We start from the raw sequence: 288,358 nt of genomic DNA, 5'->3' as shown, positions 1-288,358 counted from the left end.
CCGGTCTCTCACTATCTTCCTAACATCACATAACTTCATCTGCAGTGCCTCGAGGATGCCATCTAACCAACGCGTTCGCTGCCTACCCCTTCTCCGGCGACCCTCAACCTTTCCCAACATCAAATCTTTCTCCAGCGACTCCTCTCTTCTCATCAGATGACCAAAGTAGCTGAGCTTTAACTTTAAAATTTGACCCTCCAATGAGCAGTCAGGGTTTATGGTCGACAATATCGACTGATTTGATCTTCTGGCAGTCCAAGGAACTCTCAGGAGTCTTCGCCAGCACCACAATTCAAACGCGTCAATTCTTCGGCGGTCAGCTTTTTTCACAGTCCAACTCTCGCATCCATGCATCACAACTGGAAAGACCATAGCACGAGTTATACGGATCTTGGTTGGCAGACTAATGTCTCTGCTCTTTACTAGGTGGTCAAGGCTAACCATTGCTCTCTTTCCCAGAAGCAGGCGTCTCCTAATTTCATGGCTGCAGTCTCCTTCCGAGGTAATCTTGGAGCCCAAGAACAGAAAATCTGTCACAGCTTCCACTTCTTGTCCATTGATGCTCCAGGACTTGATAGGGCAAGACGCCATGATCTTTGTCTTTTTAATGTTCAGTTTAAGCCCAAACTTCTCACTCTCTTCTTGCACGCGGATCAGAAGTCTCTTGAGTTCCACTTCACTTTCTGCCATTAAAGTGGTATCATCCGCATATCTAAGGTTGTTGATACGTTTTCCAGCAATCTTCACTCCTGCTGAAGACTCGTCCAGACCGGCCTTCCTCATGATGCACTCTGCATATAGGTTAAATAGGCAGGGCGACAGTATGCAGCCTTGCCTCACTCCTTTCTCGATCGGAAACCAATCAGTAAGACCATGCCCAGTTCTGACTGTGGCCTCTTGCCCTTCATACAGGTTCCTGAGGAGACAGATGAGATGACTAGGAAGTATGAAAATACATGTGGTTAAGTATTGATCGCGGCTCAGATCGGTAAAGCCTGCATATGCGCAGCGAAAGCTACCAAACGGATATTCACAAAGTCCGAATCAAATGTTCTCATCGCCGATGCACTGGCTGCAAAGCGCGTGGTGTGATCGGAAATTCTGCATGTCTTCTTGGCGTTTTTCGAATCTTCCAGCTCCATTTTGCCTTCTTCTTCTTCTTCTACTCCGCCTTCTCTATCTTCCTGTCTTGTTCTTCCCTTCTTCTGTCTTCTTTATCGCGTCTTCTGAATATTCTTGCTCCATTTCACCGGCGTCTGATTCTCTTCTTCTTCTCCTTCTTCTTTTGTTTTTCTACTTAGCTCCGAGCCACTACTGCACATGCTAGTCACTACTGCAAATTTTAGCGTAATGACGTATTTCTTCTAATATATAAATTTTAACGCACCACCTGCCGGCATTCGATTGAAAAGCATAAGCTATCCAAAGCGGTACCTCACTGAGCGGTAGGTACATTTGAATTTCACTCCTAGGATTCAAATTCGGGTGTTACCATGTTGTGCTCGTAACGAAGGTTCGTCTTGTACCACCCGCTCCCTCCTGCTGTTACTGGTTCGCCCGCCATACCCAGCGCTCGATAAAGGGAGGGGGCTTTGGGGGCTGCAGATCAGGGCCTCATCTCCGAAGGTAGGAGGAGGCGGCCCATTTATTGTAACCTGCTTCATATATAGCAGAAACAATAACTGAAATTATGAGCAAAAGGTACGAAGAGAAAAAAACCAGAACGAAGAGAAGGGGCTCCCGACTTGTCGGGCTAAATTGTTTAGCAATTCACGAGAACTTATAGGCTGCAAAAACGAATTTTTCAGCATTTTCGAAGGTCCTCTTCATGTGAGGTAATCTGCACCTGCTTATAGGATCGGAAGAGAGTTTTTACTGGTTTCTTGTCAATAGCTCTATCTTGTGGCGGTGGAAAACGTCGAAACAATGTAACTAAAAGAGTACATGAACTAAGCAGGAAAATCTCTTTCCATCACCACCATCATCTCTGCAGTCGCTCAGATATTTCCATCAGTTCTTTTCTGTCGCTTTAGCGAAGGAAAATAGACCGTGTCAGAGTGAGTCCTGGACTAGTCCCTTATTGCTACCTCCGCGTCTGATTGGTGATAGCTCCGCATGTGTTCTTTGCGCTGCAAACATACTGCATCACTGTCGCACTAATCACAGTGATCACATCCTGTCGTTTTTAGGTTCCTATAGTAAGAACGAAATTGTGTATATTGCGGAAGTGCAGTATGGAAGCGAGGAAGGACCGACAAACAGGAGGGCGGAGGTGTTACATGCACTTCATCTCTGAAACCCATTCCTCTTAATCCAGCCTGACTCTACACACCACGGTGGCTCAGTGGTCAAGACGCTCAACTACTAAACCGGAATACCCGGGTTCGATCCCGACCACGGCGGCTGTGTTTCGAAGGAGGCGAAAGGCGAAGGCGTCCGTGTACTGTGCGATGTCAGTGCACGTTAAAGATCTCTAAGTGGTCGACATTATTCCGGAGCCCTCCACTATGGTGCCTATTTATCTCTTTTTGCCTCTCACTTCCCTCCCTTCCCTTAGGGTGCAGTCAAGTGCCAACCGAGACGTGTGACAGATACATAGTCGCCATTTATTTCTTCTAAACCAATTTAACAGTTTATTGCCGCGGACGTCGACGTTACTGCTCGTTACTGTTGCAATGACCAGAGGTCGTCGGTACGACTCCGGCCCACATTTTATATCTCGAGTCGACTTGCTGTTTTGTGTGTACTAACCCAATGAATCATTTAGCGCCGATCCGAACTTCGGACGTATGGGTGGGCGCCCTCATGAATTGCTAAGGTGGCACACCACCATGATGAACACTTGTTCGGAATTGGAGCCCCGGACGAAACTGCAGAAATTGCCAAGCATCCAATGTAAGAGCTTACACTCTTAAAACCTTTCGTCACAACCAAGAGGTATGAACGAACCTGCATGGCCTAAGGACAGCTTCTCGAACTCAGAATGCAAATCTCATGTAGTGTTCTAATACACTCACCTTTCCTTTTTAAACGTGAAGCGCGAGTTGACAGCTGCTTCGAAGTAGGATATCACGTGATCGCGTGACGTCGCACAACCGTACGAGGAATCAGTGCCCGGCGATGTCCTGCCAGCGCCATGTTTGTTGTTTTTAGTTCACAACCACGGCAACACCGACAAAGGAATGTCCGAATAACGAGTCCTAACACTATCGGACTTAAATCGTACCTGGAGAGTCACTAGATGCGACACTTGCAGAACCATCTGAATGCTGAATAGCCATGCTGAAGCCTTGACCAGTTATCTGAGGACTTCAGAAACATCAGAAAGATGTGGACACTTTAAATCAGATTGAGCAGGCTTTGCATGTGTGTCCGTTAGAGCTAGGTTGCCCCGCCGAGGTGGTGCAGTGGTAAGACGCCCGACTACTGTGCTGGAGTACCCGGGTTCGAACCCGACCTCGGCGGCTGCGTTTCGATGGAGGCGAAACGAAGAGGCGTTCGTGTGCTGTGCGATGTCAGCGCACGTTAAATATCCCCAGGTGGTCGAAATTACTCCGTAGCCCTCCACTACGGCTCCTCTCTCTCTCTTTCCACTTTCACTCCCATCTTCCTCCCTTCCCTTACGGCGCGGTTGCGTTGTCCACAGAACACAAGTGAGACAGTTACCGCGCCTTTCCGTTTCCAATAAATCTATAATCTATAAATCTGTACAGCTAGGTCAGACAGTCCTACACATGCGTGCTGGCTTTAAATGATAAAACGCACAGTAGACTAAGTGCATTTTAATTACTGTCCTGGCATTCTTACCTAATAGGCTGAAAAAAAAAGTCGATCTTCGCATTCTTCTTCAAATACTCTTTTCACGCCAAACGGCCACGAGAATCACAAACTTTCAGTCAAGCGCGAACGTCTGATGTCTCGTCTTCTAGTATGCGTATTGCACCATAGCTAAACATCAGTATCAAAGTGCACCGCCATGCAAACTCGCAGCTAACTTTTTTTTCGTGGTGTAGTTTTTGTTTGAGCTGCCAAGTGACGGCTGTGACGTCATAGACATCCTTTCCTCACGTGAGGCACGTAAAAAGTGATGTAATTGCTTCTTATTCATTTGCAATGTTTTGCTTTTGTGCAGGCTTAAAAATGAATCGGGCGAATTAATATGAACAAAGTAGGTAACATGCTGACGTTATCACCTCACGTTGCCCTAATGCGCCATTGACATCACAGTCGTCAGTCGGCAGTTTTAATCGAATCGAAACAGCCGGGGTGAATATTTTTAATCATGCTATTCCAGAGACATAAACACAATGAAAAATTCGTGTCTACTCAAACAATGAGCAGCGAAATATCTGTGTGCGCGTACTGGCTGACTGAGACTTGCGAGCAAATTAACAACGCGCATAAATCCTGCGTTGCTAGTATGTTCGCTCCGACTACATCTCGAAAGACGTGTTTGCAAGCTGAATCAGAAAGTTCAACATCCTTAATGTTCTTAATGGAACGAAATAATGCGCACCGCATATATGAATGGAACAAGAAGAATGCGACCAGTAACGACAATGAAAAATGATCTGTAGCAAGTTTACAGCATATTGTCACTTGTGATTTGAAGCTGTTATGACTCCAGATTTCCTTTACCTCAGTAAGCTGACATTCAAGATAGTTTTTGCAATTTTCAATTTCGGTTGTAGGTTTACAATGAAAGGCAGTCGAGAGAAAATAGGCTATATTCCTTAACCGCAAAGCCCTCTGAGGCCAGCTAGAGAAAACATAAAAAATATATTTTAAATATAACTGATCGATTCAAGAAAAACCAGCATAATGCCTGAGCTCATTATTGTACTTATAAAGATTTTCTTGGCACAGATTGTGGTGACCGAATATAGAAGCAGTGGCGAATCTGGCCGTTGTACCTCCGCAGGTACTCCTTCCTGGTCCCGCTGTCCGGCATCACGGTCGAGATCGTGGTCCTGCTCTCCATCATCATAGTGTCCGAGTTCCGCAGACGGCGGCTCAAGTCCCGCGCAGAGCGCAACAGGGCTCGCGGAGCAGCGCCGTCGGCATCTGCAGCCGGCGATGGGCGCGAATAGCGCATCTCTTTTAAACTTATGCCCTCGAGGACTCCTGAGGAGCGTGCAACTTGCTACCCAATTCAGACCCACATGTAATCCAAGCGCTTGGAATTTCGTACAATATAACGACGGTCTTGCTCCTGCTAACTGCGGCACTGTTAATCAAGGGCTGCCAAAAAGTCGCCTACAAACCTCCGCCGATTATTGGCCCGGTGAGCCGGCATTTCATTTCTTGAGAAACTATTAACTTAACCCCCTTACTATAGAGAATGCGGCGTGGGCGTAAAGAGCGAAAGATTAGGAACATGAGTTTTGCAGGCGACGTTACCATGCACTGATTGTTTGACAGCTTTTGTGACGCCACATGGAATGGCCGAGTTGGTAGGATTCTAACCATAACAAAGCTAAATGTTATATTTTTGACCCCCGCACTCAAGTCCATGCCCCACAACGAGCCGGCGCATGAGTTAGCACGAGATCTCTACTTCCCGAAAACCGTGGAGCCGCCCGACTGCACGAGGGTGGAGGAGAGGTTGGAAACTTATAAACTGTTGAAAACTAGATTGCGCAGGAGGTCGCTGCCACCACCGGAGCGGATACTAGATAATAAAGGGGCAGTCACCAGGTGGCTTCTGCCAGATGGTAGCTACCCAAACCCAGTCTGGCTGTACCAAACACACGTCGAGCACAGAGAAGACGATATATGTTATAGCTCTGGCGAAAGGGTTCCTCGACCCCATACGAAAGTTTAGCGCGAAATCTTCACTACGCCCTTCCATAGCTCGGTTTGCGCCAGGCATCCAAGACGCCCGCTTCTTCGCATGTGTGGGGCACGGAGTCGACGCGCTTCCTTCCTATGATAGATCGCACACCTGCTTCCCCTTCTTCGCACACCTGGCAAACGTCTTGGAATAAGAAAGTAGCGCCAAAGGACGAGTACAGAGGAAGGGACACCAACACGAACGCTACTAAGAACTGGTTTTATTTCCCGCAGCAGTTAACAATATATAGGGCTATACATCACATGCGCACATGATCAGAGGGCAACCACAGCCTTCTTAACAGAAAAGGAAATCTCATGACATATCTAATAATCGCTGAAATAACCGGTAAGAAGATAATCAACTGAGAAAGGGTACGGAAAACATTGCTGGAGGCTTTTCACATCCGCAAAAAGCGAATCACTGTGTTAGCGATGCTTGAATAAATTTGTTCTCCGAGCGCACCTTCCTGGAGAGCTATCTGTTATATGTGTACCGTCTTTTACGCGCGTGCTCTATTTTTTTAGGTTTCTGGTTATTTGTTTTTCCAAATCAGCCTGTCCTAGCTTATGCTGAGGAGATGAAGCGTCTCTTCCGCCGCGCCAATCGCAGCTTGACAGAGGATATCAAGGTGAACTTGCTGATATATAGTGGTGCGAAAGATCAGATATTTGCAGGTCTTCTTCGCCAGCCGACAAAGACGGTGGCGGACTTCTGCCAGGAAGCAGCGAATATTGAAAAGACTTTAGCAGCAAGAACGCGACTCTACAACCGGCCTCTTGAAACACTGTCTGCCAGCCACAACAACACCACACCGACTAGCGGAGATAACCTCCGTGAGATGATCTGTGAAGTCGTTCGTGAAGAACTACACCGACTCCTGTCATCGCAAGCGCAGCTGCAGGTTCCGTCACTCACGGACGTCATCCGTGAGGAAGTCCAGCAAGCATTTGGCGTTCCTCAGGCGACCGCTCCAATAGCTGAAACGCAAGAAACAGCGGACATGGATCGCGCTGCTGCATTACGCCGTCCTGCACCCCGACGTGACCTTCCAAGCCCTCGCCGCTACCGTTCTGTTCCTAAAAACCGCCACTTGACCCCCACCCGCCAAGCCTGCAAACGAACCTCAACTCCAAGGAAATGCGACGCCTGGAGGACTTCTAACAACCGACCACCCTGTTTCCATTTTGTTGAGGGGCTGGACACATCTTTTGTCACTGTCCGTACAGGCGTATCGGCCTGCCTGGTTTCGGCGTCGACGCCCCACGACCCCGTCCTGGCGAGCGACTACAGGAAGTCGACGACTCCTTGAGAAGGGTAGAGCGCGCATCGTCAATTCGTCCGTTACGGTCACCATCGGCGTTCAGGTCACGCTTTGCGTAGCCGGGACGAAGCTACGTGCAAAGAAGGCCTAGCTCGCGCATCGGAAACTAAAGGAGTGACCTTTGGAGTTGAGCTTGCTGCACGGCGAACACTCAAAGATCCTCCGCCGCCGACGACGACAAGTGACGATCACGCAGCCATTAAATCGCCGCTTCTGCGAGACAGCAACGTCGACGAGAACACGACCGAACTGCAAGTTGACGCCGCCGCCCAGCGAAGCGACAACGGTGTGCCTCGGCCATGACACAGCAAACGACGCAGCCATGATCGAACACCGAAGCCAACATTGCAATACGAGAACAAGAACAAGGCACCTCGAAGTTGCTGCTGGCGGTCGCATGAGTGCCGCCTTAGTGCACCCCGGAGCCGACTATTCTCTATTCAGTGGAGCGCTCGCCACCCAGCTCAAGAAAGTGACGACCACTTGGGATGGCCCGCTAACCCGTGCCGCTGGTGGTAACTTTATTACGCTGCCGGTGCGATGCAGCGCGAGGGTTAGAGTAAATGAATGTATTTACTCTACCAGCTTCGTCATCCTACAGCAATGCTCGCGTGACATTTATTTATTTATTTACAATACTGCCGGTCTTCTTCCAAGACCATAGCAGGGGGCTTTTAGTACACTTTGAGTAGAACATATGTACATATCTTTCAAGGGCAGCACAACAGGACATAAAAGTACACGTACGCGAAAAGAGGGAACATTACATGGGCTAAAATCACATACAAAGCAAAAGGATCAGCAATAAAAAAAAATAAAAAAAAAAACAAAAAAAAACTTTACAATGCAGTGCACATCCCGTAAATCACAAAATTGTACACGTTACCGTATACCTATCAACAGGTAGCAGGTACGGCTCTTGCAGCGCTATCATGAATTTGTTAAATGATCTACTTCTGATATGAATGAAGATAGAGATTGCACGCTAGTAATGCGATGATCTAAGCGATTCCATTCACTGATAGCGAGAGGAAAGAAGGAATGCTTGAATGTGTCATTGTGACAGCTGTACTCTGTTAGTGTGTACGAGTGTTTGTGCCGAGAGGGTCGCGATTCTGAAAAGGTTATGTATTTTTCTCAGTCTATTTTGTAGTGGTTATGTAATAGTTGAAACAGAAACTTCAGGCGCGCTCGTTTTGCCCTCGATGATAAAGTAGGAAGGCCGCATGAATCTGCAAGCAAAGACGGAGAATCGGTGCGCTTGTATTTGTTATATATAACTCGTAATGCCTTGCGCTGAACGGCTTCTAGTTTTTTTATGTTTGTTACCGAATGAGGGAACCAGACAGTATTCGCGTATTCTAGAATTGGCCTTACAAAAGTTGTGTATGCTAGGAGTTTAGAGGCTACTGGTGTAAATCTTAGGCGTCTACGTATAAAGAAAAGTTTTCGCAAAGCAGCTGATGTGATGTTAGTGATGTGAGAGTCCCACCTCAGGTCAGATGACAGTGTGATACCTAAATATTTATGGTGCCTAACTTCTGTTAATGGCGCTCCGTTTATTGTGTACGAAAAGCGCGACGGGTGCTTTTTTCTTGTTACGGTCATGTAAACTGATTTTTGAGTGTTAACTGTCATTTGCCATGTTCTACACCATTCGGTTATTTGTGTGAGGGAACTGTTTAGTAACAGGTGATCTTCGTGGGTATTGATTGTTTTGTAAATCATACAGTCATCTGCAAAAAGTTTAATGCTGCAGTTAATGTTGTTAGTTATGTCATTGATAAAAATTAGGAATAACAGTGGCCCAAGAACTGATCCCTGGGGCACTCCCGGCGTAACTGGTACTGTTTTGGATGGGACATGCTCATAAACTACGTACTGGAAGCGATGTGACAGAAAGTCTGTTAGCCATGATAGTAATTCTCCGTCTCCGATAAAGGTTTTTAGTTTTCCTATTAACTTAATGTGAGATACACAATCGAAAGCTTTCGAAAAATCGAGCATCACAATGTCTGTCTGGCTACAATTATTAATGCTAAGTGCTAGGTCATGTACAACCTCAGTTAGTTGCGTAACGGTTGAGAGCCCGCGACGGAATCCATGCTGACGAGGTGTTAACATGTTATTGCTCTCGAGAAAAGTGGTTATATGCTTCGAAATGATATGCTCAAGAAGTTTACATGATGTACTTGTAAGGGATATTGGTCTATAATTTGCGGGCGAAGCTATGTCCCCTGATTTGTGGATAGGTATTATTTTCGCTATTTTCCACTCTTTCGGCAATCTTGACGACGAAACAGATTTGCGAAAAATAACTCCAAGGTATTTGCTACACCACTCCGCGTACCTTTTTAAAAACTCGTTGGGAATATTATCAGGGCTGGTCGCTTTTTTAGGATCTAGTCTGAGAAGAAGGTTAAAAATACCGTCATCTGTAATACTGAGAGGTTCAATACAGTTACAGGGCAATGCGCAAGTTTCTGGGCAGATTCCGTTATCTTTAGTGAATACTGAGAAGAAAAAATCATTGTACATGTTCGCAGTTTTAGTCTTTTCTTCTGGTGACAGTCCGGATGGTGTCTTTTCATGGTCACGAAAATGGTTCCAAAACCTTTGAGGGTTATTTTTCAAAAAGTTCGGGAAGGTCACGTTGAAATAATGGTCCTTCGCTTGTTTTGTAGCTTTCCTGAGCCTTTCAACAGCCTTTCCTAACTTAAGTTTTTTTCAGTTCGCTTACACCTTGAATCTGAATTGATTTGCGCATTCGCTTTACTTGACGCTGCACGTGAATAACGTCCCTTGTGATCCAAGGATGGTTTTTTGAGACACGTTTAACCTTTAGCGGAACGAAGTTTGTCATACAGTTATTTATTATGTTTTTGAAGGCGAGCCAAACTGTATCTATTTCTGTAGATGTGTCTAATGCGCTTTCGGAAAAGCTGTCGAACTCATATGTGCGAGATGAGTTAGAATCCCGGCGTCATCTGCTCTAGCAAAGTTGTTGATGGTAGTGGTTAAGGAGTGGTACTTTACGCTACATTCGAGGGATGGCCGACAGACTGGTATACTGTGGTCTGAGATGCCTTCGATGATGTGAGTTACAACACGATGTATAGGGAAGTGATCACTGATTAGAATCAAGTCAAGAATGTTTTCTGCTGATCCCTGTACACGTGTAGGAGCGAGAACCATTTGATGAAGATTAAAGGTCATCATCAAATTAATTACTGCGTCTGAAATAAGGGAAGAGTGCTGCATGGTAGTCCAATCAATATCTGGTAGGTTAAAATCACCCATGAGTATGATTCGAGAATTGCAACCATACTGCTGGAGGAAATCGTGTACTGCGAACACACATTCTTGACCACTAGAAGGGCTTCTGTAGAAGCTGCCGACAACAATGTTAGTATCGTTGCAAATAACCTTGCAAAAAACTGCTTCCGCGTCGGTTACTTCAGGTAAGGTGACAAATGGAATGCATTTTTTTATAAGAAGAGCCACACCACCCCCACGGGAAGCACGATCTTTACGGATTACTTCGTAGTTTGGTGGAGCTATTTCCCCATTGGTAATGTCCGGTGAAAGCCATGTTTCTGTAATCGCAATTACATCCGGTTCGTTTTCAAGAACAATGTTTTCGAGCGATTCGACTTTATTTATAATGCTTCTCGCATTTATGGTGATAATAGTCAATTCCTTGACCATGCTCCCCGTCGAGTCACTGATGGGCTTAAATCTGTATTGTCTCTTCCCTGAAGCATTTCGTCGTTCTTCCCATCGTTTTTTTGCAGAGGTACTCGGTCGTTCTTATCATAATCCCAGGTGTATGCACGGCCATTGATAAACAACTTATCGAAGACTAAGGACACTTTTTCCTTTCTTTCGCGTTCTTCTTTCGCACTTGCCCAAAGATTCTTTCTGATGTCGCGAATTCTGCGGGAAAAATCTTCACCAATGGAAAATCCAGTGTCTTTTAGCTTGCGGCCGTTTTTCAGTATAGCTGTTTTTTGTCTCAAGTCGCTAAGTTTAAATATGACCGGTCGGTTCTTGTTATTCTCAGGTCTGCCTAATCTGTGGATTCGTTCAATGGAGACTTGTTCTAGCCCAAGGACATCTTCAATGATTGTTTTATTGACAGCCTGCTCAAGGGTTTCATTGGTCTCTCCGTCCACTTCGTCTAAGCCATACACTATCAGATTTGATCTTCGGCTGCGATTTTCTAAATCGTCAATCCGTTTTTCTAAGGTATCAATAACTTTATTCATGCGGAAAATTTCCTCGTGACACGAGATTATCTTTTTTTCCAATACTGAAAGGGTGTCTAGCTTTTTGTCTATATCTGTAAGCCGCTTTTCCTTTATGTCCTTTATGTCATATGCAATATCTTTAAGTTGTTTCGCAATCTGTGCGAGTTCTGGGCCAGGGTTAGTTTCCACGTCCCCACCCAAAAGTAACAATTTTCCAAGAAACACTGTGATATCATACACTAAACTCTGAAGCTGCGGGCACGGCAGCACTAGAAGGAAGCGGTCATCTGAACGGAAACATTTTCCGCATTTTTTCCTTACCTGCACAATGAAGGCGAAAGGATTATTCCACCGCATGCCGGTAGTGCTGCCGTGCCCAGTGTAGGCGTGATGGTCGACGAGGTCATATATACTGTAGATTCGCGGTGGCGCTGGTGGTCTTTCGAGAGTGCGATTGTCTGCGCATGTGCCCGGTGACGGTCCTTTACAGCAGGAATCTTCCAGAAGCGGCGTCATCGCGTCTCGCACGTGGCTCCTGACGTTGCTGGATGTTAGGTTGAAGGCATCTCCCTCGGGCAGGCAGCCGATGACAGCACTGGTGTGAAACAGCGCTGTGCCGACAATCTGCACAATGAAGGCGAAAGGATTATTCCACCGCATGCCGGTAGTGCTGCCGTGCCCAGTGTAGGCGTGATGATCGACGAGGTCATATATACTGTAGATTCGCTGTGGCGCTGGTGGTCTTTCGAGAGTGCGATTGTCTGCGCATGTGCCCGGTGACGGTCCTTTACAGCAGGAATCTTCCAGAAGCGGCGTCATCGCGTCTCGCACGTGGCTCCTGACGTTGCTGGATGTTGCTGGACATGACGTTGCTGGATGTTGCTGGACATGATTTTGGGTATGGATTTTCTGAATGACCATCTGGCGATCATCGACCTTCGCTCAAAACTCATCACGCTCCCGACGGACAAAGCCATGCCTGCTACGAGAACTTCGACGCATCACGGCACTTGCAACGTTTTCGACGACGTATTGAACTTATCGCCGCAATCAAGCTTCATCGTCCCCGTGGGTACAAAAGAATTCGAAATCGCTGAAGGGGTCATCGAAGAAAACCCCCTGTTGTTACTTGGAATTACAAGAGGCATCGCCCATTTCGCCAACTTCACCGAAGATTACCGGCACCTCAACAAGGGAACAAAGGTCGCCTTCCTCGACGAATTAGCAGACTTCAGCGATGTCTTCGCCCTCCCTGTCGAGCTCGCGAATGACCAACATGACCAAGGCCACCATGACATGTTCGATATTAATCGAGCGCTACCCCGAAGCAGGCAAGATCAGAAAAAGGCCATTCTACAAAAATACATTGCTTTTCGTCAGCTTCGAACGTGCGACACACTCATTTGGCCAAGCACCGCATGATCACGTATGAACACGCCAGACCTTTGCGCCAGAGCCCCTACCGTGTATCCTCGCTAGAACGCCAGGGAATCCGCGATCAAATAGGAGGAATGCTTCAGGACGATGTTATCCAGCCATCAAGGAGCTCTTGGCGGCGCCACTCATTTTGGTAAAGAAAGACGGCACCCTTCGCTTCCGCTTCGATTCCAGGCACTTGAATGGCATAACGAAAAAAGACGTCTACCCCTTCCCTCGCATCGACGACACACCAGACCGGTTATGCACGGCTAAATACTTCACATCGATGGACCTGAAGAGCGGCTATTTGCAAATTGAGGTCGACGAAAGAGATCGCGATAAGACCGCATTCATCACACTGGACGGCCTATTTCAGTTCAAGTGGCTGATTTGTCCGGTATACTTGGATAATCTTGTCTTCTCCGCAAGCTTTGAAGACCACCTGAAAAGGCTGCGGATAGTGCTCGAAGCAATCAAGACATCAGGGCTAACGTTTAAAGAAACCAGAGAAATGCCACTTCGCCTACGAGGAACTACGGTTCCTAGATCATATCGTTAGCAAAGATGGTGTTCGCCTTGTCCAGGAGAAAACAGCTGCGATCGCACAATTTCCACAGCCAGCCGACACGAAAGCTGTACACAGGTTCCTTGGGCTGTACGCTCACTGCCAGCGAATTGTCAGGAATGTTTCGCGCATCGCCTAACCGTTGACGCAGCTTACAAAGGTAGACGTACCTTCTAAATGGGAAGCGCCGCAATATGATGCTTTCAAGACATTTAAGTGCCGCTTACAGTCCCCTGCTGTACTCGGGCACTTCGATGAAAATACGGAGACATAAATTCATACAGACGCGAGCAACATTGGCTAGGCGCCATTCTTGTTCACAAAGTTGGCGGACAAGAAAAGTTATCACGTATGTTAGCCGTTCGCTGCCGACAGCTGAAGCCAACTATTCGACGACGGAGAAAGGATGCTTTGCCATTATTTGGGCCACATCAAAATTTTACCCCTATTCGTGCGGACGACCATTCAGGGTTATGAGCGACCACCATGCCCTGTGCTGGCTCCCCAACTTAAAAGACCCCTCCGGCCACCTAGCACGATGGAGCCTGCCTCTTCAAGAATTTGTCATCACAGTCGTCTACAAGTCTGATCGCAAGCATTCCGATGCAGACTGCTTGTCACGAGCCTCGAGAAAACGACGAAGACGCCTTATTGGGACCGGTAAACGCCATCAGTTTTGCACAGCAGCAGTGCTCGGACCCCGATGGACAGTAATGTATAGTGAGCAAAAAGACGAGACAAAAAGGAGAAGTGGACAACGACAGCGCAGAACTGACAACTGATTTTATTCGAAGAACGGAAGAGTATATATAAGTACACACACTTGTTGTAACCACATGCGCATAGTCAAAAATGTATAAAAATCTATATCAACACATGTAAAACTCCCCCCATCACACGCACGTGGTGAAAACTGCCGACGCACTATCGATTGTGCAGCATGGTCATCTCTTTTTCTGTCAATGCGACGGACGTTTTACTCACACAAACATTTTGCTTTCGGTTAATATGGAAAGCCTCGGCGATTTCTCGAGTAGTCTGGTCTTTATGAAGAAACAATATATTAGTATCAACAAAGAAAGGTACACACTCACACGCGTTACAATGTTTTGCGAAGTTTGTTTCATTCTTTTTTAAGGACTGCGCATGCTCCATCAGCCTAATGTTGATGCAACGGCCTGTCTGCCCAATATGCGTACGGCCACAGGACAATGGTATTTGGTATACTACACCCATCCTACAACTAATGAAACTCTTGGCATGATTGATCTGGCATCTGTTCTTACTTCTTGTGCCCCCCCCAGTTTTCTTTGAACCGCTGCACCTACCTTGTCAATCTTATTAGGGGCTGAAAACAACACCTGTACGCCATATTTTGCGCCTACTTTTTTAAACCGATGTGATAATGCATGTATATAAGGCACAACTGCAATTTTATTTCTTTCATTTTTTCTTTCTGTCTGTCCGGAACACTTCAGAGAACGCAGAACCTTATCAGCACTAGCTACAAGCACTGAGTCTGGATAACCAGCCTCCCTACATCTGTTAGCTTGGATTTCAAGGCTATTATACATTTGATGTGCACAAGACTTATTGACAGCCATCCTAAAACAAGCTGTTATTATTCCAGATTTAACAAGTTTGGAGTGACATGACTTGTACTTTAAAAGAGGCTTTACACTCCTAGGAGAGTACTGCCAACACACATGATTCATATTAAAAGTCAACTTTAAATCTAAAAATTGCAATACATTTTTCTGAGGAACCTCAAAGGTGAACTTCAGTCCCGTACCATTCCGAGCAAAATTGTCGAGGATTTGAGGCACATTTACAGCATCCAAGGATGTAACTAAAACAAGGAAATCATCTACGTATCGGAATATACGAATGATCTTTCCTGTTAGGTCGCTCTCTATTTTTCGATCGACATAACTAAGATAAATGTTGCTGAGAACGGGGGCTACTTTAGCGCCTATGCACACGCCAGACTTCTGCATGAATAATTTATCTTCAGAACACCTATGTATTGTGGGACGATAAATTATTCATGCAGAAGTCTGGCGTGTGCATAGGCGCTAAAGTAGCCCCCGTTCTCAGCAACATTTATCTTAGTTATGTCGACCGAAAAATAGAGAGCGACCTAACAGGAAAGATCATTCGTATATTTCGATACGTAGATGATTTCCTTGTTTTAGTTACATCCTTGGATGCTGTAAATGTACCTCAAATCCTTGACAATTTTGCTCGGAATGGTACGGGACTGAAGTTCACCTTTGAGGTTCCTCAGAAAACTGTATTGCAATTTTTAGATTTAAAGTTGACTTTTAATATGAATCATGTGTGTTGGCAGTACTCTCCTAGGAGTGTAAAGCCTCTTTTAAAGTACAAGTCATGTCACTCCAAACTTGTTAAATCTGGAATAGTAACAGCTTGTTTTAGGATGGCTGTCAATAAGTCTTGTGCACATCAAATGTATAATAGCCTTGAAATCCAAGCTAACAGATGTAGTGAGGCTGGTTATCCAGACTCAGTGCTTGTAGCTAGTGCTGATAAGGTTCTGCGTTCTCTGAAGTGTTCCGGACAGATAGAAAGAAAAAATGAAAGAAATAAAATTGCAGTTGTGCCTTATATACATGCATTATCACATCGGTTTAAAAAAGTAGGCGCAAAATATGGCGTACAGGTGTTGTTTTCAGCCCCTAATAAGATTGACAAGGTAGGTGCAGCGGTTCAAAGAAAGCTGGGGGGCACAAGAAGTAAGGACAGATGCCAGGTCAATCATGCCAAGAGTTTCATTAGTTGTAGGTTGGGTGTAGTATACCAAATACCATTGTCCTGTGGCCGTACGCATATTGGGCAGACAGGCCGTTGCATCAACATTAGGCTGATGGAGCATGCGCAGTCCTTAAAAAAGAATGAAACAAACTTAGCAAAACATTGTAACGCGTGTGAGTGTGTACCTTTCTTTGTTGATACTAATATATTGTTTCTTCATAAAGACCAGACTACTCGAGAAATCGCCGAGGCTTTCCATATTAACCGAAAGCAAAATGTTTGTGTGAGTAAAACGTCCGTCGCATTGACAGAAAAAGAGATGACCATGCTGCACAATCGATAGTGCGTCGGCAGTTTTCACCACGTGTGTGTGATGGGGGGAGTTTTACATGTGTTGATATAGATTTTTATACATTTTTGACTATGCGCATGTGGGTACAACAAGTGTGTGTACTTATATATACTCTTCCGTTCTTCGAATAAAATCAGTTGTCAGTTCTGCGCTGTCGTTGTCCACTTCTCCTTTTTGTCTCGTCTTTTTGCGCACTATACATTACTGTCCATCATGGTTCACCAACTCGCCCAATCAGCCGTTCTTCTCGGACCCCGAGTTGAAAGCCCTAGCTGATTACCTCGAAGGAAAGCTCGCTTCTCCTCCTGCTGTGTTAAGGCGTCAATTATCGTCATTCGTATGAAACAACGACGTCATTGTGAAGAAGAATGTCACAGCCAAGAAAACCGCGCAGCTCCTTGTTGTGCCCAAAAATCGCAGACAGGAGAATCTGCAGGCGCGGCACGATGAGCTCACAGTGGTGCATCTCGGTTTGTGCTCCCGGTGCACAGGATACAAGCGAAGTATTAGACTGGCCACGGTTACCTGTCGACGTTTCTCATTATGTGAAAAACGTGCCGTGAGTGTCAGTGACGCAAGCCGCCCCAATCAAACCAGCTGGTCTACTGAACCCAATACCGTCCTCGATTAAACCCCTTCAACAAATTGGGATGGACCTCTTCGGCCCCTTCCCAACTTTATAAGCGGAAAACAAATGGATCATTGTCGCAATCGATTAAACGACCCGTTACGCTAAAGCCAGAGCCCTGCCCAACCTACGGCAGCAGAAGTTGCTAATGTTTTGTCGAGGGAATTTTCCTGCGACATGGCGCTCCTGAAGTGCCCCTCATAGACAGAGGGACTACATTTACGGCGGAGCTCACGCAGGCCATCTTGCACTACGGCTAAACGAGCCACCGAAGCACAACTGCTTACCATCCCTAGACCAACGGACTTACGGAGCGCCTCAACAAAACGATCGCAGATATGATCGCAATGTACGTCGACGCCGAACACAGCCCTGGGATGCCATCATGCCGTACATGATCTTCGTGTATAACACGCCGTCCAGGAGACAACCAGAGCGACCCCGTTCGAGCTTGTGTATGGTAGGGAGCCGACGACGATGCTAGACGCAATGATGCCACAAGTAACCGACGAGGAGAACCTAAACGTCGCCGCCTACCTTCACCGTGCAGAGGAAACCCGACAGCTTCTCTGGCTAAAAACTGCGCTAGCACGAGATGCAGAGAGAGGGAACACGACGCTGGGAGAGAGAGAGGACAGTGCCGTGTGCCCTCTCTCTGCTTCATCTCATGTTAGCGCTGTTTTTAGCCACAAAGAATGCACCAACCAGCCCAAATATCCACCCTGTTAAATTACCCGACAGCTTGCCCAGCTCCACATAAAAGGCCAGCAATACGCTGAAGCCCGATGATACACCTTGCGGCGACATGACGCAGAGTACAGACCGGGAGACCAAGTGTGTGTTTGGATGCCGATATGCCGCCGAGCTCTAGCGGCGGTACTTCGGGCCATAGAGAGTCCTTCGACGCATCAGAAAGCTCGACTACGAGGTCATCTTCGAGGGCCCGACCGCATTCCAAAGGGCGCCTGGCGCATCTAAATGTCGTCCACGTTGTGGGCCTCAAAGCTTATTGCGGGCGCTGAAGTTATTTTAATATCTAGCGTTTTGTTTACCTTTCTGTGTTTATTTTGTAAGCATCGGGTCGATGCTTTTTAAGTAGAGAGTAATGCCGCAAAACATTGAAATTTTTATTTGTTCTTTTTTCAACAGCCGCCGGCATGCGGCCTTTACACTCCGATTCTGGCACGTGTACATGCTCGTTGTCGCCAGACGCAGCTTTATCAGTTTTTTTGTCGCGCAGGATGCACCTAGTGTCCCGAAGGTTCCGACCACTCGCGTATGTCTCTGCAATGTTTTACGTTGTGCTATCCATTCGCTGCTTTATCTGGAAGTTTCCTCACCGCCTATAAATTGAGCGCTTGTCGGTATTATGGAATTCGTAATCGCCGCCGAGTTCAGTTATTTTAATGGAGGAGAAGGAGAAAGACATTTGATAACTCGGAATGAGTATTACATGGAGGTGTGATTGGATCAACCATTATAAGGTTGGTCCTCAGAAGCACTAGGTGGACTCCCTAGTACGGGATCCAGTGGCGTCGGCCGCTGCCCGGGGCAAGCTCCACCAAGGCCGTTTTGGCCTGTAGGTCAGAGCAGCCAAGCAGGGTTCCCTCCCAGTCCTACTGGGTAGGGCTGGGGTTGGGGGAGATATCAGGGTTGGATGAGCAGGCCCACACCATGTGGTAGATGTCTGAAGACTTCTCCGGACAGTTGCCCGAGACAGCAGCGTTAGTGTTTTAGATCTGCCGAGCACAGCAATGTATTGATATAAAGACGGAGTAGAAGCCGCTTCTCCACCTTTGAGAGACCTTTACATGGGCGGGGAAAAACGACTATCTTCAGATTGATAGTGCAGAACGATATATTTGAAAGAGTAGGCAGGAGTGAATTTTAATTACTGATTGTCAGCGTCGGAGGGTAATGCGTCAGCTGCCTCATTTCCTTCAAGTCCCATGTGTGCAGGAGCCCACATGGGACTTGAAGGCGAGCAAGGGCCCCCGTATATATGCAGTTGTGTAGAAGGAGGTAGGCTAGTTACTGTACCCAGCCTTGCTCGACGTTCCCCTCGTGAATCGGAAATTATTGTTTGGAAGTGGGATGAGATGCAGCTAACGCAATGGAGACTTCCTCCGTGTGTATTATGTCCCGGCCCCGATACGTAAGCCCGTTTACTGCCTTAGACTGGTGGACGACAGCGGCTGTATATCATCCCCCACGGTGGTGGCCGGGACCTTCCACGTAAACTACGCCGGATTTTAATCCATAGTGGTGAGCCAGGGCTTCCGCCCGAGCCTGGCGCCAGCTATTATGTTCCTCTCGGTTCATGTTCGTAGGAAGAGGGCGTACATGAAGGGCACGTATCCACAGTGATAGAATGCGTACGCGTTCTTCCATGAGAGTGTTATGTTGGATATGTAGTGGGGAAAGAAGGAGGCGACCCGACGATGTCTTCGAGATACGCGTATATTGATTGGTAAAGCTCCCAACTAAAGGCGAAGTTGCGGCTAACGCCTCGTCGTCAGCTGGCAAGGCTGAAGCTACTTAGCAAGTTCTTGCCTCGAGTGCGGTGAAGGACTGTGCTCGTAAATCCCGGTTCACATTGCGCAAACATTTGGTCGACTCTGTCTGGCGACAGCGTGTTGGCGTAACGTCAGCTGCCCTTTTACACTGCTTCAACACGAACTCTCTAAGTACGTATTTGTCGCCGGGCTACATGGAACGAAAACTTGCAGGAATCCTTGGCGAACTCTTTGTCACACCGAAGAAATAACTTCGGCGACGCTCCTCTGCAGCCGCCGGCGACTGCGTTGCCCAAAAAAGGAGAGGAAGCACGGCGCGGCCCCACCACAGCTGGTACCAATTACGGCACCTCGCCAGACTTAAGGCTCCTCCATTTTAGTCCGACTGCTTGCAAGACGCCGCACCGCGGCAGACAAAGCGATGGAGGGGATAATTTTTTCAAGTGCAGTTTGCGAGCACGAATTCTTATCCATGCCTGTCTTTATGCAGAAAGATACATGCGATCGTATACAGAGACACATGTCCCTGGTGTAGACAGAAATCGACACTTTATCACATTGCATGGGCCTGCCAGAAAATAGATGCAGTGCCTATAATCCACAACGCCACGTCGGAACACTGGGAGGCTGCGATGTCCAGTTCGGAATCGAAAGACCAGCTTTGGCTGATTGAATGGGCCAGCCGGGCAGCAAAGGCCGCGGGAGTCCTGGAATGAGGACCCAACTACGGGAGCTCTACATTATTTTTTTTGCACTATTTAAAGTTTGCTCTTTTACTCTCTCTCTCATTATTCTTTGGCCAGAATGGCAGAAAGGCATTACAAATTGAGTTGAATTCCACTTTGGAAGTGCTATTTCTGGTGCTTACTCAAAATGTAGTGTGTTCATTATGTCTTGAGGAGGAGCCGACATAGTGAGGTTGTTTGAGCAGAATTAGAGACAGAACAAGAAAGTCATACCTAACGTTCGGAACGGCTCTAATTCAGACATTTTGACACTACTTCAGTGCTAGAAAGCGAGGAGAGCCCTACGAAAATGCTGCTCCCGTCCGAAGGGGTGTGCCCGCATGGGTTTAGTCTCCGGCGTGAGCTGTGAAGCACGCACGGACTAAGCTGCGCACAACGAGCAAAGCTAGCGCCGCAAATATTACTGCAGAATGCTTCTCGTCCGGTGCAGCTTTTTCTGCTAAAATTGGCGTATGCGCTAAAACAGTGCTACGATATCTGGTGGTTCTTTGCGTTAAGTGAACACTTCCGGGAGGGAAAGTGTAAGCGTGGACAGCCAAAAATCTGATAGAGATACGAATCGTTAGTGGGGTACTGTTCACGCGTACTCCGGAACAATGATAGCAGGACATCTTGAAATGAAGGTTTTACATTGCAGCGGGTCAAGTCTGGCTGAAAAAAAAATAAGAAGTAATTGGCTTGTGACAAGAAAATTAATATAAGGAACACGTCGTTGCCGTGGGTGGCTCTAACAAACACACGAAGCGTGAAACATCTTTCTGTCAATGGCAGAAGAGAGGTTTGCTTAGAGTTGCACCAATGCCAATCAGACGACAACCCAGTTGGGCGCAAGTTTAGTCTTGGTCCGCCAACGCAAGACCATCGGCTCGACAATGCAGATAACCAAGATAGAAGCCAACATCTCAACACTTTAAGGACCATCGCAGCGCATGCGCTGGCATGAATAAAAACGAAAGTACCATTTCAACCAGTGCTTAAAAGTGAGTTTAATCACAAGCTCGCTCACAGGCGCACCCGTGGAAATGAAGCTTCTGCTTCGTTCCAGGTTGGTTTAACGAGAACTAAACCACAGCAAATTTTTCGTCTATAGTTGTACAGCCTAAACCAGCTTTGGCTCTACTGTAAAAGGTTGAATTAAAAAAAATGCTCCAAGTCCAAGCATGGAAGATCGAGGTATTGATTTTATTTTTGTGGCCAAAGCCCACAATGACATGTGCGAACTTAGACCCAGTGTCACAGTGCGAGGCTCGTCGCAGTCGCTTGTGACCATGTACCAGCGAAACCTTTCGAAGCTAAGTCCAGAATACCCATTTAAAAGAACCCTAATACGTTATTGGGGTGCGACTTGATGCCGGTGAACACCTCCGGCAAGCACTCCCTCACCAGAACAGGAGTTGGCCACCCTGGTGCAGTAATTGGCCGCCACCTCTCATGATAAGCTCCATAAAACCCCGGCCCTCAGTCACCAGCGGCTGCGGAACAACTGACCACGGCGGCGGTCAGACCTGTGGCGCAGCAGGGGGTGCTAAGAATTCCTGGCTCCGCTAGACAGGCCGCCATTGGAAACTGACCCTGGCAACGTTTAACGCTAGAACCCTAGCTAGGGAAGCTAGTTTAGCAGTGCTGTAGAGGAGCTAGAGGGTATGAAATGGGATGTCATAGGGCTTAGTGAGGTTAGGAGGCCGAATGAGGCATATACTGTTGAAGGATGGGCATGTACTTTGTTATCGAGGTTTACCAGAGAGGCGACAACTAGGAGTAGGTTTCCTTGTCAATCAGTATATAGCTGGTAATGTAGATGAATTGTATAGCATCAATGAGAGGGTGGGAGGCATCATAATTAGGTTTAATAAGAGGTATAAACTGAAAGTTGTACAGGCCTATGCACCTACATGTAGTTATGATGACCAGGCAGTTGAAAGCTTCTACGAAGATGTAGAATCGGCAATGCGAAAAGTACAGAAGCAGTATACTATACTAATGGGCGACTTCAATGCCAAGGTAGGGAAAAAGCAGGCAGGAGACCAGGCAATAGGGGACTATGGCATTGGTTCTAGGAATAGCAAGGGGAATTACTTGTTGAGTTTGCCGAGCGCAATAACTTAAGAACCATGAATACCTTCTTCAGCAAGCGGAAGAACCGGAAATGGACATGGAAAAGTTATAACGGGGAGACTAAAATTAAATAGATTTCATAATGTGTTCAACCCCCGCCATTATGCAAGACGTAGAGGTAATCGGGAAAGTGCGATGCAGTGACCACAGGATGGTGAGGTCCCGAATTAGCCTAAATCTGAAGAAGGAACGCAACAGATTAGTAAGAAAGAAACCGATCAACGAATTAGCGGTGAGGGGGAGGGCAGAAGAGTTCAGGATCTCGCTACAGAATAGATATTCAGCTCTAACCTAGAATGGCGACATTACCCTAGAAGCAATGAACAATAATTTCAGAGATATCATTACTGAGTGCGCGGTAGAAGTAGGCGGTAGGATAGTTAGAGAGGATACCGGTAAGCTGTCTAAGGAGACGAAATATTTGATCCAGAAACGCCAGAGTATGAAAGCTTCCAATCCAGCAGCCCAGATCGAATTGGCCGATATATCAAAGCTAATCAATAGCGCAAGGTGGCCGATATAAGGATGTATAACATGGAGAAAATTGAGCATGCTGTAAAGAACGGGGGAAGCCTTAAAGCGGTAAAGAAGAAATTGGGCATAGGCAACAACCAGATTTATGCGATGAGGGATAAGGCGGGCAACGTCATCACGACATTCAGAGACGAGTGCCCGTGGTGCCGGAAGACCCCTACCCTGTACCACATAACATGGGAATGCAGCTCACATCAACTACAAAAAATTGAAAACCCAAATGAAAGACAGTGGGAGGCTTTGCTGGCCAGCTCTGACCCGGAGGCTTAGCTCTACCTGATCACAAGAGCTCGCAAACTGGCGAAAGCCAGTGGTGCCCTGGACTGGGGGCGCCAACCGCTCGTCAGCCTCGGTTGAAGAGGCGAAGAAAAAGATCCCCGAGCAGTTAATAAAGTTCACTCACTCACTCACTCAAAGTAGCCGAGGAGTTCTATACAGATCTCTACAGTAGCCAAGTAGTCAGGACCGTAATGAGATTGGCGGTAGGGAAAAACAGTGAGACGTTCCACCAGTGACGAAGGACGAGGTCAAGAAAGCAATTAGAAACTATGAAAAAGGGGAAATTAGCTGGAGAGGATAAGATAACTACAGATTTGCTGAAGGACAGGGGGGATATCATGCTAGAAAAACTGGCCACCCTGTATACGCAGTACCTGGTGTCATCGACGGTACCGGAACCGTGGAAGAATGCAAACATTATCCTCATTCATTACAAAGGGGACTCTAAGGACCTTAAAAATTACAGACCAATCAGCTTACTGTATGTTACATATAAGGTATTTACTAAGGTAATCGCTAATAAAATCAGGCTAACCTTAGACAGCAATCAAGCAAAGGATCAAGCATGTTTTCGGAAACGGTGCTCTAATATCGAGCATATCCATACCATCAATCAGGTGATAGAAAATTGCTCGGAATAAATCCAGCCCTTATACATAGCATTCATTGATTACGAAAAAGCATTTGACTCAGTTGAAACCTCGGCGGTGATGCAGGCATTGCGAAATCAGGGGGTAGACGTGCCGTATGTGAGAGTGCTGGAAGATATATACAGTGGCTGCACAGCAACCATAGTTCTGTATAAGATAAGTAACAAAATTCCTACAAAGAAAGGTTCAGGTAGAACAAAAGGAAGAAGATGGTTTGCACGGTATGAATAAGAACTGAACAAGGGTAAATGGGGTACGCCTCAGTTCGCAGATGAGCCAACGTTTCGACAAGTGGACTTGTCTTCGTCTGGGCATGCCTCAGTTCGCAGATGAGCCAAAGTTTTAACAAGTGGACTTGTCTTCGTCTGGGCATGGGGTACGCCTCAGTTCGCAGATGAGCCAACGTTTCGACAAGTGGACTTGTCTTCGTCTGGGCATGCCTCAGTTCGCAGATGAGCCAACGTTTTAACAAGTGGACTTGTCTTCGTCTGGGCATGCCCAGACGAAGACAAGTCCAGACGTCTGGGCAAGTCCAGACGTCTGGGCAAGTCCAGACGTCTGGGCATGCCCAGACGAAGACAAGTCCACTTGTTAAAACGTTGGCTCATCTGCGAACTGAGGCATGCCCAGACGAAGACAAGTCCACTTGTCGAAACGTTGGCTCATCTGCGAACTGAGGCGTACCCCATGCCCAGACGAAGACAAGTCCACTTGTTAAAACGTTGGCTCATCTGCGAACTGAGGCATGCCCAGACGAAGACAAGTCCACTTGTCGAAACGTTGGCTCATCTGCGAACTGAGGCGTACCCCATTTACCCTTGTTCAGTTCTTTTTCATACCGTATAAAGAAAGGTGTCAGGCAAGGAGACACGATCTTCCCAATACTATTCACAGCTTGTTTAGAGGACGTATTCAGAGACTTGGAATGGGAGCAGTTAGGGATAAGGGTAGATGGAGAATACCTCAGTAATCTGCGATTTGCTGATGACATTGCCTTGCTAAACAACTCTGGGGATGAACTGCAAATAATGGTTGATGACCTAGACAGGAAAAGTGAAAGGTAGGCTTGAAAATCAATAAGGTAATGTTCAACAGCCTTGGGAAGGAGCAGCAGTTTACATTAGGTAGCGAAGTACTGGAAGTAGTAGGCGAATATGTCTACTTAGGATAGGTAGTAACCGCAGATGCGGACTATGAAAAGGAAATAACAAGAAGACTAAGATTGGGATGGAGCGCATTTGGCAAGCACTCTCAGATTATGATTAGCAGCTTACCGGTATCTCTCAAGTGTAAAGTATACAACATTTGCATCTGACCTGTACTCACCTATGGGGCTGAAACGTGGAGGCTAACCAAAAGAGTTCTACTTAAGTTGAGGCCAACCCAGAGGGCTATATGGAACGAAACATGGTAGGGGTAACATTAAAGGTCCCCAGAAAGGGGTCACCAAGAAGTGTAAACAACGCCATAACACTGATAGTTATTGAAGCACCCATCATTCTCCCGCAAAATTTTTCGATCTAGCTTCTGCAACACCAGAGATATTGGCGATTAAAAATGACCCTTCCAATTTTCCCCCTCAACTCGTACGCCGAAGGCAGCCATAAAAAAACAAAGAATACAAGCAAGTTCAAAGCTCCGCCCAGACATACGTCACTTCGGCGAACTTCCGGTTGCCGCGCGCTCGCTCGCTGGCGTACTCCGCCAAACCCGTCCTCGCTTGCACACGCCTGAGGAGTTCGCCAGTTCGCGCAGCGATGGTTAGTGTAACCACGAACCCGTGGTTATCCTATGTTACACGGCGGACCAAACCATGGTTGCACCACTAACCGCGGTTACCGCAAACCGAGCTTGACGACCTCGGTTTGCGTTGTTAACCGAGGTTATGACGGCGTCTGTTGACGGAAGCTACTCGTCGGCGCCCGAGTGCGCGAAACGTACGAGCGGGTCTGCTTCACAAAGTTATTCATTCGCCCACTGTATCACGTTTAAAGATCGATGTATAGATTATGGTGCCGCCCGACGTATTCGATTACGGCCGACAGCGCAGCGACTGCGTACTGAAGCCTGTCGTGCCTACAGTATCGTTTGAAGGGCTTGTTGCTGAGCAGAACGCCAAAAAATACGCGGCCTTAGCTATGAAAGTACACGAGTTTGCAACGCTTGCAGCACGGGATGCCGCGAGCAGGCTGAGGTACGTTACACAATTACCGCGGGGGTGGAACGTGCGAGCGCGGCGAACGCCGGCGCCGTGCGTGACCGTCCCTAGTCGTCGCTAGGCCTATTGTTTCGCTTCGAAGCCGCGGCGGTCGACGCTTTGGAACATTATCAACGCTGTCGTAAATCGTCTACTTATGAAACTGCCTTATAGTGATTCCTAACCTGCCATAGTAAAATAATTATAGGATTTACTCTGCCGACGCATTAATCGCAGAGCTAGTACGAGCAGATCGGATCAGCCGAAATGCACCAGCGGCAGCTGGCTTGAGCAGAACCTAGCTTGTATCACGGCTATCGCTCTTACCAGCAATTTGCTGCTGGTCAGCGATCCTCACGAGGGCTTCATACTTGATATTCGGCTCAGTATTCCAGACGCCAACAAATTTTAGCACGCTTTATTTCGGGCATCGGTGCTAACGATCCGCCGTGTGGTTCGCGAACGGTATGCGGGAGGAGGGGCCACAGCGGCGATGTTTACGGCGGTCAAGGTGCTGCCATCGTGCGGTGCTTGACCGTGCTGTTGACGCCTCGTCGGACGACACTCCGATACTCCTGAAACCACGTTATATAAATAAGATATTTGTAAATGCAGCTTCGTTCTGCCGATCCCTGCGTCGCTTCGGTTGTTGCACTTAATGGGCAATGGCCACCTAACCGATAAGGGCGGCGAGCTGTAACAGCCCGCACAGAGTTCGAGCAGCGCACGAGCAGACGACTTTCGCAGCTACCGGAAGTGTGTTCGTGACGTCATGGTTGCAGTGACCGCAACGAATGGCAGCTTCTAGCAAGCCTTGCCAGTCAACCGACCCGTGACGTCACGGGATTAGGAAATAGTTCCATGCGACACCGCCAAGCGACATTTCCTCTGCCCGCGAATTTCAAAAAAACGCTGTTTTTAAAAATTAATAATAAATCGCTGGCTTTGTTCCAAGGAGTTATACTTTGCGTTAATGCTCAAAAGGATGTGTTCTACACACTGAACACGCTTATCAGTGGTTTCTTGGGGGCCGTTTCCGTGGACCTTTAACAGATAGGAAACGTGCAGAGTAAGAGAAGTAACTCAAGTTACCGACGTTCTAGTGGAAATTAAGAAGGAGAAATGGACATGGGCAGGACATGTAATGCGAAGAGAAGATAACCGATGATCGCTCAGGGTAACAAACTGGATTCCGAGGAAAGGAAAGTGTAGCAGGGGGCGGCAGAAAGTTAGATGGGTGGATGAGGTTAAGAAGTTTGCAGGGGTCAAGTGGATGCAGCTAGTACAGAACCGGGTTAAGTGGAGAAATATGGGAGAGGCCTTTGCCCTGCAGTGCGTATAGTCAGGCTGATGATGATGATAATTATGATGATGATGAATACCTTATTTCGGTATTACACTAATGCAAGGAATCAAGAGAAGTTGTCTTTCCAAATATTCGAGTGAAATTTCAAAGCTTCAAATTTCAAATTGAGTAGAGCCTAAATTAAGAGATAGCTTCTACTGCTCGCTCGACCGAAAAGCCGTCGATGTCGTTGTAGTAATTGTAATTTCCGGCAGTGTTGTCCAAAAAATCGGGGGCTGCATCAGAAAATCGTTTCAATTTAATTTATGGCTGTAGTGATTGATGATTGATTAGTATGATATGCAATGATGAGCAATGAACTTATTGAAACCAATTAATTGACATAAAGCAATGACAAAATTGGCAAAAGATGTTTCAGAGGTGTCAAAATGTCCAGAATGAAAACCAACGCTGGATGATGCTAATGAAGGGATATTTAGAGTGTACTTGATCACTTATTAACTAACATAATCGAATGATCTGAAAAATTATAATAAAGGAGGATTCAAAGGATCAAAATGCTCACAGTGAAAAGCCAAAGGTTGAAGCTAATTAAGAAAACTTAGAGCTGGTAATTGACAAGTAACTAACTGAAATAATAAAAAAATGAAACGCTACAGAAGGGTTTCAAAGGTTCCACAAAATTTACAGGGGTTCAACGCAGCTGAGCCGAATGTAGAGCGAAAGCGGCCTTCGAAGGCGGCTGCCGGCATATGCGTTTGGATGGAGGTGAAATGGAGAGACGTCCGTGTGCTGTGCAAAGTCAGTGCACGTTTAAGATCCCCAGATGGTCTAACTTACTACGTTTTAGGCGGAATCTACTTTCATGCCCCGCTCATGCGATGCCGTCAGACCCTTTCCTGCTCCACTCGGACAGCTCTCCGCGGCGGCGCGCGCATCTGCTGGGATACTATGAATCTGCTACGCTGGGATGTCGCTAGCCTCCACCTCCTCTCTGTAGCATGCGCAACGACGGAACACTGGTACAGGAAAAGGACGTGGTGACAGTTAATCACGACATAAGAAAATTAAGCCTGGAGAAGTGTTTCGAAGTGGTTGAGGTAAACAGGGAGGTGCATAAAGCAGGTTTTGGTAGGGCTTTTCAGCGAGATGGCATTCATTCTAACAGAAGGGTGGGAGCAGAGATTGGCTGGCGCCTGGCAGGCAGGGCTGTAGCTTTTTTAGGGGGTCCGCGAGGACTCCGTGCACAGAGGTAGTTAGAAGTGAAGCAGGGCTGTAGCTTTTTTAGGGGGTCCGCGAGGACTCCGTGCACAGAGGTAGTTAGAAGTGAAGCAGAATAAAGTGTAATAACGGAGGCTGCGCCCCAAAAAATGGAGAGGCGGTCAAGAAAGAAAAGTACAAAAAAAGAAATTTAACACTAGGATCAGCTGCATAAACATGCAAGGAGGTAGAATAGGAGCGAAATGGCTAGAGATAGAACATTAGTTGAAGGATGACAAAATAGGTGTGTACGCTCTATGCTAGACCTATCTCAGGGATCTAGAAGATCCGCCGTTTATAGAAGGCTACGTCTGGGAAGGGTGCAACAGAACAAGAACGGAAAAAAAGGGTGGAGGGGTAGGTTGTTGATACACCAGGGAACAAATTGGCAAAGAAATAAATCATCTTGTAAAGAACATATCTGGGTTTCAGGAACAATTGTCGGCATAAGGATATGGCTAGGGGTAGTTTATTTAGGAACAGGACATCAATGCAGGCAAGAAAACAAGGATCTTGTTGAATATCTCAGTGACGATATAAGCAGTTTGGAAACGGGGCCAATATTACTCTACTGGGGGACAAGAACGGCCACATCGACGATAAGGAAGGATACACGGATTGTAACGGGAAGCTAATGCTAGATTTCTGTGAGCAACACGATCTAGTTATAGTAAATAGAGAAACAAAATGCGAAGGCCAAATCACGTGGGAATTCCGCAACAGGCAGACGACCATTTACTACTGTCTAATGTCGCAGGAAATTTATAGCAAGGTCACAAAAATGGAAATAGACGAAGAAGGGGAGTGTAGTCTGGGAATTGATCATAAACGTATTAGTCTGCAGATGGGGCCCTTGATGAAAAGAGAAATGGAACTTAGACAAAACGTAAACGAAAATTAAACGATGATCAAATAGCGCAGATAGCAGCAGACATAGAGGAAGCAATAGAGAAAAGCCCCATGGAAAATTGGGATTGTGAACAGGTAGAACTACTCATAAGGAGGACAATTCAGGAGGTTAAAGTAGCAAACCGCTGGAATGGAAAGAGGAAGCCACGGAGCTGGTGGAATAAGGAAATCAGGGAAGCTATTGAACAACGACGGGCTGCTTCAAGGGAACACCGAGTGGCAAAGAAAGTACAGGTATCTCAGGATGAAATCGACCAAAAATGGGAATCATATCGACAAAAGAAACTAGGTACAGGCCCTCGTCCAAAGTAAAATAAAGCAGTCCACCGATCGCTGGATGGCTGACATACACGATGCCTCTAGAGGCGAAGCAAGAAAATTCTGGAACCATATAAGCTGGCTAGGGAAAAAGAATCAAAGAAAGCAGGATCGGATTCATGATAACGTGGGAAATTGTTTAAAAGGAGACAACGCACTGAACTACATTACATCAGTTATAGCCGAGTCCTTTAAGAGCGACGATAGGGTAATCTCCGCAAATCAGGAAGCAACACAAGGTAGCAGAGTACAAAGCAGCTTAGAACTGACCAATCTAAACTCGAAAAAGGCAGAAAAAAATATTCCTAGAAACACAACTACAGAAATAGATGGAATTCGTATCAAGCTGATTAATGAACTTTGTCCAAAAAGTAAGGAAACGTTGTTAAAAGCTTTGGAAACAGTCATAACGAATAAGCAAATTCCGGATAGCTGGCGGCAGAGTAAAATAAATTTGATTTACAAAGGAAAAGGAGAAAGGATGCACATAAAATCCTACAGGCCGATTACCATAACATCTGTTATGTGCAGGTTGGCCATGCAGGCGGTGAAATTAAAGGTGCAAGCATGGGGAGAAAGCAACAAGATACTCGGAGAACTTCAGAACGGCTTTATAAATGGTAGGCGCTTAGATGATAGCCTGTTCGTGCTTTCCCAATGCATCGAAATATCTGGAGTGGAAAATAAACCTTTGCATTTGGCCTTCCTGGACATAAACGGGGCGTACGACAACGTAAAGAGGCAACTCCTGTGGAACATATTAAAAGAAGAAGGTGTCGGTTATGAGTTAATAGAGTTCCTACAGGGAATATACCGGGATAACAAAGTAGAAATTACATGGGAAGGGATAAAAAGTACGGAGGATGTCAAAGTATGCAAAGGATTAAGACAAGGCTGTCCTTTATAACCGCTGCTGTTCATGCTTTATATGACAAAACTTGGAACGGAGGATACAAGAAAGTAACCTAGGTTTTAAGCTGTCATATAGATTAGGTGGAAAGGCGGTAGAGCAGCGCCTCCCCGGTTTGATGTTCGCAGACGATATTGTGCTGCTAGCTGAGAGTCTCGAAGAATTGCAAACTCTAGTTAAGTATTGCGGAGACGAAGGGGATGCTCTAGGCCTCAGTTTTAGCGCAGTTAAGTCGGGTCTGATGATTTTCAACGGCTCAACGGATCATGGTCCTAAAATACAAGGCCATGAAATACCCAGAGTAGCAGAATATAAATATCTAGGGGTATGGGTAAACGAAGGATTGGCATACATTGGAAAGCATGAGCAATCACTTAAGTCCAAAGGGCGAAGGAATGCTGGGATAATGAAGCATAAGGCATTGTGGGGATACAATAGGTATGAGGTTTTGAGGGGTATTTGGAAAGGAATTATAGTGCCCGGACTTACTTTTGGGAATGCGGTTTTGTGCCTAAAATCAGAGGTACAGTCGACATTAGAAATAAATCAGAGAACCATTGGACGATTAGCACTAGGTGCCCACGGCAAAACCACAAATGAGGCGGTACAGGGAGATATGGGCTGGGCATTTTTTGAAGTACGGGAAGCTCAGAGTAAAATATTATATGAGGAATGCCTGAGGAAATTGGACAGTAACTGATGGGCAGCTAAAGTATTTAAATTCCTATATTTAAACAACTTTGACCCCCAATGGAGGAAAAGAACTAGGAAACTAACTAGTAAGTATGTTAGTCACAAGGACGGAGAAATAAAGAGCGTTAAGCAACATGTAAAAACACAGAAGATAAATATTGGATAAATTTGATGGGAAAGAGAGTGTGGAATTATACCGAAAGTGGAAAAGGCAGATAAGGAAGGAAGCTTTCTTTGATAACTCAAGAGGCAGTGCCCTACTTTTTGAGGCTAGATCAGGGTGCCTTAGAACACGCAGCTTCAAAAAGAAATTCAACTATGAACATAACGCATGTGCTGTATGTGGTGACTCCAGTGAAACAATTGACCATATTATAATCGAATGTAATGGTATCCATCCGGAAGTTGATGCAGGCGCAGTCACTGTTCCCGAAGCTCTGGGGTTGAGAGATGCCAGTGGCCGGATGAATAAACCGGCGGTGGAAGCGAGCAAAATGCGACTGGAAGATTGGTGGCTTAAAAGCAGAGAAGTGACATAATGTTAGTAATGTAGAAACAAAAATTTATTTAATAGAATGATGGTATATATAGTTGACCAATCTAAAACAATAATTAAGATATAGGGAGAAAAATGAGCATGATAGCTGAAGCTACCACCCCGTTTCAAAGGGGATTGCTCCTATATTTCATCCATTCATCCATCCACCTGTGAAAGGGCGGGTGAGATGACGTGGTGAAGGGTGGCTGTTTCTGACCCTACGGGGCTGGGACTGTTAGGTTAACGCCGCATACAGCGGGGACTAGCTTGCCACCGAATTTGTATCGGTTGTGGGCCCTCACCCTCATTGCACCCGCCACCGCTTAGGTGGCGGACGAAGGCTATTGCGGCGCGCGTCTTTCTATCCCTCTTCTTTTCCTTCTCTGCTTTCTCTCTTCTGTCCGCACGAGGCAGCGGAGGTGGCACAGCTACAGAGCCAGTACCAGATCCGTGCATTTTCTTTTCCTTCTTACAGCAACAGCAACAACACCTGTGAAATGGTGCAGCTGGTTGTCATGGTTACAGCACATGCGCAGTAGTGGCTTATGCCACGTCACTTGCCGCGCGTCGGAGGACCAGGCTGTCGGGCGACCGTCAAGCTCGGCTGCAGTTGAGCTGGTTGCCATGGTAACGGCGCATGCACAGTAGCGGCTTTTGGAGGCACTGACGAAATACGCAAACCTAGCCCACTGTAGCTCAGCTTCTAGCCACGCTAAACTTTCACTACAATGCTTGCATGGAAACCAATGTATGTCGATGCCAAGTATCGATGATTAAAATAAATATGAGTAAAGCTAAACAAAAATACTGTGAGAAACATCTTCTGTGTGCGAAATGCTATCGCGTCATACCCTTAAAGGGCCACTGTCCAGGGTATGACTTTACATGCAAAGAAGCCCAATGTTTCGATCAGGTGATAGTCCGTGCAAAATGCTACAAGGATGCGCGGGCCGCAAAGCAGCAAAAATACGAATCGAAGATCGCCTCGCCGGGGTGGTGCAGTGGCGTGTCCATCGAGCGAGCCGTGTACATCGAGCGGTTGCTGTTGTGGCTGTAGGAAGAAAGAAACGAAAATGCACAGGCCTGCCACTGGCTCTGTAGCTGAGCCACCTCCGCTGCCTCGTGCAGACAGAAGAGAAAATAGAGAAGAAAGAAAAGGAAGGAGAGAAAGACACGCGCCGCAGCAACAGCCGTCGTCCACCACCGAAGCGGTGGCTGGTGCAGTGACGGCTTACAACAGATAAAAAAATCGGTGGCAGGCTAGCCCCCGCCGCAAGCGACGGCGACCTACCTGTCCCAGCCCCATCAGGGAAGATGCCGTGGCAGTGGTAAGACGCCCGACTACTGTACCGGAGTACCCGGGTTCGAACCCGACCTCGGCGGCTGCGTTTTGATGCAGGCAAAACGAAGAGGCGTCCGTGTGCTGTGCGATGTCAGCCCACGTTTAAGATCCACAGGTGATCCAAATTACTCCGTAGCCCTTTCTCTCTTTCCACTTTCACTCCCACCTTCACCCCTTCCCTTACGTCGCGGTTCAGGTGTCCGCAGAAACAAGTGTGACAGATACTGTGACTTTCCCTTCCCGTGAACCAACTATTCTATTCATCCTCCCCTTCGGGAAACCAGCTTCCTCGTTCTCTACGAGCCGCTAGGCTGACGTCGGAGTAGCGAAGAAATCTAATTGGTCCGTCTCGCTGACTGACGGGTGAAAGATGGGCGTACACGACTAATTGTGTGTGTCGCTCTCTGCGTGCTTTTCCCTCGCCACAGCCGGACGGAAAGCAATGAATGCCGCGGCGAGCGCTCCCTCGCCCGTTTTGTTTTCGCGCACGCAGAGTGCCACGCCCCACCTCCCACACAACGAGGAGGAGGAAGGGGAATTTGGCTTGCGGAGGCTAGACGACCGGGCAGAAGAGTGAAAAACCTTTGCGAGCGAATGGGAGGAGACGAACACGACTGAATCGGGTGATTGCGGTGGCTGTAACTGCGTTATTGGTTACTCTTTTCACAAACGTTTTTTTCGGTCTTGCGTTCTGGGGGCGAAGCCTCACAGCCACGGGGGAAGAAAATATTTTCGACCGGAGGGTGTACAGTGGTCCTTTAACAGCGGAGCTTCAAGGCCAACTAAACTGAAATCTTAACTCACACAGAACGCAGTTCTGTAATACCGCCCAAGGGGCGGTATTACAGAAGTGCGTTCAGTTAGTGTTCAGTTTGGAACGCTCTGTGATTGATTGGAAGCTCTTCCGCTCAAAGCTTTTCAGGACCTGCCGTGACGTAAAAGCGTTCAGTTCAGCGGAAGTGCTTCCAACCAATCACATGGGCGTTCCGGAACTGAACGCAGTTCTGTAATACCGCCCCAGGTGTGTCGTAGAACCGGGCGCGCAGATTTGTCTAGCAGGCGATGTTGAGAGTGGTTGGTGACCGCCACTTAATTGCGGCAGGGACTAGACTGTTACCTGATTTGTATCTGTTGTAGGCCGTCGTCACCCATTTATATTATGAGTTATTGTTGCGTGCTCCACCGGGGTGGTGCAGTGGTAAGACGCCCGACTACTGTGCCGGAGTTCCCGGGTTCGAACCCGACCGCGGCGGCTGTTTCGATGGAGGCGAAATGAAGTGGCGTCCGTGTGCTGTGCGATGTCAGCGCACGTAAAAGATCCCCAGGTGGTCGAAATTACTCCGTAGCCCTCCACTACGGCTCCTCTTTCTCTCTGTCCACTTTCATTCCCACCTTCCTCCCTTCCCTTGAGGCGCGGTTCGGGTGTCCACCGAGCAAGTGTGACAGTTACCGCGCCTTTCCCTTCCTGTGAACCAATTAATATTATTATTATTATTATATTATTGTTGCGCCACTCATGGTGCGCGCACTTCCAGGCACCCTTAGAGTGAGGGGGGGTAGCTGTCCCGGTCTCAAAGGAGATGCCCTCGACTTGCGCGGCAAGCACAGCCAGACGTCAGCTACCTTGTAGTGACAGAAGAGGGTGGCCGTTTGGTGCCCAGCTTTCACCGGTTCAAGCCAGAGTAAGGGTTGGAGCCAGAAGTAACGAAGACAAGCTTTATACACAGCAAGAGACGATACAGTGAAATTCACACTAACACTTAAAACGCACAAACGGGAGGTTCACAGAAAGGCAATACTAAGTATGCAACTAAAGCGGCATTCAATAATACAGAAGCTTTAAAACACGGAAAAATACACTAAACAAATAACAAACATCAAATTGTTCATTGGGCACTTTTGCAGATCGACGCCTGGAGAGTCACGATGTGGCCGCCGTGTAAGACGAGCGCCGCTCAATCGCAGATCTGTGGGCTTGCCAGCAGTGGGTGAACCCCGGGAGCCGAGAGTAGCACTTGTTGTGGCTGTACGAAGAAGGAAAAGAAAATGCACGGGCCTGCTACTGGCTCTGTAGCTGAGCCACCTCCGCTGATTTAAACTGATTTATTTATAGGAAGGGAAAGACGCGGTAACTGTCTCACTTATTTTTGGGAACACCTCAACCGCGCCGTAAGGGAAGGGAGGAAGGTGGGAGTGAAAGTGGAAAGAGGAGGCGTAATGGAGGGCCACGGAGTAATTTCGACCACCTGGGGATCTTTAACGTGCGCTGACATCGCACAGCACACGGACGCCTCATCGTTTCGCCTCCACCGAAACGCAGCCGCCGAGGTCGGGTTCGAACCCGACCTTCCTCGTGCGGACAAAAGAAAGTAGAGAAGAAAGAAAAAGAAGAGGGAGAGAAAGACACGCGCCGCAACAGCCGTCGTCCACCACCTAAGCGGTGGCAGGTGCAATGACGGCCTACAACAGATAAACATTCGGTGGCTGGCTAGCCTCCGCCGCAAGCGGCGTTGACCTACCGTCCCAGCCCCGTAGGGCCAGGAACAGCTACCCTTCACGACTCCAGTAGCACTTGCGAACTCGCTGCAATGAGTCAATCAGCCAGTGTTTGAGTAGCACTTGCGGACTCGCCGTAATAGTAGCTCAAACACTGGCTGACTGAAACAAGCCACGCTGCGTTAATAGGACGCGCGGCGTCTGTCTGTTACAACGCGCCAAAGATGGAGGACTGTAGGAAGAAAGAAAAGAAAATTCACGGGCCTGCTACTGGCACTGTAGCTAAAACCCCCTCCGTTTCCTTATGTGGACGAAAAGGAAAATAGACAAGAAAGAAAAAGAAGAGAGAAAGACGCGCGTGGCAGCTGTCACAAAATCGGCGCACATCTTTATAGGTTCGCGCGGCACGGAGGAAGCCCGCGCAGCGCAGCATAGAAGCAACGTCTCCTTCCCCGCGCGAGGAGAGCGCGTTACCTTGCACGCATCGCCGCAATCGCCGTCACCCTTCTTCTCATCACCCGGCAGCGACGGGGACTCAACTAGACTGAAGGCGGTCGTCTTTTCTCGAATTCTCGGTCGCGCCTAACCAATGGCGACGCGCGGCTCGGTGAGAGGAAAAGATAAAGCTTAAACGAGCGCTTGTTGAACCCGGAAACTCCGGCATGGTAGTCGGGCTTCTTAGTGCCGGAGTTCCCAGGTTCGCTCACGACCGCGGCGGCTGCGTTTCGATGGAGGTGAAATGAAGTGGGTCCGTGTGCTGTGCGATGTTGGCGCACGCTCATTCTCTTTTTGCTGCTGCTATGCGCCACATTTTACACTTTTCTGCCTACTCCCTTTCGATGGAGGCGAAACGGAAAGACGTCCGTGTGCTGTACGATTTCAGTGCATGTTAAAGATCCCCATGTGGTCGAAATTACTCCGTAGCCTTCCACTACGGCTCCTTGTTCTCTATTTGCCCTTTCCTTTCTTCCATTACAACTCGGTTCAGGTGCCCGCAGAGCAAGTGTGACAGATACTGTGCCTTTCCTTTCCTGTGAACCAACTTATTAATATTATTATTCTTGTTATTATTAATTATCGCTCTCTGCAGCTTGCCATCTCTGCTTAGCAAGGCGTTCTTTTTGTTCGGGCGTCTAGGCGGCTCTGCATCTTGGCGTCTCCGCTTGGCAAGACGGTTTTCTCTTGTTCGGGCGTCTTTGCTGCGTCTGCAGTGGAGTCGGCACGCGTCCGCGGCGGCCGCGAGCTGTGATGTCATGAGGAGCGCACCTGTTGTCCCTCTCCGGTGTCCGCGCATGCGCACTAGTAACCTGCAGCGAAATTCTCGCTGACTAGCGCAGCGTAGCTAAAACATCGTGTATGAGAGTGTGCGTGAAACGCTATCGCGTCATACCCCTAACGGCGGAGCTTCCCCCTTTTTTCTTCGGCAAATAATCAAAATTCAAGTGCTTCTGGCGTCCGCTCGCAACCGAATAGCAACAGACTTCCGAGCGCGGAATATTTCCTAGTTGCCCAGCAATCCTGGGCTAGCGCCCATTCATTGAACGCTCCTAAGAGATTAAGTGACGGGATTGGGTGTCGCGGGCCGCTGTTGCAACCTTTTCGTTTCTCCTTGCGCATCGCCGTGCGTTGAGTTCAGGGGGGGGGGGGGGGGGAGAAGGAGCATCATTCTCGATCCTCCATATGACCGCATGGTAATAAAGCTGGCTTAAACATCAATGGGGGGGTGATTGGTGCCATACCTAATGCTTATGTGTAGTTTTCTTGTTTTGGTAAATAGCTTTTTATAGGAACTTAAGTTCAACTGTTCAGGGACATTGGTTAAAACCATTTAGGAAGGATGTTACATTTCCAAATGTGCGATATGCGTTGATATTAAGGAGCGTTTTTATTGAAAACCACACGGGGACAAATATTTCAGTGCCGTGCGTGACGAGATTGACTTGCACTCCGTATTGCTGGATTTAAGAACGCCTGATGTGTAAGTTGGAGGAGGAGGAAGATGAGGAGGAAAGGCAGGGAGGTTAACCCGTAACAGCAACCGGTTTGCTACCCTGCACTGGGGGAAGGGGGTCAGTGGATATAAAAGTTGTGAGAGAGGGATAGTTGAAGTTAGTACAGTCACATCACAGACATGTCACATCACATCATGTCACAGTCATATCACTTAACATAAAAGCAAACTCATAGTCTTTCGATTAGGCCTGTGCTTTTCATAAAGCGGAGCAGTGCCTTGGAGGCCTTCACCGCAGACGATCGCCGTGGCCAGGGACCTAAAATCTTAATTTCAGTCAACGGGCGGCCATCTGCCCTGGAAAAGGGAATCAACACACAGTCGCCGTCTTGGTGGGCTGTATGTGCGACCTCGTCCGCCCGAACATTGGGCGTTATGCCGCTGTGTCCTGGAAGCCATTCGAAATATGAGTAATAAGAGTAATGAGAGAAATTTGAGTAATATGAGAGATAACTTTACCCCATTCTGGCCGTCTGGCATCGCAGGAGCTGGACACAGCTCGCTGGAGCATACTGAAGTCTACCGCTGCGTTGACAACATTCTAATAGAATTTCCTTTATTCAACACATATCTGCTAAAAGCAACATCAGGTAACATTTTGAAGTCATTGTGGAACTGTTCTGAGCAATTCCATTTCGCTCTAGAATTCCTGAAAGCAAAACCCTCAGATTTTTAGACTTACAATAGTTTTTAGTCTCGGCGGTCATGTGTGCTGGAGATCCATGCCGAATTGCAGGTCACCGTTGCATTTCTGTTCGAAACGCCCAAGCTGATAAAGTAAGGTCCGGTGGTAGCTTACCTGAAGTCAACATTGTCTAAGTGTTGTGAGCACATGATAGCTGTTTCATTTGACAGCCACGTCGAGAAGCTGAATAAATCCGGCTACTTGAAGGCTCTAGTAGTGGCTGTAGCAGAATCGCTTTTAGAAAAGACAAACTGCCCTCATGCGACCCGGAACATCAATCCGAGAACAATGTTTAACGTTTACCGCAACAACAACATGACATGCATAATCTAAAGAGAATTGCCTCAAACTATGGCGTATACCTGGTGTTTTCTGCGCCACGCAAGCTGTCACAGCTATACACACTTGGAAAAGGGCCACGTCTTCATAACGACTGCCAACAGAAGACCAACGTGTGAATGTTTCATGCAGTACATAGGTCGTTTATCAGATACCTTTCATCTGTGGCAGAGTGTACATCGGCCAGACCGGGTGATGTATTATCGAAAACATGCCCAGAACAATGCATGTTCCTTGAGAGAAGGCAGTGTATCGAACATGCCACTCCACTGTAAAAAGCGGTCAGGCTACTTCCCTACATCATCATCATCATCATCATCATCATCATCATCATCATCATCATCATCATCATCATCATCAGCCTGACTATACCCACTGCAGGCCGAAGGCCTCTCCCATATTTCTCCACTTAACCCGGTTCTGTGCTAGCTGCATCCACTTGACCCCTGCGAACTTCTTAATCTCATCCGCCCACCTAACTTTCTGCCGCCCCCTGCTACGCTTTCCTTCCCTTGGAATCCAGTTTGTTACTCTCAGCGACCATCGGTTATCCTCTCTTCGCACTACATGTCCTGCCCATGTCCATTTCTTCTTCTTACACCATACAACTAATATTGAAATAGTATTGAAGGACGCGGGAAAAACATCTTCAAAATAGAAATATTGGAACTCTCGCTCATCCACGGCTCGGGAGAAAAGTGTCAGTGATACCTCAGTCACACCACTGTAGAAAGAGCGATACTTATTAGCGAAAACTTTACCGGTTCAGCCGCGCTCCTCAGTGCCATTTTAGTACTATACCCACTTCACATCAATGCTAAAAAGATTCAGCCTCGTTGATAGAGATGCTATGTAGAGTACATTTGTCCAAAAAAGTAGTCATCAAAGAGGAATCAGATAGATTGGTACAAGATATTAGAAAGTCTTAATGCGTGTGGCCAAAGCATCTCTTTCATATCGGAATTTCCTAAACAAAACGATTTGCAGTTTCTTGACTTGGACCTGTGCTTTGGGGATCCCTGTGCTTTCCTAATCTGGGGATCAAGGAATGCTCTTCTTAGCTATGTACTCGAGCTTGGTGAAGGATGGATGGGCAGTCGGATGCATCGCGTCCGATTTACGTCAGTCACGCCACCACCGTAGTGAGGACGCAATCTAGGGCAGGTTTCCAATTTAATGCCAGCTAGGTTTCCAATTGCCCATTTCGTACGCCTGCCAGAGAGGGGTTTGACTCGCTTGAGGAAAAAGAACACACACGCGGCCGGATGATGCTGACGTGGTGGAGCCGCGCCAAAAAAGTGCCTGTTAACCTTGCCCCCACGATGTTTCACATCGACTCAATAAACTTTCGGCGAAGTGCAACGTTGCTGTGGTCTTCATAGCTAAGGACAATAGAGGAGGCCTATGCGCCAGCGTAAAGGGAGGCTAGGTAAAACAACGGGTAATCGTTTTTGGACGAAAGTTAAGTATCTGCAAAAATCATGTGGTTTGTGGCGACACGCTGGTGTAAGGCCGCAGTGAAAAGCAACTCGCACGTGGAGTCGAGTTGGCGGTCGAACCCCCCACGCGCCGAGGCCAAGGAGCGAGCGCTGTTGTTTTTTTCTCCTTTTCTCCCCTTTTCGTGGGCGCGGGCGCGCGGGCACGCGGGAGGCCTGGTTTGTTTCGTCCTTTCGCCCCGAGGCGTCGCCAAGAAGCGAACGACAGACGCATCCAATTATCGGCCGGGAACAACAGTGGCGCGCTTCTGCGAACCACTTTACGGCCAGCTCGTCCAGCGATCTCCCGCCGTGGCGCCAAGCATGGGTGCAGGGAGACGCCGTTAATGAAGCTTTTTGCACTGCCACAGGCGCTCACTAAATGGCCAGCAGAAGGCGACAATAGACGCGACCCTCGGCCCTCCCAAGTAGGCAATCAGCCCAGCGGCCTCCCGCTGTGTCGCGAGACCTTGGGTCCGAGCGACGGCGACTGTACACTGCTCTGGGACAGTGCCCCTCCCCCCCCCCCTTTTCCTCGAACTGGACGGCTGAGTGGCCTAGCCTCCAGATCCCCCGCGGCGTTTTTTCACAAAGGCGCCAGCTGCAAGGTCGCGTCGCAAACACGCTGAGGAGGGGAGGCAAAGACAGGCGCCGTGTGAGAGGGTTTGGGGACCAGCGAGTGGAAAGAGTGTGTGTTTTGAATGTTGTATTTTTATTTGAAGTAATTAAGGACCTGGGTCCGAGATTATTCCCAACCCACTGGGGTTGTGGCATGTTTTTAAATAATTTGATTGGCTGCTTCATTTTCGGGGCAGATCACCTAAGGTGACCGCCCTTGGGTCTTTGTTGATGTCTGGTATCAAAAAGTGGTCCTCGGACCTTGTTCGACAGTCAAGATTGAGGCTCCGTGCTTAGCACGTATTTAGAGTCCCTAGGCTTTAACCGAAATGCTCGGTAGAAAAGTAAGGGCTTGTAGAGTGACTTCTCTGTGTGAGAGTCTATTTTGTTTTAAGTTGCAGTTGTCTGTGTGACTCTTGTTACTGTAACTTACAGTTTGCCAATGTAAACTAGTTTGCTTCTGTAAATATATATCTCCTCCTGACCATCATCAGATCATCGACTACTGTTTCCTCACTGCCTGCCGAAGACAGCTATTCATTACTGGCGCAGTACGACAGGATTCGGCACCCTACCACAAAGAAGCAAGCAACAAGGCCTCGGGCAGCAGCAGCGGCAGCCAAAGGACGACTGCAAGCTACCTGCCGAGGACGACCAGCCAAGACGTGACTCCCGGGCTTGGTGCTACTACCCGCAGCGACGCTGGTGACGGGTGAGTGGGATTTCTCGCGTCTGGTCGAGGTTGGCTTGGCTTGTGCTAGGGAAAGTGAGGTACTAGGCAGTAAGGACGCCAGATATGATTGAAAGCAAAGCTTACGCATATCCCCTGACGGAGGAGGAGCGTCTGGTAATTCGGCAACTTGAATTGGATTTTGAGCGAAAATAACGGGAAATTCTGAGAGAAGAAGAGAGATTGATGAGAGCGCTGATGCGTGAGCATGCCGGCGGCGGAAAGGCTAAAACTGCGTCCGAAGCAACGGAGCAGCGACAGTTAGACCTTGGCCCCGTGTCAGAAAGCACTAGTGCAGTTGAGGGCTGCCTCTCCCAGTATTCGACGAATACAGATAGCCTGGACGAGCGAAGCGTTGCTAGCTCAGGGCAGGGAGCGGCGGAAACTGCTAGTGCAGCCCCACAGGCGCAGCTAGAGCAGCTAGCGTTAGGGGGCGAGACGAACTGCCCGAGCAGTGTCGTGGCGCGATTGGAAATGCGCGAAAAAACGGACGAGCCGTTAGCAGGATTGGAGCCCGACAGCAGCGGCGCGGATCGCGCGCACAGAAATTTCGCTTCCGAAGTGCGAGCTGATCAGCCGACGGAGACGGAGTGCGCCCCCTGTGGGGATCTACGCGCAACAGATGTCGAGGCTGAGCTTACAGTGAGGGCGCCCGCTCCATTTGATAAAGAGGGCGCAGTAACGGATTCTGGCCAATTTGATATCTCTGGTCAAGAGAGCGAACACGCTAAACTACAGCACAGTAGTAGCAAGGAGTACGCAGGTGGGCCTCTCAAAATTCGTGTAGGCACGACAGCAGTACGCGGCCTCAGAAAGTCGAGGCCGCCGAAGGTAAGGCGCGACGACGTTTCTGTTTTGGGAAGCAGTCTCCCATCGACGGTCAGTGCAAGGATCTCTAGTGCTGGCGCCGCGAGAGGCGGCAACGATGTGCCGCAGGCACTAAAGGCCACTGCTACACGACAACGCAGGCGCCGAGGTGCGTACGAGATCTATAGTGTTCCGGCGTATAGCAGCAGGCGCGTGCCAAACTCACTTCGCCAGCGCAGGAAACTGCATGGGCTAGCCTCGTCATTGGAGCCCCCGTACAAATATTGCGCAAAGTACAGGGACGAAGAAAGCCTCACTGTCCAATTTTGTATCTGGTTGTTTGGCATAGCCATGCTGGCCTCACCAGGCGTGAGGGTTCCTGCTTACCCAACGGGTGGCGTGCACGGAACTGTTTGGCGGCACCAAAAAGTGGTGTAAAGACAGTTGCATGACGGAGCGGGAACTGTGCAGTGGCGTGAGTGTTCCCGCCACCCGCCGTGTTTTGTGATGTGAACGGTGACGCGTGCTACAACTGTGTGCCGCGGGTGGGTGCTTTGTGCTGAAACTCGGACTATGGCGAACTCTGCGTAGCCAACACGCGCTCTTGTAGTGCAGTTTTTTTTTCGTGTGTCTTTACATGTGCCTCATGTATAGCAAATATAGGGCGCACTGCTGTGCGCAATGCAGGATGTGGCGGGCTGTCATGAAGAACTTTCGTGTCTTCAGTGCCGTTGTTTCTATTGGTCTTATTTCCCGACTTCGAGTGTACGGTTTCCCTCAGTGGGGACGGATTTAGGTGCGCTGTAGCCTGGCGAAATGGTCGCCTGAGAGGGAATGTTGCGGCCTGTGTGTTTGTTTTGTGTAAATGAGCGGATTCCAAGCTCATTTACCCTTTTAGGAGGGACGTGTAAGGCCGCAGTGAAAAGCGACTCGCACGTGGAGTCGAGCTGGCGGTCGAACCCCCCACGCGCCGAGGCAAAGGAGCGAGCGCTGTTTTTTTTCTCCTTTTCTCCTCTTTTCTTGGGCGCGGGCGCGCGGGCGCGCGGGAGGCCTGGTTTGTTTCGTCCTTTCGCCCCGAGGCGTCGCCAAGAGCGAACGACAGACGCATCCAATTATCAGCCGGGAACAACAGTGGCACGCTTCTGCGAACCACTTTACGGCCAGCTCGTCCAGCGATCTCCCGCCGTGGCGCCAAGCATGGGTGCAGGGAGACGCCGTTAATGAAGCTTTTTGCACTGCCACAAGCGCTCACTAAATTCAGAAGGCGACAATAGGCGCGAACCTCGGCCCTCCCAAGTAGGCAATCAGCCCAGCGGCCTCCCGCTGTGTCACGAGACCTTGGGCCCGAGCGACGGCGACTGTACACTGCTCTGGGACAGTGCCCCCCCCCCCCCCCTTTTCCTCGAACGGGACGGCTGGGTGGCCTGGTCTCCAGATCCCCCGCGGCGTTTTTTTCACAAAGGCGCCAGCTGCAAGGTCGCGTCGCAAACACGCTGATGAGGGGAGGCAAAGACAGGCGCCGTGTGAGAGGGTTTGTTGACCGGCGCGTGGAGAGAGTGTGTGTTTTGAATGTTGCATTTTTATTTGAAGTAATTAAGGACCTGGGTCCGAGATAATTCCCAACCCACTGGGGTTGTGGCATGTTTTTAAATAATTTGATTGGCTGCTTCATTTTCGGGGCGGATCACCTAAGGTGACCGCCCTTGGGTCTTTGTTGATGTCTGGTATCAAAAAGCGGTCCTCGGACCTTGTTCGACAGTCAAGATTGAGGCTCCGTGCTTAGCACGTATTTACACCCCCTAGGCTTTAACCGAAATGCTCGGTAGAAAAGTAAGGGCTTGTAGAGTGACTTCTCTGTGTGAGAGTCTATTTTGTTTTAAGTTGCAGTTGTCTGTGTGACTCTTGTTACTGTAACTTACAATTTGCCAATGTAAACTATTTTGCTTCTGTAAATATATATCTCCTCCTGACCATCATCAGATCGTCTTCTGCTTCTCTACCTGCCGAACACGAACTTAACATCACTGGTGGGTTCCGGGTTCCGGCGGGTTCCGTGAGGACGAGCAGAATTTCACCTTACAGTCGCCTAGCGCTTGCGCAACGCCGTTATAGCCAGGAACGGGAGACTAAAACATGCACTCTGGAACCCAATCGGTGAGAACTATGCTGCGTCTATGGTCTTCGCTATCAAACACTGATGAAGCAGGGACACCCACCTTTGATTTCTTTATGCCTTTGTTCATCAGGGAGGCTCCAAGAAGGGCCGCAACTTGGCATTTTGTTGCGCGGTAACATAATTCCCCGCAGTAGGGTTATAACCCAACCGTCAGCCGATTTGGTCTTTCATCTCACAGTGGCCTAGTGTGTCAGCGGTGCTATATAAGACTATAAGATTATGTGGCCTATGTTCAGCTGCAGACAAGGAAATTCGAAGTGTTTAATTGTCTTCAATTATTGGTAATGCCAATGTTGCCATTATTTCCAAGGCTGTTCAAGATCTTCATTCTAGGCTATCAGAATGTCCAGAGAATTATTTGTTATATAATTTTCAGTGTGATTTTCGAAAAGGATGTTAAGCTGAAACTGCGCTCCTAAACAAACGATGAATAATTCTGAAAGCTTTCCTAGTCAACGTGGTAACTATTGAAGTTATATGCTAATTTATTTCTGGTATTTAATTCTTTATGTCTCAAGACTGAGTTTGAAGATTTTTTACATAAAATCATAGTTAGGTAGCGGTACCTCAAAGAGCTAATATGACCGTTATTGCATGTTTACAATGTAATTTATTTGTCGAGAAAATGACCGGAAGTATTAAATTAAAGCGGCGTACGTACAGACATAGCCTCCTTTATACACTCTGTGCCCCGCAACTCCGCGCTCAGCGGCAGTCGCCGCCGCTCCTTCTCCGTTGACAAGTTACGCCGCTGGCTGCCGAGAGATGGCGACAGCGACGTAAGGTCACCCTCGCCAGGCGAGTGCCGGGTGCGCCGTGTTGCAAAGCGGTCCGGATAGCCACGCAATGCCGCTTTCTCGCTATTTTATGGACTGTTTTGCTGTGTGCAAGGTCATGCTTCTACTTTTCTCTGTCTTCGAGTGCTGCAGGAATACAGCATTGCACCAACTTTTAAGTGCCAGCTTTGCTTTGGCCTCCCGGCGATCGCTGCGTAGTGTTCAGCTGCTTTGAGTCTTGTAAAAAATAGTGACAGCACCAAACACTGTTTATTAAGCGTCAAGACTGCAATAGTAATGTTAGATGTGCACCTGTGCTTTCTGAACTGCAATGCATAATTGGTTCCCTGCTTAGCTCGTCTGCGTAGTGTGTTAGATGTGCCCCTGCAAAGCTTTTTTTTGCAGTATACGCTAATTGCGAAATTTTCTGATGAAATATAAACACCAGATTTACCTATTGTGAAGGTGACTACTTTAAAGTGAGTTAAACCGAATCGTGCAAAGCCTATATTAGTTTTCCTGGTAAACTAAATCGCTGTCCCTCTCTAGCATCGGAAACCGCAAAACTCGTACTCAAGCGCATTAAGGCCTGTGAAAAATAATGACTGCATCAGAAGTGTGTTTATTACGCGTAAGTAAAGTAATAAGTGCACGTGTATTTTCTGGACTGCGATGCTAACTTCCTCCCTGGTTAGCTCGTCTGTGTGGTATGTTACATGTGCTCCAGCGCAGTATTTTTTGTTTCGCTAACTGCGCAATTCTGTGAAAAAATAAAAACACAAGCTTTGCCTATTGTGACAATTATTTTGGAGTGATCGAATCAGAAAGATGCAACGCGTATATTTGTCTTTCCTTGTTTTTCAAGACAAAAAAAAAATACGTTTGTACGACGTGCTGAATCATTTAAAGTAACAGCTGATACCAAAATTGTTCTCCTTACAGATCTCAATGGCATACTGCGATGCAGTTGTTCCAATTATCTGTAAATCAAGCGGGCTTCTGAAGTGCTATCAGTGACAGCAGTCACCGTGAACATTTTTCTCTACTTGTGGCAACTGTTCATCGCATCACGTCTACATGGTACTCTTGTACCACAATTGCTGTTGTGAAATGTGTAAATAAATTCTGGCATGCCTTTCTTAAATTTCGTTTTACCGCAGCATAGACTAGAATTGCAATTTTTCTATTACCATTGGCGCTAGCGGAGCAGTCATGCAGTTTTTCGAGCCATGCGCAATTTCTTGAAACTGCCTGACATAAAACGTCATATAGCGTTGGTGTTATTGCCTAACAAGTATCATGATCACTTGTTATGCTTAGTGCATGCCAGCCTTACAAGTAAATATGCTGAATATGAACGATTCATGCTAGGAACTGTTATCCCTCTAGCGAATAACAGCGCTCCCGCCCCGCGCTGGAGTTCGTACCCGTACTCCTCGACCCCTACGTCAGTAGCGCCCTCAGTGAGGGGAGCGGCAGCGCCGCGCAACTTTAGCCGACGGCACCGCTCTATTGTTCGCGCGGCGCGTTGACAGGCACAGAGAGTATAAAGGAGGCTATAGTACAGAATACGTCACTCTCAAACCACGACCAGCTCGCGCATATTCTCAAACCTAGAATCACTGAAAAATTTCAGAGTACCACAATCAATTTCCGTGCGCAGCCGATCCGCCTATTCGCTGATGCGGGTCACGACCTTTGCGTCGCCGTATATCTTCCAAGCGTGCGCGCGGGATACGTGTTTTTGATCGGGAGTTTCTCTTTTTGCGATAGTTCGTCGAAGTGAATGGAAATGTTTTGGGCACACACAGAAAAAGGCAGCATGCCTGGTTGCAGAATTTAAAGGGGCACAAATGTTTGCAAAAAAGACACCAAAACGGGAAGATTGGATCCAGATGTATTGTTGCCCCTTATATACATGAGGTGGCACATAATATCAAGAGGTCGCCAAAAAACACGGTGTCAGGATGGTCTTCTCGGCCCCCAAAAAGTAGGCTAGCATGTGCGGACGAGTCATGGGCGATGCCGGTCGAAGACAAGGCTGCACTAAAAAGCATGTCAAGCCCTATGTCAAATGCGCCACAGGGGTTATTTACCAAACCCCCTTAACCTGAGGAAAGGTATACATCGGGCAAGCTGGGCGATGTGTCAACGATAGGGCTGCAGAACATAAGCGCTCTCTAAAAAACAATCAGAATTTACATCTGCCTGTTCATTGCAAATCGTGCGATTTCAAGACAAAATGTGAACCGAACTTCAAAGAAATTAAGATTTTAGGCAGGAGCAGAGATAACCATGCCCGTGAGCGGCTAGAAGCCTCGTCAAAATGTATTAGTGAATCATCTCTCTCGTTTTATAGTTGTGAAGGTCGACTGTTAAATGTTGTTAGGTAGAGTAGATCTAAATTTGCTATGCGTATGTTGCAGACTTTTTGGGAGCATTTGGATGTTGAAGAATAAGTTTGTAGCTGGTGTTCCGAGAAAGAAGTTGTAGTCAGCGCCTGTCCTGTGTGCCTATTTGTGCCAATTTGCAAGTGTCTTTTTGTAGCGCTATTAACCTTTCCTTTATGTGACTATGCACCAACTAGCCCAGCAATCAGTTTTAAATGACTCATCATAATCGCTGATGACTACGAAACGAACAATATGCCAAACGATGGCATGTGAGGACTAACTGATTGGAAATGGGTAAAAATGATTAGTTATGAGTAATAATGACTACAATGACAAGGCATCACTAACCATAACTACGAAACGACCAGCACGTCAAACGATGACTTGAAACAACCATGACTGATTGGAAACGAGTAAATGCTTGGCTATGAGTGGTATTGACTACAATGAATAGTGATGACTCATCATGCCTGCGAAACGAGCAATATGTCAAACGATGATTGACGTGACCGCAACAGACTGTAAACGAGTGAAAATGCTTAGCGATGAGTGATAAGGACTACAGTGACTAATTTTTAGTTACGTGTTAAAGACTACAATGACTAAGCATGACTTATCATGACTATGAAATGACCAATATGTCAAACGATGAGTTGCAATAACGATAAGATATAAAATGATAAGACGCAAATCACAGGAGAGGAGTTTGAGTTTGAGTTTATTTTGATTTAGACAAAACTGTCTGGGTGAAGTGGGCTAAAGGTGACACGCGTGGTCACCTGACTGGCCCCTAGACACCCTGCATTCATGCAGACAGAGTTTGGAACACAGCAAGAACACAGCAAGTTTGGAGCATAGCAAGAACACAGCAAACGATTTCATGTTGCAATATATACATAGGAAAAAAAACACCTTTGTTACAAAACAAACAATACCCACAGATAGGTTTGCTTGACAAAAAAAAAAACACCTTTGTTTCAAAAAAAAATAATACAAACAGATACGTTAATTTGACAGAGCGAAAAGAAAGACATTCCTGAAGAACTAGATCTTCCAAACAGTGTATAATATGCGAACATTGCATTGCTTACAGACACCAGCTGGTTTAAACTTATTCATGTAGTAGGTTTTCGCCGTTCTCCTCTTAAAAGATATCTAGGAGACCTAATTTTTGTTAACCTAGCCGCAATTCAAGCGCAGGATCACGCGCACAGGTAGTCTACATTCTAAAGCAGCGTGCCGCACTCGCGTAGGTATGGTGGTGGTGAAAACTTTTATTGCCCGGAAGAAGTGACACCGGAGTATACACAGCGTACATTTTGATTGCGGAATTTCGCAAAAGATACGATCACCTCAAGTATAATATCTAGCCGGCTGGTAAGAGATTTCTATGTTCGATTGTGCGTAAATACTTATACTCTATTCTTGCATGCGTACGTTCACATACTCGTGTGCTGATCGATGTGCAGACGCATCCCTTCTGTTTTCGATTTATGTTGGTAATATGAATGTGCCCGAAATGTACTTGCGCAGATTTATTACTTATTCGTTTGCACCTACCTGCCATTGCGGCTTCCAGCAGACTGGTAGAGATTCGTACATAATGTTAGACTAGAATACCTGGAGTCAACTGGTAGCTCCTGGCCAGTCTTTGTCAACCACTCATGAAAGCAATGTACTTGCGCTGATTTCTGACGCCAGATAATCAGCGAGGTTATAGCAAATGGTCAGCACTAGGGGACGGCGATGGAACTACATACTACCTAGTAAATGAAAAATGCAGTATTTTCTAAACCGCGTAAAGAAAAATGATAGAGAAAGTGTATTTGCTTTTTAGGATAAAGACGGGCGAGACCAGTGCGTTGCGTTACAGTTACTTTCCCTTCACTTTTTGATGGCGCTGCAAAATAATTAAGGCCAGACGAACGAATGCGTTTCAACAAGGCAGCCCACTCAGAGTTCTTGGAGCACCGAATGCAATGCGAATGATACTGATACATTTAAAGACATTACATGTGGGTTAAATACGCTATCTCGGCAAACCTGCTGCTTCACTTTTTGTTGTTAATACAAAGCGAGTCCTCGTGTCAGAGCGTAATCAAGTAATCAAATTCCGTACCTTATCCTTAGTGCCTGCCGCATCAACGTCAACACATGGCATTCTCCATGACAACAATATGTCATGCTCTTCAGACATAGTCCCTTTATAATGTCATAACACCATTGCGCTGTGCGTAGAACACGAGGTGATTCAGACGACTTGCGAGTGCAGGCGATGTACAGTTTCCACCCACGCTTATTTCCTATCGATGGCTGACTACGGTAGGTTGGCGAAATCCTTTTCTGGCGAGTGAGTTTCCGGAGGTGTTCACCAGGTAGGTCGCACCTCAAACATGTTTATGCAATTCCATTGCTCCGCGGATTTTTTTTTTAACGCAGTGGGGAACTGCGCGTAACGGGATTCGAATTACGGTCCTCTTGCACGCGAGGCGGATGTTGTACCAACATGGATGTTCTAGCATCATTTCCCGTCAGTCACTAAAAATAACGTCCAAAATGAATGTCTCTAGTGCACACAGAAATTGCGAACTAGGAATACGCTAGGTGATATGTCTTAGACACTCAGCTTAGCTGCTGGGCCCAAAAATGTTACTTATTCAGTGACTATTTTGCGGGACGTCCAGGAATGCTCGTAGTATTTTTTCTACCAATCGATAGCGACATCTCATTCCGGGTCCATCAAACTGCTGCTTTCGCGGTGAGGACCGAAGGAAGACATGATTTAGCCTATCTTTGCAGTTACTACGCCTCTGATTCGGACATGCGGATGAGTACCATACTGCCTGCGTGGGCATTTATTCTAGTTGGCCTAACCTGTGCAGTGATCACGAATGGCCATATTTGCTTTAAATATTTTGTCTAGACCGCTTTAAAAATCTGTCAGTACGATGTAAACTGCTTCTAAAGGTTTATCTCGCCGGACCAATTAAGACTTGCTCAAGTGATTGATGTCCTCTTGAAACAATATTCAAGAATGTTAGCCCTTAGATACTAAGTTGCATTCGCTCCGCCGTGGTAGGTCGCTAATTAGACCGCTCGACTACAGAAGCAGGTGACACGGGTCAGCGCCTCCTCTATACTTTCTGTGCCTGGGAGAACGCTCTCCTCAGGCCTTCGGGCGCCTGCCCCGCCGCCGCTCGGAGCTGACGCGTGGCGGTGCTGTATGAGTAGAATTCAAAGGGGACGCTCCTATATTCCATCCATGGCCGCCGCGATCGGCTCCGGCGCTCATCGCAGAGGCTACGGTAGAATACCCGAAGGAGATCGGCCGCGCGCAATACGAAGCTTGCTAATTCATGTTTGACTGCATTAGCGCTTTTCTCAAGCTTCTGTAAGTACGTATTCCACACGGAGTCTGTCCGATCGTGCAACCATTGTGAAACTTACATTTATATTCGATTGCATTCGTGGTTTTTTTTTTTTTTTTTTTTTTTGGGGGGGGGGGGGGGGGCTATTGCACACCCGTGTTCCGCGTGCAGTCTGTCCGGCCAGGCTGACAGGGAAAAATTTGCATTCGTGTTTTGCGCGCATGTTTCGCAGAAAAGCTGGCGTTGGTGTTGCCGTTGCAATGTGAAAACCAGCAGGAAGCAAAGGAATAAAAAAGTCTTGGAATCTTACGGAATCGAACTCGCGGTTATACGTACGTAGTTCCCAGTTGATGCAACCGCTCTTTGTGCAGCGTTCAAAATGGTGCCTATTTGAATCATCCATCTGCTACAATATGGGAGACCAGTTCGTGATAGGAATTTGAACCTGTGACATGTATACCTCCGATTGTACGTCGTTGATGTAAGAGTAGGCGTTCACCGACACTTCACCTAGATTCCTTTCCGCAAATCAACCTAAACAAAATTATAAAAATTCCGCGGAATGAAGAGGTGGTGTTAAAGGGGCTATCGCGTCTAATTTTAAGGCGAAGCTTGAGCGTACCCTTATACTTTTCTTTTTCAGGCTTTTTGAATAACTTGCCCTATATGTATATACAGGGTGTTCCAGCTAACATGGACCAAGATTTTAAAAGATACGGTTAGCCCTTGCACAGTGAAACCAATTCAGAGCTGTTCACAGTCGCCTATGCTAACCTCAAGTATTTTTCCTTCACTAAAGTTAATTATTTAGTGAAGACTGGTTAGCTATTTTGGTAACTATTGCTTCAGAGAAAAAGTGCCAATGCACAAGTTGTAGGTCTCAAAAAAGAGGTAACTACGTTGTTTCCATCACGCTGTGACTTACACCGCCCTATTTATAGACCTTCAAACAATGCTTTCACGTGAACAGTTGTTACTTTAAATCATTCGCCAAGTGCGTACAACCAGCTTCATCGCAGAAAGCAAGGCCCCGAAAAGCAGATTTTGTTATCTCGGACGCGAGTCGAGGCTTCGAAGTGACGCCGCAATCACAATAAAGTTTTTTTTTTTTTTTTTTTTTTTTGCGCCAGGTGTCATTTTGGCTGGTAAAAATATCACTTTGCGTAAACGCTAATTTTGATGCAATCAAATTTACCTGTTGCTCCAGAAGGTCTGCAACGGTTGCATTGCCAGTTTTTCTTCCAAGCCAGTAATTACAAAAATAGCTAATTAGTCTTTACGTGAAGGAAAAAAAAATACTGGAGGTTAGTACAGGCGACTCTGAATTGGTTTCACTGTGCTAGGGCTAACTGTATTTTTTTTAATTTTGGTCTAAGCTTCACTGGCATGTAGAAGTTATCGCCTCCACAATAAATGCTTTTTTTTTCGAGTAAACCTGTTTTGACTAACAATTGACTAATACTGAAAAAAAAAAAGATCTTTTTTGCGCAGTGATATCTGCATGCAGATCGTTACATGACTGACAGCAAAGACGCATTTTTCGCGCGTAGCACATCTTCAGAAGAGTCAACACTGCGACTATAGATTCTAATCGCGGCGTCTGTCGGCACACAAAGGCTAATATTGCAGGAAGTGGCAGGGCGTGTTGTTTTTTACTATCACAATTTAACCTGCTTTAGATTCTCAAATGATGAAAAAACACAGCACATATACTCACTTTCTGGCACCAGCTCAGACTTCCTTTCACTGGCGGTAATGAACGCAGGATTGGGCACCTAACGGTGATAAAACAATTTTAGAAGGCTTGCATTTGAGCAGGCGCGCGCTCTCACATCGGTGCAGCAGACGACGCGCATTGCACAGCGGAGTACGACACATGCGTTTAAAATGGGTTCGTAGCAAAGAGCGATAAGTGTTTCAGGCTTCGCTTTCGAAAAATATTAATCCTACTGGATAAAACACCAATGCAGTCGAAAAATCGACGAACGAACAGCGGCAAACGCAGCCGCGGCTGGCGTATCCATGAGCGCCGGCGCAATCTTGGATGGAATATAGGAGCGTCCCCTTTGAAACGGGGTGGTAGCTGTAGTTATCATGCTCATTTTTCTACCTATATCTTAATTATTGATTTAGATTGGTTAACTAAACCATCATTATATTTATTAAATTTTTGTTTCAACATTACTAACATTATGTCACTTCTCTGCTTTTAAGCCACCAATCTTCTAGTCGTTTTTTGCTAGTTTCCACCGCCGGTTTATTCACCCGGCCACTGGTATCTCTAAACCCCAGAGCTTCAGGAACAGTGACTGCGCCTGCGTCGACTTCCGGATGGATACCATTACATTCGAGTATAACATGGCCAATTGTTTCACTGGAGCTACCACATACAGCACATGCGTCATCTCCATTGTTAAATTTCTTTTTGTAGCCGCGTGTTCTAAGGCACCCTGATCTAGTTTCAAAAAGTAGGGCACTGCCTCTTGAGTTATCAAAGAAATCTTCCTTCCTGATCTGCATTTTCCACTTTCGGTATAATTGCACACTCTGTTTCTTTTCCATCGAATTTATCCAATTTTTACTTTCTCTGTTTTTCACCTGTTGCTTAATGCTCTTTATTTCTCCGTCCTTGCGACTAGCATACTTACCTTTGTCCTACTTTGGTGGCGGCGCGTGGCGGCGAAAGGCCGTACTAGCGCCGACAACCGGCGCCCCTTGTTTTCCGTTCCTTTTCCAAGGCACAGAAAGTATAGAGGACGCCCGAGTTTATCCTGTCAGCGGCGCACTCACATTTCGATGCAACGTTTATAAATCCTCTTCATTTCCGTATCTCCTCGGCGCGCCCGCAGGGAGCCGGCGGCCCGATGCTGCTCCCGCCACCGCGGCGCTATTGTCGACCTTTGCGCCAGGGAAGAGCGTAGTCTACTACAGAAGCGCCACGCTCCACTTTGCTTCCAGAACTGCTCTGAAGCGTTGCTCGCGCTTTGTGGCGTCATTATCTGCGCTTTATAGGTTTATGGGCTTGAGTGCCGTGACAATAAGGACGATTGCTGCTTAGAAACAAATGGACGTATGCGATAATCGTATGCGACGTATGCGATCGCTTTGGGGAGAACAGTCACTTTTTTACGGGTGCATTTCGCCACTTGGTTTTAATGCCTGCGTACATATACATATACATATTCATGTACGTATGCGTGCAATTAATGACAGGTACCACCGCGTGCTACAACACTAACGGGTTTTCAGTCTTGCCAGTCGCGTTAGGTGTTAGGCGATAGGTTATGCAAGTACTCCGACCGAAAATTTCGTCGGCATAGTAGTAGTCCGCACCGCACTTCGGAAATAATAGGGGGCCTGTGTAAAAGAAATCGTACCGTGGTAATCTTTAGTTCTAGTGATTGATGACCGATTGGTTTGTGGTAGACGATAGTGACTTAACAAAATCAGTTCAGTTCAGTTCAGTCGTTCAGTCGTGTCCGACTCTTCGGGACCCTATGGACCATGTCACGCCACGCTTTCCGGTCTCTCATTATCTTCCTAACATCACATAACTTCATCTGCAGTGCCTCGAGGATGCCATCTAACCATCGCGTTCGCTGCCTATCCCTTCCCCGGCGACCCTCAACCTTTTCCAACATCAAGTCTTTCTCCAGCGATTCCTCTCTTCTCATCAGATCACCAAAGTAGCTGAGCTTTAACTTTAGAATTTGACCCTCCAATGAGCAGTCAGGGTTTATGGTCAACAATATCGACTGATTTGACCTTCTCGCAGTCCAAGGAAGTTTCAAGAGTCTTCGCCAGCACCACAATTCAAACGCGTCAATTCTTCGGCGGTCAGCCTTTTTCACAGTCCAACTCTCGCCTCCATACATCACAACTGGAAAGACCACAGCACGAGTTATACGGGTCTTGGTTGGCAGACTAATGTCTCTGCTCTTTACTAGGCGGTCAAGGCTAACCATTGCTCTCTTTCCCAGAAGCAGGCGTCTCCTAATTTAATGGCTGCAGTCTCCTTCCGAGGTAATCTTGGAGCCCAAGAAGAGAAAATCTGTCACAGCTTCCACTTCTTGTCCATTGATGCTCCAGGACTTGATAGGGCAAGACGCCATGATCTTTGTCTTTTTAATGTTCAGTTTAAGCCCAAACTTCTCGCTCTCTTCTTGTATGCGCATCAGAAGTCTCTTGAGTTCCACTTCACTTTCTGTCATTAAGGTGGTATCATCCGCATATCTAAGGTTGTTGATACGTTTTCCAGCAATCTTCACTCCAGCTGAAGACTCGTTCAGACCGGCCTTCCTCATGATGCACTCTGCATATAGGTTAAATAGGCAGGGCGACAGTATGCAGCCTTGCCTCACTTCTTTCTCGATCGGAAACCAATCAGTACGACCATGCCCAGTTCTGACTGTGGCCTCTTGCCCTTCATACACGTTCCTGAGGAGACCGATGAGGTGAATTGGAACTCCCATCTCTTGGAGAGCTTGCCACAATCTGCTGTGATCTACGCAGTCAAATGCTTTTATAAAGCAGAAGTAGATGGGTTTCTGGAACTCTCTTGCTTTTTCCATGATCCAGCGAAGGTTGGCAATTTGGTCTCTAGTTCCTCTGAACCTTGCGAAATCCAGCTTGTACGTCCGGAAGCTCCCGATCCACATACTGCTGCAGCCTACCTTGGAGTATTTTCAACATCACCTTGCTAGCATGCGAAATAAGCGCGATCGTGCGGTAGTTGGAACAATCTTTGGCACTGCCTTTCTTTGGAATGGGGATGTAAACTGACCTCTTTCAATCCTGTGGCCACTGCAGGGTTGTCCAAATCATCTGACATAATGTATGCAGAATGTTAACAGCGTCATGGTTGAGGTTTTGAAGCAACTCAGCTGGAATGCGATCAATTCCGCTAGCTTTGTTCTTAGCAAGGCTGGCTAAGGCCCATTCAACTTCACTTTTCAGGATGCCCGGCTCGAGATCAGTAATCACAACCGTCTTATGTTGGGTTTGCACATTCGGGTCCTTCTTGTACAGTTCTTCTGTGTATTCCTGCCACCTCTTCTTTATCTCTGAGGCTTCAGTGAGGTCCTTGCCTCGTTTGTCCTTTATCACGCCCAGCTTAGCACAGAAGCTTCCTTTGATATCTTTGATTGTCTTATACAGAGTTCTTGTGTTCCTTAATTGGCTGTTGTCCTCAACTGCTCGGCACTGTATGTTCAGGAAGGCATTCTTATCTCTCCTTGCTGTTTTCTGGAAATCCGCATTGAGAACCTTGTATCTTTCTCTTTCCCCCATAACTTTTGCCATCCTCCTTTCCTCAGCTATTTGCAAAGCCCCTTCAGATAACCAGTTTGCTTTCTTGCATTTCTTTGCTTTGGGACTACCTTAGTAGCAACTTCTTGTATTATATCACGAACATCAGTCCACATCTCTTCGGGCTCTGTCTTCTAGATCTAATTCTTGAAATCGATTCCTCACTACCACAGCATATTCTAATGGAATTTGATCCAGATCATACCTGAAAGGCCTTCTAGTTTTCTGTGCTTTCCTCAATCGAAGCTTAATTTTGACAACAAGAAGCTGATGATCGGTACCACAATCGGCCCTAGGCCTTGTTTTTACTGCTTGTATAGCGCTTCTCCATCTCTGCCGGCAAATAATATAATCGATCTGATTCCTGTACAGACCGTCCGGTGAAGTACATGTGTACAGGCGCCTCTTGTTGTGTTGAAAATGAGTATTCGCTATGGTCAGGTTGTTTTCTTGACAAAACTCTACTAGCCTCTGCCCAGCTTCATTTGGCTCGCCAACACCGAACTTGCCTATAATTCCGGATATTTCTTCACTCCCGACCTTAGCATTCCAGTCTCCTATGAGAAAAACGACGTCTGATGATGGGGTGCGGTATAAAAGGCATTGTAGGTCATCATAAAATCTCTCAACGTAAGCTTCTTCAGCAGTAGTGGTCGGTGCATAGACTTGGATAACTGTTATGTTAAAAGGGTGACCTTGGATCCGAAGTGAAATCATTCGGTCGTTTTTGGGGTTGTACCCTGGCACTGCTTTGCCCATTCTTCTGGTTACTATGAGAGCGACCCCATTCCTTCTCTTGGATTCGTGCCCTCAATAAAAGACATAATGGTCGCCGGAGTTATATTCTCCCATTCCGGTCCACTTGAGCTCGCTGATACCCAAGATATCAATGTTCAATCTGTCCATTTCTCGCTTGACGACATCCAGTTTACCTTGCGTCATAGATCTTACATTCCATGTTGCTATGTGATATATCTCCTTGCAACATCGGACTTTCCGGTCGCTTCCCGACATATCCACAACTGAGCGTCCTTTTGGCTCAAAATCAGTGAAGCTAATTGAACGGGGAATCAAAGGAATTGAAGAAAATATGAAAAAGGGGGTTCAATGATGTCACGATGCTCAGAATGGAAGCCAATGCTCTATGATGCTAATTAAGTAGATTTAAGAGTGTGCAATTGATCAATTAAATAATTGAAATAGTTGGAAAAATGAAAACTTCGTTAAGAGGTGTACTGCTCAGAATGGAAAGACAATGATAGCAGATGCTAAGTATCGGTGAGTAAAAATTGTAAAAATAAAAAATGAAAAGTGACAAGCATTGCTGTATGTGCAAAATGCTATAGCGTCTTAACAGCGGAGCATCAGTGTCACCCTTATTTTTAAATTTTCCGACGTGATCTAGATAGGTTGCCTGGGAAGCGAGTGCGTGCTCGCTATGCTCACTCTTTTTTCAACGCGTTCCGTACAAATTTACGTTTTCCTCATCATTATTGTTTTGAGCAATAACAAACAAGCCACCCCCAAAAAATTTCTGTGAGGCGTACGTGTGAAGCCTCTGACAGTTGATGCCATATGAAACCGAGGCTTGAGGCGAATAAAGGACTGCCTTATAAAGGATCGACACACCTCCTGTTATTGGTATATATTCTAACTTGACAGGTCTTGTATACTTTCATAAGAGCTTTCGGCCCTTTCTTCGCCCCTTTCCTGGGTTGGTTAATTTGTTTCTGTTTTTTCTGTTGGCTAAAACGGCAGGAATCAGCCAGCCTCTTCAAATTACGGCCACGAAGCGCACATTTTTCATGGTTAATATAGCGCACTTTGTTTTCTGAACCTTCTTCCTCTTCAAAAGCTTTAGACCCCTTTTATCTTTAATAAGAAATTCGTCCTGTTTGTAGCAGACAGTCCCTTCACTGTTAAAGGTCCAACGAGCCTTGCATAGCTTCCAAAACGTGCAGAATCGTCTCTACATCTCTTAGCGAAGTGGTTGCCAGATCTACATGGGCAAAGTCGACGACACCAGTTGTCCGCCGCCAGATATTCCGCAACTCGCCGACTGTGGCGCTAGCTCTTAGTAATATTCCTGCATGAAAAAAAAAAAAAAATCATCCTATGATCAATGACATTTTCATCCAGAGCTGCCGATTTCTAGGTAACCATAAATCGCAAATTGTTTTCCAAATTAGTTTATTAAATTACACTCGTCCGATTTGCTCGGTATCTTCCACACATCGCTGTGCGTTGTGTCACTGAGTGCAACTTTGGTAGTTCTTCTTTTTAGATTTTTGCCGCTCCTGATGTAGGCAAATGATTAGGTCATATGCTAGAAAATGCATGACGCCTGACGGACCATACCAGTTGCTAAGATTTTGACCACTTTTTCGGTCAACGCATGTTTGTAGAATTTAGAAATATAACCTCTTCCCAGCACATGCTTCATATTGTTTGCAACAATGTGGCTCTCCGCGGCACTGTTGTCTCCCAGTTGCAAGGCAAGCGGCCATTTGGCGGCGGAGAGAAGTGTCTCTTCTCCCAATTAAGTCGGTGCCTGCTGAAATATTAATGCTCAAAACGCATTATAATATGTTTCCTCAGTCCTGACATATTCTGAAAAGGATAACTGAAAGTCACCACCTACCCTCTGAATGATTATTTTCAGACTTTTGCGCTCGATAAACGTCCGGCAGCGCGTGGTACTTGTAAATCGATAATAACTTATGGCCAATGCCGGCGCCCACATTGAACTGCAGGATAACATCTGAAGTACAGCTGAGGATTCGCAGACACTAACACAGAAAAACAGGATATTTGTATGAAAACAAAAAAAAGAACACTAAATTGGTGCACGCAGCTGTGCAGCATGGGTTGCGCTGCCGAATCGGCGCGTAGTCGGAGTGGAGCAAACTTCGACCGCAGCGTTATGTCAGTGCCTAGGCACAAAGTGCGGCCGCTTTTGGAGGCGCAGTTTCAGAACTAAAAGGATCTATAAACGTGCTATGAAAGACGTTTTGATGTGCGTAGACGAAACACGAGGCTCGCGTATAGGGAACCCGACGTGAAGTTTGCCTACGCGACTGCAGCGCTCCTCTCCAAGCGGTCAAATTCAGAAGCGCTCGTCGGGCGTTACACCGCCGCAGTGACGTGACTCACCGTGCAACCGAGGCTGCACGCGACGCGCTTTCTCTTTTAGCGTGCTGCTCGCTACCCGTAGCGCTGGTATCCTTTCGACCGCGGCGGGTCCAAGCAGATGCCCGGTGGCAACACTGCGCGCCAATTACATTGGTCGGTGGGCAGTTTTTTGATAACTGAAGTGGCGCCACGGCTGCCTAAAAGAAGAGATGCGCCTTGCTTATCCAGATGGCGCATTCGTCTACTGTCTTTCGTGTATATGCACTCGAACTCTATAGGCAGGTGGCACAAATTGCCTATGAGTGACACGACTCTACCGTTGTAACTGAGAACTAATTGGAATGGTACGTCGCCTGCGACAACTAGCACTCCGGCGGTGCTTCACAATACAGTTTTCACTTATTCGGCCCCTGTAAACCGGCAGTGTGTATAATTTCAAAGACAAAAATATTTGATATTTGGTATGCAAATTTGAGTCGTACACGCGGAGTAGCAAGTAGCGCAGCTCTGCAGTTCGTAACCCTTGCAATTTGTACACTTCTGCGTCACCGCGCAAAAGCAGTGCTGCATTAAGCGTATATAAGAAAACAGTTTTATGGTAGTAGTTTTTGATGGTAACCCCCCAAACAAGGAGTGCCGCGGACAGTAAAAGGCGGTTTGGAGGGCTCCCGGTCAGTAGAAATTTGATACAGCAACCCGTGTGTTAAAAAGGCTAACCACGACCATGAATGAAGCCAGCACCGGCTAAGGCAGCCAGGTGCTGAGTAAGGGCCTGCTTCAGGCGCTGTCATAGGTGGATGGTTGTCGTCGAAGCAGAGGTGGATCGAATTTTAGAGAGAACAGGTTTATTTATAGGATGAGCACTAGAGCGGCGAACTTCCGGGCTTCTTTTTACTTTCATGTGCACCTCTACCTGGGTGGAGAATATACTTTTTATATAATGCTTAATCAATAATCACTTCGGTTTGTCACAGGCGCGCGGCCTTAACAAAACGGTATACATTCTCTCCTCTCCGGCAAGATGCCAACATGGGAATATTGATGACTGGCTCGTAAATAAGTGTGGTTATTGTCCAAGATCGGTCACATATCGCATCACCCACGCAATTTAATCGTTGCACAAGGATGCCTAGGAGGACACGAGGTGCACACCTTAAACGCACGAACACGCTGGTGCTATTGTGTGCGCTATGGGAGACAGCTGCGCCCAGCCGATTTCCCGAAAACAAAATGGGGACTCGGCGGCTGCGTTTCGATGGAGGCGAAACGAAGTGGCGTCCGTGTGCTGTGCGATGTCAGCGCACGTTAAAGATCCCCAGGTGGTCGAAATTACTCCGTAGCCCTCCACTACGGCCCCCCTTTCTCTCTATCCACTTTCACTCCCACCTTCATCCCTTCCCTTACGGCGCGGTTCAGGTGTCCACAGAGCAAGTGTGACAGATACTGCTCCTTTCCCTTCCTATGAACCAACCTTAAAACAAAAATGGGGACTGACGCTCATCGACATGAACGAGAACACCCTGCCGCCGAGTCGTGGGTGGTTCATGCGGCGCGAACTGACAAGCGGTCAAAGCCTTCAGTCAATCTTGCTCGAGCCTTTCCCTGAGAACAAATGGGGAGTTTTTTGTTGACGCCATCGAGATGCGACGCCATGCCCTGAATTGTTCACACAGAGCGAACTCATGCGGTCGGATCGAATTTTGCAGGCCAGCGGACGCACCCAACTCGGCAACGCTGTCTCGATGTGGGCAAACAGTCGATACGATATTTCAGCCACCTGTGTTCAGTCTCGTGCGGCGACATCACACAACGCGTTTTTGCATTTCGTTCACATCAAAAGGCGTAAAGCGTCAATCAGAGACGGTTGGGTCAGCAGCGTGGAGGAATAGCTAATCAAACACCGCGGAAACCAAAAAAGCAAAAGTAACAGACAAATGCAACCAGGACAAGAACTGCGTGAAGCAGCCACGGGAAGCCGATCAGGTAAAGTATGAAGGCGCGAAAAAGAGAAGCGCATTCGTGCCGCAGATTTGTTCAGAGTAGCCTTTTAATTTTCGCTTCGTATACGCGGTTATTCTCTCACACACACAAAAAAAATATTGGCAGTCGAGATAAGCGCAACATACCAATTTTCTAAACGACGTGAGTGCGCATTAAATCTTTCCCAACGGCCTTACAGCACACGAGAAAAAGTGTCCCCTATGCACACTGGTGACCAACAGCTCGCCCCTTTTTTACATCTGTGCTGCGAAAATAGCCACAGCTGTCGGCTATTTTCTTGAAATAATATCGAAGTTTGTTATCGCTGCGCATTCACTTCAAGCACGACTACGTCCAAGCGTGAGTTTGGCACCTACAACCGGTGAAGTGCGAGCGAGAAGCAGTTAAGCGCGCGCGCGCAAGACCGCTTTCTTTGACGACAAAAATCCAAGTGCGAGCGCCAAAAGCGCGCGAAAAGCGAGTTTGCTGTGCGGCCAGGGCGCGCACACGCAAGCAGCTTTCAACAAACGCGAGCGCGCGCAAAGCGAGTGGACTGCTCGTATAGACAACGCAAAGATACAAAGGTCTACAGGCGAGCTTGGTTCCGATAAACCCGATAAAGTATGCGGTGTTGCCGCTAAGGTTCATTGCAGCCCTCAGCGCCACCCTGGGATGCTTGGTTCCCTCATACCCCAAACCATGCATCACTGTTCAATGTTCAATGTAAAAAAAGCAATTCTGATGCTTACACAGGAACATGGAGTTAACGTAAACAGTAAATTTTACTTGAAGATATTATCCTTTATCTGCAAAAAATAATAAATAACACCACCAGTGCAATCTCAATGTTTACAGTCCTTGCCTTTTCATAGTGTATACATTACCGCGACCATTGGTCTAAATCAAATAGGCAGCTTGTAGTACCGAATATACCGGGTGTCCCAGCTAACTTGAACCATGAGTTACAAAATAATATATTTGAGCTAGGTCAGTGAAACCTGTTGCATACAACTGCCAGCCTCCTTGTGCAGCACAGGCAAATTTTTGTTTTGCAATTACTCAATTAGCTTTTTTTCAAAAATGGACGAAGCGCTAACAACACATTCACATGAAAGAAGACACGGACAAGCGCTCACTGACAACTGATCTATTATTGAAGCCCTTCAATAAAAGATCAGTTGTCAGTGAGCGCTTGTCCGTGTCTTCTTTCATGTGAATGTGTTGTTAGCGCTTCGTCCATTTTTGAAAAATGCTGCACCAACTAGCCCAACAAAAAGTCCTTCTTGAACTCAATTAGCTAACTACGTTAATTTTTCTAACTTACTAAATATTCAGCTTAGGCCAAAAATATGAATTGGAAAGTTGTAGACCACCTTCAGAAACCACCATTCCATGTTGCGATAATGTCTCATGTTTTTTTTTTTTTTTTTTTTTTTTTCCAGGCTCAAAATAAAGTCCGCGAAATACAAATAATACCACGTGCCTAGCGCATTTGAGCGCCACGATTGTGGCGCTCTCAGTCCTGGTTTGAGCGAACGAAATCAGCTGCGGCCGTGACCCGATGGTCTCGTTGCAGCGGCAGGCTGAATGTTGGCGATGGCTGGAGCGAGCTCGAGCTCTCGCCACCGAGATCTTGGCAACGCCTGCGCACCCCAGCAGCCTACGTCACGACCGGTGGATGGCGATAAAGTACCAGCAAATGAAGGTGCGAGCGCGAATCTGAGTTGAGTGACATGACGTCATCTCGCCTCTTTACCCAAGCCTGTAAGCGCAGATTCAGTGGCTGATACCTGACCGCTCATCCGCTTGTCGCGACGTTCGCTGATGGCAGAGAAGGTGATGCAAAGGCCTTGATAGAACCTCGGTAGTGTCGGCTCGTCGCGCTCGCTACTTGCACCGTCACGTGGGCCGGCTGTCTGACGCAGGCTAAGAAGCCATCAGAGGCATATCGGCCTGCCGCTTTACGGAGCCGAGGAGACACGGCCGTAGCTGATTTTGTTCAGTCAAAACCACGAATGAGAGCACCACACCCGTGGGGCGCGAATCGGCTAGTCACGTAGTTTTATTTGTATTTCGCGGGCTTTCTTCTGAGCCCGGAAAAAAAAAAAGATATACGTGATGCTTTCGTTATCGCAATTACGGGATTGGAGGTTTCTGAAGGCGCTCTCCAACTTTCCCATTCACATTTGTGGCCTAAAGTCGATATTTAATTAGGCCATTAGGTAATTGCAAGACAAAAAATTGCCTGTAGTGCGCAAGGAGGCTGGCAGTTGTATGCAACTTGTTTTGCTGACCTACCTCAAATATATTATTTTGTAACCCTTGGTTCAAGTTAGCTCGGACACCCGGTATATTTTTGGTGACTTGTTTCCCAGTGTGATTGAAGTTCAGTTTCAAGCTTTATTTCCTTTCTTACAAAGAAGGAGTCAGGACTAAAAGCTGTGGTAACAGCTTGGCTTGAGGTCCCAACTCCCTTAAACTTGCTCAGAAAAAAGGAATAAAAAGGAATGTACAAATTTCGAAGTTAATGTTGTAAATATCTCTGCAATAACATGAAGCTAGTGCGCGCCAGGTTTAATGTCATAGATGTTAATATCAATCGCTCCAGCCAAGTGATGTTTCATGCAGCAGCACACTTAGAGTGCCGCAAAGGTTACTGGGCCGGAGCATGTTGAAGACTAGAATGAGGTTTATAAGCCAGTCATTAGAATCACTGCCACCATTGATTCGGAAGCGATGCGTATGGGCTAGTAATTGAAAAATAAGAGTTGACAGATGTGAAAAAGGAGGATAATGAACTAAGCTTTAATATAAAATAGCTAGCGCTAGCATTGAATACAGTAGATGTTAGAAACATGGCGGTCTCGGGAAAAATAACATTGCAGAGTTATTAAGGGCGCTAAAACAATTCACAGAGGGGATATGCATGCGGCGCCACAGCAGCAGCGCTGGAAACGCAGAGCGAGTGCGCACTGTAGGCGCAACCGGCACTTTCTTTCTAAACGAGGTCTCCTACAGGACCTTGCTTAGCTGGAACTTGGTGCGATTGGTGATGCCAAAAGGTCGAACTTTGCAGGGAACGTCCCTTGAGTAATCGTACGATTGGGTAATGATGGTACTGTTCGCGTCCATCTGGTATTGCTCGATGATGAAGGCGACTGTCTGAATCCCGGCCGTCTTTAGTTGCTGAACCATCAGATAGGCCTGCAGGAGGCGCCACATTAGTGGATTACGATTTAACTGATCATACAGAGACCACACAAATGATGCATACATTCATTGGTACCAAAACAGCGTGGAAGTTAAAATACGGAGCGGGTCAAGTCAGTTTGTTTTCGGTATCAAAGTAGCAGTCAAGTATCACACTGGTCGGTGTGTGGACATAAGAACCTATTTCGAAAGCTGACAACCAAAACAGCATGTACCGTCTCTCTAGGAAAAAATTCTGTCCAGGGGGTTTGCTCCTAAGCGCTGCAAAGGGATTAATCGTCCACCTCTAGAGTTACTACAGCCTTACTAATGCCCTCGAATCAGCTCAGAACAGAGCAACACGATACATTTTTTCAAATTATTCCTATTATCCGAGTATCTAAGCAGTAAACGCAAAATTAAACTTACCCTCTCAAGCCTCGCGGCATAGAATAGCGCGTCTTAACCTTTTTCAGAAATTTTTCCATTCTTTGCCATCTGATATAACCCTTATATAAAAAGAGCCCACCGAATCTCGCGCTCCAGCCACATTAATGCAGCGTATTCCCCACAGGCGCTCACTACTACTTTTCAGCAGTCATTTTTATGCACACAGCACAGGATTGGAATGGCTTGCCCACCAATGCGGCTACAATAATCGACCGCAAGATATTCAAGCGCCTCATCGAAAACATCTCATTATTATTTTTGTTATACTTATTTGCCCTGTAACTCATGTAATGTCTCACAGGAGATCTTTGAGTAATCAATAAATGCTACAGAAATTTGGAGCAAACATCTCGTGCTCTATTTTACCAAAGACAAAAAACAGCCCTTCAAAGGTGTTTTCGTTGCCGATAAGTAAGGCGCACATATTCAGTAAGGAATAACTACACGTGAACTAACACGGGATAAGCAGCTGGTGGTTGAAAGCTTGTGAGAAGCAGCGGAATACATTTTGTTCGCTAAGGTCGACCTTCCAACTCTTCGGCTAAAAATGGTTGAAAAAATACGCTGCGCTAAAAAAGACGACGACTAAATACTGTAACACTTGAAACTTATTAAAGATCGAAGGCATACAGCACGCCATGTACGCTGACGACTTCACGGTCTGGTTTACCTCCGGGTCGCTCGGCCAGAAAGAAGAACGACTGAATATTCAACCAGTGTTCAGGTGTAGCCTAAAACAGCACCTACAAGATTACTTCTTAAATTTCAATTGAAGCATCGATGTTTCAGCCAGCAAGCGTTCCAAAGCAAATTCAATAAATCGAGCAAACGTGAGATAGCCAGCCCGTTATTGGAGATAACGACGGAAGCTCTGCTGACGCAGTATGCCTTGAAACGGGAAGTTCGTTCAAGCTCAATAATACATTCTCCCGGGTGGCACTTTGCCTCCTTCGGTTTAGTTTAGGTTAGTTTAATCATGGATTTACTGTCCTAAAGCGACTCAGGCTATAAAAGACGCTGCAGTGGTGGACTCCGGAAAATTTGACAACCTGGTATTCATTAATGAGCACTGGCCTTGCACAGTACACAGGCGCCTTGCTTTTCGCCTCCATCGGAAAGCGGCCGCCGCTACCAGGATTCAAATCCGCATTTTGGGTAGAGAAGTAGAGCGCCCTAACTACGGTACCACTATGGCGGGGCTTTACTTCTGCTTGTGGCAGCCGCGTGCTCGATAATATTACTTTCAGAGAGTGACGCGCTTCGCGTTCCCATGACAGCGTTACTTGCATGTTGAAAGCGTTGCCTTTGCCTTTACTTTGCTGGAAAGTCCGCGGCACATTTCCTTCACGCCCTCACTAGCTATTTAGATCGCGTACGCACGCAGAACGACTAATGGCTGTGTAAAGAGGAAAAATACCGCGAATACTCCTGCCATTGGCACAGAACAGGACAGAAATCGCTGCGCGCCCTCGACCCTACTGTCTGCCCAGGGACTGTGCTCACCCCCGCTATTCGGGTCCCACTGTTACTGAACAAACCCCCACCATAAAGTTGTTATAGCTTGTGCGCAATAAGCACCGTAGTTTATAATTTTCTTTCATCCAAATTCCACTGTCACGGCCTGTATAGTTTGAGCAAGACGGCGTGCGTTATGCTTCGCTAACACGTTTGTCTGGCGGTGCCCAATCATATATTACACTGTTCGGCGTGGCGTTTGCACTGTGTTCCTTAATGGCCCTTTTGGCAGCGTTAAGCTACAACCTTCCTATCTTCAACTGCGGGCGCCACTGGACCTCCTGGCATGAAACAGGGCCCGTGACGAGTGAGGGAAAATCTTACAGATCGAATCAATCACAGAAGTAATTGCTGACATTGAGTGGCGCGATGTCTTCCTTGAAAATGAACACTGGGCTCAGTGTACAGTGTTTTAGTTACAAAAACAACTAATAAGAGCGCGTTACGGGCTCACGGCAGCATTAATTATCGAATGAATTGCTGTAATTAGCTGTTATGAAGCGTTAGGCGTACTAAGCTTCAGCGCCCTATCTAAGGCAGCACACACGATTGGCCCAGTACTGGTTGGCAATGTATGGCCGCACATAAGGCGAGAACATTGTCAGCAGACTCCAATATTGTGTCAACATCTGTCTAAATTTTTGACTAGCAGAGAGCAATTTGTCTATGCTAACAATTGTTCTTCTCCTCGTAGCCCGGTCATTTCAGGTGTTCTCCAAGGTACAGTCCTGGGACCCTTGCTTTTCCTGATATACATTAACGATCTTCCTTCCAATATTTCCTCTACTTTACGCTTACTTGCTGATGATTGTGTAATTTACCGCCCAATCACTAACAGTACTGACGTCAGCATTCTTCAACAAGATCTTAACCAAATCGAAGCTTGGTGCAAACGTTGGCTAATGTCTCTTAATATTTCCAAAACATGTTTGATTTCGTTCCATCGTCGGCAGATGCATACTCCTCCTAAATACCTTCTTTTTGGTTCTGAAGTGTCGTCCGTTTCTTCCTGTAAGTACTTGGGCATTACTGTAACGCAAAGCTTAACATGGTCATCTCATGTCATGAACATCGCTAACGAGGCTAATCGTACCCTTGGTTTCATACGGTGCAGCTTACGTTTTGCCACCCCATCCATCAAATCATTAGCATACCTAACTTTTGTCCGTCCTAAACTAGAATATGCTTCATAAATATGGGATCCTCACCAGTCTAACCTTTCTTTAACCTTAGAAAAAATACAAAATCGTGCTATCCGTTTCATTTATTCTAATTATTCATGCTACACTAGTGTGCCTGCTTTAAAATCTTAAAATCTAGAGCCAATGTACCTAGCCTTGCAAACCGACGGAAAATTTCTCGATTGTGCCTCTTTTATATGTTTTATCATTCATATTTAGGAGAATCAGTCATATCACCTGCTTATCGCCTCTCAAGCCGTATTAATCACCATAAGACCGTCACGCCCCCTCCGCCAGAACTCCTGCTCATTCTCGATCTTTTTTCGTCACGTCATCCCGGGACTGGAATGATCTACCACAGGACGCCGTGTATCATATCAACGCCATCTCTTTTAAGACCGCTATCAAGACCGTTGTTGTTTCTCTTATGCCCATCCCTCATGTAATGCCCCATACAAGGGGCCTTTGAGGTATCAAATAAATAAATAAACATTTTGAGCTAGCTGTTTGGAACAGCGTAAGTGCGGCATTTCTGCGTTTCAAGGAGGCACGTCAAGAGCCCGGCGTCTCTCGCTAACTGTCCGGTGGATGCGCCATTGAGGGCGCTTACCTTTCTAGAGACTGTTTCTTCAATTTCGTAGAAGTAGATGTCGGTCCTGTCAGCATTTTCAAACCCTGTCCATCGCCTGATCATCACCGAGTAGTAGTGGGTCTGGACATAACCTGGATACAAAACGCAGATCTGCAAAACAGAAGGTGAATGCTCTTCGTGTATTCGGTGCAAAATAGAGCTAGCAAGCAAGTACTCAAACGTTTCAGCTTAACAAACTACGCGAAGATGGCGAAATGATGTATATATAGCCTAGAGGTACATTAAAGGTAATTTTTGACCGTTAACAGTTAAAGGTGCAATGAAGGGTGCGTACCTTTCGCACCTCATATCGTAACCCCCATGTGCCCTTAAACTCCACACTCTTAGAAACGCAATTGTTGTTTTTTTAACTTCAGAAAACGGAGTGATGGTTAGGCTGAGTTTGCACTTGGTGCTTTGATATTGATTTGTTTAGTGATGGCGCGATATGCACACTAAAAGCCGAGAAATCGGATGTTTGTGCTCGATTCTAAAAGTTTGTGATCCTGGCGGCCGCTTTGTTTGAGAAGAGTATTTGTCGAAGAATGCGAAATAAGTTCGACGTCTCTTTCAGCTTATTACGCAAGGATGCCAGGGCCGTAATTAAACTGCACTTAGTCTTCTGTACGTTTTATCGTTTAAAGCCAGCACGCATGTGCAGGACTCTCTGACCTAGCTGTAACGGACACATATGTCATGCCTGCTATCGCGATAACAATCTTATCTAAGGTGTCCGCCTCTTTCTTTCTGATGTTTCTCAAGCCCGGAGCTAGCTAAGGGCTTTTGAGTGTTTATTCAGCCTTCACATGGCTCGGCAAGTGTCGTATCTAGTAACTCTCCAGGGACGACTTAAGCGCGATAGGGTTAAAGACCTCATTGTCCAGGAATTTCTTTGTCGGCATTGTTGCGGTTGGGAACTAAAAGCAACGGACATGGCGCTGGAAAGACATCACCGGGCACTCAGTACTCGTACGGTTGTGCAACGTCACTCGATCACGTGACATCCTATTTCACAGCAGCTGCCAACTCGCGCTTCACGTTTAAAACGGGAGGGAATTCGAACCATACAAGAACTTTGTGTTCGGAGTTCGACCGGCGATGCAGGTGTGTTCATACCTCCTGGATTTGACGGGACGTTTTAAGAAAAACTTTTGTGACTTATGATGTTCTGCGATTTCTGTCGGTTGGTCCGGGGCTCCAAGTGCGAAGCAATGTTTACCATGATGGTTTGTCAACTTAGCAATCAAAATGGCGTCCAGCCTTACGTCCTAAGGTCTGAGGTTCGTACCGATGTTAAATGGTTTTTTGGGTTAAAACACACAAACCTGCACGTCGAGTCGAGCTTCAAAATGTGTGACGTAGTCGTACCGACAGCCTTCGGTCATCGCAACCGGGGTGTAACTTCCGGCGTCCGTGGCAATCATTTGTTAAATTTGTTTAGAGGAAATAAATGACGCATATATATCTGCCACGCTACTCATCGGACATCACAGGCCCGTTTCACATGCTGCCACTGCAGCGAAAATTTTCGGGGCAGTCGGTGACGCCGCAGTGCGATTTCGCAACGCGCTTTCACATGCAGTGAACCTGCGTGCGAATTCGGTGAGAGATTCCCTTCAGGGTTGTTCGATGCTTTGTAGAAAACGCGTACGCAGAGGGTGTTTGATTTATATATTCAGATGCATTTTTAGGTTCTAAGCGATAATTCATACGTATTTATGAACACGGGAAGTCGTTTAGCGTACAAAAAGCGCGTTGGTGCGCCAAATGAAACCACTCGGACGTGAAAATAGTGTTGTCTCATGGGGGCGCGCGCTCTCCTTCAATACTGGGCGTGCCAGCCCGTGGCACGTCACCTTACGTCATATGACGTCGCGACGCTCTTCGGCACCTCATTGGTCAGTCGCAGAACGACCGCGCCGACGCTGCGACTGAATTCCAACCTGTTGGAAACTCCTCCGCGGCTGGAGCGACGCTCGCTCTACGGCTAGACCGCCAAGAATCGCAGCTAGCAGGGCAAAAATCGCTTCATGTGAAACGGGCCTGAACCGGGCCATAAGGGAAGGGAGAGAAGTGGGAGTTAAAGAAGAGAGAAAGAGGCGCCGTAGTGGTGAGCTCCGGAATAATTTCGACCACCTGGGGATCTAACGTGCACTGATATCGCACAGCACACGGACGCCTTTGCGTTTCGCTTCAATCCAAATGCGGCCGCTATGGTTGGGATCGAACCCGGCTACTCCGATCCAGTAGCTGAGCGCCTTAACCAGTGAGCCATCGTGGCTTGTATGGCCAGGGCAGAATTAAGAGAAAAATGGGTGCCCTGGGATAAAGTGCACGTAACGCCTCCCCCTTCCTCTCTGTTGGTCCTTCCTCACTTCCATACTGCACTTCAGAAATATAACCGACTTCATTCTAACTACAGGAAACTAAAATAGCAAAATGTGATCATGGGGTTAGCGCGAGAGTGATGTATTACTTTTGCAGCACACAGAAAGCGAAGTCATTAACAATCAGAAGCGGAGGAAGCAATAAGGGACTAGAACAGGACTCAGCCTGACATGGCCTATTGTACTCCCTTAAAGCGGAAGAAAAGAACTGATAGAACTATTTGAGAGGTGTAGTTCTGTAGGAATGATGATGGTGGTGCAATGCAAAATGATTTTCCTCCTTGGTTCATATACTGTTCAAATTACATTTTTTCGATGTTGTCCACCATCACAGGGTAGAGGGATTGATAGGAAACCATTCAAAACTCTCCTCCAATCATAAGCAAGTGCAGATCAACTCGCAAGAAAAGGACCTCTAAGAATGCTGGAAAATTCCTGTTTTCGTAGCTCTATAAGGGTACCTCAAATGATAAACAATCAAGTCCGACTAGTCGGAGGCCAGTTCTCCATTCCGGTTTTTTCTCTGTGTACCTGTCGCTCACAAGTTCCGTTATTTGCTGTGTCATATAGGAAGCAAATTAGAATAAATGGGCTCCCTTCTCCTGCCGTCGGAGATGAGGCCCTGGTCTGCAGCCTCCTTAGCGTCTCCCCCTTCCCCCCACCTTAATTCAGGGTTGAATATGGCGGGCGAACCTATAACAGCAGGAAGGCGCGGGTGGTACAAAACGAGTCGTCGTTACGTGCTGAACATGGTAACAATCGAATCTGGATCCTAGTAGTAAAATTCAAACCCACCTACTGAACGCCAATCGGTGGTGGGCTCAAATTCAGTAGAAATATATTAGTAGAAATATTCCATTATGCTACAATTGTGACCCTATATGGATGGTACTAGAGAAACATGAGTGGTATCTAACTATTAGTTCGGTTTGTATTCAATGCATTTCAATGCCAGTAGGGGATTTTTTTTCACATGATAGAAATTTGAAGCACACAACCAGACGAGGACAGAAGAGACGAGAGACAAACGAGCCCTAACTTTCAACAGTTTATTGTGAATGGTGAAGCAGCATATAAAGACAAATTGTGGCCGGTCATCGTACATGCGCAGTCCGCAGCCATTCAATGACGACACAAGTATTTTAATTCCTTGCAGGACAAAGCAATGGACGGCTTCGACACGCATTTTGCCCCTAAACAACCTTTATCTTTGCCTCGATAGTTTCACGCGTTAGGTAGCAGGAACTTGTGGTGACAACGGTACATTCTTTGTAGAAAGGCATGCAGCTATATTTTGCACAAGGTTCTGCAATCTGGCCGGAACAGGGTAGTTCACTGGATCATCACTTGATTCACGCTTTCTACAGTGCGCGTCCAAGAACCCTCCGCACTTTTCCCTTACATTTCTACACAGTTCACAGAGGCGATATTTGATACACCTCCCCCTTTGTCCTACATATGTCTTACCGTATAAAATTGGTAGATTATACACGACCGATTCCGCACATTTGGTGAACTAGTCCCTGCGCCGCTCCTTGCACTCAAGCTTGTGAGAGTCGCCTGGGTAAGTCATTTTGCACAGTTTTTGAAGCTTCTCCGGAGCAGAAAAAACCACTGGGATACTCACCGTTTGCCCAATCGTTTTTATAGTCGATGGGACAAGCCGCAGTCCAGACTGCAGTTCGGACTCATTTGAATCACTAGCTAATAACACACTAACCTTCGTACGCGCTGGCTTAGCTCCGCTAGAAATAACTCGCGAGATGCCTTTTGATAATAGCATCATATTCCTTCATATTAGTCTTCTATTTCGTGATGAACAAGTGTACTCGAAGTATGAACCTCGTGCCAACAAGACTGCTCCCGTAGGACTCGACTCATTCAAAACTTGTTAGGAGGGGCATCGCAAAATTATGCCTTTCTAATGACTTGCAAAAATCTCTCCCAGAACTTATGGCCGCCAGCTTTGAGGAACAAATTCTCCAGCTGTCTGCTTCTGGGTATCCTAATCATATACTTGTCAGCGTGTCGGAAGGCATTCCTAAACGGAAGTGTTCAACACAGCCAAACGCTTTCCATTGGTTCTGCTGGGAATGACAAGACTGTTGTGATTCCGTATATGGGCTTCTCCAATCGACTAAAAAGAGTGGGCAAAAGGTGAATATCCGAGTGGTGCTGCCAAGAAGGACACCGAAAAGGGCTCGGAAGCCTTGGTTAACGCGGGAATTACTCTAGGCGATCAAGCATAAACATGCCCTGTATACAAAGATTATAAACGACAAAGACATGCACGCCCTATCTGAATTTAAGGAATACCGAAACAAGCTTACATCAAGACTACGTGCAGCAAGGAACGCATATTTTGGAGATCTACTTCTGATAATAGCATAAAATGTTCCGATGTACTTTGGCGAAAACTAACTCGCTATTGCATTCTGGTGCACAAGGGACCATACCCGACATATTTATACATGAAGAAATGCGGTTAAATGGCAGGCTGTTGGCTGACGCTTTAAACAGCTTTTTTGTACAACAAGGCAATGAGTGTGATGAATTTACTAAGACCGACACATCTGGTGCGGAACGTTTTCTTTCTGGGTCCGAAATAAGCGATTCGGTCTTTGTCTCTCCATTTGACTACGCGGAAGTATCCTTCTGTATCAGGGCTATTAAAATAGTAAATCTGAGGACAAATGTGGCATCCAGGATGGATGGATGGAATGGATGCAATATAGGAGCGTCCCCTTTGAAACGGGGTGGTAGCAGTAGCTATCATGCTCATTTTTCTCCCTATATCTTAATTATTGATTTAGATTGGTTACCTAAACCAGCATTCTATTTATTAAATGTTTGTTTCTACATTACTAACATTATGTCACTTCTCTGCTTTTAAGCCACCAATCTTCCAGTCGTTTTTGTGTTAGTTTCCACCACCTGTTTATTCACCCGGCCACTGGCATCTCTTCTTCAGGAACACTGACTGCGCCTGCATCAACAGTGACTGCGCCTGCTTTACGAAAGTTAGCGCCATCTAGTGAAAGAGACAGAAACTGTGAGCGGCGGCCATGTTTTGTTCAGTCCGCCCGCGCCTCCCATCGAGTACGTTGTCAACGTGCGCCTTCGTATAACCCGTGCATGCACCGAAATGTTCTTTGGAATGCTCACAAGCTATTGTTTCATTTTTTAACATCACAGCAGTCGCTGTTAGCTTCAAGCTCTATTCGGAATGATGCCTTCATGTTGTTGCGTGTCCTTCTGCAGCAAGCACACCGTCGTAGATGCGCACGAAAACAAGGTATACGCGTGTATGCGACCACTCGTTTGCAATCCTAATCGGTTTTACAAGTGTCACTTGCATCATGTAAAGCATTACTGCACGCTCCTCTGACTGCGAGCTAGCCCACAGAGCGTGCTATCACCTAAAACAGCTAGGTTGTTTTGCGTGCTATGGAGCCTTGTTAACTTGAAGGATAAGCTTATGCTTCGATGGAGGACGCGGGAGAAGGAGCAATACATGTATACCGAAAGCTATAGTTCAAATACGTTCTTTGAAACCTTTTGCACGTAGGTTGCATTTACCATTGTGTATTTGATTTAAGACAAGGGCATGATTACCGAAACTACTTTTCACAGTCGTACGAAATTGTAGTGCTTGGTGCAGAGAGCAATACGGCTGTCTAGTGCGCCCGAGGCAAGCTGCAAAAGCGGCTGCCAAACCCGCGGCGTCTAGTAAAGCAGGAGAAGATGACATCCCACTAGTGTGTTGTAATATGCTCACGTCAAGCCCGTTTCGAAAGATGTTATCACGTGATAATACATTCGAAGTCCGGTCCGCGTTCTGTGCCTTCATACCTGCTAGTGCAGCCGATAAAATAATGAAGTTTGCTTTTCACTTTTGTGGGTTCTATAGAGTCGCCCGATGGTTCGCTAATTGACAGCCACATGAAATTCAGTTGATTTTGTAAATATGCCGATTTCTTGTTTATTCCCTCTGTCAGATAGCAGACATTTGAAGCCTTAACCTCATGTGAAAGTGCTGTCATGGGAAGCTTCGAGGATCTCGGAAGGAGAGGAACTCGGCTGAAACGAAAAGAAATTTGAAAGGTCAACTCCCATTACGGCGAAGTGTCAGTGCTTGGTGCAATTGGCTGTGTTCATAAAGTCAGATTTATATTATATAATACTGTTATAAAACATTAGGGGGACACTTAAGCTCCGCCGTTAAAGGTATCACGCGATAGCGTCTCTCTCACTCACACACACACGTTTTCTTTCTTTCCTTTTTGAATTTTAGCTTTTATTTATTTTATATTTCGAATATTTGTTTCTTTATTTCATTTATGTTTTATATTTTTACACTCCAATGCTCAGGGTCAGCAACAATCACCTTTCCATCCTGAGTAATTTGACACCTTTGAAAACATTCAATTATTTCAATTAATCAAATACACATTCTAAATTTTCTTCATTAGCATCACCAAATACTGGTTTTTCCTTCTGAGCATTTTGTAACCTTTTAAAACCTCAATTTCTATTTTTTTCTTTTTTGTTGCTTTATTTTATCAATTGGTTAATTAAAACAAATATTTTATTATCTCATCATCGCCTATTGCACACCAATCAATCTTCACTCACTGGAAGCAGAAATTACCATGACACATTTTGACCGGAACAGCGCGCACTAAGACACAGACAAGAAGAGAGACACGACACACACGAGCGCTGTGTCGTGTCTCTCTTCTTGTCTGTGTCTTAGTGCGCGCTGTTCCGGTCAAAATGAGTTACCAACTTGCCCAAGCATCTGTTTTACCATGACACATTTTTCTTTTTTCCTTTTTACGCAGCCCGCGATTATTTCCGAGACCCATGCCAATAACTGCGTCGACGGCATAGGCAGGAAAGTGCTAAGCGCCATTCCGACTTAGGTCAAATTACGCACGATTCTTTCATTTCAAAACAAATTGCATCCTCGCTCATTTCACCAACAAGTATCCCACTGGTAGCAGTGGGATGAGCGACGGTAATGCACAAACCAAGCAAACTCGCGATCGTTTCTCATAGTCGTTAAAGTAAATAGCAAACGCACAGATTTAACACGACAGAGCCCGAAGACAGGGAGAAGTTTCACCAAATGGGTGGTCCTACTCACAGAAGCGCGAACGTGACAGAATATATATTTAAGTAGGATGGGCAGTTGGGCGAGTTGGTAAATTGCATGGTGGGTGGTTCAGTTCGAAGACAAAAAGCACGAAGAGAATGAAGTACAACAGGCGAGCGCTGACTCGTAACTAACCTTTTATTAAGAAGAAAGCGGATTCTTATACAAAAATATATCCAAATGATGTTACAAAGAATAGAGCCCTTGGCCAGGCCAATTCAAAAGATATCTTTTTCCTTCATCAGCCACGTGGAAAGTCCCATCAAGCAAAGACCAAACACACAAGCGCCCCCCCCCCCCCCCCCTCCCTCAGTGGCCCGTTCTACCAAGTATAAATTGTCACCAAACATTATCCAGAAAGGAAGCCTCTTTATCAACAAGCACTAAGGAAGGCTGGCTGACACACTGCGGCAGCTTTTTGCTGATGTAATAAGCCTCAGTTTTTTCTCTGGTCATTTTTGTCCCTGTGGTGAAACAAAATCTTTCGTTTTGAAACCAAGGGGCGGCAATCTTTTTTTCCGTATTTCCCACAAGCACTGCAATCATCTTTCAGGTGAGAATATCGTGTGTCCGACAGCGAATTGAGGTGTTCACGAAGACGAATGTTTATGCACCGACTCGTTTGTGCAAAGCCTTGGCTCTAGCTTTCCGTCTGTCACGATTATGCTCTGGGTGGGTATTTTTGGGAAGAGGCGGAATGTAAAGATTGTTGCTAACAGCGGTGGGAGGATTGCGCGTGGCCGAGGTATGACCGGGTAGGTTTGTCCCAATTCGGCGCAGAAGAATTTGGCCGGTTTGGAGTCTGTGGTACTGACTAATGAGGTGAGCTTCTACCAGCTCTCCTAAGGTGTTGTCAACCCCTAGTTGAAGTAGTTTTTCAGTAGGCGTTGATTTAGGGAGGAGGAGAGCGCTTTTGTAAGCTGTGCGGATAAGTCTGTTGAGTTGCTCGGTCTCCGTGGGTGTGAGGTAGAGGTAAGGGATGGAGTAGGTGATCCTGCATAGGCAAAATGCTTGAATGAGGCGACGTGTGTCTGCTTCCCTCATGTCGCGATGGCGATTGGCGATACGCTTGATTAGTGAGGCTGTATTCAAAATGGCAGCACGAATTAATTTTATGGTCTCAGCGTTGGAGCCGTTGTCAGAAATACTGAGACCTAAAATTTTGATTCTATTGACCCTGCGGATGGGGGTGTCGTTTAATGTGACTTGAATATTAGGGGGATTCCGTTCTTTTAGGTCCATGACTATGAGCTCAGATTTAGCTACCGAGCAGTTTAGACCAATGCTGCTTGCATACGTAGCAACAGTGTCAGCGGCCAGCTGAAGTTTGGATTCTATTTCGCCATGGTTGCCGGTATTGACCCAGATGGTGATGTCATCCGCATACAAGGAGTGGTAGATGGAAGGAATTTTGTAAAGTTACCTCGCTAACAGGATAAGAGTAATGTTAAAAAGAAATGGGGACAAAACTGCTCCCTGGGGCGTTCCCTTACTGCCTAGCGTGAGAGGGCAAGTTTTTACTGTGCCTAATTGTAGGCAGACGGATCGGTTGCTGAGAAAGGCAGCAACATAGTCATGCGTGCGAGAGCCCACGTTTAGGTCGCTAAGTGATTGTAAAATGGAGGAGTGGGCAACATTATCAAAGGCCTTCGTCAGGTCCAATGCAAGGATAGCTCTGGTGATGTGAGGGAAAACGGGATTGAGCACATCCTCCTTAAGTTTTAACATGACGTCTTGAGTTGACAGGCCCGCGCGGAAGTTAAGCATGGTGGTGGGGAAGAGCTGGTTTTGCTCCGTGTATCGGTTAACGATTTAGGATTACCTGCTCCATGACTTTACCTGTGCAGGAGGTGAGAGAGATTGGTCTCAGATTCTTAAGGTCTAAAGGTTTTTTAGATTTTGGTATGAAAGTTACCTTGGCTGATTTCCATTCCGGGGGCAGCGTGCCCTGGTCCCAGTGTTGATTCATGTACCTAGTGAGAGAGGCTGATGATTTGGCGTTTGTACTGTTTGTACTGTTGTCCCACTTTCCGCCCCCCCCCCCCCCCCTATGTAATGCCCGCCCGGGCCTTTAGGGTATTTGAATAAATAAATAAATAAAATAAATTTCGTAGCGCTTTGTTAGTTACTCCATCAAGACCTGGTGCGGACGTGGTGCGGAGCCTACCCAGGGCAGCCCATACCTCCGCCTCTGTGATGGGAGCGTCCAAGTCTGAATTGGGGGTTCCTTTGTAAGCCGGTAATGGTTCCTGCTTTAGGTCGGGGAAGTATGTGGCTTTAAGAGCTGCTTCAATGTCTTGCCCCTGTTTCTCCGCATCGTGCAGTAGTTTGGTGATTTGTTTATTATTTTCTGACCGTGAGGAACATGGGTTTAGCATATGGCGGAGGAGGGACCACGAGTTCTTCATGTGTAGAGTGCCGTCTAATCGGTTACATAACTGATTCCATTGCTGTGACGAGAGCTCGACCGCGTGTTCGGTGATGAGCTGGAGCGTTTGCGCCATTTTTAGTTTTATTTTGCGATTATGATTTTGCCTGAGCCCAGTTACGTAGACGCGGCCGAATATTCAAACCGACCAGCTTTCGCATTAGCCGTCGTGGATGGATTCCACAACACGATAGTCAGTGCGTCCATTCCAAATTTGCAGGATTCCCTGCAAGCTGAAGAAGCAGCAATTGCCCTAGCAATCACACACTCATCTGCTGAGTATATGTTCTCAGACTCCAAAACAGCAATTAGTAATTATGCCCATCGCAAAATCCACTCCCCGGCCGCAAACATTCTAGCGTCATCCCCTCCACCGAATTACCTCATCACCCTTCTCTGGGTCCCTGCGCACAGCGAACACCCAGGAAACACGGCCGCTCACTCCCAAGCCCGAACACTCGTCAACCGGGCTGAGAGCGACCTGGTGCCTTCGTCTCGCAGTGCCAGAGATCGGCTTCTTAACTACCACAACCTCACCGTATTTTATAGAAATTCCCGCCTGCTGTACCCTCCTCCGCATAAATCTCTTCCCAAAAGCGACCAGGCTTTCTGGCGCAGACTTCAGACGGCCACAGCCATGACCCCTTTCCTTCTCTCTATTATAAACCGTGGCGAAACCTCTCCTCACTGCCACTTGTGTCCTAGCACCAGAGCCGACTTTACTCAAGTCTTCCTGAACTGCCCGAACAAACCCAAGCCCCCGTGGCAAGGGCCAAGACATCAGGAGCGATGGGAGGCTGCTCTGCGCAGCTCGCTGCCGGAGGTACAGCTTCTGACAGTGAACTGGGCCCGAGGGGTCGCCGAAGCTCAAAAGTGCCCGGCCATCTAGAGCGGCCTGAGGGCCCATCGTCGTCCTGCTCCCTCACTTCCCTTTACCCCCCCCCTCCCCCCCTCACCTGGTTCTTTTTTGAATCATTAAAGTTGCTACCTACCTACCGACTCGTTTGACCTATGTATACCTTATTGCATGACAGGGGAATGTCGCAGGCTCAATATACCAAATCTCGCATAAAACAGATGCGCATTGCATCTGTTTTATTTGTTTTTCTGTCGCGCTTCAAGCCATGTATATATGCTTGCCAACTTCTGGAAATAAAATCAGTTGTCAGTCAGCGCAGTATTTGTGTCCTTCTGATCTTCGTCCTCGTTCTTCGCGCTGTTATTCCAAAATTCCTGTTATTCCAACTAGCCGGCACCTCAACGCTTGTTAAAATCTCGACCTCTGCCAAACCTGGCATTTAACCGGGTTACTGTTCTTTAGCTTTTCCTGGTGGTTCCTAACAGCGCAGCAAAGCCCGCCCAACTTATGCGGCACCGAAAAACATTAACTTCAAATCGTCTAGCTACATTTTTTTAGATTATGTGCAACCTTATGTATGTAGGGAATCACTGCTAGTTTTTCTTCAGTGCATTGTTCCTTATTCTAATTTAAAAATCTTTCCTAACCATCCGGAATAGCTTTTCACATGTAACCGAGATAACCAAATCCAGATCCTACGGCTTTAGTCTGCTAACCCGTAGCAATACAATATCATGAATGCAATGCAGACATGAGCTCAGTAAGCTTGAGCGAATGCAACTACTGGCAATTCAATTTTTTACAATTTTCACCTGTCCAGAATAATAGCTTAACACCTGCTTCTGGGACCTCGAGGAGTGCATGAAACAGAAGTGGTCGCGTTTTAAAGAGTTTTATGCTCAAAATCTCGACAGCACTTTGAACCTGAAAGACAAAGCTTTTGTACACTCCCGAAACAGCTTTAAGACGTCCACCATTCTCCTGTTGAAGTTGTCTTTTTCCATTAGCACTAAAACGTTATTTACATAACGGAAGATACGTATCACCAAACCATCGACATGTTCACTAATTTGTCTGTCAACTTTACCAGAAAAATATTGCTCAACACAGGCGCCACCTTCGATTGAATACAAATGGCCTTTTTTTGTACATAAACGTCGCTTCGCCAACCTACGTAAGTTGATCTCAAGTAAAAGGACAACCGTTCCAGGAAAGAGTCAATAGCAACTTCGTGATGACCCGATAAACCTACTTTATCATTCTCCTCCGTGATACATCTTTAACCGCATTCATAATTCCTTTGTGAGGCAGACAGTAATATAAGTCTTCTATAGGGACCGGGCGCCCGTTATAGGACACCACCGCCGACTCGGCGGAACAGCGCCGCCCGCGGTGAAACGCTCACCAGTGGAGTGCCGAGGCAGCTGAGCAGCACAGTCGTTTCCTTTCTGCGAGGCGTTTTTGAGCACGTCCCTCCCCGTCGTTTTGCGTTGTGGCTTTGAAAGCATTGAGCTGCTTTTGCAACCGCAAGGAATATTTTTGGACCGGGAAATCTTGAAAAAGGGAAGGGCCATTCTCGCCAGGGTGTGCGTGTTTTTCTTTTTTTTTTTTTGTAAACCGCCCGGCGCATGATATTTATGTTGTATGCTCGAAAATGCAGTGCGCGCAATTTCACCATGCGATTGGAGCGCCTTCGATGGTGCTTGTAAAGAAGACTTCGGAGACGGGAATTGCGCCTGCACAGCGCGTCCATCTTATATTTGTTCTAGTCGAAACCAGCCTGGAGATCAAAATCCGCCGATTCGGGAAGCCGTGACGCCGTAGTAGTGGTAGTTGTAATGGTCAGCGTTCATGTAAAATGAAAAAGATGCTGCACCTGTCTTTTTTGGTATTAGCTAGGCTCAAACGATTCAAAACAGAATAATAGCAGATGACATTTCAGTTTCAACCTTGCAACGAGAGCTGGAAAAGTAGAAAAATAAACATGCAAGACCAAAGTAGAATTTTATTTATGGTTGGAAAAGCAAGCACGCATACTTCCAGGACTTCCTGCACAATTACGCTACAATAGCTCACTGAACCCTGCCTTGAGACTATCAGACTTAATCATAATATAAGCCACCCCGCCGGGGTGGCGCAGTGGTTAAGGCTCTCGACTACTGTTCCCAAGGACGCGGGATCGAATCCCGGCCTCAGCGGCCGCTTTTCGATGGTGGCGAAAAGCAAGGCGCCCGTGTGCTGTGCGATGTCAGTGCACGTTAAAAGACCCCAGGTGGTCTAAATTTCCGGTGTCCTCTACTACAGAGTCTCTAATAGCCTGAGTTGCTTTGGGACGTTAAACCCCACAAACCAACCACCATAATATAAGCACACCTCAACATCATTTTCCACAATGCTCTTGTGGAACACGTCGGAATGCTACAGATAATTTACTTAGAAAATATTACACTATAAATACGTTTCTCTCGACATGCTACGGAGGTTGTGAAAAGAAAAACATTAATTTTTCTGCTATCAGCGGCCTTATTTTTTCGGACACCTGTTATAATAGAGAGCTCTTGGTTGTATTTCACTCTTCCTTATTTAGGCGTTCTCTCAGCACAGGAAGTTCAATGCGACTGACCGCAGCTGCCTTCAGCATTTCAAGGCAATAGTCCAATACTGTCGAACTGTTAAATACAGTCGAAAAAAAAACACACACACAGTATGATTTGTTGTAAGATAAGCCACCGATAACTAAGAGGGCGTTCTATTGTTATAGGAATTCCTCTGATGGCTCGTTCGCTAAGGTGTCCTACCTTCTCAGCGTACCACGAACTTGCGGGGCCGATACCTGACCGCGATATCTGATGAGTGTGAGGGGATGCGACCATGTAGGTATAGTTTTCTATTTGCACGTAAATGAATCCGTATAACTGAAAGCCATTCCTCTTACAACCTTGTCACTGTAGCTTGCCGGACTTCCGCTAAATCTGTTTACAGCATTGGCCATAGCAGCAATTTCTGAGAGAGCTAAAACGGTCTTTTGTTATTACGCCACAATTAGGAAATCTCGCTTTCACTAAAACGTCAATGAGAAACACTGTATTTAGGCGGGTCGGGAAATGGGCGCTGCTGGGAAAGTACGTAAACACGTGTCATGTGCAAGGCGAATGCGAAATAAAAACAAAATATTTTCTACTCGAGAAGAAATATGTAAGGAAACTATTAACACTCCAAACGGCAATCTGTGGGCCTTCAAAATTAAAAAACAAATGCTGCCTTCATGCTCGTTTCCAAAAACGAAATTGTATTTTTTTATTGGTCGGCTTTTATATGAAGCCGATAGCAGATTTTGTGACCATGCGGTATTGAATGAGCTGTAAAATGAGTGATTTTATTAGGCGAGACGGACATGCCACAAACGAATGTTAACAAATTCGAAGAGTATCAACACAGAGCTCTCAGCACATTTTCATCAGTTGACAAACGAAGTGAGGGAAAAAGACAAGATCACGGTGATAGGAATTGTTCATGTCTCCCCATCTGCTCTTTCTGTTAAGAGAAAAATAGTAAATTATCTATAACTATGTCAGCGAAAGTCGCCGCACAAACATTGTCTCTGCCCATCACTGAAGATCGTAATGCAGCCCGAACGACGATGGTGGCTGCCTTTTCCTTTTGCCGTGCTGAGGTTTTCTTTTACAAAGGTGGGGAAATGCTAGAGTTATAACTTACGCGGTTGGGTTCCTTCGATTTCTAATTGTCAATAAAGTGATTACAGATGAAGGAGTGCGGCTTCGGCTCCGAGACTCTCGTTCCGTCCCTCCTGGGGAACAGAAGGCAGGAAGCATCCGGTTGCAACCGGAATTAAAAAAATTCGGCACTTTCCTTGACCACACAGTAACCAAATACGTAGATTCGTGTCTCTCTCTTACAAAGAACCATGCTTAGGTCACCCGCCACTCATGCACGTAGAAATGAATCGACTCAAAAGCTTCCGACGAGTTTGCGTAGCTGCCAGTGCAGCCAACAACGCACCACGTTTCGCCAGCCTTGTTTGGCCAGACTTCGTTTCACTGGACATATTCACACAACTAGCTCAACTTTCTGCTCTCTTGAGGATATATGCACGCACAACATCATCTAAACCTTAGGATTTTCAATTTCCACACAAACCAATGACAAGCAGCACCACACTCCAATGCGCTGGCAATGCGCCGGCTGGGGCCGGCGCATGCCAGCAATTGAGCGATTCACCGAGAGGCGGCGCCACCCGTTCAGCTGTCCGTTCCCTATATCAACGCTGAAGCCTGAACATAAACCATGATTACTATGCTTCAGGAAATTTTTAAAGTTGTCCGTTTTTTCAAACAAGAAAGTGTCATCCACAACTAATGATGAAAGATGCTTCTGCAGATAGCTAGACACTGAGTACTGCCAAGTTCCAGCTTTCCATATGAAGGATGGCTCTAAAAGGAATGTTAACCTTAATGTCTGCGGAGAAAAATAAATCTATCCGGTCGCCTTCAGAACTGCCACCGCCAACTATTCAAGGATACACTGGTTCGGTAACAATTGCTCCTTTACACTTCCCCTATCCACACTGAGAAGTTTAAAACACTTGTTACTGCCTGTAAAGCTTTTTCAGCAAACAAGTATTCCGGTGTTAGAACAAAATAGCCTTCTTTATCCGACAAAATTATTCGCTATTTATTACACTCAAAGTAGGCCACAAGTCGTTCCATCGTCTTGGTGCCGCCAGGAATGCAACCAGGGCGTTGACGCTTTCTTTTAGGAACCTCGGCCGTACTCCCTCGAAGTCTTTTTGTTTTTTTCGGCGCCGCATAAGTTGTGCGGGCTCTGCTGCGTTATTAATAACCGCCAGGAAATGAACAGTAATGCTGTTAGGTACGAAATTCCCCTGTCATGCAATCAGGTATACATAGGTCAAGCGAGTCGGTGCATAAAAATTCGTCTGTGCGAAAACCTCAGTTCGCGGTCGGACACACGATATTCTCACCTGAAAGATTATTGCAGTGCTTGTGGGAAAGACGGAAAAAAGAAAAACTAAAGTTACCGCCCCTTGGTTTAAAAACTAAGATTTTGTTGCGCAACAGGGACAAAAATGACCAGAGAATTAACTGAGGCTTATTACATCAGCAAAAAGCAGTCGCAGTGTGTCAGCCAGCCTTCCCTAATGCATGTTGATAAAGAGGTTTCTTTTCTGGACAACGTTTGGTGATAATTTATACTTGGTAGAACTGGCTATTGAGGGGGGAGGGGGGAGGGGGGAGGGACTTTTGTGTTTAGTCTTTAGTTGATAGGGCTTTCCGCGCGGCTGATGAAGGAAGAGGATATTTGCCTAGCCAAGGGTTCCATTTTTTGTAACATCATTTGATATATATTTGTATAGAAATCCACTTTCTTCATAATAAAAGGTTAGTTACGAGTCAGCGCTCGTCTGTTGGGCTTCTCTTCGTGCTTTGTGTCTTCGAACTATACCACCCGCTATGACAGAAAATATGCCGACCCATACAGTAAACATGAATGAAGAAATATGGGCTTGTTTTACGTGATATTTGTGTACTTCTTTAAACAAAGAACAGAGACCAATTGAGTAAAACGAGCTTTTGGGCAAGTTGGTTACTTTGCTGCCACATAACTGCAGCGCGAAAAAAACAATCTGCACCAAGGAAGGAAAACACACATGACACGCATTGTCCGTGTAGTGTGTGTTTTTCTTCCTTTGTGCTCGTCTTCTTTTTTGCGCGGCATTTATGTGGATACAGAGAGCAATCTCATTAAACGATGTCAATGAATTCTGTGTTCCACGCATGGGATTGCAACGAAGTGAATTAAACTAATGCTCATCGTCGACCGGAAACCGTTATTGTCGTGCAAAACAGTTTGGTACATGAATGGCAACATATTAAGAAAAGATTTTCGGCGTAAGGAAGAGTTATAAAAATACAGCTCAAAACAGCAAATCGCCTAATAATTCAGCACTGAAATGTTCCAAATGTTAGTGATAGAACCGCTTCTCCAAGCCAAACTAACAGCCAAAATGACTGAGCTCACATAAGCATAAACTGCTGAGATGGTGAAAATATTTACTTTTTACATGCGTCATGATCCCACCAAAATCAAATTATATCACCATAGCCTAAATTGTTCAACTTTAATACATCACAATACTCTGCATGCAAGGTATTTAAATGCAATTCACTCCAGATCCGCAGAGTGTGCTCTAATACAACTCAGTATGCTATAAATCCACCGTAATTCACCTTTATCTCTTGCATTCTGCTATACTAACGTAATTTAACGCTATCCACTCTTAATATTGCCGCATACCATTCAAATCTGTATTTTTTACAGCCGCTGCCATGCGGCCTTATCAGTGTGATTGCAGTGCACAGATCAATTCTGTATGCTTTGTTTGTTCATGCTCGTTGTCGCGAGACGCAGCTTTATCAGCTTCTTTGTCACGAAAGATGCACCGAGATGTCTCGAAGATTCCGGCCACTCGCTTATGTTTCTGCAATGTTCTACGTCACTGCTTGCGGCTTTATCGTTGTTTCTGCGGCGCCTTTAGATTGAGCGTTGATCGATGCGACGGGTATTTGTAATTCGACGACCGCCGAGTTGTTCAGTTATTTTGAGGGCGCAAATCAGCCCAGTAATGAGTTAATTTCAGTGCTTCTACGCTTGTGTGTTCTTTTGCGATCACGGCATTGTCACAGCCACGTGACAATATTCCACCGTACCCCATCGTTTACCGAACGTACTCCACGAGAATCCCTTATTTCAACGCTATCCACTATTATACCATCGCGATGCACCATACTCCAATGCAATACACCCTCAATGCAAGGTAATGTACTCTAATTCCCTCTTCTACCAATGTTATCCACTTATAAACTATCGAGGTTCCTTTTCGCTTTTAAATTCGTGCTTGGTTAGAGGACTAAGTAGATGTGCCCGGTTGCGGGGGAGAAAAGGTCACAGTCCTCTTTGACCAATCTTTGGTTTTGGCACTATCATATACACTCAAAAATGGCGACCGGTTCCACTCGTAACCGAGGAGTGGAGCCTTTCCAGACGCAGTGAAGTGTCAATGGCACTGCACCGTGCAGTCTAACTTCCGCCAACAGTTTTGCGATTACGTCAAATGCCCCGTTATTCAAAAAAGCCCGGCGTCCGGGGTGGCATCGTGGGTAAACGGTTACAGGGCAAACGGTCTCTGGCAGCTAGTATGCAGAAGTTGACATGGCCGTTCAGTAGTCGTTAAAACTTCATGTTAGGCAATTGGTAGTTGATTTTGATGTATGGGGATTTATAGCACAAAGACAAGGGCAACAGAGGCAAGACATACACACAAGCGCTAACACTCATAGCGCTTGCGTGGTAGTCTCGCCTCTCTTGTCCTTGTCTTTGTTTGAGCTGCTATAAAACTCTTATACCAAGTTATGTAGTCGTGTGGTGTGATGTCTGTGATGTCAAGAGACCACGTGACATGGCTTAGTTTGCAGGAGCTGCCAACTCACTCTTCAACTCGCTTCGATAACAACCACTTCTCATTGGCCCATTTATTATACTAAACTGTAAAGCAGTAGCAGTGAGAAGCGTAGAGACTCCGAACCACAACCTCTCATCCGGGGACGAGCAAGTTGGCTCTGGAAGGGAGCATGATATAGTAGGTACCTACTGCAGCAGCGATAAACTTCGGGTAGGGCTATCACCGTCGCAAATCTCTGCGCGAATTGGAGTTCACGAGCAAAAGCTATGCTATGTGAATGAGTCCTGCTTTAGATGAATACCTTAATAATGGGCACCAAAAGCGAAGAAGCATTTTTGTTACTTCTGCACATAAGTGTTGTCGCTGCAGCAGGTGGGTTGAAAGCGCTTCTTAGCTGTGCGCTCAGCTCTGCAGGAGAATGCACTGCAGTTCAAGGAGATGCGTTCAAAGGTTGAGCTTTAGGATCCAGGCTAGAAGAGAAAAAAATGGCTACACAGCATAAAGGAGCACTGAATAAGGGCTGAGGGGGTCCATAGTTAAGGGGACTTGTCTTCGTCTGTTAAACCCTTTCTTGCCTTCGTCAATAGTTGAGGTTTAGGCATAGCAGGAATTGACCCGAGCCGAAACCGACAGATTTCAATGGCAAAGTTCAATGAACATCGCAAAATATCCACCTTTTTAAGAGATACTTATACATCTCCTGGTAGAAACCCAGGAGAGTTTGATTTCGTCCGGGTCACCTTGAAGCTGAGCCAAGGTGAAACTGAGAGTCTATATGCCGCCAATTCTCGCCCAATGTGTTATGCTGTTTTAAACGGTTAATGGGCAAATTACTATGTGACCAATTGATCATAACTAACAGCGTTTGACCTTGAAAGGTGATTGAGTCTGAATAGCGCCAGAGATAACATTAAAAGACGCGCGATGACTTGAACTGAAAACGCGGTATTACAAAAGCAAGCAGAGCAAAGCTGTCGCATGTCAAACTTTCTTTAGCCGCGTTTACCACCGCTAATTTTTAGTGCTCCTTCGTACGCTTAAAATAACAAGCTTAGTTGCAGAGAACTGTTTAAGTATTCATATTGTTACGTCAATTACGCTGCGCCATGCGGTGTTGAGCATGGGAAAGAGGAGGACGAAGTGGATGCGGGCCGACTCGTTCTGGGACAAAATTATTAAATATAATTAGCTCTTATCTGAACGCCATTCAATTCGGTACCATCGCGCCTCAATGAAGGTAGATTGAAAACTCAGAGATTGTTATGCCACAAAAAAAATGCACAATACTTAAGCTTGGGGCGCCGTGACAGCGTTATGGCTTCATTGTGTGGCTTCTGTTGGGGATCCTTGTTCGAGAGCATGAGATTTGCTAATCGTTTAGTTATTAATCCCTCAATTTCTGCTTCTATTATCTCTTAATTCATTAGCACGGAGTCTTAAGCTGTCACATCCCGTGGAAAAACCAGCAGAGAGGTATTCTCTTATGTGTCGCTTTAACCAAGACGACGGTATATGAAGAGAAAAGTGTACCAACGGCACCGCTTGACCTACGCTCTGAATTTTGCACTATGAGTCTCGCAGTTTTGCTACTTGCCGACAGAGGTCGGCGCAGAAAAGTGGGTGCGCGTCGTCGTCATTTGCTTGCAGGGAACGCACCGTTCAACGTGGGTTTTGTACGCAACGGGCTTCCAATTCGGTCTGTATTGTTTGTCTTTGACTGAAAAATGACTACATTTTGATTGGGGTGTATGTTGCTGACGCTGCTGTTTCGATGCTTCGACGACGGGATGAAAGTGCTTTGCTCCGCGATGCTCGACAGCCTATAGTAGTGCAAAGAGATTTCGCTGTCTTTGGCACTAAAAGGGAAATGACGCTAGAAATTTTGAAAAAATGGCATCCCACCTAAGGATCGTTTGCTGCAATCTTAAAACGTTTTATGCGAAGAGCATCAAACCTCATCTCGTGTCCAAAACGTGGCAAGCCATGTACAAATTCGAAGTTCGTACGTACACCGCAGTGACCGTGTCTTAGCGAAAGATGCGGTGCCAACAAGGTTCCGTGACTACCCTGCACACTTGTCGAAAGTCGTAAAGGGCTGAAAAATTCCAGCTGAGAGCACGATATTCCAATGACAAAGAAACACCCCGTTCTGCATGAGCCGCTCGACGGGGACCTCAAGAGGATGCGGCGAATCAAGACCCGTACGCATATGGAGTAGGGCCCGAAGAAATCATCCTCTTTGGATACCACATCATACCGCCTCAGTTACTTATTTCAAGTGTTGCCGAACATGAAATATTCGCGCTCTTGTCAGGGCTGCCATTGACTCGGACGGAGTCAGGAGCGTTTCTAAAGGCGTCTAGAAACGAATGATCGAGGTCTATAATTTCCTGCTGTTTGTTTTGTCAGTCATACATGCATGTGATCTTACGCTCACCAATAGTACCGACTGTTTCTTGCCCTTTGCCAATAAAGCTAGTTATCGGTCCCCAGTCAGCTGAATAAGGTTAATTACGAGTGGAATATATACGCAGTTGTGATCAGCGTATAGCATCAGGACGGATTCACAGCAGAAGCCTTCTTGCTCTTTTTAGACGCGAATGAGTTTTTGCACAATTATGCACACTATGCAAATAATTTTAGGTTTCATTAACTTAATGTCCATAATAAAGAAAATAGAAGCTATCAGATTCTTCTCAGCTCAGCTCGCCATTACGAAACAATTAGAATTGTTCACCGCGGTGCATTCCGCGCTGCTCAGGTAACCTGTATGCCGGGTTGGTCTCAATCCCTCGAATGTTTCTCGGTGCGACAGGTTGATAAATTAGGGATCAGCGATCGTATATAGGCACTCACTTTTTTATTGGCCTGTTGGAGAGCGAATTGTTGGAATTACCAATATTTTTCACACGTTAAAAAAAACTGAACGTCACAAGAAAGACTGGTAAACACTATGAATGATAAAAAAAAATGTGTATATTATTTTTCGTTATTTACTGATTCTGACAAAGCTTTGTACTTAAACTAATTGTTTTCATTCCCTTTCAATGCACGCTTTCCAAATATTACAGCATTTTTCTGCTAATGTCTATTGGTGGCCATATACGTCACCGTTTATAACTCCAAAAACCCGCTCAGTCGTGTGGCGCTGGGCGTACTTTTTCGAGAAAATATGCAATGCGACACGCACGTCGATCATGTCGTAGGTAAATCAGCACGTCTAATAGGGGATATTATTTCGCAACAGGCAGTTATTACGTATAAACGCTAGACTTGTCATCTATCATTCCCTTTTATTTCCAAAATGCAGTAGTGTCTTTTGGCGTGGGGTACAACTAGGGCAAGAAATATGTCAAAGCTAATAAAACTCCAAAATAGGCTGATTAAAATTATCTTAAATGATTGTTCAACACAATTCCCTGACGTTTTGATGAAAAAGTTTAATTTAATAGCGTTATGAGACCAATACAAGTATCGCCTTTTCAAAACATTCAGAACAAAAATATGAATTAAATTTGATGACCCATATAGCATGCTTAAAAGCTAGCAGTCATTATTATTCAACGCGACAACCCGAATTTTGGTTTGTACCTCATTCACGGACCAGTTACGACATTGAAATGTTGCGTGTACCATTCCGAATGGAAAGAGGGAATCAATATAGAGAACCTGTCATTAATGTCATTGAACCGATTGTTTTTATCATGGTTTTCGTCGCATCTGTGAAATTATTGGCATGCTCCAATATGACTCATTTCCTGTTATATTCTTTTTGTGCTTTTTTCTCAATTCACTGTGTGTATTTCCTATTGTGTGTTTTTTATTCATTGTTAATTATTTTGCTGCACTGACTGTAGTTCAATAATTTATTATTTGTTTCATTAATATGTTGTGAGCTTGTAGCTGATGCTCTGCTGTTGTATAGGGGGTGGGAGCCTATTCAAGCTGCATGATTGCATTTTATTTTCCCGTCTCCTCACGTATGTATGCATAATACATGAAAATAAATCTATTCTTAGCGCTTGTTGAGACCTTTTCAATTTTTCCACCATGATACGGACGTGCCTGCGTGGCCTAGGGTAGAGTGCTTGCGTCTGGATCCTAGGGTCCCGGAAGAGTGATTCCTGCCTATACCCCCCCCCCCCCCCCCCCATGGCCGGTCAACGTGGGCATGAGCGCGCCTGAGTGATCTGCTGCCACCTGTCAGAGGCATTCTCATGATTTTCGCTGACAACGAAGAGCACTTCCCTGAAAAAGACGCCAGTGTTTTCGATGAAATGGCCCTTGACTTGTCGCGTTTATGTTGACTGGCCGAAATTGTATCCTACAGTGTAATACCACTTGAACTGAATAGTGGTTAGCCCCTTCTAGGACTCACGTGCGCGTAGTCGAGTGGCAGCTCTGTGCAGTTGGGCGGCTGGTTGCCGTCGAGAGAGAACCTGTTGCACCTGCGCACCATGAGGGACAGGGAGACCGCGACCGCCTTGGAACCCTGAATCTGGGAGAGTGGATCGGCCACGTCTTGCTTGATGTGCTCGCTCTGTGCATCAACATGATCTCGTCTGAAGAAGGCTTCCTCGGTGATGCAATGCCTTACTTTGAGAAAACAACGGTATTACTAATTTCCACCTGATTGCAAACACCGATAATTATTTGACTGTGCGACATTTATGTGCAATGTGACGCCGATATTTCCTCCACGTCTGCATTTAGCCGCCTTGTAATTATTATATCATATCTTTCTTGGTCAGCCAATATTACAGCGATTATTAACGAAACTAACAGTACCCTGTCTTATTTACGACATAGTTTACCATTATATTGTTCTGTTAAGTCTCTCGCCCACATAATATTGACCACCCATCAGAGTATCTGACAGCTTCGAGGTCTTGATCTCGAATTCGCGCCTCTAAAATTTTCTCGTACTGCGAGGCCGCCACCATCTTCTCCAGCACCACCTTCGGCGAAGAAACCATACCGTCCTCAAACGAACGGCTTGACTGAACGCTGGAACAAAACACTCGCTGACAGGCTCTCAATGTACGTCGACGTAGAGCACAAAACGTGGGATGAAGTGCTACCGTACGTTACTTTTGCATACAATACAGCGGTCCAGGGTGCAGCGGTGGCGTAGCGGTAGAACATCCGCCTCGCATGCAAGAGGACCGGGGTTCAAATCCCGGTGCCACGCAATTCTCCACCGGATGAAAAAAAAAACGAAAAATCCGCGTGTCGATGGAATTGTATATACAGGTTTGGGGTGCGACCTGATGCCGGTGAACACCTCCGGCAAAGCACTCCCTCACCAGAACAGGAGTTGGCCACCATGGTGCAGTAATTGGCCGCAACCTCCTATGATAAGCTCCATAAAACTCCGGCCCTCAGTCACCAGCGGCTGCGGAACAACTGACCACGGCGGCGGTCAGACCTGTGACGCAGCAGGGGGTGCTAAGAAAGCCTGGCTCCGCTGGACAGGCCGCCATTGGAAACTGACCCTGGCAACGTTTAATGCAAGAACCCTAGCTAGTGAAGCTAGCTTAGCAGTGCTGTTAGAGGAACTAGAGGGCATGAAATGGGATGTCATAGGGCTTAGTGAGGTTAGGAGGCCGAATGAGGCATATACTGCATTGAAGGATGGGCATGTACTGTGTTATCGAGGTTTACCAGAGAGGCGACAACTAGGAGTAGGTTTCCTTGTCAATAAGTATATAGCGGGCAATATAGATGAATTCTATAGTATTAATGAGAGGGTTGCAGGCATCGTAACTAGGCTTAATAAGCGGTATAAACTGAAGGTTGTACAGGCCTAAGCACCTACATGTAGTTATGATGGCCAGGCAGTTGAGAGCTTCTATGAAGATGTAGAATCAGCAATGCGAAAAGTAAAGACGAAGTATACTGTACTAATGGGCGACTTCAATGCCAAGGTAGGGAAGAAACAGGCAGGAGACAAGGCAGTAGGTGACTATGGCATTGGTTCTAGGAATAGCAGGGGGGAGTTACTAGTTGTGTTTGCAGAGCGCAATAACTTACGAATCAACAATACCTTCTTCAGCAAACAGAAGAATCGGAAATGGACATGGAAAAGTCCTAACGGAGAGATTAAAAATAAAATCGACTTCATAATGTGTTCAACCCCCGCCATTATGCATGATGTAGAGGTAATCGGGAAAGTGCGATGCAGTGACCACAGGATGGTGAGGTCCCGAATTAGCCTAAATCTCAAGAAGGAACGCAACAGATTAGTAAGAAAGAAACCCATCAACGAATTAGCGGTGAGGGGGAGGGCAGAAGAGTTCAGGATCTCGCTACAGAATAGGTATTCAGCTCTAACTGAGAATGGCGACATTATCCTAGAGGCAAGGAACAATATTTTCAGAGATATCATTACTGAGTAGGTGGTAGGATAGTTAGAGAGGATACCGGTAAGCCGTCTAAGGAGACGAAAGATTTCATTAAGAAACGCCAGAGTATGAAAGCTTCCAATCCGACAGACCAGATCGAATTGGCCGAGATATCAAAGCTAATCAATAAGCGCAAGGTGGCCGATATAAGGAAGTATAACATGAAGAAAATTGAGCATGCTGTAAAGAACGGGGGAAGCCTTAAAGCGGTAAAGAAGAAATTGGGCATAGGCAAAAACCAGATGCATGCGATAAGGGACAAGGCCGGCAACGTCATCACTAATATGGAAAAGATGGTCAAAGTAGCCGAGGAGTTCTATACAGATCTCTACAGTAGCCAAAGTAGTCAGGACCGTAATGAGATTGGCGGTAGGGAAAAACAGTCATTCGTTCCACCAGTGACGAAGGACGAGGTCAAGAAAGCACTAGAAACTATGAAAATGGGGAAATCAGCTGGAGAGGACCACATAACTACAGATTTGCTGAAGGACGGGGGGGGATATCGTGCTAGAAAAACTGGCCACCCTGTATACGCTGTGCCTGGTGTCATCAACGGCACCGCAACCATGGAAGAATGCAAACATTATCTTCATTCACAAGAAAGGGGACTCTAAGGACCTTAAAAATTACAGACCAATCAGCTTACTGTCTTTTACGTAAGCTGATTGGTCTGTAAGGGGGTAGACGAGCCGTATGTGAAAGTGCTGGAAGATATATATAGTGGCTGCACAGCAAACCATAGTTCTGCATAAAGTAACAGAATTCCCGTAAAGAAAGGTGTTAGGCAAGGAGACACAATCTCCGCAGCACTATTCACAGCTTCTTTAGAGGAAGTATTCAGAGACTTGGAATGGGAGCAGTTAGAGATAAGGGTAGATGGAGAATACCTCAGTAATCTGCGATTTGCTGATGAAATTGCCTTGCTAAGCAACTCGGGCGATGAACTGCAAATAATGATTGATGACCTAGACAGGAAAAGTAGAAAGGTATAGGCTTGAAAATCAATATGCAGAAGACTAAGGTAATGTTCAACAGTCTCGGGAAGGTACAGCAGTTTACATTAGGTAGCGAAATACTGAAAGTAGAAGGCGAATATGTCTACTTAGGACAGCTAGTAACCGCCGATCCGGACCATGAAAAGGAAGTAACAAGAAGAATAAGATTGGGATGGAGTGCATTTGGTAAGCACTCGCAGATTATAACTAGCAGCTTACCGGTATCGCTCAAGAGGAAAGTATACAACAGGTGCATCTTGCCTGTACTTACCTATGAGGCTGAAACGTGGAAGCTAACCAAGAGAGTTCTACTTAAGTTGAGGACAATCCAGAGGGTTATGGAACGAAAAATGGTAGGGGTAACATTAAGAGATAGAAAGCGTGCAGAGTGGGTCAGAGAAATAACTCAAGTTACCGACATTCTAGTAGAAATTAAGAAGTGGACATGGGCAGGACATGTAGTGCGAAGAGAGGATAATCGATGGTCGCTGAGGGTAACAAACTGGATTCCAAGGAAAGGAAAGCGTAGCAGGGGGCGGCAGAAAGTTAGGTGGGCGGAGGAGATTAAGAAGTTCGCATTGGTCAAGTGGATGCAGCTAGCACAGAACCGGGTTAAGTGGAAAAATATGGGAGAGGCCTTCGCCCTGCAGTGGGTATAATCAGGCTGATGATTATGATGATGACAGCGGTCCAGGTATCAACGAACATGGCACCTTGCCGTCTGGTCCATGGCCGTGAGGTGACCGCGATGCTTGATGCCATGTTACCACATCTAGACAACGGCAACCAACAAGCAGATGTTCACACCTTTCTGCACCTCGCCGAAGAGGCCCGTCAGCTGGCCAGGCTGCGAATTCAGAATCAGCAAATCCGCGACGCCCAGCGATACAACCTCCGACACCGTGACGCCCGGTACACAGCTGGAGACGGTGTCTGGGTTTGGTTTCCTCTACGTCGACGAGGCCTCAGCGAGAAACTCCTGTGTCGTTACTTTGGCCCGTACAAAGTGGTAAGCCAATTTGGGGACCTAACCTATGAGGTCGTTCCTGGTGGATTTAAAAAGTCCCGACGCTCCACGCTGTCGGACGTGGTCCACGTAGTCCGCCTGAAACCGCATTACGACCGATAGTGTTGACTCTTTCTGTGCGCGAGCAACTGCCCCTCGTGCAGTGTTTTTTTTTTATCTCTACCCACACTTCCAGCATCGTGTCAGTGCTTCTTGTGCCCGGGGGGGGGGGCAATGACACGGTGCATTCTTTGTCTTCCCTCTGCGCTGATCGCGAGCGTGTGCCTGCTCGAGGCGAAGAAACCGAAGTTCGTCTCCTCGAGGCGAAGAAATCAAAGTTCGTCTCCTCGAGGCGAAGAAACCGAAGTTCGTCTCCTCGAGGCGAAGAAACCGAAGTTCTTATGTTGAAGCGGACCTGCTAGTTTCCTGCCGCACTGTAACTTCTGTGACTCCTGTGTCCCGCGGTGACTTCTGATCAGACTTCACACCGTGGCAATATTATCTCGTCCTAAACTGCAATATGCATTCACAGTTTCGGCGCCTGAAATTTCTTTTGCGTCTAAAATGACTCTGTTCAAAACTCAGCAGCTAGATTCATTCACTTTGCTTTTATCGTTCTAGCGCCAGAGCCTTGGAATCCAACCTAGTTACCTGAGCTCGAGACACGGCGCAAAATCTTGAGATAGCCTCTTTCACAGGTTTTATCGCTGAACCTTTGCCGATATCAAACCAGCTCTTCAGGTCTACTTTTGCACCGACAAGCCAAAGCTGTTTATCCACCTTGTGCACGTACTACTGCGCCCCTGCAATTTTTCTAGTAGCAGTCCACTTAAAAGGCCTACCATGGAAGCCCCACTCCACACCATACAGCACCTTTCATTTTAAAAACATCGTCGAAAATTTTCTATTACTTTTTAATTTCCCTTGACGCGATAACCCATGAGATGCATTTGAGGTATATAATGAATATATATTGATACAAGCTATAGTCGACGACGAAGCGGAGACAATCAGTGGCTAGTTGGCGTAGACGATGAGGTTGGTTGCCTGGAACCGCGCTCAGACCGCTGCTCGGACCACTCTCGGACTTCGGCAGTCTTCTAGGCTCAGGGCGTTGCCTGGACGTTTGGCGCAATACCCGTTACAGTCTTGTGGAGTGCGCTGGGTACGCTTTCCCACGTTTACACGCTTCACGACGGATCTGACTCCGGTCCACCAGCGACTCAGTCGCCGCCTCCGCGGACAGTCGCCTGAGGTTGGGCCCCTTCCTACCCCTACGAGGATCACGCAGCCGCACCTCTCGAGCCACCTCGACATGGCCACTGATCCGAGGCTCTCAGATCCGATCTTTTGCCACCCGCCGCGAACACCACCATCTTTTCACGGCGACGTCTTCGAAGACGCTGAGGATTGGCTGGCGACCTTCGAGCGAGTGGCTCGGTACAACGGCTGGAGTGACGAGCGAAAGCTCAATAATGTGTACTTCGCCCTAGAAGAGTCTGCGCGTACGTGGTTCGAAAACCACGAGGGCGCCCTTACCACCAGGAAAGCATTTTGCCGTGAACTTCTGACCACCTTCCCTAACGCCGACCGCCGCGAGAAAGTTGAAGCTGCGCTCCAGTCCAGAAACCAGCGGCCAAATGAAAGTGTGCGCATGTTCTGTGAAGACATGACCCGTCTTTTCCAGCGCGCAGACCCCAATATGAAAGACGAGAAGAAGCTTCGTCACCTCATGCGTGAAGTTAAGCAGGAGCTGTTTGCGGGCCTCGTTCTCAGTCCAACGCGTACCGTTGCTGAATTCCTCGCGGAGGCAACGACCATGGAAACGACGCTCCAACAGCGGGCCCGGCAGTACAACCAAGATGTCAGCAGCCTGGCCCCAGATCTTTTGTCGTCGTGCCATGGAGGCGGTGCGGACGCCTTAGGTGACCTCATTCGGTCGATTGTTCGAGAGGAACTCCAACGTTTCCGTCTGCCTCAGAGTGCGCCAGTGACATCACTGACCGAAGTCGTCAGAGATGAAGTATGCCAGGCTGCTCGTGAATTCCCGGTCACCAACGTACTGCAGCGCGTCGATGAAATGCCCACGCACACATCCGTTGTTCGTCAGGCAGCTGCCTACGATACTGTCGCTACCATGCCTCCACGGGTCGACAACAAACGAACGTACGCGTTCGTTGCACGTCAAGCAGCTGCCTGTGGTCCTATTGACCCGACACCGGTGGTTAGCCACATCAGTCCGTATGACGCATCGGCTCAAGCTGTGGTGCCTGTTCCACGCCCTCGCAAGTCGGACGTGTGGCGTATGCGGGACTGCAGGCCAATCTGCTACCACTGCGGGGAGGCCGGTCACCTTTACCGTGCATGCCGGTATCGCCGAGTGGGACTTCGCGGCTTCGGACCCGACGCGCCCTGTCCACGGAACGGTGAACGGCCGCTCGAAATTGAAGCTCATCCATAGGCCCGTCAGAGGCCTGGGAGATACAGGCGCTATGATTCAGGATCGTCATCTCCGCTGCGGTACCGTTCCCCAAGCCCTCGCAGAGATGCCAGCAATACTGAGCGGCTTTCCCCAATCCACACCAGGAAAACCAATTCCAGCGGTCTCCGGAGGCAGGGCCGCTGCTGTCGGAAAAATTGAATATCCTCCGCCGCCGATACACCGATACGCTGATTTCTCACAGGGGCAGGGTAGCGACAGCATCCGACGCGCTACTTCTGATTTATGCGTGACACTTGACAGAACTGACACGATCGCTTTGCTTGACACCGGTGAAGACTATTCAGTGATGAGCCACGCCCTCGCCCAGGAATTGAGCAAAGTTGTGACGCCATGGTTGAGCCCTAGCATTCGCACGGCTGGAGGTCACCTCATTAGCCCGGCCGGAAGGTGCACAGCCCGAATTGGCATCCGCGGTTTCGTCTACGTCGGGGAATTCGTTGTCTTGCGCGAATGTTCGAGAGATTTGATTCTGGGGCTCAACTTTCTGCAGGTGAACGGTGTGTGATCGACCTACACGAGGCACGAGTCACATTCTCGACTAAACGGGCAGTGGCACGCTTCGACACCCGCGATCCCTGTAGCCATGCTCTGCGTAATGTGCAGGATGATGTCACGGTGCCACCACGGTGCAGTGTCGTAATGCGCGTGCAGAATGACCTATTTCATGACTTTGAGGGCATGGCGGAGGGTCATATCCCACTGCTGCTTGAGAGGGGTCTCATTGTTGCCCGAGGTCTCGTCCACCTACGGGATGGCTGCACTACCGTTCTGCTCACCAACTTTTCGAACGAATTTCAGCACCTCGTCAAAGCCACGGTGATCTCCTTCTTCCAAGACGTCGCGGAGTGTCCACATTTGTGCACCGTGGAAGAAGCTCTTCAAGACGACACTGGACCTCGCCACGTTCTGCCACCTGTCGAAATACACACCGAGTTATTGCCGGCTCAGAAGGATCTGCTTTCGGCTGTCTTGGCAGATTTTGCAGACTGCTTCGCAACGTCTTCCAAAGTGGGCCGAACTCCGGTCGCCAAGCACCGTATAATAACAGACGAGACCACGTGCCCCTTATGCCAACGCCCATACCGCGTTTCTTCAACGGAACGAGCAGCGATTCAGAGACAGGTCATCGAAATGCTTTCCGAAGATTTCATTCAGCCGTCTACAAGCCCGTGGGCTTCGCCAGTTGTTCTCGTCAGAAATAAGGACAACACTCTGCGGTTCTGTGTCGATTACAGAAAACTTAATCTCGTCACTAAAAATGACGTTTACCCACTTCCCCGTTTAGACGACGCACTCGATCGACTGCGAGATGCCCGATACTTCTCGTCGCTAGACCTAAAAAGTGGGTACTGGCAAATAGAAGTGGATGAGAGAGACCGGGAGCAAACGGCTTCCGTGACACCCGAGGCTTGTATGAGTTTAAGGTGCTATCGTTCGGCCTATGTTCGGCACTGGCCACGTTCCAACGCATGATGGACACCGTTCTGTCCGGTTTGAAGTGGCAGTCGTGTTTGGTTTACCTGGACGATGTCGTCATATTTTCGATCACCTTCGACCAACACCTAGAAAGGTTACGCCTTGTGTTAAAAGCTCTCCGAGACGCCAACCTGACAATCAAACCGGAGAAATGTCACTTCGACTTTGAGGAACTTCGCTTCCTTGGTCACGTGGTCAGCGCAAAAGGTGTTCGCCCGGATCCTGAAAAGACAGCTGCCGTTTGTGGTTTTCCGCACCCTACTGACAAGAAAGCTGTTCGACGGTTCTTAGGTTTGTGCTCCTATTACAGACGCTTTGTACGAGACTTTTCGCACATCGCGGAACCGCTAACCACACCGATTCGAGATGACACGCCGTTCCTGTGGGGAAGTGAACAAGAGGCCGCTTTCCTTGAGCTTCGCAGCCGCCTACAGAATCCCCAGATACTAGGCCATTTTGACGAAAACGCCGCAACTGACGTTCACACTGTTGCCAACAACGTTGGGGTTGGTGCAGTACTAATTCAGTGGCAAGACGATGCAGAACGGGTCATCGCTTACGCGAGCCGAACACTTACCCGCTCTGAAACCAACTATTCAACAACTGAGAAAGAATGTCTGGCGGTAATATGGGCCCTCACAAAGTTCCGACCATACCTCTACGGCCGAACTTTCCGCTTTACAAGCGACCACCATTCATTATGCTGGCTCGCGAGCCTCAGAAACCCCTCAGGACGATTGGCTAGATGGAGCCTTAGATTACAAGAGTATGACGTAACAGTCGTATACAAATCAGGACGGAAGCACCAGATGCTGACTGCCTGTCGCGCTCGCCCATCGCCATATGTTCAGAAGAAACGGCCGATGATTTTCCCTTTCTGGGGGCTATTACTACAACCCAAATGGCACAGCTGCAGAGAATGGACCTAGAGGTAGCGTCTCTCGTCGACTATCTGCAGGGCGTCGACGCCCGTATTCCCCGTATTCAAACGTTCACTCTTCGTGGTAACGTGCTCTACAAGTGAAATTTTGCTAACAGTGAAGAGACGTTTCTCCTTGTCGTGCCCTCCGAGTTGCGCCGAGATATAATGAGTGCCTGTCATGATGAACCCACCGCCGGCCACCTGGGGGTGAGCCGTACACTTGCACGAATTCGTCAAACGTATTATTGGCGTGACATGGTCCATAGGGTCACGAAGAGTCGGACACGACTGAACGACTGAACTGAACTGATTATTGGCCCAGGTTACGGCCATCGGTGCGGGCCTATGTACGCTCATGTCGTGACTGCCAACGTCAGAAGTCTCCGCCATTGTAACCCGCTGGATTTCTTCAGCCTATTGTTCCGCCGAAGACCCCTTTCCATCAAGTGGGCATGGATCTTCTCGGTCCTTTTCCGAAATCCTCGTCTGGCAACCGTTGGGTAGTCGTCGCGACAGACTACCTAACACGGTACGCAGAGACCGCGTCCATTGTTAAAAGTACTGCAGCCGAAGATGCTCAGTTTTTCGTTCATAACATTGTCCTACGTCATGGCGCCCCCGCCATGGTAATCACTGACCGTGGAAGAGCTTTTACGGCTCGCCTAATTCGGTTGGTCATGACTCTGACTCACACTAGCCATCGACGTGCGACGGCGTATCACCCTCAGGCCAACGGGCTGGTGGAGCGCCTCAATCGCACCCTCACTGACATGATTTTTATGTTTGTGGACGCAGAACATCGCACCTGGGATGCGATTTTGCCCCATATAACTTTCGCGTACAATACCGCCACTCAAGAGACGACGCGACTGACCCCGTTCCAACTTGTCTTCGGTCGCCAAGTGAGCACGCCGTTGGATCCCATGATGCCAATTGGTCCTTCTTGCGGCTCTGACACCAAACTTGACGCCGACATCTTTGTTCAGCGTGCTGAGGAAGCGCGGCAACTAGCACGCCTAAGAATCCACCGACAACAGGCGAATGACGCTGCTCGGTATGACCTCAGCTGAAGAATCCTCACTTATGAGCCGGGCGACTTCGTCTGGGTGTGGACACCTGTTCGTCATCGCGGCCTATCTGAAAAGTTACTACGCCGATACTTCGGCCCTTACGAGATTGTTTGCCGTATCAGTGACGTCACCTACGCCGTTGTTTCCACAGCTTCAGCTCCATCCCGAAGGCCACATCCTGAAGTCGTGCACGTGGTTCGGCTGAAGCCCTATCATGATCGTGCATGACTGAAATTTTCGTCAACGCCGCTGGGTCCTTGTGACACGTTTGTGCACCCTTTCGCTAACTTCTTCCTAGTAGCACCGCGTCGCATCTAGTCGATGCTACAGAGGAGGGGGGCAGTGATACAAGCTATAGTCGACGACGAAGCGGAGACAATCAGTGGCTAGTTGGCGTAGACGATGAAGTGGTTGCCGGTTGGCGTAGACGACGAAACTGGTTGCCTGGAACCGCGCTCAGACCGCTGCTCGGACCACTCTCGGACTTCGGAAGTCTTCTAGGCTCAGGACTTTGCCTGGACGTTTGGTGCAATACCCATTACAATATAGAAATAAACAAACAAATTGCAGTATTCTGCTTACTTGGGCAGCTCAGATCGATTGAGCTGCTCAGGAGAATCTTGCTGCGGAGTGCTAAGCGTATGCAACCATCAAGACGGCAGTCACCTTCTTCGTCTTCCGGCACGCCAACATGCCAGTGCATGTCAGTGGCTTAAGCGGTGACGATTTTGCACACTACAGTTTCGCCCCTTGTAGAAAAGCAGCCATTCTGCGACTTAAGTGGCTGAAATCACACAGGGGCTTCACATAGGGTAATAGGGCTTCAGTCGGTTGACATTGGCTGTTCGTGACCCTGGCGACGAAAGTCTGCTGGCGGCGTAACGGGCTCAACTATATAAATGATGGAAGAAGTTTGCTGAAGGACCCGGTGAGGACAGTGATACCGAGCAAGCAAGTTCTTTGAGAGGCCAGTGGCTGTAGAAAGCAGCTATAGCCACGCCAGAGAGTTGGGGAGATATGATGAAGCCTCGTCGGTGTCACGGTGGTATTTTTGTCGCCATGCGTTTTCCGTTGTGAGCGAGCGAGAAAGCTAACCGCAATCTACGTACGTGGCGACGTTGGAGAGTGGCATTGATTAAGAAATATCAGAGCGGTAGGAAAGAAGTGTTTATACTGCAAGTTCGCTCGCGCCCTTAAATGATAAAGAACGGAGAGAATCCATTGGAGGTTTGCATCGCTGTGTTATATGCGTAAGTGACGAAGGGAAGAACCGGGTCGCAACCGGAATGGTTGACGTTCACGTACATAGCCAGCATGTCGCTGAGACTACAGTTAAAATCTTCTGTCCGGGACTGGTCTGAGGGTGGTAACAGAAAGAAGTGAGGTGGATGATACGGCATTCCTTCAGGAGTGCCTCAAGACTGTCAGACAGGAAAACGTGTCCGCAGTCGCTAGCACTTCGCAGGGGGCACCAAGGCGAAGACCCAGATTCTTGAGAAGCGACGTTGCGTGCGGAAGCAGAGGGTAAGGGTGATATCTCAGTGTATCGGGTCAAATGATCTACTGCAATGATAATCCAGTGGTTGCCAGCGGAAGTGATAGAAAGAGGATCATAGATATCTATGCCAACGCGGTCAAAAGCATGGACGGGAGATGGCAACGCCTGCAACGAATCAGGGGACTTGTGAGAAGTTTTAAGGCGTTGGCAAGACGGGCAAGAGCGCACAAACGGACGTACAAAGTGGCACATTCCATGCCAGTAAAATCGCAGACTATGGCGCGTGTAGGTTTTCAACGCTCCACCATGGGCACATTGCAGGTCAGCATGGAAAGCAGTGCAAATGGTGGCGCGGAGATGATGAAGGATGACTGAAAGCCATTTCTGCTCGTCGAAAAGATAATTGCGGCGATGATGCCGGTCATCACAAATGAAAAAAAAAAAAATAGTGAGCTTGGCGGACGAGTGCTCTGGGCGAACGCCCAGCAGGGTAAGTTGAAAGTCTAGAAATGTAAGCTATCCACCGGTCGTTCCGCTGTTCCGTGACCTTGTCGACGCCGGCAAGCGACGACAAATGGTAGGCGCAGATTTGACCAGATGATCAGATCAGAGCTAGGTAGTGGCGAGCGCGAAAGAGCATCCGCGTCGGTATGCTCCAGGCCTGAGTGATAAATGACACGAATGTCATACTTCAGAAGACGGAGAGCCCAGCGAGCAAAGCGGCTCGATGGGTCTTTCAAAGAGGCTAGCCATGCACAAAGCGTGATGATCAGTGACAACATAAACGGTCGGCCGTACACATAGGAACAAAATTATCTGATGGCCCAAATAATGGCCAAACATTCTCTTTCCGTAACTGCATAGTTAGACTCCACTTTCGTCAGGGTCCGGCTAACGTAAGCCACCACATACTCGCGTAGGCTTGCTTGAGGTGAGGACGGCACCTAGCGCAATACCGCTGCGCTGGCGTCCGTGTGAATGTCAGCTGGCGCCGTCGGGTTGAAGTGGCGTAGAATGGGAGATGAAATCAAAAGGGAGCGTGGTGTCTGAGGCATCATCGCATGCTTACGTCTAGGCGGATAAGTCAGAGCTGCCGGCGAAGAGCTGGCTAAGAGGGGCAAATATAGAGGCAAAATTTAGGATGAAGTTGAAAAAGTAGGAGCACAGGCTGACGAAGCTGCAGAGTTGTTTCAGCAATGTTGAGTGTAGAAATTCGGCAACTGCACTCGGCAGTTTATAGGGGTCGGGAAGAATGCCGTCCTTAGAAACGACGTAACCTAGAAGTCAATCGTCGAACAACAAAGCGACATTTTTTCAAATTCATCTGAAGATTGAAAATCAGTAGAAAGGACTACGATGTCATCATGATAGCAGATACAGGTTCGCCACTTGAAACGAGCAGAGGAACTCGGCACCCTGGCAGGTAGTTCAAGGCCTCAACGATGCGTGGCAGAGGATAAACGTCCCTTCGCATGATCTTATCAAGCCTGCGTAGTGGACACAAAACGGGAAGGAACCATCTTTCTTAGATACCAACACAACTGGAGACGCCCAAGGACTGTGGGTGGCGGTATGACACCCCGGCTAAGCACGTCGTCAACGTGATTAGCAATTGGCGCTCAGAAACCGACACGCGATCGGGGCGCTGGCGCAAAGCTGCGTTTGTACTGGGGTCGATGGTGTATTGTAGGACCGACGTACGGCCCAAGGCAGTTTGAGGTAGGGTAAAGGAAGAAAACGTTTTCAGGAGGGCAACGAGTTGATCACGTTGCGCAAGGTAAAGATTAGTGTCAATAACATGTTGAAAACGTGGTAGGGTGTCGAAGCGCTCTAAACAACGTAAGAGCGTAGAACACAAGAGTCGAAGGAAGTGTTGATGTCAAGAAGAGTATTTATATGAGCGGGATCAAGTTCTTCAAAACGCTCAGTGCATTCGCCGCTGAGCAGGACTGCTGGGCAAGAAGATGGTTTCGAGGCATAAATTGCACTCTGACCGTCTTGGATTTCGAAAACTGCGACCGTAAACAGGAGGCAGGGAAGGCGGGAGGCAGTTTCGGAAGATGTGAAAATAGCAGTCGAAGAGGTTACACTCTCACACGAGAGCGGTACGAGGACAGGAGAAATCGGAGTAATATTGGTGTCATGGGCGACCAGAAGTTTTGCATTCCGAGCAGGTACGTCACACAGGTAGGAGTCACAGAGGGGAGCGAAGGCAAATTCCACGCGGGCGCTGTCAATAACGGCCCGATGAGTCAATAACAAATCGTATTCAAGGATAATATCATGTGAACATTAAATAGAACAATAAACCCAATGGTACACAAAACGTTGTGAATGAACATGGGGCGTACAAGATGCTGAGGGATGAATCTTCTGTGAGAAGGTGGTGCGGAGCGAAAAATCTGAAAGCGGAGATGTCATCTTGCGAAGCCGATGGCAGAGTGATTCACAGATAACAGAGACGGCTGCGCCAATATCGACGGGAGCGAGAACTGTGTAAACTTTCAGAAACACTTTGGTAACGTTATCGGAAAGACACTGTGCACTTGAGGAATTTGAAACAAGCGCAGTTCATGCCATGGGAACTGCGACTGTTAGTTTTCGTCAACGTCACCAGTAGGAAGTCGTAGCATCGGAGAAGGTGATCGCCGACGAGGAGAACGTGATCGGCTAGTGTCGTAGGTTTAGCGATCTTGGGGTACAAAGTGCGAACCCGGCGGAGTCGTCTGCGAGCATGGCTCGATATCGCATGGGTAGGATCGCATATAAGGCTGAGAAGCTGGCGACAAAGGCGTGCAACATGGCCCGGTCGACCACGAACGTAGCAGATCGGGCGGTTGTCGGCAGTAGGCTAAAGGGTTGTAAGGTGTGGACGGACACTTCATGGGATGGCTTGGAACGAAGGCTGCGCATGCGGTGGCTGGAAGGCAGGGAAGTGAATGTAGGGACCATCTGTGAGTGAGAGTGCCACATTGGCCGTTACTTGGGAGTATATCGAGGTGCCATCACTGCCAACAGCACATGGTTGGACGGCAAGACATCAGTGATGTGTTCTTGCAAGACGTGGTGCACGGTAGGGCCAAAGATGGAGCCAGTTCAGGAACGAGGCGGCCAGAATCTTAGAAATGTGGAATGAGTGACAGCTGGCGTGCGATCTTTTCGCGAGCAAAGGCTTTGATGTATTGAATCAAGACAGTGTCTTCAGAAGTTGTAGAACCCCATGTCCAATGCGGATAGGATCTCATCGCAGACAGCAGTGTGCCGCTGAGAAGTGCGCTGCTTGTGAAGTTCTTTCGTAGCTCTGGCAAAGCTTGACTTCGCGGATGATGATAGGATTTTTGGCTGCTAGCAGCATCTAAACTGCGTCGTCCGCAATGCATTTGAGGGAGTGATGACTCTTATCCCCTTCCGTCATGACCGGGTTGACGCGTGTACACTGGTCAACAATGTCCTCAATGTATCTTCTGAAGGTCTGGCCAGTGCGCTCAGCACGATCACGTCAGCGCTGCTTGGCATGAATCTTGTGCACTGCCGGGCGGCTGAACTCTTCCGCGAAATTATTTTAAATTCGGACCAAGGTGAGAGCCTCATAGTTGCAAAACCAAAGGTTCGCCATGTCCGTCAGATAAGATATAACTTTACCGAACTTGTAATAGTTATCCCTTTTGTTGTAGCTGCTTACTCTTTCATGTGAATGCAGCCAGTCGTCGACCTCTTGATTGGCCATGCCACTGAATGGGCAGGGGTTGCGCTGCCGTAAGACTCCAGAACAAATGCCATGGGGGGAGCGGGCGGCAATGTCGAAGTGGCCTTGTCTTGCATGGCGGACGCCGGGGGAAATCTACGGCTTGATGTTCAGTGTCGATGTGAACATATCCATCACCTCCACCAATTGTAGAACTGCGTTTATTCAGGGAGTTCAGATGAATTCAACTGCTCAGGAGAATCTTGCTGCGCAGCACTAAGCGTATGCAAGCACCAAGATAGCAGCCAACTTCTTCCGGCGCGCCAACACGCCTGTGCATGTAGGAGCTGAAGCGATGCCGATTAGCACACTACAACCAATGATAAATGCAGCTCCCGCGGCAGCATGTCGGAGCGCAGGAAGTTTAGTGTAATTTGCATAAAACTACCGCGTCGATTGAGCTCCTGTGCGCTGTGGAGCAATGCCCAGCATCAGTACATTCTCTGTCACGGTTTAAGCAGATATCTCCGAAATGACGCTGTATGATTATTTTTTATTTCTTGGAGCTCTCTCCAGCCATCAAGGAAAGCCACCTGCATAAGGGCGTTCTCGATTCGAAATTATTTCGAAAATGTTTGTTTATCTCAAGTTTTATGGCGGCAGGGGAGTAGTTACACGCTGCACGCCCGACCCCATGTTGATAACTCCTACGCATACATATAGTGGTTTAAAATTGACCTGTCCTTCAACTCATGCTCTATAGTTGCGTATTTGGAATGAACAGTTGTTTTAATAACAAAGACATGGCCTCAAAGGTGCAATGAAAAATAAGAAAATAAATTTTAAATCGGTTTTTAAATGATATCGTAAAGGCCACATGACTGTTGCTACGCCTATTTGTTGACAGCAGCGCAACCGCATCTTTATTGTTCCACAGATGTCTGTACGGTATAGCCCCCGAGCTACAGCGGTCGTCGTGGGTTGAGTGAGATACATTGTACGCACAAGCGCTTCCAGAAAACCTCGTGTCGCACATCCTTTCAACTGAAGCACCCCCAATGTGTGCGACTGTGCGGTAAATGTTATGCAAGGTGTACTGATCTCAGAGTTTACTTTTGGCAGCATGGGGTCCCATATTTGCCTCAAAAGAGAAATACAATCACGGGGCAATGCAAACATCTCCACGAAGAGAAGCAAAAGCGTGCACTGCCGATGCATCAGAAAAAAGGCGCTTACCACGGGGGTATCGTTCTTCTGGCGCATGAAGAAGTTCGAGTAGTACGGGCTCGTGTAGTAGGTCGAGCGGCCCGACACTCTGTACACGAACACCAGCGACGGTCGTCTGCGCCAGAGAGCGAGAAATGTCATTGGGGCACAAGATGCCGGCAATTATGCAGACAGAAAGGGAAAAAGAAAGCACGCATTTGACGGGCTGTATGCGTGGTAGGCCGCCTGCTCTGGACTGCAGCAAAGAATACACAGAATACTGGAGCAGTGTCATCGCATCCTGAAAGGAGGGGGGGGGGGGGAGGCTGTCCAATATTACTCAGTTCTTTCCATGTAGTGTAACAGTGGGGGCCGTAAGCCCCTTCGCCAATCTTTAGCATTAGCGTTCAGAGATAGAAGAGATAGCGGCTGAGCAACGAAGACGTAATAGGCAACCTGCAGTGGCCAGGCGGCGCTAGTGGAGCGCAGCTTTCAGCGCCGCCAACGGCGGCGCCAATTTTTCTGAGGCGGCCGGTGCGGTCGGGTTGCGTTCGCGTTGTACGGCGGGAAGCATCTCGGCTCTCATTTTCTGCGGTTTTGAGGCAATCGAATGTCTTCAGAGTTACTTCCGAAAGCCAATACTGGCGAAAGGACACCGCCTGTTCGAGAATGGTCATGTTTAGAACGTGAACGGTGTCGACGTCACCGCGAAGTGCGCGCCGCTCGCGATGGAACACCCGCACGCCCAACTTTGAATTTCGCGTGAGTAGATGATTTTTTTTGTAACGAAATTTATTGTCTCAGGGCATCAGTCGGATATATGATGATGAATTAAGAAATGATTAAATGCATGAGAAATGTTGTAAACGTAGCTTTTCATTTACCTATTGCGTTCACACCTCATATCCATACACTGAAAGTGCAGAGAGAACCTGAGAAGAGATTGATCGCCGTTTCCTTTTTTTTTGTTCTTGCTGTTTGATTACAGCAGCATAATAATTTCCTCGCTGTTTTGCTTTACTGTATAATACCATGACGAACACTTTTGTGCGCGGTGCACCTTTCGACAGTGCCGCGGAGGTTACAGGAGGCATGGTGCGGTACCCGCTACGGATGTCGAGGCAATTGCAAGCACTGTACAGTTGTAGCGTGCGCCATCAACGAAAACTGTGCATGCGGGGGCGGGGAGTAGGGGGCCTCCTACATCGTTAGAAAAATAAAGCTCTTAACAACAACAACTGGCATGCATTTTATACCTCCGTAGCTCAAGCTTGGAAAAAGTCGGCGGGAAATGCTGGCACTCAACGGCAAAGCTTCCGTAAATGAGGTCGTTATAGTTATGATTTTTTACTGTTGCTACTAATGATGGAACGGTCTATCGTCTGGGACAAGAAACTCTTGAGCAGCTTCAGCCGTCGGTGCAAGAAATTTTGGCGGGGAACGATAGAACGAAGTTCCATGCTCTGCGTACACAGTATGAAGTGTCTAAAGGTACGTCCGACGTACCCATTCGATTCTCGTAAAGATACAGCGGATGTCGATATACAGGCTCATGGCTATATGGACGTCGAATGCGTATGTTCGCATTCCGCTTGCTACGCTATAATATCAGTTAGCCGCGACTCCCGATGAGGTGCTATGAAGAGTTCATCCATTCTAACATATAGATCACTCTCTTCACTCAAAATTGTGTACGGCAAGAATCGCTTGTCATGCACGTAGCTGAAGGCAATGCGACGTACTGCACCAGCTGGCACCGGGACACGCACATTCAGGAGTTTTCGCTTCGAACTAAACTATCACCTTGATCGGCCCGTAATGCAAGCGAGCTATTTCTAGCATTTACGCTGTCTTAGATCCTGCATCGACCTCCGAAGATCGAGCGCCGGCACAACACACACAGCTTCGCCGTGCAGAACATTCGGCCGTACAAAGTGTGTATACGCGTCCTGTATGTCAAATGCCATTATGCTCATTCCTCACATGCAGACAGAAACAGGATGTTTCTAGTTAAATCCTTCATTTAGATTCTACCTCAGAGCAGTGGAAAAAGACATTCCGAATCTACTAGAGGCGTATACGCTGCTATAGCGGCAAGCTGCCCGTCGACTCGTCGAGGCGAACACCCGCTTCACCGCAATACATGATTGCACAACCGGAAAGCTAGAAGCGCGAATGATCCATTTCCCTACAAACAGCAATGTTTTTTGGTATTTAGGGAAGTCTAGACAAGTACTCAGCCTGCATCTCTTTCTCGTCGTTGAAGTTTGCATACATGTAGTTTAAACGCCCGCATGCTTGAGGTTAGCGTTACCCGACTGAACGGCCGCAGCTTTGAAACGAGCGCGGGAGATATGCATGCGTCACCGGACTTCGGTACACGGTAGAAAAATGTGCGCTGCACATTTCGTTGCAGATGCTGATTCTTGGAATTGTGGAGAGAGTGTCATGCAAGCGATCGTTGCTACAACCACGCATCCGTGTTCCCACGGCTGGCCTACCCTGATGCGCATAAATGCTCCGCTGTGGACGTATCAATGATCGAAGAGAGGACGGATTGTCATAATATTGGGCGCGAAATCGATAGCTATTAGTGCTCAGTGGAAAAATTCTGCCTTGACCATGCACAACTCAGTGTTTCAGGTGTGGTCAGTAGCTAAAAGTTCGAACAGTTGGCCTTTCAAGTCCGCGGTCAGCGCTGGTCCGGCGGAGCGATTTTTCACGCTACACCGCTGTCTTGCTAGAAAACCTGCCTTGGCGGCGTTTGACATTCAGCTGCTTTGTGGGCCCCGTAATGTAAAGCAACGCCTTCAGAAACACACTGTTCAAAAATGCCTTCTTGAACACTTTCACTACAGGCTTTCCAACAAACAAAGCAGGTGGACGCTGATAAAACACTTGAGTACTCCAGTCAAAACCAAACACCAGCGCGTCTTTAGAGATCTGTATAATCGCCTTCACAGTCAGTTTTTAAATTTTTGCTAGCATTTGGAAAAGGTCACTTTCCGATCGCTGGTACATTAGATCCGCATGACAGTGCTGTCAGGTGAATAAGACCGAAAGCTTATAAGCGTTGTGTTGATTTTTATGGTGCATAAGCGACTAATGCTGCCATGCACCAAGAATAAGGTTTAATGTATTTATTTTGTGTGTAATGACTAGTGTTGTTTATGATGTGGCTTGTTCAGGAACATTGCTTCATTTTAGGAAACTAAAATCGCAGGGAATTTGGACTCATGCTGGGATAGAAAGGTATGTTGCAAAATTGTACAAAATGTTTTCCTCTTATTTTCTCGAGTCTGGCACACATATGAGTAAGATATGGTTTATTGTTTGTTCATATCCACACTCCTTGCATACTGGTTTGTCATCTTTCATAAGTATGAAGCTGCGTGTCAGGCGTGGGTGTGTTTTTTGTGAACATGACCTAAAATATACTCCATGATGTGTTTTTGATGACTGTATGATTTCCCCTCCTCGATGACAGGTTTGACAAAGTTTAGTTTGTTTATTTCAATGTTTTAAAAATCTTGCCATTTCGCTCTGAATTTTCTTTGTACAAGTTTCTTGGTATCTTCATGCAGCATATTCACCCTCTGTAATTTAGCCTTGTGGTAAGGTAACCTGATTATTTCTTTTCCTTACCTTTCAAGACAGCTGTCCCGCTTTCATAAAGTGTAGGGCTTCTGACAACAGGAACTCCTTGGAAGTAATAGGAATAAACGAGACCCATAATCATGAGCTACCTAAGGTATGCATATATATGTCCATCACTCAGTGGAATGGTGCCAGCACGCTGTTAGAACAGGTCTTGTGGTAACAACAACCATTGTCTGAGGTGGTCCTTTATTGGGCTTTGGAATGCCATGTAACTGCAGGTACCGACAGAACTCTTGCTTATGCCATGTGATGATGCCGCCCTGGCCTGCATATAGGTATACATTTCAGAATCTGCAGTGCACCACTTGACGATTTGCCACCAATGTTTGTGCAAAAATGTATTTTTCATGCATATTAGCCACCATGGTTAACAGACAGACCCTGTGCACAAGACAAAAGTACCACGAACCAATTGTCACGAGGCCACACGACATGGCAGGAGCTGTTAACTCGAACTTACAAAGTTATATTTTGAAATATGTCCCGGGACGTTTCAGCTTCGGGTAAGAAAGGTTACTCCTAGGCCATGGAGGCACGTTTGTACAGTTTATTTAACGCGATGCTTACAGAGGTCAACGCCAGGTTGTCTCACATAACAAGGCAGCCTACGACCATATGCTAATGAGTATGTGTGAGATAACAGAGAGAAGGATTAAGGAATTAGTGATTAAGTTTGTAGCAAAGGGCATGTAAATGAATGGGAATCCACAATGGGCTCTCAGACAAGAGCAATTAACACTGATGCATCATACCCTTACAGGTGGAGATTAGGTGCCTCCTTAATTTTTTCTCTGCTCAAGGCTTGTCATTTTCTTCATTCTTCCAGGTGAGGAGGATGTGCAAATGATAGCATCGAGAATGCCCGACACCACCGTTGAGAAGGATGCTGGTATGAACAGCGTAAAAAATAATTCACAAAAGATGGGTGACTAGTAATGCTGGCAACAGTTGAAGCTAAGTGGAAAAGCATGAAATTTAAATTCAACGAATGCAGATATGTTGCGAGACTACCAGTCTGTGGTGTGCAACATCTGTCTCTGTTAGTTTCATCAAGTGATTGGCCAAAGCAGATGGGAGGCTTGTGGTTTTTTTTTTTTGTTAGAAGTGCAGTGTAGTAGCATAGATGCAACATTGCCCATTAACAATTGGAGTGCAGTGAGTGCATTGTTTTGTTTTTGTAAGATGAGAAATTTCATTCTAGAGAATGTTTACTGACATGTGAATATAATGTGCAATAAAACTACTTGCTATTTACTTTTTCTTGTATATATTAGTTCTGCGAAGGAAACCACAGGCCAGAAGGAAATGTAATGGCGTGCACTATATAACTTGACCCTGTTGTGCTGGCTCGGTAGTTAAAGTGCTTGGCTGCTGAACCCATGGATGCAGATTTGATTCCAGCCACAGCAGAGGCATTTCAATAGAGGCAAAACAATAAGCTGTCATGCACTGTGTGGTGTCAGTGCATGTAAAAGAACCCCACTTGGTCGAAATTATACCGGAGCCCTCAACTGTAGCGTCCCTCATAGTTTGTTTTAGGATGCCAATCCAGACATTATATATCACTCTGATTAAAATGCTATTCATGGTCAGTTAATCACACACAAAATGACCAAAGTTTTCTGCAATGGACAGCAGCTGTTGTACAATGTTATTTTAGTCTTCATGAAGAATATCACACTGGCTCCACATGGCTTTCTGTCGACCCTTGATATGTGTCACAATCACACACCCGATTATGTATTTTTCTAAGGGTACCGATGCATGCATGGAGGGGACCATTACTTTCCATTTGTCAACTGAAATGCATGATCCACATCATTCCTGTAATTCAACTGCCTGCTATTTGAACTGTCTAGCAGTGATGCAAGTTTCAAAGAACTGCAATTAGCCAATTAATCCAAGCGGGAAACCATACCAAGAACTGCTTTGGTTTCATCTTCAACAACTGTTCGAGAACTACAATTAGTCAAATGTTGTGCAACCTAGATGAGAGGTTACAAAATCTAAAAACAACGCATCCTACATGTGGCATGTAGGGTTTCACATCCTAAAGTGACATATGTAGCTATGAAGAATACTGCAGTGGAGAGCTCTAGATAAATTGGCTGCCTGTACTTTGTACTTTGCGTTGACATCTCGCAGGAAACAAATGCGTTTGCATTTAGCCTCCACCAAAGTGCGGCTGCCATCACTGGGATTAAATATCACGACCTTGGGGCAAGTAGCTGAACGGGTCACTGAGATGTCGCAGTGTATACGTACATGCTATACACGTCAACTTTTCCAGGGCCCATATTCCGAGTTTGCGTCGCTATCTCCCCGACCTCGAGTCACCTGATTGGTGGAAACGCCGGAACATGATTTTGCTACCTCTTCCGGTTCCGTAGTGGCACCACCCGGTTCCGGCGTTTCGACCAATCAGATGACTCGAGGTCACGTGAGATAGCAACACTTCGATAACAACGCGTAATACGGGCCCTGCATTCTAGCTGTCACATGCATGGCAGATATTTATGTTCAGCTTAGGACTGAGAAGTTTAAAAGTGAACCATTTGCGTTTGTCTAGCACCAAAAATTAAAAGAAATTAAGATAAAAACTGAAAAAAAAAAAGACATAATACATTGAAAAAGCACGTCATTAATACATGAACCATATTCGTGCCTGTATTAATGATAAAGTGGCCTTCAACAATAGTACAAAGCCTGAACATTTAGGAAGATGCTGTGACAGGCAGCTAACATTTCCCAGAAGCCTGAACCATTTCACCTGTAATAATGTCTCGACAGTGTGGGCTGGGCACTTATTTTTCTGTCTACTCCAACATGCAAAAACTGTATTTATTTGTTTGTTTTATTTCTTTCTTTTACAAGAAAGGGGAAGCCAAGGCAAAAGGCGGCAAGCCTGACTGGGCCTTGGCTCCCAAAACAGATAACAACAGACAACAGCACACACCTCTAGTGTATACAAAATAAAATAAAAAAAAACATTTTGCAACACTTACATACGATATGTAAAAGATATGAATACATGCAGTATTCATTAGATATACAAATCAACAGATCACGCTGTCAATAACATAAATATTTTCACTAAAACCAAAAAATATTTACACAAAAAAGATTACATATGAGAAAATACAGTTACTACCACCATTGCAATTATAGGGGATATTCATTTAAATATTCTTTTACGTTCTTTTTAAATACCATAGCTGCCAATGAAAATTCTACATTTGGTGTGTTGTTGATTAGGGATGGCACCTGAAAAGTTAATTTCTGTTTTCCATAGTTGGTTCGGGTAATAGGTACAAGTTTTTTTCGTGTTCGCAGGTCATACGTTACTGTAGGTCTATCAGGTAGATTAGTATACAGCCTATTATGGTGAATGTACTGCAGAAGACGAAAGTAGTAAATCTGATTAGCGGCTAATATGGCATATTTTTTAAATAAGGGTTCTGTAGGCAAGTCACGCGGTATACCGTAATAACCTTCAATAGCTCGAAGAGCTTTTTTTTGAAGAACCTTGCCGTATAACCATGTTAGTAGAGCAGCAGTTATTAACTCGTACAAACTGTAGCCTGTTCCACAGATAACTTCTTAATAAATCTAATGGCACGCCACGGACTCCATAATCAGCCAATTTACTTAATAAAATATCATGTTGTACACAATCAAATGCTTTTCGAAAATCCAGGAATAAGCCAAGCGTATATTTCCTTTTATCATTTGCATCATATCATATCATATCATATGTCATATCATATCATGCATATGTATCATTTGCATTCCCAACAACTTTGTGCAAGGCCAGGTTAAAGTATTGCTATTTAATTTTTTTTCGAGGCTTCAAAACACACTACTGTAAACAATAGGAGTGTACTTTGTATAAACACCACATCTTCCGAGTTTTGAGTTCTGTAGTGCAGTCTGATAACAAATTTTGCGATGACTTATTGTGGTCGACTGTTGCACAGCGCGTCTGAATCTCTTTCCGCCACGTTTTTGGACTTACCACTGCACCTAATAAACACTGGCATGCACTCGGAACATCGGCGATCATAAATGGACACGCTGATGTCCGTCCGGACATCGGCGCACGTATCACATCATCACGGCACTCGCAGTCTCACACAGCACTTTCGTTACGACGTAGCATGGTCATCATAGCATCTCACGGAAAGCACAAACCGGCGCCTACAGCTCCATTCGCACAACAAACAAGGATGACGCGATGCTTGGGCTACACACACATCGGCGGTACCTAGCTTTTTCAGCGCCGCTTGTATGTATGTAGAACTTGCAGCACCGCAAAGCACATATAAAGCTCAATACGGGGAGAAATTAGCGACGCGTTACGTGACGCATCTCATCGCAGGTTGAAGTGAGTAAACTTTGAAGAATCAAAACTAGATAACTACTGTCGTAGACGATAATCCACATGATAACGAGGACCAAATGAGCGGGCGTGCGCGCCGCGGGCTGGCCGTCAACACCGCGATTACATGCGCTTGCGCTCTGGTCGTGCTTGCCACTCTGCCGCTGTCCAACTCACTTAAATCTATCATCATGCCATCACGTAGTCCATCACCCTTTCTAGGCACTATTCTTGCCACTGGACTGTTCTTCATAATTTCAAATGTCACGTATGCTTGGATCCACCGTGCTTGGACTACTTGGACTTAGTCGACCTAGCATACCTCGTATCAACTTCGATTTGGCTACATTTGTCTATCGCTACCAAGTAACCACTACAACCATTTTTCCTTCTTCCATGACTACAACACTACGATCTACACATCCGGCTTTTCCGGTGTATCCCAAGTCCAAAAGGCCCATCTCCATCCATCTACCTTGCGTATCCTGGAGAAAAATGCATAGGGTCCGTCGGATGTTAAACTTGAACCCCACCGACCGGGTCCGTCCGCCGTACCTCTGAAAAATATTTCCCGGATCCGTCCGACGTATCCCGAATAAAAACGCACCGGGTCCGTCGGACGTACCTTTAAGACCATTCATCGGGTCCGTCCAACGTACCTTTAGCCACAGCCTACGGAGTATCACGGGCCTCCCTCCACAGTTCGCCACTCCGACTTTATCAGCATCTTAAGAACTGATTTACAGATAAATATGCTTATTCAATTCTGTAATTGGAAGTTTTGAACATATTTTCGCTTTGTGGTTCCGAATAGACACCGCATTAGAAATCCGGTTCACAGATCCACGAGCATTTTTTTTATTTCGCCTCCGATGAACCGGGGCTGGAATACCATGCTGCTGCTGCGCGACTTCATTGCTTTTCTGGACGTTACGCCCTTTAAAATGACAATGCCACTCGATCTTGCACAGAATATACCAGTACACGCCAGATTTTACAGCGCGGAGCGCGTACTGAGAGTGCCCCAACCAGCATGCGACTCCCCGAGTCAGAAGTTTATACTGTTTCCTCCGCTCAACAGGCAATCGTCTTATTTTAGCTCCTTGTCGTCTGTACGTCATTGGCCCCATAACAAAACGAATTTCAGTTACATTACTCTCTCACAGCCACTATCCCCTTCTTTCATCATTCTCCCCAGGTTCTCCTAGCAAGCGGTACGCTTAGTTTGCTTCGCGATTGTGACAGTCTTTCTCGCCGCCCCTGCGCTTATTTTTGTTCTTGTTCACGTCCGTAGTAGTCAAAGCATCACACGAGACCCCCGAAGTCACTAAATGAGTAAATCACACTCACTGGGATAACAAAACGCGAACGCAGAAGGAACACAGCGGCCACAACATACATGGCGTCAGCTTCTGCGCCGCCTCAGTATTAGCTCTCGTCGGCCGCCAGGTGGCGCCACATGTCTAGCAAACTCCATTGCAGGTTGCCAATGGAGCAATTGCAGGAAAGAGGAAAAGGTTCGGCGGGTACATACCTCAAAGGGATGGGTTTAAAATGATTTAAAATGGCTGGTTTAGAATGAATCATTACTAACTCACCAAGTCGTCAACCTTGTTAGATTTTCTCAAATTCGAAAACATATGTGTCAAGTCAAATCAAATCAAATCTACTTTATTAGCATTTTGTCCTGAGGAACAGAAAAGAAATGCTAGGGTAGGAGCAAAACGCTACAAACGCAGTAGCTTGACGAGGCTCCCACCCCTGATTGACAAGGCCAACAGACTGTTACAATTCATTCCAATTCACAATTCAACGCACAGAAAACAAAAGAAACATATCTAACAGGAAAACAAAATAACCGCGCAGCAGCTCCAAACGGCAAAATACAATCGGGTGTACACAAGTTCTTGTAATAGAAGCAGGAAAATAGACGATGGCAAAAAGTTACAATACATCCGCAGTACAAAAGCAATTTGTGTCGGAGAGATGAACATAATTAAAACCAGATGTCTTCAAGAATAAGGTATTTCTGCCTCTTGTATTTGCTAAGATTATTTATATCTATATTTTGATTTTGTAGGAAATTCAAATATGTAGGCATGTAAGGTTAAACATTTCGACAGATTTGCCTGTCTGGTTGGGTTGATAACTAAATAAAACTTGATAACTAAACTCTCCTGGCCACTTCACAGAAGAAAAGAAAAAAGTCGCCAGCGAGCACACCTGCACCTGCGGCACCCTCACTCGTCTAAACCCCCCTCCTTCCTTCTCATTCCTTTCACACACATCTCACCCCCTCCCATTCTCCCCCCCCCCCCCACCTTCTTCTCCCCCTCGACCATTCCTTTACTTATAGCTGCACGCAGCCCCGCGTCATGCACCCCTGAAGAAGGAGCCGAGCCGGCTCCGAAACGTCGGGTTTTATAAAATTAAAGTGTTGGTTGGAGAAATTTCAAGTTTTATTTATGTAGGCATGTAGTATTACGCCATTTATCGATCCTGATTAGTGCGGGACGAGGGTATAGACCAGTATTCTCTTTTTATGAATATGTAGGGCACTTCTAAAGGTCGATGTAAATTACATAAGTTGAGGAAAGCATCATTGTTAGTTTGAACACTGTGTTTGTACTTCATAACAAGGTTAAGTTTATGTAACTGGTGTATGGGGAGTACCTTAAACAAAGCAAAAAGTTCTCTTGTATGGGTATCATATGAGGCATTTGCTACATGACGAATTGCTTTCTTTTGTATTAGCATTAATTTGGTAGGGTTGGATTGAGTTGCGTCGGTCCATACAAGACTGCAGTAGTTAATATGGGGAGCAAACACTGAGTTATAAAGAATTAACTTAATTTTAGTCGGAAGCATCATTCTAAACTTACACAGCACGCCACAAGCTCTTGCCAGGTTTCCCGTCACGCGTTCCACGTGGGCATTCCAATTTAGATATTGACTGGATGTCACACCCAATGTTTTTATTTCTTTAACGACTTGTATTTGTTCGGAACCGAGTTTTATGTCAATAACCTGACTAATAACCTTCTGCACAGGAGAAAATAATATGGCTTTTGTTTTAGCAACTTTAATTTGTAGTCTATTTATCTGAGTCCATTGAGAGAATTTTGCAACTAACATTTGCGAAATCAGTGAGTTCTTCAATGCTAGCTGACTGGAAAAAAATGCTTGTGTCATCCGCATAAATGATGTAAGATGCAAGTGTGCTGGTGTTTACTATATCATTTATGTAGATATTAAATAAAACCGGTCTGAGTATGCTGCCTTGCGGCATACCTGAAGTGACATTTAATAGAGAAGAGTGAGCTTCGTCAATCACAACGCATTGCTTACGGTGGTTTAAATATGACTTGAGAAGGTTACCAGAAACTCCACGAAAACCATAATGCTCTAATTTTGTAGACAAATTATGTAGACAAGTGCGATATAAGAGTGCGCCTTTGGATCGACGCCTCTCATAGGGAATGCCCCATTCGTGGCGCTGGTTTTATATTGTGCAAAGCTCTATTCTCAGAGCAATGAAGTGCAAACATTGCATAAAACCAAAATAAACGAGATGAACAGTAAGCCTGCTTTCGCTGAGCTTGAATTTCGTCGGCTTCATGAACGAGCGAGAGGGCAATATCTCGGCGAATGGAGTATGCGTATTGCAACATCAGCACACTGTTCAGTCTGCTGAAATACTTGGCCGTACAGAAACGCTTTTTTCGCTCCATATATACACTCTTTGAACGCATATATTTTGGCTTAGTAAGGTCGTACAGCAAAAAAGGGAACAATATATGCTTCATATTCTGCAACAAGCGATGGCAGTCATCGAGTGTGTCACTTTATTGCACAGTGGTGATAGTCCTTTTCCATATTTTGAACATATTAAATCTGATAGTGTAACTACATAGCGGATTTCAATCAAGGTGCACATCGTGCAAAAAGCTTTCTTTCACTTTTCAAATGCATTTCGCGGTTTAGTATAACTCGTCTTCATCAGTCTACTTTTCAGGTAGACGTGATTATTATCTCTCTTTTAATTGTACTTGATTTGCGGAAATGCGTGGCAGTCTGGCGGGTCTTCAATGCGCAGTTGAGTTGTTACCTTGCGGCGCGTCAGCGCGAGCGGGATCGCGTGCGCCTACAAAAGAGAGCGCGCGCGACGCACGCAACGAAAGCAGGGAATGGAGTAGCCCCAGTTTGTACTTTCCAGTCACAGATGGCGCTCTACATTAGGAGCCGCTCTGCCCGAGATGCCAAGATGAGCGCCGCATCGTGAGGTGTATACGTGATGTGGGTGTGTGTTCAAGTGCCTGTGGATTAATGTGTGTGCGTTTTCGCGCATGTCCATGGCGTGTGCGTTCCTAGCCGGGAGTGAGCGTTTTTTGAGTGGTGGTTCACGTGGTGAGTGTGTGAATTTATGCGTCTCACGTGTGTTCCTGTGTCCATGTGCGTTTCACCCACGTCGTTTCTGACGACAGGTGTTGGGCATTAGACAACGCCGTGTTAGGGATCACCGGGATCTGTGGAGCGTAGGCCGCTCGAAGAACTTCAGAGGCGCTCAGATACATCTGGTCGATCACTGGAACCCGGCGTCGGAGGCGTGCAACAGTTACGCCTATGCAACGCTCGACGTGTGCCGCTATCTGTGAGCATGGCATCCAGGTACAGGCTTCGCCTTGGCGACACTGGGTAGCGCTGTTCGTCAGTTAGCTTCCACATTGCCCTGCTTTCGGACGAGGTTTGATCCTTCACCGACAGTACCATGACGGGGCGCCCGAAAAAGAACGAGAGGTAGCCACGGAGGGTCACCCCGGACATTTAGTGCGGCTTATGCGACAGGTGGGTGTTCATTGATGAGACCCCGTTCGCCAACTCGACTTCGGCAGCAGCCAGTGGTGCCTTCATCTGCAGCTTCTGTACCAAGCTGACAACTCTTCGAAAGCGTCTGCAGACCATCAATGCCCTTTTCATTGGCCTCGACGGCCGAGAGACGACTAACGACTGGCGAGCCGCCTTACAGCCGCATCACACTTGGACACAGAAATGGAGGTAGGCCGTTCGGGTTCCATGAAGAGTGAGCGGTGCGGAGGGCTCTTCTAGAGGAGTTAGAAATGTGGCGGATGGCCTCCGAGCGCAGGTTCAATGGTCTCGACAATAGGAACGTGAGAGTCAGTGCCAGCGTAGTTGAGCCTCCCCATCCAAACGCAGACAACAGTCCTCATCCGCTTCTGGGCACGGAGGGTGAAGCGGCCCTATCGCCTACCTCGAGAGACTTGACAAATGAGGCATCCAGAACTGGAGACCAATAGCATATGGAGCCTACCAGTACGCTACCCCTGCGGAGCAACCTAACGCCCTGCACAACTGCCGGTAGTCAGACCGAGGCCATGGCGCCACCGGCCACCAGTGAAAAGGACGGCGGTCTGCGTAGCCCTGCGATAAGAACCTATCTATCTGGATGTAAACCGGTGGAAGCCCACACAAGCCAAGACGGCAATGGCTCACTGCCCCAAGGCACTGATCGATGGGACAAAGCACAACCAGAAAACCCATGCCACTGAACCCAGAAACTCAGACCCTTAAGCACCGAAAATGTTGACGCGCTGCTCCGCAACTAGATGCGACAGAAGCTTCATAACCAGGACAGACAGTCCGCACCAAACAGCAGCAACGCCGCCTAAACAGCTCCCACGGAAGAGGGGGTGGCAAAGCGAATTCCGAGCCCTTGTCTGTGGGGCAGGAACGCCGAGCACATAGCGAGAGCTCTCCTCCACCGGAAGAGAGCACAGGCCGAGTGCGGCAACGATGCGCTGCTTCAGCCACACTTACGGATGACCACAGCTTAGCTCAGAAATACATATGGAAAGAGCGGCAAGGGGTTGCCCCTTAGTCATGCTTCATGCGGGCCTTAAAGACGTTCTCGAGGATCAAGAGCCGGACAAGGCTACTCGACCAATTAGGAACCTCTTAAACCAATTCACCATGGCCCTGGTCGTCTGCTCGGTAAACGAAGTAAAAGCCCGCGGCAAGGCAGTGCAGGCCAGAGCCGGGCTGCTCTTTGCACAGCTTAGGTACGCTGGATGAGATAATAGTTGTTGGTCGCAATGAAGTTTGATTTCCTCGGGTTTCACAAGCAATCAGTCGCTTGTAACTATTTTCACCTTGTTTTTTGTTGTTAATTTGCAGTAAACAAAAATAAGCAATAAATAAAATTTATGCTCAGGTAACATGACTTCTATATTCATCAGCAGGGAGTCATTGCATTGTATTATCAGCCTATTTATAATAAAAGAGTAATTACTCATTAGCATCTACTCCACCTTGGGGGATTCCCCTAAAATATTTGACCAACAGCCTATTTATAGTAACTGCGATATTTCTATTGGAAACAAATTTAAAGAAAAGTGAACGAAAAAAAAAAATAAATCCGCAAAAATGGTTAATTTTCGCAGATAATATTTCCTGCTACTGATATCCTCTCGAAATCGCTTTGCAGTCTGCATTTTTGTACAACGAGCGTAGCATTGCTCAGTGAAGTTCGGAGATATTTATGCTCTGCATTCTTGCTAAGAAAAATAAAATAGCCGTGGGCTGTTTTGACGGCAGCCAGCACCCTGAAGAGCACATCAGCTCGCGATAGTTTGTTCATTTAATTCAGGTCGCATCGACCCCATTAACCATAAAACGGGGCTCGAACCACTAGGTCAAATTATACCAGGAGAAAAACAAAATACACGATTTTTCACATTCAATCGTGTATGCAGTTGCAAGACCACCGCACACGCCGCAACACTATTCACTGCATGTAGCTGTCGAACGGGCCTCCGCGAAGGGAAGACGGCGGCGCGGGGTAGTACAAAGGGTGTCCTCGCCATGAAAGTGGAAGCAAAGGCATCGAGGCACCCTAGGAGGTGAGGCGAGGCTGGGACGGGAGGCCTATTCAAAAGTGGCACTCAAGAAGTCGGGAAAAAGGTGGAGGTAAGGAGCAAAGACGTTCAAGGAGAAGACGACACAGAAAACCGGGATCAGGAGCCATCAGTTGGGAGGCAACGAGAAAGTTGCCAGGTAGTTATAACGGGGATCTTGTAACACAATCTAACATATCAAGCTATAGTCGAGTTGCTCGTTGCAAATCTCAGGGAGTTGATTACATCAGAGGAACAGCAGAGCAGGTGTATATTGTGGAGTGCATAGTGCCGGAAATGCTAGGACAGAATAGAAAGGTTGAAAAGGCCTGGTGAGGTTCGATCAAGAGATGAGGAAGTTAAGCCTGGTGAAAGGGCTAGAAATCTTAGAAATAAACAGGGAAGTGCGTAGAGCAGGCTTTAGCAAAGTGCTTCGACGAGATGGCATTCATTTAAATGAAAGGGTGGGAGCAAAAATCGCTGGCGTCTGGCGGGCAGGGCAGTAGCTTTTAAGGGTGTCCGCGAGGGTTGCAGCCACAAGAGTAGTTGGCAGTGAAGCAGAAGAAAGCGTAATAATGGAGGCTGGGCCCAATGAAGTGTGAAAAAGAACGGTCCAGAATGAATGAATGAATGAAGCCTTTATTGAAAGGAAGGGATGGCTCTCGGCCGCTGTTAGGGTTCTTGGGGGGTTAGGGATGGGAGTGTAACTTCGTCTTAACGGTTCTTCAAGCTGTTGCTTGTTGCTTGCCAAGCGTCCGATCTTCGCGCTGTAAGTCGACCTCTCTCACACTACTCGAAGCAGGCCGCTCTCACTGCCGTATGTAGCAATGGAGTGTTGTATTTCGGTGCTTGATATAACCTGACCTGCTAATGTGGGCATGTCATCGTGTGGAATATGCGCAATTTTGTTTCTTCCTCGTGAAAACGATGGACATTGCCATATAAGATGTTCTAGGTCTGCTGTACACTGTTCCTGACAGTGCGTGCATATGTTGTGTTTGAGTGTTTCGTGTCTTCGGAGAAACCACTTGTCAAGTATGTGCGGTGTGTAAGCAACGTTTGTTATTACTTTGTTGAGAAATATTTCTTGTGGTCGAGTGAGCCCTTTCGTGTCCTCAAACACCGGCGTTGGTGTCGCTTCATGTAATCTAAGCTTACTGTCGTGTTTTATTTTGGTGCGTACATAGTGCATCATCGATCTGCCAGGGGAGCCTTTAGTGAGCATTGTTTGGTAAGGATTTAAGTCTATCGGTTTAGGCATGGAGTTGGGGTGTGGGGCATTGTACGTTTCAGCAAGCCCACCCGCTTGCGCGGCGGCCGCTTGCGCGGCTGCCTTTCCCCCGTCTGTGCCAGTATGTCCCGGTGTCCATATAATTTGAATTTCTATTCCAACTTCCCGCATTCCCTTCAGCATCTTTCTGATGTCCTTGGCCACTGCGTCGTCTGTAGTTGGTGCCGTCAGCTCTGCAATCGCTGCATATGATTTGGTTAAAATTCGATATCCATTGAAGTTATCTTTTCTGGCTGCAGCGGTCGTAATGGTGTTTATGGCTCCCCATATGGCAAGCAACTCGGAGTGTAAAATTGTTCCTCCAGGTAGGTGGCACGTGTGCTGTCCGTTGTGCTGAGGCGCTGGCACACACACCCATGCCACACTCACCCTTTCATTTCTAATTGCAGCGTCAGTGTAGATGTCTATTGTATTGAGTGGTCTTGTGAGGGCAGTTCTCTGTGCTAACAGTTGCCTAGCTACCACATTCCGTCTACTAATAGGTCGTTGTGGCCTTAGTGCCATTACCGGCGCCTCCCACGGGGGTGAAGTGTCTGTCCCCAGGGGCCTTAGAGCGATGTTGATTCGGTTGTCCCATGCCATGATCTGCTGCCCTTGGGTCGTGTTTTCCAGTCGGGATCGCATTCTTATTTTTGCTTCTCTTATAATGTCTTGTATGGGTGGTATGCTGACCAGCCTAAGCAGCTCTTCATTCTTCGTGTGCTTAGGAAGCCCAGTAATGGTGCGAAGAGTGGCCCTGTGTAGCTTTTCGATGTCTTTAACGTCGCGATTAGAAAACAGAAAGAAAATAAAAAAAAGAAGTTTAACAGCAGGAGTAGTTACATAAACATAAAAGAAGGTAGAAGGACTGTCAAATATAATAGAACAGCACTTAAAGGACAACGAAATAGGTGTGTACGCTCTAGGCTAGACACATCTAATGGGCAACTTTGGCACTTCATCGTCTCCGCGGGGGCGACGTAAGTGGCCGCGCACTCTGTCCGCCACCGAATGATGTCAGCGGACGAAAACAGCTTCATGCAGCGATGACTAGATAATGCAATTCCGACCACATAAGTGAGAGCAGTGCCTCTCTAGTGCATACATATCACATATTGTTTTCCAATAAAAGTTATTACTAAAGAAATACTGGAATCAGGCTGCAATTTCTTAACGAATAGTTAGTTATCGCATACTTCCTAACGTCACTGCCCATCCGGTCATCTCTCCCACTAACCAGTGCACAAATCCATCGATGAATGTCAGAGATCGGTTCGTAATTTTAATTCCACATTGAAAATGACGCGAATCCTCGTGTCTTAAACAGTCCAGGGTTATATTCTAAACTATGAGGCCTTATAATTTCATTCCCACCACAGTTCTCGTTACATGTTTCACGGAGCTGTCTCGTTTATGCCTGGTTCCGGCTGTGGCTAGAACTGCAAAAATGTGTTTAGATGCTGGCATGAAATAGAAATGTCCTCATATCACATCCGTTGCCCTTCATTTACGCGGAACCTCTTGTTTGTTCAGTTCTACACACAATATATTCTAAAATGTTTCAACGACATGCCCACAGAAGCGGAAATGCTCACCCGTTCAGAGACGGTTTGTTCACTTACGTTGCCACGTACTTGACCAGATCATGGAATGCATTGGCGGGTCCACTGTATGCTTCGTGCCGGTAGAGCCCATGGTATTGCCGCATCTCGTCCGAAAGTATCTACGAAAACACAAATGAAAAAGTGGCAATATTCCTATGCAAGGCATTTTCTGGCGCAAGTTGTTCGCAAAGGCGGCTATCTATTTTAATGTTAACAAACATTTTCGCATACGATACCACTAATAGCAAAATCAAAGGGGTTCTCAGTGAATGTACTGAAACGCCAGCGCATGGCCCCAGAACGATACGCTGACTGGGAACTGTAATATATGTATAATGCGTGCTCTAAGGAATGGACGGACAAAATTGGTAGTACATTGCGCGAACTGCCGCGACTGACTGACATCGATCCTGGGCAGAGGCCACGATAAGACAGCGCATTAACTTTAACATCAAGAAAATGGAAGATAAGGGTGTGAGCGACACGTCGGTGAAGCTCTTGAAGGCAGAGATCAAACGTCTTGAGCGTGATTTGTAATATATTTCTGTTATTTCTGGGTTTTTCTGTTACTAACATTTAGCCAGCTTCTGCTCTTGTTTGCCAAACGTTGCAATAGACCTGTCTTTGGCATTCCTTTCTTCTTCGCATTCTTCATCAAACTATCACACCTTCTCGTTGCATTCAACGGCTTTTTCAGTCAATGAAATTAAAGCTAGGAGTGCGGAGCGTCTGCAGATGTGTCGAGCTACTTCTGATAATTTCAGCCGCGGGAGCTAAGTGGTTAGGGCACTCAACCGCTTATCCCCAGACAGGGCGTGACTATATCGCGGCCGCGGCGGCTGCCTTTTGATCGTAACTAACCGCTAGCCATCGGTGTGCTTTGTGATGTCAGTGCATTTTAAAAACCCAACATTGTAGAAATAACCGTAGCCCTCAACCACGCCGGCCCTTTTACTACGGCGTCCACGTAGCTTTCGAATGTTAAACACTATATAATATATCATACCGTACTATACCTTACCGTACCGCGCCATGCCGTGCCGTGGCATACCATACTATACTGTACAGTACCATGTCATACCACTGCACACCATACCATGCCATACTGTTCCATTTCATTTATTATAACATTAAAGGCCCTAATACATAAGGGGTAGGGCAGATAAACATCGAATGTCACACTTTTCACCGATTTTCACATGATTTCAATGTTGGCACGTGGACGAGAGATTTGAAGTGGGTGGCCGGTTGGATGGGATATGCGTGGCGGACGTGCGCAGATGTATGTTTCTTGGCGTAGGGAGCTGTAATAGAATTTGTGGAAAAGACATAGTGTGGCGGTGCGGCGACGGCAAGAAAGACTTCGTAAATTAGACTGCGATTTCAAGTAGGATACACTGACTTCGTACGAATACTGGGAGTGAATGAAACGAGTTGCGCGATTTTGGATGGCTTCAAGTGCATCGATGAGGTACCTTTGATTGGGGCTCCAAATAGGGGACGCATATTCAAGTTGGGGTCTGACCAGTGTGTTGTAGGTGAGTGGTCTTACATCTGTAGATTCATAACGTAAATGGCGCTTGAGAAATCCGAGGGTTTTATTAGCAGAAGAAACTATGTTAGTAACGTGATTGATAAAGGAGTGAGACAAGGTTGCATACTGTCGCCCTGCCTACTTAACCCATATGCAGAGTGCATATGGGTTAAGTGCAGAACTAATGTTTTTAAATATTCTTTTTTTCCTCGCACGATAACAGATTGGAACAACTTACCTTTGCCTCTTCTAGCCAGTGTTGATTCAATTGAAACCTTGAATTGCTCTTGAATATTTTCTTGTCTGCTTTTTGGTTGCCCAAACTGATAGTGTTTTTGCCTTACTGCAAGTTTCACATTTCATTTCATTCATTGGCTTACTTCTGTTGTTTATGTTTCACTTTCCCAAATGAAGAGCTCGGTTTGCATTTCATTTAGTCCTTGTTTTGCTCATGTTCTACTGCCCATAGAACAAGTGTTTTGAAATTATTATTTGTTACCTTCGTTCTATACGCTGATGTCATTTGTATGCCCCTCCTGCTTGGGCCGTAAAGGCCTGCAGTATTGAATAAATAAATAAATAAATAATAAATCATGAGGAAGGCCGGTCTGGACGAGTCTTCAGCTGGAGTGAAGATTGCTGGAAAACGTATCAACAACCTTAGATATGCGGATGATACCACTTTAATGGCAGAAAGTGAAGTGGAACTCAAGAGACTTCTGATGCGCGTACAAGAAGAGAGTGAGAAGTTTGGGCTCAAACTGAACATTAAAAAGACAAATATTATGGCGCCTTGCCCGGTCAAGTCCTGGAGCATCAAGGGACAAGAAGTGGAAGCTGTGACAGATTTTCTCTTCTTGGGCTCCAAGATTAGCCCGGAAGGAGACTGCAGCCATGAAATTGGGAGACGCCTGCTTCTGGGAAAGAGAGCCATGGTTAGCTTTGACCGCCTAGTAAAAAGCAGAGACATTAGTCTGCCAACCAAGATCTGTATAACTCGTGCTATATTCTTTCCAGCTGTGATGTATGGATGCGAGAGTTGGACTGTGAAGAATGCTGACCACCGAAGAATTGACGCGTTTGAATTGTGGTGCTGGCGGAAACTCTTGAGAGTTCCTTGGACTGCCAGAAGATCAAATCAGTCGATATTGTCGACCATAAACCCTGACTGCTTATTGGAGGGTCAAATTCTAAAGTTAAAGCTCACCTACTTTGGTCATCTGATGAGAAGAGAGGAGTCGCTGGAGAAAGATTCGATGTTGGGAAAGGTTGAGGGTCGCCGGAGAAGGGGTAGGCAGCGAACGCGATGGTTAAATGGCATTCTCGAGGCGCTGCAGATGGAGTTATGTGATGTTAGGAAGATAGTGAGAGACCGGAAAGCTTGGCGTGACATGGTCCATAGGGTCACGAAGAGTCGGACACGACTGAATGACTGAACTGAACGGAACGTGTTCGCGCCAAGATAAGTCATGGCTTAAAATGATACCCCGGTATTTATGTGAGTGAATGAGGTCTTTTGAAGTATTAGCAATCCTGTAAGAGAAAGAAAACGGTAGATGTTTACGGTGAAACGAAATAAGCTTGCATTTGTTTGGGTTAAGGATCATTAGCCAATCATCACACCATTTTTCAACGCGGTTAAGATCATCCTGAAGGGCATTTTGGTCAGAGATGTTTTTTATTGAGCGGTAGATCACTCAGTCGTCAACAATTAGACGGATATTACATGAGAGGAGCTCTGGTAAGTCATTTATATATATTAAGAAGAGGAGAGGGCCTAGGACAGAGCCCTGGGGTACGCCTGAGGTTACGGGGACAGAATTAGAAGACTGGTTATTAATAGAAACTATCTGAGAGCGATACGCAAGTAATTCTTGGATCCATTTTAAGATGTTAGGGTGCAGGTTCAATTGTGAAAGTTTGAGCAGGAATCGTCGTTGGGAAACTATCGAATGCTTTAGCAAAATCTAGAAATATGACGTCAGTCTGAATATTCAAGTCAAGGTTTGCGTGTAGGTCATGAAGGAATATTGCGAGTTGTGTAATGCAGGAATAGGGTTTACGAAATCCATGTTGCGCAGAGTGAAGGAAATTGTTAGTATCCAGAAACTGCATGATTTCAGAGTAGATAATATGCTCCATGATTTTGCATTGTACACTAGTGAGCGAGATAGGAGATAATTTAATGGTGAATCTTTGTTACCGGATGTGTATACTGGAACGACCTTTCCCTTCCTCCAATAATCTGGTATGGTGCCTGTGGAAAGAGACTGAGCAAACAGTATTGATAAATATTCGGCAGAAACATGCTTGGCGTTCTTTAAAAGTTTAGAGTTTATTTTATCCGTGCCTGCTGATGACGAAAGTTTAATTTTATCTATTACACACAGTATTCCGTTAACAGATATATTCGCGATAGTCATGGTCTGAGCAATTACACTAGGTAGAGTGGGTAAGGGCAAATCAGGCTCACTGGTGAAAACGGAAGAAAACGCAGTTGAAAAGATGTTAGCACATTCAGTATCACTAAATGGTTCTCCTAATTCATTATTGAGTGTAAATGAGCGCTTGTTATTAGGGTTTAAGATTTGCCAGAACGTTTTTGGGGTAGTTTTTAGGATTTTGGTAAAGTCATCAAGATAGAAGGATCGCTTAGCGCTTTTTAATGTTGCTAAGTACGAGTTTTCGGTGGAATAATATTTATCCCATACACAAGGACTAGGATTGTTTCTAGCTGCCCGAAAAAGGCGCTTCTTGTTCTCGAGTTTTTTTAGGCATTTTGTGAACCAAGGCTAATTACGATATCATGGAATGTAGTTTTTGGGATATATTTGTCTGCGAGGAAGTTAAGCTTTTGTCGGAATAATGACCAGTTTTCCTGGACAGATCGGCTATCAAAGGTTGTTTTATAAGATGGGAAATAGGTGCGCAGATCGTTGCGCTGTGCTTCGTAATTGCCTTTATCATATAACGGGATAGTCTTTCTTGGATAGTGGTGCGGAGTCGGAATAAAATTAAATTCTGTGTGGATGACTTTATGATCACTAATTGCCCGTAAGTAAGTAATGGACGAACAACTTTCGGAATGGCTTGTTAGTATTAAATTTAGAACGTATACTAGTTGGGTAAGATCAAAATTAGAACAAACATCGATGAATTCCTTTGTGTCAGCTCGGTTATCTATAGAATTAGCCAGGTTATTCCAGTCTATCGTCGTGTAATTGAAATCCCCGGAAGGGATAATGTGAGCATTTGGATACGTTTTAGTTAATTTAGATAATATATTTGGATGATGGCAAAATTTGGGTGACTTGTGCGGTGGTCTGTAGCAGACACCCAGCAACACTGAGTGTGGTGCTGCTCGGCAAATGAGCCAGTTTATTTCGAGATCGAACGAAGTTTTTATATTAGTGCATGATAAATGATTGCTCGCCGGTATCAAAACACCTCCCCCTCGTGCATGTTTGCGGTCCGAACGGAAGAGACTGAAATGCGGCAGATCAACAACCACTTCATCATATCCCCAGTATCATCTGCCAGCCACGTTTCCTTTAAAACCAGCAAGTTACATTCGACGATAGCACCAAGTTCGACACGAGCTCGCGCTTTGGAATGAAACTGCGTATGTTATTAAAGATTGCTGAAAACGAAAGATTAGTACAATGAAATGTTCGGCGACGTTGCTGTTTAGACTGTGTTCGTCATGATTGCTAGATTTCTTTTACTGTCTGCTCAGTCTAGTCGAAAGAATAGCGTTTGGGGCCTACATTGAGGGTTTTGTTGCGCAAGGAAAATTTAACCTTCTTGGATTTGGCAAAGGCGACAAGTTGTTTTCTAACATTTTGAACTCGGCGGGAGAAATTCTCGCCAATGCTAAAGTCAGTGTCCTTTAGTTTGCGGTCGTTTAAGAGGATCAGTTGTTTAGTCTTAAAATGAGCAAGCTTTGACGCCCAAGACGGTGCGCACCCCCGCAGGGGGCATCTGCTAAAGCAGATGTTTGGTGTACCGTGCGACACCACGGACCCCAGCACCCACGCTTAGCCGTGCGTGGCATCGCCGTGTCCGGGGAAAAGGGGATCCTGGTGGTTGAGCCGATGCCGAGTGTTCGGACCTTTAAGGCCCCTGGAGGCAACACACCACTTTGGCCCCAGCTTCACGTAGACGGCACCTCCGGGCTGACCCACCCGGGGAAAATCGGCAGTCGCCTTTTCCTGTTCTCCCTCCATCTTTCACTTTCCTATTTTCTTTCTTAGAACTGTCCTGTCCTCTCTTACCTTCTTCATTTCTTCCTACTTCCAGGCGGCGAGGGTTAACCTTGTGTGGCTAGCTACCCTGAGTTACGCCATATTGGGTTATAGTTACGGTGTACAGCTGGCGTGGGCAGGAATTGACAATTTCTGTCCCGTCCCCTCGTTGGGCTCCATGGTGGGTGGCTGGCACTGCAGCCGAACAATATACTTTTTTATGGCATCTAAACTCCTTAACCCCGATCTTCCTCCTTCTAAAAGGGGGCGCACCGAGACCACCATGTTCTTCTCAAAGAACATAAACAACTTTCCTCGTTTCCACGTGGTCCACAGTGACCACGAGGAAATCACTGCACGACTTGTGTCCCCATTTGTTGTTTCTCGAACGTTGACTGAGGCCATTGGCCAGGGCTATAAGATAAAGAAACTTGGAAACGGTGACCTGCTACTAGAATTAATATACAACCATCAGTATCAGAAGCTAAGTGCAGTCGAATCATTTGGAGAAATACCGGTACAGATTAGCCCGCACCGATCACTAAACACTGCCCGAGGAGTCATCTCTGATGATGACCTTAGGTACGTGAGTGAACAAGAACTTCTTGAAGGCCTGAAGGAACAAAATGTAACAGATGTTTACCGGATAAAGATCAGACGAGATAACAAAGAGATAGAAACAAAGCACATTGTACTCACCTTTGCTGCAAGCACTCTCCCAGAATCTGTTGAAGTAGGCTACACAAAGATAAAACTGAGGCCCTACATCCCTAACCCACGCCGTTGCTTCAAATGTCAGAAATATGGCCATGGCTCTGAGTTGCCGTGGCCAGCTCACATGTGCAAAGTGTGCCTCGCACGAACATCCTACAGACAACTGCGAAGAACAGCCGCTTCTCTGCTCAAACTGTGAAGGTAACCACCCAGCTTATTCACGCTGATGCCCGCACTGGAAAAAAGAAAAAGAAATAATTACACTGAAAGTCACCAAAAACATATCTTACGGAGAGGCACGAAAGCGGCTTTCTCTTCCTCAAAAGCCACACTACTCCGTTGTGACGCAGCAGGGCGCGGCATCACAGCGGTCGTCGGCACCTGCCCAGGAAGCACACAGTTCTTCCAGGGCAGCGCCACCTGCGCCCTCGGTGGAGTCAGCTAGCGCTACTCCACCACCACCCACAAAGCTGGCTGCGCGGACCCCCAGGTCAGCCGGCCCAAAGGCCTCGACCCATAAATCGAGGCCTAAAACTGACAATCCTGTGCTTTCTGCACAGTCGTCCACCGCATCTGAAGATGCGATGGACGACTTCTTCACCCCAGCTGCCTAGGCGGCAAAGCTCACTGGAGCGAAAAAGAAGGGGAAAAATCCCAATAACAGGTCCCAAGGACCTACAAACCTAAGTTTAAACTTGTCCCCTAAATAACTTTTAATTATGGCGCTCCTCATTTATTGGAACTGCCGAGGACTCTTTAAAAATTTAGATGATATATATGAAATTCTTGCGGACTATCAACCAAACATACTTTGTCTGGAAGAAACCCATTTAAAACCAGCAGACTCAAATTTCCTTAAGCAATATAATATATTCAGGAACGACAGGCAAGGCAGCCATTGTAACACAAAAATCAATCCCCTCTCGAAACATCTCACTCAACACAGACTTAGAGGCAGTGGCAATCAGAAGCTTAGTTTATGGTAAAATAACAACGGTATGTTCCCTGTATATTGCTCCAACTTATAAGCTAAGTAGCGAAAGTTTTGAAAAATTGATTGATCAACTTCCGGAACCTTGGTTGCTAGTCGGAGATTTTAATGCTCACCACCCATTATGGGGATGTACAAGAACGGACTCCCGAGGTGTTGTAATCGAAAAATTCTTATTGTCCTCGGGATCATGCTTACTAAACACGAAACAGCCAACTTACTACAATATAGCACATAACTCTTACACATCCATAGATCTAGCCATTGGCTCCTCGATGTTCCTGGCAGCTACAGAGTGGACTGTCATTAACAACCTATACGGAAGTGACCATTTTCCGATCTTAATAAAATATACTGGGAACGGAAATGAAAATGTGTCGAATCCCAGAAAATTCAAAGAAAATGCAGCCAACTGGAAGATGTTCAGGGAACACTCATCACTGCCTTGTTCATCCATTAGTGGTCTAGATGTAGATGAAACTCAGCGCTTGATCACACTGCACATTATAGAAGCTGCAGAAAAATGCATCCCACAAACGTCAAGTAAGCCACGAAACAAACGAAGACCCTGGTGGAATGCAGAATGTAAGACTGCTCGTGAAGCTCAGAACAAGGCATGGTCGAACTTGCGACGACACCCCACTGCCGAAACCCTAATAGCCTTTAAGCGAGCAAAGGCAAATGGCAGGCGTGTTCGACGCATCTCCAAGCGAGAAAGCTGGGCCTCGTTCCTTTCGTCTGTGAACTCTTATACTGACGCACACAAAGTCTACAACAGAATAAGAGCACTCAAAGGATATAACACTCTCACAACACCTCTTGTCAGCAACAGTGGCGACACACTAGAACATCAAGCAGACACACTAGGGAAACACTTTGGATACATATTTAGCTCGGCACAGTATACAGATTCCTTTCTGCGGCACAAGGTGACCGAAGAGAGTAAACCTATGCATGATAAGAGACCATGCATAGGAGGGTACAATAGCCCGTTCACACTACAGGAGCTGAAGAGTGCACTAGACACATGCAAGAACACAGCAGCTGGTGCTGACAGGATCACATATGCGATGCTCAGGCAGCTCCATGTGGACACCCTCGAAACCCTACTCTGCCTGTATAATAAAATATGGGCCACAGGACGCTTTCCTCAAGCATGGAAGGAAGCAATCATTGTCCTGATATTAAAACCTGGCAAAGAACCCAGACTTGCAGCGAGCTATCGGCCCATCGCCCTAACCAGTTGCTTATGCAAGCTTTTCAAAAAAAAATGGTAAACCGTCGTCTTGTTCACTTCCTAGAATACAATGGCCTTCTTGACACAAACCAAGCTGGTTTTAGGGCTGGGCGATCAACAGACGATCAGCTCATTGCATTTGAGTCCTATGCAAGGGATGCTTTTCTACACAAACAACACTGTCTATCTGTCTTTTTCGATATTGAAAACGCATATGATACCACATGGCGCTATGGTATTATCCGCGACCTCTTCTCTCTCGGCATCACAGGGAACATGTTGAACACGTTAAAAAGCTACTTGTCTGAACGAACCTTCAAAGTTCGTGTTGGAAATACATACTCGAAGCTGTTTATACAGGAAAATGGTGTCCCTCAAGGTGGTGTCCTCAGCTGCACGCTTTTTATTGTCAAAATGAACTCGCTAAAGGGCGTGCTGCCAAGAACCATCTCTTATTCTTTATATGTCGATGACGTCCAGATAAGTTTCAAATCTTGCAACCTGGCCATCTGTGAACGCCAGATTCAACTAGGCGTCAAGAAACTGTCTAGGTGGGCTGACGACAATGGGTTTAAGTTTAACTCTGCAAAGACCGTCTGCGTGCTTTTCACTAAGCTGCGTGGCATTAGACCTGAGCCCAACATTACACTGAGTGGTCAGAGCCTTGCAGTTCAAAAAGAACATAAATTTCTCGGTGTAGTTTTTGATGAAAAGCTTTCCTTCATATCACACATAAAACAGCTGAGATTAAAATGTCTGAAGGCAATGAACCTGCTAAAAATTCTGTCCCACCAGTCCTGGGGCACAGATCGTGACTGCCTCTTGAGCCTTCTGAATAGCCTCGTATTGACTATGGCTCAATGGTTTACGGGTCAGCATCACCTTCTGCCCTAAAAATGCTCGATCCAGTGCACCACCTTGGCCTTCGCCTTGCCACGGGTGCTTTTCGAACTAGCCCAATTGCTAGCCTCTATGTTGAGGCTAACCGACGGTCATTACAGCGAAGAAGACAATTTACTGCTGTAAGATATGCTACCAAAATATTGTCTCAACTGGACCATCCTTGTCGCCGGCTCCTGCTTGACACAGCTAACACAGAACTTTTCACAAGAAAACCGTCACTAACACCACCATACCCAATAAGACTAGCCACTCATATTGAATATCTGGACATCCCGGTTGGCAGCCTCCATACAACTTCCATAAAAGACTTCATCACTCCGTGGGAAATGCACGCTGTTAATTGCGACATAACATTCCTTCAAGTAGGGAAACATGCCCTTCCTATAGCCATACAACAGCACTTCATGTCTCTGCAAGCAAAATACATTTGTAATGAGTATTACACTGACGCTTCAAAGTCGGCTCAAGTCTCATGTGCCGCACATGGACCACAATTTTCACTAACAAAAACACTGAACAGACATACAAGTAGATTTACTGCAGAATCCCACGGTATCCTGTTAGCCGTGAGACACATTATAGAAAACAAAATACAGTCATCGGTCATCTACACAGACTCCCTTAGTGTTTTAACCTCCCTAATGTCTTGGAAATAGCACAATAAGAACCCAGTCCTGAATACTTTATTTAACAACCTTATCACTGCCCATAAATTACAACTTAAAATTACACTTTGCTGGGTGCCAGGCCACTGTAGCATACCAGGTAACGAGGCGGCTGATAGGCTTGCTGTGTCAGCTGCCTGTCGAAATACTACAGACATCGACAAGATAATATACCAGGACCTCAAGCCACACATTAAAAACAAAATTCGACAACAGTGGCAAGAGGAATGGGACACAGCGACTGAAAATAAACTACACACTATAAAACCTATCATAGGCAGGTACACTACAGACAAAATAGACAGATTCAAAGAAGTAGCCTTGTGCAGGCTGAGAATAGGCCACACACATACTACACACTCATACCTTTTAACGAACTCTCCTGCACCACGCTGCTCGAGATGTGGTGGTCATCTTACAGTAATACATATTTTAATTGAATGTCTAACACTTGAAAAACAAAGGCGACATCATTTTCCCGAAATACACAAAAAACATATACCGAAACATCCGTGCATATTTCTCGGCGATGACCAAATGTTCTCACCCGAAAGAGTTCTTAAATATTTTTCAAAGGTAGGGTTTTTATGTCATATTTTTTATCAACGTGGGCTTCAACCCGTCCCTCTTACTTAGATAACTAGCGTTTTAACATTTACATTTCTTCTTTTAATATTTCACTCAGACCACTATACATCTCGGAACGTTTTAGGCTCTATACACCACTGTTTTAAGAGATCATACACTGCAAACGAACTTTTAGGCCCTATACACCATAGCTTTTAGCACATCATCATCATAATCGCCAAAGCTATCACATCAACCGGAGATGGCATTTCACCTTGTGTTTGGCGCTCTTTGGCCATAGATGCCCTTGCGCCAGAAAAAATCAGATCATCATCATCATCAAGACGGTGCGCACGATCTATCTTTTTAGTGTCCAATGTTAAGTCCAGGGTATCGGAACAAATGTGAAGAATACGTCCTTCAGATTCGCCAAATGTCGCGGATGGTGTAGGATCCGGAAGGCCATAAAAAATCAAATTGCACCTCCGTGAGCGGTTCTCGGCGTCGTCATCAATCCAGATCTCGCACCAGCCTAGACGTCTCCTCCGTGGTACTTTGTACTTTTTCTACGTCTGTTACAAAGTTTCAAGTTTTTGATAGTGAATCTCTAAAGCGGCAATCCGCTGAAGTAAATCACTAATGGTCTTCTCTGTTGTCGTTAGCTTGTTTTTAACGTCCTGAACGTCACTGATTAGAGTAGCTGTCGAAAGCGTGAACATCGACACCCGGGTGCTTCTGATGCACTGAACGAGTTCGCCGAAAGTGTCTCTTCCTCCACCGCAGAAAAACGGGTATTTTCTCACCCAGTGAAACTGTACAAATTGCCAGAGGAAAAGGACAAGGCAAATAGGCCGCCTGGTGACATTTTGGAACTTTCTCACAAACATTTCTTCCGAACAGCTACTTACACACGAAACTACTGCTTTGGCGAAATGACATTGGTTCAACATCGCGTCAACAAAGCCTCCGCTCGCGAAAATAGTGGCTGCCGTGGATGGCGGTATAAGGCATGTTGAGCCTGCTGCCCGCGAAGATGTCCAGCTGAAAGCGATCGAGGTCCTGTCCAAGCTACCCGATCGCCCTCCGCAGAACCTCTCCCGAAGAGAAATATCCGCAATCAGGGAATTTCGTGGAGGCAAAAGCATCATTGTTCTCTCGGCAGACAAAGGAAGTTTAATGCCTTCGACCAACAGGATTACAAGCAAAATGTTAACGAATAAGAATATGACTTCTCAACTTGTCGCCACAATTAAGAAACGTTTGTCTTTCATATTAAACCTCCATATCCAATTAAAAACCTCTATTTACGCCTGATATGCTGGAATAGCTCTTCACCCATAATTCACGGAATCCCCAAAGTTGGTAAGCCCGGTATTCTGCTGCGCCTCAACGTGACATGTCCACATAACCGCTCAGTACTCTCTCGACCTATCTGCATCGAGTCCTGTAGCCGCTGACAAGCAACGCATCAGTGCACGCGCGCGACTCCAAGCACTTGGTCGAACAAGACTTGCCGCCTACGATTGGAGGCAGATGACTGTTTAATTCAACGTGGTCTAGCTTTTTACCAGCGTTAATGAAGCCTTTGCTGCCTCCGTAGTAAAACAAGCCAACGAGGCGGAGGCTGACCTTGGCGCCAGAATAAGCTTCAACTCGAAATAACTCCAACGGCTCTTGCAGTTTCGCCTTTCTCTTCATTGAGAATTCAAAGAAACAAGTGTTGTGGCTATGGGCGTCGCGATTTCAGTCACTGTTGCCAAATTAACAATGGAAGGCATTGAAGGGCAAGCACTGCAGTCATTCCAAGAGAGTAAAATGTATTCACTCGATACGTTGCAAATGTTTTTACATTTGAAAAATATCAGAAGCTGAAAACTTTTTTGTGTGCCTTTACAAGGGCAAGTCCGCTAATAGCTCACAAGGGAACATGAAAATAACAATACGCGGCCATTCCATGAGGCCCTGATTACAAAACAAGGGGGGACCACCAATTCAATGCGTACAGAAAGACTGCTCATACCGGTCGCTGCTTAAATATTATTTCTAACCAACCCGTGAATCACAAGGTCTCTATCGTCTCGTCTCATCTGAGGAGAGCTAAATACATATGCTCCGAAGATCCGAAGAAAAATGGCTACACACGCACCCTTTATTCAACGTATTTCCCGCTCGCAGGACAGGAGGGTCGGTCAGTACGCAAAAGACGAAGCGCCCTCGCTTGTGCACCTATTCGTGAGGGGCTCAAGTAAGGCGCTGGCACGTATCCTACAAAAACACGCCTGTGTGTCTCACAAGCCCGCCTCAATGATCGCCTGGTTTCTACCACTACTCAAACACTGCATCCCCGGAGAAAATCAATCTGGTGCCACCTACAAGATCCCGTGCTCAGAGTGCCCGGCCTCTTATAAAGGCAAAACAAAAACCTCGATCTGCGAATCAGGCAGCGCAAATATGACGGCCGGGTAATCAATTAAAAAAGCAACCCCCTCGCCGATAACTTCGAACGCGCCTACCACAGGTGGACGTCCTGGCCGTGGAAACTAGCCCAGACGAAAGGCTACACGTCGAGGCATGATTCTTCCGGCTTACTGCAGCAACCACGAGTTGGGAAAGGGGAAGGGAATGCTACTGCTTGCCACTGTCCGTCTTTCGCGCTAGTTTTCAGCGCATGCGCGAAGTCTTAGCGGCGACCGATGGAAACACATTGAACGGCGTCGACGGCGTTTCTCGGCGCCGCCAGGGCCGAATTACGTACCGCTCACAGTCACAAACCAGTCACAAACCGCTCACAATAAACCTGTTCCTATTGGTCAGCCCTAAGCGGCAGACATGCCGCTTAGGGCTGACCAATAGGAACAGGTTTATTGTGAGCCGTTTGTGACTGGTTTCTGACTGTGAGCGGTACGTAATTCGGCCCCAGGACGCACGCTGACCGTCACAGACTTGGCAAAGCGATGCCAACCACATCTGCCGCGTGCGGTTGCCACTCTCTGGGCGTACCGGAGGTTTCCTTCGGTAAGCCGCGACCAACAACGACGTGAAGATTGAATTAGGGCCACCAAGCGTCAATATGTGAATGGCCGACCTTAGCAACCGACTGCGTACTGTCGACTGAGCGAAAAACACTTCGTTACAGGTATGTATGCATCTAAAGGAAATGTGCATGATGAAAAGTATCTACTGGAGTTTGCACCAAGCCTGTAACCCACCAGTGATAGCCGCAATGAGCGTTTGTTCGGTGCGTGTTTGCTTTATGTGCGATGGAGCCTGGGGGCGATGTATTTTGTCGTTTGTTTTCTTTATGTGCGAAGAGGCCGGGTAGCGCAGATACCACAGGTGGCTGTGTGCGCTAGACCATAATATTTTGCATGTTTTATCGCGACTGCCACTTGACTAAAAAGAAAAAAAATTGGGCGTTTGTTGTGATACACCGCCGTTCACGAGCCGTGTGGTTGAGCTGGTCATGAGGCTTGCGAACGGCAGTGCATTACAACAAACGCCGTATATTTTTTTTTTGTTAGTTAGGTGGCAGTCACGATAAAACATGCTAAATATTACGGCCTAGCGCACAAAGCCGCCTGTGGTATCTAAACTATCTAGCCCTTTCGCACATAAAGAAAAGAAACGACAAAATACATCGCCATCAGGCCTCAGCGCAACTAAAGCAAACACGCACCGAAGAAATTCTCATTGCAGCTATCACTGGTGCGTTACAGGCTGGATGCAAACTCCAGTAAGTACTTTTCATGATGCATATTTCTCTTAGATGCATACCTGTAGTATCTGTGTTTTTGCCGCTCGGAGTATATGACGCACTTGACATCTTGCACGACGCAGTTTTTTTACCTTACAGGCTCGCCTTCGTGCTCGCCAGAGCATTCGGATTTTATTCCTTCGGTGTACGCAATCAGATGCACTTAGTTAGGGAGCTTGATAATCGTCGTCTTCTTCCAACCTTTGCCAACGGCAAGGAAACCGCCCGGCACAAATGAGTCTCCTGGAGGGTTCATGCTCGTTCAGTTGCTGAGTGGATCGCTCTGGACGTAGAACAGCGTTGGTTCCTGACCGAGATGCGCATGTGTCACCAAGTTGTTGATTCCGCAGAAATCGCGGCGGAGGCAGAAAGGTTGTGGATCCTTTCACAACAGAATGACCATTCTTTGTGCACCGAGAACCTTTTCCCCACTGCAACCACATCCGTTCTGAGGGCAGAAATCGGCTACAGCGCTGAATCATCCGTTGCCAAAAAAATGCCGCGCGTTTCATGCAAGTGTGCATTCCGGCCGGGACAATGCCCTTTTCAGGGGGTGTGTATAAGTGCCTCGCTTCCAAGCTTCGTAGATGAAATCCTATAGCTGCGCGTTTGTAGGTGACGCGAGGAGGAAGTAACGCCCATTGCACCATGCCGGCGCCGCGGTGACCTCATTGTGCTCGGTAACTCAAGCCACCCCGCGCATATGCGCCGCTCGTAAGTCACAGGAGACAATTCCACCTAGCTCTGCAGCATCAACAAACCCCTGGCTGCTTTGCCCTTTGAGATCCCTCTCTCTCTCTTTCTCTCTCTCTCTCTCTCTCTGTCTCTATCTCCGCGCTCTCCTGTAGGCCGAGAACCTGCACGCTGAGAGCGTCTCATTCTGTCACGTCGAACACGGCCCGTGCCACACGCTCTTACAATACGAAGACAGTGTATGCGTGCGTTATTGTGAAAACGCTGTAACATTCCCCCATACTGCGTGAACATCATATACTGCAATCACTCTCACTGCTTTCCGCCCCCCGCCCCGAGGCCAAAAAAGGAGGGACCTTTGGCTTTCTACCTGTGTTGGCGTGAGCATTTACTATGGTGCGCTTTCGCGTCGTCTGCTACACTGCCGTCCAATGTGTTTCTCACCCGATCCCGCATGATGGTGCCACATCCTCCCGCAAAAGGCGGATTCATTCGCCTTTTGCCCTTGATGGAGAGACCGAGTTGGTCCCAAAAAGCTTCGCTATAATAAATATATTTGGTTGCTGTTAGTGTCTCCTCAAACTTTTTGTTTCATACCATACATCACCCTACCATACCGTTCCATACCGCAGAGTACTAAATCACGCCATAGCGTACCGTGTCACAACATATCACATCATACGATACCATACCATACCATATCATACCATACCATACATACCATACCCTACCGCATCATATCATAACGTACTAAACCATACCATACAATATCATTGTTAGTATCTATTTTCACGTTTTGTACAAAGTGGTTTCGACAATCCATCCATTAAAAAAGGCTTCCAATAAGGTTGTTACAAGTGTTACTGCGATCTGCTCTGATAGCGAGGCAATAAGTGCCAGCTGTCCTGTGCGTGTGTACAAACAAATCTTATCTCCTATTTCTCGGCTACAGTGCGGGAAAAGGCAAACTTGAGCATAGCTGCACTCACTTTCAAAAACATTGTAAACTATGGTTTCATAATCGGAGTGAAATGTCCGAAAGTGATTCGAGAGGTAAGAGAGCATACTGCACGGTGTTATAAAACAGAAGACATTTCTGAAACATGCATCAGAGGGCGACGGAGCATCGAACACCTTTTGAAGCAACGACTCGAAATAGATAAGACAGTTTGTGTGCGGTAGCTACAGCCGAATAATGGCAACGGTAATGAAGCGTGCGCTTGCATCGAGAATAGATTTTGGAATTTTGTTTAAGTTTTTCTGGTATGAAGACAATGTTGGACTGAAACGTTTGCTAATAGCGCTCAAATAGTACACAGGTAAATGTTGTGAAGTTAAAGGACCGTTTCGGCTGTGCTGGCGCTGGAATACAACTGGCCTGAAACTGCTGACACAGATGGAGTTAATATGCTTGGCACATGGAGTATTTTGTCTGAAGATACGTGCCCGAATTTGAGTTTGATTTTATTCCGTGGGATAACATCGCACGCGAGGTATTACTGTTACAAATTTTTACTCTCACAAACGAGAGTTAATTACGAGGTGAAAATTTACCTCCGCAATGAATACTACTTATGGCGTCCTCGGCTAGGGGAGTGGTCATTAAGCGAATAAAATTTGAGCATCACGGAGTTCCGTACCATTACTATCTGTATTCTGAGCAATAGCGGATGTCTGCCTGCCTCTTGCTGGTTTCACGTATACCAGCACACAAGGAAAAAGAAACCTTGTTCGCTGCCAGTATCTTGAGACCCAAGCCTATACAAAGAGATCAGCTGCTGGTCACCGCGTTACACAACTGCGTCATCTCGGTAGCCGGTCGATTTATGTGGTGAATTGGCATTATTCCAAGCTTTATTTTGGATGTCCTCGATAGCATCATTCCCATCTCAAAAACCTATATTGAGCGGAACGGGTGCAATGATTTATAAATGTGCGGCTGTATTTCAGCATCTAGCCTCCAGGTGGCGCATGACGAGAACCATAAAATGCAGTAAAACAGCGCTAGGCAAGACGGGACACGTGAAGGACGGACACGGCGCATGTGTCTGTTCTTCACGTCTCCCGTCTTGCTTCACGCTGTTTTAGTCAATTCTTCAACATGTACCAACCGGCCAGTATTCGTCCTCTGCTGGAACCCCAAAGAGGTCATGCAGGGAGATATGGCCTGGACACCTTTATAAGCGCGGGAAGCTCAGAGTAAAATATTAGAGTGCATGAAGAACGCCTGATGGAATTGAATGATAATTGGCGGAGCGCTGAAATATTGAAACACCTATTCCTAAGCAGTGTTCACACACAATGGCGGAAAAGGATAAGGGAACGAACCAGCAACATTGTAAGACACAAGGACGATGAAATAAAGATTGAAAGTACGGGTAAAGAATACAGATAGTGAAAACTGGATTACTTTGATTGAAAAAGAAACAACCTGCACAACTATATCGAAACTGGAAAAGGCGCGATTAGGAAGAAATATTTTTATGAGACCTGTCACTGGCATCTGGCCCGGCAGGGTTCTCGTAGTCGGGCACAGTAATACTCTGCGTCAACATTGCAAGCAAATACGGGGTAACTGCCGGGCTAGCCCTATTAAGTACGCGAAATCTGTTCAGGCACCGTCAACGATGGTTGGCTGTCGGAAGAAGAGCGCAGTGCCTGCAATTGACGTCCGAAAGGATATCCCAGTCGAATATAAGATGCTCAATTAATCCCATGGATGTACACATACTTTATAAATGTGTCATTTTCTAGTTTAAATTTCTTTTGTAGTCACTTGTTAGAAACCACCTTGGTCGTGCGCGCTGTGTGTTGCCCCAAGCACTGGCAGAATGAACGGTCGGTTTTTATGTGTTTGTGTATGCCGCGCTTTCCGCCAACCGTTGACGAACTAAAGACATTCCCGAAAGCAGCGAAGCGGTGGTGGAGACCTAGGACCGACACCGGGAGAGCGGCAGCGAAGAAAGATACATGGGCTGCCGCGGTGCGCACTGCCCGTGTCATCCGAGCTGGCCGCTGTCCGCGGCTGGGAGCGGCTGCCTGCCAGTCATGGGCAGTATCGAAGATACATGCATCTTCGATACTATCTTTGGATACATTTTGTGTATCGGTGTTAGGTATCACGTGCTGAAAATGAAAGTATCGGAGTATCGGTATTGAAATTACAATTTTAAAGTGTCGTGTATTTTAAAGATACTCGATAAGAAAACTTCAAACATTGAAACCGCTCTGAGAGTTCGGGCTGACAGCGTTCGCTCAGACGGTAGTACAGGCCCTGAGAGAGCTCGGCTTGTAGTACCGCGTGAGTTCCCTACAAATGCCCCAGCCCCTTAGCGTCAACCACATTTCCAGATTCCCTTTCTTTAAAACTGAAGGAGGCAATGGTAAGTAGACGCTCACGAGGTGCTTTGCTTTTGAGCACTGAGTGCGTACCACGAAGCTGCTAAGCCGTTAACAGACACCAAGTATGAACAAAACGGAAATGCAAGGCGAACACGCAGTAGGATCACGCACACTGCTGTACCCCTAGCCGCTCTTCCCTGGCCTCTCCCCCCCCCCCCCCCCGTCTCTGCGACATCTGATTCTCGTCAAGCAGCGTCCTCAGTGTGCTCTCGGACGCAGTAACTTATGCACGACCCTTCCCCAATCCCCTGGGCTCCGCGTGCCAGCTCTACTTAGCGGCAAGAACACAAGCTTCTAAGGCATCAGTCCACCACGACGCAGTCGGCTAACCACCATTCTTGCAGTTACTGCGTTCGACGAAAACAAATCCATTCTTTCTAACTGCAAGAGGCTTCCACTAGACATTTTTTTCTGGAAAAAATATTACATATAAAATTTTATGAAATGCACGACATGAAAGCTATGATGCCATTTTCCAGCAGAGCTCGAATAACAAATTATACATTGTCAATTTTCTTTTGCAAAGAACATTTGAGCAAACCTGAAATAAAACTTGTTAAGATATTTCTTTTTTAAAAATATTTTTAAAATGTGCTAATTGATTAACACCATATTCGCCATTTTCTGTAAAAAAAAATGTATCTTTGATCTACAACCAGCCGTAGTTTTCCAGCGACGCTAGTGAACCTCGAGTTTGGTTTGGTTTGGTTGGTGGGGTTTAACGTCCCAAAGCGACTCAGGCTATGAGAGACGCCGTAGTGAGGACTCCGCAAACTTCGACCACCTGGGGTTCTTTGTCAACGCGGCTATGGTTCACTCTTACACGATGATAAAAGGCATCTTCATCTAATACAGCATTGCAATGTTCTCGTGTGCGTATGTAGAGAGGCTTTTCTAATTTGCGTCGCTTTTAGCACGCCCACATCGGGCTCTTTCCGGACTAAATAACGTTCAGCCATTTTATGTTTCTTGTTTTCATTCTAACTTCTAACCATCTGCAGAGCTTGAAGAGTTTGTTATCGCACTAATTGCAATATAACTGCTCAGTTCTCCAAACGCACGCAGGTTGCACCTTTTAGCACAAATAAAGTTATGCAGAGGTCAGCGGGTAAGTAACGTGTAGTATAAAATGAAAAGCAACATAATAAACAGAAGAAAAAAATCAGATGTATTTGTATGCATAGCCAAGTGCTCACAGGTCGGTTCGCATGAACAGCATTAGTTTAAAGAAATATTTTGCTATGTTTCTAGTTGAAGCAATAGCTTCATTGCAACTGTGGCTTAAACTCATTGTGAAGTTCTGACAAGAACTGCTGCCCAAACAATAACTCCCTGCTGGCGTATTTGATCATTTAGGCCCTTCCAGAAAAACTACGCTATAGAAATGCTATAAAGATTCCAGTAGCACGATTAAATTTCCTGATGTCGCTAATCTTATAACCCCCTTTATTATGTTGAGATTTCAGTGATGTATCGAAGCATCGATAGTACAGCACCGAGTATCCGTATCGTAACTCGATTTCGATTCTGTATCTTGTATCGGCATCGAAAATACACTTTTTCAGGATATTGAGTATCGTATCGAAGATACTTTTTTGAAGTATCTTGCCCAGACTTGCTGCCTGCAACGGTTGCCGACTCCCAAGAACTATTCGAATCTCTGAGGGGTTGGAAGCTTAGAACTACGCAAAGCAGCCATGGGACCTGCGAGGGGAGCTCTTGAAGGGAGAGAGTAGTCGGAGGGGCACGGTGGAGGGGGAGACGATTGGGAGACCAAAGGAGAGAGGGATGGAACTGGAGCGTCGGGCGAAGTGATTCCAAATGTGCATAATTTTGTAAATAAATTCATCATAATCTGGAAATGCCAAATGTCGCTGATCTTCGTCGGAGAATGCCAGAGGGGCGGAGAAAGGGTCCTGCCTGACTGGCGCAGCCGAGAGAATCTCCGACGTTAAGTGGAACCGACCGGGAACTGGACGGAAGATGTGGGCCCACAGCTGTGCGTACACCTGGAGCGTCGAAGAATTTGCAGTCTTCCCCTGCAGCGCGTCTGGACAGGTGGATGTCTCGTTGGCTCCTGTTTCGAGTGCACTATGGCATCCACGCAGTATAACCTAGGGAATCGCGAGGGCAAAATAGGGGGCCGAAGAGAGGAAGGGGACAGGCAGATGGAGCTGTTAGCGAATGTTGAGGTGGGAGGCGTCAGCGAAGGATCAGTAGTTTCCGTCACTGACCAGATGGCATTGTTGCGGATGAAACTCCAAATTGTGGAAACAGAATTGGGCAGAGCGGAAAGAGTTAGTGAAATGCTAGACTGCCCAGTAACGGCAGTGCGGTGCCATGCTGGCGTCTTCTCTGAGTGCAGAGGAAGAGAGAAGACTGAAGTATGCAAGCACGTTGAAGGGACTGCTTTTAGATATGCCAGCGGAGGAGGTGCTTGTCCCGGGTTAATTCGATAAAACCCCGGATTTCTACAGCATTCGAAACGAATGGAAAGCGGGCTGAGTGCTGCCCAGGCTGAATGAAAAGGTTAGGGGAGTTCTAGTTCGGCTCTTAGCGGAGAAGCGCAGAGATTACTCAGCGCTCAAGGAAGCTGTCCTGAAAGGGCTCAGATGTCTTCAGCTGAGTATAAGCGACTTTTTAACCACTCAAAAAAGGGGTGAAATGAATGATGAGATCAGTTCGAAACGCGACAGCAAAATTATTTTACCTATTATTGCAACAGCTTCAACATAACTTCCCTTGAATAGCTTCGAGAGCTTGTAGTAGCAGATAAATTGAAGGAGGCGTTAAGCCCAGATGCCCGTGTTTTTGTTATCCAAAATGAGACTACTGGAAAGGCAATGCACCCAGATGAAGTGGTCAACCTCGCAGAACAATTTTACGAACGTCAGCCCGCTAAAGACCTTAAGAGGAACATAGGAGAATCGGTAAAGAGAGAGGGAAAAGCAACTGACTAGGCTAGGACGCGGTTTGACGATGCCGGATGGTCGGTTCCATATGCGAGGACACGTAAGCAGTGCTACGAGTGTGGCCTCCCAGATCATCTATTCCGCGAGTTCAAGAAACGGAGGTTAGCACTGATGAACGTAGTACAAACGATAAGATATGTTGGAGGCTTGGTAGCGCGGATTGCGGGAGCTAACTATGGGAACGAAAACGCCGGTGGCCGAAAGCGGCCGTTCCGCGCCCTCAAAACTATCGCGCTAGGTTGGGGAAAGGCTAAATTCATGGAGCACTTGGATTCAGGAGCAGAGGTCAGTGTCATCAGACGGTCAATTCTGGGAGACCATAAGCCGCTTACCTGTTCAAACATAGTTAACTGGCGCGTTTGGAGAGCAAGTGGTAGCAGAATTGGTATACGTGCCTTTGAAACTGTTGGATACCCCTAAAGACGTCGGTACAGCCACGGTTGGCACCGGAGTTCTCTGCGCATTGACAGACAGATTTGCCCTAGAGATAGATGAACTTATCAGCCGGGACACGAATGCACAGTTGCTGGGAGAAACAATCATAATGACGGCGCGTGAGACCACGCTAGCGGGCAGCTGTGATTATAAATTGTGCTGATCCGCGGCGGCGACCGCGGCTACTACTACGACTGGTGAGCCACACGGTGCTACTTAACGTGAGGTTTTTCGCCGGGCGCAAATAGATAACTTTGAGTAAACAGATGCACGGACGCAGGACGGGGTGGCTGGCCACGGCGTGGTAGAAAAGGACGAATTGAAGGAAACGGGCGCAGACATGTTTGACACTGAAAGTATCTGTAAAGTATCTGGAAGTATACGTAACCTTTGGAAGTATATGTGTAGTGGCGGGCACGCAGACATCCAGGGTTGATGCGATTTCTGAAAATGATACATATCCGAAGCGGTTAGAAGATGCAAACTTAGCGTCAGCAGAGTTGGCAGCAATAAGCGGGGAGGGTGACAACAGAAAGCATAGACGCAGCTGGAACAGTAACGATTAGCACTACAGAGAAAGCTAGTGACGACAGTACCATTGTTGATGGTAGGAGGCGAAATGGAGAACGAAGGCTCCTTGGTTGTCTTTTACTGTTATGTTTGTTTTGTGTGTCCGTCTTGTTTAGGGTGCCATGGTGCGCTCGATATGGAGTCACGAGACGTCTACCCTGTTTGAGTGGCGTGTGACCTGTGCTGAAGTGTGCTGCCTTCCTAGAAGTCATGCATCGCAGTGGCGATGGGGGTTTCGTGCGCGCTGTCAGTTGCCTCAAGCACCGGCAGAACAAACGCTCGGTTTTCCTGTGTTTGTGTATGCGATGCATTCCACCAACCGTTGACGAACTAAAGACATTCCGGAAAGCAGCGAAGAGGTAGTGGGGACCGGAGGACCGCCGCCGGGAGGGCGACAGGGAAGAAAGACATATGGGCTCCCGCGGTGCGCACTGCCCGTGTCATTCGAGTAGGCCGCTGTCCGTGGCTGGGAGCGGCTGCCTGAAACGGTTGCCAACTCCCAGGAACTATTTGAATCTCGTAGGTGTTGAAAGCTTGGAACTATGCAAATCACCCATGGAACCGGCGAGGAGGGCTCTAAAAGGGAGAGAGTGATCGGAGGGGCACGGTGGGCGGAGAGACGATTGGAGACGACAGGAGAGAGACTGGACGGGAGTGTCGTGCTGAAAGGGTGCGCTCTGAGGGATGCCAAATGTGCGTAATTTTGTAAATAAATTCATCATAATCTGGAAATGCCAAGTGTGGTCGAGCTTTGTCGGAGAATGCCATAGGGGCGGAGCAAGGGACCTACCTGACTCACCCTTATCTAGCTTGAGAGACAACTTTATTTGCGCCAGATGTCGTGAATTAGGACCGGTGGGTCCTGTGTGGCCACCAGGTTGGAATGTCGCCCCCCCCCCTCCTGGAGGCCACATAGGACACATATGGCCTAATTCACGACATCTGGCGCAAATAAAGTTGTTTTTCTCGCTCTCTCTTTGAAGCTAGATAAGGGTGGTTTCTAATTAGTCGCAACGAAATAGATTTAAACAATAAAACGGTACAATTATAAAGTATGCGTAAATCCGTAGGATGAATAGACCATCATATATTCGAATGGGATTGTATCCTTTGGGACGTCGATGCAGGCACTGCGTCCCTCTTCCGACGGCCGTCCATAGTTGGCGTTGGCTGAACCGGTTGTGCGTACTTTCTAGGGCCAGTTAACCCGTATTTGCTTGCAACGTCTGACGCAGAGTATCACTGTGCCAGACTACGAGAACCGGGCCAGATGTGCCAGTGACAGAGGAAGTTGACGGATATCAGGGTTCTAACTAACCAAAGCAATATAATGCTGAGCTAGGCCAAATGGTGCTACTGCACGATATTCAGCCCATGGGCCAGTGTTTATTATATCCGCCTCATCAATTATTTGGCTATCAAGTAGACCGCGAGAGATCAAGTGATCTCGTCCTAGTTTTTCTGCTCTGACTAACGGCCTCGGCTTCATTCTGCAGGTAGTCAGGTAATGTTTGCTCGTAGTGATGAGAACCTCTCAGTTTCCGAAACGTTGCCGAACGAAAGTTGCTCCCACCAGTAACAACGTTTGTGCTTATAGGAAGGTCATCTCCGCTGCGCATAAATTGATCTCCACCTTGACTGGGCAGCGTCACAGGGTGAGCTTACGTCGGCATCGGCTTTGACCTGCTGGATCTCTCCCTCTCGGAGGCTGCGGTCGTTGAGGCCGACCCCGTCGGCGTTGATGTCCGTCACGATCTGCAGTACTCCGCGCACGATAGCCTGCGGTCGCGCCTGCGGGTTCGAAGGCCGCAGTGCCGATCGGTTCACCATCAAGATGAGGCCTTTTCCTCGTGTCTGCCGGATCCGTTGCACAGCAGCCTGAGCGTGCGAAGCTGCATGCAGCAATTGACACATGTCTTATCAGGTCTGGCCTGGCCTCAACGATGACGCGGTAGCACTGCTTAAGGAGCTAGTTAACCGTCCTCATTTGACTAAATAAACTGGCGCTTCCATTCTTTTACTTCGCTAACGCTGCGATATCTTCCTGTTTCATTTTGGCAGCTTGAGCACTCAAGCAGCTTTAAACTACTTTAAGTTGCGTTTAAATATGCTTACGCATTCGCATTAAGGGACGTAGTAGGGACCCCTGAGGACTGATACAGTTTTTTCGAGGAACAAGCTAACAGCTAGCCCTGTAGAACGACACTGCTGTTACTGTGCTATTTTAAAAGGATGCTGACAAGTACACGTTCGAAAGGTGGTGTTTAAGCGCTCGCTTTGTATATTGGGAAACTGAGCCAAATCTGGGTACTACGAGGGATGTCTAGATTGTCTATATGCACACTAAATCTTTCAGGCTGGAACACTCCCCCCCCCCCTCCCCTGCCCTGCAGTATACTTCCGCTCCGCCGTTTTCCTTTTACGGGGCCATAGGTTGGGTTCCCTCGCCTGTCGCATGCAATTCTTGAGACGCGTACGCTGTTTATTTGCGGGAGCCTGGTGGCTGCAGTAATATTGCTTAAATGTAGAAAAAGAATGCATTTGTTTTTCGTGGTGGCAGTAACAATGTTTACGCTTCGCGTCCGTTTTGTGTGTCTTAGGTTAGCTGCGAGTGCAAATGAATTGGCATTCCATCAAGAGCTGGGGATGTGGTTCTGGGTGCGCTGGCTGCATTGAAAATTGGCCGCCGCCACTTCATTATTCTTCGTTTTCGTATTATACCGGATATGTAGTCCCCTAGCTCTGTGACATCATACTACGGCCATTTCACGAAACCTAAGGTTGTTCACAAGGCCGATTCCGCGGGTATATAGGCAGCAAAAATGATGAGCTGGCAATAATAACTACTTGTGCACGGTTAAGGTTAGTGCGATAATTTTGCTTCTTCATTTTATTTCCACAAGAATCAAGATCACCTCTACAGCTACTTTTTGGTAGGGATGATTAGCGGCTCGCTGGATTGGTAGGTGCAGGTCGTGTTACACGAAGAAGGATTTAACCAAATGAATATTTGTTTACAGCAGGTTGGAAACCTTATGATACCTGCCTATAAACAAATATTTTATTTACGACCATATCACCTTCAGCATAACCAAACACCCCAGGTCGCTTCAATATCACGAGGTCTGGAACTCAGTCATACGATAAGAAGAAGAATAAGAAAAATGTTTATTTAACATCTTGAGGATGTTGGGTGCGCCAGCAAAAAGCCAGTAGAAAGTCTTGACGAGGCCGACGCACCCTACAGAGGCATTGCAGTGGTACATAGCATAATGTTACTTTTAGAAACAAGAACAAACATAAAACAATCGATTTTTCATTATCTATACATTCATTCAGACTGTTTATTTAATTGATGCGGGAGAGTGTAGCTCAGCATTTGGTAACCATAATTTGTTCGGATCTCAGGCACAAGCCATTTGGGTGTCGTTCGCGTAGTGTATATTGACTCTTTGCGTTGTAATCCTGACAGCTTTGTCACCAGGCAGTTGTTATTGTGAACACCAATTTCATACCGCCGCAAGAATAAAGTTTCGTATAATTGTGGCAAGCGGATAATTAAGTTCATTGAAAATTGGTTCAGTGTGTCCAAGTCGGGGAGCATTCATAACATTTCGAACGGCTTTCTTTTGAAGGAGATATAAGCGGTTAATATTAGTAAACGTCGTGGTACCCCACACCAAAAATCAATACTTAACAACAGAAGAAAACAAAGCATTATACAATATTTCTTTAATACGCTTTGGCATAAAATATTTCAATCGACACAAGATACCGACAACCTTTGACAGCTTGTTCATCACAATATGAACATGATCATTCCAACTCAAATTCTCGTTGAAAATAACGCCTAAGCTTTTTACCGCCGAGATCGTTTGGATGCATGACGCACCGATCTTTAACAGAGTGGTGGCATATTTTTCAACTTGTTTCGAGGCCTGAACAGCACAGCTTTAGTTTTTTCAGTGTTTATGTTTAAAAGATTATTTTGAGACCATTCTAGAAGCGACTGTAGGCATTTTGAGGCTTGTTTCTCAAGATCTACCAATTGGGCAGCTTTGAAAAACAAACTGGTGTCGTCAGCATAAATCTCAAAAGTTGGTAGATTACTGATACGGACAACGTCATTGTTGTAAAGAAGAAACAGCAACGGTCCCAAGATACTACCTTGCGGAACACCAGAAGCCACGTGCCTGACATCTGATAAGTCATTGATTATTTTTACTTGTTGTGATCGAGAACTTAAATAGGACTGTAATATATGAAGAAACTGTCCGCGGAAACCTTAGTGTTCGAGTTTAGCCAACATTATTTTGTGATTGATGCGATCGAATGCTTTTGAAAAATCAACGAATATGCAAAAGTTAGAAGTTTGTGCTCAAAAGACTCTAAAATTAGCTCTTTTTGTGTTAGCAATGCAGTTTCTGTTGAAAAATTCTTCCTGAAACCATGCTGACTCGGCGTTATTATGTTGTATTTGTCACAAAAACGTAATATTTGTGTGAACAAGATCTTTTCAAAACACTTTGAGAAAACAGGTAAAATAGATATGGGACGATAATTTGACAGATTATTCCGGTCTCCACCTTTGTGAATGACTGTGACTCTGGCAAACTGCATTCTCTTAGGGAATACTGCATGTTCAATACAGCAGTTAAAAATATATTCCAACACTGGACTGATTACATCAGCTACATGTTTGACTGGGCAAGTTTTGAGGTCGTCGATATCAGGCGACTTGCTGTTTCGTAAAGCCAGGATACAATTTCCGATTTCGTTAGCACTGGTTGGAGACAAGAATGCACTGGAAACAACCCGCGAGTCAATGCACTTCACGTTACTAGAACTGTTATTCCCGGAAACTGCCTGAGACACAAAGTAATTATTGAACTCATCGGCTAGTTGTTTCCCACTCACTCTTTCATTGTTCACCAACATTTCAAGTGCACTAGTAGCAGTTGTAAATCGATTTAAAACTCGATTTATGTTTTGCCACACGAGATCGCTTCTTTTTAATAAATCTTGGTTGAATAGTTTTGCCATGTATTCTTTTTTCGCCTGACGAAGAAAAGACGTAACTTTGTTCCGGTATGCTTTGAATTGTACAAGATCATCCGATGACCTGGTTAGGATAAAGCGATTGTACAGGTCTGTTTTTGTTTTTATCATCTTGAGGCATTCAGCGGTTATCCATGGTTTGCGAGCTCTGCGGGGTTTTTTGGATGTTGCAAGAGGAAAACATTGTTCGTAAATAGATTTAAATATGGCAATAAAAGTATTGTAATCCTCTTCTGGGTCCTTTTTGTTTCGCACAATATTCCAGTTAACATTTAATAATACTGCCCTAAAATGATTCATTGTGTCATGATTAATTCGTCGAAAGGTAGTAAATGGGAACATACGATTTTTAGGACAGGAGACACTCTCAATAAGCATGTATATTGGAAGATAGTCACTTATGTGGCCATTTATTACTCCAGAAGTCAGAACATCAGCTGAGGGGTTAGTAAAAAACACATCGATTGCTGTCGCTGCTTGTAATCGCGTAGGGACATTTATGACGTTATTAAAGCCGTTGCACTGCAGTATTGACTCTACCTCTACTTTATTAGCTGAATGTGAAAGAAAATCTATGTTTATATCACCCCCTAAGAAAGCGTTAAGATTGTTCTCTGTGATTCATTGGAGGTATTCGTTAAGGAAGCAGGCAAAATTCAAGAAGTTGCTTTTTGGAGGTCGGTACAATACAGAAAAGATGTTTATACCACTTTGCAAAGAGAGTATTTCATAGTCATCATTAGTTGCAGTGAAACCGGTGAGAACGCTGCATTTCATATTTCTGTCTATCGCTATCATAACACCCCCACCTCGTCTATCAACACGATTTTGCACATACGTGTTATAGTTTGGCAATTCTAAGGCTTCGTCACTGCTTTGATACCATGTTTCAGTCACCATCACTATGTTGAAATGAAAATTAAGTGCAGAAAGGAATGATTCAAACACGTCACCTTTGTTACGCAATGATTGTGCATTAACGTGAAAGAAGGACATGCTTTTCTTTGTCTGAGTACACGCAGGGTTTAGAATAGGTGGCATAAAGAACTGAGGCTTTGTTTGGCTGAAAAGGGAAGGAGGCGGGTTCACTTAGGTTGCGCAAAGTGCATTACTCCCCCTGGCCCTGGCCCCTAAGTAGTTCATCAAGTTTACGTTCCTTTGAGATGACTATCGCTGACAAGCCGTCAGATTTCCTCACCAGTATTTTGCCATTTAGGTGCCAGACATATTTGAAGTCATGTTGCTTTGCCCATTCCTTTGCGTGTTTCAGCAGCTCGCGGTTCCTTTTCGTCAGGTTTTCAAGCACGTGCACTGTACCATATTCTATTTTTTTCCTGTTTGCCCACCACAAATCACGGGTTTTGTGCTTTGCGGATCGGCAGATAATAGCAGGAATCGTATCTGCTTTTGAAGGCATACGATGTATGGCATCCACATCGTCACAGGAGAGTGGCGGGAGCTGAGTCTTAGCAGCAATGGCATTAATTTTTCCTAGAAGGTCCTCTTTTTCAGTTTGGGGAATCCCATGAAACTGCAGGTTGGCGCGCCTATTCCGCCATTCCAAGTCATTAAGCTGAGTTAGGAGTGATTCAGTGCATTCACTTTCCTCTAGCCTTCTAATTCTTTTCCTGATTTCTGTTATTTCTTGCTCATTTATTTCTACTCGTTCAAGCAAACCAGTCAACTGATCAAACATGAATTGCACAGCATTTTCCACATCATCGACAGTTTCTTTCAGTGGCATTAACACTTCCAGTTTTTTGTTCATGGCTAGCACCATATTCCACGTGCTCTGTAGGTTTGGTTCTGCATCTGCGCTCTCAAACGGTTGCGTATTGGCTTTCGGCCCTCTCCATTTAGGACATCTCCAAGTTTTTCGATAGTCTTTTTTTTACTTCAGTGTTGCTTCAGAAACGCCTGCACACTTTCCTACGTGGAACACAGTGAGGCATATGCTGCAGGAAACGCCATTTCGATATTTCACCACTGACTGGCACTCCGGACATTCAACATCATCAGACATTGAAACACACTGGGCAGCAGCAGCGGTCAAGCAATTGACTAAGGTTACGCATAAATATGTTGTGGAGCGCAAAGCACACCCTTCAAACCATTTAGGTGCGCCTCTTTTATAGCGTAGGCTCTTAAATTCCTGCAATCACACTTTCAGAAGCAATACCTCTAGAAGAGTCTTACTATCTTAGGTCGCAACAATATTCAGACGCGAGATATATCGGAAGTGTTTAAACTGATTCAAAGAGAAGCCACTCACAAGCTAAGCTCATTATCGACATGTAATATGCTGTTTATACCCACCAAGTACACTGAAAGAAATGTCTGTGGAATCACGGCCGTTTTTGAAATAAAATTTCTTTTCTCACAAAAAGAATACCTTTTAATTTATTTATCTGATACTGCTAACTTCCAGTAATTAAATGCTCTTCAGGCGTTACCTTTCTTGAAAGGCAAACAATTGGAGATACATAAGTCGTCTGCTCAATTTCATATCGCAAACTCTTTCTTGCTTGAATAGTACATATATGGTAAACGGCAAGCTAAATGGTATTACATACACGAAAGCGCTTTCTGAAGAACGCTTTGATAAAGAATTTAATACGAAACAGAATTAAGAGTGGCCCCACACTGAGTTCCGCTAGTGGTGCCCATGAGATGTATAGTGGGCTATAAAGAAGAGGAATACGAAACAGAATTAAGAGTGGCCCCACACTAAGTTCCGCAGTGGTGGCCATGAGATGTATAGTGGGCTATAAAGAAGATGAATACGAAACAGAATTAAGAGTGGCCCCACACTGAGTTCCGCTAGTGGTGCTCATGAGATGTGCAGTGGGCTATAAAGAAGAGGAATACGAAACAGAATTAAGAGTGGCCCCACAATGAGTTCCGCTAGAGGTGCCCATGAGATGTATAGTGGGCGATAAAGAAGAAGAATACGAAACAGAATTAGGAGTGGCCCCACAATGAGTTCCGCTAGTGGTTCCCATGAGATGTATAGGGGGCTATAAAGAAGAGGAATACGAAACAGAATTAGGAGTGGCCCCACACTGAGTTCCGCTAGTGGTGCCCATGAGATGTATAGTGGGCGATAAAGAAGAAGAACACGAAACAGAATTAAGAGTGGCCCCACACTGAGTTCCGCTACTGGTGCCCATGAGATGTATACTGGGCTATAAAGAAGAAGAATACGAAACAGAATTAGGAGTGGCCCCACAATGAGTTCCGCTAGTGGTGCTCATGAGATGTGCAGTGGGCTATAAAGAAGAGGAATACGAAACAGAATTAAGAGTGGCCCCACACTGAGTTCCGCTAGTGGTGCTCATGAGATGTGCAGTGGGCTATAAAGAAGAGGAATACGAAACAGAATTAAGAGTGGCCCCACACTGAGTTCCGCTAGTGGTGCTCATGAGATGTGCAGTGGGCTATAAAGAAGAGGAATACGAAACAGAATTAGGAGTGGCCCCACAATGAGTTCCGCTAGTGGTTCCCATGAGATATATAGGGGGCTATAAAGAAGAGGAATACGAAACAGAATTAGGAGTGGTCCCACACTGAGTTCCGCTAGCGGTGCCCATGAGATGTATAGTGGGCGATAAAGAAGAGGAATACGAAACAGAATTAAGAGGTGCCCCACACTGAGTTCCGCTAGTGGTGCCCATGAGATGTATAGTGGGCTATAAAGAAGAGGAATACGAAACAGAATTAAGAGTGGCCCCACACTGAGTTCCGCTAGAGGTGCCCATGAGATGTATAGTGGGCTAAAAAGAAGAGGAATACGAAACAGAAGAGCGGCCCCACACTGAGTTCCGCTAGCGGTGCCCATGAGATGTATAGTGGGCTATAAAGAAGAGAAGTACGAAACAGAATTAAGAGTGGCCCCGCACTCAGTTCCGCTAGTGGTGCCCATGAGATGTAAAGTGGGCTATAAAGAAGAGGAATACGAAACAGAATTAAGAGTGGCCCCACACTGAGGTCCGCTAGTGGTGCCCATGAGATGTATAGTGGGCTATAAAGAAGTGGAATACGAAACAGAATTAAGAGTGGCCCCACACTTGAGTTCCGCTAGTGATGCCCATGAGATGTATAGTGGGCTATAAAGAAGAGGAATACGAAACAGAATTAAGAGTGGCCCCACACTAAGTTCCGCAGTGGTGCCCATGAGATGTATAGTGGGCTATAAAGAAGATGAATACGAAACAGAATTAAGAGTGGCCCCACACTGAGTTCCGCTAGTGGTGCTCATGAGATGTGCAGTGGGCTATAAAGAAGAGGAATACGAAACAGAATTAAGAGTGGCCCCACACTGAGTTCCGCTAGCGGTGCCCATGAGATGTATAGTGGGCTATAAAGAAGAGAAATACGAAACAGAATTAAGAGTGGCCCCACACTGAGTTCCGCTAGTGGTGCTCATGAGATGTGCAGTGGGCTATAAAGAAGAGGAATACGAAACAGAATTAAGAGTGGCCCCACACTGAGTTCCGCTAGCGGTGCCCATGAGATGTATAGTGGGCTATAAAGAAGAGAAATACGAAACAGAAGAGCGGCCCCACACTGAGTTCCGCTAGCGGTGCCCATGAGATGTATAGTGGGCTATAAAGAAGAGAAGTACGAAACAGAATTAAGAGTGGCCCCACACTCAGTTCCGCTAGTGGTGCCCATGAGATGTATAGTGGGCTATAAAGAAGAGAAATACGAAACAGAATTAAGAGTGGCCCCACACTGAGTTCCGCTAGCGGTGCTCATGAGAAGTGCAGTGGGCTATAAAGAAGAGGATTACGAAACAGAATTAGGAGTGGCCCCACACTGAGTTCCGCTAGCGGTGCCCATGAGATGTATAGTGGGCGATAAAGAAGAAGAATACGAAACAGAATTAGGAGTGGCCCCACACTGAGTTCCGCTAGCGGTGCCCATGAGATGTATAGTGGGCTATAAATAAAGAAGAGGAATACGAAACAGAATTAAGAGTGGCCCCACACTGAGTTCCGCTAGTGGTTCCCGCGAGATGTATAGTGGGTTATAAAGAAGTGGAATACGAAACAGAATTAAGAGTGGCCCCACACTGAGTTCCGCTAGTGGTGCCCATGAGATGTATAGGGGGCTATAAAGAAGAGGATTACGAAACAGAATTAAGAGTGGCCCCACAATGAGTTCCGCTAGCGGTGCCCATGAGATGTATAGTGGGCTATAAATAAAGAAGAGGAATACGAAACAGAATTAAGAGTGGCCCCACACTGAGTTCCGCTAGCGGTGCCCATGAGATGTATAGTGGGCTATAAATAAAGAAGAGGAATACTAAACAGAATTAAGAGTGGCCCCACACTGAGTTCCGCTAGTGGTTCCCATGAGATGTATAGTGGGTTATAAAGAAGTGGAATACGAAACAGAATTAAGAGTGGCCCCACACTGAGTTCCGCTAGTGGTGCCCATGAGATGTATAGGGGGCTATAAAGAAGAGGATTACGAAACAGAATTAGGAGTGGCCCCACACTGAGTTCCGCTAGCGGTGCCCATGAGATGTATAGTGGGCGATAAAGAAGAAAAATACGAAACAGAATTAAGAGTGGCCCCACAATGAGTTCCGCTAGAGGTGCCCATGAGATGTATAGTGGGCTATAAAGAAGTGGAATACGAAACAGAATTAAGAGTGGCCCCACACTGAGTTCCGCTAGTGGTTCGCATGAGATGTATAGTGGGTTATAAAGAAGTGGAATACGAAACAGAATTAAGAGTGGCCCCACACTGAGTTCCGCTAGCGGTGCCCATGAGATGTATAGTGGGCGATAAAGAAGAAGAATACTAAACAGAATTAGGAGTGGCCCCACACTGAGTTCCGCTAGCGGTGCCCATGAGATGTATAGTGGGCGATAAAGAAGAAGAATACGAAACAGAATTAAGAGTGGCCCCACAATGAGTTCCGCTAGAGGTGCCCATGAGATGTATAGTGGGCTATAAAGAAGAGGATTACGAAACAGAATTAGGAGTGGCCCCACACTGAGTTCCGCTAGCGGTGCCCATGAGCTGTATAGTGGGCGATAAAGAAGAAGAATACGAAACAGAATTAAGAATGGCCCCACAATGAGTTCCGGTAGAGGTGCCCATGAGATGTATAGTGGGCTATAAAGAAGTGGAATACGAAACAGAATTAAGAGTGGCCCCACACTGAGTTCCGCTAGCGGTGCCCATGAGATGTATAGTGGGCGATAAAGAAGAAGAATACGAAACAGAATTAAGAGTGGCCCCACACTGAGTTCCGCTAGTGGTGCTCATGAGATGTGCAGTGGGCTATAAAGAAGAAGAATACGAAACAGAATTAGGAGTGGCCCCACACTGAGTTCCGCTAGCGGTGCCCATGAGCTGTATAGTGGGCGATAAAGAAGAAGAATACGAAACAGAATTAAGAATGGCCCCACAATGAGTTCCGGTAGAGGTGCCCATGAGATGTATAGTGGGCTATAAAGAAGTGGAATACGAAACAGAATTAAGAGTGGCCCCACACTGAGTTCCGCTAGCGGTGCCCATGAGATGTATAGTGGGCGATAAAGAAGAAGAATACGAAACAGAATTAAGAGTGGCCCCACAATGAGTTCCGCTAGAGGTGCCCATGAGATGTATAGTGGGCGATAAAGAAGAAGAATACGAAACAGAATTAGGAGTGGCCCCACAATGAGTTCCGCATGTGGTTCCCATGAGATATATAGGGGGCTATAAAGAAGAGGAATACGAAACAGAATTAGGAGTGGCCCCACACTGAGTTCCGCTAGCGGTGCCCATGAGATGTATAGTGGGCGATAAAGAAGAAGAATACGAAACAGAATTAAGAGTGGCCCCACACTGAGTTCCGCTACTGGTGCCCATGAGATGTATAGTGGGCTATAAAGAAGCGAAATACGAAACAGAATTAAGAGTGGCCCCACACTGAGTTCCGCTAGTGGTGCCCATGAGATGTATAGTGGGCTATAAAGAAGAGGAATACGAAACAGAATTAAGAGGTGCCCCACACTGAGTTCCGCTAGTGGTGCCCATGAGATGTATAGTGGGCTATAAAGAAGAGGAATACGGAACAGAATTAAGAGTGGCCCCACACTGAGTTCCGCTAGTGGTGCCCATGAGATGTATAGTGGGCTAAAAAGAAGAGGAATACGAAACAGAAGAGCGGCCCCACACTGAGTTCCGCTAGCGGTGCCCATGAGATGTATAGTGGGCTATAAAGAAGAGAAGTACGAAACAGAATTAAGAGTGGCCCCACACTCAGTTCCGCTAGTGGTGCCCATGAGATGTAAAGTGGGCTATAAAGAAGAGGAATACGAAACAGAATTAAGAGTGGCCCCACACTGAGGTCCGCTAGTGGTGCCCATGAGATGTATAGTGGGCTATAAAGAAGTGGAATACGAAACAGAATTAAGAGTGGCCCCACACTGAGTTCCGCTAGCGGTGCCCATGAGATGTATAGTGGGCTATAAAGAAGAGAAGTACGAAACAGAATTAAGAGTGGCCCCACACTCAGTTCCGCTAGTGGTGCCCATGAGATGTAAAGTGGGATATAAAGAAGAGGAATACGAAACAGAATTAAGAGTGGCCCCACACTGAGTTCCGCTAGTGGTGCTCATGAGATGTGCAGTGGGCTATAAAGAAGAGGACTACGAAACAGAATTAAGAGTGGCCCCACACTGAGTTCCGCTAGCGGTGCCCATGAGATGTATAGTGGGCTATAAAGAAGAGAAATACGAAACAGAATTAAGAGTGGCACCACAATGAGTTCCGCTAGCGGTGCCCATGAGATGTATAGTGGGCTATAAATAAAGAAGAGGAATACGAAACAGAATTAGGAGTGGCCCCACACTGAGTTCCGCTAGCGGTGCCCATGAGATGTATAGTGGGCTATAAATAAAGAAGAGGAATACGAAACAGAATTAAGAGTGGTCCCACACTGAGTTCCGCTAGTGGTTCCCATGAGATGTATAGTGGGTTATAAAGAAGAGGAATACGAAACAGAATTAAGAGTGGCCCCACACTGAGTTCCGCTAGTGGTGCCCATGAGATGTATAGGGGGCTATAAAGAAGAGGATTACGAAACAGAATTAGGAGTGGCCCCACACTGAGTTCTGCTAGCGGTGCCCATGAGATGTATAGTGGGCGATAAAGAAGAAGAATACGAAACAGAATTAGGAGTGGCCCCACACTGAGTTCCGCTAGCGGTGCCCATGAGATGTATAGTGGGCTATAAATAAAGAAGAGGAATACGAAACAGAATTAAGAGTGGCCCCACACTGAGTTCCGCTAGTGGTTCCCATGAGATGTATAGTGGGTTATAAAGAAGTGGAATACGAAACAGAATTAAGAGTGGCCCCACACTGAGTTCCACTAGTGGTGCCCATGAGATGTATAGGGGGCTATAAAGAAGAGGATTACGAAACAGAATTAAGAGTGGCCCCACAATGAGTTCCGCTAGCGGTGCCCATGAGATGTATAGTGGGCTATAAATAAAGAAGAGGAATACGAAACAGAATTAAGAGTGGCCCCACACTGAGTTCCGCTAGCGGTGCCCATGAGATGTATAGTGGGCTATAAATAAAGAAGAGGAATACGAAACAGAATTAAGAGTGGCCCCACACTGAGTTCCGCTAGTGGTTCCCATGAGATGTATAGTGGGTTATAAAGAAGTGGAATACGAAACAGAATTAAGAGTGGCCCCACACTGAGTTCCGCTAGTGGTGCCCATGAGATGTATAGGGGGCTATAAAGAGGATTACGAAACAGAATTAGGAATGGCCCCACACTGAGTTCCGCTAGCGGTGCCCATGAGATGTATAGTGGGCGATAAAGAAGAAGAATACGAAACAGAATTAAGAGTGGCCCCACAATGAGTTCCGCTAGAGGTGCCCATGAGATGTATAGTGGGCTATAAAGAAGTGGAATACGAAACAGAATTAAGAGTGGCCCCACACTGAGTTCCGCTAGTGGTTCCCATGAGATGTATAGTGGGTTATAAAGAAGTGGACTACGAAACAGAATTAAGAGTGGCCCCACACTGAGTTCCGCTAGCGGTGCCCATGAGATGTATAGTGGGCGATAAAGAAGAAGAATACTAAACAGAATTAGGAGTGGCCCCACACTGAGTTCCGCTAGCGGTGCCCATGAGATGTATAGTGGGCGATAAAGAAGAAGAATACGAAACAGAATTAAGAGTGGCCCCACAATGAGTTCCGCTAGAGGTGCCCATGAGATGTATAGTGGGCTATAAATAAAGAAGAGGAATACGAAACAGAATTAAGAGGTGCCCCACACTGAGTTCCGCTAGTGGTGCCCATGAGATGTATAGTGGGCTATAAAGAAGAGGAATACAAAACAGAATTAAGAGTGGCCCCACACTGAGTTCCGCTAGTGGTGCCCATGAGATGTATAGTGGGCTAAAAAGAAGAGGAATACGAAACAGATGAGCGGTCCCACACTGAGTTCCGCTAGCGGTGCCCATGAGATGTATAGTGGGCTATAAAGAAGTACGAAACAGAATTAAGAGTGGCCCCACACTCAGCTCCGCTAGTGGTGCCCATGAGATGTAAAGTGGGCTATAAAGAAGAGGAATACGAAACAGAATTAATAGTGGCCCCACACTGAGGTCCGCTAGTGGTGCCCATGAGATGTATAGTGGGCTATAAAGAAGTGGAATACGAAACAGAATTAAGAGTGGCCCCACACTTTAGTTCCGCTAGTGATGCCCATGAGATGTATAGTGGGCTATAAAGAAGAGGAATAAGAAACAGAATTAGGAGTGGCCCCACACTGAGTTCCGCTAGTGGTGCCCATGAGATGTATAGTGGGCTATAAAGAAGAGGAATACGAAACAGAATTAAGAGTGGCCCCACACTTAGTTCCACTAATGGTGCCCATGAGATGTATAGTGGGCTATAAAGAAGAGGAATACGAAACAGAATTAACAGTGGCCCCACACTGAGTTCCGCTACTGGTGCCCATGAGATGTATGGGCTAGAAAGGAGAGGAGCGGCTCCCTGCTGCTGCGGTATGCGTGATGCGTGCCTTCGTTCCACTCGGCGTTTCGGTGGCTAGGCAACGGTTCGATGGCGAAGTTTCTGGGTGTTGTTGCCAACTCCAACAGATTGATTTTCACACAATGGGACTGGTAAGGCTATCGTCTTCATAATTCCCCTTTACGACAAAGTGCAGCTGCATGTAATTTCTGTGATTTTCTTTTACTGGCAGAAAAATATACGAAATAATAAAAAAAGCAAAGAGAGAAATATGCATGACCTACACGTTCTGTCATCTGCAGAAAAACCAATCAACTTTAAAAAAAAAGTAAAAAGAAGAAAAAACGTACAGTTTAACCATTTATCTTCTTGAAGGAGAGCTTCTGTTAGTTGCAAACCAAATAAAGAAAAGCTGTGAAATTTAACAAAATAAATTAAAACAGAGAGCATAGCAGAACAGAACTTTTTTGCCGGTACAGCTGCCAGAAAATGTCTGTATTAAAAAACTTCTTACAGTGTAGTTCCCTCCCAGAAACATTTAGAGGCAAGTTAACACGTTGAGAGTGAACAGTGAAGACCGCCCATCGCAGCTGACTCAAACACCGAACAAGGATTTGTTGCTTGGAGCGCGCCGAATAAACAGAAGCCGCTACTGCACAGCGCCACTGAGTTTGAGAACCCCGCTACTAAATCATCGAAATGAAGACGGCGAATCAAAGGGCGCGCCTTCCCAGCTTCCAGTGAGCAACCTGTTCCGTTGTTCCAAAGTCGCCTATGAATGAAATAAGTTCCATCACCTCTGCTGTCAACAATAGAGGGGAAGTTACTCTAGGCCATGTCAACACAAAAACATGCCCGATGGATTTCATTAACGCTGTGTTGACGGCATTATTTAAAATTCTTTGTCCTCATTTTCCGCTTTTCTTCTACCTCGCAAAGCGCCTAGCCTGCTTAAAATAAGTGATACTAATTTGTAGGAAACAATTCGTCATCTCGAGAGTCGAATTTAAATAATCGCCGAATATGCTACAGGCGTTACCGCAAGTACAACCGTACGTCCACAAAGTACCCAGTTTCATAGAAAAAGAGCTCCGAGAAATATATGCTTACCCGCAGTTATAACTTTGTTTCACTGTTTCTACAGACTGTAATGCCACCAATCCTTATTAGAGCACCATATCCACAGCATTCCTTGCATTAACCGCAAATATGTTTCGCAAATGACCTTCCGCCGTACAGAGCAAACAACATGTTGGTTTATAACAAATCCGCTAACATGTTGGCACTCAACAAGTAGCCGGCTGTCTTTTCCCTCAAAACGACTATGGACATCGAGACACCCTCCTTCTTACCATGGTGGTGGACTCTAGCGTTCTCTGGATTGTCAGCAATGACGCAAGCGCACATTATGTGCTGGGGAGTTTAACGAATCCCTTAACGATTGTGCGACAGCAGCTGACTGCTTTTTCAAACTGCGTAAAATGCAGCCATGTAAGATACAATGCAGTGCAATACATGAAAAAGATATTAGTTTTGTCAAGCCCTATGCGAATCTGGGAAATTGGGGGAATAATTGGGATCAAATATTTCATTGTTAAATTTGTGAATCGAACAACAGTTCGTGGTCTAAATTGTTTATAAAAATGGGACATGTTATCAAGTTTAAGAATATCCACTTTCTGTATACCGTTCCACGAATGCACGTCACAGTTATCATCGATGAATACCTCAAGAAGTCTGCCTACTTTAATGCAATGCAGGATGCTGTTGCAGTCAATTTACGCAGGAAGGAAGCTTGCTCAGAGCGGGACGCATTCATGTGAAGGCCTTGGTGCCCGAGCTAGGAGATTTCATCGCTCTTATGTAGTCCTCGAGCCTCTCGGCGCCACAGCTTCTGCACTACTTTACGCGATTTCGTTATCATTCTCGAAAAGTAAGTCATTTCTGCGCAACATACGGCTGGCACACTCCAACATAGTCACAACAGTTCACCGTCGCTGAGTTTATTGCAGGAAGCACCATATATATCCTTCGGGATCAGCAGGTAAGTAGAAAGACGACCAAATTGCTATCAGACAGCCACGTGCTACGCCAAGAATTCAAGCTTTTTGCTTGACAAGTAAAGAACTTGAATTATTGACGTAGCACGTGGCTGTATGATAGGAATTTGTTCTTTTTTTCTCCTTACCTGCTGATCCCGAAGGATATATATGGTGTTTCCTGCAATAAACTCAGCGACGGTGAACTGTTGTGACTATGTTGGAGTGTGCCTCGCAACATTTTTGTAGAGCGTGCCGGGTACGACACCAATACCACAATCTGGATGTCAGCAGTGACCGTCAGCTCGGTGCTAGTGCTATGTTGTCTCACGCAGCTACTTCTACGTCACCAAAACCAGCGCCCACCGTCGCCGTTGCACAGCCTTGTGATCCGGGCACCTTTGGCGGCACCGTAGATGTCGACATTGAAGACTGGCTCGTTATGTACGAGTTCGTCAGTAAGCATAACAGATGGGATGCGACCCTGAAGCTTGCGAGCGTCATATTCTACCTGGCGGGTACGGCGCGCGTCTCGTTCGAGACGCAAGAAGAAAATCTGACAGCCTCGGACATATGCAAAGAGAATCTCCGGGATCTCTTTGGCAAGCCGATCGGGCGCTAGCTCGGCACTAAAGAGGACCTAACGTCGTGAGCACAGTCGTCGACCGAATCATGCCTCTCGTACATACAACACGTCTTAGTTCTATGCCGCAAAGTGGACAGCGCCATGTGTGAGTCCGACAAGGTGGGCCACATCCTGAAGGGAATTGCTGACGACGCTTTTAACCTTCTCTTTTGTAAAGACTGTACGACGGTCGACTCTGTCCTCGAAGTATGTCGGCGGTTTGAGCAAGCTAAACATTGTCGTATTGCTCCCCGCTTCGACCCGCTTTCGAAACAAAGCTTCCACATCTTCGTGCGGAGAGCGGAGATCTGCCAACCCTGAATCAGTCGCCCCGACCGGCAAACAAGACCAGGATCGTTCGCTGAGTTAGAGGCTATGAGCCCCGCGGCATTCACCCCTCAGTTTGCGGACGCTACTATAGCCCTGATCCAAGCTGTCGTTCGCCAGGAATTCGCGAATGTGGGCCTCAATGCGAACGTCAGCCTCAACTCTGGTCAGGAGCCCGCATAGGCTTCTTTCCAACCCGCCGTTCCAGTGGTAGCTGCTGCGGCTCGCTCTGCACCTTTCCCGACGCGATACCGCTACCGCTACCGCAACTCGGAAGACTTCGGACGACCGACCCATCTGCTTCAACTGCTCACGTGTCGGCCACATTTCGCGTCATTGTCGCAGCCGTTAAGTTCCGCCACCTCGTCCTCGCTACTATTTTGATCGCAGCGCTGACTACGGACCGCACTCAAACTATCTCCGTTATACGCGCTGTAGTGACTTTTCCTCGCCAACCCCGTGAATGCCCTACCGCTCACCGTCTCCCCAGACCCCGCTCGCGCCCACTGCTCGCCCCAACCTCGCCATTCAGCCCCCTCGCACTTCTCTGGCTGTCTTCCATAATAATAATAATAATAATAATAATAATAATAATAATAATAATAATAATAATAATAATAATAATAATAATAATAATAATAATAATAATAGTTATTATTATTATTATTATTATTATTATTATTATTATTATTATTATTATTATTATTATTATTATTATTATAACAATAATAATAACAACAAAATATAATAATATTAATAATAATAATAATATCCTTTATTCAACTCCGTGCACAAAATACATGTTCCAGCCCGCTTAAGTGCTATCGCCTGTCTGCGGGGCTGGGCAGCCGGAGTATGGAGTACACGAGTTAACCGCAAAAAAAAGGAAAAAAAAGGACAATGGAAAGAACTAATTCAAACGATATTCAGACCTAAAACTTGCTTGTTTTACACGCACAAACAACAAAACAAAAACGTAAACACATAAAAACATCACCAGCCTTGCGCACTTTCAAGAGAGATCCAAACGTCAAAGGCATGCAAAGAATATTGAATCAGTCGATATTATCATTTAACCACCATCGAAGAAACATTTATTTGTTTTATTCCGTTAATGGCCGGAACTGTTCGCATTTTATTAAAGTAGTAAGAAGCATAATAAATACGACTTTTTTCCCATAATTAGTGAAGATGCGGGGTACGAAATACTTTTCCGACTGACGGAGAGGCCGGGTTTTAATGTTCTCGATTTTAAAAGAGCTGTGGAAACAATTCTTGTGTAATATATATATATTGCCGCGAAACCTTCAAAACAGTATTGTTTTTAACAGCCGCCGGCATACAGGCTTATCACTCTGATTCTGGACCGCGCATCATTTCCGTAATCTTTGTTAATGCTCGATGTCGCGAGTCACACCTTTATCAGTTTTGTTGTAGCGCAAGATGCACCGAGATCTGTCTCGAAGGTTCCGGCCACTCGGGTGTCTTTCCACAATGTTCCAGCCCGTGCTGGTAGCTGTTTGGGACGTTATCTAGATTGTTCTGTGCAGCCTTTAAATTGAGCGTTCCGAGTGTGACGAGCATTCTTTGTTCGACGATCGACGAGCACGTTTGTTTCTATCGCCGCCGCCGAGTTGTTTAGTTCTTTTGCGGGCGCAAGTCAGCCCAAATAAAGAGTTTCTTTAGTGCAATCATCGACCCCTTCATTTGTGTCGTCGACCTCGTCACCACTACGTGACATCTGGTGGAGGTGACATCTGCCTTTGATCCTTCAAGCAAAGACCCAAGCCGTGTTCCTGTCGCCCTGGAAGACGAGCCTACAGGTCATCGAGCCAGCCGCTGACTTCAAGGCCTACAACCCGAACACGGTCTGCTGTCTGACCCCATTCGATCTCGGAAGGCATCGACGCTGACAATGGCCCAGCCTACAGCACCGGTTGTTTTCGTCCAACCCCGTGAGCCCCCCTGCTTCCATGGACTACCGGATGAAGATGCGGGAGATTGGATGGACCTTTTCGACCGTGTGGCAGATTTCAACGGCTGGAACGACGCTGCGAAACTCAGGCAGGTCTACTTTGTTCTCCAAGGACATGCCCGAATTTGGTTTGAAAATCACGAGACTTCTTTCAAGGATTGGGAGATATTCAAATTACAGTTCTTGATGGCCTTTACAAGTTCTGTGCGAAAAGAAAGAGCTCAGGCCCTCCTCCAATCAAGAATTAAACTACCAAACGAGCCCGTCCTGATCTACGTAGAGGAGATGAAACGCCTATTTCGCCGCGCCGACCCTAACATGACCGAAGATGAGAGAGTGAAATTTCTAATGCGAGGAGTTAAAGAGTCGCTTTTTGCGGGGCTTGTCCGGAACCCGCCGAAAACTGTGGAAGAATTTGAAAGTGAAGCATCGACCATCGAGAAGACGTTGGACACCCGGATGCGCGACTACGAGCGACCACTTCAGCCGGACTGATCAATCCACTACCCCAGTGCATCTACAAGCGGAGAAAACATTCGGGACCTCATCCGGGAGATCGTGCGAGAGGAGTTCCGCCGACTGATGCCATCATCGCAACAACCGCAGGTGGCGACGCTCGCGGACGTCGTCCGTGAAGAAGTCCAGCAGGCGCTGGGCGTTCCCCAAGCGACGGCTGCGACTGTTCCAGCACAACAGGCAACAGCGATGAACTACGCTGGTGCATTACGTTGCCCTGCGCCCTGACGTGATGACTTTCCGAACCCTCGCTGCTACCGTCCTCTAAACGTCCTCGATGAAGAATTGACCGTCCCGCCCCGATCAAGCATCGCAGTCTGCGTAGGTAGCGCAAACATCGAAACCACTGAAGGCATCGTCGAAGGAAATATCCAATTGCTCTTAGAACGAGGTGTCGGCATCGCAAGAGGCATCACGAAATTCCGGAGAGGTCAAGCTCAGGTTCTGGTAACAAACTTCACCGAAGAATACCGGCATCTCAACAAGGGCACGACGATCGCTTTTCTCGACGAATCAGCGGACCTCAACGATGTATTCGCCCTCCACGACCAAACGCTGGAAGACGCACCGGACCTATTCCGTCAGCCCACATTTGACATCAACCCGGCATTGACCCACAACAGGAAAGACCAGATTATCAGTCTGCTTCAAAGCTACGGGAAGTGCTTTTCATCGTCATCGAAGGTACGACAAACACCACTGGCCAAGCACCGCATAATAACGAACACGCCCGACCTCTGCGCCAAAGCCCTTATCGTGTATCGCCTCGAGAACGCCAGGCCATTCGCGATCAAGTTGAGGAAATGCTGCGTGATGACGTAATCGAGCCATCGAACAGAACCTGGGCGGCACCAGTCGTTTTGGTGAAGAAGAAAGACGGCACACTTCGCTTCTGCGTTCATTACCGCCGCTTGAATAGCATAACGAAGGATGTCTACCCGCTTCCCCGCATCGACGACACTCTCGACCGGCTCTGCAATGCAAGGTACTTCTCATCGATGGACCTGAAAAGCGGATATTGGCAAATTGAGGTCGACGAAAGAGATCGCGAAAAGACCGCATTTATCACACCAGAGGGTCTTTTTGAGTTCAAGGTGATGCCATTTGGCCTCTGCTCCGCACCAGCCACATTTCAACGAGTAATGGACACAGTCCTGGCAGGCTTGAAGTGGCAAATTTGTTTGGTATATTTGGACGACGTTATTGTCTTCTCGTCAAACATTGAAGACCACCTAAAACGACTACAGGCAGTGCTGGAAGCCATCAAGTAATCGGGACTAACGCTAAAAGCAGAGAAGTGTCACTTCGCCTACGAAGAACTCCGGTTTCTAGGTCACATCGTTAGCAAGGACGGTATTCGCCCAGACCCGGAGAAAACAGCTGCAATCGCACAATTCCCACCGCCTGCCGACAAGAAAGCTGTGCGCCGATTCCTTGGACTGTGCGCTTATTATCGACGATTTGTCAGAAACTTTTCGCGGATCGCCGAACCGTTGACGCAGCTTACAAAGGCTGACGTACCTTTTAAATGGGAAGCGCCGGAAGGAGAAGCCTTCGACGAACTTAAGCGCCGCCTGCAATGCCCTCCTGTACTTGGCCACTTTGATGAAAACGCCGAGACCGAAATTCACACCGACGCGAGCAGTGTGGGCCTAGGAGCCATTCTCGTCCAGAAGAGTGCCGGACAGGAAAAAGTAATCGCCTACGCTAGCAGGTCCCTCACAAAAGCCGAAGTCAATTACTCGACGACCGAGAAGGAGTGCCTTGCGATCATCTGGGCGACTTCTAAGTTTCGTCCATACCTATACGGCCGACCATTCAAGGTTGTTAGCGACCATCATGCGCTCTGCTGGCTGGCTAATTTGAAAGATCCCTCCGGCCGCCTTGCCAGATGGAGCCTACGACTTCAAAGAATTTGACTTGACTGTAGTCTATAAGTCGGGCCGGAAGCACTCCGATGCAGACTGCCTATCACGCGCTCCCGTCGACGCTCCCCCGAAGGACGATGGCGACGATGCCTTTTTGGGACCGGTAAGCGCCAGCAGTTTCTCAGAAACACAGCGATCCGACCCTGAGTTGAAAGCGCTAGCCGATTACTTAGACGGAAAGACCACTTCCCCTCCTGGTGTGTTCAGGCGACATTTATCATCGTTCGCGTTAAGCAATGGCCTCCTAGTGAAGAAGAACTTTGCAACCAACAAGACCGCGCAGCTTCTTGTAGTGCCTAAAAACCTCCGGCAGGAAATTCTGCAGGCGTTGCACGATGAGCCCACAGCAGGCCATCTCGGATGTGCGCGCACGTTGCGTCGAATCCAGGCGAAGTATTACTGGCCGCGACTGCCTGCCGAAGTTGCCCACTACGTGAAGACGTGTCGTGAGTGCCAACGACGCAAGACGCCGCCGATCAGACCAGCAGGACTACTAAACCCGATTCCGCCCCCAATCCTGCCCTTTCAACAAATTGGGATGGATCTCGTCGGCCCCTTTCCATCTTCGTCTATGGGTAACAAGTGGATCATCGTGGCCACTAACTACCTTCCCGTTACGCCGAAGCAAGAGCACTACCAAATGGTACCGCGGCAGAAGTCGCCAAATTTTTTGTCGAACAAATTCTCTTGCGACACGGCGCCCCAGATGTGCTCATCACGGACAGGGGAACGGCGTTTACGGCAGAGTTGACGCAAGCCATCCTGGAATACAGTCTCACAAGCCATCGACGAACAACTGCGTGCCATCCCCAGACCAATGGTCTTACGGAGCGCCTGAACAAAACGATCGCGGACATGATCGCTATGTACGTCGACGCTGAACACAAGACCTGGGACGCCATCTTGCCGTACGTGATCTTCGCGTATAACACGGCAGTCCAGGAGACGACCAGAGCGACCCCATTTAAGCTTGTGTACGGCAGGGAGCCCACGACGAGGCTCGACGCAATGCTGCCGCACGTAACCAGCGAAGACAACCTTGACGTCGCCGCCCACCTGCAGCGTGCAGAGAAAGCCCGACGACTCGCACGGCTGCGTATTAAAAACCAACAGCGCCCCGGCAGCCGACGATACAATTTACGACGACGCCACGCAGAGTACAATCCAGGAGACCAAGTGTGGGTTTGGACACCAATTCGCCGTCGCGGATTAAGTGAAAAGTTGTTGCGTCGATTCTTTGGGCCATACAAAATCCTTCGCCGCGTCGGACCACTGGACTATGAAGTCATTCCCGACGGAACGTCAGCATCACAACGGCGACACGCACGCCCAGAAATTGTACATGTTGTACGACTGAAGCCATATTACGCGCGTTAAAGTATATGTGGTGTTTAAACTTTGCAGTGTTTATGTTTAAGTTTCTTTGTTTTGGAACATCGAGGCGAGGTTTTTTTTAAGGTGGAGTATTGCCGCGAAACCTTCAAAACAGTATTTGTTGTTTTTTAACAGCCGCCGGCATACAGGCTTATCACTCTAATTCTGGACCGCGTATCAGTTCCGTAATCTTTGTTAATGCTCGATGTCGCGAGTCACACCTTTATCAGTTTTGTTGTAGCGCAAGATGCACCGAGATCTGTCTCGAAGGTTCCGGCCACTCGGGTGTCTTTCCACAATGTTCCAGCCCGTGCTGGTAGCTGTTTGCGACGTTATCTAGATTGTTCTGTGCAGCCTTTAAATTGAGCGTTGCCGAGTGTGACGAGCATTGTTTGTTCGACGATCGACGAGCACGTTTGTCTCTATCGCCACCGCCGAGTTGCTTAGTTCTTTTGAGGGCGCAAGTCAGCCCAAATAAAGAGTTTCTTTAGTGCAATCATCAACCCCTTCATTTGTGTCAAGACCTCGTCACCACTACGTGACAATATATATATATATATATATATATATATATATATATATATATATATATATATATATATATATATATACATTGTAACGGGTGTTGCGGTTATATTGATACAAGCTATAGTCGACGATGAAGCGGAGACAGTCAGTGGCTAGTTGGCGTAGATGATGAAGTGGTTCCAGGCAACCACTTCATCGTCTACGCCAACTAGCCACTGACTGTCTCCGCTTCGTCGTCGACTATAGCGTGTATCAATATATAATGAAGAGAGGTTTACTGGGGGTTACTCGGAGGACTGGCGACGGCGACCGGTGACACACGACGATCGTAGAGTGAAGCACAATCGCGTCCAAACAAGACAGTCTGAGCTTCCAGTGCGCGCGCCAGCTGATCGGCCAAGAACCCAGCAGTCTTCATCGGCTTTTGTGTGGGCGCTGTATAATCATCTTCCTTACAATATATTGCCGCGTGCCTCTCTGAAAAGAGGAACAGAGGACATAGAGGACGAAACTGAGGGTAGTGCGTGGAACTCTTCCGATCAGTGATCGCTGCCTTGTACTCGTTACATTTTCTGGTGGAGCAGCCGGGTACGATTTCCCTTTTTACTGAGTTCCACCCCTCAAGGGCAACCGAGAGCGACCACGAATTTGACACCGGTCTATCGCAGTTGCAGCCGCCGCCTTCGAGGTCAGTCGCCAGAGTTCGGGCCTCTTTCCTGCACGCCTGTCGCTAACATGCATAAATCTAACACGAGCATTGCGGCTAACGGAGAGTCTTCACCCCAGTTCGTTGTCCTCCAGTCTTGAACGCCACCGTCCTTCCATTGCGGGCTTTATGAGGACGCTGAAGACTGGCTGGACCAATTCGAACGGGTGACCAATTACAACGGCTGGGATGAGCAAAGGAAGCTTTATAATGAGTACTTTGCTCTCGAAGATTCAGTGCTGACGTGGTTCGTGAACCACGAAACGACACTGTCATCATGGGACCTCTTTCGTCGCCAGCTGTTGGCTACCTACACCGCCAACGACCGAAGAGAGCGTCCCGAGTCGGCGCTGCAATCTCGCATCCAAGCCCCTAACGAAAGTATTGGAATGTACTACGAGGACATGATCCACCTTTTTAGGCGTGCTAATCCGAATATGTCAGAGGAGAAGAAAGTGCGCCACCTAATTCGCGGGGTGAAACAAGAACTATTTGCTGGGCTTGTGCGCTATCCACCTGGCACAGCATCATATTTTGTAACGGAGGCCACCATGATAGAACAAACACTTCGACACAGGGCTCAGCACTATAACGGTTACGTGTCCGCCATGTCACCGGTCGTCTATGGTTCCGGCTTCAACGGTTCTGGTGCTGCTTTAAGAGAGCTTATTTGATCTGTGGTCTGAGAAGCTGAGACAAATTCAGCTACAGGGTCTAACGTCGTCGTCGAGGCTTCCATCACTCGCGGAGGTCGTTCGCGAAGAAGTTAGGCAAGCCGTCCCGGAACCGTCTGTGCCTGGTGCGCACCCACCGCCACCGAGTGTGCCAACGTACGCGTCCGTGCTTCAGCAGCATACCCTCTGTGATCCTCCAAGAGTGAAACCCACTGTGCCTCATCCCAAGCAGCATCATAGTGGGTACGATTCTCCAAGAGCCAGAGTGGACACTCCTACTCGTAATTCAAGCCCGCGCCGTTCTCCTCTTCTAGCCGAGGCACGGTTTCGAAGGACTGACGTCTGGCGTGCCCCTGACAATCGGCCCCTTTGTTACCACTGTGGTCCTCGACTGGGCCTCAGATCCGCACTGCAGGGGGACACCTTATTACCCCGGCTGGAAGATGTGTTGCGAGAATTTCAATTGACTGATTTGGTTACGTTGGCGACTTTGTTGTACGCACCCACTGTTCGTGAGACGTCATACTCGGCTTGGACTTCTTACAGGCTAACGGTGCGATAATTAATTTCCGAGAATCACATGTGACGTTTTCGCCGAGCCAAGCCATTGCGGTATCTAGCGTCGACGGTTCATCAACGCCCGCCTTACGTATTACAGTTGCTGACGTTACGGTCCCGCCAAGGAGCAGCATTATAGTCTTGGTAGAAAGTGACTGACCATGCGACCGCGACGTATTGGCAGAGAGGAACGTGGGCCTGCTTTTTGAGAAAGGGATCTGCGCTGCAAAAGGACTGGTTCGCTTGCGGGACGGTTGTGCGAAGTACTCGATTACAAATTTCGGGACCGAGTTTCAGCACATTGCGAAAGGAACGGCTATCGCGTATGTTGCCGACTTTATTGAGCCAGCGAACATCTGTACTCTGGCGCCGCCGTCGCCAGCCGGATGCGATGTACCCGACATTTTATCAACTGTGGACATTAATCCCAATCTGTCGGTGGTTGAGCGGCGGCGACTCTTAGAGGTCCTTCAGGATTTTGCTGGATGCTTTGCAACATCTTCGAAAGTTGGGCGCACCCCAGTAGCCAAACACCGCATTATGGTTGATGCGGAGACCAAGCCGATTTCACAACCCCCATACCGCTTGTCGCCAACGGAACGAGAGGCTATTCGGGACCAGGTGCAATAAATGCTTACCGACGACGTGGTACAGCTGTCTACCAGCCAATGGGCTTCGCCTGTAGCGTTGGTGAAGAAAAAGGACAACACCTTGCGTTTTTGCGTCGATTATCGTAAGTTAAATCAGGTAACGAAACGGGACGTACACCCGCTCCCACGTATCGACGACGCATTGGACCGGCTACGCAATGCCAAATATTTCTCGTCGCTTGACCTCAAGAATGGCTACTGGCAGATAGAAGTGGACTAAAGGGACAGAGAGAAAATAGCGTTCGTCACCACTGACGGCCTTTATGAATTTAAAGTGCTTCCTTTCGGTCTCTGCTATGCGCCGGCAACCTTCCAACGAATGATGGACACCGTTCTCTCTGGACTGAAGTGGCAAGCATGCCTAGTGTATCTTGACGATGTCGTCATTTTCGCGGCTAGTTTTGAGGAGCACCTCGACCGGCTCCGAATGGTACTACAGGCGCTGCGTTCAGCCCAACTGACGATAAAACCACAGAAATGCCATTTCGGATTCCAAGAGCTCCGCTGTTTTGGCCATGTTATTAGTGCTGAGGGCGTGAAACCGGATCCCGACGAGACTGCTGCTGTGGAAAACATCCCGCGCCCAACCGCCAAAAAGTCCGTTAGAAGGTTTTTGGGGCTTTGTGCCTATTACAGCGTTTCGTCGAGAATATTTCTGCGATTGCCGAGCCCCTTACGCTTCTTGCCCGAGACAATGTTCCTTTTGCGTGCCAAGATGATCAAGAGGATGCATTCAACGAGTTACGCCGACGACTGCCGGCTGCCCCGATACTTGCCCATTTTGATGAAAAAGCTGCTACGAATATTCATACCGATGCCAGTAATTTTGGCCTCGGTGCCGTTCTGATTCAGTGGCAAAATGGCACTGAGAAAGTTATCGCTTACGCGAGTCGCTCTCTTTCAAAAGCAGAGGCAAACTATTCAGCCACGGAAAAGGAATGTCTCGCGGTAGTTTGGGCGATACCTAAGTTCCGACCCTATCTTTACGGCCGCCCTTTTAGGGCTGTGAGCGACCACCATTCGTTATGCTGGCTAGCCAACCTCAAAGACCCCTCTGGACGGCTGCAAAATGGAGCCTCCGTCTCCAAGAATACGACATTACGGTTGTATACAAGAGCGGCCGTAAGCACAGCGACGCCGATTGCTTGTCTAGTGCGCCAGTTGATGCTGCCCCTCCCGACCGAGAAGACGATGACTTCCCGTTTCTTGCTGTCGTCACGACCACCGACATGGCCCAGCGTCAACGGGCTGACCCCGGTTTAGGCCCGCTTATTGAGCCTCTCCAAGGCCTTGATGTAGCTGTCCCACGTGCGTTCGCATGGGGTTTGTCCTCCTACAGCATTAGCAATCGCGTCCTATTAAGAGAAACTTTCAGCATAACAAGGAAACCTTTCTTCTCGTTGTGCCATCCGACCTCCGGCCAGAAATCGTCCTCGCATGCCACGATGAACCTTCAGCTGGTCATTTAGGAGTCACGCGAACATTAGCACGCATTCGGCAAATGTACTATTGGCCTAAGGTGCTGCCTTCAGTCCAGCACTATGTGAGAACATGCCGAGATTGCCAGCGGTGAAAGACACCTCCGCTGAAGCCTGCAGGGCTTCTTCAGCCGATCCCTCCACCAACAGCGCCTTTCTAGCAAGTGGGCATGGATCTTCGAGCCCTTTCCCAACGTCTGCATCAGGGAACAGATGGATAGTTGTGGCGACGGACTACTTAACGCGATATGCCGAGACACAGCCACTTTCCCGTGCAACTGCTGCTGAAGTAGCCCAGTTTTTTCTAAGGCCATCGTACTGCGCCACGGTGCCCCATCGGTTATTATTACTGACCGCGGTACAACCTTTACGGCCTAACTAAGGCAGGCTCTCTTCAGTCTTACTCGCACAGGTCATCGTAGGACTACTGCTTACCATCCGCAAACAAACGGACTGACTGAACGCCTCAATAGAACGCTTGCAGACATGATTTACATGTACGTCGACGCTGAGCATCGCAAGTGGGATGAAGTCCTTTTTTATGCAACGTTTGCATACAATACGGCTGAACAGGAGACGACACGTCTTGCGCCATTCCAGCTAGTCTACGGTCGTCCCGTCACCACAATGTTGGACGCTATGCTACCCATAAGTCATGGCGATGATGTCACCAACGCCTGTGCAGACGTCGACATATTTCTAGAGCGGGCCGAAGAAGCGCGCCAGCTCGCACGATGCCGTATTCAACATCAACAACATCGCGATGCCAGTCGGTACAACCTCCGACACCGAGACGTTCACTACCAACCTGCCGATCTTGTATGGGTGTGGACACCAGTGCGCCGCCGAGGACTCTCCGAGAAACTGCTTCGTCGTTACTTTGGGCCATACGAGGTCATTCGGCGTCTTAGTAACGTGACCTACGAAGTTGTTGCTCAGGGCCAACGACCTCCATCACGGCGGCGCTCAAGTGCTGAAACTGTTCATCTAGTGCGGATGAAACCGTATTATGAGAGGCAGTGACCTTTTGCGCGTGTGCAGCTTTGTGTTTCCTGCTTCTCCTGTGTGCATAATTCGAAGCGTCGAGTCGCCGCCTTTGAAGAGGGGGGGGGGGGGGGGGTAATGCCCTGTGTCTCTCTGAAAAGAGGCACAGAGGACAAAGAGGACAAAACTGAGGGTAGTGCGTGGAACTGTTCCTATCAGTGATCGCTGCCTTTTACTCGTTACAATATATATATATATATATATATATATATATATATATATATATATATATAATATGCAACACAGACCACGATATAGAAAACTGACCAATGCAGCTCCCGAAGGTTACGCTGCGTTGACGGCCCGGCCCGCAACTCCTCTGCTTACCTTCGCTCATCGCCGTAACATTCTAGATATAAGTGTGGATGATGTCCCTGTTACTGCCCTCACTAACAGTGGTGCCCACATTTCCGTCCTTAGCTCTTTGTTTCGCCGCCGTCTCAAAAAGGTTGTCACACCAGCTACTTCATCAGCCGTTCGTGTCGCCGGTGGAAGCGTCGCTTCTGTCGTGGGACTGTGCACTGCTCACATGAGTATTTCCGGTCGCACTACTCCTGTTCTCTTCACTGTCATCGACAGCTGCCCTCACGATGTGATCCTCGGCATCGATCTTTTAACGGATCATTCCGCCCTGATTGATTGCTCAACTGGCCTTCTTTACTTAGACCTGCCTTTCTGCCCCCCCCCCCCCCCCCCCCCACAGTTATCAAACCGCGTCTCCGATCCATCGAGTTTGTTCGTCTACCGCCCGATGCTGCCATCTATTTTTCGTTGGCACTGTTTCCCGCCATTCCTGACGGTACATACCTCACTTGCCCAATCACTGCCGTTGTTAACCACCGTGACGTCATTCTCCCCCACATCGCCTTGACCGTCACGGCTAACCGAACTTATCTTCGTGTCTATTAACTTCAACCGCTCCGTCCAAGTTTGACGTCGTAACATTGACTCGCTTACCTGTCTCCCTTGGCTGACTGCGAGGTTGCTGCACTCAAGTTTATGCCTCCGTCTCGGCCCCTCGTATTGGCTTATTCTCGTTCAACCCTTTTCATTTCTTTATTTATATAGTTGAGACACTATCAGTTTTTTCTCTCATGATAGCAAAGGATTTGACACCTGACCAAGCCAGTTCTCTCTCCGACACTTCGTGTTCGAACAGGGGCATCTGAATTTGGGGACCGAACTTTGGGCCAGACACCCGTCGTCACCCGTCGTTACCCGTCGCATCAATACGGATGATGCTAGCCGCATTCACTGGAGGACCTATCGGGTCGTTTTGCTCAGCGCCAAGTGGTACAGAGAGAGATCGACATGACGCTGGCGAACAATATCATTGAGCCATCCTGCAGTCCCTGGGCGTCCCCTGTCATTTTATTCAAAAAGAAAGATCAAACTTGGAGATTCTACCGCCCCTTAATATTGATACGTGGCAAGGTAAGGCCAAGAGATTAGTCCAAGATGACACCGCACACAACACACAGAAACACAGCAGCGTCAACCGGGCACCAACCGACCCTACTCGAACGTCGTCTTCACCGAAACTCACGAGATTCGTCTTCTTCTGTCCTTATGCGGATATCAGTGGATGCATCGCCTAATGTAACACTACCCCGCCGGCTGAAAAACACCGTCCCGGTGCGTACTAGCGTCGAAACCAGGGTCCGTGTATTACGGCTTGAGGCGTGCAACATGGACCGTCTCGGTGCGTGGTGTAGAGGTATGCGTTGCGGGGTGTAAGGGCGCAATTTCGTATGTCACTGGAGTCACTTGTCGTAAAATGCGGTAGGGTGCTGTATAACGGGGCAAAAGTTTTTCCGAGAGGCCAACGCGGCGAGCTGGGGTCCAAAGTAGCACGAGAGAGCCGCAAGAATACTGGGCGTTGCGATGACAGGAATCATAGCGACGTTTCTTGGAGTGCTGGGAGGCTGCGAGTCGGTTGCCAGCAACAACGCGGGCAGCATCAACTCGAGCTATGGCGTCACGAGCATATGAGCTGGCAGTGGCGGCAGAAGAGAGCAGGCTGTCAAAAGGAAGCAGAAGTTCACGGTCGTATAGAAGATAGAAGGGGAGTAGCCGGTAGTGTCGTGACACGACGAATTGTACGCAATTGCCACAAATGGCAGCGTTATGTTCCAGTCGCGGTGGTCATCAGAAACGTACATAGACAGCATGTCAGTTAATGTCCGGTTAAGACGTTCAGTAAGCCCGTTCGTCTGTGGATGGTAGGTAGTTGTGAAAGAATGACGAACGTTGCACAATCATAAGATCTCGTCGACTATACGCGCAAGAAAGCAACGGCCACGGTCAGTCAGCAGTTGCCGGGGAGCTCCGTCGAGAACTATAACGTCGTTGAGGAGGAAAGCAGCGACATCAGTTGAACAACTGGTTGGTATTGCTCGGGTGACCACGTAGCATGTGGTGTAATCAGTGGCCACCGCAATTCATTTGTTCCCCGATGCGCATAGAGGAAAAGGCCCTAGAAGATCCAGACCCACTCAAGAAAATGGGTCTATGGGGATGTCAATCCGCTGCAGAAGTCCAGCTGGTAAAACGGATGGCTTTTTCCGGCATTGAGAGCGGTTAAAAGCATCCACGTAGCGGCGGACTGCGCGGTATAGTCCTGAGCAAAAAAACCGACGGCGCGCACTGTCTTATGTGCGAGAGACGCCTAGATGACCCGCTGTGGGAACGTCGTGAAGCTGTTCAAAGACGGCTGTGCGTAGGTGCTGAGGGACTACTAGTAGGAGGTCGGGGCCATCAGGTCACATATTGTGCCGGTATAAGGCGCCGTCGTGGAGCACAAACAAACGAAGAGAAGGGTCATGGCGATCGGCGTTGAGGCGATTGATAATTTCGCGAAGCTGAGGGTCCAGGCGTTGCTCCCGGCGAATGTTGGAAAAGTCAGAAATAGAGAGCACACAAGCGTCATTGTCACATTCAAGTTGGCTTGGCGGGTCGACTGGATGACGGGACAGGCATTCGGCGTCTCGATGCAACTGGCTAGACTTATAAACTACTGAAAAATTGTACTCCTGAAGGCGCAAAGCCCAACGTCCAAGGTGGCCAGTAGGGGCTTTGAGTGTGGAAAGCCAACACAGTGCGTGGTGGTCAGTGACTACTGTGAGTGGCCGCCCATACAAGTAAGGGCGGAACTTCGTAATGGCCCAAACTAGGGCTAAGCACTCACGTTCGGTGATGGAATAATTCTGTTCGGCAGCAGAGAGCAGTCGGCTGGCATAGGCGATGACGCGAGGGGAACCGAGCTGACATTGTGCGAGAACGGCACCAATTCCATGACCACTTGCGTCGCTGCGTACTTCTGTGGGCGCTGACGGATTGAAGTGAGCCAACACTGGCGGACCGGCGAGGTGGGCAATAAGAGCGACGAAGGCGGCCGATTGTTCGTGGCCCCAGGAAAAGGAGACCCCTTTGTTCAGACGCTGCGTGAGTGGATGGGCGATTTCCGCGAAGTTGTGTCCGGCTGGATGCCATGGGTGTTGACCAAGTTTCCTACGACCTTGAGTTCCCGGCGACCAAAGCTACACTTCTTGGAGTTGAACTGAAGGCCAGCTCATCGGAAGACGTTAAGCATAGCCAAAACATGATGGTGGCACTCAAAGGTTGATGAAAATACGATGACGTCATCGAGGTAGCACAGACATGTGGTCCATTTGAACCCGCGTAGTAAAGAGTCAATCATGCGCTCATAGGTCGCAGGGGCATTACGTAAGCCGAAAGGCACCACCTTGAAATGGTAGAGGCCATCTGGGGTGACAAAAGTCGTCTTTTCGCGATCTCTTTCGTCAACAGAGATCTGCCAATATCCAGAACGAAGATCGCTGGAGGAGAAGTAGTTGGCACCATGCAGGCTGTCGAGGGCGTCATCGATCCTTGGAAGAGGGTACACGTCTTTCTTTGTTATCTTGTTTAGGTGTCGATAATCTACGCAAAACCTCCAGCTGTTGTCCTTCTTTTTAACGAGTACTACCGGAGACGCCCAGGCGCTGCTCGACGGCTCAGTAATGTTGCTGGCTCTTGAAACCCGTCTGTGAATAGGGCGGGCATCTCCAGTATCGGTGCGATGTGTGACGACGGACGTTTGACCCAGGGATCCGTGACCGAAATAAAAAATGTCGCTGTATGACCGCAAAAGGCCGGTAAGGGCGCTGGCATATTCGGGACGCAGGTCAGAGGCAACCATGGCTGACATGCGGTCCTCCGGACTATGTGACGGGAGAGGTTGTGCAGGTACCTCGGCGTGACGGTCAAACAGCACTGCAGAAATAGTAAAGCTGGACAAAGGTGACAGCTCGGCAAGGAAAATGCCCTCCGGGAGAACTTGTGACGACATGCTGAAGCTGAGTACGGGAATGTAGGTTTGGGTTATTCTCGACGTGTACAATGTTATGAGGTAGGACGATGTTGCGCTGTAGAGTGACGTCGGTGATGGGGTTGACAACGTAGTCGCCGTCAGGGGGAGGGAAAAGGTGAAATGGGCACGTATACTGCCGCCTCGGGAGGTAGGCGAGTAAATGTACTGGAGCGGAGGCGAGGCTGGGAATGGTCAGCACTAGGGTCCAGAACACAATGGGGCAGGGCTAGGCGCAGAAGTCCGGAGGCACAGTCAATGAGAGCGGAATGGGCTGTTAAAAGATCTAGGCCTAAAATCACGTCTTGAGGACAAGTAGTAAGAACGGCGAAGAGCACAGGGACGTGGTGGCCGGTGATGCTGACGCACGCAGTACACATTCCGATGATGGTAGCAGTGTTTCCATCAGCAACACGAACTGTAGAGGTGTTAGCGCGCGTAAGAACTTTTTTGAGGCGCTGGTGGAACGACGGACTATGGACTGAAATATGGGCTCCAGTGTCAATAAGGGCAGAACGAGAGACTCCGTCCACAAGAATGTCAATGAGGTACGTCTGGGTGTGGGGGTCGGTGCCGAGTTGACAGTCGGGGTCGATAATGCAGCGTCACTCCCGGGCGCTGCACTCGCTAGTTTCCCGAGTAGGTACCGGCGTATGATGGGGAGGAGCTGAGATGAGGCACCGGTGAACGGGATCGACGGGCCAGTGGGGATGGAGATCGGCTGGAGCGACGGGCAATGGGGATGGTTTCTTTCCGAGGCTGAGCTGTTTGAGGAAGATAATGTCCAGGTCCATCATAGGCGGGGCGGGGCTCCTTTGGTTGGCCAGGGAAGCATCGAGGTCCATTGTAGTATCGACGGTCGGTGTTGTAATAAGAGCGAGGGGCGAAGAAGGTACGGCTACGGCAATAACGAGAAGTGTGGCCGGCGCGACACCAAATGAAGCAAATTGGCCTGTCGTCATCTGGGGTGCGCCACTCTGCAGGATTGCGGCTAAGGTATCGACGTGGGGAAGCCTGGCTGGCGGTAGCAGCAGCCACTACAGGAACAGGGTGTGTTGGTGACGGTGGCGGCACGTGGCTGGAGGAGATGCCGACGTTGGCGAGTTCTTGGCGAACAACGGCCTGTATCATAGCCATGGTGTCGGGCGACGGAGACGTGAGTGGGGCAGGAGCCAAGAACTCGAGTTCTCTCAGGATGATCCGAGTGATGTTCGCTGGATGAGAAGGCTGTTCCAAAGGCGGCAGGTCAGCGCAGGATGATGTAGCCGCCGTGTTTGGAAGGCGGTCAAAACGATGTACGAGACGGCGTTGTTTAGCCCGCTCGAACTTTCGACAGGCTTGAAGTACTGAGTCGACAGTAGCGCAATCCGTACAGAAGAGGATGTTGAACGCATCATCCGCTATACCTTTGAGGATATGCCCTATCTTGTCACTTTCTGGCATGGAGCTGTTCATCTTGCGGCACAACGAAAGGACGTCTTGAATATAGGCAAGGTAGGACTCCGTCGGGGATTGAGTGCCAGTGGAAAGTTCTGTTTTTGCTGCGAGAGCCCGCCCAATTGGCTTTCCGAACAAATCCTGTAGCTTTTGTTTACAGATTTCCCAGGTCCCTAGCTCTTGCTCGTGATTTTGGAACCACGTCCGAGCTGTTCCCGCCAAATAGAAGATTATATTCGCCAGCATAATGGTCGCGTCCCAGTGGTTGTTTCTGCTGCAGCGCTCGTACTAATCTAGCCAGTCATCAACGTCCGGCTTGTCTTCGCCATTAAAGATGGGAGGGTGGCGGGTCTTTGTGTGTACCACTGGCTGAGCCGATGTTGCTGCGATTGCAGGGGCTGCCTCGGAGGTCATAGTAGTCTTTGCTGACATCTTTTGAGCCCAGGTAGGTGGCGGCCACTGCGCAAATCCAGCTTTTTCTGTGCTATTTTGCTGTTATATTCTGTTCTGAGCGCACGGGGAACTTTAGTCACCTCCCCCAAGATGATACGTGGCAAGGTAACGCCAAGAGATTAGTCCAAGATGACACCGCACACAGCACACAGAAACCCAGCAGCGTCAACCGGGCACCAACCGACACTACTCGAACGTCGTCTTCACCGAAACTCACGACATTCTTCTTCTTCCGTCCTTAGCAGATATCAGTGCATGCACTGCCTAATGTAACAATATGATAACTAAAAACACGCGTTTACCCTCTTTCGAGAATTGACCACACCCTTGACTGCTTGCATAGTTCCAGCTGTTTTTCTTCCATGGATATGGGTTCCGGCTATTGGTAAACTGCTGTCAAAACGGGATCGCGAGAAAACCGCATTTGGTACCCCTGGTGGACTATACCAATTCAAAGTCACGCCATTTGTACTCTGTAACGCTCCTGCGACCTTCGAGCGCATTATGGACTCGCTTGTCCGGTGCTTTAAATGGCCGACGTGTTATTGCTACTTAGATGGCGTCGTTTTCTCTCCCAGATTCGTAAGCCACTTTCACCGACATTCTACGATCCTGGTCGTTTTCCGCCACGCCAGCCTTCAACTAAACGCCAGGAAATGCAGCTTCGGCTACCGCCAGATCAAAATCCTGAGCCATTTGGTTAATGCAACTGCTGCGCAGCCTGTCCCTTATAAAATTCGTGCAGTGCGTTAATCCCTACTTCACGTACCTAAAGTGATGTGCGAAGTTTACTCGGGCTCTGCTCGTACTTACGCTGCTTCATTTGGAACTTCGCAGACATAATGTGCCCCCTTACGAGCTCCCTTTTGCAGAAAAAGGTAAATCTCTCGTCGAGCAGTGAGCACGTTCATGCCTTTACAACGCTTATTTCCGCCCTCACTACTCCCCTGTCCTGGCGCACTTCGAACCGTCTGCACCTACAGAACTCCGCGCCGCCGCTGCTGGACATGATATTGGCACCGTTCTCGCTCAGTACCAGCACGGCCACTCTCCTGTGATTACCTATGCCAGCCGCCTGCTATCTCAGTCCGAGCGCAACTACTGCATATGGAGCGCGAATGCCTCGCGCTTATTTTGGCGTTGACCAAACTCCGCCCTTATTTGTTTGGGAGGCCCTTCAGCGTAGTGACTGGCCATATTGCCTTGTGTTGGCTGTACTCACCAAAGGACCCTACAGGTCGCTTTTGTCGCTGGGCCTTGCGATTACGAGAGTACATGTTTGTACTGTTGTGTGCAAGTCCGGGCGCTTACATCAAGGCGCCGGCTGCTTGTCCCGCCATCCCGTCTATCCTCCCGTACTGCTTGACCATACTGCCGACTACTGCTTTTTGTCCACCTCGGACTTTCTCCACATCGGCGTCGAACAGAGTCGCACCCCATCCTAGCACTCCATTATTGATCACCTGCGCAACGAGAGCGCCGATCTGTCCGTCAGTATGTTTGTGCTGCCTAACGAGACATTACACAGAGCCAACATGTGCCCAGATAGTTTAGATCTCTTGCTTGTCGTTCCTACTCATCTGCGCTCTACTGTTCTTGCACACCTTCATAACGCCCCTACAACAGGCACCTAGGAGTCTCACGCACGTGCAACGTTCGACGACGATTCTACTGGCTTGGACGTACCGCTCTTTTCGTCGCTAATTTGCCGCTTGCGAGTTGTGTCAGCGCTGAAAGACACGGTCTCTTCAACCTAGTTGGCCTCGGCAACCACTCGCAATTCCGACTGAGCCGTTCTTTCATGTTGCTCTCTACCTGCTTGGATCATTTCCCACGTCAATTTGCAGCCACAAGTAGACTGCCTCCGACGTTGCAGATTTTCTTCTTCATGACATCATCTTGCTTCATGGCGCTCCTCGTGAACTGCTCACCGATCGCGGTCCTTGTTCCTTCCCAAGTTGTTCATTGCCTTCACTGCTCATATGCTACACGTCACAGGTTCACAACGTCCTACCATCCACAACCGAAAGTTCTTACTGGGCGCCTTAAGCACACACTGACCGACATGCTGTCGATGTGTTTCCGGCCATCATCTTGACTGGGACGTATCTTTTCCTTTCATAACATATAACATTCGCCTATAAATCTTCACACCATGATATTGCAGGATATTCTCCCTTCTATCTCCTCTTCGGCCGCTACCCTCTACTTCCCTTCGACACCTTACTGCATCTTGCCGATTCCTCCTGCAGTTACGCCTCTACTGCCATCGCCCGCGCTGATGCCGCCCGCCATATTGCTCGTAATCGGTTTGGCGCGTCTCAGCGCCCTCAAAAGCACTGTTATGACATTAAGCACCGTGACGCCCACTACCTTCCCGGCTCCCCATCTTCCTCTGGCTCCCGGCCTGACGTGTGGGCATGTGCGAGAAACCTCTGCCGCGTCTTGCTGCAACTCACCCACGTAACCTACGAGATAATGCTTCTTGCACCCCACGTCCCCTGCCACAACCCCTCACCAAGTAGTTGTCCTTGTCGGCCGTCTTAAACCATATAATTCGCGCTCATCTCTGTAGTATATGCACCGGGACTGTGCTTCTCCCGCGGGGGGTATTGCTACGGTACGCACTCTCAGAGACGACGATGTGCTGATGTTGTGGAGACGACGCTAAAGCTGGGATCTGTTTGTCCTACGAGTGTGTCGCCGACGGTGAGCTGTTGCGACATCGTCGGAGTGTGCCTCGTAACAATATGATTCGACTATATCGCTGTTCTAAATGCATTCGCTTTGGTTTTTATCTGATAAAATGTTCCAATTCGATCGTATGTATAACACAGCTTAATTACTGGCATTCAATTCAGTTTTTAAGAACCCGATCTTCGCATCACTACTTGTATATATAATGAATTGCGTTTAGGCGTGCTATTTTTCGCCATTGCGTAACTTTATCGGAGATTGATTAGAACTAGGTAGAGAACATATTTCTGCTGCCAAATTCAGCAGAATGCGCTGGCAGTGAAACTTGTGATTGCGTTTGAGAGTAGAGCCTTTGGAATGGATCATAGAAAGGGCTCCAGCTCAACATAAAAAGTTTGCAATTGGCTAGCTATAGTACTAGCGAAACAGGAAAAGAAATGAATAATTATGCTTCCCTGCGCTTAGTATAATGTACGAAGTGATAAATAAAGTAGCCAGGCTTAAAGTGCCAATATTCCAAAAGTTTGATTTTGGTTTTGGTTTTGTGGAGCTTAACGTCCCAAAGCGACTTAGGCTACGAGAGACGCCGTAGTGGAGTGCTAGTTTAGAAAGAGGAACATGTATATGATGAGGCATTTGAAAAATAACAAAATAAAGTGTTTATTCCGCATCAACGAGGATAGCTGAGAAAAACAGAGGATTCCGAAAGAAAGCCTCGTCTATAGATTTCGCGCGAGAGCTCCTCGCGCCTAGTTCTGTGGAAACTATACCGCTTTAAAAGCAAAGATAAAATCAAACTGCATATATTGCCCCAGTCACAACTTCATTGCCTCGAAACAGAGAATATTTAGGACAGACTGACTATCACATCGTTTTACTTTAAAACCAAGCCTATACCTACTTCGATATTTCCTAAAAGCGGCTAGCTCAAAGAGCAAATTCTGTCACAATTCTAGGTCGCTTATGTTGTAATAAAACAGTCGGCGTTGAATAGCTCTACGTAATACCGCCTTGGCCTCATTCGGCCGACCGCCATCTCCCCAGAATTTATACATGGCGTAAAAATGCATGTTGTAAAACCAGTAGGAAAAAAATTACCACCGATTTGCATAGGTACTCAAGCCCTGAGTTGGTGCGTTTGCATGTTCTTAGCCCGCTATAAGTTAACATACATGTTTACAGCTTCTCGAAGCGCAATTATTTTAAGACAGAAACAGAAGAGAAATTATCGAGGCAGTAAACATGTCAGATTGCAAAGGAACATGCGTAAGCAGCGCTTCCCTGACGCTTCAAGTGAAGGAAAATGCTGCTTTGAAAGAGAGAGGGGGATGTAATAAGAGAAGTGACAGGACTGTTTGTCGACTCTTTATTAGCCGCTGTGGCTCGCCTTTGAGGGGTGCGGACGTGCGTGCCGTTCTCCGTCGACTCGGCGCGTTTCGCCTCGCGTGCGTGGCGCTCGCTCCGGCGAGCGCTCGTTCGCCTTCGCCTCCCTTCGGCGTTGGCTCGTCCTGCTTTCCTCGTCGCGACCTCTAGTCCTCCTGCGCTCCGGTGTTCTCCGGCGCAATCTCCGGTCCTTCCTGGCCCATCCTCGCTGGTTCCATCCAGCCGAAGCGGAGCCCGGATCCGTCTCTTCCAGCCCAACCTGCGACCCTTGGGCGCGCGAAATGTGTTCCGTGCTGCAGTAGATACCAGGTTTTCATGCCTATGCCAGCACACACTGCTCCCTTGAGGAGCCTCCCAGTGCGGCCCCCTTGGACCTGGACTTTCCTAGCGGCACATCGACGTCGCCTCCGCGCTCGAGGCGAGCCCCAGTGCTGGCCCGGACCCGCGGCTCTCCGCCTAGGCTACTTGCTGCTCTTTCAGGGCCGTAGTCCTGCTCGCCTATGCCAGTTCCCGCGGACCTCAAGGTTCGTGGGCCTCGACGTATCCAGCGTCACCTGCCGCTTCTGCGGCCCTCCCTGCTGCTTCGGCAGCAGTCCCGCGAGACTCGTGCTCTCGGGCCTCGACGCGCCGCCCTCCCGGCGGTTCCTCTAGCGTCCTCCGCCGCGCCTCTACCTCGGCTGAGGTACCACTGCGGTTCCTTCCGCTGCCTCCGGGATTTATCCAAGAGACACTGTCCTGTGTGCTTCCCGCTCACGGTCCTCGGTTAGCCATCTTCCCAGATGGCCCCTAAGCATTACCCTCCGCGCCACTGCCAAGACAGCGGTCTCGCAGCGGTCACCCCCAGCTGCCGTCCGGACTTACCGACGAGACAGAGTGCTGCGGCTCCTCCGCAGTCCTCCCGGCGTTTTTGGATCTTTCATCGGACCAGGACGCTTGTCGAGCAGCATCTAAGCCGACACTGCACTGGGCTCGGACTTGCCGGACGTGGTTGCGCTTGTGGTGTGTTATCCGCGGGGAACCCAGGATAGACCCCTGTGTTTTATGAACCTCGCCGTGATGCTTCCGCGCTTCGGCCCCTCGGACTCTGGCGGACTTTTTGCTCCCGTGTCCTCCCCCCCTCCCACCCGTCCCCTACCCATTCCCCTGGATACCAAGAGTGCCGCCGCTCGTTCAGGCTGGCATACGTCGTGTCCACGTGTAAATGGAAAACCAACAGGACATTTCATTTCTAATCGTGGAGTACCGCAGGGCTCAGTTTTAGCCCCAACTTTGTTTAATATTGCATTTATTCCTCTCATACATGAACTTGCCTCAATTCCTAATATTAAAGTGCTAGCCTACGCAGATGACATTACTATGTGGTCTACAAACCGCTCAGTGCAGGTGCAGCAAGACTCCCTGCAAAATGCCATAAACATCCTTCAAAACTTTCTCAACAACACAGGCCTATCCCTCAACCTCACTAAAACATGCTATGTCCATGTGGGCAATAAGGCCGGCCGCAGAAGTTTCAAAGCTAATCCATTCGCGTTGACAATTGACAATACACCCCTCCTTGAAGTGGAACATACCAAGGTTTTGGGTCTCCATGTACATTCTTCAGGAAAAGGCGCAGTTTGGCTATCCGATGTACGCAAAAGTGCCATGAACACACTGGGACTAATTCGAAGAATAGCAAATCGTTCTGGTGGTGCCCGATCAGATACCGCTCGCCGACTTGTTCGTGCTGTCTTTCAACCGCGGCTTCTATACCAGGCACAGTTTCAGAAACTGACAAAACGGCAATGGTCTACACTCGAGGCACTCAACCACGAGGCCATGCGAGTCATTACGGGACTGCCTCGATCAACTCCTATCCGTCTGCTCCAGGAGTACGCCCACCTTAACTCGCTGGCAGAATTAACTGCCCAAAGACAGACAAACAGAGCAAGAAAAGCTTCCCTTCGTCTTGAATTAGAGAACCAACCACCTCCATGGGACTACTACCACCTTACTTCTAATAAGCCACTACTCACCAAGAAGTCGCAGCTCTCATCATCATTCCCAATAACGTCTTGCGCAACACATGATGACTGTATAATTTACACAGATGCAGCCGTAACCCCAACAGGTGGTTCAGTTGCTTTTATAAGCCCAACCCACCCTCACCTGAACACCAATCGAAGTTACCTTACCGACACCAAATCAACTCTTGCATTCGAACTGCAAGCTATCTTAAACGCCATAGAAGCGTTACCTGCCGGCCCTACGTTTAAAAAAGTACAAATAATGACTCACTCTAAAGAAGCCTTAAAACATTTAAAGAAAGTCCATGGCACTCTTAGGGTCGCACAGACTATACATGCTGCTTGTCACCGTTACCCAGTGACTATAACCATTCACTGGGTTCAAGACAACAAAAATTTGAATACCATAACAGCAGACGTGCTTCCTCATGCAAATGATGTGTCACAACCTATTCATGATTCCTTGCCACCGGATCCACTCCTGACCCATTTGACATCATCAGCATCCCTCAGGCAGCGTACACGTGCTCTAATTCTCCCGTGTACGTACCCCCTTCCCCCCAATCTAACAAGGATGGAGGAGGTATCTCTGAGACGGCTGAGGGTCGGAGTGGCTCTTACGCCCGCCGTTCGACACCAGTGGCAAAGTACTACTATTCCAGTTCCCGACAAATGCCCACACTGCGAAGAACCGGCTTGCGACACCACTGTACGGCATCTAATATGGACATGCCCAGGAACTTCGCATATGCGCAACACCATTCTACAAAAAGCTGGACTTTCACCAAGTAATGACTCTCATTTCCACTTATGGACAACAAACAACATTTATGCACGCAGTTTGTGTGACTTCTTGCACATGGCTGCACTCCATACATTCCTGTGACGCTATACCACCACCTTTTATGCCGTGTGGCAAACTCAGCGCCATAAATAAATAAATAAAACGTCGTGTCCAGTATCGCATACCCGCATCCTTGTCACCACCTCCACCAGCCGCTGTATATAAAACGATATGCTTCATGAATAAAACTTCAGTTGTGAGTTCAGCGCAATGTGTGTTTTCCTCTTTCGTTGTGTCCGTGTTTTAGTGCTGTTTTAAAATGTACAACCAACTCGCCCAACAAGCCACTCGAAGAGCAAGAACGTGCGCTTGAAGGCGTTAAGGCGTGGATGTGGGCGAAAACTGCTTCACGATGCGGCGAGATTCGCGAAGCCGAGGTCAAGGGAGCCCAGCGCGCACACGTCTGCTGTCCTTGAAGACTGAGAGGTGACTGAGGCGACGAAAGAAAGTTGGAGGTTGACGAGCATGAGCGACACACTTACCAGCCGTCCGAATTGGCCCCGGGCTCTGGGACGCATTTCACACGGGTTGTGGGGAGTTGCCGAGTTTCCAGCCACCCGAAGCACGACAGGAACGGCGGAGGGGCTTTTCTGTCCACTAACGTTTATCTGCCCCTCAGCGAATAAATGAAGACAGCAAGTTCACCGAAATATAATGCGCGCAAATAAAATAAACGAAATTGCTCCAGATAAGGAACGCGTAAAGAAACGAACACAAAATGCCAACGTTGGGTAATGTTATCTTCTCAAACACTGTCACGAACCTCTTTTTAAAGCAGAAGAGAAGGATTGCTAGCCTAGTCGAGCCAAAACCATCGTCATCATAATCAGTCGGGCTATGCCCACTGCAGGGCGAAGGCCTCTCACACATTCCACCTGTTAACCTGGTTCTCCATTCACTAGAGCCCTGCGAACTTGTTAACCTCCCCCACCCGCCAAACTTTCTGCCGCCCCTTGCTACGCTTTACTTCCATTGGAATCCAGTTTGTTACCCTACAAGTGACCATCGGTTATCCAAGGGAACTGGATTCCAAGGGAAGGAAAGCATAGCAGGGGCGGCAGAAAGTTAGGTGGGCGGATGAGATGAAATAGTTCTTAGGGGTCAAGTGGATGCAGCTAGCACAGGACCGAGTTACTTGGAGGAATATAGGAGACGCCTTCGCCCTGCAGTGAGTATAGTCAGGCTGGTGATGATGATGATGGTGGTTATCCACTCTTCACACTACATGTCCTGCCCATGCCCATTTCTCCTCGATTCCCACTAGAATGTCAGCAACCTAAATTATTTCTCTGACCTTTTCTGCGCGCTTCCTATCTCTTAACGGTATACACCAACCATTTTTCGTTCGATAGCCCTCTGCGTTGTCCGCAGCTTAAGTAGAACCCTATTAGTTAACCTCCGCGTTCCAGCCCCATATGTAAGTACAGGTAAGGTGCAACTGCTCTATACTTTCCTCTTGAGCGAAACCGGTAAGCGGCTAGTCATAATCTACGAGTACTTGCCTAATGCGCTCTATCCCAATCTTATTCTCCTTGTTATTTCCTTTTCATGGTCCGGATCTGAGCCTACTATTTGTCCTAAGCAGACATATTCGCCAACTACTTCCAGAGCTTCGCTACCTAACCTGACTAGATGTTCCTTACCGACACTGTTGAACATTACCTTAGCCTTCTGGATATTGCAGCGAAACCTTCAAAACTGTATTGGTTGTTTTTTAGCAGCCGGCAGCATGCGCCCTTATCACTCTGATTCTGGCACGCGTATCAATTATGTATTCTTTGTTTGTTAATGCTTGATGTCGAGAAACGCACCTTTATTAGTTCATTTGTCGCGCAAGATGCGCCGAGATCTGTCTCGAAGATTCCGGCCACTCGTGTATGTTTCTACAGTGTTACAGGTTGTGCTATTGACAGTTTGCTACGTTATATAGATGGTTCTGAGCCGATTTAAATTGAGCGTTGATGTGTCCGACAGGCATTCTTATTTCGACAATCGACGAGCACGTTTGCTGCTATCGCCGCCGCCGTGTTGCTTATTTCTTTTGCGGGCGCAAGTCAGCCGTACAAAAGTTAATTTCAGTACTCTCACGCCTGTGTCTTCTTTTGGAGTGTACGGCCTTTTCACCACTACGTGACATCTGGTGGAGGTGCGCTCTTCGAGTCCCAGTTTACCCCTTCAAGCCAAGACATCAGCCCTGTTCCTGTAATCCTGGAGGATCAGCCAACAGCCAGCGAACCAGCCGCCGACTTCATGGGCTGCAACCCGAACATGGTCTCCTGCCGGAACCTGCTCGATCTCGGAAGGCATCAGCGCTGATAATGGCCCAGCCTACAGCACCGGTTGTTATCGTCTAACCCCATGAGCCGCCCTGCTTCTATGGACGACACGGCGAGAATGCGGAAGACTGGCTCGACCTGTTCGAACGCATGGCAACTTTCAACGCCTGTAACGACAAAACGAAGGTCAAGCAAGTCTACATTTCTCTTGAAGTATCTGCCCGAATATGGTTCGAAAATCATGAGGCAGCTAGGATTGGGAGCTTTTCAATAGAGTTTTTGACTGCCTTTTCAAGCGTCGTCCGAAAGAAAAGAGCCCAGGTGCTCCTTAAATCAAGACTTCAACTCCCTAACAAGCCTGTCTTGGCGTATATTGAGTAGATGAAGCGCATCTTTCGCCGCGCCGGCTCTAACATGACCGCAGGTGAGAGAGTCAAATTTTTAATGCGAAGCTCTAAAAAGTTGCTTTTTGCAGGTCTTCTCCGAAATCCGCCAAAAACCATGGCGGAATTTGAAATCGAAGCTTCTACCATCGAGAAGACGTTGAACACCTGGATGCGCCACTACGAGGGACCACTTCATCCGGACTACTCAAGCCACTACCCCAGCGCATCAGCAAGCGGAGAGAAACTTCGGGACCTCACCCGGAAGATTGTCCCAGAGGAGCTCCTCCGATTGCTGCCATCATCGCAAAAAACACTCCAGGTGGCGACGCTCGCGGACGTTGTCCGTCAAGAATTCCAGCAGGCACTGCATGCTCCTCAAGCGATGACTCCAGTGCAAGAAGCAGCAGCGATGAGCTATGCTTCTGCATTACGTCGTCCTGCACCCCTGCCTGACCTTCCAAATCCTCGACTGTACCGTCCTGTTCCTGAAAACCATTCCTTGGCCCCCGCCCGCCAAGCCGACTAACAACCTCCAAGCCCCAAAAATTGGGACGCCTGGATGACTGCGAACAACCGGCCATTTTTCTTCCACAGCCCGTACCGACGGATCGGTCTCCGCGGATTTGCAGTCGACGCTCCACGACTACGCCCAGGTGAACGACCGCAAACAAATCGACAACTATCTGCGTAGTGGTAAGATTGCACCACCAAGCCGTCGGTGGCACAATTATCAAGCCTACCTTTCTGATTTTCCTGTCTTGATCATCAATCATTTTTCGCTGTTAAGACCGCGATAAACGGCAGCCTTTTTTTGGTTTAGGGAAAGCTGACCCTGTGAGAACTCGCGAAGATGTTTCTTCCCATGCGTCTCCGCTAATAACCCGTCGGACTAGCTGCTGACGACACCTGTCTCCTTTGTTGACCGATTCAAGCTCCTGTCTGGGTGGGCGATTAAGGGCCGGTGCCATCGTTTCGCGACACCTTTCTTCGTACGCGACTCGGAAGAGCGCCCATTCCCATTGAGGGACTCCAAGGAAGATTCACCCAACAATGCCCCTTGGTCTGGGCGCCAGGTGCCGGCTTGCCTCTCAGCTGCATGGGCTTTTGTCGCCGAGGCATTGAACACCTCCTCGGCGCTTCTCCGGAAATGCAGCAGCGACATTCCTGTTTTTCGACGTAGACCGTGGGATAGAGAAAGGAGGACGAGCGCCGATGGGGAGGGGTTGTTAACCCTCGAGTGGAGATAGTATGCAGCATGCACACTGCATTTTTATTTTTAAAGAATTGAGGACAGGGTCTGAGATTATGGCCATCCGATAGGGGTGGGTCGTAATAATCAACGGGTCCGATTGGCTGCGTAATTTTGAGGCGGATCATGTGAAGCGACCGCCCTCATGTCTTTGTTTGTGGTTGCCATGAAAAAGCGGCCATCAGACCCGGTTGAGCAGTTCTGTCCAGTCCAGCACAAGCTGAGCTAAGCAGTTCCCTGTGTGAGATGTTTTGTGCTTGTGATGTACCCTTTTGCTAGGGCGGTGGCAGCACTGTGTGAGGTCACCAGTGTAAATTCAGTTGCCATTTATGTACATAAACTGTAAATATATCATCCCTTTTCGCTCAACTTCAAGACTGCCTGACTTGTAATCTTACTTCATCAACCTGCCGAACACGAACTTAACATCACTTCCCCTGAGTTACTAGCAAGACAATGACAATGCCATCAGCAGATTATTGACGTATTCTCGTTCTAACTTTCTTCCTAATTGCGCCCATTCGAAGTCTCTGAATACTTCTTATAAGCAAGCTGTGAATAGTACTGGGGAGATCGTGTCGCCTTGCCTAACACCTTCTTTATAGGAATTTTGCTACTTATCTTTATGCAGAACTATCGTTGTTATTCAGCCACTAATATATGCCTTAAAGTATTTTCACGTACGGCTTGTCTACGCCCTGATTTCGTAATGCCTGTATTACCGCCGATGTTTCTGCTGAGTCAAATGTCTTTTCGTAATCAACGAATGCTATGTATTAGGGCTGGTTAATTCCGAACATTAGTCCACTATTGTATGGATATGATCGATAGTAGATCCCTTTCCGAAACTCTGCTTGATCTTTTGCTTGATTAATGTCTAATGTTTTCCTGATCCTATTAGCGATTGCCTTAGTAACATATATGTAACAGATAGTAAGCTGATTGGTCTGTAGTTTTTCAAGTCCTTTGTTTGCGTTCTTCCATGGTTCCGATACCGTCTATGACGCCAGGCATTGCGTATACAGGGTGGTCAGTTTTCCTAGCACGTATTTCAACAAATCTGTAGTTACCTGACCCTCTCCAGCTGAATTCCCCCTTTTTATTATTTCTAAAGCTTTTTTAACCTATATTAATTCGTCACTGGCGGAGCGTCTGCACAGGATTGAATTGCACAGGATTGGTTGGATTGTATTTGACTGGAATGAACTGTACGTGATTGGACAAGATTTGATTAGACTGGATTCGATTGGATTACACTGGAATTGATGGGATTAGAGTGGATTGAAGAGGAGTAGGCAGCCCAGAGCCAGGGACACAGGCTTTCGCTACGTATATCCTGGACTAGTTGAGCTAAGCCACGGACAATTTTTATTTTTTCTGTCCGTACGAGATCTAAGAGGGCACATAGCAAAGCCAATCGCTGTCGTTGAGTGCCTGCACTCGGCTTGTCATGACCATGTAATTGGCATGATCCAGTTTTCAAACGTCCAGAGAGCCAAAGGCTGAAGTGGACTTTGTTATCCTAAGCCGGAGCTCTTGGTTCTTTTGTACGGATTTGTGAATTTCGTTGAAAAAGCTGTGGAGCAGTTGCCGCGGACAAATATTCCTGAGGTGCTTCAGACAACAATAGAGCCGCAGCTTGAATGGTCAGCTCTTCTCAGACGCCCAGAAGGCGGACAACAATCATGTCTGCTTGATTGCTGAGAAATTCCTAAGAATACTCCTCACTAATTACACGAAAGCGGTCGCTGAAAAAATGATGTCATGTAATTATTTTCACAAGCACCCAAGGAAACATTTTCCGGCCTAATGTTCCGTGAGTTAAAGTTACTCCTGCTAGTGTGACAGATTCCGTATCAAGTATTACTTTGCGTAAAAAAAGCGTATTTCATCATTCGCGTTTTTTTTTCACTTGAATGGCGCGAATCGAAAACTTAGTATGAGTGCGTAGCTTTTAAGTGTGTTAATGTGCCAATGGTGTTTCATAATTAATATCATTTTATACAAGCCGGCATACAGTGCTGGTTTTCATTTATGTACATTATTGTGATAAATTTTGTTACTGATAAATTTTTGCCATATGCCAAAATTTGGATCTCTGTTATTTACTTCAGTACCTTTACCGTGTATCTATGCGTATAGTACAGCCTGCAGTAGCGGTTACTGCTGAGGAATCCGGTCCCGGTATACGAGCGCGCGGGCACGCCCGCTCACATCCCATTTACTGTGCAAGACGCAAAAAGACATTTTTAATCTGCAACGGACTGCGACATATGTTACATTTAGGTTCTTCACTTCACAGACTGAAAAATTAGCATACCTCGCCAGCAATGTGTCGCTGGGTGGCTGTGGTGTAATTTTACAGCTTGCCAGTGCAACAGCTCGAAATGGGTTGGTTTCCCGATAGTAAGCTAAGGTTGAAAAATTTCTGCACGTCTGCTCTCTCATGCAGGGGAAATCGCACAGAGCTCAAAAACCTCTGAAATTCGGTGCTGCAGCGCTCGCGCGACTGCATTCGGAAGAGCGGGTGACGGCGAATTTAGTATGGTCATGGCTGCAGCGCCCTCCTCCATTGGAGGCTTCAAGCTTCACGAGAGGCTGCTCCGCCTCCTAATCGGCTACGCCGCCTGAAGCGCGCGTCGCCACCTTCTGCTTCACGCTCACACGGATAGAGCGAATTTGGCCCCGGAAAGACATCAGGGAAACCCGTGATAGCGGTTAGTAGAGGTACGCACTAAACATACGCCCGTGAATCCGTATCAGAATTGTAACGCAACACTTCTTTGTGCGATGTAATTGTGAATGATGTCGTACTATTTCACGTTCGATTTAACATCTACTACTGATGCTTGAAGGATGTTTGAACCAACTACATACGCAACTCGGATCGCATACCGTTCAATGCAAGTGTCTAGCGACAAATGTGGCCGACTCTGCACCCTCCTTTCACCAATACCTAATTTAAACATATACAAAACATCGCGGAATGAAAAGGCGGGGTTAAAAGCGCGTCTACTCTTTAGGCGAAGCTTAGGAATCCTCATAGCTTTAACGGCGTCCATTAGTTGCCCTATTTATCTGACCAGAAATCTTTCTGGCATCACACGAAAAAAAGAATATAAAAATTCATGTAGATTCTATTAGATAGTCAAATTCACGATGACACCTAGCGAACAGATTGCTGGATGGAAACTGCTTTTCGTACCGTCTGCGAGCTGGACGGCAGCCATGTAGGGAGAGTAGCGTGGGTGGCTTCTCGGGGTGGAGATGCTAGCGTCGGCGATGAAGAAGTCGCACGCTGCAGGCACCGCCAGTGTGAGGTAATTTGCGAGCTCTGTGTGGCACAGGAGTCCCGAGATGCCTGCACCATGAATGGCGAAGAGAGGTGCTACACTCACTCACCCGTTCGCAGCGGGTTCTGGAAGGCTGCGGATAAATTGCATCTTGTGACGCTTAAGCGCCAATAAAGCAGGCGCGATAACTTGGAATGTCTCATCTGATATTCTGAACGCTGCGAATGCAACGGTTTCAAGAGGAAATGCTCAGGACAAGAAAAACAAAAGAGAAGAAATATGTCCATCTTGCTTTTTTTTTTCTTTCACAGTATACGCTGCGCTGGTTAACGAAGTTTGTTGATCTGCCCTGGCAGTAATTGCTTTGTGCTTTGTTCTGTTGACTACGAATATTTAGTGCTCTATTAAATTTACACCCTATGGAAATCGCTTTTGTGGACTGCAGTGTCTGCAGAAAAAAAAAAGAAGGCTCTGCCACGAATCTGATCGCTTTTGTGCTGAGTGATTGTAGAGATGGTGGACTCGGTTAGTAGAATATATTCAAACGTACACATAACGTCACTGTGACATAAGGCGCACTGTGGGCACGTTTTGCTAGTATATATGCTATTCATGTGCCAATTTACTGAACTGCTGTAACTGCGTTGGCTGTTAGTACGCAGTAACACACCTTACGCTGCTAGGGCCAGTGTTTAGAAGCCTGATCAGAAGAAGGGTGTGCTGCGGAAAACGCTAGATCACAAAATAAAACTAAAATTTTACCAAAATCATTTCTTCTACACCAGTTAAGAGTCCCCTAAGTAGATTTGAGAGATGAGGAGGGACCCTAATCTAATACTGCCGTCTTATGAAGAGTCACCGGCACTTTGAGGCTTTGGCGTTAATTCTAATGTTTGTTCGCATATCTTAAATATATTAGTTGTACTGGACTACTACAATAAGAGCTTTCAAACCGCACACTCTCGATTTTGTTTTTGCTATGGACGAATATTCTACCCTCGATATGTTTTTGCGGCAACATATTCGATACTCTGCCTGTCTGCTCAAGTCATCTGATTACCGCGACAGAAGAAACTACGAAACTGCTACGACTGTCACTGAATAAAAATATCACCGAGACCATCATTGATGTGGCGAAAATCAACGGTGACGTTGGTCAGCGCCTTCCTTTACATTGATCCCCCACCGTGCGTGTCGCTGCGCATGCTCAGATTGCCTTGACGGCGCGAGATGCACGGCACCACGCATGTCTGGTGTTTCGGGGCCAGTCTGCACTAGAGCACTGGCAGCCACAGTGCCGGATCAAAGATCTCGCTATAATTTGTCGTTGTCGCCTGGGCAGTCTGTCTGAACAACCCTAGGGCTTGTCGTTCCTGGTTTATTCCATGTGAAAGCGGCACTTTCTCGTCTGCACCTGGCTGTCGCTTCATGACAGGGCATTCAGTAAATGTGAATAACCCTTCAGATATATTTACTGATTATGCGGATACATTCCAATCAACATACGTATACTCTATAATGAGGACACTAGTAAAACATCTTCGTGTGGTACGTGCGGTACATAACAAATGTATAGCACTGAAAGGAGCAGTGAGAGCAATTTGAAGTTGGTCTGCGTCGATAAGGGTACCGTGGTGTAAATGAAGCGACCACTATCACATGCTGCGGAGGCTTCATATGCTATGAAACTGTTGTGTTTGAGGTGCTGTGTTTTCGTCCGTCCAGTGAATACAGCAGTGCGCGTTAATGGACAGACGCTGGCACCCCTCTCCGCGCGTCACCGGGAGAACTCGCCCCTCTGTCCGCGCCCAGCGGGACGCCCCCCCACGGCGGGATCCATCACCCTCCTGTTCGGGGAAGCAAAACTCATCTGTGGACGTGCGTTCCCCCCGTTCTTCGGCCGGCCAGCCAGTTCGGCTTTCGCCTCGGCCGACGCTGGTCGCACCCTATTGTCTGGTTAATAAACAAAGTTAACAGTACCGCGTACGTTAACTTGCTCGCTATATTGACGACGCGCGAACACGATAGAAACAAGCGCACGCAAATATAAATACAGGTCTCGCCATAATCACCCTACTTTGAAATTACGCTGCATGAGTCGACGCCGAATTCAAAGGTGTCAATCCCACAGGTTACGGGCTACACTGTTCACATCAAAACGGCAAGCACAGAGTTCGTTTCGGCATAGACTTCACGGGTTTGGTTAGACAGCAGAGAAATGTCTTAATTTCAGTTTCTCGAGGCACACATGACTTTTTCAACCGTTTAACGTGACCAGAAAGGAAAGTCAGGTAACCAATTTTGACGAGAAACAATATATGCAGATATGGAAAATAAAACCGCAGCAGGCACAGGACGGAGGGAGGAGACAGCCCAGGGCGGTACTAGCAACTCAAACGTTTATTAATAATACAAGGGCTTTTAAAGACGGATGGCCCATGTGTCCCAACAAGCAGATAAAGTAGAATTAAACATGAAAATCAACCAAGACCATCGGCGAAACTTAAAAGACATGAAAGTTGATAAAAGGGGTGACAACAAACAGGATCTGTAAAAACGAAATCATTACAAGGGAATCTAAACAACCGACGACAGCAAATAAAGGAAAAGACAAAACTCCCAGCACGAGGTGAGCATGACAAGAAACCAAAACAAAAGGTTCCAAAACTTAAACAGCCGACAACCGCGGAAGAAAGTGGATGCATGTAAACCACAGTACAAAAAAAAAAAAAGCAAATGCAAGTAGGAGAAGTGAAACAACCACACAAAAGGATCATCTGAATATGGCAACCACATCTACAATCTCTTTCAAGTTTTCCCTTTCTTCTTCTTATAATCTCAGTCTGGCTGAGCTGTGGGTAACAGCCCTGAGAACTGCGGCAGTGAATCGGCCAATTCAAGCCCCCCGCCTCCCACAAGCAACGCGCGTTCTCTCATAAATGGTCGTTAAGGCACCTACCGGTTTATCCAATATTAATATGCCCACAACTGAGGGTAATTTTGTAAATAACCCATTTTGCGCATGCAATATGCTTGTTTTTTCTTCTAGGTGTTTCTTGCCACACGTGCTTGATCTCGAAGCCCTCTTTCCCACCAAATTGCACTACCTGGAAAGTTTGCAAGGTGCAGAAAAAACAATTTAAATGCCATAGTTGCCTGAAATCTTTTTAAGTTTATGTGAAACCTTATGAATCCAAGGATTGACTTCAAGTTTCTTCTGGCTGGTCGGTTGTAGGGAAACAGGTTCTTTTTCCTTCTTGCGTAGATTCTTGGCCACCGATTCGGCAACCGCGCTTAATAGCAAACTCGGGTAACCTGCCTTTTCTAGTCGCTTCACTTGTAGATGAAAACTAGAATGCAAAATGTGGATGCATGATTTTAAAACCGCGGATTTAAAACAGGAAGATGCTAGGCCCCGCTTTACTATCTTAGAATGAGAGGAATAGAAAGGCAAGAAGGCCCAGCGCACATGATCACTGTGGTTAAAAAGCAGATTTAAATCTAGGAACTGAATTGAACCACTTTGTGGAAGTTCCACAGCGACTTTAAGAAACCTTGAGCAGCTAAAAAAGTCGCCTAAAACCTCATCAGCGCCTTCTGCTAGAACGTCATCGGATGAAAGTTGGAAAATAATAAAAAATCATTTCAATACCTAAATATCCTCGCAAGTCACATGAATGCACATAATCTTAAAAAGATTTCAGGCAAATCTGGCATTGATATTGTTTATGCTGGACTTTGCAAACTTTCCAGATTGTGCAATTTGGTGGGAAAGAGTGTTTCGAGATCAGGCACGTGTGGCAAGAAACACCTAGATGAAAACATGCGTGTTGCATGCGCGAAAGCGGTCATTTACAAGATTCCCCTCAGCTGTGGGCGTGCTTATATTGGACATACCGGTAGGTGCGTAAATGATCGTTTACGAGAGCACGCGCGCTCCTTGTGGGAGGCGGGGAGTTTGAATTGGCCGATTCACTGCCGCAGTTGTCGGGGCTGTTGCTCACAAATCAGCCAGACCGATATAGGAAGTAGAAAGGGACAACTTGAAAGAGAGATTGTAGAGGCGGTTGCCATCCTGCGTTCACATCCAGATGATTCTGTTAGTTCACCTTCTGTTTTCTCGTCCAAAAATAACCAGGTTTCCTTGTCATGTGACCTTTTGGGCGCTTGTTTCTTTTCTCCTACTTGCATTTGTTTTTTTGTACTGTGGTTTACATGCATCCACTTTCTCCCGCGGTTGTCGGCCGTTTAAGTTTTGGAACCTTTTGTTTTGGTTTCTTTTCATGCCAACCTCGTGCAGGGATTTTTATGTATTTTCCTTCATGTGCTGCATGTTGTCGGTTGTTCACATTCCTTTGCAATGATTTCATTTTTACAGATCCTGTTTGATATCCCCCTTTTATCAACTTTCACGTGCTGATTGTGGTCTTTTGTAGTTTTGCAGAGTGTCTTGTTTGGTTTTCATGTTTCATTCTAGTTTACCTGATCGTACGGTCACATGTGTCATCTGTCTATAAAAGCCCATGTTTTTTCAATAAACTTTTCAGTTGCCAGTACCACCCTGTGTTGTCTCCTCCCTCCGTCCTGTGCATGTTGCGATTTTTATTTTCCTTCTGTTTCACCAGCTGACCTACACGTCTACCCTCCTAAGACTGCAACGCAGCTGAGTTGTAGTAGGTGTCCGCTTAAGTTGCTCCACAACCATCAAACGTGCATACATGTATAGAGACCTATTTCTTTGCGACACAAATGTAGAGGTTGTAAATTTCAAAGGCGATTTTAAAAAGATACTTACTTTTCCTCACGTACTGATTGTTATAAGGCCGATCTGCAAAGAATATAGTTCATTTATGCATAGTTATCCCCCAAGCGCTAGTGTTATAAAGCAAAAGTCGACGCACCGAATTAAAAACTTTCCAGAGGCATACGACAACCATAAGGCGTCTTTGCATCGTCAAATGAGCCGAAGTGGCTTCCAATGCTACAGATTGCTGTCCTTCCAGATGGTGAACGGCTTAGTTTAAGTAAAGATGATCTGGTGTCATGCCAGAGGTCTACACATGCCTTATGGTGCAGATATCCTCGGTCACTATTACCAGTGGATTACGTGTAGGTCGTGGGTGCTACGGTGTTGACTAAAAAGCATCCATGGACATTCGCCGGTAATAAAAAAAATGGTTAAAACTCACACATAATCGATTTAAGGTCAAGCTGAGGCTAACCGTTCTCGGCAACATCATTTCCTACGCCTTTTATTTTCATGGCCAAAACGACAAAACAACTTTTTGCGATATATTCGATAAGTGTAAGTCACGTCGATGATAACAATACCACGAAGAATTGTTTCGTTTTTCAAGATGCGCAGCGGACACGGCAAAGGAACTATGCGCGGAGCTGATCTGATTATTGGAAGTTTTCAAGGCGGAAGAGTGGCTCATCGACAGTGAATTCTATCAGCGGCGTCAGCGTTGTTGTCCAGTGGCAGTGGTGAGAAAAGACTGGTCAAACGGGACTGTGACGAAAGGGGACCGATGGGAAACCGGCGCCAAATCCCAAAACGCCATGCCTGTACTAACGTGAAATGAAAGTAAAGACCGCTGCATGTCTCCAAAAATTTAATTTTATAACTTGATTTGGCTAGAAGAAACGTATTGAATTATATATGGAATTCGAACTCAAGGTTCTTGCGTTGTGAGCCAAACACGCTGCCGACCCAGTAAGCATGGACTGCTTGGGAACGAGCTAGAATTACACGAATGTCGTTTAGTCAACGAATTTCGCAACAGAACTCGTGGCTGGACAAATAAATGACAAGTTTGAAGGCGCATGTTTAAGCCAATAGCCGAGTTGATGCGGTACGACGTTCGGGTTGAAGAGCGCGTTTAACAAGCTTTCGATTACGGCACGTCAACCTCCAGCCTTGCAGCCCGTTCCTCTGGTGTTGCAGCAGTTCGCACAGTACCCAACTCTCACGTTTTCTCTTCAGTTCCTTGGACGGATCTTAAGGTCCATAGATTCCATGACGGTTTTGCTTGGCGGTTTAGCAGGTACAGTCCGGCGCATAATTTGCAAATGTGTTAAGCGTGTCTATGTAACGGCATTTAGTTGGAAGTACATGTGTATTTGAGTCACAATTTTGACATGGAAGAACAGAAATCCGGCGGCATTTTAAGGCCCTTAGTGGGACCGTACAGGCAAATGACGCACGAGGAGCAGCAGGAGAGACGGACCGGCCCATAGGCATTGTTAGACCGTGCATTTCTCTTCTCTCCAGAAGAGCCGAGCACCAGGCAAGGGGAAAGCTAGTACCATTGAAAACCGGTGGGTATCCGGCGGCACCAGAGATCGAACCCAGTGCCTTCCGAATGCGAGGCGGATGCTCTACCACAAGGCCACCGCACCGCTTCTGTAATCACACTCCAAAGCGCCCCCCGAGCGGGAAGGTTACAGTTACTCACATATGAGCTCAACTGCAGAGTAGCCAACCTGGCAGATCTTCATGGTGTATATACTGGGGCATGTGTTTACACGTAATTTAAAAGCGACAGGTAGTGTTCAGGTACAACTTAATAGCGGAAACACAGTCGATTCCGTAAGATGTGCGGGTACGCGGTGTGACTAATGCCTTACTCTGAGCCACCGTCTGCTTCTCGATAAGCAGCCGTTTCCCAGAAGTCCCGAGTTGCAGAATACCACTCCGAAATTGACTTTGTGGGCCCGACTCGAGTTTGCCATCCGAGATGTTTCTTCAAAAGCGCGCTTACATTGAAAGGGAGTCACCTAGCTGCCATGCTTGCAAAGGGCGCATATCGTGCATCTTCTACGCCATACACGACTTCACCAGACTAAAGCTTGGAAACGATCACTGAATGCGACGGTGACGTCCAACTAGCACTATAGCGCCAAAATTGATTATGACAGAAATTTTTACTTCTCTGCTGGAACAGCAAAGTTCATCTCCTGTTTCTGCGTAGTTGATAAAGAAACTTCAGAAACGTGTCAAAAAATAAGGCAGAATACTGGGCAATTCTGTCTTAATGCCGGACTTTTCTTTAGTTCTGTAGTTTTTTCTCCAGAGACCTGTTGCAATTGCACCGATGTATGGTGTTAGCACAGAAATTTCCATTTCACAACCAGTTCGCTAGAAAAACTGCACAGAATTTTTGTTGTGGTAACAGTAAATTTTCTGCAATTTTTTTTTACCGCGTATGTACATAACAGAGATATATCTCAAGAGCGTATTTCTGGGGAGTTTTTAACGTTTTCTAACCGACAAATACGCATCACTGTGCTCCTCTGCATTCACCTGAGCTTACGTGCACGAGTATAGATGTGCCGTGTACCATAGAGCGCGACTGGTACGAAAACAGCCTGTAATCGGACAATATTTTTCATTTGAAACTTATTATCTTCGCTCCAGTTTACGACTGTTTATAAGATGACACTGGAACCAGTGCGGCCCCAGCATAAGCGTTGTGCAAGCGGGGAGAAACGGGCGGGGAGAGAAAGAGATGTGCAATGCTTCGCGGGGTGCCCAATAGCGTAAGCGTCGGCGTGTTCACGACGTATGCCGACGTCTATCCTTGCACTTGGAAGTGCCGAAGTCCTTCAACCTGCCTCCCATCTTCCATCTTATTCCTGCACTCACAAAAACGTTTCAGATAGCCCGTAGACTCATTATAGGCTATATACTGTCAATAAGGTCTGTAGACTATCTATAGATTTCTGTCAGTACACTGTTCTTATACGTTTTTGTTTATGGTCTACCTGTAGACAAATTTAAGACTGTTTATAGGTAGTCTATAGATCACTTAAATATGAGAGGAAAAAAAGCCATAGACTGAAGTTTGGCAGTGGACTCTATAAAAACACTATAGAGCGTCTATAGCCCATTTTTAAAAGCGTAAAAGCGTTTTAACCACCACCAATCCGCAAGTACAGTTAGGACTGATCAAGCGGCCAGCACGAAGGAAGGAGAAAATGGTGGCCCTCAATTGAGCGCTTCATAGGGAGGAAGAAAATAGCCTTTCACAATGAATAATTCTCTTTCGATTTAGTTCCTATGATGTCAACACGATACTCTTTCCAAACTGTCAGTGGAGGTGATATGCACTGATGAGTAGTGAAAGACGCATGAATAAGGCTACGTGAAGGACGAGCACTCACATGTAGTGGTGGAGGGGGTCGAAGTAGCGGCTGCCGGAGTGGGGCTTGACGTCGCCGACCGGCCAAGGTCAGAATTCTGATTGCCGTTTTGGTCGGTTTGGTCGGTGCTTACGGATGAGACCACCATCGGCTGGCTTTCTAGACAGTGATAGATACGATAGGTAATGATTCTATTCATGTGAAAGGTAGTTGAAGGATGTTGAATGATTTCTACAAGCAGGGGCTCGTCAACGCGCAAGCTAGATTGTGAAAAGAAATCACAATACATACAGGTAGCCATTTTGAAATAACCTCCTGTAACAAAATAAAATTAATGTAAAACTGTATATTGCCGCGAACAATCTTTATTTGTTGCTGCGAATAGCCGCAGGCACTTGGCCTTATCACTTTGCTTGTAATCCATAGAACGGTCTAGGCAGTGCAGTTATTTTGTTATGTTTATTTGTGCATGTTCATGCCCCCGGGCGCCACTTTATCATTTCCTGTGCCGCGGAAGATGCATCGAGAAAAATCTCGAACAACTGCAGCCGCTCGAGACTGCTTCCATACTTGTTCTTTAGTAAAACATTTGGCGTCTTTATGTACAGTCGTGAGCAAAAGTGGTATGCAACACAGCCGGTACCGGAGCTCGGGAAATTTGTATTGCAAGGCAATTTAGCAATAGCTATTTGGGTTCGAGACAATGGTGGTGACGCCCCAATTTATCCACATGCATGTGCCACTGTCGCTGTTTCTGTCGCTGTCGCTAGATGGCACTTAGATGCAGCTTTCTCTAAAGCCCGTCAATAAGCTTTGCCGAGCTCCGTTACCGGCTGAGTGCTGTATACCACTTTTGCTCACGACTGTACATGTTTATTCATTGATTTTGATTGAGCGCTGACCAACGCCACTGGAATTCTTAGTGCAACGACCAGCGGGCATTTTAGCTGCCATCGTCGCCGCCGGTGCTCACTTCGTTGTGGGCGCAAGTCAGCCTAATAAAGATCTCTTTTCGATGCTACACCTGTTCATTTGTTGCCTCATTGTCACCACCACGTGACATCAGATGGAAGAAGACTTTATTTGAATGAAGGGATGGCTCTCGGCCGCTGTTTGGGTAATTAGGGAGTTAGGAAGAATGGGAGTGTAGCTCCGTCTTCACGGTTCTTCAAGCTGTTTCTCTTTGCTTTCCATGCTGCCAATTTGCACTCAGTAAGTCGATCTCTCTTACGCTACTCGAAGCAGACCGCTCTCACTGCCATAGGCGGCAATGGAATGTTGTATGCAGTGCTTGATAGAATCTGATCTGCTAGGCTGGGCACGTCGTCGTGTAGAATTGGCATAATTTTGTTTCTTCCTCGTGAAAACGATGCGCATTGCCATATAAGATGTTTTAGGTCTGCTGTACACTGTTCCTGGCAATGGGTGTATATGTAGTGCTCGAGTGTTTCTTGTTTACCGAAAAACCACTTTTAAAGTACGTGTGGTATGGAGGTGCTGCACCCAGTCGACGTGGCCATGGCCTTGAAGACGGGGCCAGCCAGTAAGACACCGCCTGGGGGTTTCGAGCAGCCCCGAGAGCCCTCCCCCCCTCCCCCCCTTCCACCTTCCACGGACAGCCTTGTGAAGATGCGGAAGAGCGGCTTGACTCGTTCGATCACGTTATAAGGTTAAACACGTGGAACGACGCTGTAAATTTGCTGAAAGCGCATTTCGCATTTCATAGATCTATGTGAATCCGGTTATAAAACATCCAAGCTTCTCTGAAAGATTAGGAAACATTCAAGACGGAGATTTTGAAGGCATTTACAAATTACAAGTGCAGTAAGACAAGAAAGAGCTCACTCCCTCCTTCAGTATAAATAATTAAACTCCCGAATTTGAAGTCATGTAGCTTACATTGAGACATTGAAGCCCTTCTTCCGTCCTGCCGATCCAAAGACGATCGAGGAGAACTTGCTTAACTTGCGGATGAGCGGAGCAAAAGAGCAGCTATTTGCTGGTCTCGTACGTCAGCCATCGAAAGCTGTGGCGGGGTTAACTAAAACTTTAATATCCGTCGCTGTTTTCACTTTGCCCGCAGACAGCCGCATTGCGCGACTGCTGCGCTCCCGTGGCTTTGACATCAGATGTCCTCATTTCCTGCTCCTTGTTTACTAAATGCCTTGTGTATTCACTTACGAGTGATCTCAGTTAATAGCACGCCATTCAAAGTCTACCGCGTGCCCTACTGATTCCTAGCGGACTAGGCAAATGCAGAAGTTCTGCACGTGGGCGCTACTGTGGTCTCCGAAACTGTGTGTATACAAACAGATACAGCAGCTTAAATGACAAAAATACAAAACGATCCCTAGTAATACTGAATATCCTTTGTCTTCTGTACTAGATGTATCTGTACTTGCGTGGCAAAGTGCACAACCAGCGCGGGCGGATATATGGACGCATATCTGCATGAAAATATTTCTGATTTACTGTTTTATTCAGCTTATGACCGGACCTAATGATTAAATTTGCTCATCCTGATTTGGCCAATTCTAACCTTGCCGAGATTTATGTTCTAATTAACCCTCAAATTATTAGTCTGACCTAATGTGGGATTCACAAGTGAATGTAACGAGAGGAGCAAGCCACTTCAAGCACTGCTCAGCACAGTAGCGCTTCTCGATAATTCTGCGTACATCTTCTGACGTAAGAAACAGTTGATTTGTTACCTTTATTTGTATATTCTATTTTATTCATTTATTGTATACTGCGGACCCGTGGGCCCAAGCAGGGGGAGGGGGGGGGGGGGCACAGGTATATCTAAACAAGAGCAAACCGCAACAAAAAGAGGATACAATATTATACAATATTAATCCCAATGTGTAGCCATCTGTAAAATAACATACACAACCAAGAATCCCGAAGGAAGGTTAGTCGCTTCATCTTGCCTAATCACTGCCTACAAAGAAAAATAAAAATGAAGTCGCCTAAATGCGTCAAAGCTTATTGTACGAGGAGAACCAGACACACGCAGGAAGACTCACTGGCACCAACTTTCGCCCGTACTAACACCTTTAAAAATAGTTACTTCCCCCGAACTGTATCCGAATGAAATGCTTTACCTTCTCATATTTTTCTACCCAGTAATTTTGCAATAGAATTGGAGCGTCATCTCCTTATTTCATGAGTTTTGGTTTTGCTTTGTTTTGTGTGGCGATCCCTTGTAGATCTTCAATTCTGATTGATTGTATGACTTCAATATTTATCTATGCCTATGCTTGTCATTTCTTGTGTTGAAAAATGTTTTAATGTGCCCCTCCTGCTATGACCATGCATAGTCGGCAGTATTTCAAATAAATAAATAAATAATTATTGTTCCAGTCTATATATCAACTGTATACACGCGACGACTAATTGCATTGGCTGAAAGTAAGAAATTTGCTCTACAGAACAACCAAAATGGCACTAAACAGCACAGCGTACTGACAGGTATACCTATCGTGAAAGGGGCCGGTGTTGGTTAGCAAGCAGATAAATCTCAGATCGTTTTAATTAGCAGATAGCACACATAATGGAGAGAGGTGAAACCATTTCTTTCGTGTGGCGGCAGGGAACCAATGCGACTTTCCAGGTAGCGTATTTGTAAGCGCAATGGCACACGGACCTGTGACTTTCCTGCAAGTCCGCCCCCCCCCCCCCCCCCTCACACATAATCACGGTCAAAATTTACATGTATGCCCCCTTGGCTGCAACTCCTGGAGAAACCCCTGATGCCAGTACGTACCGGGTGCTGGTCACATGCACGTAAACTATATTACCTTAACGAATAAAAAACACATTAAACGCCGAATCTTTCTTTCTAAGTAGCATGTGTCTGTGTGTGGAGGGCCATGGTCTTTTTCTTTTTTTTCTCTCGCTTGAGACAGCGCTGAACGCTCCTCGGTCAGTGCCCTCCTACAGAGGCTGCAGCTGCAAAACTCGCAAGCCGGGAGCAACATTTGGAACACTCTCATAACACTGCTAAGTTCTCGGTGAAGAAAAAAAAACATTCAAAAATTTTCACTAAACGTATTATTTCTACAAGAACCTCAAAAGTTCTTCCCCCAGGCCATACGCTATCCCTACAGCACCACGAGCACCTAATGACGGTGGGAGAGGCTGTCAAACTAAAAGCAAACTAGAGGCTATCAAACTAGAATGTTCGCTTATGTGGAGCGAGAGAAAATACTGGAAAAAGTTGACTGCCATATTGTACTCACGCCTGGAGGAGGGTGGCACAGGATCTGGAAGGCAAAAAGACATAATTTGTCAAAATTTGCCCGCCATTTATTTTGCTCTGATTGCAGTTTTATTTTTTTTTTAATGTCCGTGAAGAGGAAGGGAGCGATGCTCGTCTCAACGTTTGAGCGACTGAAAAGGGTCATAAATCCGATAGGTCCCGCCACATGTCCTTTAGTGCTTCCTTGTCCCGTTTCTGATGAACTTGGATGCTTTTTTTATTCTTGCGGAACTAACTCTCCCGACAATGTGCTCTGCGAGAAGGGTGGGGCTTTTACCATGATTCGTGGAAATAGCAGAGAGCAGCGTAGTTCAATACGGAAGAAAGTTTTTGCAGCACTCAATCTATCTATGCTACTGCGCAGTTGTGATATCGGTGTCGAGCATACTGGATAAGTTTCTCATGATCGCGCTTGGCGAGTGTATGTTGGCTATGTTCGGCCAGCTCACCTGCGGTCATAAATGTGTGTAAGATGCGCAGTCAAAAACGGATCGAAAGTGAGGTGCATCTGACGCCAGCGTCGCGCGTACCAACTGAACAGCGCTGGCTTAGATGCAGGACATGGTCGACGCAGCGAAGACAAGTGTGTGATAATCGGGATTATCTTGGAAATGTGAGGAAGTTTATCTCGACGTCGGTCTCCTTCCCCATACCGCCGCTCAGTTTCTCCACTCCGACCCGCCACAACTATCCCTGTCCGTTGTTAGGAAAACTAAATGATGCAGTTTCCAGAGGTGAAACTGCACTTTGCGAACTTACTAAAAGTGATACTGATCGCCCGTAAAATGTTATTTCTGTTTTCGCTGAAGGATTACCGGTCGAAGCTTTGATTGATACAGGGGCTGCGATTTCTGTTATTGACGCTGATTTGTGCCACCATCTGCGAAAAGTAACGACACCATATGATGGGCCTCGTGCAGCGGTGGCGTAGCGGTAGAACATCCGCCTCGCATGCAAGAGGACCGGGGTTCAAATCCCGGTTCCGCGCAATTCTCCACCGGATGAAAAAAAAAAAAAAAAAAATCCGCGTGTCGATGGAATTGCATATATAGGTTTGGGGTGCGACCTGATGCCGGTGAACACCTCCGGCAACGCACTCCCTCACCAGAACAGGAGTTGGCCACCCTGGTGCAGTAATTGGCCACAACCTCCTATGATAAGCTCCATAAAACCCCGGCCCTCAGTCACCAGCGGCTGCGGAACAACTGACCACGGCGGCGGTCAGACCTGTGACGCAGCAGGGGGTGCTAAGAAAGCCTGGCTCCGCTGGACAGGCCGCCATTGGAAACTGACCCTGGCAACGTTTAATGCTAGAACCCTAGCTAGTGAAGCTAGTTTAGCAGTGCTGTTAGAGGAACTAGAGGGCATGAAATGGGATGTCATAGGGCTTAGTGAGGTTAGGAGGCCGAATGAGGCATATACTGTACTGAAGGATGGGCATGTACTGTGTTATCGAGGTTTACCAGAGAGGCGACAACTAGGAGTAGGTTTCCTTGTCAATAAGTATATAGCGGGTAATATAGATGAATTCTATAGTATTAATGAGAGGGTTGCAGGCATCGTAATTAGGCTTAATAAGCGGTATAAACTGAAGGTTGTACAGGCCTATGCACCTACATGTAGTTATGATGACCAGGCAGTTGAAAGCTTCTATGAAGATGTAGAATCGGCAATGCGAAAAGTAAAGACGCAGTATACTGTACTAATGGGCGACTTCAATGCCAAGGTAGGGAAAAAACAGGCAGGAGGCAAGGCAGTAGGTGACTATGGCATTGGTTCTAGGAATAGCAGGGGGGAGTTACTAGTTGAGTTTGCAGAGCGCAATAACTTACGAATCATGAATACCTTCTTCAGCAAACGGAAGAACCGAAAATGGACATGGAAAAGTCCTAACGGAGAGACTAAAAATGAAATCGACTTCATAATGTGTTCAACCCCCGCCATTGTGCAGGATGTAGAGGTAATCGGGAAAGTTCGATGTAGTGACCACAGGATGGTGAGGTCCCGAATTAGCCTAAATCTGAAGAAGGAACGCAATAGATTAGTAAGAAAGAATCCCATCAACGAATTAGCGGTGAGGGGGAGGGCAGAAGAGTTCAGGATCTCGCTACAGAATAGGTATTCAGCTCTAACTGAGGATGGCGACATTACCCTAGAGGCAAGGAACAATAATTTCAGAGATATCATTACTGAGTGCGCGGTAGAAGTAGGCGGTAGGATAGTTAGAGAGGATACCGGTAAGCTGTCTAAGGAGACGAAAGATTTGATTAAGAAACGGCAGTGTATGAAAGCTACCAATCCAACAGACCAGATCGAATTGGCCGAGATATCAAAGCTAATCAATAAGCGCAAGGTGGCCGATATAAGGAAGTATAACATGGAGAAAATTGAGCATGCTGTAAAGAACGGGGGAAGCCTTAAAGCGGTAAAGAAGAAATTGGGCATAGGCAAAAACCAGATGTATGCGATAAGGGACAAGGCGGGCAATGTCATCACTAATATGGACAAGATAGTCAAAGTAGCCGAGGAGTTCTATACAGATCTCTACAGTAGCCAAAGTAGTCAGGACCGTAATGAGATTGGCGGTAGGGAAAAACAGTCAGACGTTCCACCAGTGACGAAGGACGAGGTCAAGAAAGCACTAGAAACTATGAAAAGGGGGAAATCAGCTGGAGAGGATCAGATAACTACAGATTTGCTGAAGGACGGGGGGGATATCGTGCTAGAAAAACTGGCCACCCTGTATACGCAGTGCCTGGTGTCATCGACGGTACCGGAAGCATGGAAGAATGCAAACATTATCCTCATTCACAAGAAAGGGGACTCTAAGGACCTTAAAAATTACAGACCAATCAGCTTACTGTCTGTTACGTATAAGGTATTTACTAAGGTAATCACTAATAGAATCAGGACAACCTTAGACTGCAATCAAGCAAAGGATCAAGCAGGGTTTCGGAAACGGTACTCTACTATCGATCATATCCATACCATCAATCAGGTGATAGAAAAATGCGCGGAATATAACCAGCCCTTATACATAGCATTCATTGATTACGAAAAAGCATTTGACTCAGTTGAAACCTCGGCGGTGATGCACGCATTGCGAAATCAGTGGGTAGACGAGCCGTACGTGAAAGTGCTGGAAGATATATATAGTGGCTGCACAGCAACCATAGTTCTGCATAAAGAAAGTAACAAAATTCCCATAAAGAAAGGTGTTAGGCAAGGAGACACAATCTCCCCAGTACTATTCACAGCTTGTTTAGAGGAAGTATTCAGAGACTTGGAATGGGAGCAGTTAGGGATAAGGCTAGATGGAGAATACCTCAGTAATCTGCGATTTTCTGATGACATTGCCTTGCTAAGCAACTCGGGAGATGAACTGCAAATAATGATTGATGACCTAGACAGGAAAAGTAGAAAGGTAGGCTTGAAAATCAATATGCAGAAGACTAAGGTAATGTTCAACAGCCTCGGGAAGGAACAGGAGTTTACATTAGGTAGCGAAATACTGGAAGTAGTAGGCGAATATATCTACTTAGGACAGGTAGTAACCGCAGATCCGGACCATGAAAAGGAAATAACAAGAAGAATAAGATTGGGATGGAGCGCATTTGGCAAGCACTCGCAGATTATGACTAGCAGCTTACCGGTATCGCTCAAGAGGAAAGTATACAACAGTTGCATCTTGCCTGCACTCACCTATGGGGCTGAAACGTGGAGGCTAACCAAGAGAGTTCTACTTAAGTTGAGGACAACCCAGAGGGCTATGGAACGAAAAATGGTAGGGGTAACATTAAGAGATAGAAAGCGTGCAGAGTGGGTCAGAGAAATAACTCAAGTTAACGACATTCTAGTGGAAATTAAGAGGAAGAAATGGACATGGGCAGGACATGTAGTGCGAAGAGAGGATAACCGATGGTCGCTGAGGGTAACAAACTGGATTCCAAGGGAAGGAAAGCGTAGCAGGGGGCGACAGAAAGTTAGGTGGGCGGATGAGATTAAGAAGTTCGCAGGGGTCAAGTGGATGCAGCTTGCACAGAACCGGGTTAAGTGGAGAGATATGGGAGAGGCCTTCGCCCTGCAGTGGGTATAATCAGGCTGATGATGATGATGATGATGATGATGGGCCTGAACTTCGTGGAGCAAACGACGTCCCTTCAGCGAAGCAGTTCGAGTTGTTATAGACGCCACCATGTGCAGTTTGCTGTGCTATCACTTTGTGCGCATCTGATGATTTTTGGATGGGATTTTTTGTCAAACGCTTCAGCGTTAATTTTTTGTGGTGACCGTATTATCCATATGACATACAGTGATTTTTCACCTGACCTTCCTGAACGACATATCAAGCCCTCACTTCCGCAGATGATACTGTTTTGCCTCCTCAGTGCGCACAACTTCTTAACGTTGTTTCTGAGCATATCACTAACGGTGACGTAGTCATTGTAAGATCTCATCGTCATCTTGCACGCGACATCGCCTTCCCGTCAAGCCTAGTACGCTTTCGCAGCGACTTTGCGATAGTAGCGGCCACGAACACTTCACGTGAATCCCTCATGCTACCTAAAGGTACTTCACTACCTTGCATAGTGGATGTTCAACCTATGTCCCAGATAGTGCTCACCACACCTCTGCCTCCGCAACGTGATTCATCGGACGTCTCTTTTACTTTTCTGCAAAAATAATAAATCTGAACCTCAGCCCGAACTAACGCCAAGAATTGCTGACATTGCTTCGAATCGACCAAGCCATTTTTGATGCCACTTACCCACCACTGGGACAGACTACTGTTGAGCACCACCGCATCTTTACTGAAAGTAACTCGATCGTATGACGACAGCCTTATTGGGTTTCTCTCTCTCTCAACGAAAAGTAATTGAAGAAAATGTCAATGGCATGCTCCGTCACAATATTATTGGTCCATCAACAAGCTCATGGTCTTCACTAGTAGTATTAGTTAAAACAAAAGGATGGATCGGTGCGATTTTGAGTTATTACCGGACACTCAACAAAATTACCCGAAAAAATGTCTAATCGATGCCGCGCATTGATAACGCCCTTAACTCTCTTCATCATCAGCAACATCATCATCATTAGCCGGATTATACACACTGCAGGGCGAAGGCCTCTCCCATATTTCTCCACTTAACCCGGTTCTGTGCTAGCTGCATCCACTTGACCCCTGCGAACTTCTTAATCTCATCCGCCCACCTAACTTTCTGCCGCCCCTTGCTACGCTTTCCTTCCCTTGGAATCCAGTTTGTTACCCTCAGCGACCATCCGTTATCCTCTCATCGCACTACATGTCCTGCCTATGACCATTTCTTCTTAATTTCCACTAGAATGTCGGTAACTTGAGTTATTTCTCTGACCCACTCTGCACGCTTTCTATCTCCTAATGTTACCCCTACCATTTTTCGTTCCATAGCCCTCTGGATTGTCCTCAACTTAAGTAGAACTCTCTTGGCTAGCCTCCACGTTTCAGCCCCATAGGTGAGTACAGGCAAGATGCAACTGTTGTATACTTTCCTCTTGAGCGATACCGGTAAGCTGCTAGTCATAATCTGCGAGTGCTTGACAAATACGCTCCATCCCAATCTTATTCTTCTTGTTATTTCCTTTTCATGGTCCGGATCTGCGGTTACTACCTGTCCTAAGTAGACATATTCGCCTACTACTTCCAGTATTTCGCTACTTAATGTAAACTGCTGTTCCTTCCCGAGGTTGTTGAACATTAGCTTAGTCTTCTGCATATTGATTTTCAAGCCTACCTTTCTACTTATCCTGTCTAGGTCATCAATTATTATTTGCAGTTCATCCCCCGAGTTGCTTAGCAAGGCAATGCCATCAGGAAATCGCAGATTACTGAGGTATTCTCCATCTACCCTTCTCCCTAACTGCTCCCATTCCAAGTCTCTGAATACTTCCTCTAAACAAGCTGTGAATAGTACTTGCCTAACACCTTTATTTATGGGAATTTTGTTACTTTCTTTATGCAGAACTATGGTTGCTGTGCATGCCACTATATATATCTTCCAGCACTTTCCCGTACGGCTCGTCTACCCCCTGATTTCGCAATGCCTGCATCACCGCCCAGGTTTCAACTCAGTCAAATGCTTTTTCGAATTAATGAATGCTATGTATAACGGCTGGTTATATTCCGAGCATTTTTCTATCACCTGATTGATGGATATGATCGATAGTAGAGTACAGTTTCCGAAACCCTGCTTGATCCTTTGCTTGATTGCAGTCTAAGGTTGTCCTGATTCAATTAGCGATTACCTTAGTAAATACCTTATACGTAACAGACAGTAAGATGATTGGTCTGTAATTTTTAAGGTCCTTAGAGTCCCCTTTCTTGTGAATGAGGATAATGTTTGCATTCTTCCGTGGTTGCGGTACCGTCGATGGCACCAGGCACTGCGTATACAGGGTGGCCAGTTTTTCTAGCACGATATCCCCCCGTCCTTCAGCAAATCTGTAGTTATCTGATCCTCTCCAGCTGATTCCCCCCTTTTCATAGTGTCTAGTGCTTTCCTGACCTCGTCCTTCGTAACTGGTGGAACGTCTGACTGCTTTTCCCTACCGCCAATCTCCCTACGGGTCTGACTACTTTGGCTACTGTAGATCTGTATAGAACTCCTCGGCTACTTTTACTATCTTGTCCATATCCGTGATGATGTTGCCCTCCTTGTCCCTTATCGCATACATCTGGTTTTTGCCTATGCCCAATTTCTTTTTTACCGCTTTAAGGCTTCCCCCGTTCTTTACAGCATGCTCAATTTTCTCGATGTTATACTTCCTTATATCGGCCACCTTGCGCTTATTGATTAGCTTTGATATCTCGGCTAATTCGATTTGGTCTGTTGTATTGGAAGCCTTCATACTCTGGCGTTTCCTAATCAAATCTTTCGTCTCGTTAGACAGCTTACCGGTATCATCTCTAACTATCCTACCGCCTACTTCTACCGCGCTCTCAGTAATGATATCTTTGAAATTATTGTTCCTTGCCTCTAGGGTAATGTCGCCATCCTCAGTTAGAGCTGAATACCTATTCTGTAGCGAGATCCTGAACTCTTCTGCCCTCGCCCTCACCGCTAATTCGCTGATGGGTTTATTTCTTACTAATCTGTTGCGTTCCTTCTTCAGATTTAGGCTAATTCGGGACCTCACCATCCTCTGGTACTGCATCGCACTTTCCCGATTACCTCTACATCCTGCACAATGGCGGGGGTTGAACACATTATGAAGTCGATTTCATTTTTAGTCTCTCCGTTAGGACTTTTCCATGCCAATTTCCGGTTCTTCCGTTTGCTGAAGAAGGCATTCATGATTCGTAAGTTATTGCGCTCTGCAAACTCAACTAGTAACTCCCCCCTGCTATTCCAAGAACCAATGCCATAGTCACCTACTGCCTTGTCTCCTGCCTGCTTTTTCCCCTACCTTGGCATTGAAGTGGCCCATTGTACAGTATACTGCGTCTTTACTTTTCGCATCACCGATTCTACATCTTCATAGAAGCTTTCAACTGCCTGGTCATCATAACTACATATAGGTGCATAGGCCTGTACAACCTTCAGTTTATACCGCTTATTAAACCTAATTACGATGCCTGCAACCCTCTCATTAATACTATAGAATTCATCTATATTACCCGCTATATACTTATTGACAATGAAACCTACTCCTAGTTGTCGCCTCTCTGGTAAACCTCGATAGCACAGTACATGCCCATCCTTCAGCACAGTATATGCCTCATTCGGCCTCCTAACCTCACTAAGCCCTATGACATCCCATTTCATGCCCTCTAGTTCCTCTAACAGCACTGCTAAACTAGCTTCACTAGCTAGGGTTCTAGCATTAAACGTTGCCAGGGTCAGTTTCCAATGGCGGCCTGTCCAGCGGAGCCAGGCTTCCTTAGCACCCCCTGCTGCGTCAAAGGTCTGACCGCCGCCGTGGTCAGTTTTTCCGCAGCCGCTGGTGACTGAGGGCCGGGGTTTTATGGAGCTTATCATAGGAGGTTGTGGCCAATTACTGCACCAGGTTCGCCAACTCCTGTTCTGGTGAGGGAGTGCGTTGCCGGAGGTGTTCACCGGAAATCAGGTCACACCCCAAACCTGTTTATACAATTTCATCGACGCGCGGATTTTTTTTTTTCATCCGGTGGAGAATTGCGCGGCACCGGGATTTGAACCCCGGTCCTCTTGCATGCGAGGCGGATGTTCTACCGCTACGCCACCGCTGCACTCTCATCAAGGCGCCTAATATATCTCGACCTTGGACTTCCGCTCAGGTTATTAGTAAATACCTATGCGCGAGGACGACAAAGAAAAAACCGCTTTCGCAACTCCTGATGGCATTTACGAATTTAATGGTGTGCCCTTCGGCCTTTGCAACACACCAGCGACATTTGAACTAATGATCGATACAGTACTTCGTGGCCTAAAATGAAGAACCTCTTTATGTTACTTGGATGACATTGTTACCTTTTCGTCAACTTTTAACGACAATCTCACGCGCCTGAATGAAGCTCTGACGTATCTCGCTTCAGTGGGCCTTCAGCTCAACACCAAGAAGTGCCACTTTGCGTAGAAGGAAATTAAAATATAGGGACAACTGATTAGCCATGGTGGCATTTGTTCAGACCCTGAAAAGATCGTCGCGGTCCTGAACCGTGCTTGTCCTCAACAGACTGCAGATTTTCGCGATTTCCTCGACTTGGCGTCCTATTTCCGGCGTTTTATTAGGCATTTTGCAACTATTGCTGCTCCACTTCATGAACTGCTTATAGCGCGCAGCCCTTTCGTGTGGACTGAGCAGTGCGAAACTACTTTTAACAACTAAAGCACGCCCTCACATCGAATCCTGTTCTTGGCCACTTCAGCGACAGTGATCCAACTATCCTGCACACTCATACAAGTGGTGATGGTGTTGGCGGTGCCTTGCAGCGCGACGCAACTTCTCGTGAGAAAGTGATTGCCTTCGCCAGCCGGACCATGACTCCAGCCGAGAAAAATTACACCATTACCGAGCAGGACTGCCTTGCCGCCGTCTGGGCGGTCCAGAAATTTCGCCCTTACCTATACGGTCGCCACTTTACGTTTGTGACCGATCACCATGCTCTTTGCTGGTCGTCTTCGCTAAACAATTGGATAGGCCGACTTGGCCCTTGGATTCTACGCCTACAAAAGTACCATTTCGACGTCATTTATAAATCGCGTCACCAAAACCAAGACGCCGAAACTCTTTCTCGCTGCCCACTTTGGGAATCAACGTGCTGTTTTCTACGCAATACATTTACACCCCTGAGCAGAGCCGACCACCTCTTCCTCCGAAGCATATCACAACAGTTTCTTTTCACGACTCAGAGAACAAACATGCTTCGCGCTCGCAGCAACTAGCAGACGCCTACTGCCGTCCCATCAACGACCGCCTTATCGGCGCTTCGAATCCAGGAAATGCTTGGCTCCGTCGACAGCTATGCCATTTCAAGCTCGAAGATGGCATCCTACGCCGCTATGTGTATTGTCCTGATGGAACTCACTGGATCCCAGTCGCATCTAGTTGCTCGCCCACGTATCCTAGCTGCTCTCCACGATGACGCTACTGCAGGTCACCTAGGTTGTGACAAAATCTACGACCGCGTGAAGAGGCGATTCTTTTGGCTTGGCCTATCCTCCAGCGTAGCAAAATAAGTCTCTTCCTGACCCATGTGCCAACGCCGCAAACGGTCGATGTCTCCACCAGCTGGCTTGCTGCAACCACTTCCCCGTCCCGCCAGGCCATTCGAAATACTCGGAATCGACTTATATCGCCCTCTGCCTCTCTCCGGTCGGGGCAACCGCTGGACCATTACAGCTGTCGACCACCTTGCTCTACGCCGAGACAGCACCCGTGCCCACTGGCTTGGCTCAAGAGGTTGCTAATTTTTTTTGCGATCTATTCTATTGCATCATGGCGGTCCTCGGGTGCTCCTAAGTGACCGCAGGACGAGGTTCTTATCGACAGTCGTAGCCGAAGTTCTGCACACATCATCCACCCTTCATAAGACTACTTCAAGCTACCGTCTTCAGACTAACGGCCTAATTGAACGATTTCATCGCACCCTATCGGATATAATTTCCATGTACATCATACCTAATCATCGAAATTGAGACAATGTTCAACCGCTTGTCACCTTTACCTATGCTACAGCAGTACAGCGAACTACCGGTTACTCTCCATTGTTTCTCGTTTGTGGCCGTTCTCCCACCACCATTCTCGTCAGTTCTTTTTTTCTACGCCCGACTATTCCTCCACATCAGTACCTGTCCAGTTCTTATCCCTTGTGGCCAGATGCCGTCACCTTGCTCGCCTCAACACAGAAGCCTGCAGAGAAGACCGCATGGGTCGCTACGATTCTACTCATCGTGTGGTCTCTTTCCGTCCTGGTGACTAAGTACTACTCTACACACCACTGCGCACCCCTGGCCTTAGTGACATATTTCACTGTCGCTACCTTGGTATCTACGAGGTCATCAATCAAACTTCCCCACTGAACTACCATGTAACACCTTTCGATCCCCCAGTCGATCGATTTCGTAGTACAGAGATTGTTCATGTTTCTCGTTGGACGCCATTTGTGCGACGCGGTGCATCGGTTGCTTAGACGCGTCCAGGCTGGCCACTTCCGACCTCCCGGGTAGATTGTGTGAGCCTTCCATGGATCTTCTCTCACGTGCACATACCCTCATCATCCCACGGTGCCGCCTTCGGCGCACGCCTCGGTTCGCCATTACAATAAATACCAGACACGGCATACCTTGCCTTTCCATCACAACCTTGCCGTCTAGACCTGGCCTTCTTTCACAGTATATACAAATCAGCTTCTGCGACTCACATATGACTGACTTAGCTTCAATTACATTGGAACAAATTCAGTTCTTGGGCGCTTTGTTTTATACCGCTACTTGAAAAAGCTGGCTCTCAGCTAGCTTTTGATGCAACACGCCAGAAAGGATGAAACACGAATTCTTTCCGTTTCTTGTTCTGCATGGAACAGCAGGCACCGTGCTGGCGACAATGTAAATATGAAAATTTCCTTAGACTACTATAAAAGTGTACTCGCTAGAGTAAAGGCTCACAGAAGGTGGGCTTGCATAATAAGGCCCGTTCTTTAGGATCAAAAAAGCCTTTTCCCGTCATGCGATACTGTCGGGTTGCCTCTTACTTTTTTTAAAATAATTTGCTGCAGTACTATATATTATTGCTATTGGACCTATAGTCCATGCACAAAACAATGCATCATCCCTGCGGCGCGCGATGAACGGGTTCCGTTCATGAAGTTTTAAAGGACATTCGCAACACCCTAAAGGAAAACAAATAAAAGCACGCACTATACACTTATCTTCCTAAGAAATTCACAAGATAACTTCATAACAACCCTAAAACAAAAAACAAAACAAACTAAAAACCCTAAACACTAAAGAAAAAGAAAAACTAAAAGCAAAAGCCTTCTCCAGGTTCTGGCAGAAAGCGATTGACATGACTTCCTATAGTATGTCGGATTCAAGTTTGTGAAATAAAAAAAAAACTGCATTTGTTCATCAGGAACGTTTTGAGGGATACCAGAAAGTTTGTTAATGCGATGATATTTATTCTCTCACACTTCGCGTGACCTGAAAATGTCCTTTGCACGTGTCAATACTGCGGACATCGATTTATTAAAATAAATCACTGATAAATAATATGATAATTAAATATTTGAATAGCCATGCTTCTTAGCGATAGCCTTGATGAGTCAATCATAATTAGTTTATGGTCATAACTAGGACTATGACTAACTGTAACTAACCATGGTTGACTCTTATTCATGACTATGCCGAACTATTACTATGACTGCACTAACCATGACTGTAACTATAATTATGGCGATGGCTAACCATGAATATGACTATGAGTATAACAATCCGACTGGTTACTCATAGTCATTTATAGTCATGGTTAGTCGTAGTCACTGTTACAGTATTTTACATCATAAAAACTCAATGTAGATCGCACCCTTCCATGCCAGGCGTTGCCATGTGACCGCAGTAGCGCCACCGTATTCCCAGGATAGAAATGCCATCGCATTGCGGCGAGTAGGGAGGCTTAAGCAAAGATCTAAGAATGTTGTGCTTAAGCATCCTGGGAAATGTTTTTAGTGCGAATGCGCTATTTAACGAGATCTAACTGGGCCTTCAGGACATGAGTGACAGATACTGCGCGTCTCCTTTCTTGTAAACCAATAACAGATGAAGCATTAGTAAGGTATGTAAAAGTGATAAATAGTTACGATGGTAATAAAAACAAATAATAATAAAATAATATTCATTATTAATTGAATAAAAGAATAAAATGAAACTAAAAAACTGGAAAAATAAATAAAATAACATCTTGCAGCATGCCATTGTTGCCTGCACAGGCGTACCCCGCAGTTGCTACGCCACATCAAACCACTTTAGAACGGCGAGTGGGTCGGGTCCTTCTACTGTCTCGGCCGAAGAAGCACGCCATCTCAGGCGGGCTGAGCTGGAACGGGAGAGAAGACGTTGTAAACATGAACACTTTGCCTAATTTATGTATATCTTAGAACGGATCTGGCAACAAAGGCCCTCAAGACTGGCGATACATGCTGTGCAATCCGGGCAGCTGGGTTGCTGATATAAAAGCGCAAGCGCCAAATAAACGCCACTGTTAAGCTCCGCCTCGAGCTCAGCGGTTGTCTGCATCGCATACTATCCCGAACCATAAATGGTGTCAGAAGATTCTTATCACGCGCATTCCTGTTTCGACTGGGCCAGCGCAATGGAAGGACTATTGCCCCTGGTTCTCTACTGCTCTCTGAAGCGCCGGCGGAAAACTGGAAGACATTCAGGCAGAGGATGAATCTCTACTTCGAGGCAACTTCATCTACAAAAGAGCTCTTGAGTGCACAGATGGCTGTTCTTCCTCCGTATATTTGACACGTTTAAACTGTCATCAGGAAAGCGTGAGGACTACGACGCTATCGCAAAGAAGTTTGAAGAATATTACCCGCCAAAGAGTAACTAGATCTGCGAGCGCTACATTTTTAGAACTCGACAACAACTAGATGATGAGCCGTTCGAACAGTTCTTAAGCGATGTCCAGATGAAAGCACAGAACTGTAACTTCGGAGACCACAAAGGCTCAATGGAGAACAGCTGGTATGTGGAACCGTAGACAAGAAGCTCCGGACGCGGCTTCTACGGGAGAAGGACCTCACCCTGGATAAGGCCACCGGAGTACTGCAAAGCTGCAGGGCTAACTGCGTGCCAATATCCAGCGTGGGAGAAGGACCAACTGAAGCTAAATGGCGTACGGAAAAAACAAACATAGCAGCAAGGCGCCACAAAGAGATATATTCGCCAGTGCCCCTAGTTTAGCCAAAGTCATGAGCCGCGGAAATGCCCACCGTGGGAAAGGAAAGGAAACAACTTTGTAGTGTGTTGCAGAACAAGGGGCATTCACGAAGTTGACTGTCCAGCGCAGACTGAAGCAGAATCAAACGACGAATTCTAAATTTTGGCCGTGACTATAAACGATGTATCGAGAAGCCAAGACTGGATAGCTACTACAACGCTGTCTAATCGCGCCGTGCGCATCAAAGTTGACACGGGGGCGCAGGCCAACCTGCTAATGTTCTTTTTCTGAAAGTGAGTGAGAGAAGGCGCCTTACACCAGCGTCCACGCTTTAGATGAGCTTTGACGGCGGAGGGGTAAAGCACTTTGGAACTGTGACGCATCAATTCGCATCCGCAAATCCGATGAACCGACCGATTTCTTTGTGGTCAAGAAAGGAAAGCAAGCGTTACTGGGCCTTCAGGCTTGCGAATGTTTTGGTCTAGTTTCAAGAATACAAACGATTCAAAAGCCTGCTCATTTGAAGACGTAAGATGTCAGTGATTTTCCGCAGCTTTTCGAAGGTTTAGGTTGCCTAAAGGAAACTTGCAGCCTCGAGCTGAATGAAGGAGCAAGCCTGGTGAAGCTACCCTTGCGCCGCATTCCGCATGCGCTTCGTGAGCCACTCCGCCAAGAACTAACCCGTATGGAACGTGAAGGAGTCATTCAAAGGATGCAAGAGGCTGCACAGTGGGGGAGTTCCTTCGTCATTGTACGGCGAAAATATGGCCGTTTGCGCATTTGCATGGACCCTAGTCACGTAAACAGGTGTGTGGAGAGAGATCACTACCAGCTTCCATATCCGCACACGTAATCGAGTGTGAGCTTGCCAATGCAAAAGTATTCAGCAGGCTACACGCAAACTGCCGATTTCATCAAATTGCCTTGGACAAAAAAAAAAGGATGGCGGCTTAGCTTTGTTAAGCCTGGCTATCAGAAGCGAAAAGCTTCGGCGATGCCATGGCTTAGCATGTGGTTCCTTGGCGTAGTTGTGGCGGACCTTGGTGTTCACGGTTGCACCTTTTAGATATTCTATGGCTTATCATCACGGTGAAGCATTGATTACAGCCTAACATCACATAAGATTATATTTTATTCCGATTCCACGTCATGATCACCGTTACACTTCTGTACAGACATAAACAGAGCCCGGTGAAAGCGCGCGGCACCAGCTGAAGGTCAACCGGTGGAGTCGCGGTGGCGGCTGAGGCGGCAGCGACGGCTCCGACCACCTGCGCCTCTCCTCTGACGTGACGTGGTTTGCGCATGCGCAGCTGTGGCTTTTTCTAACGACGAAGCACACGCGAGATTTGGAGTTGACTAGCCTAGTGAAGCGTTTCGCTTCAAAAACTTCAAAGATCTGCCCCTTTGCCTAGCCGTTCGGAAAGAATCGCTTTTTAAGACTGCCTTTCGGGATATGCACCGCGAGCGAAGTGTTCCAGAAAGCGATGACCAACATTTTTGACTGCCTAGAAGGTACTCGCGTCTACATCGACGACATACTTGTGGGGGAGCCACGCAACAAGAACATGGTAAACACCTGCTAGCCCCACTGCTGGCTACGCGATCAGCAGGACTAACGCGCTTAGCCGTGAGAAATGTGTTTCCGACATGTATGAAGTAAGGTTCTTAGGCGACGTTATTTCGAAAGACGGAATCAAGCCACATGAAAGCTCAGTTAAACGTGTAGTCGATTTGCCGCCTCTAATGTCAAAACAAAGTGTTCACAGATTACTGGGCGCAGTAAACTACTTCGGAAGATTTATTCCAAAGCTGTCTGAGAAGACTAAGAATATGCGAGCTCTTTTAAAACGTGAATGCATATTCCATTGGTTAGCTAGCCACGAAAACAAATGGAAAAACCTGTGCGAAACATTGTCGAGAGAATCAGTGCTTGGCATATTTGACCTGTCAAAGCAATCCAAGATAACTGTGGACGCATCCAGCTTTGCGCTAGGGGCGGCACTTTTGCAGTCACATCGAGAGAGTACTGCCGACCAGTTACTTATACCTTGCGCGTGATTCCTGATGCGGAGACAAGATACGCACACATTAAGAAAGAGGTCCTGGTTGTAACGTTCTCATGTGAACGGCTTTATCACTGGCATCGACGTAATTCTGGAAACCGACCATCAACCACTGATAGCCATTGCCCAGAAGAACCTGACAGATATGCCTCCTCGCCTGCAGCGTTTCTTTCTTAGCCTCATGCCATTCAACAATTCCCTGCATTACGTTCCAGGGAGAGACCTTGCTCTGTCCGATGCTCTTTCAAGAATCCGATGCGAAAGCAAACAGCCACCTGAAAGTGAACTAGAAGATGTGGTCATCTATGCAACGGCCGTCCTCTGCACGCTCATCAGCGACACAGCAGCCAAGCGGATAAGAAAAGAGGCGAGTGAAGACGACGAGGCAAGTCAATAGAGTCCGACCAGATGGACACAGCGTAATAATGACCTATTAAGCAAACTATACTAGCTACCTTCGAAGCTGAGCTGTCATGCGTGGAAGGCATTCCGTTGCGTGGTCCTAGACTTGTCATTCCGAACTCCCTGTGAAAAGAAATGCGGCAGCGCCTACACGAGGGTCATTTGGGAATTGGAAAATGCAAAGCAATGACCAGAATATGGATGTATTAGCCTTCTATGGCGGCAGAAATAGCTGAGAAAGCTTCTAAGCGCTCAACCTGCCGCCGTTTCGCTTACAAGCAGCCAAGCGTACCGCTGATGCAAAGGAATTGTCTAGAATTACAGTGGGCCCGGATAGGCTTGGACTTGTTCGAGCATGCCGGGAAGAACTACGTTGCAGTCTACGATACCTATTCCAATTACCCTGAAGTAGAGCCGCTTCCTCAAACTACAAGCCACTCTAATAGCAAAGCTGTCCATGATATTTGAACGACACAGCATCCCGCGTGATGTATGCACGGACGGCGGACCAGGGTTTTTGCGCTTTTGTGCTTTTGCGAAACAGTGTGAATTTGCCCATGTTATTTCTAGTCCCGGCTTCCCACGCTCGAGAGGTTTGGCAGAGAAAGGAGTGAATGTTGTGAAACGTCTCCTCAACAAGGAGTGATATGCGAATGAAGACTTTTGGATCGGGCTTCTAAATTAAAGGACAGCACCACTCGAAGCCCGGAAAAACCCCACGCGAGGTACTCATGGCCAGGAGGTTAAGAGAAAGGCTGCCCTTCTTCCCAACCATAGAGCCCCAGAGGTCAAAAAGGACACCCAAGCCCACCCTCAGCGGCGTCAGCTAGAAGTGCTGGGCGAGCATGACACCGTTAAGGCCCAACTCCAACGACATATCCTGGGCGTCGGCGCTAGTCAGCGCTGTCAGCGCCGTGCCACAGTGGGCGTCACAAGCGGTGCGCATCTCCATGGGACTCGGCGCTGGCGCCGTTGGCGCTCATTGCTGACGCTTGTACTCGCGCTGCTGCGTTGTTGAAGTTTTACTATTCACTCAATGATTTTTGCTTTTTAAAGCGTTAAGAGACGTAATTTAGACATGGAACTTAATTACAGTTTACACTTTCTACTTCTGCACAAATAAACGTACATCTTCCACATTTTTCTCGGCTTTTCAATACAGTCTGCAACGCCATCGACGCAACATCAATTTGTCCCGTTTTCCGCGACCGTAGCTGAGACGAGTCTTTTGAGTTTTGTTCCTCCACGGCTGAGACCAACCGATAGGCGGCGAAGGGTTTTACCATCACGGCCACGTGCGACGATACAAAGCGATGACAAAAAAAAAGTAAAAAAAAAAGCACGCGAAAACTCGGCGCGAGCGAAAACTCGCAAATCCGGAGGTCGCGGCCACCCTGTCCTCATTGGTGTACGGTGCCTAGACCTGCGCCAATGAGAGACCTACGCGGGTGAGCAGCTCGGCGCCTGCGTGAACGCTGACGCCGAAATCTAGAACGGACAGATCTCGGCGCTCCGCTCAAGTTTGCTGGCGTCTCGTACCGTGGGCATGCTCAAACCGGTTTCTGCATACGCCAACAGCACCGACGCTGAGCGCCGACGCCCAGGATATGTCGTTGGAGTTGGGCCTTTAGGCTGCTCGGAGGGTGGACCACAAAATCTCTCGTAGAAAAAGCCGTCGCCCCTCGCTCATACATCGTCCGTACGCAAGACGGAAGTCAACGTCGTCGCAAACGTCAACATCTGCTCTGAATAAACGAACAATTCGATCCGTAACTGCAAACCATTCCAAACTACTCGGAAGACGGTGCTAACGACTGTGCTTCTCTTCCAGGTCGCGCGGCACCACAGGAGTACACGTGTTACAATCAAGCCACAGCTGCAACCACACCTCAAGGGTACCCTGCGCCATGGCAACAAAGACCTCCGGAAGCCACGAATTCTACGCCAGTCAACGCTGGACTTCGCCGGAGCACCCGGTTAAGGAAACAGCCCACGCGCTTCGTATATCAAAATGACTTCCAGCAAATTGCTTGAATCGATCAGTGCTATTGTATTCTGCTAGTTTATTTTCTGTTTTTAGACGGAGAAAGGTGTAAGGGATCTGGCAACCAGGGTCCTCAAGTTTGGCAACCATGCAGTGTAAGCCGGCCAGCCGGGCTGCTGATATAAAAGCGCAAACACCCATTAAACGCCACTGTTACTCTGCACCTCGAGCTCAGCGGTTGTCTGCGTCGCACGCTATCTTGAATGACAGACATACTTCAGTGTAACCAAATCGAAACTAAGAGCAAAAAATGCAACTACCCACAAACAGCTAAACATAATTAAACCGTGCTTTCGCACGTCTAACTCGGTTTAGCCTTATTTGAAATCCCGCGAATTGTTTTCGTTTTTTATCAATATTAATGACTTTCCAAACCAAAGCTGCATTGCAATCTATGCTATTTTCCCATAACTGTTGTAACACTCCGGTGAATTAAGTATTTACCACTAGCTCCTTTTATCTTTCTTTCCGGACTTATCTTTATATGTTAAATCCGTGCAAATCCATTTTCAAAGACAATGACTTGTACTTGTTTTTTATTTTTTTAATATCTGCAACCGCAACTCCTAAGGCATAACTCCAGCAGGTCTTTACGGAAGGTATAAGTAATGTGAAGGCTTTTTCTAGCTTTTTGAAGCAGTCCAAGCTGCTAAAAAATTCTTCTAGAGATAAATAGACAAGAAGGCCAAAGAAAACAAACGCATATAGATTATACATCTCTCAATTGTGGAGTGAAGTATATTGCCCAATCCGGACAGCTTGAGAATAAGCACATTCTTGAGCACAACAAATATTTAGAAAAGGGAATCGGGATAACCTGAACAATTCATTGCAAGTTTTGTGAATGACCGAGAATAGCTCATCATTGCTAAAATGACGCAGTAAATGGGCAGAGGTAGAGATGTGTTTTCGCATGAGTTGGCAAAGGCACTCCACAATCTTAAAAACGGGTCTGATTGTGTCAGCATTTTTCGGTGAGTCTTTCCGGTGACGACCACAATTTTTATGTAAACCCATTGGAAGGAGAGTGCAGAGTGGGTCAGAGAAATAACTCAAGTTACCGACATTCTAGTAGAAATTAAGAAGAAGAGATGGGCATGGGCAGGACATGTAGCGCGAAGAAAAGATAACCGATGGTCGCTTAGGGCAACAAACTCGATTCCAAGGGAAGGAAAGCGTAGCAGGGGGCGGCAGAAAATTAGGTGGGCGGATGAGGTTAAGACGTTCGCAAGGGCCAAGTGGATGCAGCTCGCACAGGACCGGATTAATTTGAGGAATATGGGAGAAGGCTTCGCCCTGCAGTGGGTATAGTCAGGCTGAGATTGATGATCATGATGAGAAGGAAGTGTTTGTGTGTGCATCGCCATTTTCACCCGTGCTAGCGGTTGCATGAAGAAAAATGGGTTGTAGCGTACTTAAAGTGAGTAGGGCGAGCGAAACTTAACTTTATGGAGAAGCTAACTTGCAATGCACAGCGCGAGAATGTATCGCCTTTCAACATGAGCTGTGATCAGCTGCGGTGATAGAGCTGCACGATTCTGTACTCGTTTTCTACAAGGAATACCTCGATTCGCTCGGCTCCGAAGAGGGTTTTCTCCTGATCTCGGCAGAGTCTCTATGCAGTCGCCGCGACTTGAGCATATTAATGAGTGATTTAGCAATAAACGCTGCATAATGTGGTTTTTATACATGAATAAAATATTCTTACGGTACGCAGTCAAAGAGACGATGACAAAGTGCTGGGCTAGTGGAGAAAGACGACGCTGCAGCTACGTCTGGTTCTCTTCTGATTGTGTTCCTGACGGTGAACTTTTGCGGCTACGGCGTACCATCGCCTCCTAACATCTCGACGTGCCTCGTAACATCTTGGTGGAGCTGCTGGGTAAGACACCAATACCAGAAGCTGGATCTCCGTAGTGGCCGCCAACTTGATGGTAGCACTATGCAGTCCGACGCAGCTACCTCTCCAGCGGCACAACCAGCGCCCAATGTCGTCGCTGCGCAGCCTCGTGATCCGGGAAACTTTTGCGGCACCGATGACATCGACGTCGAAGACTGGCTCGCTATGTACGAGCGAGTCAGTAAGCACAACCGATGGGACGCAACGTTGATGCTTGCAAATGTCATTTTCTACCTGGCTGGTACGGGGCGCGTCTGGTTCGAGACGCACGAAGAAGATCTAACATCCTGGGACATGTGCAAAGAGAAGCTTCGGGATCTCTTTGGCAAGCCGATCGGACGCAAGCTCGGCGCTAAAAAGGACCTGACATCGCGAGCACAGTCGTCGACCGAATCATATCTGTCGTACATACAAGACGTACTAGCTCTATGCCGCAAAGTGAACAGCGCCATGCCCGAGTGTGACAAGGTGGGCCACATCTTAAAGGGCATTGCTGACGACTCTTTTAACCTTCTATTTTGCAAAGATTGTACGACGGTCGACTCCGTCCTCGAGATATGCCGGCGGTTTGCCAAAAACAGTTGCTACGTCTTCGTGCGAAGATCTGCCAACACTGCAGCAGCCGTCCCATGAGCCAAACTTGACCAGGATCGTTCGCAGAGAGCTGGAGGCAATGGCCCCCGTCGCATTCACACCTCAGTCGGCGAATGCTACAATAGCACTGATCCAAGTTGCCGTTCGCCAAGAATTCGCGAACGTGGGCCTTAATGCGAGCGTAAGCATCAGCTCTGGTCAGCCGTCCGCACAGCCATCTGTCCAGCCCACCGATCCGGTGGTAGCTGCTGCGGCTCCGACTGCGCCCTTCCCGACGCGATACCCCGAATCTACCCGACGCTACCGCAACCCAGAAGAATGGCGGACCTTGGACAAACGACCCATCTGCTTCAACTGCTCACGTGCCGGCCACATTTCTCGCCATTGCCGCAGCCGTCGGGATCCGCCACCTCGACCTCGCTACTATCATGATCGCAGCACCGCCTACGGACCACACCCAACCGGTCTCCGTGATGCGCCCTCTCGTGACTTTAACCCGCCATCCCCGCGCATGTCCAGCCGATCGCCGTCTCCCCAGACCCGCCGTTCCCGCTCGCCCCTACCTCACCGTTCCTCGTCCCCTCATCCTCACTTCTCTGGCCCGCTCCCGGAAAACTGATCAATGCAGCTCCCGGAGGTGAAGCTGCATTGACGACCCGGCCCGAAAATCCTGTGCTGACCCTCGCTCAACGCCGCAATCTTCTAGATATCTATGTAGATGGTGTGCCTGTTACCGCCCTCATTGACACTGGTGCCCAAATTTCCGTCTTCAGCTCTTCGTTTCGCCGCCGACTCAATAAAGTTGTCACACCCGCCTCTTCATCAGCCGTTCGTGTCGCCGATGGAGGCGTCGCTGCCGTCGTGGGACTTCGCACTGCGCGCGTGAGCATTTGTGGTCGAACTACCCTTGTGCTCTTCACTGTAATCGACCGCTGCCCTCACGATGTGATCCTCAGCATCGACTTTTTAACGGCGCACTCTGCCCTGATTGATTGTTCAAGTGGCCTCCTTCGCTTAGACCTGCCTTTCTGCTCCGAGCGCACAGATATCAAGCCACGCCTCTGCTCCGTTGAGTTTGTTCACCTACCACCCGAAGCTGCCGTGTATGTTCCTTTGGCCACGTTTCCTGCTATTCCTGATGGTACATAAGTCACTTGTCCAATCACCGATGTTGTTTTCCACCGTAACGTCATACTCCCTCACACTGTCCTGACCGTCACGGATAACAGAACCTATCTTCCCGTCCTTAACCTTAGCCGCTCCGTCCAAGTTTTGCCCCATGGCATTGCACTCGCTGACTTGCTTCCGTTGGTGGACTGCGAAGTTTCTGCCCTCAAGTCTGTGCCTCTGTCTGAACCCCCCTTAGCAGCTTCTCGTTCGACCCTTTTTACTCCCATGATAGCACCGGATCTGACACCTCAGCAAGCCAGTGCTCTCTCCGACCTTTTGTTGTCGTACAGCGACATTTTTGATTTTGGCGACCGACCTTTGGCCCAGACATCTGTCGTTACCCATCGCATCAATACTGGTGATGCCAGCCCTATTCACAGAAGGCCTTATCGAGTCTCTCTTGCTGAGCTGAGCGTCACGTGATACAGAAGGAGGTCGACAAGATATTGTCAAATAATATCATTGAGCCTTCTTGCAGTCCCTGGGTGTCTCCTGTCGTTTTAGTCAAAAAGAAAAATCAAACTTGGAGATTCTGTGTAGATTTCCGCCACCTTAATCAGATCACTAAAAAAGACGTTTAACCGCTCCCGAGAATTGACAACGCCCTCGACTGCTTGCATGGTGCCAGCTATTTTTCCTCGATCGACATGCGTTCCAGCTAATGGCAAATAGCTGTCGACGAACGGGATCGAGAGAAAACCGCATTTGTCACCCCTGATGGACTATACCAATTCAAGGTCATGCCATTTGGCCTCTGTAACGCTCCTGCGACCTTCGAGGGCATGATGGACTCGCTTCTCCGTGGCTTCAAGTGGACAACGTGCTTACGCTACTTAGATGACGTTGTCGTTTTCTCTCCCACGTTCACAAGTCACCTTGAACGGCTTTCTACGATACTGGCAGTCTTTCGCCGCGCCGGTCTTCAACTCAACGCAAAAAAAATGCAGCTTCGGCCGCCGCCAGATCAAAATACTGGGACATTTGGTCGACGAAAATGGTGTGCAGCCCGACCCTGATAAAGTTCGTGCAGTCCGCGAGTTCCCTACGCCACGTAATACAAGTGATGTGCGAAGTTTTCTCGGGCTCTGCTCCTACTTCCGTCGCTTCATTCGGAACTTCACTGACCTAGCACGTCCCCTTACCTCCTTTTTGCAGAAAAACGTGAATTTCTCGTGGAGCCGTGAACAAGCTCAGGCCTTCACAACGCTCATTTCCGCGCTCACCGCTCCTCCTGTACTGGCGCACTTCGACCCGTCTGCGTCTACAGAACTGCGCACCGACGCTAGCGGACATGGTATTGGCGCCATCCTTGCCCAGTACCAGCACGGCCACTCTCGTGTGATTGCCTATGCCAGCCGCCTTCTACCTCAGTCCGAGCGCAATTATTCCATTACGGAGCGCGAATGCCTTGCACTTGTTTGGGCGTTGACCAAATTCCGCCTTTATGTGTTTGGGCGGCCCTTCAGCGTAGTGACGGACCATCATGCCTTGTGTTGGTTGTCATCACTTAAGGACCCTACTGGCCGCTTAGGTCGCTGGGCCTTGCGATTACAAGAATACACGTTTACTGTTGTGTACAAGTCAGGCCGCCTACATCAAGACGCCGACTGCTTATCCCGCCACCCCGTTGACCCTTCTGAACTTCTTGACAATACTGCTGACGACTGCGTTTTGTCCATTTCGAACTTTCTCCACATCGGCATCGAACAGAGTCGTGATCCTTCCCTGCGCCCCATTATTGATCACCTGCGCAACGACAGCACCGATCCGCCCATCAGTATGTTTGTGCTGCGTAATAACACATTATACCGACGCAATATGCGCCCAGATGGTGTAGACCTTGTTGTCCCGACACATCTACGCTCTGCTGTTCTTGCGCACCTTCATGATGCTCCTACAGCAGGGCACCTAGGAGTGTCCCGCACATACGACAATGTTCGATGGCGATTCTACTGGCATGGCCTCTACCGCTCTGTTAGTCGCTACGTCGCCGCCTGTGAGCTGTGCCAGCGCAGGAAGACCCCGTCTCTTCACCCTAGTGGGCCCCTGCAACCACTCGCAGTTCCAACGGAGCCCTTATCTCGAGTTGGTCTTGACCTGCTTGGGCCATTTCCCACATCCACTTCAGGGAACAAATGGATTGCCGTAGCGACCGATTACGCCACCCGGTATGCCATAACCAGAGCTATCCCCACCAGCTGTGCCTCCGACGTTGCAGACTTTCTTTTGCATGACGTCATCTTGCTTCATGGTGCTCCTCGTCAACTGCTCACCGATCGCGGTCGCTGCTTCCTTTCTAAAGTTGTTAATGACCTTCTGCGCTCATGCGCTACGCGCCACAACTTCACAACGGCCTACCATCCACAAACGAATGGTCTTACTGAGCGCCTTAATCGTACCCTGACCGATATGATGTCAATGTATGTTTCCGACCATCACCGTGACTGGGACATCTCTTTACCTTTCATAACATTCGCTTATAACTCCTCATGGCATGATACCGCCGGATACTCTCCCTTTTATCTACTCTTCGGCCGCGACCCTCTACTTCCCTTCGACACCTTACTGCCTCTTGACGATTCCTCCTGCAGTTACGCTTCTGATGCCATCGCCCGCGCTGATGCCGCCCGTCATATTGCTCGAGACCCGCTTCGTGCGTCCCAGCGTTCTCAAAAGCACCGTTACGATCTCCAGCTCCGTGACGCCTACTACCCTCCTGGCTCCCACGTACTTCTCTGGCTCCCCGTTCGGCGTGTAGGCATATGCGAGAAACTTCTGCCCCGCTACGTGGGCCCTTACCAGGTCTTGTGGCAACTTACCGACGTGACGTACGAGATTATCCCTGTGAACCGCCACTCTCCTGCAAACCATCATCCAGAAGTCGTGCATGCCGCCCGTCTCAAACCTTATATCTCGCGCTCACCTGTGTAGTCTACGCACCGGGACTGTGCTTCTTCCGCGGGGGGGGGGGGGGGGGGGGGGTATTGTTACGGTATGCAGTGAAAGAGACGATGACGAAGTGCTGGGCTAGTGGAGAAAGACGACGCTGCAGCTACGTCTGGTTCTCCTGTGAGTGTGTCTCTGACGGTGAACTGCTGCGGCTACGACGTGCCGTCGCCTCCTAACATCTCGACGTGCCTCGTAACAATATGTCTACAGAAACTATAGTTTTGTTTCGTATTTACGAAAAGCAGCGTTAAGGGCGCCCGTCTGTTTGTTTGCATACATGCGCATAATCAAATTACTCTCTCTTAATTTATGCCTCTTATATTTCACGCATTCTCATTAGGATATGTCAATCCATAACCGACACATTTACGAATTCCCGCCTACCAAAGGCGTACGAATGTGACTGCGCGTAGCCCAAGGGTCAGAATCGGAATGTGTAAGGGTTTGGAGGGTCCGATTCAATGCACCCACCCATGTGAACGAAGGAGCGTGAGTTGGCAGCGCCTACCAATTCAACCGTCTCGTGGGACGTCGCACAGCGCTGCTGCCAATCAGTCACCGGTAATGACAGCTGCCGCCATGCCAGAGCCATGCGTCGGATTTCCTGGATAATGGGGCCTTTAACTCTGTGGCGCTACGAAATCTAGCTTCGGTAGTGTGGTCTGAAGAGCCTTCCTGAAAAGCAGAATATTAGCCTAGATGACCCCGCTTCTAGAACAACCAGCATCGGCGCTATCGGCGTTGCGAGCGAAAAATCACTAGCGTGCCGCTGACAGGTGCCATTTGGCAGGTCACAATTGACAGGACGACGTGTTGTGGCACGTCACGACACCGTATGACATGGCGGGAGCTGCCACCTGGGGCAGCTCAATTGAGTTGGGAGAGTGGGGGGAAACGGGGTCTTCGGAACCCTTCGATTCTATATCCACGCTACGCCCAGAGGTAACGCTAGCACTTCCGACCGGCTTCGTTAAGCGGAGAGTTAATCTATGTGGGTGGCCTTGCACATCTTATGTCTGTATGCTGATGATTATGTGCGAAATATCAGAGGTGCAAATTAATATATATATATATATATATATATATATATATATATATATATATATTGTTACGGAGCACAGTACAGAGATGACGACGACGCGTTGGTGTGGTATTGTGAAGAAGACGACGCTCAGGCTAAGCTGGGTTCGTTTTGTTGGGGAGTGTTTCTGACAGTCAACTAGCGGTAACCGCTGTGTACATTTTCCTTAACATTTGGTGGAGGATTGCTGGAGGTGCGTCCGTAGCAAACATGGATCTCCGTAGTGGCCGCCAGATTGGTGCCGTCACTATGCCATCCGACGCGACATCATCTTCAGCGGCACCACCAGCTTCCACCGTCGTCATGACGCAGCCTCGTGACCCGGGCAACTTCTGCGGCACCGACAATGTCGACGTAGAAGACTGGGTCGGTATGCACGAGCGCTTCAGCAAGCACAATCATTGGGACGCGATCCTCATGCTCGCCAACGTCATCTTCTATCTGGCGGGGACGGCGCGCATCTGGTTTGAGACACATGAAGACGATATCACATCCTCGAACATGTGCAAGGAGAAGCTTCGCGCTCTATTCGGCAAGCCGATCGGACGCAAGCTCGGTGCACAAAAAGACCTCGCATCCCGTGCCCAGTCTTCAACAGTATCATATTTGTCTTATATTCAAGATATTCTAGCCTTATGCCGAAGAGTTGAGAGCGCCATGTCCGAGTCAAAGTGGGCCATATATTAAAGGGAATTGCAAATGATGTCTACAATCTGCTGCTTTGCAAAGACTGTCCGACGGTCGACTCAATCATCCAAGTTTGCCGGCAGTTTGAGCAAGCAAAACACCGTCGCATTACTCCCCGCTTCGACCGCTTGCCAAACACAGCTGCTACGTCTTCGTGCGAAGATACTCCAACACTGCAGCAGCCATCTCATCCAACTAACTTGACCAGGATTGTTCGCCGAGAGATAGAAGCTATGGCGCCCGTTGCGTTCGCTCCTCAGCCGGCAGATGCTACTATAGCCTTAATACAATCTGCCGTACGCCAGGAGTTCGCAAATGTGGGCCTCAACGCGAACGTGAGCTTCAACTCTGGCCAGCCCTCCGCACAGCCCTCATTCCAACCTAACACACAGCCATCTGTCCAGCCCACCGTTCTGGTGGCAGCAGCTGCGGCTCCGACTTTGCCCACGCCGACGCGATACCGCTACCGCAACCCGGACGAATGGCGAACCTCGGATGACCGACCCATCTGCTTCAATTGTTCACGTGTCGGCCACATTTCTCGTCATTGCCGCAGCCGCTGGATTCCGCCACCTCGATTCCGCTACTTTCCTGATCGCAGCGCCGAATATGGTCCACACCCAAACCATCTCCGTGATACGCGCTCTCGTGATTTTAACTCGCCAGCTCCGCGCAATTCCTGCCGCTCACCGTCGCCTCAGACCCGGAGGTCCCGCTCGCCCCTACTTCGCCGTGCATCACCTCCCCACTTCTCTGGCTCTCTTCCGGATAACTAACCAATGCAGCTCCCGGAGGTGATGCTGCATTGGCGACCAAGCCCAAAAATCCTCTGCTGACCCTCGCTAATCGCCGCAACCTTCTATACATCTGTGTGGATGGTGCCGCTGTTACGACCCTCATTGACTCTGGTGCCCAAATTTCAGTCCTCAGCTCATCCTTTCGCCGCCGTCTCAAAAAGGTTGTCACACCCGCCGCTTCATCCGCCGTTCGTGTCGCCGATGGAAGCGTCGCTGCCGTCGTCGGACTGTGCACTGCGTGCGTGAGTATTTCCGGTCGCACTACCCCTGTCCTCTTCACTGTTATCGACCGCTGCCCTCAAAACGTGATCCTCGGCATCTACTTTTTAACGGCCCATTCTGCCCTGGTTGATTGCTAAACTGGCCTTCTTCGCTTAGACCTGCTTTACTGCTCCGAAAACACTGATGTCAAGCGCCTCTGATCCGCCGAATTTGTTCGTCTACCGCCCGAAGCTGCTATTTATGTTCCACTGGCCCCGTTCCCCGCAGTTCCTGACGGCACATACGTCACTTGCCCAATTACCGATGTTGTTCTCCGCCGCAACATCATACTCCCTCATACCGTAGTGATTGTCACTGCCAACCGCACCTATCTTCCCGTCCTTAACTTCAGCTGCTCGATCCAAGTTTTAGCCCGCATCGCGCTTGCTGATCTGTTTCCTTTGGCGGACTGCGAAGTTGCTGCTTTAACGCATCAGCATCTGTCGGAGCAGCATATATCAGCTTCTTCCCATTCAAACCTCTTTTCAAGCATGATATCTGCGAATCTGCCAGATGACCAAGCTAGAGCTCTCTCTGACCTTTTACTGTCGTACACAGATATTTGAATTTGGGGACCGACCATTGGGCCAAACATCTGTTGTGACCCATCGAATCAATACGGGTGACGCCAGCCCCATCCACAGACGGCCTTATCGTGTCTCCCATACTGAGCGGCATGCTATACAGAAAGAAGTTGACAAGATGCTGGCGCAAACATTATTGAGCCTTCCTGCTGTCCCTGGGCGTCCCCTATCGTATTGGTCAAAAAGAAAGACCAAAGTTGGAGATTTTGTTTCGACTATCGCCACCTTAATCAAATAACAAAGAAAGATGTTTACCCTCTTCCGCGAATTGACGACGCGCTTGACTGCTTGCATGGGGCCAGCTATTTTTCTTCCATCGACATGCGTTCAGGCTACTGGCAAATTGCTGTCGACGAACGGGATCGCGAGAAAACCGCATTTGTTACCCCCGACGGACTCTATCAATTAAAGGTAATACCATTCGGACTCTGTAATGCTCCTGCGACATTCGAGCGCATGATGGATTCGCTTCTGCGTGGCTTCAAGTGGACAACATGTTTATGCTACTTAGATGACGTCGTCGTTTTCTATTCCATGTTTGCAACCCATCTTGATCGACTTTCTACAGTCCTGGCCGTTTTTCGCCGCGCCGGTCTTCAACTGAACGCCAAAAAATGCAGCTTCGGTAGGCGCCAAATCAAAGTCCTGGGTCATTTGGTTGATGCAAATGGTGTGCAGCCTGACCCTGACAAAGTTCGAGCCATGCGCGAGTTCCCTACCCCGCGTAGCTCAAGTGACGTGCGAAGCTTCCTCAGCCTTTACTCCTACTTCCGCCGCTTTATTCGGAACTTCGCAGACATCACTCGTCCGCTCACGTCTCTTCTGAAAAAAAAAACGTACTTTTCACATGGTTTTGTGACCAAGCCTATGCCTTCACGACGCTTATTTCCGCCCTAACTACACCACCTGTTCTGGCGCACTTCGATAATTCTGCACCTACCGAACGGCGCACCGACGCTATCGGCCATGGTATTGGTGTTATCCTTGCCCAGTCCCAGCATGGGTCCTCCCGCGTCATTGCTTATGCCAGCCGCCTGCTTTCGTCCTCTGAGCGCAATTATTCAATTAGAGAGCGGGAATGCCTTGCACTTGTTTGGACGCTGACCAAATTCCGCCCTTATTTGTTTGGGCGGTCCTTCTATGTAGTGACAGACCACCATGCATTGTATCTCAAAATAACGGCTTGAGGGGCAAGTTGGTGCATCATCGTATTCAGATATGTGGCGCAAATAAACACAAACACAGGAGAAGATACACAGCACACGCGCACACTACCAACTGTTTGGACAAGGTTAAGGTCTGCGAGGAAGTGAGTGCCATTTTCCCCCTGGGCAAAGAAGAGGAAAATGAGAAGAAGAGGAACTTGAGACGTGCCTGAGTGTAGAAGAGGAAGTGTTTTCCGGTTCTTCTTACAGTTGGTAGTGTGCGCGTGTGCTGTGTATCTTCTCCTGTGTTTGTGTTTATTTGCGCCACATATCTGAATACCAACATGCATTGTGTTGGCTGTCCTCACTTAAGGACCCCACTAGCCGTTTAGGTCGCTGGGCTTTGCTGATATAAGAGTACGAATTTACTGTGGTATACAATTCGGACCACTTACGCCAAGACGCTGACTGCTTGTCCCGCCATCCCGTAGATCCTCCCGATTTGTCCGACCATACTGCTGACGACTACATTTTTTCCATCTCGGACTTTATAAATATTGCCTCCGAACAGCGTCGTGATCCTGCCCTGCAACCAATTATAAACCAGCTGCACAACAACCCTGATTTTTCCGCCAGCATGTTTGTGCTCCATAACGAGACATTATACAGACGCAATATGCGTCAAGATGGCGCGGAACCGTTTACTGGTTGCTCCTGCTCATCTGCGCTCTACTGTCCTCGCCCAACTTCACGACGCCCCTACAGCAGGACACTTGGGAGTATCACGCACATACGACCGTGTGCGACGCCGACTTTTCGGGCCTGGTCTCTACCGCTCTGTCCGTCGCTACGTCGCCGCTTGTGAGCTATGTCAGCGCCACAAGATACTCTCGCTTCAACCTAGTGGGCCCCTGCAACCAATCTCAGTGCCGACTGAGCCATTTTCTCGTCTCGGCCTCGATCTTCTTGGGCCTTTTCCGACGTCGACTTCTGGAAACAAATGGATTGCTGTGGCGACTGATTATACTACCCGATATGCTGTAACCAGGGCCATCCCCACCAGCTGCGCCACCGACGTTGCCGACTTTCTTGTGCATGACGTAATCTTGATTCATGGCGCTCCGCGTCAACTGCTCACAGATCGTGTCCGTTGTTTCCTTTCTAAAGTAGTTCATGACCTTCTCCGCTGATACGCTACTCGTCAACAATTCACCATGGCCTACCATCCGCAAACAAACGGTCTTACTGAGCGCCTGAATCGCACACTGACCGATATGTTATCTATGTATGTGTCCGATCACCATCGTGACTGGGACATCTCCTTACCTTTCATCACGTTCGCCTAAACTCCTCACGCCATGATACCGCCGGATACTCTCCCTTTAACTACTTTTCGGCCGCGACCCTTTACTCCCCTTCGACACCTTGCTGACTCTTGACGACTCTACCTGTAGTTACGCTTCGGATGCCATCGCCCGCGCTGATGCCGCCCGCCACATTGCTCGAGACCGGCTTGGCGCGTCTCAGTGCTTACAAAAGCGTCGTTATGACCTACATCACCGAGACGCTACATCACTATATATATATATATATATATATATAGTGGACGTCTCGGTGATGTAGGTGATGTCTCGGTGATGTAGGTGACGTCTCGGTGATGCTCGAGACCGGCTTGGCGCGTCTCAGTGCTCACAAAAGCGTCGTTATGACCTACATCACCGAGACGCTACATCACTATATATATATATATATATATATATATATATATATATATATATATATATAGTGGACGTCTCGGTGTTGTAGGTCATAACGATGCTTTTGTGAGCACTGAGACGCGCCAAGCCGGCTACAAGGGTTCAATGAACGTGAAGCTCACTGTCCACTGTGGTTGTGCGTCAAATTATATAGGGGAATTCTGAGTAAGAGCACATCTTATAGTATAGCCGATCAGGTTAAGTTGTACAACAGTATGAAGCTATGTTTTGAAGTCCCGTAGGGCAGGGATTCAGGGAAAAGGATTTCCATTTAACAACACTTTGTCGCCTTAGACAACGTTTGTTTTATTTGCTGGATAATTTTCATTGGCCCATTGACCCCCATGAAAAACTCACTGGGACATCTAATCACAGTAATGCGAAAACAATTTAGATATTGTCCAGCTGTCGATACATTTGCATAGTGCTTTGTGTCGCGCTTTTAGGGTTGTGTTTGTGGCCGTATACACGTCTGTCTGCCAGACATCGCTTCAAGAAATCAGCTGGTGGTTAGATGTTTCCGATACGACGTTAGAAGCCGGAAAATGGTCGTGATGGCGTTACAGTCTTTGTGAAAAGTGTAGAGCCCAGGGGGTCGGCTTCTGAGCCCCTTCGTGCGGCTTGTAATGCATTCCCAGCGCTCGGAATCTTTTGATGGTAAGGAGATTTTTTGTCATGTCCTCTGCAATGAGAATAACATTCACTGATGCTAAATCAGGCCACTACACTGCTCACAGACAGGCCCCCGTAGCTCTAAACGTTTGATAAAGGCTGTACTGCGAGACGTGTAGATATAACTCCATTTATGGTGACGTCCCTTCACGCACATGTACGCCAATCCCGGCCTGGTGATTTCTGTTAGAGGTTCAACAGCGCTACCAGGCCTGTTCACGGAAAGAGAAAAGGAGCACGTATAGGGACTCAAGGCGCAGAGCTTGCAAATGACTTTTATTAGGAAGTACAGAGCCATATATAGGAATACGAAAAACAACCATATGCGCTTAGTCACGAACAAAGACTGGCAAAACTTTCTATTTCTTTCGAAAAGAAAAACATGCTAATTCTACGAAGAAGAAACTAACCCAGCGAGGCATTTCTCCACATGCGAATGCACTCGAATTTTAGATGCTATAAAAGTATTGTTTGTCCGTTTCGATCGCCGACCCAGAGAAGCAGCTGAATCATTTCAAATTATGAAGAAATGTAGTGGGTGCTAAGTACGTCATCGGCAACGTTATCTCTAATGAACCACTAATATCAACACCAATAGGCCAACTGTCGTTTTTCTTTGGCCTGGGGCTGTCAGCTCAATGGGGCCAATAGGAAATCATCGTTAAGGAGACGTCAACTTTTACCAACCAATCCGAGCAGTTTATTAGAGCCAACACATGTTTCACGGTAGGGCTTCTAGTTCCATCGCGTTAAAGAGAGCACGACGAAACCCCCTCCCTTTCTCCCTGATAGATGAAGACGACACAGCAAACAATTAAGTGTACTATTTGGAAACTCCCGCCTACTTGTATCCTAATTAATAGATTTAATTAGCTTTTCCCTCTACAACTTCCGCTAAAACGTATTTTGTCACATGTGTATAAAGTTAAGCAAGTTTCGAGTGGACGTATGAGGCCAAAAGATGGAAATGTCATTCCTGGCATTTCCACTAATACAAGTGAATTCGTGCTTTCGATGTGCCGTCAATCCTGAATGTATTGCCATCAAGTGGTTCCAGCAAAATACAAATTATGAAATAAATAGAAATTGCTTTAGCCTATCTTCACCTGACTACTCAATGTTAAGCTCGACTTTGTGCCATACAGTGCAGTCGACCCTTCAGCGTCTGTCAGCCCTTTCATGGCCACTATTTGCAAACTGTGTCTTTATTGCTCCGCAGGTCTTGAATAACTTTTCGTGTTAATTTGGTTTGATACATCCAGCTCTCTTTCTTATAAGCTGTGGATTTTGCGAGTTTAATTGTCTTGTTTTTGTAATAGTTTTACGTTCGCTTTTTGATATTTACTCTACTTAATTACTCGTGTTGTAAGCACAAAAAGGCTGTACGCGAGTTTTTGCGGTCAGCCAGGCGCTGCCATCAAGCCAAATGACGCTTTGGCAGTCCTGAACTTGGGAAGTGTGTTCCTGAGTGTCCAATAAATTGATTGATTGAATAATTGATTGATTATTTAATTCGCAATCTGTAGGAGCAGGCACCAGAGGCGATCAGCATTCGGTCAGGTCAGCGATGGTGCGAACTGGAGCGAGCAATTAGCGTCCGCAAGAAAAGACACTTACCATACATAACTGCGGTGATAGTTTTGTCATCATCTGGAATGAAGCACGAAAACGTTCGTCATGGCATGCAAATATGAGTCACAATGCACAAGATTTCTAATACAGGGAGGAATTCTACCCCGTATTCAGAGATACTGATGGCGAAAAAATTGGGTTTTAAAATGTTTTTACTTCTTTGCACTTAAAATGCGAAGGTCGGTCTATGATCTTTCTAGTTTTAAACATGCTGAAAAGTGTTTGGCAGGGCTACACATGCTGGTAGCACATTCACGTAAGGAGTAAAGGAGAACCAGTCCCAAAACTATGCCATCGTTTCAACAAAGTTGTGTACATTCTATTTGCCTAAAGAGAATTCGACCAGCTCAACAAGGTCATTAGTTAATTTTGACAGGTCCTTTTATAGCTTTCACGCACAGAAAGCAAGAGCGCACTTCTTCCACAATGTTTCCCATAATGCCGGACATAATGCCCATCATTCTCGGTGAGTAGTAGCAAAAATGTTTACGAACAAGAGAAAACTGCATATAACGGGCCATGACAAACCTTTCGCACTTCCACCAACTGCTCTCGACTCGCAACCGATAGCACCTCGTAAACCAGTAAAAGTGTAGAGACCAGGGGTCCACTTCTGAGCCGTGCAGTGGCGCTGGTTTAGCATTAGTGAAGGTCTATCTCATTGCAGAGGGTTGGGCAAAATACTTCTTCCCATCAAGGCAATCGAAACAGGAAATTCATTACAAGCTCCACGAATTGACTCAGAAGCAGACCTCCTGGGCTCTACACTTTTCACAAAGATAACCTAAGCGTTTTTTGCAACCACCCAGCTAAGAGCTGCAGTCGACTGATAGGCGGTAAAGGAACGTAATTTCTAGTGAGCGCTGAATGCAGACACTGGCGCGAAATGAGCACCCTGTTAGCTCTATAACGGCTGAGCATGGAACAAGAGGAGTAGAAGCATACAGCACCTTAACTACTACCGCCAAGCTATCTCTGGGATTTCGGGTTCATTGTGCAGCATGGTGACATGACTTATGTTTACAAAAAAGGCGCTGTGTACATGGCGAACAAAGGAAATACTTTCACCATTTCAGGCTGTATGCACTATTTCTAATCCATGCAAATATTTTTATGATTAAACAGCACAACAAAGTCAGTTGCCGTGTTTTCTAATTTAAAACAGGAATGATTAGGTTTTTACACGCACACACAAAACTTCCTACAGAATTTAAGAATTTTCAAAAACAACTATTTTACCATAACTTGAAGACCGACACAATAGATATCGTGAAATTATCTTGAACAAAATCAAGGCTCACTGAAACAAGCTAGTTGGACGCGGAAACCAGACAGAATAATAAAGCTACATTTCTGCTGCAGAATGTTTCACGTAATTCTATAATTGAATTTTTTACTGTAATAGATGTAGCAGTATTGATTAGCCTATAATATAACAGATGGAGAGAATGACCAGAATGGCGAAAGAGAAAACGTGCTTCGAAAAGAAGATTTATTGAGTGAAATCGTGCCTATTAAGTGGCACACGGCTGTGCCAACACAATAACGCATGCCGTAGTGGTCTAAAGATTTCGAAAGGATTTGAAATGTGGCTGCTGCGCTGGTATATAAGTGCCACTCTCAGCCTTCTGGTAGCGGGTGTGGTGCTCTTATTGTACAGCTAAATAATTTATGCTGACAGCTTTCCAAGCGCAGGTTAGCGACCCGATGCATTTAGACACCTGCGGTGCCCCCCATGAAGGCGCTGCACATATCTTAAATTCCTGTGATGATATCAGAGGCTTAGTCAACAGCTCGTCCCGGAAGCTCCTACTGGAAAGTTGTTTTTTTTTTCATTGCTTATGTTTTGGAGAGCATTCGCTTTTGACATCGATTCGTGGACTACTTATAGCATCAATGGAAGAGGTGACATTTCCATTTGTTTCGCGCTGAAACAAATGTAGAACACACTTAAGTGCGGCTGTCTGCTTATTCAGTCCTCTTGATGTTCTGGATCAGTGCACCAGTCCATTTTGCCAGCGGGTGACGGTGTTTCTAGCTAAATGTTTTCTGTTTACAGTGCTGCTGTAAGCGGTAAGCTTAAGAATAGTCGCAACTGCCTGACGTTGGAAGTAACACAAAGCCAGCTAGTGTTCGGAAGGGGCTGTGGTGGTAGCATTTACAGGAATTATGCAGTGACCGCAGTACTGCTGACGAGAGTGTTCAAATGATAACTAGAAAGGCTGGTGGGCAAGAAGTCGTCCATTATCTAGGGATTATTTGGTTTGGTTTTAAGGGCTAAACGTTCAAAAGTGACTTGGGCTATGAGGGAAGCCTAGTAGACGCTCGGAAAACTTTCGACCACCTGAGGATCTTATGATATCGCATTGTGCACGGGAACCTTTTTTCGCCTCCACAACCACCCGGATTTGATTACGCATCCTTTGGGTGAGCAGTGAGCGCCGTAACCTCTTAGCCACCGCGGCAGGATTTTCTCTAGTGATATTCTCCGTGTGTATTGATGTCTTTGAGAGTGTCGCACTAAACTTAGCTGGAGAGAAGCAATTGAGAACGCCCTAGGAACCTCCAATTAGCTGATAGCATTAATGTTTAACTAGCTTGAAGGAAATGAAAAATATAACCAAATTGGTGGGCCTAAATACTAATAAGAAACTACTTTCTCCCAGTTTTGGATGGGACCAAGGGTTTTTTTTTGGCATCACGGTATCGATAGCGGTAGGTGTTGCAGCTGTCTATGGGAGTTTTAATCAGAGATTCGCTTCCCTGTTAGGCTGCTGAGGCTGATAAAACTTTATTCACAGTAAGTGCGAGGAATAGGGGAAGTCAGCTAGCGTGCCGCAGACCGTGGAAACTTTTGGCAACGCCGGCCCATTCGACGGCCTTGAACTGAATGCCAGGGTCATCACTGGACCTTAGCTTGTCCCAAGCTTCTTTAGAGGGATCATGCAAGAGTTCTGAGGGAGGCTTGTGAGCTTTGCACGGTCAGATCATGTGCTCGAAGTTGTCTTTCTCCCTGCAATACCGGCAGAAGGGATTCATATCCTTATTTATGAATTTTGATATGTAGTTTGGACTAAGTTGCCCCGTCTGTAGCTGTCTCCATACTACTTGTTGTTGTCTCGCCAGTGTTTTATGGGGTGGTGGGAGTGTTCTTCTCACTTCTTTGTAATGTGCAGTGAGTTCGTGGTGTGATACGGCTGGCTCACCAAAGGGTTCCGGTTCCTGATTTTGCGCCACCGCTCGGCCGACTAATTCTCGAGCGTATTGGTGGGCAGCCTCATTTCCCGGATTCCCTGCATGAGCTGGGGTCCATATTAAATCGAAATCTCGCTCTCGAGAGGAGATTCTCTTATTTCACTGAGTATTTTTGAGCCGGGTTTGGAGACTCTACCTTTAGCAAAGTTACTGATTACCAGTTTGTTGTCACCTACTATGGTTGTTCCATTAGTAAAAGCGATGGCCGCAGCGATGGCGGCCTCCTCCACCACTAGGGGTCTGGATGTGGAAACAGTCTCCGCCACAACGAGTCTCGCTGGGTTAGTGTTGGGCTGTGTGACTCCACATATCGAATATTTGTTAGGGTCTTCCGCGTCTTCTGCGGCGTCGACGTAGATGACATCCTGTAGCCGGCTCAGGGTTTTTTATGCAGGCTCCTAACTCGTGCTTTTCTTCGGCCTTGATGGGCGGGGGGGGGGTTCATGTTCCGAGGAAGATGTTTGATGGTGATCCTCTTTCGGATATCGCGTAGAATAGTTTGAGGGAGGTCTTGTAGGGGTTCGCCCTCAATACCTAATCTTTCAAGTATTGTCCCTTATTTGGGCAGTTCATTGTGCTTCTTTGAGTTCCTCGTAGGTATTGTGAACCCCGAGTTTGAGGAGCTCTTTGTTAGGAGTCGAGCTAACCAGGCCCATTGCTGTTTTGTAAGCCATTCTAATGATGGCATCGATTCTATCAACTTCGTTTCTTTGCAGTTTTAAGTACGGGAGGGAGTATATAATCCTGCTTATGATGACGGCGTCTGAGTTTGAAGAGGTCGTTTTCTTTCATGCCTCATTTTATATTAGTGATTCTTTGTATTAGTCTGGCTGTTTGGTGAACCGCCAATTTCAATTTGTTGATTGCTGACGCGTTTCCAGAGTTTGTTTGTAGCCTGAGCCCCAGGATTTTGATCTCTTGAACCTCTGTTACTTCCACACCCTGTATAATGACTGTCGTCAAGGGCGCATTTAATTTGCCTTTATGAAACACTATAAGCTCCGATTTTTCAGGGGAGCATTCTCGGCCCGCTCTCCTGACCTCTTCATCGATGACGTCTGCAGCTGCTTGACGAGCGGCCTCGATTTCACCATGAGAGCCCTTAGTTGCCCACACCGTAATATCATCGGCGTAGAGGCTGTGCTACACTCCTGGCATTTTGACGAGTCTATCCGGAATTTTGAATTATGCCAGATTAAAAAGGAGCGGAGAGAGAACAGCCCCCTGAGGGGTGCCTCTGTTTCCCAGCTTTATCGAGTCTGATTTCAAATTGCCCACGTGGAGTTCCACCGAGCGCTCACTGAGAAAGGCCTTGATGTATCTGTAAGCCTTTCGCCCCGGGTTAATTTCGTTTAGGTGCTCTAGTATAGTATAATGGGAGACATTGTCAAATGCTGTCTTTAGGTCAATAGCAAGGATAGCCTGCGCATTTACCTTTTTAGATCTGTTAGTGATGTCATGTGACAGTTGAAGCATGACATTCTGTGTAGAAAATTGAAGCCTACTATGGTGTGTGGTAGAAGCGAGTATTCTTCGGCATAGTACTGTAATGTATAAGGCACAACATGCTCCATTAGCTTACCTAAGCACGAGGTAAGCATGATTGGCCTTAGGTTATCGAGGTTTATCATCTTATTAGGTTTTGGAATAAAAATCATCTTGGCGTGCTTCCAGGATTGGGGTATGCTACCACTCTCCCAGTACTCATTCATGCAATCCATGAGCGCTTTGACGATTTTAGATCTATGTTCCGCAGCATCTTATTATTGATTTTATCTGGTCCAGGCGCAGATTTTGTCTTGAGTTGAGACAGTGCGGCCCAGGTCTCTGCGTCCGAGAAAGGCTCGTCAAGATTTGGGTTGTCGCGTCCAGTGTAGTCCGGGTGCAAATCTCCATCACTGCTGGAGTTTACATATTTATCTTGTAGCGACGATAACAATTGTTCCCCTCTTCCGAGAAATGCATGGATGATCTGGTCTATAGCGTTTCTGTTGACTGTCTTGGACTGGACTGGGCTGGATCAAGAAGGTGGCGGAGAAGGTTCCACGTGTTCTTGTTTCCAAGCTGCCCCTTACGTTCGTCGCATACCTGATACCAGTTCTGGCGTGTAAGGTTAATGGCGTGTTCTTCAATTTCCTTATCAAGCCGTGCAATGCGTAACTTGAGCTTCCGATTAATTGTCTGCTTTTTCCATTTCTTCATGAGGGCGTGTCTGGCTTCCCACATGTGCGCTAGCCTAGAGTCTATGATGGTTTGATCCCCGTCCGTTTCTATGCTACTGGTTTGTTTAAGAGCATCTACGCATATATCCTAGACCCACTTCTCCAACTCTGAGATGCTGCACGGTGCATTACTGTCCCTGTCTTTCCTGAGTTTATCCCAGTCGGTGTGCTTACAGGAGTTCCATACCCTCTTATTAAGTAAGTTGGTTTGTATTGTAATGGCAAGAATGTAGTGATCCCTGTTAAGGTCTTCCCCGGCATTGAGCCATGTGGAATTGATCGCGTTTCCAGCTGGTGGCAGATCAGGATTAGTGTCCATCGATATACTGTTGCCGGCTCTCGTGGGTTTAGTAGTATCATTCAGTTGCGTGAGGCTCAGCTCCCGAATCTTTCATAGTATTTCTGTGCCTTTACCATTAGTCTTCGGGTAACCCCATTCAGGGTGATCGGCGTTGAAGTCCCCAACTATGATAAGCTGATTCCTTCTGGCCTTTCTCACAATTTTGTCTAGGAGTTTACCTGTTTCCTGGTTGTGATCCTTGGGAGAGCTGTAGACGTTGAGGACGTAGGTGCTCCTCTGTCCGTTCTCGACGGCAATGATTTCAACAAGCGTATAATCAATGTTTACGTCTTGAATTTCGTGCTGCACATGGCTGATGTCCCTTTTGACCATGCTGTCGTTGCTGGATATCTGCGGCTAGTTCGCAGTTGCGTAACGGTAACATAGCCTGAAAGAGTAGCCACTCTGGAGGGTTCTTGTAGTGCGATAACGTCTGGTTTGACAGTGGTGTTCTGGAGGTGGATCTGTAGGTTTGCATTCTTGCGTGCGTACCCCCTACAGTTCCACTGAAAGACTAATTATTTTCCGTTTGACGGAATCCATGTTTTACTGTGGCTTGTCTCCTTCGCGCCGGATGGAGATACGGTAATTTGCTGCTGCCCCATGACGCCATGCAGTACCGATCTTAAGTGCTTTATCTGCTGATCTGTGCTCTCATGCGCAATCTTAAGTTCTTGCAGAATCTGGGTGGCCTCGTGCTGCCAACGTCCGAGGCCAGCAATGGAGTACCCAAGTTCTGACACTTTTCCATTTAAGCGCTCTTCTATCTCATTCATTCTTTTAGAGAGCGGGACTTTTGGGGCACTCCCTTGGAAGCATTCTTCAATCCCTTTCTTAGCAGTATAGGTCTCGACTTCCTCAGTGGGCACCGGTCTCTTAGTTGGGGAGACGTGATCTGTTTCCATGGGTGGGTTATCTGAAGTTTGCGTAACTAGCTCGTTTTGAGATGTTTTACTTTTGAGGGATTGGATGAGTTTTGTTTGTTATTCTACCAATTTTTCTAGTTTATCTATGCGTGAAAGAAGCCTCTCAATAGCTCTTGCCTGATCCCTTACCTTATCATCGTTGTCTTCTTTCTTCCATGGGATGGTCTTGTAATCCGCGACGTTTCAGACATTCTTGGAGTACCTCTTGAGGCTGGGGTCCCTTGACCTTCGTCCGGAATCGCTCCTGCTTTGGTTGGACTTGCTCCTGTGCCTTTGCAGAGGCGGGAAAGAAGATGAGGAGTCTTTCTGGTAGCCAGCTGCCTTCCGGGTCTCTGTTCTTCCTCTTGGCTGTTGGGAATTGTCAGTGTCGGTCTTCTTAGCGCTTGTCTCTGGTGTTCTGCCTTTGACAAAGTGAACTTGCAGTTGCTGCTGCTTGTATTGCCGGGGCCCTTTGCATACAATGCATTGGGTCTTGCAAGTCGGTTTTTGGTCTTCCGGGGGTGGTGGGTATTCTGTGGCATCGGTGGCATGACAATTTTTTAGTTTGGGGGCATACGTCCTGTCTATGTCCTGTGCTTCTACAGTTGAAGCATGCTTCCACCCTGTTGAGAAACAGAGTCACTTTACGTAGGGCTCCCGGATACCGGAGCACTCTGTGAAGCGTCGTAGCAGCCACGATAACAACAATGTGGTTGGATTTCCCATACCTTCTTGCGGATATAACATCAACATCCGGGTTTATGTGTCTGTAGTTGAGTCGCAGCTGCTCGTCTGATTCCCCGCTGTGCTCATTGTGTACTATGCCCTTGACAGAGAGATCCGCAGCTGGTACGTAGGTTTTGACAGGGTACGTCTTTCCGTGGAGGGTGAAGGTCACTACTTTCCTATAGGCTTCTTCTCGAGCCCTGCTTGGGGTGCTGATAGTATTCGTTTGGTTGACTGGGTGTCGCTGGGCGATACCATTTTCGAACACTCGGGCGTCCTTGGTGGCAGCTGCACTGCCAATCGCCTGAAGTAGAATGGTCCCTCCTTTGAGAGGGGAGTCGATCGGAACTTGCGGTCTGAAGACAACCTTGAAATGATCAGTAGGCAGCGGTGGGAGCTGGATTTTCTGCATGAAATGTCTGCCGTTTATCCGCCTGAATGTTCATGTTGGGGACTGCGTCTCCGCCGGCGTTCTTCCGCGATGCGGACGAGACGCCGTCACCATCGGGGTTACCGCTGCCGCTCGGGCCAGCGGCATTAGGCTTACGGTAGAGCTCCTGGTACTTGAATGAAGTAATCCAGGAGCCGTCCTTCAGCTCTTCAGGGGTGATGGGTTGCACTTCCATAAACACTTCCATAGCGATGCGTTCTGCGGTCTGTGGGAGGCCGAGAAATGCCACAATGACGGCGGCTCTCGCCGCGTTCCTCGCCTTCGTTCGCTACACCAGGCGTGAGACGCACGGTGTCCACGCACAGAATGCCATAAAGTCCTTCAAAACGTTTGCACACTCACAAATTTTGGCTCTGTGAGGTACGGGCGCACTCAAGGATCTTGCCAGGCCAAAATAACGAACGTGGTGTAAACAATCACGGGTCCAGAGGCCGAAATTCACAGAGCCTATGCGAAGCACGTCCGCTCTCAAGGCACTACAGTAGCCTCCCGATATAGGAAATAGCTAGGAGAGTAAAATTCGGGGACAGTTATTGTGGCAGGCTTCCTCTGGATGCAAACTTGTATAAGGTCAGTGCTTGACAGTTAGGTGAAAACTTGGAGAAGTTACTAACTGAAACCGCTTGAAACCAAACTGAAGGCAGTACTTCAAGCATTTAGTCGAGACATTTTTATTGAACGGGGAAGGTGTCGAGATTTACTTCCTTCGGAATGCTTCAAAGCAGTTTCACTGCATTATACTCCAGTAGTTTATAGTTCCAAGTGCACACGAGAGGCCAGCCAGCAATATGATGATGTCCAGAGAGCTCTTATCGCAAAGGTACCTAGAAGAGCGCCATGTTAATATTCATAGGTGGCGCTGTGGTCGGCAGCGAGGCGCGGGCGTAAGCCAAGACGCAGCACGCCTACACTACGCCATGTGAACCGGCATTCTATACCAACTTGCGTGCGAACACTGCGCGACAGCGTTTTTGGCTCGTTCAGCCAAAGCCTCGTCGCTGTATCTGAGAATTGACAACCGTCACACAGAAACGTGTTGAGAAAAAATATGGATTTAAATTAAAGGAATTAGTCGCAATATAGATTACATTGAGTACAAGCACGCAATGCATAGGCTACGAAGGGTCGTTGGTATGCACCGTGTAGAGGGGCACCTAGTGAATTAGTGGGATGCGTATCAATTACTAAGCTCTACATTTGATGTGTACTGCTTTTTCAGCAATAATAATTTTAAAAATTTCACTAATCACAACAATTAAACGATTTTGCTTAAATATAAAGAAAAATTGAAAAAATCACGGAATTTATTGGCAGTGTTAAAGACGGTATCACACTATCACTTAGAGCGATGCTTAAGCGTTCTGATTTTTCCGAAGCGCGAGCGTCTATTGGACATTTACTTCTTGAGCAGCTGCGTTCTATCATTAAAGACGATTGTGCGACGGTTTATCTGTTCGAGTAGTTTCTTCTGCATGAAGACCCACACATGGTGCAATTTGCACATGGACGGTGAAGCTGCATGTTACATTCTGCCGCTGCATTTTGCCCGACGATGGTGATGCATGTTTGTTTCGGGACCATGGCTGGCTCAACTAAAACAAGAACGAACAATTCTATCTAATAGGGCTAGTAAGGCTTTTCCCTTAAAATATGATACTCACTCTGCGCTTTTTACTCTTTCAGAGATTGCTGTCTTTCCTGATATGCGTATCGTCTCAAGGCTCTCCCCTACAAAACCAAACCGGCTGAACGAACGGGCGCTCCGAACAGCGACAGAAAATGGAGTCCCATACTAAAAGAACACTGTCCGAAAGGGTGGTGACTAACTATTCACGAATTAGTACCCAAATAAATAAAACTGCTCTTTTCTCTTTTTTATTTCAATTCCCTGTGTTTTGAAGATATGCATGAGGGAAAATATCGAGGAAAACAAAAGGTTGTGTTAGATTTGTTACGAAATTCGTCTGTGCTACTCAGGTAACTCACGTTGAAAATTCTTTTTATCACTCGCGCACAAATAACACCGGTGTATTGGCAGCCATAATAGATGCTCAATCATCCAAGTAACAGTCTAGAAGTACCCAGAGCACGCTCTAACAATATTGCGAGTTTTTACTGCAAACAATTCGGCACACACTCTGTTATATTGTCAACCATGAAATAATTTAGGCTGTCATTCTAGGTTGATTCAAGTGAATATCGTCCGGAAACAGCGGCAAACCAAAAGGCCATTGTGAAGGCGATTCTCAATCGTAACATTTTCGGAACTATGGCCTGTTTTCTACGCAGCTCGTTGTGCGCAGCTCGTAGTGGTCTCAGATACCTTCTCAGGTTCCGTAACCAGAACCATACGACGGCCCGATTCTCGACTGACGAATACTGACGTCCGGTCGAGCGAACGCTGCATAGACTCAGAAGCCTCCTGTGGCTACCTGTGTAATAGTCTTCCCGCCTGTCGGATATCCAGAAAGAAAAATAGTTCAGCTGAGCGGCGCCAAGCTCTTGCAAATAGCAATGGTTAGGTAAGTTTGGGGTGTGCGTTTTTAATGCTGAATTATGATCTTGGTCTTGTGCGACAAGTCCGTCTGTGCCGAAACTCACATGACTCATAATACAATGTTTACTTGGATATAAATAAAAAGCATGTTTTTAAGCATGCTTAATCTTTCATGTCAAATGTTTGTGTATGTAGAAGGACTGAGTACCCGCAATGTCGAAGTCGGTTTACGAGGAAGAGATCAGAAGCAAGAACATTTATGAGAAGAGTAAAATAAAGATGAGTCAGAAATGCTAGATATAGGATTACGAGACAATATTTGTTGCCGAATTCCTTGGTATTACATGGCCCCAGGAAAGTACTTTTACTCGAGATAAAGTATTTCCACAGCACATTAAGGGAGTGTTGCGAAAGTGCATCTGCAGAAATTTTTGTGTTCTTCCTCGCCCTCTCAGTAGTGACATCTATAAAGTATGCCTGCAGCACTTGGGCTCAGTCACTGTACCCCTCTAGGATTATTTCGGCGATAATAAGTGTACATGATGTACTGTAAATCCAGAGACAGCTGCTCTCTGTAAGCGTGGCTCTTCCATGCGACCGAGAGAAGGCATACCGTGTTTGACATCTTCGCTTACCCATAACGTCTTTGAGCGTGGTGCAAGGTGTTACGCAGGCGCGTGATGCAAGTGCGTATATTAAAACTGCCGTGTTGGTTGATCAGCATACTTCGTGGTACATATACGGAAGAATCAGTGTGCCTTAAAATCCGAATCCTGACAGCAGCTGTGCCACTGCCACCTCATCAGTCCCTTGTTGAAAACCGCTGGTTGCTTCAACTTTCTAAGGCGTATTCTCAGTTGAAAGCGCCTCTGACATGTCGAAACCAAAAGTCATCGTCATGCTGCAGCTTTGGTCGTTATGCTGCATGAGTTGACATCAGGAGGGCGATCGGGGTAAGCGCGGTCCCATAATGGGAGTTCACAGAGAAACACCCCTTCACACAACCGTAGTCCCCCAGCTCCTTCACGTGCTCTGAATCAATCAATTAGGGACAAGAAGAACCATTCAACGGGAAAACAACAGTAACAGAAATACAGAGGTGAATTCCTTCTAATTTGAGTTCAGATTCTCTACATTTCATTTCCGACTATTCCATGCCGCTAACATGGTGGAAGCGGTATCCTGCATTCAGACCTGAACGATGACAACGCGTACTAATGCCCTAACAACAGTGCAGAATTATCTACAAGCAAGCCATTTGGAGCTGAGTGATGACGAACATCGTCGAGCTCAAAATTGTCTCGAACTGAGTTTTCTCATTCTAACGATAACGTTTCCTTGGCCAGAAAGAAAACGCCGACACCCACATAATGCAGCACGTGAATCCTGTTGCGTGTGTTTTATCACCCGCACTCGTCCTAAAGCACCTCGACGTTGGTAAAAGTCTTCGCCTTACCCATCTCAATTTGGGCCTCTGTTTCTTCCTTTTTTGTAGTCCACCCGTATGGTAAAGCACTCGATCCCACCACACCCACAAACACTTATTTCGTTTTGTCTTTGCGTTCTTCATCTTTTTTGTAGTCAGCCCGTACTTATCAGAGTCTTGCTACACTTCGCATTAGCGACATGCAGCCCACACATTTTCCCAATGATTTCTCGCCGCACCCCCTCAAACTCGCCAGCTACACCCAGTGCGGTCGGCACCCCCCAGTTACGCCACTATCTCAGTGGCAGATCCCGTCCTCACACTTCTTACCATCTCTTATATGCGGCGGAGAAGTGCAAATACCCATTAGCTTACTTCCCTCATCGATGTCGTCTTCACTTCTCCCAACTCTGCGCCTTCTGAACATTGTGCCGTCCAGCATAGCATTTTGCGCTTCCGGATGGCCTCGATCCTCTACCGCCGCAACTACATGCTCGACAGTTGGCGGTGGTTCCACGTGATTACCTGTCATTTAAGTTCTGAAATTTGCGCCTCTTTGTACGCCGACCCCAGATTACCTGCCCTTGTGTGCTGAGAACATTTAAAAGGAATTCTCAAAAAAAAAAAAAAACATTCAAAGACCACTGTGGAACCTACTCTGCTAGCATTCCAAAGCCTAAGCCTTGCTGGTGCACACGCTGCATCAAATTTGCTCTCATTCATATTATGGAATAAATGTACCGTCATTATCATTGCTAATGCCATCAGTCATTATCACTACTTGCAGCGTCAATGTCATTGCTACTATCATCCTCACTGTATAGACAGAAGAATTTGAATGTTTCGCTATCCCGGATGTGGCGTAGCTGCTTATCGCATGGCTGGGGATCCGTGCGCTGGAGGTTCGAATCCCGGTGGAGCACGGATTTTTTTTTCCTATTACGTTGGTTTCGGTTTCGGGTGATGACGTGATTTGATTGATAACTATAGTGTGACCGAACGGACGAACACAGACAGTATATGCCATTAAAGGCTTTCGCCTCAATGCCTTAATATTGATACTGCATGTACAACTACACTCAGAATACGTTCGCTCCTGCACCGCCTGTTATCCGCACCGCGTGCGACCGGTCGCTTGCAGCCACTCCCATGCATGAAACCTTCTTTCGATCATACTGGCGTTTGCCTCTACGCGGTCTTTCCTGCACGGTCTCTGGAAACGCTTGGATTATCGACGGCATGAACCACCTCCAAAACCCGGTGCTACAGCTTGTGAAGTAGCTCCTTTCTTGCGGCATCATTTCGACTCGGAGAGCCGCGTGAGCTGCTAAGTGATAGAGACCGCGTCCTCCTTTCCAACGTCATTGAAGCTCTCCTGGTTGATTTCCTCATCATACATCGGACCCCTAAAGCCTACGTCCCTCAAATTTAAGGGATGACTGAGCGCTACAGTCATCCTCTGGAGACATGCTCCCTATGCACGTCGCAGTTGACCGCACCAATTGGTACGCTGTTTCCTTTCGTGACGTATGCGTGTATAACACTGCCACGCAGTTGGCAATCGGATTTATCCATGCCTTCTAGCTTTATGGGCGTGGGCATAGTTCATGATGGAAGACACAATACCTAATTGTTCGGACTCCTCCGAGTGGACACCTCTTTCAGAGGCTTCAAAGCAGGCCGCCAAAACATCGCCACTATAAGGTTCAGACGCTAGCCATTTTTACTAATGGAAACCTCATTTCGCTCTGTGTTCCAGGAACACCACTGTGATTGTCTTCAAAATTTTGCACTGAATACCACAGCCCTCATCGCAAAGTCCTGCAAACATCCTCTCCTCCGTGATTTACATTGCGGAGCCTCTCACTTCCCCTTCGAGCTTGTGTGATTGCGGCCGAGAAGCTGTCTACGTCAGCCGCCTCAATACCTACTGCGACCCGCTTCTCTTGCGCTCGCCAAAGGCAGCCAGGGCCAAGGCCGCATCTGAAGCCGCTCAGGAAGATGACAACGAGAACAACGAAGCGCCGCCGCACTGCTCGAAATCGATTTTGTTACTCGCAGGCGTTACTCGCAGTTCAGTTAACAGAGAATGCCATTCCCCGTTTTATTTGCGGTGAGACGCCGTTTCATTTCATCTGAAAGCGTCCCAGAGCTCGAGGTGGTACTCTCGTTTCGCCAAACTCGGGGCGTTGGAACAAACTAGCATATACCAAATTACTCATTGGGCATTGTGCAAGGCATCCCTCGTCGTTGAACCGAGCCCATGACCACCGCCAGTCCTATCCTAGGCAGTTTGTCTACACACTGCGCTAACCAAAACTTCTGGCAGCTGATAGGAAATTGTTCATATAAACATAATACCGACGTGTAAACAAGATTACCTAAGTATGTCAAGGAAATTAACTTACGGGGAAGTCAACAAGACAACGCATTCCACTCAGCTCGAGTGCAGGCTTACAGTGACGAACGATGTAAAACGAAAAAGATAAGTAGGTTTTTCTTTGCAACTGTGCCCCTGGGTGGGTGCAACTTCACTGGGTGGGAGTACAAACTGAGTACAATTAACCTTTGTTAAAAGAAATTGTCAAACATTTCCAATTTACTCAGAGGTAGACCATATGGATGGAATTAAAAGTTTAGGCGCACTTGCTCTTTTCATGGTGTCTCATATACCACCGATACTTACCATACATGGGCTCGGTGTCTGGAAAAGAAAGAGTTTGTTTAGAGCGTTGGCACATACAATACTCCTACACAAATACAAGTGCAAAAAGCTTTCAGTTTGTAGGTCTGTTGAGTCGAGTTCCTACCAAAATATCTTTAGGAGCGCTAAATTAAGACATATATAGAGCAAATCTTCAACCCACACATGCGTATTATGGGATATTCGGTAAAGTGACTCGAGGCCTCACTTAAAGATTACCATTAGAATATTCTGGGTAAGAAGGTACACGTAAAAAACAACACAAATTTGCAGTAATTGCTCATAAAGCTCATTTAGTCACCAAACAGAAGCAGTAGCAGAGATGCATTGTTGCAAGCTATTAAATATTACTCCTCAAACATAGCTTTTCAAGATGTTTTATATGCAAGGAGGATTATTCCTTGAACAAACATAATTTGATCGGTACGAAAGATAATTTATTCTGTTAAGCCCTAAAGCTGCATAAAAATTTCAGACATTCAGGCTAGCCAAAACGTGTCAATGGCCATGAGCAGCAACAGAAAGTACAGTTCTTTTGGTAGCCTCCTTGCCGTCAACTGAGTAATTCCGCACTGACTCCCCTTGAGACATAGGGCAGGCGAAAAGAATGAATTTTAAGCGCGTGAACTGTATAGGAATGACCATTCCCCAAATGTCAACGGTAATTTTAATATCATTACAAGCGTGGTAATAAGACTCAATACATCCACTGCAAGGTAAAGGCTTCTCCCATATTTCTTCCATTAACACCGTCTTTTGCCAGCTGCATCCACTTCACGCATGCAAACTTTCTAAGCTTATCTGCCCAAATAAATTTCTGCCGCGCCTGCAACGCTTAGCTTCCCTTGGAATATAGCCTGTCACCCTTAGCGACCATCAGTTACCCTCTCTCTGCACCACATGTCCTGGGTATGTTCATTTTTTCTTCTTGAGTGCTACTAGAATGTCGCTAACGAACGTTCATTATCGGACCCACTCTTTTCTGTTCTATTTTCTAACATTACACCCATAATATAAATCTGCTTTGATATCAGTTTTTGTTATTCCCACTTTTTGATCCTGTCCGTTGATGCACCATAGGTCCACAGCGTTAGGGTGCATATATGTTATTAAATTTGATTTCTAGGCATACTGCTAAACTGGCGATTCATGACCTGACAGTACCTGCCAAATTCAATCCATGTCATTCTTCTAAATTATTTTCCTCTGAAGGTTTCGATCTGTGGTCTCTACTCAATCCAACTAAACGCATTTTGTTATCATTTTCAGCCGCTAACTACTTGTCGCAAGCTGCTGTCATTACCAAGGATGCTGAAGTGTCATTTTCTGCGTAATAAATTTTAGAACCAACTTTCTGCTTTGCCTTTCGAGAAGATAGATCTTGTTTTGCATGTGATACCCTCTGTTGCTTAGCAACTGATATAATCATTGGCGAATCGCAAGTAATAATGCATCTTGCTCTTGTCGCCAACTAGTGTTCCCGCATTCTCACGCTACCAAATATTGTAGTTGAAAAACCGCGCACTCCGGGGGGTGGACAGCATGCCATACTTCGCGCACAAAGTGATATATGCACTGTTCACAGTGAGGCCGTTACATGAGCCAAACGGAACCCTAAATGCTCTTACCCGAAAGTGTCACCACGCCATCTAATTGTGCTACCTCGGGGCTGTCAAGGCGGCATTTGTTGTTGCACTAATGCATACGGAAATGTGCCGGACTTGGTGCAGGCTGTTCCTAATTGCTTACAATGCGAAGTGTTTTGAATTCCAGAAAATCGGTCGTCGCCAATGTAAGCGTTGAGAAAAAAAATTACGAGAATGCCTCGGGCAAGAGCAAAATCGCAGGTGACCCGGATCGCAAGTGATTGGTTGTTGTGCTATATGACGTCACCAGACCACCTGACATGAACTACAGTCCTGGCTTGAGCTTGTTGACGAGGATGCAAATAAAAAGCGGCAGAATGAGTAAACATGGACGAACACAAGACAACAAGACTGGCGCTGACAACCAAGGTTGGTAGTTCAGCGACAGTCCTGTTATCTTGTGTACGTCCGTGTCTATTCGAGCTGCCTATTATTAATACACATCCTATGGCTGAGTTGTCAGCAGTTGATAGCTTAGGCTTCTCATTTGAGATGGAAGGGGCACGCTTTAATGCGGTGTCAGACATCCTACTTCCTAGATCATGCGTGCACGTTCAAACCACGAACCACTTGATTAAAGCGGGGATGTATTAGGTGTTTGGCGATCTTTAGCATAATGTGGCAAACTAAGACTGTTTGCGTATAATTATGCACCTGTGAGGAAAAAAAGCAGAACGCAAAGAATTAAGAGCTCAATGAAAATGACTAGCAAAACACTTTTGCGCGCAAAAAAAATCCGTAAAGCCGGCAGACGGGCGCCTTGAATACTTTCGCGACAAATCCCTGAAAGTGGAACTTAAAGGGCTCGAGCATGAAAAGCTGTTTACGAAAGCTAGAAAACGCTAACGAGCAATAGGTATCCCATCAATCTTCGCCGCAACGCAAAAATGTTAAGCTACTTTAATTAGCACTAAACTATGGGCGATTGAGAATGATGCTCTTCCTCCCAAGTGATGTAACATAGGAGGGAGGTTTGCGCGCGGTGAACGCGCAGATGTGTCGCCCCAATCGGTCGCGAGCAGTCGCCAGGAGCACTTTTTAAAACAATATTCTCTATAAATGATACGCTCCACAAAAAGGTTTCAAATTTGTCTCGAATACTCACAAGAGCAACCTCTAAGAATATTACTACCGCAAGTTGTTTTCAGGGAAGCTTTAGGTGCTCCTAAATTGTTTTACATTCGTCCATGGCTAGAAGTACTGAAAACTGACGGTGAGTAAGGTCAATAACCACTAATGACATCTTGTAAATAGACTTGTGTTTAAATATGGTGTAAGGGTCACCATCAGGAATAACAGTCTATGTAATGAGACGAGTCTTGGGTGCAAGAATAAAAAGACGAAAAGCTGCTCCAGTTTGCTGTCTGCCTTGGGTACGAATTGCTCGTCTAACGAAAGCATCCAGGAGCGAAAGCAGATATCGATCTTATGGAAGCGTAAGACAGCGCACAGCGGAGCTATACACGTCCAGACATATAACATCGTTCTCTCATCTGGATCCATATACTTCCACGTACCGGTGTTCAGTATGTAGACACCGATGTAGAGGAGCAGCAGCAGTAGCAAGATAATGCAGCACACGATGGCGACGATCCTCTTGCTATCCTCGCTGTCGTTATCGGAGGCGGCGGGAGGAGGTTCCACGAAGCTGAACTGTGAGCTGAGAGAAACAAAATACGAGGACGACACATTGGTCAGCGAGAGGGCCCTCACGGTTCACTGCGATATCCGCGATATCCGCGATCACTCGCCACCAAAGAGAGATGCCGTTTGAAGGAACTAGGGACAGCTGCCTCGCATGCAGCAAAAATGATTGGCTCAATATTGGAGTGAATTGCCAATTAACTAGCCCAATATAGGGCCAGTACCGATATAAGAGCAATGTTTGTGCTTCCTGCCCTAGCACACATTCTTAGCCACCATATCGCGAGAAATGAGAACCTATAGTGCTGCATTTTAACATGAAAGCGTTAGAGGCACCATTCGCTGGAAAACATAGCGTCGGAGCTGAGAGGGAAAATTCACTAGCATGGCTCGGCAGCTCACATTGCCGGGCACAGCTAGGTATTGCCGGGATTGGTAGTAAGGTTGTGTGACATTACGTGATCCCATGACATGATTTGGCAGGGGCTTCAAACTCCGGCTTCTCCTTTCATATGGGAGGGGATGGCAATCGGACCTTCCTAGATACTTGTATAGAAGAAGCAGGGCGGATACGAGGCCGCCTCTACACTGCGTTTAATACCCGACTGTCCCTGGCTATCGATATGCAACGTGGCGCTCGTCTCTCTACCGCACGCTCTTCCAGTCCCAAAGCTCTTCTTCCTTTTCGTTCAACTTGCAGATTCGGCAAGAATGACTGAACTGGCTGGACTGGGCTGGACTGGACTGGACTGGACTGGACTGGACTGGGACTGGACTGACTGACTGACTGACTGACTGACTGACTGACTGACTGACTGACTGACTGACTGACTGACTGACTGACTGACTGACTGACTGACTGACTGACTGACTGACTGACTGACCGACTGACCGACTGACCGACTGACTGACTGACTCACTGACTCACTGACTCACTGACTCACTGACTGACTGACTGACTGACTGACTGACTGACTGACTGACTGACTGACTGACTGACTGACTGACTGACTGACTGACTGACTGACTGACTGACTGACTTAATACACAAGCGGTGCAGCCTCCATAAATAGGTCGCAACGCGTCTGTCTGTTAAGGCGCACCAAGGTTAGCGCGCAAACACGCTTAGCTTTGCTGGTTAGAGCGCTCCCTTTTCCTCCCTTCGAGCCACGCGTCGTCATTGGCTAGGTCCCGTAGAATATACTGGAGACGTCTGACATCTTCCGGACTGATGAATCAGCGTCGTCGCCAGGTGATGAGAAAGAGGGTGATGGCGACGCGTACAAAGCTACGCGCTCTCTCGCGCGGAGAAGGAGGCTTTTCTCGAACGTTGTGGAGCTTTCGATGCGGCGCCGCGCGGGCCTCGCGCCGCGCCGGCTTGATTGAAATGTGCGCCAATTTCGTGATAGACACCAACATTACAGAACAATGTGGCAGCAGAGATTCAGATCGCGCACTGTAGCCCACACTCTGTCCAAGTTCTTGCGAACATGCTCGTGCTGTACACCCACCAACAAGCTACGCTGATCAGTCGAGATGAGTGACCACAATAGAACACTCAACATCAATCCCTTGGTTCGTATAGAAGTCTAGTATGTAGTGTGGCACATCGGTAGTTTTCCCCCAGTCTGTGGCACCCCTTGCTTGTGGAACCCTTCAACGATGTCCAGAGGTGCAAGTTCTGCTAATAGAGACCAGAGCACCGCCCCTCCTGGTAACAACTGTGACACCACTTGCTCTGCCTCCAAGTGACGTCCAACTTTGAGTGAAAATTTTCTGAAGCAGTGACATTTTCTGAAACAGTGACAATCTCAGTGCCCAGAGCACTGATGTTTTTATCCGTTTCAGCTAGGCCTCTTACTTTAGGCTTACTTGATAAAACTGCAGCTGGCTGTCACTCTTCCTGGTGGCCCTATGTAGGGCTCTATAGCGCAAAGGTGGAAGCTTTGACGGTACAAGGAAAAATGCGCAGAACTTTGATATCTGATGTTGGAGCCTTCATCCCTGTCATGGATTTCCATGCTCAGCTCGTGGACAAAAAATCTCATTTCTTCAAAGAAGATCTTGTTCTCGCTTCCTCCGGCCTCAGTTTAAGCATAATCGGAATTTACCTTGTTTACCTTCGTAGCATGATGAGTTCGTTGCAAAGCTAGAAGTTCTGCACACACATCCTTGACGTCAACACTGACAATACTCGCGCACACTCTACCACAACAAAGCACTACACCTTAACATAACCCTCGGTTTCCACCGTGCTCTTTTCCTGCGCACTGGCCTTTGTTTCTCTTTTCCTGCGCACTGGCCTTTGTTTCTTCCTGTGTTTGTGAAACAGCGACCGCCATTTTGCCAGGGTTCTCGATGGCCAGCTCTCTTCTCTTAACGACTGTGGGAGGTGCATAAGGGCTGGCTGAGTTACACTATGCACTTCTTCCATTTGTTTATTAAGACCAGAATTACGCTCTTCATTTTGTCTCTTTCATAGGGCCGACAGAGGTCGACGACTCAGCTCTAATTAATGGTTCGGCGTCTTCCTCTCGCATGTATTCTTCAGAAGTTGCAGTCATGAGCTCTTTGAGGGAAGCTGAGTATGTCTGCTTTTTTCTGCCTTTCCCATCTTGCTTACAGCCATTGCGTACACTTTCATTATCCTCTGTTGACAGCTTCTCAGGGCCATGAGTAAAGTCATCCTCGCTAAATCCTATAAGCTCCTCCTTGCGAGCCTTGTACCTTCCCAGGCCGATAAAGTCGTTTCCTTGGAATGATCTCCCCGTGCGCATGTTGCCAGGTGCAGGATCAACATGTTGCGTTCATTTGCAATCTTCTTTCTTTGGAGGTCTGAAAAGAATCTTCTTTCTAAACAGCACAGAAGCCCCTCCTCGACTTTCAGCGTTCGTAACTGACTCGAAGCTTTGTTTACTCGGGGAGAGCCCCATGGGAATCAATCTCTGAGTACAATACACCTGGCCCAAATGTATTTCCCGCTGGATGGAAGCCGCTCCTCTGTGATTGCTGATATCGCTCTGGGCCCACTTCAAATCATTCCTCTCATTAAATAATTTCTACGATGCCTCATTGCAGTGTGCCTCCTGCGTTGATGTCTTTGGGTTTCGCCCAATCAAATTGAAATCGGGGATCGGCGTGGAAACGGCGGCACTTGTGACGACAGAATTGATGACAGGATCGGTGGTTACGTCGAGAGGTGGTTCTGCGAGAATTTCCCGTAAAGCTGCGTTCGTAGAGGATGCAGCTGCTACAGCGAGCTCATCTGCTGCCTTGGTAAAACGACGGCTGTCGGTAGCGGGAGTAGGCGCCTGAAGGTTCTAGATGTGGCGGCTGAGGAGCGTCTCGTTCATGTGGCAATCTCATCGTACTCCTGTGCAGCTGTGACGTCTTCTGCACAAACGTCGACTTTAAAAGCAGGCATTTTCTCATTCAGCACGCGCACAGCTTCGTTGCAGGCTTTTAATCTGGCGTAAATGAGCTTTAAGTCAAGGATAGTCCCTTCGTTGGATTTCAGTAGATTACTTGCCTCATGGCAGAGCCTGGTCTGAAAATCTCGTTGAATCACGCGCTACCTTTTGATGCGTTCGATGATGTCTCGATGACGCCCTCTTTGTCTCTTTCAGTTAGGGTTAATTGGCAGAGATCCTGGTATTTTCCTAAAGGGTCGTTAGATTTCTTCTTGTAACCTCCAGGAAGGATCGTTGGAGAAGCTCACATTACCCTCCCGGGTTTTGGCACCAAACTTATAGAAGCACGGCAGACACCAGGCCGCCTCTACACTGTGTTTAATACCGAACTGTCCCTGGCTATCAATATGCCAACATGGTGCCCAATCTCTCTACCGCGCGCTCTTCTCGTCCGAAACCACTTCTTCCTCTTCGTTCAACTTGCAGATTCACCTTCCATCCTGATATAAGGCAAGCTGCCCTTATGACTGGCAGGCATGTTCATGCGGTTTAGTTAAGAAGGGCTTCATATCTGTGTCGAGTGGTATCTCACATTGTATGGCAGCTGACGACTATATGTTAGAGAGAGATAGAAATTAACAGATAACTGAGTCAGCGAGGGGCAAAGTGCGTGTAATCGAGCAATGATGAGCTACTGGAGCCGCGGTCTGTAGCAGTTAACGACGGTGTGTCATACCCTTAACAGCGGAGCTTGTGTGTCTCTGTCCCCTTCCCTGACCTCCCATTTCGCCTTCAAAATGACATACATTGTAAACAAATGTCGTCCATGACAATCATTGCTGATAAATAACTGCCACGGGCTTTGAGAAACCTGTAAAATGCAGTTGCTTTAAAAACGTCTGTCCCTGTTTCACGGTATACGGAAAGGCTCTGTATGAATAATAACAGGAACACAGATGAATATCACTGAACAGTAACATGTGCTCTGTAAGATAATACGAATCATTTATTTCTTTCCAGCAGCTCTTCGGTAATTATTGCTTTTTTGCCTTACTTCAGAGGAGGATGACGATAAAATAAGCAGGCTTAAACGGACTGAGAGGCTACAGAGTTTATTAATTACCAGTTTTCAGTAATTACTATTATTTCAGTACGTTAGTCATATGAGGTTGCTTCCTTTTATGCGCTCCCTTTCCGAGACTCTCATGGTGGGTTCAGTGGGCCTTGTCCATTCGTACCAGTAAATTCTTTATACCGCCCCCAATAGTGGCGTAACGGAGGCACAAATTTAGTGCGCTGTACGGCTGATACCTATAATACAAGAATTTATATTCCCCTGCATTTGTTTTTCAATATGCAGGGCTCGCACTGATACATTTCAAAGCACTAGATGAAACAATCTATGCAGTTGGTAATACCAATCGAGGTCACCAATTGCCTAATACTTGCCTAAAGAAATGTCTAATTGGACAGTTACGTGTTTATGGTGGGTTATGCTATGGTGGCACCCATTGTCTCTCACTGTAAGTCTATATATACTATATGGACCATGTAGTAAATACACCAATCGCCTAAACGTTGCTATAGTGAGTTGAATGCATTGTATTCAAGAAACGAAAAAAATACCAATCAAATGCAGAAAAATCATCGCTGCTTCGCAGCATTTGAGGTAACCTAATATTGGCAAATGAAGCCATAAAATGTAAAATGTTGTTGCTGGTCCCGTCAGAAGGGAAGGTTCCAGCTGAGAAGCAGCACAACATGGTGCAAGAACGTTAGGCTATGGTACAAAGTATAAGTATCCGCACACACATCGTCTTTGACCCCACAAGCGTGCGATGGAGTGACTGCGTCATGGAAACGTGTTTTCACTCTTGTTTCGACAGTCATGTTTTAAAAATGTACATCCCAATTCCTTTTCTATTCGAAGCCGCTCGAGCAAAGGCATTTTGAGAGTATACATTCCTAAAAAGGTTCTATACTATATTTCATTTCTTTTTTTCTCAATGGACAAATTTTTCACATTTTCTCAGCTTTGGAAAAATAAATTTTGGTAGAAACGCTTAGGACCGCCTGCGTGTGAGAATGCGAAAGCATTTCTCTTTGTGGCCGCAATCGCATCGGCTATCTTTTGAGCATGTCAAATACGCCGTTCGATCGGAGGTAACGAGACCGCTTTCTTAGCAGCGAGCTTTGCACGTATGGCTTAATTCTTGGGGTCTTGTGTTTCTCGACTCGTCGCTGTGCCTCTTCGGGCATTTGCGAGGTCTGCCCAGTGGCGACTTGCTTGTAGACTGTTCACTATCCATCGCGCACGCCTGGCTATCTGCGACTGACAGGTGGTGGTGGGGGCGAAAACGTTTATTTCATATTGGGAGGTTTGACGCGGATCTTTAACGGCTTCGGCCTTACAATACTGGGTGGAGACCCTAGTCAGGGACCCCATTGGCGGTTGCCGCCGCCCGCGCACGCCGCGTTAAGGCCCTTTGGGCCTGTAGGTCGCAGCAGCCAAGCAGGGTCGCCTCCCAGTCCTCCCGGGAAGAGTTAGGGATGGGGGGAAGGGATGGGTTTTGTTGGCAGGCCCATACCATGTGGTAGGTGTCAGCCACCTCCCCACAGTACTGGTACTGTCCAGTGAATTGGGAGTCAAAATGGTTAAGTACTGCCGGGCACAGCATTGTGTTAGTGAAGAGGCGCAGGAGCAGCCTCTCGTTCACTTTTCCTAACTCTTTGCAGGAGTTAGGGTATTTGCGATGCAAGTTTTGATAAAAAAATTACAATATCTTTGAATGTGTAGGCCGGATTGCAATCGATGTCCTCAGCCGATTCGAGTCCCGAGGAAACTGCCTGGAGAGAAAGCGCGCGGGCGGCTGCGTCAGCTGCCTTGTTCCCAGCAAGACCCTGGTGGCTAGGAGCCCTGACGAGATATCGGCACGCGGGGTCCGTGTCCCGACAGCAATTTTGAAATATTCTATAGGCTAAGGGGGTGGTCCACCCTTGGGCGACGTTCCGGCAAGCCCCTCGTGAGTCGGTGATGATATATTAGAAGTGTGGTCTGAGGCAGCGAGTGCAATGGCTACCTCTTCAGCGTGTGTTATGATTTTGCCTTGAAGTAAGGCCATCGACTGCGTTCCCGTTGTGAACCACTGCGGCCGTGTACCAGCCCCCCGGATGGGGGCCCGATGCATCTACGTTGAACACACCTGATTTGTTGCCATAATGGCGGACCAAGGCTTCTGCCCGCACCAGGCTCCGCCCATTATGGTCTTCTCGTGACATGTTGGCAGAGAGAGGCCGCACTCTGAGGGCGCGTCACCAGAGTTCTGGGATGCGGAGCCTCTCCTCTGTGAACTGTTTAGGTTGAATGTTCAGCCGGGCAAGAAGGCGGCGACCCGACACTGTCTCTGTGAGGCGGGTATATTGTTTCATCAAATGTGCTTCCCGAAGCTCCCTGAAAGTGTTCATTACCCCTAGGGCCATGACCGGACTGTTAGAGGTGGAGATTGGGAGGTTGAGGGCACGTTTCATGATTTTTCGGAGGATCGCCTCGACGGTATCCTCCTCGTGCTTCCGCAAGTGGAGGTAAGGAGTCGAATACAGGATTCGACTGGTTACGAAGGTGTTTGCCAGCCGCAAGGCATCCTTACTTCGCAACCCCCCGCGTTTGTTAGACACCCGGTGGACCATACGGCTCACCTGGTCTCCCACCTGGCGAAGCTTGGCTCTCTGAGATGCAGTACACAAATCTTGCTGTCGTTTGCGAGCGGTCCAATTCACGAATCAAAGGAGATCAGAGTACTCGGTCTCTTCATCCATCACCAAAGACGGCCTGACACAACGACTGACAGGGCAGAGGGATTGTGCGACCCCGCCGAAAACCTCCTCTCTCCTTCACCAGAAGCGCCACGTGCTGCGTCGTCTACCAAGCCGTAGTAACCACCGCTCATCCCTCTTTGTCGCACTAAGACATGTCAGCATCAATCGCTCCTCCGCAGCGTTCCCTCCATCCCCAGCGGTGCGAGCCGTCTGCTTGAAGACCGTTTTGGGGTACCATCGAGTCCCCGCGCCGGCGATCGTAATTTCGTGTAATGGGGCTAGTAAATGTTTCGCTTTAAAATTCCAGATGTTCCGAGATGAAGCTGCGTTTCACCCAGGGCCCAAATCACATGGGCAGACGCAGCTCATCACATATGAGATTACTTATACCAATACTCCCTTTGAAACGCCACAGGCCTCAACGCATCTCGGGACTAGGCGGGAGCCCTGACGGACTCGAATCATTTAGAGAGCGCAGCTCTTTGGCGACTGTTCCTCGTTTCGCATCGTCGTCGCCGTTGTCCCTCGCAACCATCTCCGCGGCAGGGCAGCGCGCACTCCTGCCGCCACCGTTAGCCGCTGCATGTACCCTTCTCCTCCCTCTTTCTCCGTGGCGGCGACAGCACGTGTTCTCGGATTGCTGCGCGCGCTCCTGCCGCCACCTTTCGCCGCTGCGTGTACCCCTCCCCCCCTCTTCCTGCGTGGCGGCCACGGTGTTCTCCGGTTGCTGAAGCATCGGCTCGCCACCAACGGATCACGGTACGTGCATCCCAAGCCGAAACGCAGAGCCTTGACTCGCTAGCGGCGTCAGAGGTATCAGTCAGTCACTGTTATCTCTTCGCCGGTCAGCGTTCCTATGGGCCCGCGCGCTGCCTCTCGCGACCTCTCGGTAACCTAATGCTCTCTTCATTCGTCCTGCGATGCCACCCCTGTGCTGCGACAATCAGAGTGCCGGATCGGTGGAGACGGATCTCGATATGTGCACCGCTCGAGCCGAAACGCATACCTCAATCTATCGAAAAGCTGAAACAGCTGATGAGCTGCGCTCATATTTCATATTAGGAAGTAACGTGATCGTCGGTAATTGTTTTTTTACATCAGCCTCAGGTAAGAGCTTGTTTTGACATCTCAGCGAACGGCTTTTCATCGGCGACTCATAAACAAGGTGCCCAAGCTAACATTAGCCAACTGTTAAAAAATACAACATTCAAGATAGGCCAGAGGAACCACTTGTATACAGGTGCGAGCCATCTGGCGTACTACAGGCAATTTTATATTTTTAATTGACTAATTGGTAATTAATATACTTTTACTAATTTACTTAGTATTGCCTTTAGACAATAAATGTATTTTGCAAAATCGGAAAGCCCCTTCTGAAACACCCATTCCGTTTATTTCCCATAAAGAATGCCTCACGTGTATCTTTTTAGTAAGCTCTAAAAAAGCCCTCGAAATACAAAATATCACGTGACTAACACATTTGCTGGCCACGATTGTGTTGCTCTGTATCGTGGTTTGAGTGAACGAAAATAGCTGCGGCCATAACTCGAAAGCCCAGTCCCAGCGGTTGCGACGTTGGCGATGGTTGCGGCCAGCGCGGTGAGCTCGCTGTGACTTGCATCGTCACGTGCGCCGACTGCTTGAAGCGGATGAAGAAACCATCGCAGACATATCAGCCCGCCTCTGCAACGAGGCCGTGGAACCGCTGCAGCTGATTTAGTTCTCTGAACCCCAATTTGAGAGCAGCGCAATCATAGCGCGACAGAGAACTGAAAACGCGACAATGCTGGAACAAGTGATTCTACTGGAGATGATAATCGAGTTTTTTATTTAGACATGCTTAAGAATTTAGGGATTGGATTTAGGGTCTCTGTTAACGACGACAAGCCAATCTACGTGAACGATCATCTTACCCCAGAGAACAAACGTTTGCTTGGCAGAGCACTAACCGTGAAAAAAGAAAAAAACTGGGAGTTTGTGTGGGTGGATAACGGCCGTATCAAGGCAAGGAAGACCAAGGATAGTGATGTGTACCGTATCGCTGGGGCTGATGATCTGTCTGTTTTCACGTAAACCGTGTGGTGAACCGTGCACCACACATCGATAATCATCATGCTCAACTCAATAGATCACCTAAAAGCCTTCTCATTAATTCAGCTCATACCCATAAGTCTGTTATCCACTTCAATTCTCGCAGTTTACCAAGGCACTACGATGACTTAGTTAACTTTTTAACGCTCGCTGATCACTCCTTTTCACTATTTGCTTTACCCGGCTATCAAAATGAATACTGTCATAGGTCAACTGACCGGCAAGGCGGATCTGCAATCTTTATCTCTAACGCTATATCTTACAAACGCCGTCACGACATCATGTTTAATACAGAAAAGTGCGAATCAGTCTGGCTAGAATTTGAAAAATCCATTTTTGCTTCAAACAAAAACACTATCATTGGTAGTATCTATCGCTCACCTTCCGCATCTTACGAGCATTTTTGTCGTAAACTAGACGTCATCCTTCAAAATTTGAATTGGGAAAGCATGAACATTGTCATCTTAGGTGACATTAATGTCGATATAACTGACATTTCTGATAGCTCTTGTTCATTATACACAAACTGCTTGCTCGGCCACGGATTGGAGTCATTATTAGAGTCACCTACGCGCATCACACATCAAGGCTCAAGCACACTCATTGATCATGTATTATCAAATGTTATTACGCCTCAGATCGCAGGAGTTATCAACTTTGATATCACGGACCATTACCCTGTCTTTCTGTTAATCGAATGCCCTAATAAGGCGACCCCCAGAATACGCCACAAGCAATCTTTCAATAGAGGCCGGTTTGTTGAGATAGTATCTGAGACTAACTGGGATAGCATATTTCATGAAACATGCGCCAATAACGCGTTCAGTAAATTTTCCGTGTAGCTCAAAGAAATCATTAGCTCATGCACATCACTAAGCCCCATCACTCATTGGTATTCAGTTCCGCGGAACCCATGGATCACTAACAGCCATCTAAACTGTATAAAGAAAAAAAATAACCTCCTCAAAAAGGTTAGGACACAGCCATTTAACTTCCACCTAAAACAGCGCTTTCAAAAATACTCGGATATTCTCTCCGCAGCACTTAAACGCTGTAAACAAGAATACTATCAAAATGAGATACTTAGAAATGGAAATGACACTCGTAAGAATTGGGCAACAATTAAAGAATTCTTAAACCTAGCTGAAAATAAAATAAGCATAATAAAAGTTTCTGATGGCGAGAGTACTTTAACTAATCAATCCGACATTGTCAATGCATTTAATTCCTTCTTCTCGCGCTGCGGTTCATTGCCTCCAAGCAGATTCTGTAGCCCTAGTCGATGCCCTCATTCTTTCTACTTACGTCCTACTTCACCAGATGAAGTCTTTCAGATAATTTCTAGCTTAAAAAATACTGCTCCTGGAATCGATGGAATTTCGTCTTTCAAAATAAAGCTGGTTGGTCTTGAGCTGTCAAATGTTCTTAGTCACATAATAAACCTAGTATTTAGGACTGGTGTTTTTCCCGCTGAACTTAAAAAGGGTAAAGTGATACCAATCTTCAAAAAAGGCAACAAAGAATGCCTAACTAATTACCGTCCAATTACTATATTACCTTTCTTTAGTAAAGTAATAGAAAAGCTAATCGTCAATCGCATAATGAATTACCTCCTTAAGTTCAAACTGTTAGCAGATGAGCAATTTGGATTCCGCCCTAATTACTCCACAGAGCTAGCTTTAATCGAATTCACAGACAGTATTAAACAATATATAGATAATGGCTTTTTTGCCGGTGCTGTTTTCTTAGATTTCACTAAAGCTTTTGACACAATTAACCATACAATACTGTACACTAAATTAGAATCCCTTGGCATCTGTGGGCCTGCTTTAGCCCTTTTACGTAGTTATCTTACTCACCGTACACAAGTTGTCCAGTTACAAGACACGCTCTCTGACCCTGTAACTATAAATTTAGGAGTGCCACAAGGTTCCATTTTAGGTCCACTTCTTTTCCTCATTTACATAAATGACTTGCCTTTGTTCCTAACTAATACTAAGTGTATACTTTATGCGGATGATACAACGATATTCACTCAGGATAGTAATCTCACACGCCTAATAAACAAATTAAACACAGACTTACAGAATATTGTTTTGTGGTGCCAAAATAACATGCTACAACTTAATCCTACAAAAACCACCTTCATGATATTCCGCACTCATCAAAAGCAAATTATCACGAACCCACACATTTGTCTGGGACATCATATGATTTTTGCCTCCGAATCCGTTACATTTCTCGGCATCACGCTCGACTGTCACCTAAAGTTTAATTTACACACCAAATCTGTCAGTAAAAAAAATTTCATTTCGAATAAGGCTGTTAATAAAAACTAGACATTTTTTTCAACGCCATGTTCTCTTATCCCTATATTATGCCTTCATTAACAGTCATCTTAATTATTGCATATCATCATGGGGTAATACCTACTCATGCCATTTATCATGTATTTCTCATCTTCAAAACCAAGCGCTTCGAATTATATCATTCAGCCCATACACAGCTTCTGCTTCACGCCTTTACTCTGACTTAAACATTCTTCCCTTGAATTGCCTCCTCAATCTTAGGTTAGGTCTTTTAATTTACCGCGCTCGCAATGATAATTGTCAACTTCTCTGTTTCTCTGAATCTTTCCTCGCTAATAATAATAACACTCGACTCTCTGAACAAAATAATATGCTACTACCAAAAGTAAACACAAATTACGGAAAACAAATTACTTTTTTCTCCGCCATAAAAACTTGGAATTCATTACCGCTAGCAGTTAAATCAGCCCGTTCGCAACCCGCTTTCTACACTCTACTAAAAAAACATCTCTTATCAAACAATTCAGCCTCATACCTTACCTAAGGTTACCTTAATCGCATTTTCTGTTCCCCACTCCGACAGCAAACGGTCAAAGTGTTTGTCATTGTGAACCTTCTTATCTGTCTTTGCTTCCGTTCTTATTATCTTTGCATCCATCCATTGCCCAATCCATGTCTGATATTTTTTGTGTTTTGATAATGTTCTTGCGCTTTGCCTGATGTATGCCTTTGATTTGCTTTTTTTTCTTTTTCTTTTTTCTTGTTTGAAAACTTACGCCCGCTTACTATTGTGTAACTTATTCATTGCCGATATTTTAATACGTTTCAATTTGATTATATCTTTTTCTAGATCCTCTGCCACGCTTGTGTATTTATACTCATGTATTCCTGATGGGAGGTCCCCCAGACAGTCTTACTTCGGGACCTCCTACTGTACAAACTTTTTTATGCACTTATAATTGACTTGTATTTCGTTTTAATAAACCTTCAAACCTTCAAGCCAAACTTTCTTATCTGCCTCCACGAAAATGTGGCCAGAATAGGAAGGTCAACTCAGTTGCCCTCAGAGAAGTTTGATAAGTTTTCCGTGAAGCCCGATAAGCAATAAAATGGCACAAAAACAGCACGACTAGACAACCTGCAACAAAGAAGTCACCCGAAAGAGTTAGTTCAGCGGAAAGCACAAGCTGCCGATCTACAATGGTGTAATCAGTGACTGAACCTTGAGTCTCATGGAATTAAAAAAGAAAAAAAAAAACAAGCGACAAAGTATACTTACTTTCTAAGATAAACGAATTCGGAACTCGAGAGTTATTTCCATTTCTAAAAATATGGATTTCAGTGAGGGGCACGTATGGACAGGAATAGATGAGGGGAAGAGTGGTACGACTTCACCTTTCGAATCCTTGCAGCATCGTCGATTCATCGTAGAAGGACTGGTCTGTAAAAATAAAGAACCAAAATTCATTAAAATGCAAGAACATCCAAGCATAATCACACAGACGCTTTGCCAGACTGCACGCAGGAATTGTTAGGGAGTTCTATATTGACACTGCGCGCCTAACTGTTCTGGCTCTCTTTCCAGTGTACATGAGAGCGCCCCGGGCAGTGGGCAGACACTAAACATGGGCCAGCGGAGTATAAAATAATGCCCTATAATGTCAACCAGTCCAATTCAAGGTCGCTTTTAAAAACTCTAGAAGGCTAGAAAACAGCCAGTAGAAGACGCAAAATGTCTCCGTATCCTCGCATATGTGCAAAACGCTTGTTGTTACCGCATTTTAAAAGCTCTCTTTATAAATCTAGAATATGTTCCAGACGACACATTACATCGAATAGTGTTTATTGCAGCTAATGTTTCTCCAAACACAGCTCCTACGATGGTACGAAACTGGAATGGACTGATGAGCTAAATCTAAAAAAGGAATATTCATGCAAAAAACAGTATAGATTGCATGAGTAGAAATGGTGTATGTCAGAGTGAAGTACGCGAGTATCAGCACAGAGTAACACTAGTAAAAAAACATTGTGAACAAAATTTGATTAAAGTTCTATAGCGCTGCAGTCATTTCTCGCTTATTAATGAAAAAAAAAAAATAGTAGTTATGATGGCATCTGCGCGCACAGCAGTTGCTCTGCTGCAATAGACAAGAGGAAGGCGACAAAGTTGATACATTTTCATAAATCAACAGAAAAGCCAAATGAGAAAGGCAGCGCAGAGTCCGCAGGGATATCTTCTTAGCGCCCGTTCTCTCTGAACATTATATATGACCGATTAGAAATTACAACCTAATCCAAATTGCTCTCCTTGTCTCTCCACGAACGACATCAACCTGCCTAATTCCAAACCTTTTCCTCCGCGTACATTTTCACTGCAATAGAGTATGTAATGCAGATAATTTTAATTAAAAAATCTTAATATCACGCGAAAGCATTGTTGCGTGAATTTTAATCTTCTCTCAATTGTGCAGTGGGGTGATACGACGTCATATCTGTCACCGAATAAATTTCTTTTTAATTGCTTGGCTATGCGACCGCGGAGCCATATAGCTGCTATCGTCGTTGTCTAGCGAACGCGTGGTTATGGAGCTGTTATGCAGTTGCTATGCAGAGCAATGCATTGCTGTGTAGCAGTTATGCAGCTGCTTTGCACAGCAAGGCGTTGCTATGGGGCAGTAATACAGCTGTAAGCACAGCCACGATTTCCTATGCAACTGTTATGCAGTTACCAGTTGCAGCAACGCATTGCTATGCAGCTTTTATGCAGTTGGTATGTACAGCAATATGTGTTGCTATGCAGCCACGTTTCTATGTCTCGACTGTAAGAAAGTCCTAGTGTAAAATTTCTTGGCTTAACAATTCACCAATCAGGATCAACGACTGCTTGGCTTGCTCAGGCAAAAAAGCAAGCTATGCAGACTTTGGGTTTGATTAGAAGAATTGCTCCTAAAACGGGTGGCGCTGGCTCGTCAGTTGCACTCTAGATGGTGAGGGTAGTTCTACAGCCATGTGCTGTTTATCAAACCCAGGTCAAGCGTCTTAAAAGAGCACAATGGGATAGCCTTGAAGCCGTGAACTGAGAAGCTTGAGGACCATTACATGCCTTCCACGAATCACACTGGTCGTAGCGGTACAAGGGAATGCGCAGCTCAACACCATCGATGAGCTGGTACAGCAACGCCGTCACGTTCGCAGACTTAAGGCCACTCTATCATATACCACGGAACCATTGAGGGCGTACGCAACTTCACACATTATTCTGCGACCACCTGCGCCAGTTATTCCTCACTGGAAGTTTGTACAGTTAGGCGACAACCAGCCATCTGATAACCACAGAGCAACATCTCCCAACTCGACATCGTTGCTTCGCAAGAGGTTTGAAGAGCAAAATGCTCACCTGCCTCAAGGGTCCATTGTAGTGCACGTGGATGCAAGCATACAAGGCTGTGAAGCAAAAACAGCGGACTACCGTCCGTGCAGACCTAGCCTAGCATCTAGCCTAGCGAACGGAACACTTCGTGACCTTTCATCTTGCTTTACACACGCTTCAGGAAAACGAAACGCTGTGACTGACCACGTGCTTGAACATCCTGCTGATTAGCGGCTGGCTCAGCTTGTTTCATGGGACCACGTGACGTGCTCTACTTCGCTTAAAACAGCATCACAGCCATCGCTAGACTCATTTGGCAGCCGGGGCAGAGAACGGAACAAGTCGTGACCCTTCATCTTGCTTTACACCGGTCTGAATTGTTACTGTCTCTCCTATTTAGCAAGAGTTATATCTGCTGCCTCTGCTGCCACTTGTGGTTGCGTTTTTGTGCGCCTGTGTTCCGCGCTAACCTCCCGCAATGGGAACCGAGATTGTTGACTTAAAACTCGAATTCAGAAAGGAGTTCAGAGAATTAAATGCGTCTCTAGAATTCATGACCAAATAATATGAAGCTATGAGATATTAAAGTTCCAGCATCAAGGAAGAAAACCTGGTTTTGAAGGAGGCTAATTAGCTTTTAATTCAAGATCTAAAAAACGTAAAGGGCCCAGCTAATAATAATGTTCTGGTGATAACCGCCCAAGATAAGTATACGAGGAACAAAGCCGCCGAAATAAAGGACATACCATTTCTGAAAATTATAACCTAGTAGACATGCTTGGAATGGTCGGAGAAGCGCTGGGTGAGCCAATTAATGAAGAGGACATTGAGGTCTGCCACCATTTTCGTATCTTGTGCGGAATAGTTGGAAGGAATAGGTCGTTCAGTACATCGTTGTGGTCTTTTACCGCCGCTCAATACGTGACGCAGTTGTTGAAAAAGCAAGAAAGGCAAGGCTCACCACAACTGACTTGGGAGTTGCCACTGAAAAGTCAGAATTTGTGAACGAACACCTGGCCCCACAACTAAAGAAGCTTCTTGGATTGGCGGTCTCGAAAGAAAAGGAAATGAAGTGGCGCTATGCACATAGGTGGCAAACTCTACGCACGCTAAACAGAGGCGTCTCGTGTAGTACGCGTTACCTGTGAAGAGTTCTTTGCAAAGATAGTCTAAATATTTTCACTCTGATTACCATGCCATGTGATGTTATCTGCCCGAGTGGTGGCGCTTCCACGTCCTTTTTGCACCGCACGTTGAGCTGATAATTTATTTTGCTGGACACTATAGTCAAACGGGCGAGTTGGTGGAACATATTGAATGAAAAAACAGCGCAAAACTCAACCCCCAGAGCAAAAAAACAGAAGACGAGCTCTCGTCTAGTGCTTCTTTGTTCTGGTGCTTGCCTTTGCGCTGTTTTTCCATCCAATTTATTGATGAGTTTGGTTTTTAATTTTAGTTTAGTTTTGAATACGAAATAGTTTCTTGCCCGGTTTCAAAGCTTTTTTCCTAAACATCTCGAAACATCGTGGTGGGGGAGTATTACAACTTTTATCTGCGCAGCTGCCATGCAGCTTACTAATGAATTCTCGACTGTAACGCTTGATTATGAAGCTTTGATCTTATAGCATAAAATATCAATTTGTGTTCTATACCGACCATCAGATGGTAAGCTGGCCAAATATTTTGTTTTTTAGAGCCAATACTGAATTTAGTCTCTAAATAATCTACCTTTTGTAATACGTGTTGACTGCAACATTAACCTCTTACATAATGCAGCACATTCTAATGAACTGCAGTTATTATTGAACACATTTGGGTGAAAAAATGTTATAAATGACCCAAGGCGCATAAGTCGCTTTTCTAGAAGTCTTTCTAAAAGCCTTCTGAATTTGTTTGTTACAAACGATTTTGAAGATAAGGCACAGGCTGGTGTAATCGCAGCGGCCTTGAGTGTCACCTGTCTACATGCTTTGTAAAAATGCCGAAATGTTGAAAAAATCTTGGAATCATTCTATTTCGTCCATTGTTCAAGAAATTAAACCGTGAAATATAAATGTATCTTTTGAGAAAAAATTGTAAAATAAAGTGTAACCCTGTCTTTAATGAAAAAATGCTACAAAGCCTATGAGATTTTTACTGTTACTTTTAAAGGCCCACTGTCCACCCTCCGGTCGAAAATATTTTCTTCCCCGGTGACTGTGAGACTTCGCCCCTAGAACGCAAGGCCGCAAAATGTTTTTGAAAAGAGTAACCAATAACGCAGTTACAGCCACCGCAATCACCCGATTCTGTCATGCTTCTCTCCTTCCGTTCCCTCCCAAAGGTTTTTCACTCTCCTGCCCGAGGTCGTCTAGCCTCCGCAAGACAAATTCCGCTTCCTCCTCCGCGGTTTGGCGGGAGGTGGGGCGTGGCACTTCGCGTGCGCGAAAAAAAAACGGGGGAGGGAGCGCACGCCGCTGGATTCAGTCTGGCGGTGGCGAGGGAAAAGCGCGCAGCGAGCGGTAGACACCCATCCTTCTCCCGTCAGTCAGCGAGACGGACCAATGGACGTCGTTCTCAGGACGTACGTCATAACTGTGGCTCGACGGGCCAGCGCAAGAAACGGGGAAGCTGGCTTCCCGAAGGAGAGCATGAGAGAGCTTTGATTTGTATTTTCGTTGCTTTGCGGCGCGCGTGTCACTGTAGCATTTTGCACAGACTATCTTCGGTACCTGATCGAAATACTGGGCTCCTTTGCTTAAAAGGTTCTTCCCTGGACAGTGGCCATTTAAAGAAGCCTACGAAACATATTTCCATTCAAAAAATACCAAAATTTAAAAAGATACATAAGCCCTGGATTACCGGTGAGTGCCTATGTATGATTTTAAAAAAATGCTTTATACTTAAAATTCCTGCAAACTAGGGATCCTATATACATACCTTCTTGTCCATAACAAACATAGAAACATCATCACAAAAATTTTGCGTGACACAAAAAATATTTACTTTGAAAACCTTACGAGCAAACCAGGCACACAGCAGCGACATCTGGCGCGAACTGAGCAAAGTGTTAAAAACTGAAAGCTGACAAAATAAGGAACTCGAATAAATATTTAACAATGAGGTGATGAAAGGAAAAAGTTTGGCAAATAGGTTTAATGATTATTTTTCAAATATAGTTCAAAGCGTTCACAATAAAATCGCTCTGAACTTTTTGGATACACAAAATGTAAATAGCGCCTTCTTTGGGTGGTGTAGTGGGAAGACGGCCGACTACTGTCCGGAATACCCGGGTTCAAACCCGACCTCGGCGGCTGCGTCTCGATGGAGGGGAAACGAAGAGGCGTCCGTGTGCTGTGCGATGTCATCGCACGTTAAAGATCCCCAGGAGGTCGAAATTACTCCGTAGCCCTCAACTACGGCTCCTCTTTTTCTCTTTCCACTTTCACTCCCACATTCCTCCCTTCCCTTACGGCGGGGTCCAGGAGTCCACAGACACAAGTGTGACAGATACTGCGCCTTTCCCTCCTGTGAACCAATTATTTTTATAATAATAATAATAATAATAATAATAATAATAATAATAATAATAATATTAATAATAATAATTTTTATTATTATTATTATTATTATTCTTTGAGCCGATAACACCAGAAGAAGTATTCTCAGTGTTTAAATCACTATAAAACAGTAAAGCACGCGATATGGAAGGACTTAAAATAGGACCCAATAAGTTTGTTCTCGATCGTCTTGCCGCGGTTCGAACTCATCTATATATCTTTGCATAATGGCAGCTGTTTTCCGTGAAACAAAATGAAGCTTGCAAAGGTGATGGTGCTAGATAAGTCGGGAGACAAAAATAATTTTTCTAATTATCGACCAATATCAAGCCTACCCGTTATTTTCGAAAGGTTTGGAAACAACTTATTGGCAATCAGGTAACAACGTTTTGTCACATGTTTTCTATTATAAAGACACAGCAGTTTGGTTTCTGAAAGCACTGGTTCATAGATTTGGCTCGCCTGATGCAAGAACAATACATAATAATGCATTTGAAGAAAAGAGTTTCACTTTTTGGTAGCCTCATTGATTTTCTAAAGCATTCGACAGCAACGCGTTACTGCATAAGCTGCCACATTACGGATTCCGTGGGATTTCTTTTGTTAAATTATTATTTGCAACAAAAACAAAAGAGCAGGCCATCGTTATAAAAAGAGAGCATTCAGCATTCCTCCCCGTGAGACCAGGGCTTCTGCAGTGCAGCATGCTGGGGCCGCTGTTACCTAAGTTTTAGATTAATGACATAACTATCAAGGATAAAGCATATTTTGTTATTTATGCGGATGATAACAGTATACTTTTTCAGGGTAAGGAGATTCATGAACTTGAAAACTTTGGTAACATTCCCTTAATAGGCTGCTTCATTTTAGCACAGTAAATGTATTAAATATAAACGTAACAAAAACAAAATCATTATTGTTCGCATCGGTACAGAAGCAAACAAGCTGTCATTTGGACATTTATTTTTACCTCTAAAATAGAGCGCGTAAGGAAACTAAACATCAAGAGTAGTTTTTACCGGACAAGTAACCTCAAATGCGCACTCTGACCCCCTAGCCAAAAAGTTGGCGAGCGCCTGTGGAATAATTTGCAGACTGCGACAGGTGCTCCCACAGAAGCTCAAACTTCTTTTCTATGATACCTTAATAAACCCCATGTAAATTATTGACGCCATGAATGGGGGACAACATCATGACCATTCACAGGTTACATTTAATACCGAAAAAAGCTGTTCGCCATGTTTCAAATGTGCCCTTCGATGCTCATACACGAGATTTCCTTCAGACATTGACTTTACTTACGTCGGCATAACAAGGTTGTCGCAAGGAGCAGCCAGCGTCGCCAGCAAACCAGTTCCAGAATTCGCCGCCGCAGCAGCACCAGCAGCTAGAGCCACTACACTGGCAAACGGAGGAGATCATGATGCGGGTAAGCGCTCTTTTTATTCGTTCCTTTGGGATTGCGCGAATCCCATGTTTATTCAGGAGCACTACATCTTTATTGTTTCCACATGACAAGTGTGTATGTGTTTCATTTCAATATTTATTTCCATGTGATGTGTTCTATTTCAATATTTATCCCATGTGTGTGTGCAATTGAGGCGCGGGTAGCCTTGCTGTTAGCATCGATGCAGGCGACCCTTGTAGGTAGCACGTATCACCGTTGTCTTGTAGGAGATAGCAATTCCTTATAGATATGGAAGTGCAGGACAGATTTGTTGCCGTTGTTGCCTTGTATTCACGTAGGCATGACTTGTGGGAATGGAATAGACGCTGGCTCTTGCCTTGTATTGCTTAGACACTGGCCGTAGTCTTGGACAGACGCTGTTGCCTTGTGGGAATGGACGATGGCTTGCGGGAGACATAGACGCGGGCTCTTGCCATGTAGGATTGTTGCCTTGTACTATCCATGGGCGTCCTGACGTGGTTTCAGCATAGTCACCGATACATGGTATTGTTACTTGCAGTGTCTGCAGAGCGGCAATTTGCTGGACTTCGTTGAATACATCTTCGGGCGGTCTCCTCGGAGCGATGTACTGCCACCAGAACAGCAACGCGACGACAGTAATGGCGGCCAACGCCGCCCGGCTTCCCCGCCGTCGCCGACAGGAAGGGAGGCCGACGTGATAGCACTGGAGCGCTTGGTGGCTGCTGCGGATGCCCCTAGCGGCTCGACGGACCAATCACGGGCGACGGCCACCGAGCTCTCCGGTACGTCAAGAACGGCCCTCGCCACTCCCTGCATACAAGCTGACGCCGCCGCTTCCAGCGCCGCAAAGCCCGTTTCATCTCCGCTTGAACAGCCGGCAGCCGCTGCAGACGTCGTCGTTGGTAACCATGGGCCTGTCGCCTGGGGAAAATTTCGTGCCGATTGCCAGCACGGCGGGGGCAACGCGTCGCCGACGTTTGAAGGAATCTTCCCTGGCGGGGGACCACCATCGAGCGGACCAACATTTGCCGATAAAGAAGCGGAAAGTTAGGAACGTTCCCGATTTACCGGAGGGCTCGCGGACTTTCGTCCCAGACTTGGAGATTCCAGGGGTTTCGCTTTGCCCAGAAACGCCTCTTTCATCTGTTCCCCATCGGCAAGGGCGGCCAGGGATGTCCTGTGCAACTCCGATTACGAAAACATCAGTGACGACGAACTCTTTGTCGAATGCCCCAGTGTCGCAGCAGCAGCCTCGGACACTACCAACAGCATCTGCAGTGACAGCGGCAGTGGTAGCACCCCAAATGCACCTGCACAAGACAGCAGCTCCCGTGCCGCCTCGCCTGACACTACAGCGGTATGTTCCCCCCCCCCCCCCCCCAAGCAGTACAAGTCATGGCAATGGTGCCAGTCCCAATATTCGTGGCACCGCATCATTTACCGGGCGTTCTAAACACCCCGGGCATCTCAAGCACATTTCCAGGCGCAGCAGCTACACCGGCCATCCCAAGCGCGGCGGCTCCCCCGGCCATCGCAAGAATCTCAAGCGCCCCCCAAGCAGTACAACTCATGGCAATGGTGCCACTCCCAATATTCGTGGCACCGCATCATTTACCGGGCGTTCTAAACACCCCGGGCATCTCAAGCACATTTCCAGGCGCAGCAGCTACACCGGCCATCCCAAGCGCGGCGGCTCCCCCGGCCATCGCAAGAATCTCAAGCGCAGCAGCCATCCCAAAGACACCGGGTCTTCCAGGCACAAAGGGTCTTCCAAGCACAGCGGGTCTTCCAAGCACAGCGGGTCTTCCAAACACAGCGGGTCTTCCAAGCACGGCGGCGAATCAGACAGACACAAGAGCAGGAATAGAAAGCGAAATCAAGAATTAAAATTATTTCGCAGCGCCGACAGACAGTGTACATAATGAAGTATAAGTTATGTTTGAAACAATGTGTCTTCCATTTTGTTTGCTCGCTTCCCTACAGCTGCTGCCGCAGAGTTGGGTACCGACCAGTGGCAAGCGGCGAGCGAGTGACCCTCTTTCTAGGGACATTCCCGCCAGAAAATCCAATTGCGCGCTCTCGGTCGAAGGGGAGGAGGGTGTAGGTATGTTAGTCAGTCGCAGCGGCTGCTCGGAGAGGGGGAAGATTGTGAGAGCGAGGAGAGCGGTGGCGCACGGCGGCTGCAACAATTCTCCGGTGCGTAGTAGTCGGCTGCTCGACGCAGCTTGGATGGGTGTTTGTGTGTTTGCGTGTGTGGCTGCCTGAACGACGCCATGGAAAGGATGGAAATTGAGCGACTAGTGGGTGAGCAACTGTTGGCTATAAGCACGCAAAAGCAGCAACAGCACGCGAAAAGTGGCCGTGACAGTAAACACGGGGGCGATGCTCCCGGAAGAAATGGCGTTGTCGGTAACAGCGCCGCCCGTGGCTGTAGCAATTCTGCTGGCGCCACTGCCGCCGCCACCGCCGCCACGAGTACTCGTGACGGGGCCGAGCAACGGCAGCAGCAGCGCGAGCAGAAACGAGAAAACGAGAAAGGGCGTGCTAGCAGCGCTGTGGCGGCGGCGGATGGCATGCTTCTAACCTCACTAGGACTGCGCGCCGCCGCCACTGAAGAAATACTCTTCGACGAGGACGTTGTATCGTTAGGCGAAGAAACTACGAGTGCCGCTACTGCCATTGCCATGACGCTAAACGAGGAGCCGTGTGAAAGTATTACTGAACGCGCCGCAGTATCCGAAGGCAAACAGCTCGTCGTGCGACTTAACGACATTGGACAGACGCCCCCCAAGCAGTCGTGTCGCGTATCTAGCCTTAAGCGCACATCCATGAGCATGAACAGAGCACCGCTGGTGACGCCGCCGACAAGGAAGCGCGGACCTACGCGGAGTATTAGTAACTACTTCTTCTGAAAAGAGAAGGGCTCGCCTAATGAGCACGATAGACGCGGTAGCGCGAGGCAAGATCGGCGCCCAGCAACACAAAGGCGACGCAACGGCGAGCGCCATAATCGATCCGGTTGTTCTGCCTTTCAAGAAACAGCGCAAGTCACGCTTGTCACCTTCGAAGCAGCTGCCGCAGCAACGCTTCCAAGTGCACAAGATATTGACTAAGTCGACAGCTCGGCGGCGGCCTTCGCCGTCTCCGCCGTCAGAGGAGTTGGTCGAGAAAGAATCCGCACTGGAAGAGCAACCCCAAGAACAGCAAGCCGAGCAGCAACAGCAGCAACAGCAACAACCTCGGCAGCAGCAGCCGCAACAATCTCAGCGACAGCAGCAGCAGCCGCAGCAGCAACAACCTCGACAGCAGCAGCAGTCACAACAGCAACAACCTCGTCAGCAGCAGCAGTCACAACAATCTCAGCGACAGCCTCAGCCCCGACAGCCCGAGCCCGAACAATTCACCCAAGATGAAATTTGTTGCGGTCAAGTCATACCGCCTACACCACCCATCAATAATACAAGCGACGAGCTGCCCGCGGCACCCGAGCCGTCGTCGCCCCCAAAAGCACGGCGGCCCGAACGCCCGGCGCGAAAACGACAGCAAGCCGAGCAGCAACAGCAGCAACAACATCGGCAGCAGCAGTCGCAACAATCTCAGCGACAGCAGCAGCAGTCACAACAGCAACAACCTCGACAGCAGCAGCAGCAGTCACAACAGCAACAACCTCGTCAGCAGCAGCAGTCACAACAATCTCAGCGACAGCCTCAGCCCCGACAGCCCGAGCCCGAAAAATTCACCCAAGATGAAATTTGTTGCAGCCAAGTCATACCGCCTACACCACCCATCAATAATACAAGCGACGAGCTGCCCGCGGCACCCGAGCCGTCGTCGCCCCCAAAAGAACGGCGGCCCGAACGCCCGGCGCTTAAACGACGGTTGCTCGGGGTGGGAACGCCGGAGGCTATAGATGAATATTTTCGCACTGATGAATTGGAATCCATGTCGTCACAAGACGACGAGGAGGACTACGAAGCGGTCACTACTACAACCACGAGCGACGACGGCAGTGCAGCTAGCGACGGTTCCGGGATCGGCGCGGGGAAACGGAGACGCAGAGCCAGAATGCTTTCCCAGAGACGACGAAAGAAGCTCGAGCAACAGAGGCAACGGGTCCGGTTCGCCGATGCTTCCACATCCCACGCCGACAAAGCCATGACGCAAGCTCTGAGCTCAATGATGAGTCACAGCTGGCGTGACGCGTACACGGGCGAGCTGCGCGACATGTTGCCGCAACCCAAAGTGTGCGCCCTAGGCGAATATGTGGATCCTGACACACAGCGCAGCGTGCCCGTGCCGCCTCACGACACCATGCTCGCGCTTCTCGTGTTTGCCACCAGCATGCTGTCCTGTGCCAACGTCAACATCGAGGGATCCGGCCCCGAATTGTACGAACACATATTTGCCTACGCCGTGGTAAGTTTGGTGTTTGCGCTTTCAACCAACGATCAATGTTATATATATGTGTGTTTGTCTTTCCAGAGCCGGGGAATCAGGAACAGACGAGCCGCCATGGATGCACTGCGTAACTGGTTCGACGGAGCTTTTGTACATGGCGAACCGGGATACACGTTTCTCGACCCACACAACGCTCACCCCATTGTGCAGGCCAACCATCGTACTCCCACCTTGCTCGTGGCAAACCAGTTTCCTGGCGAGCACTGGAGATACGTGTATGCTTTGCGCGTGCGGCAGGACATGGGCTTTGCCTTGGCCCGTGTCTTACTGCTCCCCTTTCTGACGGGAGACGCGTGCGTGGCGTCTCTCGTCGGGGACATGGATGCCAAGTGGATGCCCGGCGTCTCGAGGGCTTTGCACTATGGGCTGCGCATGTGGCTTGCCTGTAAGAAGGGAGTCGAGTGCATGTACTATTTGATGCGCAACTGTATCGAGCAGCGCGCATACCACGCAGTGGAACCGGCGTCGGTGGTGCTCGACGACGGCACGGTGCTGAGGCCTACCGAGGCAGAGGAGCCCCAGCAGCAGATCGGTCGGGACGGACCTTTGCCCACGTTTGCAGAGGCACCCTATTACGACTTGCACCCGAGCGATTGCGTCGCCTGGCACGAGCTCTTCGATACCAACGACTTTGCTGCTGCCAACGAACGCTGCAACACTCGCGTCATGAACCCCGCACTATTTCTACCTGCGTGCAGCACTGGCGTGGGGACCAGCAGCCTGCCGGGACTGCAGCGGATCCTGGTTTCGGTCTTCTACAGCGCCATCGAATACTTTGCCACGGCGGCGTCGGTGGGAGACTCTCGCTGCTGCTTCGTATTCTGGGGCGCGCGACACCAAGTCCGAGCGCTGCACGATTCGTGCCGGATCTTGCTGCGCTATCACACCTTGGTAGAATCGAGCACGGGAGCTACCCCTGCCACGGCACATCATCAACCAAAGCGGTATGTAGGTGAGCGTGTGCGGTGATGATAACTGTAGTGATACCTCTCTCTTTTTCTGTCCCGCACAGTTTCAAGATCACCATGATCGACACCGCAACATCACCCGGCAGTGCACCGTCGTCCCCAGCTCAACAATCCCAGCAGCAGCCGCAGCAACAGCAGCAGCAGCACCTCAATCACCGACAGTCACAGCAATTTCAGCAGCAGACACACGACGCCGAGTCCGTGCTATTGTCAAGTGGCGGACATCACCAGCGCGGCAAAATGCACATTGTGTTCTGCGTAGCGCCCGTGGTCGAGGTGACAAGTGGCACGCAAATCCAAGTAGAACCAAAGCTCCCGAAAGGAGTAGAGCCCATGTTTGTCTTTCGCATGTTGGATGGGAATCCAGATGCACACACGTACGTCGTAACCAACAGTATATGTCCCCGTTCACTGTCTAATGCCATAATCTCATGTGAGGCTACACATTTCAAGCGCGGCCTCAACGCGGGCCTTCGCTGTCTCAGTACCCTCTTCCGTCCCGCCACAACTGTCGAAGCCAGTAGCGGGAGTGGTAGTGGAAACGGTCAGGAAGCTCTCTGGGCTGTTGAATGGCTCGAGTCTGTGTGTTCGCAACGAAATGAGGATCCAACATCCTGTCGTCGTAAATCCTCACCTAAACCCTCACATAAAAAGTCACGAAAGCCACTTTCGTGAAGTAGCAGCATCAGGAACCACAGCCAGGCCAGTTTTCAAATGTTCTCGTCCATAATTTATCACCAGTATAGTGTCCTGCATCCTCGCGACTGCCAATGTGATCAATAAAGATTGTATGTGTCCCCTACATTGCCGTTGTTTGCCACGCTGCGCGGTAGCGAAACTTGCATGTACACATAACACGTATATAGCGTAATGTAACGTCTTTATTCAATAACATCATATATTTACACATTCAATAAGATCACACAAAGCTTGTATAAGGAGCTTCTTGTCAACGTAGGCCGCTGTATAAACAGCTTAAACAATGCCAAACCGAAGCTTGTATAGGAGCTCCCGGTCGACGTGATGAAGGAAACAGCTTGTATAAGAATGACATTCCCTTCGTACAAGCTGTCCCGAGACACATTGGTGGCATACATACTTTGAGACACTTGGAATACAGCACGTACTTCCAAACTATACTTTGAGACACTTGGACTACAGCACGTACTTCCAAACTATACTTTGAGACACTGCAATACAGCACATAATTCCAAACCATACTTTGAGACACTTGGAATACAGCACACAATTCCAAACTATACTTTGAGACACTGGAATACAGCACATAATTCCAAACCATACTTTGAGACACTTGGAATACAGCACCTAATTCCAACTATTGAGCCCAAGTGGTTCTACTGATTTTCATTTAACGTAAACATAATGCTGAAATCGGCATTTTCATCGTCG

At 47.2% G+C, this 288,358-nt stretch overlaps 3 protein-coding genes across 3 annotated transcripts; 1 reads left to right on the top strand and 2 right to left on the bottom strand.

Moving 5' to 3' along the window:
* Positions 1–10,849: 10,849 nt before the first annotated feature.
* Positions 10,850–12,245, bottom strand: LOC146201110 (uncharacterized). The gene has a single exon (XM_084592493.1). It carries the CDS (start codon positions 12,224–12,226, stop codon positions 10,850–10,852), a length of 1,377 nt encoding a protein of 458 aa, XP_084448619.1. The 5' UTR covers positions 12,227–12,245.
* Positions 12,246–64,652: 52,407 nt separating this feature from the next.
* LOC146201109 (uncharacterized) lies at positions 64,653–204,695 on the bottom strand. The gene is made up of 9 exons (XM_084592492.1): positions 204,653–204,695; positions 198,304–198,327; positions 198,107–198,262; positions 149,986–150,212; positions 125,658–125,758; positions 107,847–107,952; positions 91,430–91,591; positions 68,698–68,829; positions 64,653–64,956 (listed from the first exon to the last, which is right to left on the bottom strand). Exons 1-9 carry the CDS (start codon positions 204,693–204,695, stop codon positions 64,765–64,767), a joined length of 1,143 nt encoding a protein of 380 aa, XP_084448618.1. The 3' UTR covers positions 64,653–64,764.
* A 47,176-nt stretch (positions 204,696–251,871) lies between these two features.
* LOC146201108 (uncharacterized) lies at positions 251,872–287,752 on the top strand. Its single transcript, XM_084592491.1, has 6 exons — positions 251,872–251,920; positions 281,410–281,522; positions 282,061–282,568; positions 284,953–285,938; positions 286,005–286,924; positions 286,993–287,752. Exons 1-6 carry the CDS (start codon positions 251,872–251,874, stop codon positions 287,621–287,623), a joined length of 3,207 nt encoding a protein of 1,068 aa, XP_084448617.1. The 3' UTR covers positions 287,624–287,752.
* The last annotated feature ends 606 nt before the right edge of the window (positions 287,753–288,358 follow it).

Source organism: Amblyomma maculatum, chromosome 2, assembly GCF_055883805.1.
Source record: "Amblyomma maculatum isolate TAMU_Amacu chromosome 2, ASM5588380v1, whole genome shotgun sequence".
Lineage (NCBI taxonomy): Eukaryota > Metazoa > Arthropoda > Arachnida > Ixodida > Ixodidae > Amblyomma > Amblyomma maculatum.
This window is presented reverse-complemented; position numbering and strand designations above follow the sequence as displayed.

Bases quoted from the DNA above. Each gene is read 5' to 3' on its own strand.
- LOC146201110 (XM_084592493.1), bottom strand. From the start codon at position 12,226: ATGACGCCGCTTCTGGAAGATTCCTGCTGTAAAGGACCGTCACCGGGC.
- LOC146201108 (XM_084592491.1), top strand. From the start codon at position 251,872: ATGACGGCGGCTCTCGCCGCGTTCCTCGCCTTCGTTCGCTACACCAGG. The intron at 251,921-281,409 runs GTGAGACGCACG...CGGCATAACAAG, and splicing joins CTTCGTTCGCTACACCAGGC to GTTGTCGCAAGGAGCAGCCA. The intron at 282,569-284,952 runs GTTAGGAACGTT...GTTGCGGTCAAG, and splicing joins TGCCGATAAAGAAGCGGAAA to TCATACCGCCTACACCACCC.
- LOC146201109 (XM_084592492.1), bottom strand. From the start codon at position 204,695: ATGAAGATCTGCCAGGTTGGCTACTCTGCAGTTGAGCTCATAT. The intron at 125,759-149,985 runs GTAAGCTCACCC...GTGTTTTCGTAG, and splicing joins AGGTCAAAGCCGATGCCGAC to ATACTTTCGGACGAGATGCG. The intron at 91,592-107,846 runs GTAAGCGCCTTT...GTTGATGCACAG, and splicing joins AGAAGAACGATACCCCCGTG to AGCGAGCACATCAAGCAAGA.